At 39.5% G+C, this 288,358-nt stretch overlaps 2 protein-coding genes and 1 pseudogene across 2 annotated transcripts in view; 2 read left to right on the forward strand and 1 right to left on the reverse strand.

Moving 5' to 3' along the window:
* Tgfbr2 (transforming growth factor beta receptor 2) overlaps positions 1-4,154 on the forward strand; it is a 93,100-nt gene extending 88,946 nt beyond the window's left edge. The window contains exon 7 of the mRNA XM_070006479.1: positions 1,541-4,154. Coding sequence (XP_069862580.1) covers positions 1,541-1,720 — 180 coding nt within the window. The 3' untranslated portion in view covers positions 1,721-4,154. The remainder of the gene's footprint in view (positions 1-1,540) is intronic.
* Positions 4,155-27,009: 22,855 nt separating this feature from the next.
* Gadl1 (glutamate decarboxylase like 1) lies at positions 27,010-242,227 on the reverse strand. The gene is made up of 15 exons (XM_070007528.1): positions 242,190-242,227; positions 195,973-196,145; positions 190,886-191,012; positions 185,957-186,047; positions 183,861-183,967; positions 183,005-183,120; positions 178,726-178,805; positions 178,547-178,601; positions 171,850-171,966; positions 167,006-167,070; positions 166,545-166,626; positions 127,893-128,092; positions 115,627-115,678; positions 100,085-100,174; positions 27,010-29,187 (listed from the first exon to the last, which is right to left on the reverse strand). The coding sequence occupies exons 1-15, from the start codon at positions 242,224-242,226 to the stop codon at positions 29,014-29,016; spliced, it is 1,566 nt and encodes a 521-aa protein (XP_069863629.1). The 5' UTR covers position 242,227; the 3' UTR covers positions 27,010-29,013.
* A 25,813-nt stretch (positions 242,228-268,040) lies between these two features.
* On the forward strand, positions 268,041-268,090 carry LOC138817418 (U5 spliceosomal RNA; annotated as a pseudogene).
* Positions 268,091-288,358: the final 20,268 nt, after the last annotated feature.

Consider the following 288,358-nt stretch of genomic DNA (forward strand, 5'->3'; position numbering starts at 1 on the left):
CAGGAAACAGTCCTCATTGGAGAAGGACGAGAACAGCACTTCCCTTTCCCACTGGCAGATAAACTCTTTATTGCCAGTTTTGGATGAATTCCCTCATCCATGAAGGCTGAGGCTGTTGGAGGTTTTCCTAAGGGCAGGGCACATTCAGATAAGCAATGGAAACAGCAAACCAGGAGCAATCAAGAAGACAAATGGAAGGAAGTCTGGTATGAGCCAGCACTGGCCCAGAGCAAGTTAACCCTGAGAGGGCCTGGTGAACCAGGGACTGCTGAGGGTCAGGGACTTTTCTAGGCTTCCAAGAAAACTGTCTTTGACTCAAAAGGTGCACGGCTGTTTGCATAAACACTGAAATAAGAGGCAAGAATGGTTGGTTCCTTTCACACTCTATGGCCTCGTCTTGCTGTACAGTTATTTTAATGAAGCCATTATTCATGATGATAAAATTCTAGAAAGATGTTGCATAATACATTTTTTCTCTTAATGAGATTTGTTGCCCTATTGATTTCGAGTTAATGCTTAATATGTAATTTAATTTACCCCCTGTAATTAGGGTGCCTGAATAAAATAAAATAAATACTAGAATCCCAACAAGAGCACTACTCTTAACAGGGCCATCAATCAATACTGTCAATTAGGTGAATTACTCAATTAATTCAACATCAAGAACTCATGGACTGGCAAGGGAGCGAATGAAGCTCCAAGATATGTTGGGGCAGTTATTGGTACAAAAAGACAAGTGCCTGCTCCCCAAAGCAGGGTTAGGCAGACCTGTCCTGCCCTGTCTACATAGGAAGATCACAAATGGCAGCATTTACTGTCTAAATGGGAAGAGCCAATTCTATTTCCACCTGTCAGACCTGCTGCTTAGCATTGACTTGCTTTATATTCAGAAGGCCTGACAAGGTAACAAAAAAATATTTGCAATGCAAAAGAAAAATCAAGTCAGTGAAGAATACTCTTGTAACATTTCCTGGACTTTATATGTTGGGGGTGAACCCTATGAATCAGTCAAGCACATCTGGCATACAGAGACAGCCATGTTACAAAATCCAGCCCAGTGCTGGAGGAGAGGAATAGGGTATCGCAGCCTCACTGTTGACAGCTCTAGAAGCTGATACTGGGTAATCAGCTGACCACTGTGGGCTAGGATCTTCCTGCAGTGTTACAATAGTCATATGTATATGATCCATCTACTTGACCTTCTGGAGAAGATAAAACTCCAAAGACAATAAAAGGTGAGACAGCGTGGGTGGAAGTAAAAAGAAAGAAAGAAAGGAGGGAGAGAAGGAGAGAGGAAAGAAGGCAGGGGGGACAGAAGGAAGAAGGAAGGAACAAAGGAAGGAAGGAAGGAAGGAAAGAAGGAAGGAAGGAAGTTTCCAAGCAGAGAAACTATCCTGTGTGATATGATCATGGCAGATGCATGTCCTTACATTTGTCACACCCATAAGATGTACATGATAGTGGGAACAGTAATGTATTCATGTTGGTTGTGTGGAGCCCACCTGTTAATGGTGCCTTTTGGTCCCTTCTCCCGTGGCAGGGCATCCAGATGGTGTGCGAAACGCTGACGGAGTGCTGGGACCATGACCCAGAGGCCCGTCTCACGGCTCAATGTGTGGCGGAGCGCTTCAGTGAGCTGGAGCACCTGGACAGACTATCGGGGAGGAGCTGCTCAGAGGAGAAGATTCCAGAAGATGGCTCACTGAACACTACCAAATAGCTCTTCTGGAGCTGGCCAGACCAAGTTCAAAGAGGCTGTATCATTACCAAAGAACAGAGGCAACAGCTGACTATCCTGAACTGATGCTTCCTGGAAAAGGAAGGCATCCCTCCCTCCTATGTGAGCCATAGGCTGAGCAGAACCTGCAGCATCAGAGAATGAGTGTCAGAAAGCATTCTATGCCTTTGACCTTGTCATGGGATAAGCTGTGTTAGCACTTCCTCAGGAAAATAAGATTGATTTTTTTTACAATAGCCAATAACATTTGCACTTTATTAATGCCTGTATATAAATAAGGAATAGCTATGTTTTATATCTATATCTATATCTATATATATGTCTTTATCTATATATACATATATCTATATAGCTACAGCCATACTCTGAAAAGAGAAAAGGAAGAAGATCAAATAGTTCCAGGAAATGGTTTCTATTGGAGCTGTTGAGTGAGAAGGACAGGATTCAAGATAGCATTGGCACTTGACAATCACATGCACCAGGGCTCTCTGACTATAGGATGGGAAGTCTTTGCATAAGAAGATCATTCCTCAACTCCTGCTTTGCTATGTTGCATTTTCTTTAGCAATAATTACACATTTTCTTCTGCAATAATGACTCGCAGCACAAGAGGTTTTCCCTGGCCGTTGAGCTAAGTACAGTTGCACTGAGTTTGAGGACCATTATTCCTGGAGTTGCTTCTTCTGGGCTTTGCTCTTGATCCTCACACCCCATATCTAATGATTAGTGAATCTTCCTCACCCTAATTCAGAAACTCAGTCCTATCTAGGACTTTGAATGTCTTAAGCTCATCTTTTACTTTCCCAGGCTGTAGGAAATTAGGATATTTTCTGTGAAATTGCCACGTTATCTACTAGTAAAATTGATCTTATGGACTCTCCTATACTATGCCACTATGGCCCACTCCCAAACTTTATTCTTTCCTAAGAGGGAACTGCTCTTCCTATCCCTCTCTCCCCATCTCTGGGGCTCTTTGTGTGTAATTTTTGGCACACTTCTGCTTTGTCTCCAGTTTGCTATGCAAACACCCAGGGGTTCCATTTTCTGCTCCGTACATTCTGTCCTAGTGGAGGATTTGAACACAGTACTGCCACTCCTCAGGCACTTTAAATAGATGTTTGGCTTGTCTATTTACAGTATTTTTTAAAGAGTGAGCCATTTAAAAAAGTAGTTGAAGATTTTGCAGTAAAATCTGGAACCCAGGTAAGACTAGTAAATGGTTTCGAGGTTGGTGAGTCTGTACCACTTCCTAAAGCTGTAGACACTTCAAAAGCTGCTTTACTCTTTACTGTAAACATTGGTGATTCCTGCCACGCATGCCCAGCCCAGTCTAGGGATGAAAACTGCCCCTAACCAAGATCCCTGTGAGAACTGTGCATTCAGACAGCCCTTCTCTGGCTGCAGAATTGTGGTTGACTGCCTTTTCTGGTGATAATATTCTAAGTTGACCCTTCATTGGACTAAAAGGGGCCCCTTCTTTGCCCATGTGGTCCTGACCAACCCAGGTCTCTTTTATTCCCTTTGTATGTGAGTGGCAGCTCTTTCTCCAGGTAGCCTTTGTCCTGACTGCCAGTGGCTACACTAGGCTTGTCATCCTCCTCTATGCAGAAATCACTAGTGAGGACTTCAGCATCCCATGTGCCGTTAGGAAATCAGTGTCTACTGAGACAAGAACAAACTATGAGTTTTAATACTCTATAGGAAACTTGTTAATCCATGAACAAATGTTAATGCTGCAAGCAACTATGTCTTCTTAAAAAAAAATGTTTTGAAGCTACTTACTTTCAGCCAAATAGGAATATGAAAGAGGGACTGACAGTGAGCTGAACAGCTGCTTGGATTGTGGGAGGGTTCATCTCAATGAGGTGTTAGGGTACACGCTAGAATTGGGGTATACTTCACACACCCTGCTTAGTGAAGGTGTGTCTGGAGAGCTCAGGATATGGGCTGAGCCAGTGCCTGAGTACCCTAGAGGCCCAGGAATGCCACTTGTGCCTACAGCTTGCCAGGCCAATAGCTGTGGCTCATTGACCTCTAGTTGTGAATTCTAGAATATTGGTCTGGGGGATATCCCAGATTCAAGAGAGTTTTTACTTCCAGGTCATGAGCATAAACTGGAACATAGTGTCAGACAATACTGTGGCTTGTTTTCTTGATTTTTTTTTTTCTTATCCAAAAAAGTGACCAAGGAATAACATTCTGTAGTTCCTACAAATACTGAGTTTTCTTCACTACTCTATGCAAAGGAACAGTTTTATTCTCTTATGGGATATTTCAGCCATACTCATGTATTAAAATAGGAATGTGAATGCTCAGAACTCAACAATACCAAGAACTTATTTTAATTCTATGCATCATTTGTCTTTTATATAAGGAAAATGTTTATTAGATTGAATAAAGCAAAATGCTCAGGTGAGCTGCCTGTCTCCTGTGGTTATTGCTAGTGTATAATCCCATTAATGTCACTTGATTATTTTGCAGTGTGTGATGATGTCACTGGCACATCTGCTCCAGCTGAGTCATGTATATTGTCTTCTTCAACTGACCATCTTGTTCCTTGAGAAACAGATCCATCCTAGTACTTCACAAATAGAAGATGGAATGGTTGTTTTTTTTTTTTTGTAGACTGCACCTTATCCCTCTGTCCTTTCAAAAAGCAACTTAAAGATGCTTTTGCTGGCTTTTGCAAAGTCTCCCAACTTTGTATCTTTGCCCTTTGATCTGAATTATCCTCTACTGTGTTCAATTTGGCAAAAAAAAAAAAGGGCCTTAGATAACCATCTAATGGAAGGAAAAGTGCCCCTCAGACAGGCAATGTCTTATTATCTTAATGCAGACAGTCTCAAACAGGAGATCACCCTGTTCCTGTTCCAGTTCTAAAGCGGTAACAATTTCCCTAAAATTCTTTTTGGGACAGAGACTAAGCTAATGATCAGTTTGGCCATACCTTTGACTTGAGACTGTTTTAAGCATGCATATCATTCTTACCCTCTTCTCTCAATCTTCTTTTCTAACTGGAAGCCATTGTCTGTGCCCCAGAAAACGGTTGGCGATGTATTGCGTATTGTCTTCCCATGGCTGCCATGTCATTGCTCTCCTTTCTCTGCCCTCCATTCAGCCTTTCCTTTTTCTTTTTGGCATATAGGGGAGAGTGGGTATACCTTACTTGGGACTCCTGGAATTTGGGCCTGGGTTACAAATGCCCAGCTTCATTCTGGCTTGGTGTCCTTCCAGGGGCCACGTGGCCTCCCCTCATCACAGGAGCTGCTTTGACCCACAGTTCCAGTGACTGTCACAGTGCAGGCTGTGGACGCAGAAGCTCCCACTTGTTCAGTTTTCTCCATTCCTCATACTAGCAGGCTATTGGCTGTCTTGGATGGCTGTCCTGTGACACACTTCCCACATCCTTTCGTCCTGCCACTGGATCCCCTTTGTGCTCTTCAGTGACTTATTTGAATGGCAAGATGAAAACACTTTAGGAAATGGATTCCACACTATTGCTTGAAGATATGCATGTGTATTTGCATGTGCATTTGTGTGTGTATGTATATATGTGTATGTGTGCATGTGTTGGTGGCATTTTAGCCACACTTCTACTTCTGGTAGCTTTTTTTGGTTAATTAAAAGTAAGAGTCTCTAGGACTTTCCTTTCTGGAGCTGGCTTTGAACTAAAATCTTCAGATCTCAGCCTCCTGAGTAACTAGGTTTATATGCATAAGCCATTGGTGCCTGGCAAGAGTTTCTTGTGATAAAGCAGATTGTATCTTTTCTGCCTATACTTCAAACTACCTGATATGGGATCTGTGGGATGTTGTGACTTCTAAGTTATCTACTTGGTTCAGAACCACTATGTTGCTAGTTACTATGGTAGTGTCTATATCAGTGTCACCATCCTCCACATTGCTGACAATTTATGTCAATGATTCTGGGTTGCAGGAGAGAGAAAGTTGTCTTACGTGTTATAGTATCTTTGGTAACAGCAGTGTTCTTTACCTACTAGATACCAGACATACCAAACCCACACTGAAAAGTTTGTCCAGACATTGTCATATGTGTGCTAAGGGGTAAAATCCCTCTTTGGTAAGAAGTACTGAGATAGGAGATGGAGTCCTATTGTGGGCATGGCTATAGTCAAATTTCCTGCTCCACTTTCAGCTGTGAGATTGGGTCAAATGACTTAACCTCTCTCCATGTATAAGGTGGGTTTTCACCGCCTCATTACATACAGATGTGCCCTCTGCTAAACTATATACCCAATATTTTGGAATTGTCTTGAACTTGGGAAAATCTTCAGTCATGTGGGCCAATACAAGCGCTTGATTTAGAAATTACCAAGTGCTGCTTTTACATATTGGGGGATTTTGAGGAGCATATGTTATTACACAGAGAAACTAGATAAGTTCCACAGGCCATAGGACAGAAACGGATCCAACTGTGTGAGGCTTGCTCATCTGAGGAAAGCTTTCATTCACTGAGTGCCTGCTGTGTCATGGGATTTAACCCTCCAGTGGTCTGGGAGATGAATAGCATAGTCATTTAAGAGGAAGAACTCAGTTCCCAGAGCTTAAGGAAGAAGCCCAAAATCTCAGGACGCAGCATCTGGCTGTAAATACAAGTTACCCGGGACCTGGCATGTGAAAGAACTATCATTCATGGTTCTTTTGTTTGTTTTGTTTTGCGCCAGCATGGGGCCTTGAATTCAGGACCTAGGTGCTGCCCCTTAGCTTTTTGGCTCAAAACTGGTACTTTACCACTGAGCCACAGCTCTACTTCCAGCTTTTGCTGGTCAGTTGGTGATAAGAATCTTATCGATTTTCCTATGCAGATGGCTTTAAGCCTTGATCCTCAGATCTCAGCCACTTGAATAGTGAGGATTACAGGTATGAGCCACCAGAAGCTGACTGATGCTTAGTTCTTTTCTCTGTTTCATGCTGTTTCCTGAAGGAACTGGCCTGCCTAGTAAGACAAAAATGTCACCCCATGATAAAATTCTACAAGGCCCCATCTATTCATCAGGAGTTGTCCTTATCTTTCTCCTTCCAGCTCCATTTGTTGCATGAAAGCCAAGAAGATAACCATTCATGGCATTATTCAATGTGCTTGCCACTCACCTGGTAAGTATTGTCTAAATACTTGCTGAGAGAATAATTGGAAGATGAGTGAATGTGTTTAGACAGTGTTCCCTGGGTGTAAAATGTGAACTTATTACCTGAGGTGATTTCAGAATGTGCTAACCTTTAAGAACGTTATTTTTCCTGGGCACTGGAGGCTCACCCTATAATCCTAGCTATACCGGAGGAGGCTGATCTGAGGATCCTGATTCAAAGCCAGCCCAGGCAGAAATGTCTGTAGACACTTAGCTCCAATTAACTAGCAAAAAGCCAGAAGTGGAGCTATGGCTCAGGGGTAGAATACTAGCCTTGAGCAAAAAAGCTAAAGGACAGTGCCTAGACCTTGAGTTACAGGCACACACACACACACACACACACACACACACACACACACACACACACACAAGAACATGATTTTTAGTGTATCTGCCTTTATTTGAACATATTTTAGAAAAATTATTAAGCCTAGACTTTTACAACTATGACCTCTTGAAATATAGATGAATAAAAATTTGAAAATTAAAAAATTAAAAAATTGAATTAAGTACAGAATAGCACTGATTTGTGGTAATTTCAGGAGATGTAAATATGAATGATGAGGAACTCCATCCAAGGAAGAAAAGCTGTATCAATTGCTAACACTTACGGGGCACCTACATTGTTACAGAAACGTGTACACTGTTCTCTTCTTTGCCTTTATCTGCTTTTATCCTTAAGACAAACCTATGCAGTCATCTTATCTATTATAGATAAGAAAACTTTAGCAAGATCTTCCTAAGGGACCCCAAGCTAGCAGTCATTAGCACCAAGATTTGAACTAAAGCAACTGGGTTCCAAGAGGTGAAACTCATATGCTGAACACCAGTAGGAGCCTCTGAAGATCTCACATGTCTGAGAAGGAAGATAAGTAAGCACTTGAGGGGAGGAGCTGGCTACTCTATGCCCAAGGAGAGAAAATTCTTCCTTTAGTGCGCAAAGGACTCTGGGCTCAGGCCCAAGAGCTTCAGCCAAAACAGGAGTCAAGGTCTTCTAACCACTCTATACTCTGTTTTGGAGTTTCAGTACTGGCTACTGCAGGGCTAGGAGAATTCACAGTTGGCAGTGTGCCTCCAAGTGCCCTCAGCAAGGATTCTATCCCTTTGACTAAACAGCATCTTTGAATGGAAGACATAGCCCAGTGCTAATGGCTCAAGCCTGTAATCCTGGCTATTCAGAAGGCTAATATCTGAGGATTGCAGTTCAAACCAAGCCTGAGCAGAAAGTCTGAGAGATTCTTACCTACAGTTAACCACCAAAATGCCAGAAGTGGAGCTGTAGCTCAAGTGATAGAGCGCTAACCTTGAGCATAAAAGCTAAGGGATAGCATCCTAGGCCCTGAGTTCAAATCCCAGTTCTGGCACAAAAAACAAAAAACACAAACATTAAAAAAAAATCTACTTTGTGCCCTACAGTTCCTAATTTGTGGTGGCTTGGTGTTTAACTTTCTATGCAAATGACATGCTAATAGACTAGTCCTGAGGGAAATTCCTTCCCTAAAGGACTGACTGGGAACTTTTCATTTAGACAGGCTTGTCTATCCATTTTCACTAAAGCCACCACATTTAGCATTGGCTCATTTTGATCATTTTCTTCCTGAAATAGCAGCCTAATCATTGCTTATCACAATTCTAATTAGTTTCTATAAAAAAAGAAACTTGAATAATTATAGCTCCATAGTCTGTGGGTTTGGGGCCATGTCTATCAGGCCTACTTTGCAAACTATGCTGATAAAGATAAGACTGTGAACTTGCCCACAGTACATGGCCTGCCAATCAATCTCACAATGTGATTTAATTTAATGCTGATATACCTCCTGATTTTCAGTGCATTTAAAAGTAGCTTAACAGTCTTCCAATGCTGATTAAGCTAAAATTTCACACACCTTAAAGCTTGTTCTGTTGACTCTCTCTCTCTCTCTCTTTTACACATACACATACACATAATTATTTTTTTTTCCTTTGGTGCAGTCCTGGGGGTTTGAACTCAAGGCTTTGGTGCTATCCTTGAGGTTTTTGTTTGCTCAAGGCTAGAGCTCTACCACTTAACCCACTGCTCTACTTCTGGCTTTCTGAAGGTTAATTGGAGATAAGACTCTGATAGATTTTCCTTCAGGGGTTGGCTTTGAGTTGAGATCCTCAGGCTAAATCTCCGGAGTAGCTAGGATTACAGGTAGGAGCCACTGGCAGTTGACCTTATTGATTCTTTTTTGTTGTAGTTGTTGGTCATGGGGCTTGAACTCTAGGCTTGAGTGCTGTCCCTGTTGTCCCTCAGCTCTTCAGCTCAAGGCTAGTGCTCTACCACTTGAGCCACAGCGCCACTTCTAGTTTTCTGTTGGTTTATTGGAGATAAGCATCTCATGGACTTTCCTTCTCAGGCTGGCTTTGAATTGTGATCCTCAGATCTAAACCTCTTGAGCAGCCACCAGCTGTGGCTCAAGTGGTTGCATGATAGCCTTGAGCAAAAAAAGCTTAGGGACAGCACTTAGGCTGTGAATTCTCTCTCTCTCTCTCTCTCTCTCTCTCTCTCTCACACACACACACACACACACACACACACACACACACCTTTCCACTTCCTTGGTATGTGACGAATGGGCTAGGAGGCAAGGAAATAGAGGAAGGAGCATTTTCTGAGGTCTGTGAGGATACAACTGCACTAGAAAAGGGTTACAAGGAGGTTGGTGCAGAGTGAGTTATGGGAGAAGTAGAGGAGTACTAAACAAATCCATTCCTTCAGGCCCTGGTTGGTGCAGAGTCAGTTAAGGGAGAAGTAGAGGAGTACTAAACAAATCCATTCCTTCAGGCCCTGGTTGGTGCAGAGTCAGTTAAGGGAGAAGTAGAGGAGTAATAAACAAATCCATTCCTTCAGGCCCTGCAATATGTCTTACTCCCAGAACTGTAAAAGTTTTTTTAAAAAAAAGATTAAATGACTTAAACAATCTATTAATTTGAAAGCTAACTTTTTAACTTTAGCTTATATAATTCTATAATTCCATGTTTTAAAACCTAATTTTAGATTCATGATTATGAAGAATAATTAGTTTATGCTTTGGACTTACAATATACAAAGATAAATCAACAACTGAAGGAATGCGATTGAGCTCTAGCTCGGTACTTTATATTATCACAGTAGCTGGTATAAATTCGAATTAGAGTGTAAAAAAGCTTAAGGGTGTTTGGGATAAATTCCACGATAACCACACAGAACATATCTATAGGATGTACACAACTGGAAATGGGAAAGGAATTTAGACATTTCATTATAAAAATCCACAAAAAACAGAAGGCAATAATGAATGAAGTAAAACACAGAATGGATATAAAATACAATCCAACTCTATGCTATTTCAGATGTTCACTTTAGATTCAAGGAATCTAAAAATGTGTTGGCATTTGCCAGGTGCCAATGTGATCATGTGATCAATGTCATTATACCTGTGACCCTAGCTACTCAGGAATTGAAACCTGAGGATTACAATCTGAAGCCAGTCTGAACAGACAAATCCAAGAGATTCTTATCTCCAAATAACCAGCCAAAAGCTGGCTCAAATAGCTAAAGCACCAACCTTGAGAGGAAAAAACTAAACAAGAATACAAAGCCTTGTTCAAGTGCCCATATTCACACACACACACACACACACACACACACACACACACACACACACACACACACACACATACACGATCGTAATACAATAATAATAAAATTGGCAACTTTTATGTCATGTGTACTTTAGCACAATAAGAAACTGAAGAATAAACCCACTAAAAGACACAGAAATTTGGATGGCCAATAAAATGATATTACTAAGAGCTTATGAGAATACAGAACAACAGAAAATAGAATCTGTTGCTTGTTAGAATGCAAAATGTGAAATGGAAAGCAATTTATTGGTTTCTTACAAGGATATAATTACCATATGATCCAGCAATCCTCTCCTAAAGCACTTACTGAAGTGAAATGAAAACTTATATGTTCACATAAAAACCTGTACACAAATATGTATATATGCTTTCTTTATAGAATGGAAGGCAATAAGGAAGCCAGACCTTTCACAGTGGGCATGCTATGGTACATACACACATTGGAATAGTACTCAATAGTAAAGTGGATGAGACATTGCTTAATATAACAGCATGGGTAAATTTAAACGCATTTTGCCAAGTAAAAGAAATTGGGCCACCCAATACTACTTACTTCACATTCCAAAAAAGGTAAGGATAGAAAAACACTTCACTATTTTCCAGGTACTAGAAGTAGGAAGAAGAGTTGATTACACAGAGACCTTTCAAGAGAAATTTAAGATGAGTGGTATTTTCTCTACTGTAGTAATGCCTACTTGACCATATGTTTTCCAAAACTCATAAAAACAGATAGTTATCACAGTGCATGCCTTTTACTATAGAAATTTTAAAAAAGAATTTAACTAAGAAGTCAGCATAGAGTGAAAGGAAAAAATAATTCTGACATTTGTTCAAATAGTAAACAAGACTTTATGTTGAGAGAGCCCCAGTCTCAACTCCAAATACAGCCAAGATAGTTGACTAGCCAGCAAGCTGATGAGCAGGTAAATGGCTGAAGAAACATCAAGGACAGGAGAAATCTTGCCAAACTGAGTTAATAGAATTATTGTTAAAGCCATCTCCAAACTCTAAGGTATCTCCAAATATCAAAGCTAGTGGATGAAGTTGGATGCTAGTAGCTTATGCCTATAAACCCTGCTATTCAAGAGATTGAGATCTAAGGATCACAGTTCAAAACCAGCCCAGGCAGGAAAGTCTATGAGAGTCTTATCTTCAATTAACTAGCAAAAAGTTAGACATTGAACTGTGGTTCAAGTGGTAGAGGACCAATCTTGAGTGAAAAAGCTAAAACCAGTGCTTAGACCCTGAAATCAAAGCCCAGTACAGGTAGAAAAAAAACATCAGAGGATAAAGAATGTGATCAGATATTAAGGGTGATGAGATGTCAATAATGAGTGATTCTCTCTAAACTGACTTAGCAGGGTCCTTCATACAATGGGACCAGACAAAAGTCTGCACAGAATCTGAGACTGAGGCTTAGTGGGGAAGGAATCTAACTCAGGGGAGCTATTAAAGTTTGGTCAGGGAGAGTCTTTCTGAATAACCATGACAGAATGTAGAATGTGACAAACCTAACCATGCTGTGAATGTGTGACATAACTTCACTGATAGGGATATGTGTAGGGGGAAAGGAGTGAACGTAAGTAACAACTGGAGAGCCATGTTTTGACTGCATACTATAAAGCTAAAGAGGAAAGACCTATCACCAATACTATTTGATAGTTATGCACTGCAACCCAAACCAGTACAAGTAAACAACTGAAAAAATGGATACTCTAGTATCCACCTAAAAGAATCCAAACTAATAAATGTAGAAGATGTTGATATTAGAAACACCACAGTAGTAACAATAGTGGACTATACAACTTGACTATATAGCCCTAAGTGACTATTGGTGGCTTTACCATCAATCCATTACATCTTTGATGATGCTCCCTCCTAAGAGTGGCTTCATTCTCTTTCTTGGAGACAACTCACTTCTAAGGAATAATATATAGAAAGGAAAAACAGCTTGGACACTGGTGGCTTACACTGTTATAAAGATGCCTGCCAAGAACCATTGAAGTCACAGTAGACACAAGAATAATTGTCTCAGCAAGGCAAAATTTACTTCTGCAGAAGTCTGCCTCATGAGCCTAAAATCTGGCAAGCAAACATAAACAGGCAGGTTGCTTCCCTATTTATTGCTTAAAGCAGTCCCTGCCCCTCTGCTCAGATTGGTTGAACTCAGGTTCACAATCTGCTCATGATTGACTGATGAGAATAGAGTAAGATATATTTACATAATGTGACTTTGAAATAAGATTGACAGTACATAAATAATCTGAAGATATACTCACACTCTCTGCTATTTCTTGTATAGTCTGTGGTATGTCATAATTCCATCTTGAAAAGGAACCAGTACTTTGAGACAAAACCTAATGTTTCAAAATCCTTCCTTATCTAAAAGCTGTTCCTCTTTTTCTAAGCAAAAGCCCTGTCATTAGGCCAAAGCAGGAACTTTTAATCAACATAATTTGATAGAAAAAGCAGTTTTTCCCTCAAGGCTTCTGATCCTAGATAATCAGGAGGCTGAGATATGAGGATTCTGGTTCAAAGCCAGCTTGGGTGGGAAAGTCTAAGTGGCTCTTACTTCCAATTAGCCAACAAAAAGCCAGTAGCAGAGCTCAAGTAATAGAGTGCCAGCCTTGAGGAACAAAGCTAGATACAATGCCCAGTCCCTGTGTTCAAAAGCTAGTAATGGCACAAGCAAACAAAAACAGACACAAATAAAATGAGAGAACTGTCAGCTCACCATAGAGAAACTCAGCCATCACCTAATCAAGGGATACAGGTTAACAGCTCTGGGAATAAAACTATACACAAAAGAGATGTCTTAATTTGTACCCATACATGTCACACTATGAAAGCAAGGTCTTCCTGAGTCTTCTCCCTTGTGCCCTATGAATCAGGGAATGTTCAGTCAGCTGGTAGAGGGAGGCTGGTGGTTATCCTAAGTCAGTGGAGAAGGATTCCACTCTATGGTCATTTTCTTATTTGCACGTGTTAATATTGTGTTGATGACTCAAACAACAGCATAGAGGATCTCCATTGCACCTCTATGCTCTCAGGAATCTGTCCTGGGTCCTTACTCTAATGGGTCACTGTAGATTCCCAAATCGGTCTCCCTAATTCAAGGACTCTGCTATACTCCACTGAGGTTCTCCTTCTGTGTCATACTCTCAAACTGGACCCTTCAGTCAGCCTGACCCTCTGGGGTCACTATCCTTTCCTGTCTCATAGGAATTGCTTTTCCAGTTTACTGTGTCAAGCAGGAAAGTCAACGTGGATCTTTTTTTAAAAAAAATCAAACATTTATTACATAAATCAAATTAGTATCTTTTTATTATATATATTTATTGTAAAAATGTTGTACAGAGGGGTTACAGTTACATGAGTAGGGTAGTGAGTACATTTCTTTTTTTTTCTTTCTTTTTTTTAAAGCCCTTTATTATTTCCAATTAAAGCAACAAGGAGATCAAGTAGAATAAGTAGAGCTTACCTGGTTCTTATCAAGAATTGACCGACAAATATTCTGAAATGACAAAACTCATTAGATGTGATGAGAATTTTAGCACAGATATGCCCAGTATTTTACAACCGTGTAGTCAGTAGAATCTTAGGGATTTTGGTTTTTAAAAAGAGGTAGCCGAGTAAGAACAGCAGCACGCACGTGGTATTCAGGTAAGGGGGTAGGTTTATTCAGTAGACCTGCTGGGACCAGGCAAGGTTGGCACTCCATGTGGCTGGGAAAGGCCTGGGAAAGAGAGCTGGGAAAGAGAGAGGAAAGAGAGAGAAAAGAGCTAGAAAAGAGCAGAGAAAGCTAGAAAAGAGCAGCGAGCTAGTGAGTACATTTCATAGCAATCACTGTTACTTACTCCTTTGTTTTCCCCCTACCATCCCTTCCTTTCCCACCTCCCCAATTGCTCCCTCCAGTGCTGATCCTTCTACTAAGGATTTTTTTTGCTATTTGGGGTCTTTCATTGTTCCATATGAATTTTTGGATTGCTTCTTCTTTTTCATTGAAGAATGAGGTTGGGATATTGATAGGTATCACATTAAATTTATAGATAGCCTTTGACAGTATTGCTATTTTCTCGATGTTAATCCTCCCAATCCAGGAGCATGGGAGGTTTTTCTACTTGCTTAGTTCTGCTTTAATATCCTTTTTCAAGTTTTTTAAAGTTTTCATCATACAGGTCTTTCACCTCTTTTGTTAACTCCTAAGTATTTTATTTTTTGTGGGGCTATTACAAAAGGTGTTGCTTTCCTAATTTCAGCCATGCTTTTCTCGTTATTGGCATACAGGAAAGCCATTGATTTCTGAGGGTTAATTTTATATCCTGCTACTTTGCCAAAGTTTCAGATCAGCTCAAGTAACTTGGTAGTAAAGTCCATGGGGTTATTTAAATACAAGATCATGTCATCTGCAAAGAGGGAGAGTTTTATTTCATCTTTCCCTATTTGGATCCACGTTATGTCTACATCTTGTCTTATTTCTGTAGGTAGGCATTTTTAATACTAGGTTGAAGAAGAGTGGAGAGAGTGAATATCCTTTCCTTGTTCCTGAACATAGAGGAAATGACTTTAACTTTTTGCCATTAAGTATAATGCTGGCTGTAGGTTTGTTATACACAGACTCTATTATATTGAGGAATGTTTCATGGATTCCTAGTTTTTCCAGAGCTTTCATCATAAAGGGGTATTGGACCTTGTCAAATGCTTTTTCTGCAGCTATTGAGATAATCATGTGGTTCTTATCCTTGCTCTTGTTGATGTGATGAATTATATTGTTTTGAGTATATTGAACTAGCTTTGCATACCTGAAATGAATCCTGTTTGATCGTGATGTATTTTTTTTAATGAGTTGTTGAAGTCCATTGGCCAAGATTTTGTTGAGAACTTTTGTGTTGATGTTCATCAAAGAAATGGGTCTATAGTTCTCTTTCTTTGATGAGTTCTGTCTGGTTTTGGGATGAGTGTTATGCTGGCTTCATAAAAAGAATGTGGTAGTAAATTTTTGCTTTCAATTTCATTGAAGAGATGGCAGAGTATTGGTGTGAGTTCTGCTTTGAAGGCCTTGTAGAATTTAGTTATGAATCCATCCAGTCCTGGGCTTTTCTTGGGTGGGAGGTCTTTTATTGCTGCTTCTATTTTGATGCTTGCTATGTGTCAGTTAAGTTGGTTTAAATCATCTTGGTTTAGTTTGGGCATGTCAATATTTGCTAGAAATTTGTCCGTATCTTTCAGATTCCCAAAGTTATTAGCATAAAGGTTTGAGAAGTATCCCCTTATTATATTCTGAATCTTGGATGTTTCTGTAGTGATGTTTCCATTCTCATCTTAAGTTTGTTTATTTGGGTTTGTTCTCTTTTTCTCATAATATTTGCTAAGGGTTTGCCAATTTTATTAATTTTTTCAAAGAACCAACTCTTTGTTTTGTTAATTCTTGTTTTTTGTTTGTTTGTTTTTTTGTCGGTTGTGGGGCTTGAATGCTGGGCTTGGGCACTGTCCCTGCACTCTTCAGCTCAAGTTGAGCACTCTACCGCTTGAGCCACAGCACTACTTCTGGTTTATTGGAGATAAGAGTCTCATTTTCCTGCCCAGGCTAGCTTTGAACCATGGTCATCAGATCTCAGCCTCCTGAGTAGCTGGGCTTATAGGCGTGAGTCACCAGTGCCTGGCTTGTTAATTCTTTCTATAGTTTTTTTGAACTAGAGTCATTTAATTTGGATTTAATTTTAATTGTTTGTTTCTGTCTACTGGATTGGGGTTTAGTTTGTTGGTCTTTTTCAAGGAGCTTTAGGTGTCAAATTAAATTGTTAGTTTCAGATCTTTCCAATTTGTTAATATGGGAACTCAGAGCTATAAACTTGCTTCTGATTACTGCCTTTGCTGTGTCCCAGAGGAGCTGATAGTTTGTGTGTTCATCTTTGTTAAATAGTATGAACATTTGAATTTCCTTTCTAATCTCTTCCATGACCCACTGGTGGTTCAACAGTGTGCTGTTCAGCCTCCATGTGTTACAGTATTTCCTTTGGTGGCTTTTGGTGTTGAATTCTAATTTTATGCCCTTGTGGTCTGAGAGAATGCAGGGCATAATTTCAATGTTTCTGAATTTGAAAACATTTGCTTTGTAGCCTAGAGTATGATCTAATTTGGAGAATGTTCCATGTTCTGCTGCAAGAAGGTGTAATCTGATACTGCTGGGTGAAATATTTGGTAAATATCTGTTAAGACTAGTTGATCTATGCAGATTTTAAGATCTGAGGTTTCTCTGTTGAGTTTTTGCCAAGTTGATCTATCTAACAGTGATAATGGTGTGGTAAAGTCCCCAACAATTAATGTCTTGGGATCTATGTAAGATTTGAGGGAAAGTAGTATTTCTTGGATAAATTTGGGTGCTCCATTATTTGGTGAGTAGATATTTAGAATTGTAATATCCTCCTGAAGGAGAGATCCCTTAATTAGTATGTTGTGACCTTCTTTATCTCTTCTCACTAATTTAAATTTGAAATCTATTTTATCTGATAGTAGGATTGCAACTCCCACCTGTTTATGGGGGCCATTTGCTTGGTAGATTTTATTACAGCCTTTCACTTTCAGAATATGTTTATTTTTGTGGGCAAGGTGTGTCTCTTGAAGACAGCAGATAGAAGGATCTTGCTTTTTGATCCAACTGGACACTCTATGTCACTTAATTGGAGAGGTAACTCCATTAATATTGAGGGTTAGGACAAAGAGATTTTTGTCAGTCCCTACCTTTTTATCCATTTTTGGAGGAGGAAGCTGTGCCTTGGCTGTTCTTGTTGTGATTACGTATTTCTCTGTTGACTGCTTCATTGCCCATATTCTGTTCTTGTAGAATGTCTTTGAGGATTTTTTGAAGAGCTGGTTTGGTAGCAATATATTGCCTCATATTTTCCTTGCTATGGAAGGTTTTTATTTGTCCTGCTATGAATGAGAGCTTAGCTGGGTAGATTATTCTTGGTTGGTAGTTATTTGACTTAGGGCATGGCATATCTCTTTCCAGGCCATCCTGGCTTTTATGGTGTCTACTGAGAAGTCCGAGGTAATTTGATTGGGTTACCTTTATATGTGATTGTTCTCTTCTCCCTGACAGCTTTAAGAATTCTTTCTTTAGTGGCTATTGAGCCAGTATGGGTTATAATGTGACGGTGGGATGACCTGTTCTGGTCTGGTCTATTTGGGGTTCTAAAAGCTTCTTGTATCTGCATGGGCCTGTCCTTTGGTATATTTGGGAAGTTCTCTGCCAGGATTCTGCTGAATAAATTTCCTAATCCATTGGCTTCCCTCTCCAGGCCCTCTTGTATACCTATTATTCTCAAAATAGGCTTTCTGAATGTATCCTGTTTCCTGCAGTGATCTGTCATGCTTCTTAGTTTTGTTATGAATAATTGTGTGCTCTTTCTCTATGGAGTTTAAATTGTCTTCAGCCTCCTCCATTCTACTTTGAAGGTTTTTTACTTTGGTGTCTATCACCTTTGCTCCTGCTGGTCTTTCTTAATAGTGGCCAGCTCCTTATTAAGGTTTTCTTTTAAGTCTTGAATAGATTGCCTTACCTCCTGGAGTTGGTTATTAGACTTTTCTTTCCACTCCTTAATCTGGGTTCCTATCTTTTCATTAGCTTCTTTCTCCCTCTGTTGAAGTTCCTTTATCTTTTTATTTGCGGAGGCCATGAAGTCATCTATTAGCTTCTGGTTGGCCTCATCGTGTTCTCTGATAACCCTATGCAAGGTGTCCTATTTTTCATTCAGCAGGTTTACCAGCCATGCTTTTAATCTATCTTAAACATTATCCTCTAGGTCGTTCTGGGACTGCTCTGTAGGTTGTTTATGTGGAGATGGTGTTGGGGTTTGTTGATTGGCCATTTTTTGTGTGTTTCTGCAGTTAGTTCTACCTATTTGGAAACAAGAACCACACTGGTACTACAGTAAGATAGTCTTTTAGGACCAGAGCCAACCCAGTGTTGTGTAGATGTATAGATCTTAGGGTTTCAGAGTTATAGGTAGGTGTTTTCCTATTTATCTCTCTTTTTCTTTGCTTAGGGGAGGGATATTGTGACTTTGGGGTAGAGATTATGTATAGTTGTAACTTTTGAGACAATCTGGGTTTGGCTGATAAGTACTCTGCTCCTTAGAGTTAAGAAGATGGGCCCCTTGTACTCAAAATAGTCAAATGGAATCAATTTTGTAGTCAAATATAGAACCAATTGTAAGCTGGGTCAGATATAAACCATTAGGGATCAATGGGCTGGAGCAGATGGAGAAGTGTAGGGTTAGGATTGGAGAGATATGAATTTAAGTTCAGAAGAGAACTTGGGTATAATGATAGTAGAGGGGTAAGAACAACTTAGGGGAGGGGTATATGTAGTAGGAGGAGAATAAAGATCTTGTTACCAAGTGTAAGAGGTGGAAAAGAATTTGAAGAAAAGTTTTGTAGGGAATAGCTTAGAGATCTAGATGAAGATAAGAAAAACAAGTTATACATAGGTGTATTTGGGAGACTTGCTGAGATTAGAAAAAGATTATTCAGATATTATTGGAAAGTCTAAGTTAACTCCTATAATTATTGTTTACACACATAGAAAGAGTCCTTACTTTGTGTATAGAACTAGACAGGGTAGCTCTGATGGAGTAGTTGTATATTGTGGAGAGAAAGGAGAAGGGGAGAGTGAGAGGAAAAGAAAGAAAAAAACCTGACAAATTAGGAAATTGGAAGGTGAAAGAAAAAAATCAAATAATAAGGAAAAATAGAAGCTTTAAGTGGAATAGCAAATCCTAAATCACAATACACATAAGCAACACATAGAAATATAAACAAACAACAAATGATCAGACATGAAAACAAAATAAAATGAAAACAACAATAAAAAACTAAAAGTTTTTCAGATTCTTTGGGGGATCTTTAGTCTCCCTGTAGTCTTTAGAGCCGATTCCTGATAGACCCTTGTATGCCTGCTGTAGTCCACTTTTCTTGTGGCTTGGTTGGGAGCAGATGGCCTTGTGATGGGGGAGGGTGCCTGATATCTAGAGTCCCACTCTCAGGCCTGGTAGAAGGGAGTTTTGGGGGTTTCAGGTTAGTAGACTGCTATCATAGGCCTGGAGCTGTGTTCCCAGGCTTTCCCAGGTAGCCACAGGAGCCTTAGAAACAGAGCTTATGTCCGTGTTCTGGTAGGATCCCTCCCTTTTGGAAGGGGGCTTGGGTCAGAGGGCTTTGGGATCCCACAGGGAATTGCCACCCAGGGAGAGGACCCAGTTGGGTTATTCATGAGGTCTGTAGCTGGTGGTGCACTGGACCACAGAGCATGTGCTGTGGCGGGTAAGATGGAGTTGTCAGGTTCTCAGTCAGAGGGTCTGGGTGTTGGCAGGTCCAGGTGTGGGGGGGGCGAGGCCGAAGGGGTCTCCTCTGTGGAGGCATAGGGAGTCCTGGCGCTGGGAGGACCTGGTGAAGGTTGGTGGGGCAGGCTGGTGTGGACTGCGGGGGCCCATGCCGGTCTGCAGCAGAGGCAGACAGGTCGGAGGTGGCAGGCAGCAGCGGCGGGCAGCCTTGGGGGTGGCTGCCTGTGGCTGCTAGGTGTGTCAACGGGGAGACGCTGGCAGCAGCTTGACAGTGCAGTGTCTGCGAGAGCCTGGGATCCATGCCAGGTGGCAGCAGGGAGGGAGCAGGTCCCAGCAGCGTGCCCCATGGCAGGGCGGTCTGCCTGTAGAGCATAGAGTGACAGATTGGCTGCGGCTGTGGTTTCCTGGGGGCCTTGTGCAGGGTTGGCTGGGGCCCACCGGGATCCCGCCAGCACTGCAGGCACAGGCTGACTTTGGGGGCTTACCCGGTGGTGCCAATTTCTGGTGATGGTAATGGCAGTGTTGCTGAGTTTGCTCCTTCTTAGCCGCCCTGGGGAGGGGTGGGGGGAGAGCAGGTTGGGGTGGGTGCCATTGGCCGACTTGGAGGTCTTCACCAGATTCCCTCCTAACTTTCCAAGGGTCTAGTGTTGAGTGTTTTTTCAGTTTTTAGGTGCTCCTCTGCTTAAAGGCTGTAGAAAGTGGGGCAGCTGTTGCGCAGGGGTCCCGTTGACTGTTGTTGACTGTTGCTCTTTTCCCTTTCCTTATTTGCCTGCTAGGAGAGTCCTCTTCTCATAGAAAAAGACTTTAGGTATTTAAAGTTTGATTGGAGTAGATCTCTTGAGGTAAAGTGTGGCTGTGCCCCTAGATCTTCTTTTGGTCAGAGACACATAGTGAGACTTCCCTGTTCTCTCAACCTGAATCTTGTCACTCACTCTCAGGGAAAGCAAAAGGCTGCCTTCTGTTCTTTAAGTCTTTTACATTTACCATTATTACTTAAGTTTCTTTTTATGACAGATATTTCTTACTATCTTTACATAGTTAGACAAAGGAGTTGCCATTGAACAAAGTGATTTATGAGGCTAATGCATCAGGACCAGTGTTAACCAACATTAAGCTTAGTGTCTCCATATTCATTTCTTTCACTTGTGACTAAGTCAATTTTAGGCTTAATTCATCCAAATATCAAAGTGTTTTATGATTTTACTCTGTGTGTGTGTGTGTGTGTGTGTGTGTGTGTGTGTGTGTGTGTTGTACCTTGAACTCAGGGCTTTGCACTCTCCCTCAGCATCTTTACTCAAGTCTGGCACCCTACCACTTGAGCCATTTCTACTTCTCATTTTGGAGGTCAGTGTCTTACGGACTTTCCTGACCTGGCTGGCTTTGAACTTCAGATTTCAGCTTCCAAACAGCTAGAATTACAGGTATGAGCTGCTGGCACCTGATATATTTGTTGATTTTATGTTACTATCAAAATACCATTACTAATAACTGAGGTTTCCAGAGCATAACTGAGATCTAGAAGAATAATGAACACATGATTAATGGACCAGTAAGGAAACATACTGACAAAATGATGTTCCTTTTCAGAGTTGTTGTAAAAATTACTGGGTAACAATCCAGCATTAAAATGTTTTTCAAAAATGCATTTCTGTTTTAAAATCTTACCCAACTTGATCTCATTCCTCCTTATTTTGTTTTTAAATTGCTTTGTAAGCTTGAGTTATTCATCTGTATCTTCTTTCTCCTAGTACATTATGGGTGCTTTAATATTTCATTTCATTTGGATCTGTCCTTAAAGTTCCCAAGAAGACCTGGCACTGGTGGCTCATTCCTGTAATCCTAGCTATTCAAGAGGCTGAGATCTGAAGATCCAGATTTGAAGCTGGCCTGGGCAGAAAAATCCTGGTGAGACTCTTATCTCCAATTACTCAAAAACTGGAAGTGAGTGCTGTGGCTCAAGTGGTAGAGCACTAGCCTTGAGCACAAAGAGGCTCAGGGACAGCATCCAGGCCCTGAGTTCAAGCCCCAATACTCATATACACACAAAATAGGAGAGAGAATTTTCCTCACTTTTAGAATGTAATGGCTATTTTGGAAAAGAGGTAGAAGGGATTTTAGAGGCAATTACTTAATCTTCAAATTAAGAAAAAATACAATCAAGTAATCAAGTTCTTAGTGGGGTCTGAAGTTAGGCAAACATAAAACTATTGTACAGCACACTGCATCAAGAGACACTGAGCAAGCACGCAGGGAATTTGAGACGAGCAGCAACAGCACAAATGCTGATTTCTAATTATCAGGTACCTCTAGAAGCCAGCAGTTAGCACAGAGGCTGATGACCCAGTTTTTGTACTTTTGTTTTTTTCCCTCAGTTTCATATGCAACAGCAATTTATGATTGTTGGCTTATTTCAGTTGTGAGTTGCATTACATCCCTCTTATTGCAAGTTATCTGCTCATGAAAATTCATTAGCCCTCTTGCCTACTACATTATCTCCCCCCGAGATTTTCCAGTAACAGCAAGTCTTTTTCTATTTACTGAGAATCAACAATTTGCATCAGTCTTCCACAGATGCCTTTACTAACAAGTGTGCAACCTGACCTTGCCCCTTTATACTAGAGCAATCCACACACATCACATACATCAAACTTCCAAACTTATAGGTGAAACTACAATATCAGCTAATGTTCAGATCAATGACCTCTTACCAATTTGATGTCATTTAGAAGTCAAGTATAATTTTGCATTGACCTTCAACCCATAACCCATTCTCCAACATAAACCTCTTTTTCTCCATCTCTCTCTTTGTCTCTCTGTTTCATTCTGTTGCTCTCTTTCAGTCTTCTCTGTGTCTGTCTCTTGGTCTGTCTCTCTGTAGTTTAGCTAACCTCACCCAGGCAAAGCCCAGGAGCCATATACTTCAATTCAGGAATTATTTTTTCCTCAGTTACCATTGTTCATAATAGAAGACATATGTAGAATTTTCTATTGAGTTTTTACTATGTGGCTACAGCTCATGTAAACATTCCAGGTTTCTAGCAAGTACAGTTCTCACCAGAAACAAACAAAAATTTAATGGGTGCTCTCTTTTGCTTGTGCTGTGGAGGCAAAGAATGTGAATGACTTGTCATTGTCCTTTTTAATTTTTTTTTATTTTTGTGCCAATATGGGGTTTGAACTCAGGGTTTGGGTATAGTACCACAGCTTTTTTTTTACTCAAAGATGGTGTTCTACCACTTGAGCCACACATCTACTTCTCGTTAAATTTATTGTTTGTTTGTTTATTCAGTTTGGTGGTTAATTGGAGATAAGAGTACCATGGATTTTCCTTCCTAGGCTCACTTTAAACCACAATGCTCATATCTCTGTGTGTGCATGTGCAGCACACACTCTATCAGTGAGCTACATCTCCAGTCCTAGTGTAATTCTTTACTATGTTTAAATCACATTCTTATGAATACATTATTTTTTTTGTCTGTTGTGGGGCCTGAACTCTGGCCTGCATGCTGTCCCTCAGCTCTTCAGCTCAGAGTTAGCACCCTACCACTTGAGCCACAGTGCCACTTCCAGCTTTCTCTGCTTATGTGGCACTGAGAAATTGAACCCAGGGCACTGAGCCACTGTCCCAGCCCTACATTTTTTCTAATAAAGAACTACTGTTAAAAATCAAAGGCTCACAAAGGAATCCAATTGGTATTTGACTAAAGTCTAGTGACTACTAGAAAACATATTAAAGATTTTATTTTATTAATTAGTTAATTTTATGTATGTATTTATTTTTTGTGTGTGCCAGTACTGGGGCTAGTCACTCTGCTTTACCTTTTTTGCTGAAGACTGGCACACTTCTTCTGACTTTTTGCTAGATAATTGGTGATAAGAGTCTCACTTTCCTACCTGGCTGCCTTAGACCATGATCCTCCAAACTCAACCTTCTGAGTAGCTAGGATTATAGCAGTGAGCCACCATAGCCCAGCTTCAAGATTTATAAGTGCTTACATTTAGTAGACAAAATTTCAACACCATTGCAAATTCTAAAGTAATTCTTACTTGTCTCCAGCATTTAACATGACTGTACACTTCCTCTTTCAAAACAAAATTTCTATACTTGGACATTGGACAGCAACTCTCTCCTAGTGCTTCTCCTGCCTCATTAGTGGCTCCCTTCAGGGGACATGAAAGTCCCTCCTCCTTGTGAGTTGGTGTTCCAGTATGTTACTCTTTGGCCTGCTACTCCTTTTCATTTACAAATACAGTCTATATGATATGATCTCACCCAATTCCATAGCTTGAAATAATATCCCAATGCTGATAGACTGTAAATTTATATCTTCAGTGACAACTTCCTCTATGAAGTTGAGACTACAGATAATTACTTGTAGATCATCTAGAGTTGGGCCATTTATAGATAACGCAAATTTTGCATGGGCCACACCAGGTTAAACTGTACTTTAATGATCATTTCAGTAAGTGTCAGGGTCTTTCTAATAGATGCTTATGCCAAAAGTATGAGGAATTATCCTTTTTTGTTGTTGTTGTTGGTTGTGGGGCTTGAACTCTGGGCTTGGGCACTGTCCTTGCCAGGGCTGGCTTTGAATCACAATCCTCAAATCTCAGGCTCCTGAGTAGCTAGGATTACAGGCATGCGCCATGGGTGCCCAGCAAGGAATTTTATCCTTAATTCCCCATTTCTGTTTCAATATTCCATTCCATTAGTGAGTCCTATTTACTAAGTGGCTTTAGCATTCAACCCCTTTTCAACCTTCCCTCCAATGCAATTTAGGTCCAAATGACCATCATTTCTTGATTTAGCTCTTTCAGTTGCCATTTGTTTTGTCTTCATGTACATACTCTTGCCCCTAGAAACTCTACTCTCTAAACAGCCATCAGTGTACTTGTTTTAAAATACACTAGCGGCTCATGTCTGTAATCCTTGCTACTCAGGAAGCTGAGATCTGAGAGTCTTGGTTTGAAGTCAGCAGGGGCAGGAAAGTCCATGAAACTTTTATCTCTAATTAACCAGAAAATAGCTGGATGTGGAGGTGTGGTTCACATGAGTGCCAATCTTGAGTGAAAAGCTAAGTAAGAGCATAAGGCCCTGAAATTAAGCCCCTATAAAAGCTCAAAAAAAATTGAAAGTTAAATTACACAAGTTGCACTAGCTCTAGTTCCAGTTCAAATGTTCCAGTATGTTTCCAGGTGACGAGTTCTCCTATACAATCCCTATGCTTCTTTAAATTAAATTCATCATCCTTCTCACTCTGTCTCAATCACTGTATGTTCTATTGTTCCTTGGGCATACCATGAATGCAATGCCTCAGACTTCTGGCCTTACTAGGGCCTCTCTCTAGAAAAGTCTTTCCCAAGCTACTCACATGACTCTTTCCTTAACTTCTTTAAAGTCCCTACTCAAATGTTACCTAAACAAAGTTCTTGCCTAATCAACTTTACTATGATAGCTCATCTTATTCTTCTCATTTCCATACTCTATCCCTTTACTTTCTTTACTATTTTGAAGCACATACCACTGTTAGCAAACAGCTGGCTAAGTTTCTTCTACTTTACTAAGATAGAAATCAAAAGTAGGCAAGGAAGAGCTCATCTGGTGTTGGCAGTTCTGGGCCCTAGAATTCCAAAGGTCCATGAGTAAGCTGACAGACTCAAAGACTTATAACTCCAAACTTTGAGACCTAGAGACTATGGTTCTAAGCTTTGGAAAACAGAGACTTAGAATTCTGGGAGCTCAGGTTGAGGCTTGTTTCTCTGGGCCTTGGTTAACTGCAGCTTAGACCACAGCAGTTGGTATAATCCCTGGCTCTTTTTAGCAGCTAGGGTAGCAGCTGTTGGTACAAGTTGGTTTTACAGCTCCAAGCCTTTATTGTCAGGATCCTCAGTCTTACTTCTGTTACAACTCCTGGGCCTCAAGCATCAAGACCCTTGACCCTTAACAACAGGTATAGCTATCAGGCCTTCATTATTAGGAACTTTGCCCTGGAGTCTAACATACCAGTGACATTGACCCACATTTTTGACTCTTCACAGCTTTCTGATTTTTGATGTCTTGGCTGTTCATGTTGCCTACAAATCCATCATCATTTTGAACACACACAAAAGTGAGAAAAACAGCATGACTATATAGGAAGGTGGTGGTGTGGAATGCAAATATAGATTGAGTTTCAACCAGAAACAACAGAGGTTCTAATTCCACCAATCACAAACTTTCTGTTGAATCATTAAGGGATGTGTTACCTATTTGGCCTGTGAGAATAGCTGCAGTCTTTAGAGTGCACTGAGGCTTGTAATGACTAAAGCTCTTACAAGTTGTCTGAAGCAGTCCTGGCTTGAACATGGCTTTTTGGAGCAAGATTCATAGCTTCAGTTGTAGTGTTCCCCGAAGATGGATTGTCGGTTTTGTTTTTGTTTTTGTTTTTTTAATTTTTAAGGTATTTATGGAGTACTTGAAGCAGCTATCTTGCCATAAAACAGTCTGGCATGTCACCTCCAAAAGAGAAACTGCCTGGTTGACAGTTTTCTGTCTTAAGGTAACTAAACACAAGAAAAGAGGCTGAAAACTGTCAACTAAAGAGTCATGTGGAATCCCTCAACAAGTTAGCTTACTGAAGGAAAAGCAAACATGGAAAGGGTGATTTGTAATAAAGACCAATTAACATTCTTAACAGTTTATTTAACAGCACTTAATTCTTAGCAAAATAGCCTCCATTTTACCACCTCTTGTTACATATTATGTGATAATTGTCTGTCTCCTCTAGAATGAAAGCTTTAGGAGAGCCAGAATATTGTCTATTTTGTCCACTGCATATCTCTAGCACCTATATAATTGCCTAGAATACAGAAGATCAACTGTAAATATGTTCATTATAATTTCCTTTCAATCAAATGATCATTTTTGTGACCCATAAGTGCCTGAATGTAGTACATCTGAACTTTTCAGTAAAAAGTGTAATTTTCAGTATATCTGATACCAATTTTATTTCCCATTGATTGAGGAAAATTGTTGTTTCTCATAAAAAGTCACAGCAGGAGCTGAGCTGTGGCTATCTATCAAGTTTCCCATGAATTGCTTACTAGAAACAAAGACCACATCAAAGATCAACCCATAGTTTGTTTTTGCTAGTTTATTCAAGGTTTTAGCTAAAAAGCAGATCACTTCCAACTTCCTCCATTGTCAAAGTAAAATGTACATGGAATACAGTCCACTTCTAAAATGTTTTTGATGAAGAGGAAGGGAAAAGGAAGGTCAGCAATGGGAACTGCACTGATAATGCTTTTTATTTCAAGAAATCCAAACTAGTGCAAGGATTAATTTCAGAAAGCATTTTATGTAGACATTCTTTAAAGGCAGCAAGACATGTAAAACACAGAAATCTATACCTACAAATGGCTACCACCAGAGAATTTGAAATAATTCAGATTTTGAAACCATGCAAACTAAAACAAAAACTTTCCATAAAAGCAAAACAGTACACATCTATCTCTCAAATTTTACATGGCATGAATCAATGATGCAGTACGAAAAGGTGGTTTATGTTAAGTCTAACAGTGGAACACTCTTCAACCTTTTTTTTTTTTTTTTTGTCGGCTATGGGGCCTGGACTCTGGGCCTGGGCACTGTCCCTCAGCTCTTCAGCTCAAGGCTAGTGCTTTACCACTTGAGCCACAGTGCCACTTCTGACTTTTTCTGCTTATGTGGTGCTGAGGAATTGAACTCGGGGCCTCATGAATGCAAGGCAAGCACTCTACCACTGAGCCACCTTCCCAGACCACTCTTCAATCTTTTACTTTCTAATTCAGAACATTAATGGTACACCCAAATCTCTGTATTTTGTCAAATAAAAATCTAGACCAGGATGAGGGATGAAGTTACAATCAACTACTTCCAATAGAAATGGAGGAAGTGTTGCCCCAGAGAGGTCTCTAATTCCCAGATTCTACATCCAGTAACAATTACTTATAAGTCTACATTGACTTTTCAGATTGGGAAAGGGAATGTTGTGCAACCCTGGACTTCCTTCTAGTTATTCCTAGGAGAGTAGACAACAAAATGAGAAAAGAGCTCCTAAAGCTGAAAGAAGGCCAATTCCTCACCCCATCCCCCATATAAAATGTCTGCTTCAAGCTATTGGTGCAAGTCATTTTAGGAAATGAATCAGAACTACTGCTCATTAATCAAGAAGGTCACATTGCAATGTTTGATTTTTTATCCTCTTCTCTAACTAGATAAATTGCAATAGATAATGATTATTTTTAACTTTAGAAAATACATATTTAACCTTTATAAAGTAAACATCTCTTTTAAAAAATAATTTTGATATGCTACTGATGACCTTAAAAAATGTGTACTATAAAGGCCACAGTTGTATTTTTCAGTGTCTTGGGGTCTACTAAAATACTAGATTTCCTTTTGGTGGGGAAATGTCAGTTATTTAATCAAGGCAAGGTTTTTCTTAAACCAGAAATTCTCAGATTTTGCTGTGTATCAGAATCACCTGGAGGGTTTGTGAAAATACAGAATACTGGGCCTTCCCCCAGAGTTTTTAATTCAGTTGGTCTGGATTTTTAACAAGTAATCTGGTGCTGCTTTAAACTTTTCATTTATTGGTTCTTTAAAGAGTGGTGCAGATTTATAATCCAGGATCTGCATGGTTCTTTCTTTCTTTTTTTTTTTTTTTTTTTGTCGGTCATGGGGCTTGAACTCTGGGCCTGAGTGCTGTCCCTCAGCTCTTCAGCTCAAGGCGAGCGCTCTACCACTTGAGCTACAGCGCCACTTCCTCTGCATGGTTCTTACTATACTTTCCTGAAGGCTGTCCCCAGACCAACTGACGAAAAAAACCCTACATATATATGTGTATACACACACACACACACACACACACACACACACACACACACACACACACATACACACACTTTTTTTCTCTTTTCTAGCAACAATAGTGCCCATGCATCAAAAGAGCTCTGAACAGGATATTTTCTTAACGTTTGTGTTTTCTGTGTGGGAACCTGGAATTTCCTATTAGTCATCAGAAGAACTGTATCTACTATGTATCTACTATCTCCAGATGCCTTGGACTGTCACCCTCCCCAGAACAGGGTCCATACTTCTGGGGAAACAGAAGCCATGGCTACATATCTCTTCCTAGAAGGTCTATCTCATCCAGGAGGAAGTCCATGTCTTCCCGGCTCACTTGAGGGTTGATCAGCACCTGGCGGAAGAAGTTGACCTTTCCTTTGTGGGGCTGGTAGCCCAGCATGAGGCTTCCCTTCTTCATCATCCTCTCTTTAATGGCGGGGGCCACCTGCAAGGGAGGAGAAGGGAGAGGTGAAAGGAGCATTTCAACTGGACAAGCCATTCACAGATATAGATTAGGCAATGCTGTAACGCTTTATTGAAAACATGGCTTGTGATTACTGATTCAAGAATTTTAGACTTATCAGTTCATTAAATCTCTGAAGAAGATACCAGCAGCAAAGCCATTTATAAATGAGGACTCAAACATGTGGACACTAAATAACTATACCTAGGTCCTAGGAAGTCTTACTAACAGCATATCCTCTGAAATGTAATTGGTTTTTGTCATCATGGGGCTTGAACTCTGGGTCTAGGCGCTGTCTCTCAGCTCTTCAGCTCAAGGCTAGTGCCCTACCACTTGAGCCACAGTGCCACTTCCAGTTTTCTGGTGGATAATTGGAGATAAGAGTCTCAAGGACTTTCCTTGCCCAGGCTGGCTTTGAACAGTAATCCTCAGATCTCAGCCTCCTGAGTAGCTAGGATTACAGGCGTCAGCCACCGGTGCCCAGCATGAAATGTAAATTATGATACAATACTGCCTTACACAAATCAAATTATGACTGGGCATTGGTAGCTACTCAAGAGGCTGAGATATGAGGATTGTGGTTCGAAAAGAAAGTTTGTAAGACTCTTATCTCCAATTAACCTGCAAAGAGCTGAAAATGGAGCTGTGGCTCAAGTGGTAGACTGCTAGCCTTGAGCAAAATGCTAAGGAACAGTGCCCAAGCCCAATACCAGCATACAAACACACACACACACACACACACACAAATCAAATTATGTGGGACTGGGAATGTGGCTTAGTGACAGAGTGCTTGTCTAGCATGCATGAGGCCCTGGTTTCAATTCCTCAGTACCACATAAACAGAAAAAGCCAGAAGTATGCTATGGCTCAAGTGGTAGAGTGCTAGACTTGAGCAAAAGAAGCTCAAGTACAGTGCATAGGCCCTGAGTTCAAGTCCCAGGACTGGTTAAAAAAATCAAATTTTGTGTCCTTAGGCATTCTTGTCTCCAAAATACCCACTGTTACAATCCTAGATTTGTTTTAACTATATGAAAAAAACAAAACTAAAAATTCATTCTTACCAGCTTGAAAACATAAAAAGGTCTTGCCACTCCAATATTAAGTAAAATTAAATAAAACTGAAAAATTGTTAGATATGGCCTCCATGTGGGAAGTGTATTTCTTTTTTTAATAATAAGTTTTTTTTATTGTGAAAATACCATACAGAGGGGTTACAATTACATGAGCAAGGTAATGAGTTCATTTCTTATCAAGCATTGTTGCCTCCTCCTTTGTTTCCCCTTACCATCCCTGCCTTCCCATCTCACCCCCCCCCACCTGCCACCCCCCCCCCCACCAAAGTTGTAAAGTTCATTTTTCAACATTACATCTTGTACATCTCATTGCTGCAATGGGTCCACCTGTTGGGATGTGTATTTCTATCATTGTTTTCTGCTAAAGGTAAGATTGCACTCATACAGAAGGAAAGAAGAAATACATAAATACCACAAAACAGGGGCTGGGAAGGTGGCTCAGTGGAAGAGCACATGCCTTGCATGCCAGAGGCCCTGGGTTCCATTCCTCAGCACCACATAAGCAAAAAGAAAAAAGCCAGAAGTAGTGCTGTGGCTCAAGTGGTAGAGCGCTAGCCTTGAGCTGAAGAGCTGAGGGACAGTGCCCAGGCCCAGAGTTCAGGCCCCATGACCCGACCCCCCCCCAAAAAACATAAATACCACAAAACAAAATGCAATTTTAAATGCCTGAGGTGAGGAGCAGAAATCAATTCCATCGAGCCTCTCTCATATAGCATAATCATCAGATACTGTAGTTTTCATATGCCCATGTTTTGTCAGATGCCCTACCTGAAGGCAGACCCATCTATTTGTCTAACACTCAATACAATATTTATCTGTTTCAAACAAGGTGTGAAAATTGGGTGTATGAAACCTCTAGAGATATACTTAGCCACAGATCCTTCTCAAGGAATGTTCAATGATAGTTTAAATTAAACACATTTTCTCCCAGCCATATAAGGTCTAGAACCTAAGTCTTGCAAAACATAGACTACAGCAAAGACAAACACCTATTAAGTGAAATCATCTTGCAACATTAGCAAAAGATTGGAGGTTTCTTACAATATACAAGACACAAAAGAGAAAATATACAGTGTCAAAGAAAGTAATAAAATGTAAGACAATGTGAGAGGTCAAATGAATGAGTTAATGTCCACCATCAGCTTCTACAAATTTCTGCAAATATGTCACACATTTTATTTTCAGCTTTCTAGAAATTGAGAAAATAGAGTTATATAACAATAGTTTCACTCTTTTTGCAAAACTTCATGACAAAAACCAGGTGCCAGTATCTGTTGCTTGGAAACCTAACTACCTGAGGCTGGAATCTGAGGATTAAAGCCAACCTTAGCAGGGAAATCTGTGAATCTCTTATCTTCAATTATTACCAAAAAAAACCAAAAAAACAAAAAAACAAACAAACAAACAGAAGTGGAGGTATGGCTCAAGCAGTACAGCACTAGCTTTGAGCAACAAAGCTAAGAAACAGCACCTAGGCTATGATTTTAAGCCCCAGAACTAATACAGAAAAACAAAAACAAATAAACACCAACAAAAATATGTTCCACCTAATATAAATAATCTTGTTTCCTTTCCACTATTTTTATGTTTCTCCCTTTATCTTTAGAAAGCATCATACTCTTGATTCCAGCTTCTAGTGTATCCAAGGCTCAAATGAAACAATAATCCAATTGAATCTATCAGGTTTCTGTTTCTTATAAGTCAATCAGAAGTATTTTCTAATGTATTTTCTAAAGATGCTTCAGATGCTTGAATATAAAGATATTTTGAATGTTTAGACTTTTACCCTTGGGTAAGGCAAAAAAAAAAAATGGGCTTCCACTGGCAAAACATGACACACAAGAAAGTGGACGTGTGGCTCAAGTGGTAGAATGTTAGATTGGAGCAGAAAAAAGCCAAGCAAAGATGCTAGGGACCTGAGTTCAAGCCCCAGAAATGGAACACACACACACACACACACACACACACACACACACACACACACACACACACACACACACACACACACACACACACACACACACACACACCACATTTCATCTCCAACTTTCTGAGCTTATACAGAAATGCACAAAGTATTTCTATGACTCAAAGAACTAGTTAAGCAAGGGTTTGACAGTGCAAGTGTTTTATCAATGTTTCCATAAGATTAATTTGCAGATAACGTTACTTCAGGCATAATGGCTGTTATTTGCTTAAAATACTTTATGGGAAAGAAAGTAACCCAAGACTGATAACTCATCATATCTCCATCACAAAAAAAAATTATCCTTGTAACTGTAGTAACTAATTACTGAAAACAAATATTCTCCTAGTCTGTTATAGTTTGTAATATTTTTTCACATGTCTTTTTCCCATCAACTCAAATCTTATTTGAAAGAGAAACATGGTTTAACCATTTAGGGACCAAGAATACTCTTGTCAGTCACCAGTTTAACACCTCTGCACTTACAAAAAAATCAACAAAACAAAACATTTTCTGTTAGTAAGGCTGTAGGTGTAATCCAATGCTGGGCAATTTGGATGTTCTATTTGTGCTGATTACAGCAGAGAAATAGTCTTAATCTGCTCGGATGGGATATTCACAGGGGATGGGACTATGCACAAACTCATTGTAAGTATCCGAATTCCATCCTACAATAGAGCATGCGTGCTGGAAAGCAATTTGGCAACAGTGAGATTGCTTTTCCAGCTTTCAATTATTTTACTGCTGCTTTGCCTTCAAATTGTAAATCAAATTCTTTCCTTGTGCCTCAGTGCACTGGTTCTTGCATCTTAAGTGGAAGAAGATCCTGACATTTCTATTTGGTTGCACAGCAACTCCATCTACACATTTCTGTAGGACTTCTGTTTTCCTCCACTTAAATTATGGTCCTGAAATGATTTAGTCATTTCAATGAAATGTTGTTGTGATGCTATTGCTGTACATGATAGCATTTTCTATTTAAAAGTTGCTTAAACTCAAGGGAAAATAAAATAAAATGACTTTCTCTGGCTAAGTATAGTCATTTGATAAGCCACGGATCTGGCAAAAATCACAGCTTTTGATTAAAATAAAATGGTAATGTATACACAATGATATTCCTTGGAGAAAGTGTATTATACACTCATTATGAAAAAGGATATATAGATGTAGATATAGATGATATAGATATATATATATATAACTATCAGGAATATATGTATTATTATATGTATAACAAGAATTTACATCTTGTCATACATGTCATATATATTTTCAATATGCAAAGTATGTCTCAAATTATTAATAGGGAAGTACCAGTTTTATTGTTTTCAGTATATCACAGATTAATATTCTTGTGAAATATAAAAATTAGCTAGAAAAATGAAATAAAGACAAAAATAAAACCTAATTTTGATTTATGAATTTAACCAAAAATTACTGTAGAGATAGAGTCTCACAGACTTTTCTGTATGGCTTGACTTGAACTGTGAATCTCTGGGTCTCAGCATTCTACATAGACAGGAATATAGGCATGAGCCGCTACCTGAATATGCATGTTGTTTCTGAGATAGTGTCTTGCTTCCTGCCCAGGCATATGCCTGGAACTTGATGTTCCTATTTTAAGTTCCACAGTACTGCAATGACAGGCATATACCACCATGCCCTGTTTTTTTCCATTGATTTTTCTACCCATGCTTGGCTGGAATTATGATCCAACCAAGTGCACCCTCCCAACTGGATAGGATTATAGGTATGAGCCTCTGGAAGACTGATGCTCTTGAGTGAAATTGAGTGGGAAGAAATTGCCTGTATTAAAGGAAGTGATCCTTTTGCAGCAAATATAAGGAACAAAGGCTGAAAAAAGCTTCTAGGTGGGTAATTGGTGCCTCATGTCACTAATCCTAGATACTCAGAGGCTGAGAGCTGAGAATCCTGGAGCAACCCAGGCAGGAAAGTTCATGAGACATTTATTTCCAACTAACCACCAAAAAGCCAGAAGTACAGGTATGGCTCAAGTAAGGTTAAAGCTCTAGCCTTGAGCACAAAAGCTCAGATCAACTCCCAGGTTTTTCCCATAAGTCAAGATAGCAAAACTTACAAACTTCTAATACATCCAAAGACACTTGTGCTTATCTGATTTCTGCTCTAAGCTCCGAATAAATATATGTTCCTCAAAGTCTAGATTTTAGTGCTGTCTTTTGGGTTTTATTATATTCCTTTCTCTTTAAGATAGTAAAGATTATCTAAGGGATGGAAGATAAAATTTATAATGATTTGCAAACTTTTGGGGCACACATGAGTTGAACAGGCACACAAGTAAACTGAAGAGTAAACTATACAAATTATATCATAATTAATTTTTTCAAGGATTACCCTGATCATATCAAATACAGGAAATTATGGTGCACAGTATTTCTCTATTTAAAAGGGTACTTGAAATCTTGGAGCATTTTTTCTGAATTTCATGCATCTTTGATAGCTTCTAAACAGCTCAGTTAAAGCCATTCAGTGCAATTTAGAGTTAAACAATTATCTCAAAAAGGCAAAATGGTATGGAATAATTCAGGCTAACATTTCTGAATTGTGCTTAGATCAAGAATGGAAGATCTGTGTGTGTGCGTGCACACACACACACACACACACACACACACACATGCTGGTACTAGGTCTTAAACACAGGGTTTCATACTTGTGTTTCTTTCACTCATGGCTGGTTCTCTAAGGCTTGAGACAGAACTCCACTTCCATCTCTTTTCTGGCTAATTGGAAATTCAAGAGTCTCATGGATATTTGTACCTGGGCTGGCTTTGAAGCTAGATCCTTAGATCTTAGTCTCCTGAGTAGCTAAAATTACAGGTAGGAGTCATTATCACCTGGCATGCTTCTTTTCTATGAAGGGCAAGACTGTCTGTATTTTAGGCTTTGGGAGCCAGACAATCTCAGTAGCAAATTCTCAGCTCTGTTATTCAAGCATAAAGGCATCCATGGAAAGCACATACGCATGGCTGTGTTCCAATAAAACTTAGAGTCAATGAAATTTGCTTTTGATGATTTTTCAAACACAGGAAACCCTTTCCCACCTCTTAGGTTGTGTGTAATATAATAAACAAACAATAAGCTAGATTTGGCCTAGAGCTGTCATTTGTTAGCTCTCTAGTCTGATTGGGGAAAATAAATTATGATATGTCATATCTTATCTTCAAAGGACAAAGTATGGAGAAAAGTATACTTCTTTGGGCTTCTCTCTGAAGTTTTGCGATGAAACTGTACACTACTGGCTCATGCCAGTAATTCTTACTACTCAGAAGTCTGAGATTTTTTTTAACTTTTTATTTATTTTTTATTATGAAAATACTGTGCAGAGGGGTTACAATTACATGGGCAAGATAATGAGTACATTTCTTATCAAGCATTTTTGCCTCCTCCTTTGTTTCCCCTTCCCATCCCTTCCCATCCTCCCCCCCCCCCCCCCCACCAAAGTAGTCTGAGATTTTTAAGGCCAAGTTTCAAAACCATCTGTGGGCAGGTAAATCCACCAGACTCTTATCTCCAAGTAATCAGCAGAAAGCTGGAAGTGGAGGTATGGCTCAAATGGAAGAATGTTAGCCTTGGATGAATAAACCAAGTGAGAGTGTAAGACCCTGAGTTCAAGCTCCAGCACCCACATGAAAACAAAAATAATGTTTGGTATTGAAACAGAAAATCAGCAGTCTTAATAACTCTAGCAGAGTAGGCAACGAGAGCTACAGAAAGGTGAAGATGTTGGTTGCTCCTTTCTTTCAGCACAATGTTTTAGGAGCAACTCAAAAAGCAACTTTCTTCAAAATTCATCTGGCTTCCAAATATAATCCTCCCTCATTTTAACTTGAGGAAGATTCTCTCATGTATGATATTAAAATCTAATTGACTGCAAAAGATGATCTGGAAATGTTCATACTTCATAGTTGGCACATAACCCCAACCCCAAACTTTGAGATTTATGTAACTACTTCCCCCATTAAATCACCTTACTTTAAATAAGATATGTGTGATATTTGATTCTGAATCTAGATATGGATGCACTGGGAATAAAGGTGGGAACCAGAATTCAAAGGCATGCATGAACAGAGCCAGGATTTAAGTAGAAATCATGTAAAGCATGATTTCTGTGCTCTTATTTAACTCCTCAGTTCCTCTTTGTATGCTTACTTTGCCTGATGTATAAACAAACTAGCTCTGTTCACTCTAGAGTGACTCAAACTCCACTTCCCAACGTAGGCCAGACACAGCTCATATCTGGTTTCTTGTAATGATCCATAGTATTCTTTTATTTTTAGTCTCCTAAATGGCCTAGTTCTGAGGACAGATTGCATGATTTAGATTGTGCATATGTAGACCAACAGGCTATTTAGGCTGATTTATGACCCAGTTCCTGAAATTCTATGCGACTTTGTGCAAATATGTAATACCTCTTAGAAACCTCTTCCTCTTCTATTAAAAATGCATAGGTAGCTGGGTGCTGATGGCTCACGCCTGTAATCCTAGCTGCTCAGGAGGCTGAGATTTGAGGATCACAGTTCAAAGCCAGCCTGGGTAGGAAAGTCTGTGAGACTCTTATCTCCAATAAAACTACCAGAAAACTGGAAGTGGCACTGTAGCTCAAGTGTTAGAGTGCTTGCCTTGAGCTGAAGAGCTCAGGGACAGTGTCCAGGCCCAGAGTTCAAGCCCCACGATGGACAAAATAAACAAACAAAAAACTCAAAGGGTAGGAATGTAGCTTCGTTGCAGAACACTTGCCTCACATTCATGAGATCCTGTGTTCAATTCCCAGCAATACCCTACAAAAATTACTACCCATAATTGCTTGCAAGATTGCTATATAGAAAGAAGAAATGATGTATATAAATACACGGAAAGAGGAGCCTAGCATCTGTTAAGTCCTCGCAAATAGAAATGATATTGTTTATTTCTTAAATTGAATTTGTTTTTAATCAATTTATATTCATACCAGGTGTCTTATTACATGATTTCATAGCAATCTCTTGAGATACAAACATTTGGAAGTATATGGAAAAACATGACTTGTAATTATCCTTTCTCCCTTAAGCATACAAACTATATCTAAATATTTGTAAAAGGAGTTGTGAGTAGTTTTAGAAATTAAATCTTGTACCTCATGTATACCACTACTACATTAAACTTCTAGACATGCTCCAAGTTATTTTGCAATACTGACACTTAAATCTATTTTTCTGTAAAAATGTAGGACATGTATAAGGATACAGGTTGACCTATTGTAACAATGAGATGTACAAGACACTATGTTGAAAACAAACTTTACAACTTGGGGGGGGGAAGGGGAGGGAGAATTTGAGGAGGTGGGAGGGAAGGGATGGTAGGAGAAAAACAAAGGAGGAGGTAACAATGTTTGATAAGATGTACTCAATACCTTACCAATGTAACCCCCCTATACAGTATTTTTTACAAAACAAATAGATATTTAAAAGTAAGACATTCTAGACACTAGTTCATACCTGTAATCCTAGCTACTCAGGAACCTGAGATCTGAGAATTGAGATTTAGCTGGGTTGGCAAAATAGTTGGCAAGACTCTGCTTCCAATTAACTTGCAAAAAGCTGAACGTGGATCTGTGGCTCAAGGGACAGAGTAGCAGCCTTGAATAACCAAGAGTGAGACCCACTAAGCTCATGCCCGTTACCATCACAAAGAAAAAATTTTAAAACAATCTGATTGTCTTGGTAGTATTTGGGGAGGGAATCTCTACCATTGAAATTTATTGTGGCCAGGAATGAGTTCCTACTATCTTCTAGAGATTTCTACCTGATATGTTAGTTGTCAGAATACATAAATCTTCCATAAGTTAAAAAAAAAAAAGCTTTATCTACTTGGGCAGTAGTGGCTAATGCCTATAATCCTAGCTGCTAAGGAGACTGAGATCTGGAGATCATGGTTCAAAGCCAGAGCAGTCTATAAAGTCCATGAGACTCTTAGCTCTAATTAGCCAGCAAAAAGCCAGAAGTAGAGCTTTGGTTCAAGTGGTAAAGTGTGAGACTTGAGTAAAAATCCTCAGGGATAGTGCCTAGGCCCTGAGTTCAAGCCTTAAAACCAGCACACAAATAAACAAATGAACTAATTAATTAGTTAAATCTATGTAAAGGCTACGTACTCAAAATTCAAGAGTTGGCTCCAGAATTTTGCAGCCACCTTGTTCTTTTGCTATTTATATTTTTATCAAAGGAAGGTATAAGAGCAATTGGTGTTTCTCAAATGTTCTTGAAGGTGAACATTACTGGGATTAAGGCCCCAATCAGATCAGCTGGTTTGATTAGACCACTCTTGAGGGGTGTGTGATTTTCTAGGTTACCCATTTGTGTCTCCCCTTTGTAAGTTTGGAATATACTGGACAGTAATATTCTTTAACTAGGACTTGTGAAGAGGCAATCAAAGGTGGACGTGGAGAAGAATTCTAGACAAGAAAAGCAATTTTGACATAGCAGGAGAAACAACTGGCAATATTGTCTCAGATTGTTTATGTCCACTTTGCAAGAAAAAAAAGCTAGTAACCTTCAAATTGTTAGCCAATTTTTTTGTTAACCATAATTCTTGATGAGGTAGTTTTTGTTTGTTTGTTTGTTTTTGTTTTGGCAATCGTGGGGCTTGACCCTGGCACTGTCCCTCAGCTCTTCAGCTCAAGGCTAGTGCTCTACCACTTGAGCCACAGTGCCACTTCCCCTGATGAGGTATTCAAAACCCTTAACTAGGACCCAGGAAAGAACGAGTTTCTTTGTTTTGATTACTTGAAGAATGTATTTACCTCTGTGTGTGTGTGTGTGTGTGTGTGTGTGTGTGTGTGTGTGTGTGTGTGTGTGTGCTTTTATTTGCCTAATTCTTGTCTTAATCTTTAGTATATCCCTCATTCACTACTTTTGGTAACTCTCCACCATTATTTAGAGGTGAGATGAATTAGCATAAATCTCTCAAGCTTAAGTTATATGGAATCAGTGGTGTATGACCCGTGAAGTCATATGTATCTAAGCGATCAATTCAACTTGGAAGAACAGGAAGGAATAAGCTATATTTTTGACTGGATATACCTTTTTCTACTTGCATTTCTATCATTTTCTTTCAGCGTATAGCTGAAAATTCACATATACACAAAATAAAGAATACTTCTACTTAAAAGGGCTGCTCTATTCATGCCCTTTCCAATCCAAACAAGAAGGACCACACAAAAAAGATAAAGTTAGGATTCCAGAAAATCTGAAGAACACCTAGAGCTTCACAGCAGGTGTTTACAGCATAGAAATTGCGACAACAGCAGTTCCAATAAGCCTAATGTCAGTCATATATTCAAGGTGGCTGAAATAAACAGTCATAAAAGCAAACCAAACTGAACTGAAAGCTTTAGCTGAAGAATGGACACAATAAACATTTTACACACTTTATAAAGAAAAAGCTTAATACTTGGTTGTGTCCCAGCAGCTATCTGAGCTAATAGCTCCTGAGTAATTGTTGTGGACCAATGCACAAAGTTTAGGCTTTGAGAGAAATTCCTTTTGGCCCATTAAATAAAGAGTTCCTCAGTAAATAGCATTTCACCAGAGGTGGTACCTGCACCACAGGTGCATATTGGAACATGTCAAAGCACTAGGATGATTGCAATAACTCAGGGGTGCTATTTATTTTCAGTGGCCCGCAATTACGGACATTAGATAAACCTTCCAAAGAAAAGATTCCAAAGGATGCCAAGAGTGTTTTTATTAATAACTAGTTTCCAGGAGCCTCAAGATCTCCATTGGCACCTTTGGGTCTTCCATGAACCATTAACCTTGTTTTACCCCAAACTGATAATCAAATAGATAGGTCAGGTTGAGTACTGGTGGCTCTTGTCTGTAAGCCTAGCTTCTCAAGAGTCTGAGATCACAGTTCAAAGCTGGCCTGGGCAAAGAATTCTGTGAGACTATGGGAAAGAAGTAAATGACAGTAACAGTGTAAGCCCCTGAGGTCAAGCCCTGATACTGACATAGATAGATAGACAGATGGACAGTCAGACAGACAGACAGACAGACAGACAGACAGATAGATAGAAAGATAGATGATAGGTTGATGATAGATGGAATTGACGGATCAGCAGAGTAAATGGTATCATCGGAGCCTCCAAATCAGCATATTGTTTTCTTAAGATTCTTATCATGTCTAGAGAATATTAGTCTACCAAGGAGAAAAATTTACATAGGCTCCACTTTTCTCTCTAGGTCCTATAGGCAGTGGTCCAGTATTTCTGAAAGCCTTACCTGGCCATGTTAACACGCAGTTGGTGCTTTCATCCTACTGCTGTGCCTACTGCAATATGTGGGTCGGATTCCCAAGGTTTAAGCCACATAGGTACTGCATTCACATCTCACCTGTACTCAGTAAGATGAGAAGCATCTTATTTACCCCCATTCTTTGGAATTGAGCAATTGGCCACAGAAATTTTTGTCTTGAGTGTATTCCATGCTAACAAGCTTTTAGCGACTAATGAAGCACTTCTAGACATTACTGTAATCCTGCTACCTAGCAGGCAGGCACAGCTGTCGGAGAAAGTCTTCAGAGGGGCATGACAAAAATGTTAAGGCATAGAACCCACATAGACATGTTTCTGAGTTGCAGAATCACTGGTTTTTAAAGCATATTTGGGAACCTTACACAGCAGGGGTGAAAGAGGAAGTAAGCTCAGGTTGTTATGCTATTCTGGCTAATGATCACATTGCTACATTCAGGCTGCCAGAAGGTTTGGATTGCATTTGAATTATGCCTGCAAGAGATGCCTTGTGCCCACCTTCCTGCCCCCCCAACTGTACCTACATCCAGATTATGTTGACAGGTGTTGTTGTTGTTCTAAAATCAATTATTTGCTTCAAAAATAAGCTGAAGTCCAAATCTTTCCCATCTTCTCTTTGATCAAATACTTGTATTCACTTTCTGCTCAAAGTTAGATAGGACTTACAAAGCACACTCAGAGCTCTCCCTATCTGTTTCCTTTGCCCCCTATTTCTAAATCATTTGCATACAGCTCACTGCATTTCTTCATTCAGTTTCAGTGCATTCCAAAACACTTGCTGGTGTCAGCCTCAGAGGAGAAAGGAATTTTCAAAATCACATTTTATATACCACATTTTTGTTACTGAATCATAGAAAGTTTACATGAACATATTTTAAAATAACCATTTTCTGTATTACTCACAAAAACATGGAGAATATGTTCAGGATTAAGGATCTCACCTTGAAATCATTATAACTACCCATCCAAGGTCTGGGGGTATAGCTCAGCAATGCACCGGCCTAGCATGCAAGAGGTATGGTGGATTACACCCCAATGCTCATATATATTCAGATATATGTACCCAAAAAATATATGCACATGTGCATATTCATTTTAATATGTGCATATAAATATGTGTATAGATATGTTCATATGAATGCATGCATGTCTGCACATATGTGCACATATAGATATATGTACACATGAATGAATGTGTATATATACATATTAATAGATGTACATATGTGACTATGTATGCTCATAGATACACACACGCATACACAGCCATATACACTCATGAAAGGTCCTTACAATTAATAATGTGAATATTGGGCATCAAATTTTTTTAAAAATTCTAAATATATTATTTCTAATTACAGTATTAGAACTGTTAGAAAATATAGACCAGAAGAATACTTATTATTCTAACTCATAAAAAAAAACAATGTTAACATTTTGTTGTAAGTTGTTCAAGATAAATTCCTTCATATATATTTTTAAAAAGGAGGTTTTTGACTAAAATTTCTAACAGGAAAAAAATGCATTCACATAAAAGAATAATTAGATTGTACTATATGTGTATTTTATTTGGCTTTATAATGTGAGTATAGAAACACAGATGTGCTTCTGTCAATAACTAAATGGAGAGTATGACTTTCAAGATTGCATGTATGGTGTGAAGGGAACATTCATTTGTTGGATATTTAGTTTATTTTCACTTTGATTTTTTTTTTTGTCGGTTGTGGGGCTTGAACTCAGGGCCTGAATGCTGTTCCTGAGCTTTTTCACTCAACGCTAGTGCTTTACCACTTTGAGTCACAGTGCCACTTCCTGTTTTCTAGTTGGAGATAAGAGTCTCGTGGACTTTCCCACCTGGGCTGGATTTGAATCAGGATCCTTAGATCTCAGCTTCCTGAGTAGCTAGGACTACAGTCATGAGTCACCAGATCTGCCTCACTTTGATTTTTAATGAGAATATGTAAATACTTAGCTTTGTGGGCTTCTCTCAATACTTCCTAGGGTTAATTTCTATAGGTCAAATTGTTGGATAAATAGGTATGCAGTTTTCTCTTTTTAGAATTTTACAACTAATTTTAGCTTACAGAAATTTGACAAAGGCAATATAAATTACCCCAGTATTTTCCATCTAGCTTTCTCATGTTATCATTCAGCATAACTACAGTTCAATTATTCACAGTGGAAAATTGCATTGGCATGCTACTATTACCTAAACTTATACAACAGCTTTTTAGCAGCAATACATTTTACTTAAGTAATGGTATGCTTCAAGTTTGCACATTTTGAGAAAAATCAATGAAACTGAGTTAATTAATCTTCCTTACACAGCTTGCTCAACATGTTTTTCAAATTGCACACTTACTTTTTATTTGTCATTATTATAGTTGTTAATGCATAATGACTACAAAGATCAATGGGCTTTGCTATGAGTTTCCATAGATATAGATATAGATATAGATATATCATGTTTTGATCTTGTCCATCTTCCTTCCTACCCTGCTTACACTGTCCTTTTTCCCTCTCTAATGCTCCCATTTAAGGATATTTTTAATTTCTGTATGTGAGAGAAAATAGGATACATTTGTCTTTTTGTGTGTGCTTTATTTCACTTAACATGAAGTCCTTCAGTTCCAATATTTTCCCGAAAATGACATGATTTTATTCTTTATTGTGACTGAATAATACTTTAGTATATGTACATTTATCTTATTTTCTTTATGTGTTCATCTATTCATAGGTACTTAGGCTGATTTTATTCAAATAGTGCCATAACATTCACAGATATGCAGGTATCTCTATTATCTGCTCACTTTGATTCCTTTGGGTATGTACCCAAAGGGGATGGGTAAGACATATGGTAGTTCTATTTTTAGTTTCTAAGAGAAATCTCCATACTGATTTCTTTAGTGGATGTACTAATTCACAGTTCCTGTCAACAATAAAGAAGAGCTCCTTTTTCTCCTCATCTTTCCCTGGATTTGTTGTTGTTGCTGTTGTTGTTGTTGTTGTTGTTGTTGTCATCATCGTTGTTATTTGATCACAGCATCCTAACTACAGTGAGATAGAATCTAAATGTAAATATTTTTTGTCTTGTGTTATTTTTGTTTTGTGTGCTGTACTGGGCTTGAACTCAAGGCCTGGATGCTGTTCTTCAGCTTTTATTTCATTTTGCTCTATCACTTTGAGTCACAGCTCTACTTCCAACTTTTTGGTAATTAATTGGAGATAAGAGTCTCACAAACTTTACTGCTTCAGTTGGCTTCAAATCTTGATCTTCAGATATCAGCCTCCTGAGTAGATAGGATTACAAGCCTGAGCCACTGGCTCTGGGCTTGAAAAATAGTTTACACTCACAATTCTCTGATAACTATAGCGCTCACTCTTAAATTGAGTATATAACTTGCTCTTTCCTCTAAATTATGGTGTCCCCATTGTATACTGGGGGGAGTTAACAGGTTACAGTGGGCAAGAAGGAGACACGCAGGCAGAAACATTCTCTTTCTAAACCATGCTTGTAGGGAGCCGAGGCGAGACTCCGCCCACTCCCTTGCAGTTTTGAGGATTACCACTCCAGACTGTGCTTGGCGGGACGCCTGGGCTGTGCGCGTGCGCGAGCAAGGTAGTGTCCCCAGCCAATCCCATGACACCTGGTGACGGTAAAAGGCAGGCGACCAACAATAGAAAAGACCCGTGTTCGAATTCCCTATATAAGCGGCTGTATTTCGGGTGCACGCTCTCTCGCGCCCAAGCTCTCCTACAACTAAAAGGCTCTCCAATAAAGCGTGATCTGAGAAGACTCCTGGAGTGGTGGTCGTTTTTCCTCGCTGGTCGAGTAGGCGGTCACTACACATGCTCTGCAGTGCCACTTTCATGTAGTGAATTTCTGTGTAAAATCCTGTTTGACAAATGGACTCTAGTATTTAAAAAGGCAGGGTTTAGCTGGGTGCTGGTGGCTCATGTGTATAATCCTAGCTATGCAGGAGGCTGAGATTTGAGGACTGAAGTTCAAAGCCAGTTTGGGCAGAAAAGTCCGTAAGATTTTTATCTCCAAAGAACCACCAAAAATTCAGAAGTGGAGTTAAAACCCGGCTTCCCTCTACCCCTCTGTCCCTAGCCCCTCTTTCCCGACACAAAGACAAGATTTGAATTAAATAGGCACTATTTATTATTATTATTCAAACTCTTTACTCTGGAATAACTAAAAAAAAAACTAAGAGAATTGTTTCCTATTTGCCAAATCTAGTAAGAGATTGCGTCTTGGAGTTTAGAGTTCTTTACCAGGTTGGGGAAGGCATAAGAAAGATCACTAAAAGACATGTTGCTTTGTTGGAAACAAGTTTCTTTGACTAAGACTAAAGTTCAGCTAGAGTGGTGATAATAATATGTAATGACTGCACATAATGGAACTTCAGTGTTCCTAGAGCCGCTACACCACAGGGCATCTTCTCCTCCTAAGGGCTCCTGCACTTCTGGAAGGCCACCACCATTTATTCCTGCTCTGTGTGCCTCCAGGATTTCACAGTCTCCACTGGCCATTTGAATGTCTTTTTGTGAAATGCCTATCCATGTGCTTTGCCCATTTCTGCTTAGGATGATTGAGTTTATTAAGCATATGTTGTCTCTGACTGTTTTATATGGGCAGTTTTATATGGGCAGTTTTATATGGGCAGTTTCAATATGCATATGCACATACATACATACACATGTTATATTGCTATAAAAATCCTTTCATAGCCTGGCATTGTTGGCTCACACCTATAATCCTAGAGGATTGAGGTTTGATGCCAGCCCTGGCAACAATGTTCCTAAGACTCTTACTTCCAGTTAACCACCAAAAAGCCAAGCTATGGCTCAAGTGATGTGTGACAGGAAAAAGCCAAGCAAAAGCACAGGAAGTCTTGAGTTCTGATACTGGCAATAAGATAAATAGATGATAGATGATAGATAGATAGATAGATAGATAGATAGATAGATAGATAGATAGATAGATAATAGCTAACTAGATATCTTTTCATTAACAGGACTAGAATTCTATCAAGCAGGGGAAATTCATCTTCTCACCTAAAGTTACATGCTTTCCCATTTCTTAATGTGGTATTTTTTTAAGTATGGATGAAAATTATTTTGCATTCCTGTCACAGAAAGGGATAATAAGTTTGCAGTCAATAGTGCACTTTGGAAACAACCTGGTTTGACATCAGAGGCAAGTTCAGAAACCATGACCAGTGTCCAGATTGTTCTCAGGGAAGCTGGTGTTTCCACCTCCAAGTCTTCTTTTTGCATTATGCTATGGGAATGTTCTGGCGGATCCTCCATAGGCAGGATCCCCAATCCAGGACATTAATCAATCACCAAGCCTAAATGAAGAGGCTTCTGGAACATTCGAGCCCCAGGCATTGAATCCTTCTAGCTTCTTTTCATCTTCCCACAAGACGCACCAGACACACTGTTCTCTTTCTGGGTGCTTTCCCAATTCCTGACCCACAGATTCTGTCTGAATGATGGCGTGTCCATTTAAAGCTGCTATGTTTGGTAATCTATGAAATAAAACCTGTTTCTAGAACAAGTTCGGATGTCTTTCACCTTAACGTTTTATGGTCTCTATCTATAAATTCCTCTTTAAATTATTTCTCATAGTTATTTAATACAACTTTTTGTTATTATGGTAATGAAATCCTTCTGAGCTGCCTTCTCATGAAGATTTATTTCCTAGCTCCTAGTTTCTTACTCCTTACATAAGAAATATATTCTTTTTGGATATAAACTGTTGCACATCTATTATGGAAAATTTCTAAGTTTTTGTTTTTTTAATTTGATGCCCTTAGGTTTCATAGAGATACATACAATATAAAACAAACACGTTAGTCAGGTCTGGGTGCTGTTGGCTCATGCCTGTAATCCTACTCGGAAGGCTGAAATCTGAGGAACAAGGTTTGAATCTGGCCTGCATAGCGAAGTCTATGCAGCTCTTATCCCTAATTAGCCAGCAGAAAGACAGAAGTGGAGGTATGATTCAAGTAGTAGAGCACCAGCAAAAAATCCAAGTGAGAAAGCAAGGCCATGACTTTAAGCTCCAGTACTGAAATAGAAATAAATATAAATGAAATGAAATGAAGTGAATATGTTTAGATCTTTAAAATATTCTATAGCTCATTTCTTTTATGATCATTTTACAGACAAGCACAATATTAACTTGAAGTGCGAAGGGTGAATAGTCATAATTTCTTGTGAAGTTTAATGAGGAATCTTTTCACATTTTATATATTAATCTAGCGCATCACACAAAATGTAAATCATATAACCTTGAATGACCTCTAAGCCTTCCTATCGATTCTGGGATATTTTAGTAAATTTCTAAGGTTTTGATTTTTCTTTCTTGATCTATTTAAATAAGAGAAACAATTTTGGATTATGTTTTTGACTCACTTGTTCAGAAATAAGTAGAAAATGATGAAATTGCTTTTCAAGGCCTGTTCTTGCTTTAGTTTTTGAAATAATGGCATTCTGCCGAACGGTGTACTAAAAACAGAACTTAAGTGCAGTACCAGCTAAATAATCCATCTCCTCAGACAGTTTTTCAGAGCCCCAAAACACTCCATAAATTTTCCAGCCTGGGTGAGTGGATTATTCCCAGCTTCCTGAAATAAGCCTCTCATCATTTAATGTGGTTCTGACCCAGTTGGGGAGAATATCTTCAATATCTTCTTCTACGTCACTGATCTCCAAAGAGAACAGCCAGAAATACCTGAACTTAACAGACAACTTTCATCTTGGCCCTCACAAAAGGGGTCAGCTTTCTTTAAAAAGGAAATTGAAACTTATATCACAGAACAGCTTTCAGGTGATTTTACTTTTCATGCTATAGCCGCCGCAAATAGAAAGCAAGGAGGGGAAATGCTTAGAATTCTCTACACCCACTGGTGGAAGTAAATCAAAAGCTGGTGTTTGGACCTGTGTTTATTTCATCATGGAGATTATTTGTCAAGTCACAGGCTCTCACCTCAGAAAGGAAAATAGGAACTCGTGTGGAAGAAGAGGCAAAGCTGGGCTGTGACAACAAAACACAGAACAATGAGAAACTCAGAAGAGAAGTGGAAAGAAACTTGAGTTCAAGTGGATGGAAGTTGTGTAGCTGGCAGATGGGGAACGGACTGTGAGGTCCCACTGTTCCCCATTATTCTAGAGCTAGAGACGTTGTCTCTATTCCTGACCATGGTGCCCCCAGGTCAGTGTCTACCTCCATTCATCTCATGAACACTTCTGAGCTGGGCCAAAAGCTACCTGTGTTTCTGTAGGCTGCCTCTTCCTCCTCTCACTTTGTCACAAGGGTAGGGGTGGCATGTCCCAGACAGGGGCTCCTGGCAGTTCTGGATACTGAACAGAACTGTCATTGGCCCTTGGGATGTGTGATGTCATCAAGAAATAAACCATGGATATTTGGCTGAGGGAGGGGACTCATTTGTCGCTTCCACATAATAATATCAAAGTGAAACCTAATTCATGTGACTCAAACCAAGGCGTATTTGGTTAGATACTGAAGCAGTTCCACTTGAGAGGAAACCTGGGTCACTACTCTTGATTATTTGGGTGTTTGTGGCTCAAATTGATATTCTCCATTAGGCAGGCATAAGAGACTAAAGCCCCTAATCTTTGGGGATGATGCCAAACACTTCCGTTTCCATAGGTAAAGTGAAAGGAGCAACTTGATGAGTCTAAGCTATTGTTCAACAGTAGTAGTTAAAAATGTTGTTTAGCCATATGTGTACAGATAGTTCAATATACAACAGAAGGTCTGGTAAAACATTTCTGTAAGTAATCAGACAGTAGATATAATAGGTTTTACAGGCCATAGTCTCTGTCCCAATGCTCAGGCTGAGAGCACAAGCAGTAATGGAGATGATTAAACAAACAAACACATGTGTGTGTTTATTTCTAGGTAAGGTATATTTATAAATACAGGCAAATGGGCCAGATTTGACCTACAGGCTGATTCCTACTATCCATAAGAAAATGTAACCAAATCAATCCAAACACCCCTCCCACACCCCAAGTCTAAGCCTATTAGATAATGTTTTATACCTACATTTTATTGTGTTAACATTAGAGCTGCCCATTGGCCACCAAAGGACATAGATAAGTGCCTGATTTTTCATATGTAAAACAGAGATAGTAAAAGCTACTTCCTAATCTTTTGGAGGAATTTAGGAGAAACTATAAAGCAAGGCTCATCCCTATAATCCTAGCTACTCAGAAGGTTGAAATCTGAGTATCTTGATTCAGAAGCAGCCTGGGCAGACAAATCTGAGAGTCTGTCACTTCCAATTAACTAGCCAAAAGTCAGAAGTAGACTATGGCTCAAGTAATAAGAGAACCAGCCTTAAAATGAAAAAGCTATGCAAGAGCACGAGGCCCTGAGTTTGAGCCCCAATATGGGCACAGAAAAAATAGTTCCAGTGAGTAAGTACTCAGTGACTTTGTTCTAGATTCGTACCATAAGCTAGATCACTGGACCACTGAGGGATAGCTCTAGAGAGCTTCCTGCCTGTCTCTTGTGACTATTCAGTGATAACAGTCCTGAAGTACCTCAAAAATATCTACCCGTCTTACCAGTCCCGGCTACAAAATGTTCAACCACATGCAAACCTAATTACTTATCCCTTGATGGTAACAGGTCCAGTCATTTATCAGGCCAGAGAAGGGAATTTAGGTCAGTCCCAGAGGGATGGTTTCACCACCTTCCTGGACCGAAGAGATGGCTAGGAGACCATGAATTGATTTGGGACACCATCTAGTGAAGGATTTGTGGAAGTGCAGGGACATAGGAAAATCCCAAGCCAAATTCTGATTCAATTGGTTCATTAATACTTTCCTTCCGACTATTTTATATAGTTCTGAATGAGAATGATGTTATAAATTTTTTTGTTTTTTTTTTAAGTTAAGAGAAATTTACAATGCAGAATGCTCAGTGGATAGGATACTCCACCACAGACCAAATTCAGCTAATTACCCTGCTGGCCTCTTGGGTAAGAATGGGAGACTTCCTGTCCTCGCACTTTCTCTTTGGCTACAGAAAATGAGAATGGAGTTAGAACAATCAAAAGTGTCTTGCTGCCAGAAAATCAGCCTGGGAGAATGACTTCCCAGGGTTGGGGAAGAACAATGCCGCTCTCTGTATACTACCTTTCTATGCATGCATTTCTTAGCCACGGGGTTTCTTCAGTTAAACAGAACAAGTGTAACAGGCTTTCACTATGAAAAAAATAATAATTTTTTTTCTAGAATTCAATAGCATTTATCACCAGAAAATCAGTAGCAACAGCACCTATTTCACAGTGTTCTGCACACAAAAAGCACTCAATAAATATAACATTGTTCAATAACTAGACATGGCAGCCCCAAATTTTAGCCCCAGAAAGAAAGCTGCATGTAATTCAACTGTTACAGTTTGATTTCTTCTCTCTCAAACTATATCCCAAATTTATGTATCTTTGAATTTCTCAACCCCATATTTCAATGTCCTCTCCATTTGGATAGTGATCTATGTGCTCTTGTATTAGGCAAATGTTCAGTGATTAGCTCTAAAATTTGAGCAGGAGAGGAAAGCACAAAGTAAAACAAGCTCAACATTGTAATTTGACTGGAATTAGTTATCAGTACGCTGATTGGCTTTTCCTTCATCCATCGTACTATGATTTTAAAGGACTTCATTTGATCATGCCTAGATGTCACCCTAAAGTCATAGTCAGCCAGCCTGCTCTGTAACTGTTAAGGACTTCAGTTTGAAGTCAGCTGGAGCAAGAAAGTCCATGAGACTCTCATCTCCAATTAACCACCAGAAAACGGAAAGTGGTGGCACTAGACTTGAGCAAAAGAACTCAGGGTTCTATCAAAATAGGTTGCTTTGGCAAGGTAGGTTGGCTTCTTGTTTTGTTTTGTTTTGTTTTGTTGTTTTGCTAGGACAGTATCAGCAAGAAAGTAGCAGAGGGTACACGTAATTAAGACACACCTCACGTTATTCAAGAAAGTAGTGGAGAGTGTAATTAAGACTGTTAATCTTATCTCAAAGTCTTTAATGGTCACTTCATGTAAATACAGCATACCCACTTCAAACTAGCAATAACAAGTAAATTTTGAACCTACTCTCCTCTAATTTTAGCAGAAGGCTGGATCTTCTTCACTAGGGTTAAATAGGGAGCAGCCTGCCAGCTTTGTGTGCTTACTTTCCAATGGTGCACCCTTCTGCACAGAAATACATTTAGCTTTGCTGAGACAAGTCTTGCTTTCATGTCTTCAGTTGGTCCTTGAAGAGTGGTCTTTGAAGAGTATATTTATAACAACAAGTGAAGCTAGCCAGACTCAAAGAAACATAGGTACCATGGTTTCCCTTATCTGCAATAACAAGTATATGTCTAGGACAAGCAGAAGAGGTCAAAAGCCAGGTACCTATGACCCTGTAACCTGATGCTAAATGAAATGAACCCCAAGATAGGGACACAAGAGGTTTTATATTTGTTGCTGTTCTTTTTAATGTACTCATAATATACATAATGTACTATGTGATTTTTTTTCCTTTGTATGGTCTTCTCCCATGGTACAACCCCTGATGTCACTGCATTTGATTCCAGTGTCCTGCATCTTGTATATACATTTTTCTAATTTGGGGAGGGGAAGGGAAATAACAAAATGCTGAAATAAGGATACAGGATGACCCATTGCAACATAGTGTACAAGAGACTATGTTGAATATGAACTTCACAAATTTGCGGGGCTGGGGTTGGGGTGAGGGGGAGGGAAGGGAGAGAGAATTTGGGGAGGTGGGGAGGGAAGGGATGGTAGGGGAAAATCAAAGGAGGGTATAACAATGTTTCATAGGAAATAGACTCATTTGCCTTGCTTATGTAACTGTAACCCATCTGTAAAGTATCTTTACAATAAAAAAATATATTAAAAAATCCTAGGTAGATTTTGTGCGTGTGTGTGCACATGCACATGTGTGTGCATGCACACCTATATACTCGGACTTGAATTTAGGGCCTGTGTTCTTGCTTATTTTCTTTTCACTCAAGGCTAGTGCTATACCACTTGAGCCACACCTCCATTTCTGGCTTTTGGCTGGTTAATTGGAGACAAGAATCATGAACTTTTCTTTTGGGCTGGCTTTGAACTGCAATTTCTCAGTTCTCAGTGTCCTGAGTAGCTAGATCACAAGTGTAAGCCACTGAGACACAGTTTTATGCTGCATTTGAGTGGCTCATGCTCCTTGGTTTTCCTCCACTGCCTCAACTTTACTGAAAGACTAGAATGTCGGATGTCTCTCTTACTTTCTCCTTTCTGCTTGTCTATAGTCAGACCATTGTCCACTAGCCATCACTGTCCTTGACTGAGCCATGCCCTGACTAGCCTATGACATTTTTTTTGGATTGTTCTGGGGCTTGAACTCAGGACCTGGGTGCTTTCCCTGCGTTCTTTTGCTCAAGTCTAGTGCCACCACTTTCCGTTTTCTGGTGGTTAATTGGACATGAGAGTCTCATGGACTGTCTTCCATAGGCTGGCTTCAAACTGTAATCTTCACATCTCAGCCTCCTGAGTAGCTAGGATTACAGGCATGAGCCACTGGCACCTGGCTCAATGAGTATTTTCAGTAGCAAATGAGTCTTGACACATTTCATCAAGAAGCCAACATACTAGGCCCAGTGGAGCCACTTTGCGTTGAGGAAATAGAGTTTTAAGACACTTGGACTGTGTTTTCCCTAATATTTCTTTGTAGTCCTTTAAGTAATAGGGTAGGAAGATTTTTATCTGGTAATAAAACATCAGTCTACTAGAAGCCACCTAAGGACAGACAGATGGGCTCTAATGTTTGGTTTAGAGCTGTCTGCTATGGCTGTCTGGGGCCTCAGCATCTACATGCCCAGTCACTGACATCCTCTAATGAAGAGTGATTAGTGGTGACACATCACTGCTCAGAGGATCTGGCAACACATGTTAACAACTACCATCTGAAGGACACGGGTTAGAAGTCATCCCCAAAGAATACAATGTTGTGGAGATAGAAGACATTCCACAGGACAATGAGCAGAGATGACAGCGAAGCATGATTTGGGTGGGAGATGTGTTATTTTCTTTCATTGTGTGGTGGTATTTTGTTACATTGTGCCCATACTGGGACTTGAAAGCCTTTTGCTCTTAGTTTTTCCACTCAAGGCTGGCCCTCTGCCACTTGAGCCACACCTCCGCTTCCAGAATTTTGCTAATTGGAGATGAGTGTCTAGAATGTGTCTACCTGGGCTGATCCTCAGATCCTCAGATCTCAGCCTCCTAAATAGCTGGGATTACATGAGTGATCCACTAGCACATAGCCAGGTAGATAAGTCAGATTTTGCTGGTACCCAATTCAGTTTGCTTAAGTAATTTATTATTGGGGTGTGTGTGTTAGAGTATGAATATGTAAACAACTGCTGGTCTGCTTCTTCCTTCTTCAAAGTAAGTTAGACAATATTTCAGATTATCCCTGTGTAATGTCCTGTGAATTCTGTTCCAACGTGTTTTCATGAATGGGAGAGAGGGGTTACATGTAACTAAAGGTGCTGTTTTGTCCAGGGGAGCTCTGGTTTATTTATGGATGTCATTCTACTCTCATGATTGTAGCCTCTACTTCCATTTTAAAAGAATCCTGAGATGGGCAATACACTCCAGCCGCCAGCCCCATATGGTAACAGTCTATCATGCGTGATTCAACAATGCATGGGGTGTCACAGTGGACATGATGTGGCATTGGCTACTGGCACCATCACCTCTGGCTACCATCTGTGTACATTCCCAAAAGGCCAGCCCTACAGAGCTGCTCAAACAGCACTCCAAAGGAAAGCCTGTGAGTCACCAGTCTCCCTCCAGAGAGAACCAAATGAGGTTTTCAAATGATAGAAACACATCACACACACACACACACACACACACACCCCACATAATACATATGTGTAACTCATCCTGTGCTCGCATTACTTGCTTTACATTCACAGCTTCATCAAACTAGTTTATTTTTGCTGAATTCAAAAATTACTTATTTGCCTGACCTGGCTCATTTTTTAAATTTATAATGAACATTAGGCCCTGATAGAACCTATAATCAATAGAGCATCCTATGTTTAAAATATGTTTGGAAGACACAGGAAATGATCTGGAACAAATGTCACAGGAAGTGTGCTGTGAGGGATGAGAGTGGGGAGCTATAGCACAGGCAGATGGGAGGAGAGAAGAGCAGCAGAAGCGAAGCTGATGGACAATGAGGTGTCCACAGACCCCTAATAGGACAGTGTGTAGGAGAACATTTGTGTTGAAAATCACATGTGCCCCGTTGGACTAAGGGTGCATCTCATAGACATTGAGAGACATGGACCAAGAAATTCAGTTGGATTTATGTTGCACTGGTGCCCCCAACTGGCCTAACCATTTCCCTGCACACAGTTTTTGTGTGTTTTGGTCTTTCCTTTTTTGATACTGGGGTGGAACCCGGGACATTGCACTTGCTAAGCAAGCACTTTGCCATTGAGCTACATCCCAGCCCTCTGCCCACAGTTCTTAAAGGATGGGGAAACCTTTGCACAGATTTTGTCCTTGGCTGGATCCAGAGATAGGAGTCGATAGCAAAGCTAAATCTGAGCAATCCTCTTTACTCTGTCCCCAATGAGAGAATGACAATGGATAATAATCAAGACAAAAACATTCATAGACAAAAATTAAAAAGTTGCTGATAGTCACAAGAGGTCCAAGGACACTGGAATGACAGCAACGTACTTTGTTCTGTCTTCACCTGACCAAGACTTTATGAGAACAGATCAAGAGTCACAACATCCAGCCTGCCACACTCACACAGCTTTCTCAGATAACATCAGGGTGATTACCAACAGCCTTTCTCCTCCTTCATCCCACCCTAGATTGTTTTGTTTTTTTTTTTTAGCATACATCAGTTGTGCAAGGGAGGTTTACGGTGTCATTTCCATACATGTATTTGATGTACTCCATCAATCTTACCTCCTCCACCACTCTCCCTATTCTCCTCCTTAGAACAATTTCACCCAGTTTCATTGCTCTACTTTCATGTAAGTGAATGTATTTTCATATATGCAAATAAACTACTTTGACTATATCCATCCTTTACCCTCTCTACTGGCTTTCCCCTCTCCTGCTAGTACCCAACCCCCAATAGAATATTCTACACTCATGTGTGTGTGTGTGTGTGTGTGTGTGTGTGTGTGTGTGTGTGTGTGTGTGTGTGTACTAATTGTACCAAGGGGTTTTCCCATGGTATTCTTTACACACATATATTATATTTTAATCAACAATTCTCTCTATTGCTCTTTCTCCACCCACCTTTGTTGTTTAACAGCTTTCAGTGAGATTTCTATACTAGCTTCATGCATAAACACAATTGATTCTATACTGTTCACCTTCTATTATTCTCTTTCCCTCTTTCTGCTCCTTGTTCCCCTAGTTAGTCAGTCCCATAGCTGCAAGTTTTATATACATATAGCTATGTATATACATATAAAATAATAAAGTTCTAGGTATGTATATAGATTGATGTTCTATGTATATATAGAGGTCTTTAATGTTTAGATTACACAAATGAGTGAATAGCTTTTTATCTTGACTTACCTCACTCAACATGATGATGGACAACTCCATCAAGTTTCCTATGACATGATTTCAATTTTCTTTATTCAATGGTAGATATGATCATGTTTTCTTCATTCATCAGTTTTGAGGTATCTTGGTTATTGCTACCATTTCACTATTGTGAACAAAGATGCAATAAACATGGGTATGCAGCTGTCTTTCTTGTATACTGATTTAAATGCGCAATAATGGTATGGTGGAGTCATAAGGTTGATCTATTTTGAGTTTTTTTTTTTTTTTTTGAGAAACCTCCATTCTGATTTCCATAGTGGTTTCATAGTGTATGAGAGCTCCGTTTACTCCATGTCCAGACAGGGTTGAGATGGAATCTTACTGATTTGAATATGCCTTATAGCTAAGAATATTGGACCTTTCTTCATGTGTTTATTAGCCATTAGTATTTCTTCCAATTTGTGTACTTATTTGTTAACTGTATTGTTTGCTCTTGTACTGTCTAATTTCTTGAGCTTTTTGTATATTCTGGATATTAATTATTCACCCAATAGATTTTGTTACATCCCATGGGCTGGTGATTGGTTCTGATAATTGTTCCTTTTGCTATGCAGAAGTTTTTTAATTTGTTATAGTCAATTCTTTTTCTTGCTTTCTGGGCAATTGGAGTCTTATTCAGAAAATAATTACCTACGTCTATAACTTGTGGGGTTTTCCCTCTTATCCTTCTTATTCCCTCTTATCCTCTTAAATTTAGTTTCAGGTCTTACTTTGAGTTTCTTGAACCTTTTTGAGATGATTTTTTTACAGGGTGAGAAATAGGAGTTGTTTTAATTTCCTGCATGTAGATAGCCAGTTTTCCCAACACCATTTGTCGGACATTAATTTTTCCTCAGTGTATACATTTTTTTCTCTTCTGTGTCAAAAATTTGATGACTTTATCTGTCTTGTTTTATTTCTGTGTCTTCTTTTTTTTACTGGTCTTTTTGTGCCAGTATTATGCTGTTTTGATTACTATAGTACAGTAGTATGTAATTTCGCTTCTGGTATTGTGATATCTCCTACATTGCTCCTTTTGTTCAAGATTATTTTTGCTATGTGAGGTATTTTATACTTTCCTATGATTTATTTGATTGCCTTTTTATCTCTTGAGAGGCATGACGTTGGAGTTTTCCTGTGTGTGGGGGGGGGAGTTGCATGTGGGTGTGTGTGGGTGCATGTATGTGCCAGTACTGAGGCTTAAACTCAGGGACTCCTGCTCTTTTTTCAGCTATCTAACTTAAAAATTATGATGATGATTATTATTATAAAGGTGTTGTACAGAGGGGTTACAGAGTCAGGTAAGGAGTACAATTCTTTTTGGTCATTGTTATACCCTCCCTCACTCTCTTGGACTCTCCTCTTACTTAGCTTTTTTGCTTAAGGCCAGAGCACTATCACTTGAGTTATACCTCCACCTTTTCTTCTGTCTGTCATGGGGCTTGGACTCAGGGCCTGGGCACTGTCTCTGGGCACTGTCTCTAGCTTAAGGCTAGAGCTCCACTACTTTGAGCCACAATGCCACTTCCAGTTTTGTTTGTTTGCTTGTTTGTTTTTGAGTTGTTTTTTTTTTTTTTGCTGGAGATAAGAGTCTCAGATCAACTTTTCTATCCAGGCTGGCTTCAAATGGTGATTCTCAGATCTCAGCCTCCTTAGTAGCTAGGATTACAGGTGTGCACCACCAGCATATACTTCCAGTTCTGACACTGAAATTTTGATAAGGATTACATTGAATATGTAGGTTGCTTGTGGTATTGGTGAGTCACTGAATTCTCAATCCATGGGCATGGGAGATCTCTTCATCTTCCAGTATTTTCTTTAATTTCTTTCTTTAATGTTTTCAGGTTTTCATTGTAGAAGTCTTTCACTTCCTTGGTTAAGTTGATTACTAATTATTTTATTTGGGGAGAAGCTATCCTAAGGAGAGTTGTTTTCTTGATTTATTTCTCTTGGTGGAATCTGTAGGGTCTATTAAGTATAGAATCATGTTTATGAATGGGGATAATTTAACTTCTTCCTCCAAGTTTGAGGGAGAGAGGTTCAGGAATTGAGTACTGACAGGGGCAAATATGAGACAGACAGCCTTTCATTCTGAAATTTCAGGCTGCCTCTGCCACACAGTACACAGGAGTCAGCCCTCTGTGTGTGGAGGTGTAGGAGTACAGCGTGTGGTTAAAAGTCTGTGTACAGCCAGTCTCCGCTTTTATACAGTGTCATGAAGTGCCATAATCCAACAGTTACAATATTAACTTATGATTACACAGCAGACCAGATTGATATGGGATACTACACCTTTCTATCTTAACCTTTCCCCTTCAACCTCTTAGAGTTACAATCAAATAATAGCCCAAGGACAGCAGCAGGAAGGCAGAAGACCCTGTTCTAGACAAACGTTTTCATTTTTTACTTCATTCCTGAGTACTTACATTCTCACTTGGCTTTTTCACTCAAGGCTGGTGCTCTACATTTAAGCCACCCCTCCACTTCCATGTTTTTGCTGGCTAATTGACTATATGAGTCTCACAAACTTTTCTGTGTGATCTGGATTCAAATCATCCTCCTCCTATCTCAGCCACCTGAGTAGTTATAATTACAGGCATGAGGCGCTGGCACCTGGCTCATTTATTGACATTTGTGCAAAAGTAATGACATGTTAAAATAACCTATTCCAATGGAGAAGATTAAAATGTTTGTTCTTCTTAAGTCAAAAGGATGTTGAACTTCACAAACAAACACACATATAATATAATAAGGATGGAGTTGGGCGCCTGGTTGCTCACACCTGTAATTATAGCTTCCTGGGAGGCTGAGATCAGAGGCTTGTAGTTCAAAGCCAGCCTGAATTAGAAAGTCCATGAGACTCTTATCTCTGATTAACCAGCAAAAAGCCAGAAATAGAGCTATGGCTCAAATGGTGGAGCACTAGTCTTGAGCAGAAAAAGCTCAGGGATAATACCCAGGCCCTAAGTTCAAGTCCCAAGACTGGCACACCCACAGGAAAGGAAAAGTGCAAGTCAAATCAGTAAAAGAGAATGACAATAAACCATAGGGACAATAAAGCAGAGAACTGAGAATTTCCACTTGCTCAGCTCTAGATTGGAACACTCTGTCTACCATGTACACCCTCAACTATGAAACTGTAAGTATACCCAGGTGCCAACTAGTTACCTGCTTAAATCAACTTCTCTTTAAAAACCCAATACTGTTGTTGCCAGTAAAGAAATGTCATATGTTCTCCTATTGCTGAGAAAGTGATTTGCTTCTATTGTGACCACAAGCTTCCAAGTCACCTTGTGAAATATTAACCACCCTCCAAAGCGTCCATGCTTGACTGTGTGCCAGATTAGAGGCACTGTTCAGGGGTGCAGTGAATGAGACAGCTCCAATTTACATTACAGTCTCTGCACATAACAACATCTCTCCTCTGACATACATTTGATTCAGAAATCTTTCCGCAAAAAGGTGTGTTTTTAATTCTAGTTCCAAATACATTATATATTTATAACATATAATATACATATAATATATAATATATAATTATAATATATAACATGTAATACAAAATAAAAACTATAAGTATATATAATCAATGTCAGGTTTGTGTTTCAATAGCATTTGGTTATTTATCAAGGCTGATTGGACTTTGGGCTTATTTTTTATTTTAAACATTTCTTCAATTCAATTTTCAGGGAAAAACAAGATCTAATAATCTCTCAGAATCCTTTTATGCAGTGTTAAAATAGAAAGGAAATTACTTCTGACAGGGAATGATGGTCCCTTCCTCCCACCAAGGGTGGATGCACTCTCCTTATGCTCTTTCAACAGAATCACCAAAGAATGACAAACCTGAACAGATAACTTGTCAGTCTTCCTCCTGATCACGGTAAATTCATTCTCTTTATTTATGTGTATGCATTTACTGGGGCTTGAAATCAAGGTCTTGGGCTCAAAGCTGTCACTCTACCATTTGAGCCACACCTCTACTTCTGGCTTTTGCTGATTAATTAGAGATAAAAGTCTTTTAGATTTGTCTTTCCCAGCTGACTTTGAACTGTGAATCTCATATCTCAGCCTCTTGATTTAGCTAGAATTACAGGCATGAACTACCACTACCAGAACCTGGTCTGTAAATTCACTCTCTCAGCTCCATATTTACTTGTGGGATGAGACTTACAGCCAATCTCAAAGGGCATTTGGTGATGACAGGAAAAAAAAACTGCAGGAGTCTAGTGTAAACCACTATGAAAAACTATAGAGCTCTCACTGGCTTCTAATCAGTTAAATCTGTAAACCTGTGTTTCCGTGTAAGCTTTATCTAATTCAAACCCTGCCTAGCTAATTTACAAACTGGCTGACTTCCTTGTACATATAAATCCATTCATGAGGGTCCTTACTCAGCATCTTTTTATTTTATATAACAGCCCCACAAGCAAGCCTCTTGGAGGACAAACTGTAATTATGCCCAATTTATTGCATCAAACTTATCAAGCACTCAGATTGTATAGATTCCTTCCAGAAAGAACAAAGGAAGGTGCTGTGACCACATTCTGAATATAGGCAACCATGAGTTTGAGCAAGCTGGGATTCTAAGGGGACAGAGAGAGACAAGACAATGAGGGAGAGCCAAAAGGGGAAGACTAGGTAGACAAGGAAATGGTGACTATAGCCTAGTAGAGAGAAGGCCCTCTTTTCTCCCTGACACCCCAGGAAACAGAGACAGATGCCAGTGAAGACAATGCGCCTTCCTCTTCAACAAAAAGGCTATAACAAAAGCAAAGCACCTGACAACTCTGTCACAGAACTAGGTGTTCCTAGTTCTGTGTTCCTTCCTTCAGGGTGAGGTGAACAGTAACCCAACCGATGCTGGGGCAGCTGAGACCTGAACAAAGGGTTAGAAAAGAGGACCCACACAAGCCTGGATAAGGCTACCAACTTGTGGACCTCCTTCTTGCTCTTTGTCCAAGAAACAGGTAGATAAGACATCATAAAGCATAAGACAGCCCTCCCAGCCAGGAGTGCTGCTGGGGACTTGCACTAACCTGCCAGTTGCTCTGTGGCTTGTCTCAGTTTCTCTGGCACATTGTTTGTCAAATAAAATTTGCCTTTGCTCCTACGTTTCCTGCCTTGTAATTCCTTATTTGATATAAAGAAAGAACCCAAGATGCATAGATGGATCAACAGCATCACAGGACATCATGAATCTCAAAATCTGGGGTATCAAGAATATGGAGTCCACATATGTTGAAAATGAACTTTACAACTTGCGGGAGGGCTGGGGGGGGGAAGGAAAGTGGGAGAAAAATGAGGGAGAGGGAAATAATATTGGACAAGAAATGTACTCATTACCTTACATATGTAACTGTAACCTCTATGTATATCACCTTGACAATAATTTTCTTTTAAAAAGAATATGGGGGTCCAGATTTTATAGGTCAGCTGTCAGAAGATGAAGAGTACATTTCGTCAATGGTTAAATATTTAAGCTTTCATGGAGTGGAAGCTATTGGACTGTAAATGAGCCAAGAATACAAAAATTAAAAAAAATGCCTGTGAAATTATATTGCAAACATAAATATCTTGCCTGCCTGAAAGCTCTAGTTTTTTTTAAAGCCATGGCTGACAGAGCAAATTAAGCAGTGAGATGTTTACTATGTTTAACAAAGATAAACTGGCAAGTGGAGAAGATGTAATTACCCAGCATGTTTTTTTTTTTCTAAAAATGGATCTTCACCCCCTGGTGTAAAAGGACAACTGTAGGGCACTGGTTTATTTTCCTCTTCCCTCTTCCTTTTTTTAAAATTCCTTTCTGAAAAACTATCTCTAGTGTGCTTGGAAAGAAATTAAATTTTTTCTCAGTAACTGATAAAATGCTCAACTATAAAAAAAATCCATAGAGTTTCATTGAAAAAGCAGACCACAGAGAAATCAGTTCAGGATTACAGCACCACTGAACAAGCTTTGGGGAAAAAAATTGCCATTTGACCTAGCAAGGGACCTAGAGGAGCCAAGCCCTGGTGACTCATGCCTGTCAGCCTAGCTATTCAGGAGTTGAAGTCTGAGGATTGTGTTCAAAGCCAGTCTGGCAGAAAAATTGGAGAGATTTTGACCTCTAACTAACTAACCATAAAAAAAATCTGGAAATATAGGTATGATTCAAGTGGTAGAGGAATTCATGCTATAGAACCAGAATAACAAAAAGCTGTATCTTGTATCTTTGCAGTATGTAGTACTGACAGTCTAATCTTCTGCCATTTTTACAACATGACTTTCAAGTTCTCCCCACGAAGAATCTCAGTCTAGTTCTTCATCTCACCTCCTCTCCTATCTGTGTTGGTCTTACAAATTTGCTTTGGTTCATAGAAAACAACGGAAGTGATAGAGCTCTAGTTCTCAGCAAGTCTTGCGAAGATGTCCTCGCTCTCTCGGAATCTTTCTCTTTCCAGGACTACAAGCCTGGATGACTTAGCAGAGGATGAGAAAGCATATGGAGAACTTTGTTGTTTCAGCCCAGCCATCTTAGTGCAATCGACAGCAGCAAACACAGCCCCGATCACCAGAACTGCTTATAGGACCCGCAGCTCACTACAGACTAAGAATGAGACCAGCCAAGCTTACAGGACACAGAAGGTCTACAACTTCAATATGGGGGTGATAAAAATTCATTATTTACACCATGGAATTTGCTGGTGAGGGTTTTGTTTTGTTTTTGTAACCATGGCTGATACAATGTTCTAGCTTCCAATAACTGTCCTTGGGAGCATGTGTAGAAGGAGGGGTAACACGGGCAGAGAGGTTTGGTCTTGGGAATCTGTGACACTGCACACTTTAGCTTTCCCTTCCCACTATCTTCAACAGTTCTTGTTTCAGTCAGTTCCTAACTGCACCAGAAAGATGTTCTTCACTTATACTATAGACATGTTCTTCTGCTTCCAAGACATGGCAAAAAGGAAAGAAATGGCATCCTGGCATCTCTACTTCCATATTCATGCTTTCCTTTCTTTTTTCTTTTTCTTTCTTTCTTTCTTTTTTGTCTAGGGCTTGAACTCAGGGTTTGGACACTGTCCCTGAGCCTCTTTTTGCTCAAGGCTAACATTCTAACACTTCAGCCACAGTACCACTTCCAGCTTTTTCTAAGTGGTCTTGTGGAGATAAGAGTCTCAGAGACTTTTCTTCCTAGGCTGGATTTGAACCACATCCTCACCTGGCTTACTTCACTTAATATAATTTTTTTTCCAAGTCTTTCCATTTCCTAAAAAATGGGGCAATGTCATTCTTTCTGATGGAGGCATAGAATTCCATTGTGTATATATACCACATTTTCTTGATCCATTCATCTACTAAGGGGCATCTGGGTTGGTTACATATCTTAGCTATGGTAAATAAGGCTGCAGTAAACATAGTTGTGATGGTAGCTTTAATGTAGTCTTGTTTGTGAACATTTGGGTAAATGCCCAAAAGTGGGATTGCTGGGTCATAGAGGAGCTCTATGTAGAGTCTTTTGAGCAACCTCCATACTGCTTTCCAAAGTGGTTGAACAAGTTTACACTCCCACCAACAATGAAGTAAGGTTCCCTTCTGTCCACATCCCTTCCAGCATCTGTTGTTACTGGAGTTCTTGATTATAGCCATTCTAACTGGGGTGAGGTGGTATCTCAATGTTGTTTTGATTTGCATTTCTTTTATGGCTAGAGACGTAGAGCATTTCTTCATGAGTCTATTGGCCATTCTTCTTTCCTCTTTAGAGAAGTTTCTCTTTAAGTCTTTAGCCCACTTATTTATTGGGCAGTTGTTTGAAGATTTGTTGTTGGGGGATTTAATTTTTTGAGTTCCAGGTATATAGATATGAGACCCTTGTCTGCTGTATGGCAAGTGAAGATCTTCTCTCAATCTGTGGGCTTCTATTGATCTTACTAGCTATGTCCTTTGCCATGCAGAAGCTCTGCAATTTCATGCAATCACATTTGTCCAACCTTTCTTTGATTTGTTGTGTTTCTGGGTCTCTATTAAGAAAATTTCGGCCTGAGCCAAGGAGACCTAGGGTTTCTCCTATTCCATCCTGTAATGTTTTCAGAGTGTCTGCTTTGACTCCGAGGTCTTTGATCCATTTGGAGTTGATTTTGGTGCAGGGTGATATATAAGGATCTAGCTTTAGTTTTCCACAAGTAGTTAACCAATTTTGCCAGCACCAGTTACTGAAGAGGCTTGTCTTTCTTCCATTCTATTTTTCAGCTCCCTTATCGAAGATTAGATGGCTATAGGTCTGTGGGTTCATGTCTGGGTTTTCAATTCTATTCCATTGGTCCAGAGGTCTGTTCTTGTGCCAGTACCAAGCTGTTTTGATTACTATGGCTTTATAGTAGAGTTTGAAATTTGGTATTGATATTCCTCCAGCACTGTTCTTTCTGTTGAGGATCGTTTTTGCTATTTGGGGTCTTCTATTATTCCATATGAATTTTTGGATTGCCTCTTCTATTTCCTTGAAGAATGAGGTTGGAATATTGATAGGTATCGCATTGAATTTGTAGATAGCCTTGTGAAGTATTGCCATTTTCACGATGTTGATCTTTCCAATCCAGGAGCATGGGAGTTTTTGCCACTTACTAAGTTCTGTTTTGATTTCCTTTTTCAAGTTTTTAAAGTTTTCATCATAGAGGTCCTTCACTTCTTTGGTTAAGTTAATTCTTAGGTATTCTATTTTTTTGTGGGGCTATTATGAATGGAGTTGCTTTCCTAATTTCACACACACTTTTCTTATTGTTGGCATACAGAAAAGCCATTGATTTTTGAGGGTTAATTTTATACCCTGCTACTTTGCGGAAGTTTTGAATCAGCTTGAGTAATTTGGGAGTGGAGTCTATGGGATTCTTTAAATACAAGATCATGTCATCTGCAGAGGGAGAGTTTTACTTCTTCTTTCCCTATTTGGATCCCCTTTATGTTTGCATCTTGTCTTATTGCTGTAGCTAGGCATTCTAATACTAGATTGAAGAGAAGTGGAGCGAGTGGACATCCTTGTCTCATTCCTGAGTTAAGAGGAAATGGCTTTAGTTTTTCACTATTAATATTCATTCTTTTTTAAAGCAACCTATTCTATTTGATATTGGAAGTGCTGATATAAGAAAGAGGGAAATTATTAGTTAGCAAGAGTGGGCAAGAGATTAGATCAGAATCTAGATCACCAGAAATCTATGAAAACACAAATGCACAAGAAACTTTGCATGAAGAAAGGAAAGGGAATTATAAGGAAGAAAGATTCTTCAGATAAGGACTCAAGTGGTTTTTTCTTTCTTGCTATTGTTTCTAACATATTTATAAGGTACCACGAGATTTTTTTTTGTTTGTATGTCCCTCCCCCATGGTATAACCCCTGTTTTCACTGTATTTAATGTTGGTATAATTTGAGGAGGGGAAGGGAAAAAACAAATTGTTTAAATGGGGATACAGGTGGACCCATTGCAACAATGAAATGTACAAGACACTATGTTGAAAATGAACTTTACAACTTTGGCAGGTGGGGGGAGGGAGGATAGTTGTGGAGGTGGGAGGGCAGGGATGGTAAGGAAAAAACAAAGGAGGCGGCAACAATGCTTGATAGGAAATGTACTCATCGGGGCTGGGATGTAGCTCAGTGGCAAAGCACTTGCCTAGCAAGTGCAACGTCCTGGGTTTGATTCCCAGTACCAAAAAAAAAGAAAAAGACAAAAAAAAAAGATATGTACTCATTACCTTGCTCATGTAATTGTAACCCCTCTGTACCATATTTTCACAATAAAAAACTTATTAATAATAAAAAAATTGTTCCATCAAAAGTCTTTTATCTATAGCAAGAATTCTTGCTCATAAAACTCTAGCCAATTGTAGCCTAGGCTAATGTAATGTCATTAATGAATTGGGTGTTTGTGGTTGGGGTATTGGTTGTGGGGCTTGAACTCAGGGCCTGGGTGTTGTACCTGAGTGTCTTTGTGCTCAAGGCTAGAGCTCTACCACTTGAACCACAAACCCATTTCTGGCTTTTGAGTGGTTTATTGGAGTAAGAGTCTCAAGGACACTTTTCTGCCTGGGCTAGCTTCAAATCATGATCCTTAGATCTCAGCCTCCTGAGTACTATGGTGGTGTGAACCACCAGCACCTGGCATTAATAAATATTTTTGAGCCTAACCAAGACCAATGGATTAGTGATTTTAGCTTTATGTTTGCCTTTTGCTTATTTCCAGGACATAAGACTTCTCCTACTGAGTATGATAAGCACAGGAGGATATAGAACTCTAGACATCATTTCTCATGATTAAATAGATTAAGTTCACAAACTTACAACTCCTGAAAACTATGTTCATCTGGGAGGTTAAGGAGTTCTCATCCTAGACACCACTCTGCTTTCTCACTGGAAGTTGCCAGTAGCTGAGTTAGAAAACTCAGCAAAACTCTATGAAACTATGTGAGCTGAAGCTGATAAGGTTGATATTCTGTAACAATAAATGCAGAGACTATTTCTGGGGTATTTGACTCTGTACAAAGTGCCATGTGCTCATTCATTATCTCAAACGTGTCTTCTCAATTTAATTCTAGGAATTAGGAATTGTTATCAATGTTACAGACGAGGCTTAGCAAGATTTATTAATTTACTCCAAAAGTCTTAGAAACTAGAATATTTTTGCAGAGCCAAATCAAGCCTAGGTAATAGCTAAGACCTTTTCTCTCCATCACCATTTGAACTGCAAGATCTGGCCCCAGCCTGCATCATCAGCTTCAGAAACCAATACAACCTGTGACTGCCTGTGTTACGTTCTTACACTCCTGGGTGTACAAGTTCAGAGCTCCTCTCTCTAGAGAGTCCCTTCCTTGGCAGGCCAGTGGGCACTCAGCCTTGACAGAGACTTTCTTTAGCTGACATTTATTTTTGTTCTCCCCCGCCCCCCCAGTTCTCTCTGCACAGCCTCTCCTGGATCTTCCTTTTGCTAGATCTCACTGTCCTACATTTTGCCCTGTCTTGCCTTCCATTGTTTTCTCCCTCTCTGCCTCTTCTTCCATCAGGAGATGGAAAGGGTGACATTGATCGAGATGCATTGTACTCATAAATTGATATGTTGAATCGAAACCACTTTTTACAAATACCTAAAGACAATAAAAAAAGTTAATTACCACAAGACTGATTGAGCTGTGTACAGTGTAGGTCAGGTGCAGTGACATGCTCAGAGAGTATCATGCAACAAAATCCAAATGTAGGCCTTTGGCGAATATATGATCGAGCCAAGGAGAATGTTATGAGTTTTCTTGGGTTATTGCTATTGAAAAAATGGCAGGACACTGTAGTGACCCAGTTCAAGAGGTCCCCGTTGCATTTCCCTAAATCAAGTTGTCTGTAATTACCTACTTCTCTGCAAGTCATAAAGGTCTATCAGAGCAGAGTCCTGTGCCATTCTTCTGATAAAATCTTCCCTGGCCTCTCACTGGAAGACTTTAGGGACCTTCCGGTTCCTTCCAAAGCTCCTTTCTGCACACGTTTAGGATTCACAAAACTCCCTTGCAGCTGAGCTGTCTGATATGCTAGAATTAGGGGCAGGAGAAGAAGAATGACAGAAATACATATTTTTTTCCAGAGCAGATCATGACATAGGAAGCCAGAACAGGCACAACATGTCCTGTGGTAGAGACACAGTACGAAAGGTAGGAGCAACAGCTCCCTGACTAGCCCAGTTTGAAGCATGACTTTGGCACACTGGCATTTTTACTTCTCATAGTGACTAAGGGAATCTTTAATTCATTATGCATCTCTGCATATGCTGATATATATATATATATATATATATATATATATATATATATATTCCATTATCTGCACTTTAAGAGGAAACTTAAGCCAGCTACTGGTGGCTCACAATCTTAGCTCCTCAGGAGGCTGAAATCAGCAGATCCTGGTTTAGAGCCAAAATAGGCAGAAAACCCTACAGACTCTTAATCTTCAAATAGCCAGCAAAAAGCCAGAATGAGAGGTGTGGTTCAAGAAGCAGAGCTCCAGCCTTGAGCTAGAAAGCTAAGAGGCAGAACTGTAACCCCTCTGCACAGCATCTTTACAATAAAATTATTTTTTAAAAAAAGCTAAGGGACTAAACCTTGGCCCTGAGTTCAAGCCCAAGTATCAACTCTCTCTCTCTCTCCTCCCTCCCTCCCTCCCTCCCTCTCTCTCTCTCTCTCTCTCTCTCTCTCTCTCTCTCACACACACACACACACACACACACACACACACACACACACACACACACACATGAAAGAAGGATGAATGGAAGGAGGAAGGAAGGAAGGTAATGTAACAGAGAATTCTTTTTTTTTCTTTTTTCTTTTATTGTGAAAATACTGTACAGAGGGGTTACAATTACATGGGCAAGGTAATGAGTACATTTCTTATCAAGCATTGTTGCCGCCTCCTTTGTTTCACCTTCCCATCCCCTCCCATCTCCCCCCCCACCTGTCCATCACCAACCCCCCCACCCTCCACCAAAGTTCTAAGGTTCATTTTTTGACATAACTTACTGTACATCTCATTGTTGCAATGGGTCCACCTGTATCTCTATTTAAACAATTTGTTTTTTCCCTTCCCCTCCACAAATTATACCAACATCAATTACAGTGAAAACAGGGCTTAACAGAGAATTCTTCCTGCTCTTCTTTCTGTATTTATAGTACTTTAGTAGATAATTGCCATAATTCTTGTTATACTTGACTTGTTATTGTAAGGAGTTTTAGACATATTTATCTTTTCCTCAGATTGAAAGCTTGATAGAAGGTATGTCATTTCATCTTTGAATTTTCCCCATGGTTTTTGGCATAAAATACTTTCTGAAGCAAATTCTTAGTTCTTATAACCTGATTTAAAATTATCTCTAGGTTTTTATTGTTCTACAATGTATACTTTATTGAATCATGTCTGAAGTATAGCTTTTTGGATAAATAATAAATAACTTATTTATTACTTTTAAACTTTTTTTTACACAACACTATTCAACATTTATTAAGTAATGCTGTGTTGAAGTCCGTGTTTTGAAACAATGATCACATAGCTCAAATAAAATAAGTACCTGATTTACACTTGCACACAGCCATTGGGATTTTATGCAGCTAAGGAAAAAGAATTAAATGATAGTTTCTCATTTCCCAACTAGAAAAATCATTTTTACTGCCAACCCTAACCTGAACCACAATTACATTCTTACAAAGTGAAAAAAAAATACAAACACTAGAAATAAATAGTAAAATCATTAACAAAGCTATTTAAACTTGACTCTGCCAAACAGCTATTGAAGAGCTGTTTCCTTAGTGCCATAGTTATAAATCTGAAATTTTAAATAAGTAGTCTATCATTACTAGCATCTCAAGGAATTCATCATTATTTTACTGAATGCTGGTATTGGGGCTTGAACTTGGTACCTTGTGTTCTCACTTGGCTTTTTAGCTCAAGACTGGCATTCTACTACTTGAGCCATACCTTCACTTCCTTCTTTTTATAGCCCAAACTGCCTTTGAACCAGGATCCTCAGATCTCAACTTTCTGAGTAGCTAGGATTACAAGCATGAGCCACTAGTGGCAGGAAGAATTTGTGTTTTTAAAACCCCCAAGTTTCAGAAAGAAACTTCAATGTACTCATTACCTTGCTCAAGTAACTGTAACCCCTCTCTACAGTATTTTCACAATTAAAAACTTATTTAAAAAAGAAGAAAAAGAAACTTCAACTGCTTCTTCATTCATGGCATATTCAGTTATTCCCTAGATAGTAATTCTTCTCCTCTATGAAGTTCAGTATTCACCTGTTTTACCAATGATGGACTTGACCACATGGGCTCAAGTGAGGCAGCATAGTCTTCAGTGCCTTTCAGTGTTGGGGTCAACTATTTTGGGTTCAACTGTGTCATTTACTTTAGCCAGTCATCTATTAGCAGACATAAAATGACAGCGACTGTTTACGTGCTTTTGCCCTTCTGTTATTTGCATAAGAACATACATCTAATATCTACAAGTTCAAGGAAGAAGATAAGATCTATACAGGGCAGAGACATCTCCAGCTGAGTCTACCCCAAATTAGCCACCCATCATCTCTGGCTTGCCCACTATTGTGGGCAACACATGCTTGCTATTTTATATGCCTAGTATCTTGTGATTGCTTATTTCACAGTATTGTAGCAAGGAGTCATGTTTCTAAGAAGACAAAAAAAGAAATTCTGTTTTTCAAAGATGTATTAGAAAGAGAAGGCACAGTCTGGTAGGAAATTAAAGACTTCCCAGTTGAAGATCTCTTTCCCTTCACAACCAGGCTGAGACATGTCTTGAGATATATCTCTTTCATTTCCATAGCAATAGACACTGCTAGAGTTCCAGCTGTTTTCTCTTTATCTTAACATTTTTTCATTTTATTAAATGGATGTTACTTCTCTTCATGAAGCCTCTTCTCCCCTTTAAGTATTATTTTCAGGGACTTGGTTCACTCAGTGGAAAATTCTATCCCCAGTCCTGAACCCTGCTTGAAGTTCAGCCACTGAGTGTTAACAACCATGGACCTTCTCCAGATGAATTCCTTCTCTTGCCTCCTACACACAAGGCCAGAACCATGACCTGTACTGTCTTCTGAAACTTTGCTCTTCCACTATCTCTCTCTTCATTGGCCATCTGTACACAAAAACTCAGCAATAACTTGCTACCTTCCTCTCACCAATACACATTAAATAACCAAACATCAAGGTGCCAGTCCTTCATGTACTCCTCAGAACTTGGGAGGCTGAGATCAGGAGGCTTATAGTTTGAAACCAGCCTGAGCAGTCAAGTGGTTGGGTGCAGTGGTATGCACCTATCATTCAATGAGATCAAGAGAAACACAATTTCAGACTAGCATTGCAGAAGAGCCTGCAAGACTGTGTCCGTAGAGTAAAGCTAGCTGTGGTAGTCTGAGCCTGTGATCCTAATAATGATGAGAAGTAGACAGATCGTGGCTCAGGCATGTGCCTAGACAAGAAGTAAGACCCTGCCTCAAAAATAATCAGCAAAAAACAGGACTGGGGGCTTGGTTTATGTGATAGAACTCCAGTTTAACAAATATAAGGCCCTGAGTTTAATTTATACTATTAAATCATCATCATCATCATTATAATGAATAATAATAATAATAACAACCTAATAATAACCAATCACTTTTAGTTCAAACAGTTGTGGTTTTTAGACACACTCAGAAGAACTTATTTAGGTTACTTACTGGAGGTTTTGAGTTGGAATGATTTCTGTAACGCAAAGAGTGACTTTGCCTTGAATGTATCCTCTGGTTTCCAAGTTTACATATGTGCACTTAAAAATTTAGCCAGGCATTAGTGGCTCACACTGGTAATCCTAGCTACTCAGGAGGCTGAGACCTGACAATCATTGTTCAAAGACAGCCTGGGCAGGGATCCATGAGACCCTTACCTCCAATTAGCCAGTAAACAAAACAACAAATGAAGTGGAGGTATGGCTCAAGTGGTAGAGCACCAGACTTGAATATAAAAGCTCCTAGACCCTGAGTTCAAACCTCTGTACCAGCACACACACACACACACACACACACACACACACACACACACACACACACACACACACACACACACAGAGCTAGAAGCCAGGTGATGATGAACAGGTAATGGAGTGTCACCTATAGTACTAGAAGATCGTGGTCATCATTTCATGGGGCAGAGAGGATATAGCCATTCCCACTTTAACGAAGTTATAGGCAGATATCCTTTGCTACTTCTCCTTTGCTCTCTTTCTCAAAAATAATGGCTAATAAACATGTGAGCAATATTTATTCAAACTGGCAAAATAGGGATTAAAATTCACTGTGCAGAACAGAGCCCATAAAAATATTTTGCCAGTAGATTTCTTCTTCCATTTAAAAAGTATATAACACTATCAGTTTTCATACAAGTCTTTGACAGAGGACCTTGGAAGAGACCCTGGAAGTAAGTCTTGCATTGTAAGCTTTATTGACTCATCCCCTAAAGTCCCTGCCTTTTCTTAGACCTGAAGGAATTTCTGTCAACTTGTACATTACTGAGGGATCTCCTACCATGGACAGCAATAAGAATTCTCAGCAAAGCTTCCAAGGAGAAGGTAGCAAAAGCCTATTGGGGCTCTTTACCCAGCTACCGAGTTAAAATTCACTCTGAGAATATTGATTTATGGATTCTGGCAAGTTTACCGAATGCATGGGGAAGTTGATACAATGAATGGCCCAGATTTTGGGGTTTCTAGGGACGAAAAACTCTCCTCCCTTCTCACATTCCATTAACCACAAGACATTGTTTTTATACATTTGTTTTTAACTGTGGTGGAGTTTAATTCCTGCACTAGCTAAGTTTGTGTGAACATAGACAAATCCTTGTTCTGTATTCAAAAATTTTGAACCTAGACCAAATTCTATCTACTTGAAAACATAAAGATTTTACTGAGGAAACTGTAACTTTACAAAGGAAACTGGAACAGAATTTTGAGAGGTGTCTGTGTGTAGGGAAGAAAGAGAGGAGAGAAAATGATTTTTACCATATGAACAGTAAGTCAGTAAATCACATGGAAAACTTTCCCATACTAACTCACAATGCACATGCCCCCGATATTTTTAAAGACAATGATACCATACAATATGATGTGTAATATGATGTTTACTTATGTGTATTTGGGACTATGTATTCCACATGGGGAAAATGGAGCTCTGAGAGGTGTGAGAGTCTTGGAGAAGTGAGGTACCTGGCCAGGCATGGTCATGCCACTAATCCCAGCTGCTTGTCACACAGATAAGAGAATCAGTATTTTAGTCCATCTAGGCAAAAAATTTGGGATATCTTTGTCTCAAAAACAAGCCAGATGTGGTGGTGTATAGCTGTAATCTCAGATAGGACAATTTTCCCAGGCCAGCCCAGCCAAAACTATGAGGCACTATCTGACAAAAAAAGAAAGAAAACCAGCCAAAGGACTGGGAGTGTGGCTCAAGTGGTAGAGCACTTGTTTACTGAACTATTGGGTACTGAATTCAATCCCTGGAACAGCCACAAAAGACAAAAAAAAAAAAAAAAAGGGAGTGCCTTGAACTAAGACACAAAAGAGAGTGCCTAGGCACTGAGCACTGATCTTGGGAATCTGAAAGAATGTCAGATGACCTAGGAAGGCAAAAGCTGTGTCTCCAGGAGGAGGCAAAGTTGCCATCATCCAAGGCCTCAACTGCTTTGCTTAGCAGCTTACCCTAGGAAGAGAAGGGAGTGAGGAGGAAGAAACAGAAGTAGCTAGACAGCAGGACAAAGGACTCCATGGCCAATCATACTCAGCTCTGTGGCTGTGGAGAGAGAGAGAGGCTCCCTTAGATGCCTCTCCAGGCAGAAATGATGAGGGAGGTGACGGTGCCAGAAATCTGTGCTATGGAAGGAAAGGAGAGTGAGGAACACATTTAAAAAACAGCTTCTTCTTGTTTTCTCTTCAAGAACATTTTTATTTTGTTGATTCTTTGCATAGTTCTTTCAGTCTCTAGTAAGATCTAAAATATAAACATATAAAAAACATACAGAGGGTTGTATGCATATATAGATAAACGTATGGTTGGAAGTATGGTATGTACAGGAGAGATTTGCAATACTGTAACTCCTTCTAACAACAAATCCATAGCTTAACAAAACAAATACCAGGCAGCTGAAATGTGTTTTCAGGAGCGGGGGTTGAGGTCAAGAGGAGGGAAGAAGGGTGGGCAAATTCAGTCCTAATATTCAGTGTACATATGTAAAAATAGAATTAGGAAACTTGAAGGGATGAGTGGGGTTGGGAGATACGGGGGTGAACCAAGGGAGGGGTGACATTGTTAGAACCAGATTGAATTAAACAACGAGTATTAATTAGACCAAGGAAAAATGAAATTTAACTGGGACAGATAAGCCCCAAGTAACATGAGAAACATAAGTACAGACCCTGGGAATGGAATACACGGAGATCTGGCATTTAATAGGGCTAAACTTGAAAGGCAGAATCTCCTTGTAGAAACTCCAGGTTAGTCATTAAAGGGAACATTCCAGAGATAAAGGTTTGAAATAATTAGTGAGTTAAACACCAGGTTACTGGAATTCGATAGAAACTCAGAAAGAGGCAGCAAACCAGGAAGGTGGTTTGATTTTGGGGTATGATAAGTAAGAAATTTGGAATGTGGTTTTTGCTTTGAGGACTTCCTATTTTGCATCTAGAGACTGTAATTGCTATTTCAGTAACTTGCTTCTTTGATGGGAAGATTTGGGATAGGCACTTTGCCTTGTGACTTTACAGCCTAGGTTATTGGAATGGCTGGAATGGTAAGCACCAGTTTGTAATCCCTAACTGCTAGCTCTGCTTCTGTAACTTGCTTCTTTATGGATCATGAAACTACCACTAGCCACCTGGAGTGTCACCCTCCTCTTCCCCCATGGACCTTGCCTTTAAATACCCTGAGCTATTTGATGTCGTGGCTGGTCTTCACTGTCTTGGTGTGGTGGAGGTCAGATGCCATGACTATTAGATTCCTAGCTCTATTGACGGAGTGTTGGTGACTCCTTTGCCGATTGTGGGTTCAAGTCCTACCGGTCTTGGGAAGCTGGGATATGTCAACATTGATCAAGGTGAATTGTACTCATAATTTGTTATGTCGAATGGAAACTTCCTTGTACAACTATTTGACAATAATATAAAAATTAAATTCAATAAAGCAGCTTTCTTTCCTACCTGGAACTTCAAAGTAAGGCTTCTTTATAGGATTGCATTCCAAGTTTTCATGTGAATTTTTCTGAATCGCCACTACATGATAAAGTACACCAAATATATCTGAGTTCTAGAGTTCAGCAGACTGGCCTTACATTGGAAATTTAACAAAAATACTTATATGCTTATGAACTGTTTTCTCAACACATTTTCAATATACTTTCTACATAGGTGTATATAAACACATGCAGATGTGCACACATTCTAATTGTATGTGTGCTATTATATGTGTGTGAATATGTGTTTAAAAATGTATTTGGACCAGGTGCTAATAGTTCATACTACTTAAAAAGTTGCTCTCTGAGGACTTTCAAAGCTAATCAAGGCAGGAAAGTGTGTGAAACTTGGGTCAGCTGACTAGCCCACATTACTCCCTCTCCACTCCTCAAACGCTAATTGAATGTAGTGTTGGCTCCTGCCTATAATCTTAGCTATTTAGGAGGCTGAAATCTGAGAATGAAGGTTGGGAGCCAGCCTAGAGCTTAAAAGTCAATGAGATTTTTATCTCCAATTAACCACTAAAAGCTGGAAGTGGAGCTATCTATGGCTCAAGAGGTAGAGTGCTAACCTTGAGCAAAAAAAGCTCAGAGACAACACCCAGGACCTGAGTTTAAGCCCTGGGACTAGAAAAAAAAGCTAGGTTGGAGTAATGGATCAAGTGGTAGAACACCAGTCACCAAATGAGAACATGAGGTTTTGAGTTCAAACCCAGGACTGGCTAAATAAATAAATGCATAGCTTTATACATATATGTCAAAATCTTTTGTGTAATTAAATATTGAGATAGTGTTTGACCAGAAAAGTTTAAATTATGAAATGAAAAATCTGAAAGTCTTAGAAAATAGCCTTTGTTAAAACAATTCAGGTATTGATTATCTACACTTGGAAAACACAACATCATAAGCATATGTTTGATAATACAAAAGAAACTGCCTTCTCATTCTTTTCCTTGTGACAAAAAGAATGCACAGTTCATATTTCTATTAAGCTAAGCTTTAAATCTTGAATGAGGATAACAGGATTTACAATCATAATCTCATTCCTTATTGATTTTATGATAGTAACATAAACATTTCATAATAAATATTCTCTAAAAAAGTAAATTTAGCTGGGCACTGGTGGCCCATGCCTATAATCCTAGCTATTCAGGAAGCTGAGATCTAAGGATCGTTGTTCAGAGCTAGGCCAGGCAGAAAAGTTCCCATGAGACTCTCATCTCTAATTAATTACCTGAAAACTGGAAGTGGTGCTATGGCTCAAGTGGTAGAGCACTAGTCTTGTGCACAAAGAGGCTCAGGGACAGGGCCCATGCCCTGAGTTCAAGTCCCACAATCAACAACAACAAAAAAGGTCAATTTAGCCAGGCACCATTGGTTCATGCCTATAATGCTAGTTACGCTGGAGATTGAGATCTGAGGATCATGGTCCTAAGCCAACCCAGGCAGGAAAAATCTGTGAGACTACTATCTTCAATTAATCACCAAAAAGCAGACATGGATGTGTGGCTCAAGTGGTAGAATATCCACCTTAAGTGAAAAAAATGAATGAGAGTGCACAGGTCTGAGTTCATGCTCTAATACCAGCACAAAAAAGAAGTAAAACTATATTTACCATATAAATTGGTGCATTATGTTTATATGTGATGTACTCCTATTGACCTTTAATCAAGTAATTTGTAAAACATTTTTCCCTGAACTTGATGGCAAAAAAATTAAAAATGAACTGGTGTAAAGGTTTGGAAAATTTGTTTCTTACAAATAATAACTGAAGGTATGAAGGGAAAATATTCTCTTAACAGAATTATAGCATGAGATTTTAATTCCAATGTATTGTTTCTGTTGAGGTTGTAAGAAGTCATAACAGTATACAACACTAAATTCTAAGACACAATCTGATAGATTCTAGTGTACAGAGTAAAATAAATCATAGCTAATTCTTCAATATTTCTGGTAGATCACACTTATAAAATCAATGCTATATAGAAAAAAGAAAAGGGCAGGATTACATTAAAAACTGAAAACTAGGGGCTGGGAAGGTGGCTTGGTGGTAGAGTACTTGCCTTGCATGCATGAGGCCCTGAGTTCGATTCCTCAGCACCACATAAGCAGAAAAAGCCAGAAGTGGCGCTGTGGCTCAAGTGGTGGAGCAGTTGCCTTGAGCTGAAGAGCTCAGGGACAGTGCCCAGGCCCAGAGTTCAGGCCCCACAACTGACAAAACAAACAAACAAACAACCCCCCCCCCGAAAACCAGCTTTCTTTTATAATAGCTGAATGAAAGCAATTTTGTTATTAACTTCTTATCTTTCCTATAATGTTTTATAAAACTGAACTCCCAAATTGGAATTTTCCTATGCCTCTCAGTGATCATTTTCTTCTAGAAATTACTAGACTGGGGGAGGGGGAGCTGTGACCCAGGCAGGTAGGAATGGGTAGGTACACAGAAGAATTCCGTCTCTCTGACCATCACTTTACACATAGGCATTCATGTCTACATCATGTGAAGGACCTGATCAGTCCTTCACTAGCCATGGTCCAAGAATACTCCTGGATACCACCTCCCCCAGGGTACACTGAAAGATGGTCCCCATTCTGACTGAGGCAGATGACTAAAGTACGTTCTCCGGGGATGCTGCAGCAGGAGGAGGATGCTTTCCTCCCATAGCAGTGAGGGGTGCCATTGCTAGGAGATGCCAGCAAGATGGCCAGGAAAGGTCTAAACTCACATCAAAGGAGATTAAGCCTTCCGAAGTCACGCCTCTAAATTCTGGCTCATCTGGTTTTGTTTGTTTGTTTTTGTTTTTATTTTGTTGTTTTGTTTTTTATTCTGAACTAATGGTGATGATTTGGTCAACAGAATAGAACTAGGCAGCAACTTGGAACACTAATTCTTTCTTTCTCTCTTCTGGATTTTCCCAAGATAGTAGACATAGTATCCTCTGTGGTAAAAGTAGAAAGGCCATCAAAATGTGCATCACCCCTAAAAATGCCTCTTTAAGAGGCTACAGTTGTACCAAGACTCCTCCCACAGATCCCCATTCATAGAAAGCTATGACTCTCAGCCCCACCTCCTGCACAGCAGAAGCCTGTAACTGGACCATCTCAGGCTTCCGTGTCCATCATCCAATCACACTCAGGATGAGTACTTGTATTTTTACAGTGAGATGATGGACAAGGAAGGGAAGGGGCCTTACATGTCCATTCCAAAGGGAATAATGTTTTAGCCCTGCCTCAATCCATTGAGTCATTCCTCCAGTAAACTTTTTGTGTGCATTTACTAGATAATAGTAACAATGTAAGGAAATGAAAGTGTATTAGCAACTAGCTGCATTATTAAACACATAATACCACAGCTTGCTTTATGAGTGGACAAACCTGTTCAGCTGTGTGGGACCTTGCTCAGATACTATTCTTGGCTTAATGTTCTGTGATCACCTTGAAATTTGAGATGACTTTGGAGATTCCCGCATCTTTATTTTGTCCTGGGGTAGTCATGCTTGGGAGACAGAAGCTCACTTTGGCGAATGCGAGAATGACACATCACCCCTCTGTCTCCATCTCCCCTTCCAGCAGCAGTAGAAATACAAATAAGTGGCTCTGCGCTGACTACAGGGATTATATTACACAATTCTCAGCCCAAATTCAGCAACTATTTACTCTTATGGTCACCTCTCAAGGCCTGCTTCTCTTATCCATAACTACATTATCTTCCAGCCCCACCCTTCTGCCAACATAATGCTAGAGTCTGGATCAATTCAGGGAAAGCAAATGTGTCACAGTAGTATATAAAATAGGTTCTAACACTTAAATGTTAGGAAATGTTTCTTGTGCTAAAGCCAAGGGGATTGGCAGTTAAAAATTTCCTATACACTAGATTGAAAGCTATAATTGACTTAGAGAAGACTGGATCATTGTTGTATTCCTTTAGAGGAAGATGTATATATATTATATATAAAATATATATTATATATAACAAATATGTGTATATATACATATATGAATATATATACTCACATATACATATATTATATATATGACTATATATATCCAGCTGGTTATCTATTTCTGTCTCTGTCTCTGTCTTGCTCTCTGTCTGTGTGTCTATCTGTCTGTCTGTATGTCTCTCTTGCACACACACACACACACACACACACACACACACTTCTAGGGAACAAATTTGAGGAAATGAGAATACTAACTTTTAACTTCCACTACCTCAGATTTCAGATGTTAAGATTAGGGATATTGAATACCCAGAAGTTTCTGGGTAAATATTCCAAATCAGAAGCACATCTGGTCCCATGTGTTTTGGATAACGGATTCTGTCTTCATGTGGATAAAGAAACTGAAGCATAGTGTGGAAAGATACTTGGCCAAAGGGTACAGTATACACAGGATTTGAACTTGGATTTTCCTGAGTACTAAGTGCATTTGTGGACAATGGTATACCGTTTCCACAAGTAGAGACAGGAGTAGGAGGTTAGTTGGTTGGAGTGTGGCAATAGATGAGGATTAACCAGGAGACAAGAAGATAAAGTTTAATCAGATCAGATTGGCCGCTGAACAACAGACTTTCCTATGGGCAAAGCGATAGTTATATGATCAGGGCTGGATTTAGCAGGTTTATTATTGCCATAGTGAAAAGGTTTTGCAGAAAGACAAAGAGAAAGATGAGGAGAAGACATGCATGCCTCAGAGTCCTTCAAGCATGAGGCAATGCATTAATAATAAATAATGAGACTGAAATTTGCTAGCATTTCCTCCATATCAGACACTATGATAAGCACTTTTTCTGCCATCCACTCCCCATCAAAGTCTTATAACTTCCCCATACTATCCACGGAGGTGCTGGGCCCGAAGGAAATCTAAGTAACTGCCCTTTCTATCCAAGGTCACTTAGCAAAGGAAAAAAGGCACCTGCGTTTATGTAACCCCAGAATCAGTGAGGTCAGCTCTTCTAAAAATCTTAACATGATGTCTTAACTAAAAACAAAAGTTCTAAAAACACATATAAAAAATCAAAACCAAATCCTATTAAAGAATGCTACTTTACAGAAGAACCAGAAGGGCGGTGTTAGGCAGATTAGAGAGACCATTATAAAGCAATATTATTTAAAGTCTTTGGTTACTGGCAGAACACCAGAAGCACAGATCAATAGACTAAATGGAAAAGTCCAGAAATAGAATACAGTGCTTTTCAAGATATAATACATGAGTTAAGTACAACTAGTTCATACTCATAAGCCTAGCTTCTCAAAAGGCTGAGATTTGATCCAGTCTAGGCAGAAAAGTCTATGATATTCCATCTCCAGTTAACCATAAAAATGTTAGACTAGAAGCATGGTTCAAGTGGTAGAGTACCATCTGTAAGTCAGAAAGCTGAGAGCTTGAAGCCCTGAGAATTCCAACCCTGTACCAGCACACACAAAAATAAATAGATGACATAAAATTTAATACAGGATAGCACAAATTCATTAGAGTATATGAAAAATTAATAAGTCAAATTGGAATAATTGGATAACCACTTGGGGAAAAATCAAGTTAGATTAATATTTTTATAGGCTACACAAAAATATCCTCCATATGAAATAAAGAATTAAATTAAAAATTGAATGATAGAAAAACCAGCAGGAGATGGAATAGAATATTTATCAGATTTGTGAAAGAACAGTAACTTCAGCTTTGAAGCAGTGGAATAAAGCATGAAGGCAAAGACTGACAGATTTGAATACATGAAAAATTTAAAACTTCTGTACAATGGGAAAAACAGCCAGACTAAAAGAAAAAGAAGATGATGGTTTTGAGGGGCAACATTTGCATTTCGTTGGACAGAAAAAGCTTTAATACCCTCGATCAGGTTTATAAGGAAAACATCAGATCTCAAAATATGTACAATAGCAAAAAGCTAAATACATAGGAAAACATAAGCAGTAATGAGAGTAAAGAAAGCATTTGACTCACCAACAATTACTATGATATTTACAAAGCAAAGCCAATCTGAGGTGGATTTTCACCTTCCTAAATAGTTCACTTACCCCCCCCCCCCCAAGTAGCACCCATGTCCCAAAGTTAGACAGAATATCATGTTTGTATTCCTTCCTGGATGTGCAAATGTTATTCAAAATTAATCATGCTCAAATAATACTGATTTGCATAAATCAATAATTTGCATTTTGAGCACTGTAAATTCTGGAAATAAGAATAGAAGTGAGCTGAGCACTGATGGTTCACACTGTAATTTTAGTTACTCAGGAGACTGAGATACAAGATACAGTTTGAAGCTGGCCAGGAGAGACAAAACTAAGAGAACTTTATCTCCAATTAACCAGCAACCTCCCCCCTCTCCAAAAAAAAAAAAAACAGAAATAAAGGGGTAGCTCAAGTGGTTGAGCATCACCCTTGAGCAAAAAAGCTAGGTGAGAGCACAAGGCTCTGAGTTCAAGCCCCACTACTGGCACACATGCACACAAAAAAACAGAAGTGGATGTGAGCATGAAGATGTTCATCCACCATTGTGTATGATGGCAAAATGCAGGAAACCGCCCACACGTCTCAATTACGGGCACAATTTCATAACTCGAGATACCCAAGATTGTTATATAGTGAAGATGTTTTAACTTTTCTATACTTGAGCATAGTCCAATATAATGGAGAAACAGTGAACTGGTTGGAGGAGGTAAATAGTATTTAAGAGAAAAGTATGAAATCATCTTCTTTATCAAACCATAGACACACTCATTGATTAAAGGAAGCAGTATATTTGATGACAAAGAATAAATTTTTGGCATGGAGAAAGGAGAGAAGAAGCAGAAGTGGGTGAGACTCAGGTGGAATGAGGTCCTGAACAGTCAGAAACCCCAAAGGCAAGGGTGGCAATGCTCCTTGTGGAGACCAGGCCAATTTCCTCTGCTTTAAAGACAATGAGAAAGCCACGTGTTTGACGTGTGAGATGGAACCATCTAACGCTGTGAGAATCCCTTGCACTTTTCTGGTCTGCAGAATCCAAGGATCCTGACATTTACTGGGTTTTGACGGAGACATTGTCGCAGCCCCTACCCAGTCTGTATTACAGGGTCATTTCCCAGCCATCAAAGAAACAAGGAACCGAATGGCCAGCAGGGGGCAGGCTGGGAACTGGCAAAGCAACTTCAAAGACAGGAGGGGGAAAAACAAAGCTGTTTCTCAATGCAGGGTCCATTCTTCATTTTGCAACAATAAATACTGCACTGAGCCCAGAGCAATTTCCTTAATGGCTCTGTTGTGGGGATGAATTTTTACTCCATAAACTCAGGTGTGCAAGAAACGTCCCAGTATTTGATTTCCATTAAGTAAAATCAAATCCAACCTCAAGTCACAATCCTAACAGGCAAGATTCAAAGTCAGGGAAATGCTAGCTCAGTCATGAATGAATTACAGTACCCACAGCGCTACTGAGGCAAGCAGAGGTAATGGGGGCTCAGCCAGTTTAGGGCTGCAGGTAATTCCTACCATGGAATTCTAGCAGAGTACACTGCTTTGGCAGGAGGGACGTTTCTCTATGATATCTTCACTGAGTTCAGCTTATGTTTTCAAAAAATCAAGAAAGACCACTTTCTTCAGGCCATGCAAACCTTAGGACAAGCTGGTAGCCTTAATGGCATGATCTCATTTTAGGGGTAGAGATAAGTAAAAAGAAGACAGAAACAAAATACCTCTACTGGCACCTGTGACTCACACCTGTAATCCTAACTACCTGAGGTAGCAATCTGAGGAATGAGCTTCAAAGCCAGAGTAGGCAGGAAAATACATGAAACTCTGATCTACAATTAACAAGCAAAAAAAAAGCCTAAAGTGGAGATGTGGCTTAAGTTGTAGAGCTCCAGATTTAAGTGAAAACAGCTAAAGGAGAAAGCCATGGCCTTGAATTCAAGCCCTCATACTCTCTTACACACACACACACCACCTCCCCCCCACATACAAACACATGAATACACACACACTCTTGTACATCCTAATTATGCTGATATAAGTCTGAAGTCCTTAAGACTACTCCTGTCCCTTCCCTGGTCTGACAGCAGGAGAGAGGCAGTTTTCTATTAGTAGAAGACATGGAGCTCAATATCCCTCAGAGTTGGTGATGGTGGATTGGGTCTGACCACCAGATTCACCATCTCAGAAAAGACTAGGGAACACACCCTTATCCCCAAGAACATCCACAACACATACATACAAACAAGAAACTGGAAACTAATGAAATTAGTTAAGATTACAGGCCCCAAAGCCCCAAGCCACTGATTGTGTATGCTAATCACAATTATAGATATACTGTCTACTATGTTGAAATCATATACCAATATTTAAAAAATTTAAAACCTGGACCATATCTGTAATCCTAGCTTACTCAGGACGCTGAGTTCTGGGGACTGTGTTTGATGCCAGCCCAGGCAGAAGTGTGTGAGACTCTTATCTCCAATTAATTAGCAAAAGGCAGACATGGCCAGGTGTCAGTAGCTCACACCTAGAATCCTTGCCAATCTAGAAGCTGAGATCTGAGGATCATGTTTCAAAGCCAGCCAGCTGGGGAGGAAAGTTTGTGAGACTCTCATCTCTAATAAACTACCAAAAAGTTGGAAGTGGCACTGTGGCTCAAGGGGTAGAGCACTAGTGTTGTGCAACAGAATCTCAGGAGCAGTGCCCAGGTGCTGAGTTCAAGCCCCAGTTCTAGCGTGTGTGTGTGCGCACACACACACACACACACACACACACACACACAGAGCCAGAGGTAGAGATGTGGATTAAATAAAGGGTAAGCTGTGAGTGAAAAAGCTAAATAAGAGCACAAGTATCTGAGTTCAAACCCCAGTACTAACACAACAAACAAAAACAAATAAATAATTAAAACATGAAGATAGTGCATATTAGATTCTAGCTTCTTCTAAACAACAACACCTGGCAACCGGACCTGTACTCCTGCAGGGAATGGGGGCATCATGGTGAATGAAGATTTCCCCCTATCCCAGGCCAGTGTTCCGCAGTTTCCACAGCGACCCAACACCACCTTGTGTTATCCCATGCAGGTGACTTGTCCAGCTCCTGTAGGAGCCTTGACTGAGTAAAAGACATATTACATTTAGGTTTGCAGTGTAAGTGTTCCAGGAGCATTTAATTAAACATCTCCATTTCCTCACTCCCCACCATGATGTACTGGGAAATTCAATTTAGGATTCTTTCAGATGGATCTTATGATGAGAGCAGAGAGAAAAGAGGTGGGGAGATTTCAGTGACAAACTGGGTTCAAATGCAAATGTTATAGACCAAGATGGTGGCTTGCAACAGAGTTTGCTCATGTCTGAAGAGTAGACCCAACATGCAAAATGAAGTTTGGAAAGTGGAGCTTTAGCTGTGTCGTTTGGGCTTTGTCACTCACCACAAGGTGCATAGCAGATCATCCAGTTCTAGGCCCTGAGTTCTTGATGTGTGAGCATGACTGATGAGACGTAACCCACGTTGGAACTCCTCTTGAAGAGACAGCGGGATCCTAATGGCAGACCCGAGAACTCAGCTTCTGCCTACATAGAAAGTTGCCGGCTCGGGGCTGGGAAGGTGGCTCAGTGGTAGAGCGCTTGCCTTGCATGCATGAGGCCCTGGGTTCGATTCCTCAGCACCACATAAGCAAAAAGAAAAAAGCCGGAAGTGGCGCTGTTGCTCAAGTGGTAGAGTGCTAGCCTTGAGCTGAAGAGCTGAGGGACAACGCCCAGGCCCAGAGTTCAGGCCCCATGACTGGACCCCCCCCCCCAAAAAAGAAAAGAAAAGAAAGAAAGTTACCGGTTCTGCCCTGCTCAACTTTAGTTTTTCTCTTTTTGTCAGAGACCCAGACTCAAACTAGATACCTGGTACTTTTGCTCATTGGCTGGTGCTCTATCAACAGAGCCACACCTCCAATGCCTCAACTTGAATTTTCAACAGCTCCGTCTGAAGCCAGGTAGGCTAATTCATGGAAATAAAGAGAGAAACCTATTAAAACCAGAAGAGTAAAATAAATGAAAGAAAAATATTTTAATGAGGACATCTGTATTTGCCTAACATTTCAGGGGAGTTAAGGTTACTACAAATGGAAAAAATACATCTCTAACAATGCTTTAAGGCCCAAAAGAAATACTCAAGTAAAAGAGATGATTAATAACAATTTGATGTGGTTTCAAGTTGTTGAATACAACATATGTATTTAACATATGTTGAATACAACATATATATCTGTATATGAATATCACACAAGAGTGTGTGTGTGTGTGTGTGTGTGTGTGTGTGTGTGTGTGTGTGTGTGTGTGTGTGTGTGTGTGTGTGTTTGTGCCAAGTCTGGGGTCTGGGCACTGTCCTTTAGTTTTTTTCATTCAAGGCTAGTGTTGTGCTGCTTCATCTAGTTCTGACTTTTTGATGGTTAATTGAGTCTCTCAGATTTCTCTGTCCTGGCTGGCTTCAAACCTGGATCCTCATCTCTCAGCCTCCTGAATAGCTAGAATTACAAGCATGAGCTACTGGTGTCTGGTCCTGTAAGAATTTTGTTGGAACTTCTTGTGGTCTGACATTTTATAACTTAGGTAGGTATACGTCCCTGAGCCAAAAAGATGTGCCCCCCACCCCCAGCTTCTTACACTGAATCATAAGGAATCACACCATCACAGGAAGTGTCTAGGTGGCTCCTGGAATGTTACTTGCAGAATGATACATGACACATGACACATGACACACTTCTAGTTGTCACTAGAAGTCAACAAATCCTTCACTGGAAACAACACAGCTTTCTATCTAGTTTATCATAGTGTGAAATAAGAGCCTTGAACATCTCTAAAGTACAAGAAGTTCATTGCTTAGGAACAATTCACATCCTAGACATGAACAGGACAAGGAAACTCCAAAATGGCTTTCAGAAACATTTGATGTAAAAGGACCTTCTATAGGTTAGTTGTTACAGTTAAACAAAATGAATATCAGGAAGTTGAAACGTGTTGGTCAGAGGAGGGTGAGGTCAAGGGGAAAGACAATGGGTAAATGGAGAGAAGAATGATGGGTGAATATAGTCATGATGTTCAATGTCCATATGTGAAAATAGAACCAGGTAACTTGAGGGAATGACTGGAGTTGGGATAGGTAGGGGAGAATGACAGAAGTGGTAACATTGATCCAGATGCATTGTACTCATAAGTTAACATGCTGAAATGCCTTTGTACCACTACTTAAGGATAAAACAATTAAAAATGCAAATCTTAAACCAGTACAGCTTGAAAGTGCCATCTACTAAAAACAAGATTTTTAAAGACTACGCTATGAATTGTGTATCTCAAGATTTAAAAAGTACTTCATTAAATCTTATAAAACCACTACACCTTTAAAGAAAATATATGTCCTTAGTTCAGAATCCAAAACTGAGTGATTGAGCTATAATATTATCATAGATGATTGAAAGAAAATCAGAATTCTCAAAAGATATACAGAAGTTCATAAAGTTTTTTTAAATGAATGCACACATACATGCATACACCCAAAGAACACAGAAGACCTTATGTACCAATCCACCATTAGAGAGGATAGCTGAAGTGATAAGGAACAATCAGGAAATGAGTGGTGTGTGACAATAAACTCTGATCCCTTCCCAAGGTCTCTAGAAATGGCTTGGACAAGCAGAAGCTTCCCACATCATCAGGCTTGTCTTCAAGAGTCATTAATCAGAGACCTGTCAGCAGAGTCCTAAATTCTCTCTAGAGATGTCTGGAATATCATATTAAGTTTTATCACCCAATAAGCAATAAAACAACACATGCATCAAGTGGATCCTGAAAGATTTATTCTTCCTTAGCTATTGAAGAGAAAGGAGCTAGTCATAAATGACTAGTATTAGTTACAAATCTTCAGGTCAGTAAATAAAGCTAAATTGAAATGACCATGCATGAGCACAAAAAGATATCTTGTTAATTATTTTTAAGAATGTAAAATTTGCTGTCCAAGTGGTTCATGCCTGTAATCTCACCTATTTAAGAGGCTGAGATCTAGGAATCACAGTTTGGAGCCAGGCCTAGCAAGGAAGTCTGTTAGATTCCTATGTCACCAAAAAGGCAGAAGTGGAGCTGTGACTCAAGTTATAGAGAGTCAACCTTGACTCACAAAGCTAAAGGACAGTGCCCTGGCCTTGAGTTCAAAGAGCAGTACAGGTGTGTAAGAGAGGAAAAAAAGATAGAAGTTGGATAGAGAGAAAGATAAAACTGAGACACAGAAAGAGAGAAGGGATAACAAGTTGCATATGATATGTGGTAGTTCATTATGATAAAAAAAAAACATTCTGTAACTTGACTGACATAGTGTAATCATGGTCTCCAAAATAGACACCCCCACAGAACTACTAGAAAAGATTTTGTTTTAATAATTTAAAATTTTCCCTTAAAATACTTACTTGTATAATTTTTAAATGTGTATGTTTTTGTATATATTTTAATGCATTTTTATTGTAAAAATACTGTACAGAGGGGTTACAGTTACATGAGCAAGGTAATGAGTACATTTCCTACCAAGCATTGTGGCCTCCTCCTTTGTTTTTCCCCTACCATCCCTTCCCTTCCACCTCCACAATTTCATTCCTCTCCCCCCCCCTTACTCCCACCCCTGCCTAAGTTTTAAAGTTTGTTTTTCAACATAGCATCTTGTTCATCTCATTGTTACAATGGGTCAACCTGTATCCCTATTTAAGAATTCTGTTTTTTCTCTTCCCCTCCACAAATTAGAGAAGTGTATATACAAGATGCAGAGCACTGACATCAAATACAGTGAAAACAGGGGTTATACCATGGGGGAGCAACATATCAAAGGAACAAAAAAATCACATGGTACCCTATAAATACATTAGAAACATTAGCAAGAAAGAAAAAAACCACGTCTGTCCCTATCTTGGGGTTCGTTTCGCTTAACATCATTGTATCTAGTCATATGTACCTAGCTTTTGACCTTTTCTGCTTGTCCCAGACATATATTAGTTATTGCAAATAAGGGAAACCATGGGACCTATGTTTCTTTGGGCGTGACTTACTTCACTTAATATAATTCTTCCCAAGTCTTTCCATTTCCTAACAAATGGGGCAATATCATTCTGATGTAGGCATAGAATTCCATTGTGCATATATACCACATTTTCTTGATCCATTCATCTACTGAGGGACATCTGGGTATTAACCCTGTTTTCACTGTATTTGACGTTGGTATAATTTGTGGAGGGGAAGGGAAAAAACATATTGTTTAAATAGGGATACAGGTAGACTCATTGTAACAATGAGATGTACAAGATGTTACGTCGAAAAATGAACTTTACAACTTTGGCGCGGGGTTGGGGGGAGCGTGGTGGGGAGGAGGAGGGTGTGCATCGTGGGAGGGGAGGTGGAGATGGGATGGTAAGGAATGGTAAGGGGAAACAAAGGAAGAGGCAACAATGCTTGATAAGAAATGTACTCATTACCTTGCTAATGTAATTGTAACCCCTCTGTACGGTATTTTCACAATAATAAAAAAATTGAAAAAAAGAAAATTTTGGCCTGTGCCAAGGAGACCTAGGGTTTCATCTATTCCTTCTTGTAATGTTTTCAGGGTTTCTGCTTTTATTTCAAGGCCTTTGATCCATGTGGAGTTGATTCTGGTGCAGGGTAATATATAAGGATCTAACTTTAGTTTTCTACAAGTAGTTAACCAATTTTGCCAGCACATTTACTGAAGAGGCTATCTTTCTTCCATTCTACTTTTTGTAGCTCCCTTATCAAAGATTAGATGGCTATAAGTCTGTGGGTTCATTTCTGGGTTTTCAATTCTATTCCATTGGTCCTGAGTCTCTTCTTGTGCCAGTATCAAGCTGTTTTGATTACTATGGCTTTATAGTAGAGTTTGAAATTTGGTTTTGATATTCCTCCAGCACTGTTCTTTCTGTTGAGGATCGTTTTTGCTATTTGGGGTCTTTTATTGTTCCATATGAATTTTTGGATTGCTTCTTTTATTTCCTTGAAGAATGAGGTTGAAAGTTTAATAGGTATCACATTGAATTTGTAGATAGCCTTTGGAAGTATTGCCATTTTCACAATGTTGATCCTTCCAATCCAGAAGAATGGGAGGTTTTTCCACTTTCTAAGTTCTGTTTTGATTTCCTTTTTCAGGTTTTTAAAGTTTTCATCATTTTGGTCCTTCACTTCTTTGGTTAAGTTAATTCCTAGGTATTTTTATTTTTTGTAGGGCTATTACAAAAGTTGTTTTCCTGATTTCAGCCACGCTCTTCTTATTGTTGGCATACAGAAAAAACATTGATTTTTTTTGGGGGGGGTCCAGTCGTGGGGCCTGAACTCTGGGCCTGGGCACTGTCCCTCAGTTCTTCAGCTCAAGGCTAGCGCTCCACCACTTGCGCCACAGCACCACTTCCGGCTTTTTTCTTTTTGCTTATGTGGTGCTGAGGAATCGAACCCAGGGCCTCAGGCATGCAAGGCAAGCGCTCTACCACTGAGCCACCTTCCCAGCCCCAAACCATTGATTTTTGAGGGTTAATTTTAAATCAGCTTGTGTAGTTTGGGAGTGGAGTCAATGGGATTCTTTAAATACAAGATCATGTCATCTGCAAAGAGGGAGAGTTTTAATTCATCTTTCCCTATTTGGATCCCTTTTATGTTTGCATCTTGACTTAATGTTGTAGCTAGGCATTATAATACTAATTTGAAGAGAAGTGGCAAGAATGGACATCCTTGTCTCATTCCTAAGTTAAGAGAAAATGGCTTTAGTTTTTCACCACTAAGTATAATGCTGACTGTAGGTTTGTCATATACAGCCTTTATTGTATTGAGGAATGTTCCATGGATTCCTAGTTTTTCCAGAGCCTTCATCATAAAGGGGTGTTGAATCTTGTCAAATGCTTTCTCTGCATCTATTGAGATAACCATGTGGTTCTTATCCTTGCTCTTGCTGATGTGATGAATTATATTAATTTTCGTATATTGAACCAGATTTGCATCCCTGAAATGAATCCTGTTTGATCATAGTGTATGAATTTTTTGATGAATTGTTGAAGTCAATTGGCCAAAATTTTTTTGAGAAGTTTTGCATTGATGTTCATCAAAGAAATGGGTCTAAATTTCTCTTTCTTCCATGAGCCCCTTTCTGTTTTGGGGATGAAAGAGTTCAGTAGTAAACTTTCTCTTTCAATTTCATTGAAGAGTTGGAAGAGTATTGGTGTGAGTTCTTCTTTGAAGGCCTTGTAGAATTCCATTGTAAATCCATGTGGTCCTGGGCTTTTCCTAGCTAGGAGGTTTCTTATTGCTGTTTCTATTCCAATGCTAAATTTGGGTCTGATAAATTGGTTTAACTCACTTTGGTTTAGTTTCAGCATGTTGATATTTGCTAGAAAATTATCCATTTCTTCCAGATTTTTAAACTTATTAGCATAAAAGTTTGAGAAGTATTCCCTTATAATGTTCTGAATCTTGCTTGTTTCTGTGGTGGTGTTTCCATTCTCATCTCTGAGTTTATTTGGGTTGTGTTCTCTACTTTTTCTGATAATATTTGCTATGGGTCTGTCAATTTTGTTAATTTTTTTTGAAGAACCAACTCTTTGTTTTGTTGATTCTATGTTTTAAAAATTCTAATTCATTTAATTCTGATTTAATTTTAATTATTTCTTTCCATCTACTGGTTTGGGGTTTAGCTTGCTGCTCTTTTTCAAGGTGGTTCAGATATCTCATTAAATTGTAGGTTTGAGATCTCTCCAATTCATTGATGTAGGAACTCAGAGGTATAAACTTGCCTCTGAGTACTGCCTTTGCTGTGTCCCAGAGGAGATGGTAATTTGTGTGTTCACTTTTGTTGAATACTATGAACATTTGAATTTCCTTTATATCTCTTCCATGACCCTCTGGTGGTTCAACAGTGTGTTGTTCAGCCTCCATGTGTTACAGGACTTTCTTTGGTATCTTTTGGTGTTGAGTTCTAATTTTATTGTCTTGTGGTCTGAGAGAATGCAGGGCATAACTTCATTGTTTCTGAATTTGGACAAGTTTGCTTTGTGACCTAAAATGTGGTCTATTTTGGAAAATGTTCCATGTGCTGCTGAGAAAAACACGTATTCTGATGCTGCTGGGTAAAATATTCAGTAGATGTCTGTTAAATCTAGTTGATCTATGCAGTTGTTTAGATCTGCGGTATCTCTGTTGAGTTTTTGCTGGTTTGATCTATCTAGTGGGGATAGTGGTATGTTAAAATCCCCAACAATTAATGTCTTTGGATCTATGTCAGATTTGAGGGAAAGTAGTGTTTCTTGGATAAATTTGGGTGCTCTGTTGTTTGGTGAATAGATATTTAGAATTGTAATATCCTCCTGAAGGGGAGATCCCTTAATTGGTATGCAGTGTCCTTCTTTATCTCTTCTCACTAATTTTAATTTGAAGTCGATTTTATCTGATATTAGGATTGCAGCTCCCACCTGTTTATGGGGGCCGTTTGCTTGGTAGATTTTATTCCAGCCTTTCACTTTCAGAATATGTTTGTTTTTATCTGCAAGGTCTGACTCTTGAAGGCAGCAGATAGAAGGATCTTGCTTTTTAATCCAACTAGACAGTCTATGTCACTTAATTGGAGAGTTAAGTGCATTAATATTGAGAATTAGAACTGAGAGGTGTTCGGTAGTTCCTGCCATGTTATCCACCTTCTTGGGGCTGTGACAACTGGGTTATTCCTATGGTTCTTGGACTCTCAGTTTGGGTGCAGTTTCTTGGTCTTTATTGTGCTCTTGTTGGTTTTCTATGTGTAAGACATCATTAAGTATCTTTTGTAGGGCAGCTTTGGTGGAGATATATTGTTTCAGTTTTTCTTTGCTATGGAAGTTTTTATTTGGCCTTCTGTTATGAAGGAGAGTTTAGTTGGGTATAGTATTCTTGGTTGATAGTTGTTTGTCTTTAGGGCATGGCATACCTCATTCTAGGATTTTCTTGCTTTGTTTCTGTTGAGAAATCTGAGGTTATTCTAATTGTTTTCCCTTTATAGGGAATTGATCTTGTCTCATTGACAGCTTTAAGGATCCTTTCCTTGGTCTGACTTGATCCTGTGTAGATTATAATGTGATGGAAGGATGCTCTGTTCTGCTGTGGTCAATTTGAGTTCTAAAAGCTTCTAATATCTGAATAGGCTTATCTTTTTGCATGTTTGGGAAGTTCTCTGCTAGGATCTTGTTAAATAAATTTCCTAACCATTAACTTCTGTCTTTAGGTGCTCCTCTACACACATTATCCTCAGATTAGGCCTTCTGATGGTGTCTTCCAAATGTTGAATAGATCTATCATATTTCTTGGATTTGTTTTGGATAGTTGTATGTTCTTTCTCTATAATATCTAGGCTGTTTTCAATCCCTGAGATTTGATCTTCTGTGTGATCTAACCTATTATCAAGACTTTTTACTTTGTTTTTTTATGTCCTTTCCTTCTAATTGGTTGGCTTTGATGGCTTCAAATTCTTTGCTGGAGCTTTGTTTTAGATCTTGTATGAACTTCTTTACTTCTTAATTTGGTGTTCAGTGTTTATTCTCAAATCCCTTAGCTGATTGGTTATGGTTTCATTGGACTCCCTTTCCTTCTGCTGGGGTCCATTCAGCATTCCTTTGTGGTCTCCCTGGATTCCTTCGGCTGTCTGTTTATGGATTTCATGAATGCCTCTATTGATTTTGTCTATTCTCATCCCATTCACACAATTCCTGTATTACTCTTTGATTAGCTTCCTCACTCTCACGAAATTCGTGTATTACTCTTTGTCTGTTTTCAGCCTGCTCATGCAATTCCTGTATTACTCTTTGGCTGTTCTCAAAGCTAATCTTTGATTAGCTTCCTCATGCACATGAGATTCTTGTAATAATTTTTGGCTAGCCACATCAGACTTGCAAAGTTCCTGTATTAATCTTTGGTTAGCCTCCTCTCATTCACTATCATGCTCACACCGAGTCCTTTGCAGGCTTTTAATCTTTTCATTCACCATGTTTACCAGTAGCATTTGTAGAGCTTTTTGGGAACTCTCCTCTGGATTATTCATTAACTGTTCTTTCACATGATTATTGTGAGTGAGAGTTAAGATACCTGGACTTGCCATTTTTCTTGTGTTTCTCCAACTTGTTCTGCCCATTTGGTATGAAAGTAACACCAATTTCACACTAGAATAGTATTTTAAGGCAAGCATCAACCAGAGTCCTGTAGATGCACAGTCAAAATGGCTGCAGATACAATCTATTCATCATCAAACAAATATGCATTAATTGGCTAAGAATATCAAAGAGTGATTCAGCAGACTAGAAATTAATAGGTTTAGTGAGAATTGTGGGGAAAAATAGATTAGAGGGATGTGGAGAGGTAAAAGGAAAGAGTGAATTTAACCAAGTCATAATCTCAGAGAGGAAATGGATGAAACAGAATGAAAGGAGAGAAATAAACAAGAAAAAAATGAAAAAACAAAAATTTAAATTTTAAAAATGAAACACTTACAAATTATGTAAGCATAAAGAAATAAAGTGATAGAAGAAAAGAATAGGATGAGAGGGAGAGATTAAAAAGGAAAAATGAAAAAATAAAAGATTTAAAAATGGAATACTTAAAAATTATATAAGTATATGGGGCTGGGAAGGTGGCCCAGTGGTAGAGTGCTTGCCTTGCATGCATGAGGCCCTGGGTTCGATTCCTCAGCACCACATAAGCAAAAAGCCGGAAGTGGCGCTGTGGCTCAAGTGGTAGAGCGCTAGCCTTGAGCTGAAGAGTTGAGGGACAGTGCTCAGGCCCAGAGTTCAGGCCCCACAACCGGACCCCCAAAAAAATTATATAAGTATAAAGAAATACTACTACTATTAAAGACGTTAAGCCTAAGAGGTTGTGAATTGAGTATATAATTTCTGAATTAAGTATGTACACAAAGAAGGATAAGGTCTAATAATCATTGATGGGTATATATCTGGGAATGAGCAGAACAGCAATTAAGTAGTGCAAAATTAAAAAGGACCAAAAAGTTAAAAGAGATTTAAAAGAAAACAAAACACACACACACACACACACACACACACACACACACACACACACACACACACCCCTAAAATAAAACTTATGAAAGAAAAATTAGAAAACATTTTTAATAAAAAAAATGAGTGATTTTTTTTTTGGCAGGGGGAGATCTTGTATCTCCCCTGTGTCTGTAACTAGTCTCTTGGTGGAGTCTCTGGTTTGCTTGTGGTGCTTGGTTTTCCTGTGGCTTGATTGGTTTCTTAAGTCAGTTTGTTTGAGCAGGCAAAGAAAAGCTCTGCCTTACCCCTGACTTTGTGGTCCTCCTTCCAGCCTAGTTCAGTGGGAGGGAGATCTGCTTTTTTTTGTGGGAGTATCACAAAAGAGGGAGATGGCTGTTTCCTCTAGCTTGGAGTTGCTGTGATGAGGCTAAGCTCTGGGTAGGGTTGAGGCCTATCAGCAAACAGTAGCTGAGCTTCTCAAGTTCTGTTCAGGAAGTTACTAGCTATGTCAGTAAGTTCTGATATTTTGTATTTTTTTCCTGTAGTATTTTCAGAATTTGAGGTCTTTGAACTGATATAGGTGGCCTGTTTCAGTCTTCAGAATGTAGACATTCAGTTTTCTCAGCATCATTTGCTGAAAAGATTTGTTTTTTTTCCCCAAAATATATTTTGGACCCCTTTGTCAAAGTCAGATGGCTGTTATAATATCAATTTCTGGGTCTTCTAGCCTGTTTTAGTGTTCTTCAGGTCTTCTGTGTTTGTTCAAGTTTTTGAAGTGTTGGGTGCATATAACCAAAGCCAGTAACCTTTGCCAAGAGAATTACACAGGCAGCTATGAGTTTATTGGTTCAATAACTCTATATTTTTCTTATTATTTTTACAGTGTTTTCATAAAAGCAATTTAAACTAATTGCAGTTTTAATTGCAAAGAAATGTAAAAGAAAAAGAAATCTCTGTAATTTTGTCTCCAGGAACATTTTGGTGTGGCATGTGTCCTTAATTTAAGCATATACAGTGTGTTTTATATGTATGTATATATGTTTAAGTGTATCTGCATGTATAAACACAATTTTCCAAAATTCATATACTAAAGTGGGTATTACCTGTTTTTAATTAATGATATATCTTCATATATTAATGTGAAATGGAATTTTAAGTGAACCCTATCAATTGATATATAAATTATGTACTAAATCTAACCAATTGCTTATAGTTAGAGAGTTATTTCAGAATTTTTTGCTATTTTAAATAGTAATTATGGCTTTTATTCTATGGACAGTGTTTGTCAATGGAGAGTCTACATTCCCAGGTATATCTTGGAAATCTGGGCAGAGGTTTTGGTTTTCACAATGTTTGGGGTTGCTAATGTTATTGAATAGGTGGAGACTATGGATACAAACAATCCTGAATCATGTAGAGCTATGCTAAGCCAGGAAGCATGGTGCCATGTCCTGTTCGATTTCAGATATTCCATTGGAATGCTCTGTGTGTGTGTGTGCGTGTGTGTGTTTGTGTGTGTGTATGTGTGAGTCTGTGTGTGTGTGCTGGTACTAATGTTTGAACTCAGAGCCTCATGCTCTTGTTTATCTTTTTCATTCAAGGATGACACTCTAACATATAATCCATACCTCCACTTCTGGCTTTTTGCTGTTTAATTGGAAATAACAGTTTCATGGATTTGTCTGCATAGGCTGGCTGCAGCTAGGATCTTCACATCTCATTCTTCTGGATAGCTAAGATGTGAGACATCACTTCTGGGTGCTCATTTTTAATCAAATTTCTGAAAAGTGTTTTCATCAGAGTTTTAACAAGATTTACATACTATTTTTAGAAATGTTACCTGTAACATTCCAACATTCTTGTTATTTCCATCACCTACTTAGAACATCTGCATTTGTACATGATTTACATTCACCATGCTTCTAAGAACTGGCACAGGGATCTTCCCACTTGTACATCTTCCAGCATTATCATGCGTGAGCACTGATGTAATGAAATATATAGTTTTATTATAAACTAATTGCTTATTCATATTACATATAAGATCTTCTATAGGCTTCATAAAATCATGTGGACAAGTAGGTCATATTTTCTGTCACTTTCATTGTAGAATGGGGACACTCACTGTATTTATTATACATACTGGTCATTGGATCTGATGAGGCTGAAAATGTCCACAGCAAAGAATGGTAAACCATTCAGAGAGTTTTGGCAGGACAGCGAGGAGGCAGCAGAGATGCAGTTGGAAATGTTCAGAGAGGAAAGCAAATGAAAGTGTGTGTGTGTGTGTGTGTGTGTGTGTGTGTGTGTGTGTGTGTGTGCGTGTGCCTGGAATGAGTCTTGAACTCAGGACTTTTTTATGTTTTAAAACATTTTTTATTGTAAAGATACTGTATAGAGGAGTTACAGTTCCATGAGTAAGGTAATGAGTATATTTCCTACTGAGCATTGTTACCACCTCCTTTTGTTCCCCTGATAACAAAATGCTGAAACAAGGATACAGTTTGACCCATTGTAACAATGAGATGTACAAGACACTATGTTGAAAATGAATTTTACAACTTTGGGGGTGGGGTGGGGAAGGGAAGAGCTGGGGAAGTGGGGAGGGAAGGAATAATAGGGTTTCTTATTCTTACTATTTTACTCAAGGTTGACAAACTACCATTTGAGCCACACTTCCACTTCTGGCATTTTGCTAGATAATTGGAGATGATAGTCTCTCAGATTTGTCTGTCTGGGCTGGCTTTGACCCTCAAACCATATATCTCAGCCTCCTGATTAGCTAGGATTTATTGGCATGAGCCACCAGTCACTGGCTAATGAATGGGTTTCTTTCCTCTGGCAGATGAGCAAAGAAACAAATACAATTGGAGTAGGAAACAGTGAAGACTTGAGTCCCATAATACCACAAGGTCAGGAAGAAGGGCATTTCTGGAGGACATTTAAAGAGAAGTTGTTGGAACCTGGGAGAGAATACAGTGTTTTAGAGCAGCTAGCAGCTTTCTTATATCATCAATGCAGAGCAACTGTGATCTCAGAAAGTTATACATTCACAAACATACACTTGCAAGCACACACATTCACACCCTCATATAGTCCAGATTCATCACCAGATTTTTCCTCTCCTCTTCTGCTTGTAGAAGAAGACTTATCACAGCCCTGAGTCTGAATCTGACAACTCACCCTGACAATGGTCTCCATCAGAGGGACAAGACTTCTTCAGCTTATTTATTAGTTTGTGATTCTCCATCCAAGATAAATTTCAAGTGTGTTTTAAGTATACTCAACAGTTATAAATCATATACCTGAATTCTCACACTAGAGATCAACAAAAGATATGTATATATTGCCCTTGCTTTTGACAAATTCATAAGCACACACAATAAACATAGAAAGAGGGAAGAGAAACTTAAACCTGAGGCCTAACAACAGTTTGTGAGCAGCATACATTTTGTGTGTGTGTGTGTGTGTGTGTGTGTGTGTGTGTGTGTGTGTGTGTGTGTGTATGTATGTGTGTGTGAACTGGTACTGGAGCTTGAACCCGTGGCCTGGACTCAATACCTTAGCTTTTTTATTTAAAGCTAGTGTTCTATCACTCAAGTCACACTTCCACTTCTAGCTTTTTGCTGGTTAATTGGAGATAAGAATTTCACAGACTTCTATCAGGCTGGCTTTGAATCATGAACCTGAGATCTCAGATTCCCAAATAGCATACAATTTTACTAATTAGAAGCATCCAGAAAAAGTAAAATTGTATAATATAAACTAGGCAAATAAGAACCATAGTTCTAACTAGCAGAAAAGCATTTCCAAGGTGAAGGGGTGGGTAACCATGTATTAACTTTAAAAGAAGAAGTGTTGGCACATATTATGGACAAAACAGAATGTCTCCATCCATGTTTGATTTCCAGTTAAAATGAAAAACATATTTGAGTTTTCTGATTTTAGCTTATATATCCCATCTTCAATTTCAGAGTTTTCTAAGACTAGAAAGAAAAGGAAGAATGAGCCAAAAATAGCTCCCAACATCATAAAACAAGCTAGGTCAGGTGCTGGTGACTCATGCCTATAAATCTAATTACTCAGAAGGTTGAAATCGGAGGACCAAGGTTCAAAGCCAGCTCAGGTAGGAAAGTCTGTGAGACCAGCAAAAAGTTGGAAGTGGAGGTATGGAACTAAGCAAGGGGGCAAGGTATTGAGTTCAAACCCTAGTCTTAGCACAAATCAAAAACACAAACAGAAAGAAAAACCCACCATAACATCCCAATCTAGTTATAGCACTGCAGCAGTTCTAAGTTAGAAGAACACAAATATCACATATTTCTTCACCTTTCTTAACAATCAAAAAAGTGATTTCTATCTTGGTGAGGAAAAAAGCATCCATATCTCTATGAAGCAGCCTCTCCCCCACCTCCACCAAAAAAATGTCTGCTGCATTCCATCAAAGTGAAAAGTGTGCCTCTATACTTCACCACTAAATTCTCACGTCGTCCACTTGCTGTTTCCTTTTATGGGTTGCTTACCATCTGAAATGTATTCTCAAGCACTCTCTGATTTGCATTGTGTGACAAAAATACAAGACACATCCAAGGACTGGATTAACTGCCTGAAATGGGTTACAAAGAACTTAGCTAGTCCAGGGCAAGGGTACTATCACCCATCTTCTCAAGTTCTGCCACCTGAACTAAGGTTTGACAGAAGGTAGAATATGTATATATTAATCCTCTGGTGTGTTACTATGTAGGTCAGTGAATGAGTGAGTTGGAAGAAAAAGAAAATGACCTGAGGCTAAATGGTCAAAGTCTTAGGTGAGACTGCACAGGTGTCCATAGCTTAAAGACAATGCCTCCTAAATTCCAAGCTCTTTGCCTTGAAAGATAAAGGCCATGTGCTTGTCATGTCACCTTCCCTGAAGTCCTGTGACTCTGTAGTCTGACTCACACACTTCCCTCTTAAACCACTGGGGTTTTCATATCGTCCTTGGGATTGACTTCTTCCCAATTGTCCCTCATTGGCATTAATGGATCTATGCAGACTCAGCTCTAGTGTCACACTCTGAGTCAAGTATTCCTATTCTCCACTTTGCCTGCATGTTGGGTTTCCTTCCACTTTCTAATATCGTGAGATCCCATAACTCACTGTCTCCCTGGGTACAAACTTCTCAACAGAAACCAAGTTCTTTTGATGTGTTGTACTGCCAGTGTATACATTAGTAAGCACTCAGTAAAGTAAGTAAGTCTTTCCTTCAAAAACTAAACAAAAGGACTATCAACTTCAATTTTAAAATTATCAAGCTGGCTTCTGGTGGCTCAGACCTGTAATCCTAGCTCAAGAGGCTTAAATCTGAGGAACATGGTTCAAAGCCAGCCCAGGAAAGAAAAATCCTCAAATCTCCAGTGACTCACCACAAAGCCAGAAAGTGGAGCTGTGCCTCAAGTGATAGAGAGATTGCTTTTACTAAAAAAGCTAAGGGATGGTGCCCAAGCCCTGTATTCAAGCACCAGAGCTGGGCATGTACATGCACATGAATGCATCACCCCCTCCACACAATTATCATTTTTTTTCCATTGAAAGAGAGAAGGGAATTGTAAGTCATAACTTTTACTAACCAAGCTAATGTATGTTTCAGTGTTTATCTTGGGAGAGAAGATGAAGCAGATCAGGGAATGCCTCACTAATGGCAGCAGCCTATCACAAGCTTTCATATCCCCATGGGAACACCCAAGTTCATTTTCAATATGTATTGTGTTCATACTGTAGGGGAGGTGGGTCTAGTAGTGAGACTCACCAGACTTCACAGGTCTTGGAGGCAGGATTTTAACTGGCTGAGCCATGTGTGGGGAGGTGTGAATGAATCACAGCTGTCTCTAGAGGCTGGGTACTGCAAACTTTGGCCTGTCAGTACACCACTGCTGTGCTGTGTGTGCCAACACTTTTAAGCACACTTGTTCAGAGATCAGATGAGATTAATTCTTGGTATATCTCCCCCACTCTTTTTGTTTGTTTGTTTTAAATTTTATTGTAAAGGCGATGTACAGAGGGGTTACAGTTACATTAGTAATGAGTACATTTATTTTTGAACAGTGTTACCCCCTTCCTCATTTTCTCTCCCTTCCCCCCGCCACACACACCAACTCCCCTCCTCTAAGTTGTAAAGTTCATTTCCAACATAGTGCCCAGTGAGTATCACTGCTGTATTGGTTCACCCTTTGTCCCACTGTTTCTGTGATTTCCCTTCCCTTTTCCAAATTAGATAAACTTATATACAGGAGAAAGGGGACAGAAATCAAAAACAGTCATAACAGAGAATAAATCAAAGGAAAAAAAAAAGAAAAAGAAATAACTGCAAATATTACACTAAGAAACCTCTTATTTCCATTTCCTGGAATTCATTTCGATAAGCATCCTGGTCATATGCACATAGCTACAGAGCTATTACGATCCTCTGCTAAGAATATCCTAGACTTATTCTAGTTACTACAAATGAGGGGGGACTTACATTTCTTTGGGTCTGGCTTACTTTGCTTCATAAAATTTTCCCTAAGACGACTTTCCATTTCCTTATGAATGGGGCAATATCATTCTTTCTGACGTGTGTATATACTACATTTTCTTGACCCATTCATCTACTGAGGGGCATTTTGGGTGTCAGATGCAGGTATTTTTTTTTGGTGAAGAGGTCAGAATTTTACCTTCAGAAAAGAAGTCCAAATTCGACTTTTTGCATTATTCACAATTAAGGTGACATAATACTTACAGAGACACACCAGCCAGCAGATAGTCATCACTCACCTGATAACCTGGATCCCATTACCAGATCTCATATTCTGACATGCACTGTGAATCAGACTTAATACATTCTGAACTTATCATGTAACCAGCACACTTTTTTAACTGTGATCTAATTGGTTAGAGGGAATCCTTCTTAACAGCTATTAGATTTGTGATCATTTCCTACTCTAGTCTTCAAGAGATTAGCCCCAGTAAAGAATCTCCCACAGGAACAACGGCCAACGAGTCCATCTCATCAAAAAGGAGAATACAAGTCATGAGTTACTCACCAAATGAAGTTTTTCCCAGAATCGGGGTCCTTCTTCCATTTCTCTAAGGCTTGGTGGAATGTACCAAAAGCAAACATTGGTGAATTCAGGCTGAGAATGAAGAAATAATGGAAAAGTTGTTTTGTTATCCCAAGATTCATTTTAAAAAGCAATTCACCAAATTCTTTTTAAACACTTAGTCTCTCTAAAACTTATCAGGTGCTATAACTTTGACACCAAATCAGAATCCTATAGAGCATGCACCCATTCTGCCTAACTTCTGATAAAAGTTTATTAATTTTTTCTCTATCATTTGCACTTCAAAGGTTCTCTTTCTTGTAGGTAAAACTAGATATTGATCAGGAAAGAAAAGCTTGGAGCTTATTCAGCTAATGAATTATATATATATATATATATATGTATATATATAGCGAGAGAGAGACAGAGAGAGACAGAGACAGAGAGACAGAGAGACAGAGAGAGAGAGAGATCTATATAGTTCCTCTTCAGTTCTGGCCCTTAAAGTAAATTTTTTTTCCAGTTTCAATTTGTTTTATTGAATTCATTTTTTAAATTACTTTATTTTAGTTTTTATATTGTGAAAATACCATACAGAGAGGTTACAATTACATGAGCAAGGTAATAAGTACATTTCTTTTTTTTTTAATTTAATTTAATTTAATTTGTGAACATACTGTACAGAGGGGTTACAATTACATGGGCAAGATAATGTGTACATTTCTTACCAAGCATTGCAGCCTCCTCCTTTGGTTTACCCTTCACATCCCTTCCCAGCCTCCCCCCTCCCCCCCAATCCCAATCCTTCTCCTTCCCTCCCCTTACCCCCCCCCCCCCCCCGCACCGACATTGTAAAGCTCGTTTTGGACATGACAACTTGTACTTCTCATTGTTGCAACAGGTCCACCTGTATCCTTAAACAACTGGTTTCTTATCAAGCATTGTTGCCTCCTCTTTTGTTTCCCCTTCCCATCCCTTCCCATCTCCTCCCACTTCTCCATCCCCTCCCCCACTACTTCTTTCTAATAATTCTTTCTCTGCTTTAGGCAGCCACAAATGTTCTCTTTTTCTAGCTACAACTGACAGATGCAAAAGCCCCTCTGATTTGTTAGTGGCATGACATGTTGGGGTTTCGGTAGCTGACACATCATAACCCCAGTCAGTTCTGCTTTGGGGTACAAAGGAAGGTCTGCCATCTTGATTCTTGGCCTTGAATATAATTCAGTTAGGAGCCTGATCAAAATGCAAGATCTAATTTCCTGTGCTTTAAATGCCCACATTTTGATTAAACCCATCCTAGAAAAGGTCAACAAACTATTATTTCCTGAGAGCTGCTGGGTGATTCTGAAGGTGGTGTTGTAAAGTGGAAAATTCTGATGCAAGCTAAGTGGCCAGAGCCTGGCGGGGCTGTATTTTTTATGACATCACTTTTCTATCAGACATGATTTGGTTAGACAGGAGACAATGTTCTAGAACAGACTTTAACTCAGCCATTGTTAACAGAGGCAAAGCTTTGTGCTCACTGAAGCACAACACAGGATGTGCTATGTCAAAGGCAATCACAAACTTGTATTCAATGACCAGGTAATTGGGGCTATTACATTGAGAATTCACAAATGAGACACATTACACTTCGGAAAGATTGTGATCTGTTCCTACCTTCCTCGTCTGATACTTAGCACTGGCAGCATTTGAAATGACATTGAATTTCCACTACAAATACAGTTTGTAGATATTAAGCAATGCTATAATAGTTGCCACTGACCAGAGAATTATGCCTTGGTGTCAGTATAAAGTTCCAAGTAGTTTAGAAGAAGGAAATAGCTATCATCTCTTATCTTAAGATCAAGCCTAGTATTATATAGAGTTTCAATTTTAGTGGATTTTATATCATAACAGAATGCTCAGGAACAGTTCTAGCCCAACAAGGTAAGTTTTTCATCTGCTCATCTTTTCATCTTTGAAAATTTTAGGATTCCCATTGCATTTGATAAAGAAAAAGAGTTACAAATCTTCAAACTATAGATAGTTCAACATAAAATACTATGTAACTCAAATAAATTTTCACAACTATTTATCATGAAACTACAGTAGTGATTTTTTATTTTGTGTTTTTGGAAATTCCATAACAATTTATATTCTGGTTTATGAATGGTAATTGATTTGGTTTCTTTGAATTATTTAAAGTGAATAAGTCATTTCAAATAAAGCAACTATGACTGATTAGGAAGTGGAAGAAAAATATATTTAACTATTTGCTAATAGATTCTAGGAAACTGTGCCTTTACATCAACAGTTTTTCTTACTCAGTACTAGATCAGTTTTAATTGCATGACCTCTAAACTCCAAACCCACCCTTTCTTGGTGTCTGCAACAATGGAGATTGTTGATGTAAATACGTCTCCTTTCTTATCCAGATCTTTCTTAAACATTGTCATTAGAGGATGCCAGAGAAGAGAGGTATTTCTCTTCCTGGTCTGTTGTGGATATCTTATAGATCTGTAGATTTTGTGGTGTTTGTTCACAGATAATAGCCTTGGGCAGCTCCTCCCTCTCAAGAGCAATGTAGCAAACCAGCAGCAGATCAGGGCCCATCACTAATGTTCCTGGCATTTTCTTCACAGGTGTCTCACGGGTGAGAAGATAAGCTATGTATATTCACATCACCCACAGGGCATCTTCAGTGCCTCCTGGGAAGAGCCTGCAGGGGCTTCCAAATTATGGAAACAAAGTCACACTGTCTCTAAAGAGGTTTGCTCTTAGCCTTACAAGGATGTGGTCTCTTTCTCAGACTATGTGTGTTGGCTGCCCTCTAGTTATAGTTATATACATACACATATATATGTATATAGAGTTATTCCTATATAATTTTAAAGTGCTGTTTTTTTCCTATGAGATAATCCGTCAGGACTCCAATTCTCTGTTAATAGATCTTTATATACTTGTATGTAAAGATACACACATATATACATGCACACATAAATATATGAACATGTACATGCACACATGCACAACATAATTACCTATATGTATACATATACAGTTATACATACATATGTGCACATATGTACATACATGAGTGGATGCGCACGTGCACGCACACACACACACACACACACACACACACACACACACACACATACAGTGAGAAATGTTTTTTTTTCTTCTGAATAGACTCTGACTGGATCCTGATCAAGTTTTTTGTCCATCAAATATTTTACTCATCTTCATTTGCATGAAAGTATTTTATTTATTTATTTTTTGGGGTCCGGTCGTGGGGCCTGGACTCTAGGCCTGGGTGCTGTCCCTCAGCTTTTCAGCTCCAGGCTAGCGCTCTATCACCTGAGCCACAGCGCCATTTCTGGCTTTTTTTTTTCTTTTTGCTTATGTGGTGCTGAGGAATCGAACCCAGGGCCTCATGCATACAAGGCAAGCACTCTACCACTGAGCCACCTTCCCAGCCCCTGCATGAAAGTGTTTTAAAACAGCTTTATTAGACTCATGTTAGGACTTAGACTTTTTAAATATGTTTCCTTTAAAATTTCCGTCAGTCTAGATATTTTAGTAGTGACATATCTGTGATGGTTTTTTCCTGGACAATCTCTTATGGAATAGTGTGGCACCAGTGTTAGGATGTCTGCAAATTGGGGAAGCTCTTCTGACGCTTCCTTTACTTGAAAGCAATTTGATGTTCCATGTTGTGAAATACCTTCATTTTCCTCATTTCCAAAATTATTGAGTTGAAAATAACATCTTAGAATGTTCTCAAAGAAGGTTTTTGAAGTTTTCCTGACTCCTTGGCTTTGTAACTTTATATTTCATACAGTTTCTTTGAGAAAAGAAAGTATTAATGGGTTATTTTCAGAGCAGAACTGCTTCACATGGCACTTAATCTAAACTCCTTTGTATAGAAAAGTCTGACCTCTTAAGAATCTTAGTCTATATTCTCTAAAAGTCATAAAGTAGGTAAGGCATGGAAAGGATCTAAGTCTACAGTGAAGGATACAAAACCCTATGAAATAAGTATTTTGTTATAACCTCCAAAGTGTCATTAAAGGTGAGTTGAAGACACTTTATCCTGATTTTCAAATAAAAAGAAAATTTAAAAAAGACTCCATGATGTTTTGATGTCAATTTCAAGAAGGATTACTGCATAAACAAAAGGAGCCAACTTGGCCAATAAGTGAATGGTCACCTGCAGGCAGCAGGTCAGTCTGGAAGACTGTGTCACCCCTTTGTTTGCAAGGTCATTCAACTAGAATAAACAGCAATCAAAAAGCCAACACAATTCATTTGAGCCAGAATAAATGAACTTCTAGCACACAGATTCAAATCATCAGTCAGGCAAATCTAGTGTGAATAATATTCATGGTAGGCAGGTTTTAACTAACCCCAGCATCCTATGGTTTAAACACAGAATGCACTTGTTGAGCAAATTTAAGGGAGCACCTGGTAGCACAAAAAGGCTGGACTGGGAGTCACGAGCTATGGACATGGATTCTAGATTCAAAGGTCTGTGCTTGGACACGTGCTGAATGTCCTCAATTTCTCCTTCCTGAACTGTATGTGGAGAGGATACTGTTTGTACTATATGGTTGGCTTAAATAACATAATTAATTTCCAGTATCTGGTACCAGATCTAGTCCACAGAAGGCACTCCATTACCCAATGACTATTGTCTGGGGATATACTAATGGATAGATTCTCTTTTACAGTATATGAGTATCTTCATTAACATCTGTACTAGTTGAGACACAACACTATGTTAATTTCTGGGAACCATATTTGAAAAACACTAAAACTATAAATTTTACACAGTATCTGCAGAAGGTAACCAAACGGTTCAACATAGTACACCAAATTTTCTAGGCTTTAGACACTGACCTAGATGCTTCAGTGAGAATGACTTACACAGTATTTGCCCCAGAAACTTAAAGAATTAATAAAGGTGTTGGGAAAAATGGACTACAATGCAAGGGACACTTATAAAGGGGAGATTTTAGCCAGGCATCAGTGGCTCATGCCTGTAATCTTAGCTACTCAGGAGGCTGAGATCTAAGATTGATTGGAGGATTGCAGTTTGAAGCCATCTAGGGCAGGAAAGTCAACAAGATTATGATCTCCAATTAAGTACCAGAGCTCCTCAATTGGAGCTCTAGCTCAAGCTGTAGAACACTATCCTTACGTGAAAATTTAAGAAAAGTGATAACAAGGGCAGCTTGGGAGGAATGAGAAAGAATGTTCTAAGGAGTAACATTGACTAAGACATGTTGTATCCATAAACTGCTTTGCTGAATGCACTCCTTTGTCTAACTACTTAAAGATAATTTTTAAAAAGAAGAAACTAGGAAAATTGAGGGGAGGGGTTGGGGTGGGAGGAATGGGTGAGAACGTTGAAAAGTGTATTGACTTATAAACTGATTTGTTGAATGGTAACTCCTTTGCATAACAACTTAAAAAAATGAAAACAACCCCCTCCCTCCCGCAAAACCCACAAAACTCCTGTTCCAAAGTTGAAGTTCTAGTACCAGCACACAAAAAAGGGTAAGGGGAGATTTTTCAGAATCTATGATGTTTGGCAAAGAATAGTATCCATGTGGAAGCCAGTGTTGGAACAGAGGGCAAAGAGGGGCCAGGCTAGAAATAAAGATCAGAGTCAATTCACCATGGACTTCCTCCTGTGCCATACTTGGAAATTGAGGGATTGGTCCTGATGTAATGTGGAGTCACAGCAGAGCTGCACCCAAGGGCAAGTTTCCTTTTGAGAAAGCAACTCAGGTTACAATGTGGAGGATGGCTAGAGAGGTCTAAGACTAGAAGTGATGGGTTCCTGAGTCTAGACACTGGCTTTGGCTTTGGGAATGGAGATAGCTGAGAGGAAGAGAAGGAGACAGTGAAAAATGACATCAAGATCTTTGCTTGGATGGATTATAATCCTAAGGATTGTTGTCCAAATGACAAAAAGAAGAAGGTAGAAACTTGGTAGGAAGGAAAACTGATACACCTCAGTTTTAGAAATGACAGGTTTGGACTAGTGGGTGTGGCTCAAGTGGCAGAGCACTTGCCTAGCAAGTATAAGGCCCTGAGTTTAATCCCTGGTACCACAAGAGAAAAAAAATACGTATAAATCTTTAAACAGAGTGTCGGTAGCTCATTTTGTAAGCTAATTACTCAGGACTCTGAGATCTGAAAATTGAGGTTGAGAGCTAGCTGAGGCAGAAAAGTCCTTGAGAGTCTTGTCTCCAATTAACCAGCAAAAAGTTTGAGGTAGAAGTGTAGCTCAAGCAGTAGCATACCAACTGTGAATGAAAAACTCAACTGAGAGTTATAAGCACAGGGTTCAAGCCCTAGTAACCCTGAAATATGTCAGAATTGAGGTGTCTATGGTTTAGGTGAAAACTACAAGACATAACCATGTACAAAAAACTAGAGGTTTTAAGAAAAATCAAGTGTGGATTATACATATGTGTGTATGTGTGTATACACACATATTTAATACATATAGTATAAATGCATTTATAAGTATATATACATATGTATATGTAGTATATATATGGAACACACATATATGGAGAAAGAGAGAGACATTGCATGAGATTGATTATATATGGCAAAATGCTACAAAACTCTAGATGTGGATAAATGTTTTAAGAAGACTATGTGGATTGACTGAAGGACAAAAGTAAAAGAGTAAAGAAGAATACTATTCAGATGAAGAGAAGTTCACATAGAGACTGAGAAGGAAAAGTCAGATGAAAATGATAGAGACTGTAAAATGCTTTAGAAAATTAAGAAGATCAAAAACTATTTGCTAGATTTAGCAATTAAGTTGTTGTGATCTCATGAAACTATATGGCCCAGTGATAGAGTGCTTGCCTAGCATGCATTAAGCCCTGGGTCAGTACCACATAAACAGAAAAAGCTGGAAGTAGTGCTGTGGCTTAAGTGGGAGAGTGCTAGCCTTGAACAAAAAAAAAGCTCAGGGACAGTGTCCAAACCATGAGTTCAAGCCCCAGGACTGGCAAAAAACAAACAACCAAATAACTACATAACAAGATAACTATGCAAGATGAATCACGAAGTGTTGACATACACAGGGTAATGTTTAATAGCTAGGGCATGAATAATCAGAACTTCCTGGAAGGGGAATGAGCCAGTGAATTCTCTGGGAATGGAACTTGGCTCCCTGTTACAACACTATCAAGAGTGGTAACCTGCCATGCATAGGATGTCACTCAGGTGTTTCTGAAGATCCTTCACACTCAATTAGAACTCTCCCAAGAGATCAAAATGAAGTATTTGACTCATAACATATGAATGAATACACCTCTAGGAAACAGTTGTTAGATCTTAGACCGAATGCAGATGAAAACAGATAGGAGTTTTGGGAGACTATGAATAATGCAGAATTCATTTGAAATGTTAACTTTCTATCATTTTTAAAGAAGATATGAGTGACTTTTATTCTTTTAAAGAAAGAATATATTCAAGTATTAGGTACTGTTCCATTGTGTTCATTCACTGTTTTCTGGGTAATACTTAATATTCTTATAATTATCTTCTAAACAACTTTGTGTCTCTCTCCACCTATTCCTCATCGCCTCACATCAACTTGATCTTTAGATGTGAAATTCAAAGTTGAATTTTCTGTATTTAGGAAAACAAAATGAGAAAAGATGAAAACATAGAAGCAATACAAAAATTCTTACAGCAGGGGCTCGGAGTACTGGTCAGTGGTAAGGCATATGCATGTACAAGGTCCTAGGCTTCGTCACCAGCAGCAAAATCAAGCCAAAACTAAAAGTTATAGTAGTAATTCTGGAAGATCATTGAAGAAGGCATCTTTATGGACAGGAGCCAGAAGGTTACCTCAGAAAGGCACATTTAGGGGTAGAAGCTTTTCTAATAATTAACACCTGTTTCTGGCTGGGCCCTGATGGCTCATACTTATAACACTAGCTATGTAGGAAGCTGAAATCTGAGGATCAGGGATTGAAGCCTGGCCAATTAACTAACCTGAGAGGAGCCTCTTATCTCCAATTAACCACCAAAAAGCCAGAAGTAGAAGTGTGACTCAAGCGATAGAACACCAACATTGAGCCATAAAGTTGAGCAAGAGTGCGAAAACATGAGTTCAAGCTCCAGTACTAGCACAAAAACAAAACAAAACAAAAAACTATCTAAACTTTCTTCATAAGGATATGAAAGTAACTTTGTAAAAATAATGGTAGCAGCCGGGTGCCAGTGACTCACGCCTGTAATCCTAGCTACACAGGGGGCTGAGATCTGAGGATCATGAGTCAAAGCCAGCCCAGGCAGGAAAGTCAGTGAAACTCTTATCTCCAATAAACCATCAGAAAACCAGAAGTGGGGCTGTAGCTCAAGTGGTAGAGTGCTAGCCTTGAGCTGAAGAGCTGAGGGACAGCGCCCAGGCCCAGAGTTCAAGTCTGGCAGGTTTCGTTTTAACTTTTCTCAGTCTATAGGAAGAATATGTAAACAATGTCTTATAACTCATTTATTTTCATCATTGTTTTCCTCTCATCTCTTTTTTTGGGGGGGGAGGGGTTCAGTCGTGGGGCCTGAACTCTGGGCCTGGGCGCTATCACTCAGCTCTTCAGCTCAAGGCTAGCACTCTACCACTTGAGCCACAGTGCCACTTCGAGCTTTTTTTTTCTTTTTTGCTTATGTGGTGCTGATGAATTGAACCCAGGGCCTCAGGCATGCAAGGCAAGCACTCTACCACTGAGCCACCTTCCCAGCCCTTTACCTCTCATCTCTATCAAAAGGCTGTGTAGTCCTAGAACGTGCAACACTTTCCATAAACATTATATATGGTCCATCAAATATATATGTGTATATATACATACATATATATATACATATATATACATATATATATATATATATATCAGAGAAATAAAGCAACTCAAATTTTGGGAAATAGGCCAGGCATGCTGGCCTACATGTGTAATTCCAGACATTCAGGAAACAGAGCATCGTGATATAAGGATGGCTAATGAAAAATGTGACTCTATCTGAAAAGCGAACTAAAAGTTAAAGGACTAGGCATGTCTTAAGTGGTAGGGTGCTTGCCTAGCAAGCTCAAAAACTGATTCTATATATAAATATATATATATATTATATATAATTCAGTATATATATACACATATACATATACACAGGTATATATAATAGATAGATAGATAGATAGATAGATAGATAGATAGATAGATAGATAGATAGACGGATAGACCGATCAATAGACTCAAATTTTATTTAAGGTAATCATATGACAGTGCTTCTCAACATGACTAGTTATGTACCTCTATAAACTGTAGAAACAAAGGGCATAGTGATAATGCCATTATTAATGACTAACAAACTTATCAATATTCTCTAGATATCCTCTAATAGTCAGATCATATTCAAAATTCCTTAACAATCCTAAAAATCATTTTTCATGGTGATTTGTTCAAATTAAGATTCCAAGAAGATCTCCATCCTGTCATACCTCTTAGCCTCTTTGAGCCTTAAGCAATTACCAGCACCCAATCCCTTATGGTTTTTCCTATCATTGGCTTGTTGGAGACACCAGCACCACCGCCTTGTGGAATAACCCATAGTTTACATTGGTCACTGCTTCTTAGTTATGTTACTTTGTGAATTCCTTTACCTTTCTGGTTGTCAGAGCTTTGGGCTTTTAGAACCTAATCAGATGCCTCCTAGGTAGGTGGTGGGGTAAGCCACTTGCTACATTCTGAGCAGCCGTTTCTCATATCTGCCTGAGGGCCATTGCCATACTTCACCTGGGTTACTGCAGCCCTCTCCCAGTTTGTCTCCTGTGCTCTTTTCTTGTCCTCCTTTTGCCCTTATCCCCACCACATTCCTCTCTCATCATCGCAAGTATAGTCTTTTAAAATCAGAGTCACCTAGTTCTAATACCAATTCAAAATGGATCAAAGTCCTTAATGTAAAACCTGAAACCATGAAGCTACTACAAGAAGTAGGAGAAACATGAGCACTTCTTGGCACAGGAAAGAAGTTTTTGAGTAAAGTTCTAGGGGCTCAACAAATCAAAGAAAGAAAAAAAATCAAAGAAAGAGTCAATAAATGGAACTGCATCAAACTAAGACATTTCGTCACAGAAAAGCATCTAGTTAACAAGATAAAAAGCCTACAGAATGGGAGAAGATCTTTGCCAGCTATACATCAGAAAATGACCTGATATTCAAATATACAAAAAGCTTTAGAGACACACTTCTCAAAGAGTCAACAAATCGATTAATAAATGGGCAAACAGGGTAGGGATTTCTCAGAAGAAGTAAAAATGACCAATAGAAACATGAAGAACATTTCTGGCCATTAAAAACACAACTCAAAACCACATAAATCATCTTATAAATATGTTAGAAACAACAGCAAGAAAGAAAAACCATTTGAGTCCTTATCTTGGGGTTCACTTAGCCTAACATCAACTTATCTGACCCTTTTTGCTTGTCTCAGACATATACTAGTTATTGCAAATAGGGGAAACCATGGGACCTATGTTTCTTTGGGCCTGGCTTACTTCACTTAATATAATTTTTTCCAAGTCTTTCCATTTCCTAACAAATGGGGCAATGCCATTCTTTCTGATGGAGGCATAGAATTTTCTTGATGCATTCATCTACTGAGGGGCATCTGGGTATTACCCCTGTTTTTATTGTATTTGATGTTGGTATAATTTGGGGAAGGGAAGAGAAAAAACAAATTGTTTAAATAGGGATACAGGTGTTCCCATCGCAACAATGAGATGTACAAGATGTTATGTTGAAAAATGAACTTTACAACTTTGGAAGAGGGGTTGGGGGGAAATGGGAAGGGATGGTAGGGGAAACAAAGGAGGAAGCAACAATGCTTGATAAGAAATGTATTAATTACCTTGCTCATATAATTGTAACCCCTCTGTATGGTATTTTCACAATAAAAAAACTATTAATAAAAAAATCCCACATAAATCTCATCCCGGTTAGAATGGCCATCATCAAGGATATAAACAATATTTAGCTTTCTTCATAATGGTCATTCTAACTGGGGTGAGATTGATTTGCATTTCTTTTATGGCTAGAGATGATGAATATTTCTTCATGTATTTATTGGCCATTCTTACTTCTTCAGAGAAGTCTCTTTAAGTCTTTCACCTATTTATTGAGTTGTTGTTTCTTTTTGGAGGGGCTCGCTTAACTTTTTGAGCTCTAAGTATATTTTAGATATGAGGACCTTGTGTGATGCATAGCTAGTAAAAATCTTCTCCCATTCTGTGAACTTTCTATTTATCTCACTAGCTATGTTTTTTGCCAGGCAGTAATTCTTCAGTTTGACACAATCCCATTTATACAGTCTTTGTTTAATTCATTGTGATTCTGGAGCTGTACTTAAGAAGTTTCAACCTGTGCCAAGAAGCCCTAGTGTTTCCCCTATCCCTGCCTGTAATAGGTATCTGGACTTACATTGAGCGCTTTGATCCAGCTGGAATTGATTCTGGTGTAGGGTGATAGATATATGAGGATCTAGATTCAGTTTTCTGCATATGTATAGCCAGTTCTGCCAGCACAATTTGTTGAAGAGGCTGTCTTTCTTCTATCTTGTATTTTTTGATACCTTATCAACTACTAGGTGGCTACAGGTCTGTGGGTTCATTTCTGGGCCTTCTACTCTATTCCATTGGTCCTCAGGCCTATTCTTGTGCCAATACCATCCCATTTTTATTACTACAGCTTTGTAATATAGTTTGGTATTAGTATTCCTCCAACACTATTCTTCCTCCTAAAGATTGTTTTTTGCTATTTAGGAGGTTTGGATTGCTTTCTCTATGTCATTAAAGAATATTGTTGGGATTTTGATGGGTATTACATTGAATTTGTAAATGCTTTTGGGCAGTATTGCCATTTTCATGATGTAAATCCTTCCATTCCAGGAAAATGGAAGGTTTTTTTCATTTCCTTAAAGCTGCTTTAATTTCTTTTTTCGCCAGTCCTAGGTCTTGAACTCTGGGCCTGGGCAATGTCCTTGCACTTCTTTTTTTTCTTTGCTCAATCAAGACTAGCACACTACCACTTGAGCCACAATGCCACTTCTGGCTTTATATAGTACTGAGGAATCAAACTCAGGGCTTTATGCATGCTAGGAAGGCACTCTTCTACTGAGCCACATTTCCAGCCCTACCTTATTTTCTTTTATCAGGTTTTAAAGTTTCATAATAGAGGTCCTTCACATCTTTGACTAACAATAACAGATGCTAGTGGGGATGTGGCCAAAGGGAACACAATCATACTGTTAGTGGGAATGTAAACTTGTTCATCCAATCTGGATAGCAGTAGGAAGACACCTTAAAAAGCTCAACATAGAGCTACCATAATGATCCAGCAGTTCCACTCTTGGGCATTTATCCAACAAATTACAGAATAGGACACAATAAGGACACCAGCACAATCTTATTACTTCCAGCACTATTCACCATAGCCAAGATATGAATCAGTCCAGATGCTCCTTAGTAGATGAATGGATCAAGGAAATATGATATCCCAGTTAGAATGGCTATAATCAAGAACTCTAATAACAACAGATACTGGAGGGGATGTGGACAGAAGGGAGCCCTACTGCATTGTTGGTGGGAGTGTAAACTTGTTCAACCACTTTGGAAAGTGGAGGTTCCTCAGGACTCCACATAGAGCTCCCCTATGACCAAGAAATCCCACTTTTGGGCATTTACCCAAATGATCACAAACAAGACCACACTAAAGCTACCAGCACAACTATGTTTACTGCAGCATTATTTACCATAGCTAAGATATGGAACCAACCCAGATGCCCCTTAGTAGATGAATGGATCAAGAAAATATGGTATATATACACAATGGAATTCTATGCCTCCATCAGAAAGAATGACATTGCCCCATTTGTTAGGAAATGGAAAGACTTGGAAAAAACTATATTAAGTGAAATAAGCCAGGCCCAAAGAAACATAGGTCCCATGGTTTCCCTTATTTGCAATATCTAGTATATGTCTGAGACAAATGGAAAAAGTCAGATAAGTTGATGTTAGGTGAAATGAACCCCAAGATAAGTATTGAAATGTTTTTTTTTCTTTCTTGCAATTGTTTCTAACATATTTATAAGATGATTTATTTGTTGCTTTGTATGTACCTCCTCCATGGTATAACCCCTGCTTTCATTGTATTTGATGTTGGTTTAATTTGTGGAGGGGAAGGGCAAAAACAAACCATTTAAATAGGGATACAGGTGGACCCATCACAACAATGAGATGTACAAGTTGTTATGTTGAAAAATGAACTTTACAAGTTTGGCCAGGCTGGGGCAGGGGTGGGGGGTGGGGAGGAGAGATGGGAAAGGATGGGGATGGGAAGGGGAAACAAAGGAGGAGGTAATAATGTTACAATTACCTTGCCCAGGTAATTGTAACCCCTCTGTATGGTATTTTCACAATAAAAAATTTTTAAAAGTATGATATATATACTCAATGGAATTTTACTCATCCACAAGGAATAATTATATTATTTGCAGAGGAATGGATGAACCTGGAAAAAGAATCATGTAAAGGGAAGTAAGTCAGGCCAGGAGAGACAAGGGACAAACAATTCTCGTTTATCATGGAAGCTAGAGCTAATTTATAAATGTACAAGTGAACATTTTAAGATTGTTTGCAAGGTACACAAAATTAACCAAACTATGGTATTTTCAGAGGAGAATTCAAATGGTGTGAGTCCTTAGAAAGGCTAACTCACAGTCCAACAAAATGATTACCAGGAAAGAGGTACTTGAAAGGTATGTGTATGGTTGAGGGAGTGGGTTAGTCTAATGAAGAGAGAAAGGAAGGGAATAGTACAGTCATAAAATTTAACACACATCCTACAAGATTAAGAAAAGTAAAGCCAGGGAAGGCTTAAGAGGGAAGGGGCAGAATAATAAAATGAGTGACATCAATCAAAATGCACTCTACTCATAAACTGGTTTGTTGCATGGTGACTCCTTGGTACAACTACTTACACATAATAAAAACACAAAAACAAATAAAACTGGAATCAGACTCCTTCTCAAAACATCACCAATGCCGACATTTGAAATGCAAACTAAAGAACTTTCCTTGATGGCCTTGATCTGCCCCATCTAGTTTCTGCCCACCTTTCCAAATCCATCTCCTACCGTCACCCTCCTTGTTTGAAGCACCTTCTTTGGTTCGTTCCAACACCTAGAGCTCTCTAATTCTTAGTCTTCGTGATTATTCATTGGGTCTTTGTGGAGTGCCTTTCCCTCAAACATCCACATGGCCTGCTGTCTATCATAATCAGATCTCTGCTCAAAGATAAGCAAATGTGATCCCAACTTAACCATCCAAACCAAGTGCCTAACAACACACACTTCAACTGTAGACCTGTGCTGTATATTTACTGCAGTGATAGTACTTTCCATATTGATAGCTGTACTTGTGTATATCCTGGGTTATCTCTCACAGACCTGCTTGTTTTCTGCAGCCTTCTCTCTCCATGTGTCAAGTTGTTTGCTTAGGGCAAACAGCTGTCTGAATGAAGCACCGTGGAACAGTGGCCTCTCTTGTATTGTATTTCCAGTGCCTATCACTGTACCTAGTATGGAGTAATGCTTCCATATAATAAAATAATAATAATTAAATAAAATGAATAAAATACTAGACAAAGAAAACTAGGTTTTTCTTATAGATAGTAGAGGATGTTAAAGTAATCTCTAGGTGATTTTAGATTAGGTTAAAAATTGCTACCAGATATATACTATAGCAAGATCAAAAGTAAGCTCACATTATGTCTTAAAAAATCAGAGTTAATGTAGTTGTAGAGGTGGGAGGGAAGGGATGGTAGGGGAAGAACAAAGGAGGAGGCAACAATGCTTGATAGGAAATGGACTCATTACCTTGCTCATGTAACTGTAACCCCTCCTCTGTATGGTATTTTTACAATAAAAACTTATAAAAATCAATTAAAAATATTCCCCACATTTCCTTACCAGGTATTTTAGAAAAAAATTCACTGTCTTTGCAATATTGCAAATAATCCAACAACACAAATAACAAAATGACTTATTTTTCCATTGCTCCAAAGCTAATATGCTCTCATTATTTCATATAAAAGAGAAAGTATATGCATTATTGTACATTGCCTTAATTGATTTTTTACATGCAGGCACCACCACAGCACAATTGAATATTTGCGGTAAAATCATTATGCAATTTATACATCAAGATAGAGGTCATAATTTATTCAGTATTATCCTAGGTAATTATTATTGAGCTTTTTAATTTTCAAACTTAAAGGCAAGTGTATTCCCTGTGAATCTAGCAAAGAAAAAATACTCACTAATAGAGTAAATTAGCATAATGGACTCTACAAATTAAGCTAATGAGTTGTTTCTAAGTTTCTAACACAAAAAATCAATGAAATATAACAGATTAAAATATTACCACCTTCATCACAGTTGACTGGCAAAACCACAAGCACAATTCCATAGTCACTTACCTCCATCAGTAACTTGAAACCTTCCCTCTTCTTGATTTCATCTACGAGGTACCTAAGAGTTAAAAACCATGGAATAGTTATAATATGCATTCTAAAAACCCTAGAAACATGTTGTATATAAGACAACACTGCTATTCCTATTACTTAAGAGGCTAAGAATGGCAGGATCTCAGTTCAAGGCCAGCCCAGGGGTTGCAAGACCCTTCTCAACATATAATACATAGTGCAGTAGCATGGTCTTGTCTTCCCAAGCTATCTGAGAGGCTGAGATCAAAAGGACTCTGGTTCCAGGACAGTTCAAGCAGATAAGTCTAAGAGACTGGATTCCCACAGTGGTAAGTCAGAATCCAGGTGATATTTCCTTGTGACCCCAGCATGATGGGAAATCTAACACAGGCGGATCATAGCTCAGGTATATGCCTAAGTGGGAAGTGAGAAAAAAATCTTCAATTAACCTGTGTAAAACAGGACTGGAAGAATGGTTCAACACTATCTCACCAGCCTAGCACATATGATATCCTAAGTACAAGCCCACTACTGCCCCAAACCCCACAAAAACAAAAACAAAACCCTAATGCTGTTATGTGTAATGAAGAGACAAGTCTTAGACTGCAAGAACTTTGACTCAGGCAGAATTTAGACACTAAGGCAGAACTTGCAATTTTAATAGATATTCCCAGGTCTATTGCAATCCTCTGGTCTCAGCAAAAATGATACATCTTCTTAATGATCTGATGTCTATCTCACATGTTAACATCAGCTTTTAACCTCAGTGTGAAAAGCCAGACACATTACTGTGTGTGTTTCACATCGATATTCTTGATAGAGTTCTGGCATAGATATTTTAACCACCCTGCTGGCTTGTGGAGAAGAGTTTTTAGTGTGCAATGCCTCCTTACATATTAACTGAAGATCAAAAAAGATCAAAATAATCTCCATGGCCAAAACAGAGAGAAAGCAGATTGACAATCACTATTCTAACTAGGCTACAGACATGGGTAGGCTCTCTGTGACACCATCTTGAATGTAAAGAGGATTATTGGGCTGGGGGTGGGCAGTCAGGTGGTATAGCAATTGCCTAGCACATGTTAGACTCTTTGTCTACTTCAGTTCTGCCACAACAAACAAACAACAACAACAACAAAAAAGCAAAGCAAAGTTGGATTTTTTCAGAACATTGTTTGCTAAAGGTGATTCTAGAATGTGGGCTTTCATAGTTTTCATATTTACTTTTATAGCTTTTCTTATGGATGCTTCCTTATAGATATCATCTTTGAAATACAAGTAATCTTAGGAAAATGCTATCAATATTAACTAGTAATATGGATTCTTTATTAGAGCACTATGTGAACACACACGTGAACACACAAACCCTGACTCATGAAGTATTTGTTTTTTCACAAACATATTCCTTTCCCTAAATATTTTCCAAACTATTTTTTAGCTATGGTCTTAGAACCTTTAGCACACTGCAAGTTATTTTTTTAAGGAAAAATAATCCAATGGTCAATAAAAATCAGAAAAAGATGCTTGAAAATCACTGATGATACTGACCAAAGAAATGTCAATGAAAACAACAAGCCTGGGCCAGGTGGTATTGGAAACAAACCTTAGAAAGTGACAACCTTCAATGATAGTGAGGATATGGTAGAAACATGCTATGTATTCCTTCAAATGAGTAATACTCATATGTTCCGATGAAGCAAAGCAATTTTGTGCTGGTCTATCAGGAAAACATGCTATGTATTCCTTCAAATGAGTAATATTCATATGTTCTGATGAAGCAAAGCAATTTTGTGCTGGTCTATCAGGAAAATATTAACAGGAATGATACTGACATATTTATATGCTTGTATGTTGTAGCTAAAGTTACATGTGTCTGGATACCAGTGGCTTATGCCTGTAATCCTACTCAGAAGGATGAGATCTGAGTATCATAGTTCAAAGTTAGCCTGGGCAGACAAATCCAAGAGACTCCTATCTCCAACTTAGCAGGAAAAAAAGTCAGAAGTAGAAATACAGCTCAACTGGTACAGCATCAGCTTTGAGTAAAAAAGCTAAAGAACAGCTCCCAGGCCTGAAATTCCAGTCCCAATACCAGCACAAAAATAATTAAAAAATACAAAACTCTGTATGTGAATCTATTCTATAGAGAATAACAAGAAATAAGGTTAATATCGAGGAACTAAAAGATGGTAAATTGAAATGTACTGCAGTGACCTGATGTAATATGTTGTAACTAGTAAAATGAATGGATGAATGGACTTGGTCCAGTGCCATTCAACCCAAGGGATGTTCTTGATATACTAGTAAAAGATAAAAACCAAGGTAGTGAGAAATGTAGATAATTAGATTCCATTTTAAAGGAAATTCTTAAAGAAAGCCAAAGTAGCCTCTATCACATGCAGTAGGGAACCCAGAGTAAAACAGAAAAGGATGCATCATAGATTGTTCTAGTCTATTCACTTGAGGGAGGCAGAAAGAGGGCATAGTGAGGCTTAGGGATAACCAGCTTTCTCTTTATGCCTCTCTACAAAGTTCATAGATGTAGCTCCTTTTTTAGTAGTTTTGGGCCCTGTACTGGAGTTTGAACTTGGGATTTAGGCTCAGCCCCTTAGCTTTTTCACACAAGGCTGGTGCTCTGCCACTATGTCCCTGCTCTACAAATAGCTTTTGGGTAGTCAATTGGAAAAGATAGTTTCATAGACTTTACTGTCTGGGCTGGCTTTGAACCAACCACAATCCTCAGATCTCCGTCTCCTGAGTAGCTAGGATTACAGGTGTGAACCCTCAGTAGCCTTGTTCTGTAATTTTTGGAAACAAACTTTGACTACCTCTACCTAGAGGAGGGAAGCTTTGAGAATGAGCCCTTTTCTCACCATTTCAGGCACAATGTGACAAGTATTAGTCCAGTGCTGAGAAGCTGGAGCTCACTTGACTGAGGTGTCCAAAGTGCTCAGCCTCTCCAGCAACCTGGCCCTGGGGTGGGGGGAGGGGAGGCTCTAGATTAGAAATTGTTAAGGAGACAGTAAATCAACAATGTGACTCTGCCTCTATTTCTTCATGCATGTAATGAAGATGTGGAACTAGACTTGCAAAAAACTTTACTGATGGGTAATGTTTTTGGGTGATGAGTGAAACTCACTACCTATAGAATCCATTTAAAATACTTCTGACAAACTGCCTACAGTTGCTACTAGGGAAAGGCCTCCTAAATCTGAGCTTCATTATTTAAATGAAAATTCTCCTTTTGCTACCCACAGAGACCAGGGCTTATGCTCAGCCCACAGTCACCATCAGAAACGCTAAGGCCCAGTGTCATTCTGCGGCTGAACTGAGGGTAAAGGCACGAGGAAGGGGTGTGAGAATTACAACTTTGACAAAGAAAGCCAAAGTCCAACACCAATTCCCAAATGATGCCTGTTGGCATACTGTGCTAAGAAGGTTTTCCATAAATCATGGTTCTACTGTTAATTTTAAGTTTGAGCATGGCAAAGAATAACAAGCTAATTTCTGTGGTCCGTAATCAGAAGCATACCTGACTTACTTCACCTGGCCATTTTTCTGATTTGCTTGGATTGCTGGACAATGACACTCAGTCTAGATGGGTGCTCAGGATATCAGTGAAGTCTCTCCTCATGTTTACAGCATGACTACCCTAGCTGTACATGCTGCATTCTCACACCACATAATGGTGTCACCAGAAGGAACAAAGTGATAAGAGCAAAGTATTTCTCTTCTTCGGTACAGTTCTCTTGATTTAGCTAAGACTATTTCCTCCAGCGGTCTTCATAGAATTCATTCTATATCTTTTGTACTGTGTCTTATACCCAACCTTAAACTAATTGTGGGCAAAGCAATGTTCCTAGTTCAAATATTACTACGTCAATGAAACCAGGCTCCAGTTGGCAAGGAAGAAGAGAGAGTAGTTGAATTAACAGTCAATATTGTGTGCTTCTGGGTGAAAACTAAATTAAATGTTTGTGTTCTGGTGAGGTGCCAGTGACCCAAGCCTATAATCCTAGCTACTAAGGAGACAAATCTAGAAATGATGGTTCCAAGTTAGCCCAAGCAGGAAAGTCTACGAGACATGTATATCTGATTAAGCAGCAAAAAGCCAGAAGTAGAGGTTTGGTTTGAATGGTAGAGCACTAGCCTTGAGTGAAAATGCTAAGGGGCAGTGTTTAGGTACAAAGTTAAACAACAACAAAGTTTCTATTCTACAATGTTCTCAGCCTTTTGTGTCCATATGAGCACTCAGCATCTCCAAGAGAAAATAATAGTTGTTAACATTTCCCAAACTTGTTTGACCAGGAAGTCATTTTTGGACAGATCACCTCATGTGATCATCTAGAAGTCTTTATCTCACAGGGCAAAGTTCAAGAATACTAGTTATAGTAGGACTTCTATAGAGAAATGTATCTTCTTAAACACGTGCATAAATATGGAATGGTTCAAGTGGCAGAACACTATCCTGAGCAAAAAATGCTAAGAGACAGTGCCCAGCGTTTAGGTTCAAGCCCAGTACTGGTGCAAAAATAAAGTAGTATTTTCCATCACCTCCGTCTATACTCAGAGTGATGATTTATTCTTCACAACATTTTTACAATGTATGCACAGAGCCTAAAATGCATATTAAAATTATTATTATGGGAGAATCCAATAAAAAATTAAAAAGAAATGCATTCAATTGTGTGGCATAATGTAGAAACTAAAACTACTTCCATCAAAAGCATGCATGTAAGTGGGCCTAAAAAAGGATAAGTTCATTAAATTCATCACTGTCTCTTCCAGTAAGCTTGGCATGAAAGAGAGGAGAAAACACATGAGCAAGCATTTTCATCAATCCTCCTGGAGTATTAATATTCTGACTTGGCTCAATAATTATCATTAACATTAATGATAGTCTTGCTCCAAAACAGTTCCCTTTCTTGCACTGACAAATGTGTTCCCAGCGTTAGACTATCAGTTCTTTCAGTTGTTACATGAATCCCTTTAAATTTACTTGGGCTTAATTTGTTTTTTTGTTTGTATGTTTGTCTTTACAAGATACCATTTTCTTTCTGGAAATGGCCTTTTCAGATCTTTTCTCAACTCACCAGGCACTTAAGGGTTGCTGAAACACCCTGGAACAAGTTTCTCCCCCAGTCTCATCTTCTCAGCTACAATATGCTCTAATGGTTGCACAGAGCCTTTGAGAACTCCAGAGGGTTTTGATCTGCTTTCTAAATGCCCTACATCTAACAGAGTAGCTCATGGCTTCTTTGATTCATGGCCTACACTCACAGGCTCTAGTCTACTTGCAGTGGTGATACTTACAAACTACAGACTGAAAGAAACGAATGAAAACATTCGCCTTTCCAGACTCTATCCCTCTCCTCCCTGTGGGGGAATACTGGGTAGCACCAGTGTGCAATGGTTCACCTTTTCCAAAATACAGCAACCAATTGTTCAGCATGCAAGCAGGTTATGAAATAAATTCCACCTGAGAGATTGGAGAGATTGTATGCCTTGGGAATAGATTAGTGATCCACTGGAGACCCAGTGAAGCAGCCAAATGGGAATTTAGCTGCTTGTTGTTGAAAGACTTGTATGTATGACTATTCCATATCTGCATTAAAAACAAAACAAAACAAAACACCCTTTAGCTGGGCACCAGTGGTTCAGGTCTAGCTACTCAGGGGCTGAGGTCTAAGGATGACAATTTGAAGCCAGCTTGGGCAGAACAACCACTGAGAATCTTATCTCCAATCAACCAGTAAAAAGCAGGAAGTAGAAATAAGCTCAAGTGGTAAAACATCAGCCTTGAGCAAAAAACCTAAGGGACAGAGGTCATTGTATGTATGTATACACACACACACACACAGACACACACACACACACACACACACACACACACACACACACATACACACACACACCCCTTGGAACCTGACTTCCACAACAAAAGCCTAAAAAGTGTCCTTAGTAATAGGTAAGCGTGGGTGTTGGAAAACACATTTGCAGGCACATGTCAGAGGGCACAATCAATCACCTGATTTTTGCCAGAAGATGTGGTTTACAACCTTGGCTTTCCAGGTTTCAATAATGCTTCATAAGCACAAGTTGCTTTAGGCTGCCAAAGTCACTAGCTTTCAACAACCAGAGGAAATTTTAATCATTAATATTTCTTGAGGGAAATGTTTTTTTCTCACTTGGAATGATGGGGTCAAATGGAAATGAGGAAACTCCTTAGAGGTCTTCTAGAGACTAAGGTTTCCCTTCCTGCTGGATTTCTGACAACCCATAAAAATCAGCACCATTGCTCTCCTAAAAATATCTGCTCTTGCTGGGTGCCTGTCATCCTAGATACTCAGAAGGCTGAGATCTGAGGATCACAGTTCAAAGCCACCCTGGAGATCGTTGGAGATAATTAATTGGAGATAATCCATTTAATCACCAGAAAACTTGAAGTGAAGCTGTGGTTCAAAGTGGTAGAGCACTAGCCTTGAGCAGAAGAGCTCAGGGACATAACTCAAGCCCTGAGTTGAAGCTCCAGCATTGGTACCAAAAAAAAAAAAAATCTCTTTCCAGTCACAAATGGCTCACATCTGTAAGCCTAGCTACTCAGGAAGCCAACCTGGGCAGAAAAATTGTTGACATTCTTGCCTTCAATTAACCATCCAAAATTGGGAATAGAGGTGTGACTCAAGTGGTAGAATGGCAGTCTTGAATGAAAAAAAACTAAGTCAGCATGCAATACTCTAAGTTCAAGCCCTAATACCAACACCCCCCCCACACACACACACAGAGGCTTTTTTTCTCCTGAAAAAAAATCAGCATGCCATTATAGGGGGGAGGAGGAGAACATTCTGATGAAAGTTGCCATCACTGGTCTATAAACATCTGGTTTATAAATGTTAAGATCAACATACCAATTTCAAAATGATGCTCCATTTACATTCAGAAACATGGGATCACTGTTTCTATGGAATTAGCATAACTCTTTTTGAGACTCAGAGAGAAGTTGCCGTTTTTCTATTATTTAAAGAGTCCTGACCTAGGACCCACGGCAATAAATGCTTTAACTAAAACAGCCTCCAGGAACAGCTGTGTACCACCAATGCAGCACGAGGCATTGCGTGTTGCTTTACTGAAACACATCTGTCATCTGCTTAAGAAGATTATTCTTGGTGAATGTAAAATAATGATGCCTTGACTGACAAATTATTTCAAATAGAGATTTCCAGTTATGGATGAGAGTTATTTTGATTTGGCAAACTCTGAAGCAAATTCCCACAGGTCAGGGAGCTTGAAGACAAATAACATTTTGACTCTAATTGTCAGAGCCTGGAGCTGATTATGTCACACACGCACTTGTGTGCTCTGGCTAGCTTGAATTGGCAGATGACAGCCCATTGCTAAATATTCAACAATTTCACAAACGCCAACTGTTGTAGCTTTCAAACCGCCAAGATGGAAGTATTTATATCACCATTAATTGACGGACCCTATGAATGAAGACTTTTTAGTTTTCTTTGTTTCTTTGGAAAGCCAATTTATCAATATTCCACTAGATAGATCCCAGTGAAGACAGCAGTGACAGGAATTGAGATAATATTCTATCTTTCTTAAAAATGAGAAATACAAACTAATCAGTTTTGATGTTGGTATAATTTGTGGAGGGGAAGGGAAAAAAAACAAATCATTTAAATAAGGATACAGGTGAACCCATTGCAACAATGAGATGTACAAGTCATTATGTCAGAAAACGAACTATACAATTTTGGTGGCGGGTGGGGGGGTTGGGGGGGGATGGGAAGGGGAAACAAAAGAGGAGGGCAACAATGACTGATAAGAAGTGTACTCATTATCTTGCCCATGTAATTGTAACCCCTCTGTATGGTATTTTCACAATAAAAACAAACAAAAAAAACAAAAAACAAAAAAAGTAAATAAGCCCAATGACCTGGCACCAATCGTTCATACTTGAGACTGAGATCTGAGGATCACAGTTGAAAATGAGCCAGGGCAGGGAAATCCTTGGGACTCATCTCCAATGAACCAGCAAAAAGCGGGAAGTGGAGCTTTGGTTTAAGCAGTAGAGCAATAGTTTTGAGCAAACAAGCTCACAGATAGTGTCCAGACTCTGAGTTCAAGCCCCAGAACCGGCACATAAATAAAAATAAATAAATGAATAAATAATATGCTCATGAAAATATAGCCCTCTAAAATTTTCTCCAAGATTTTTTTTTCATATTAATTCCAGTGACATGCATACAAAGACTCTCCTACTTCTTGGCATTGGGGTTGGGGGACAGGATGACTTTTGCCAAGCCCAGAAATATACTGTTAGTTATCAAAAAAATGGGGAAGGGAAAAAACAAATAATTTAAATAGGGATACAGGTGGACCCATTGCAACAATGAGGTGTACAAGTCGTTATATCAAAAAATGAACTTTACAACTTTGGTGGGGGGGGAGGATTGGGTGGGGGGTAGGGGGAGGATGGGAAGGGATGGGAAGGGGAAACAAAGGAGGAGGCTACAATGCTTGATAATAAATGTACTCATTATCTTGCCCATGTAATTTTAACCCCTCTGTACAGTATTTTCACAATAAAAATAAAAATTTTAAAAAAATGGGGAAGACTAGGGGAAATAAACTATTAGGAGTAACCACATAAAAGAGGAGGTTTTTTTCAAATATTTAAATATAGGTCACAGATTCTGCAGTGATGCTCACTGAAATGTTAATTCAATTCAATTCAACTTGATAAACATTTACAAACAATAAGTGTTTGTTGGATTGGATTAAAATGTTAACATTTATCCTCCAGTGATATTTCTTTGCAAAAGTCAGAAATTATCCTTAGACTATAAACTAAAGTCTACTCTGAGATGAATGTTAACTTCATAATAAATATAATCATTAAATATTTATACTTAACCTTATTGCAAGACACCTGTCATTGAATTCCTTAGCAGCTTAGGCAAAATAATGCACTATTCTGACACATTTAAATAGCACAAGAATATATAAAGCAGGGAAGAGAGAATGCTGCATTTTTATTTTAATTTAATGGACAACTATGAATATTTATGGTAGACAGTCTCATTCTTTCAGTGCTGGGTAGTTATGTCCCTGCTTCTAATAGAAGCATGTCAACTTCCTTCTAGAAAGTCCCATTCTCTGCCAGCTTCTACATATTCTCTACAGGATGAGGGAGGCACTCTCCCAGACTCAAGCCAGACCACATGGCTCAGTATGACCTCATGTTCTGTGGAAACTGTGATGGATTCAGAGACAGACCTTTCCCTTCCTCACAAATAATTAAACATTCCTTGGGATTGTTGGAAAAAGAGGAAGACGCTCTCATTTTGACCTTGAATCTTGAAGAATACAGATCTGTCTCCTTGATGACCACCCTCCCATATGAAAATAGGAACCTAACAAGAAAAAGTATGCCTGGTGATATCTATTAAGCCTTTGACCTTTGAAAAAAAGCATATTAAATGAAGTAAGCCAGACCCAAAAAATCATAGCTCCTATGGCTTCCCTCATTTGTAATAATTAGTATATGTCTAGAATAGTCCTAGCAGATGAAGAGGATAGCTCAATAGCTACGTACATATGGCCCTACAAGATGAGGCTAAGCCAAATGAACTTCAAGACATGCACACAAGAGGTTTTTCTTTGTTGCTGTTTAGTCATGTACTATTTCTTTCTTCTTCTGTGTTTTTTTTCCTATGGCTTATTCCCTGTTGATTTTGATGCTCTGGGTATATATGTGTTTATCTGAATTAGGGAAGGGAAGGGGAACAACAAAATGGTGAGACAAATGTAACAAGACAATATATTAGAACTGAACTTTACAACTTGGAGTGGGGGGAGATTGGGGAAAGGGAAAGTGGAAGAAAAATGAGGGAGGGGTAACAACTTTGACAAGAAATGCACTCACTGTTTTATGTATGTAACTGTAACCACTCTGTATATCATGTTGACAATAAAATTAAATTTAAAAAGCCTTTAATCAAGCCATTACAAAAACCAACCCTAAACTACCTTGTAAGTAACACAAGTTTCATTTTCTTTGTTTATAATAACTGGAAAAAGGTGTCTGTCACACCAATAGATCCCTGATATAACACCAAGATTTCTAACTTTTAAAAGCCTCTGAAAGTGCTGAAGCCATCCTTTTAAGTGTCCTCACATCTAAGCCCTTGGCAATATAGTCACAGTTCACCTGACAAAAGGCAGAGAAAAGGTGCTTCCTGATTCTGGCAATTGGGATTAGCCGTAAGATTTGCTAGGGCCAATGAAATGTCGGAGATAATACAATTAGGTATCACAAGTGGGCCTTCCTGGGCTTCTACCATGGCTGTCACAAGAGCACTCTCCAGTCAGTCTTCTGGTACAATGAGAAGAAAGAAGTACAGAGTGAAGACTGCATCTCTTGCCACCAGAGTGGAAGGTCACACAGGCCTTGGGAATAAATGGTGGGTGTTCTGAGATATGGATCCAGACAGTTTGTTCCAAACAATACCCCTTCCACTCCTAGAATAGGAAGAGGAAATGAAAAGTGTATTCTTAGGATTTTGTGAATGACAAGTAAACAGCCATTGAAGGGGTTGAGACCACACAATCTAGAGATCTAATCCTCTGAGGTTCCTGGTGGCCAGTAGGTAACCAACAGCAACTCATATGAAATGCAGCACATGCCAGGCAGGGCTCCAAGTTTAGTTTCCACTATAACTAGTTGAAAAAGCTATAATTATTGAATTATTGCTGTTTTATTGGGACAAAACTAAGGAGCAGAGAGGTGAAGAAATTTGCTCAAGTTACACAGTTTGTAAATAATGTAGCTAGGTTTGCAATAGACTTTTTATTCTATTACTTTACTATACCAAATATGCCAGATTAAAACACATATACACACATACACACACACACACACACACACACACACACACACACAGAAATAACATCATGTTCAGCTGGTAGCTCCTTCAGCTTCTAGGAGAGAAGCCAAAAATCTAGATTCCTTCAAGTCATGAGACAGACAGACAGACAGACAGACAGAGACAAAAAGAGATAGAGACAAAGAGAGACAGATAGAGAGAGACAGAGAAAGAGAGAGAGGGAGTGAGAGAGAGAGGGAGGGAGGGAGAGAGAGAGAGAGAGAGAGAGAGAGAGAGAGAGAGAGAGAGAGAGAGAGAGAGAGAACCTATCTTGGGTTTTGAACTCAAGGCCTTGATGCTTTCCTGTAGCTTTTTTGCTCTAGGCAGGCACTCTTTCTTTTGAGCCAAAGCTCTACATCTAGCTTCTTGCTGGTTAACCAGGGACCAGAATTTCATTGACTTTTCTGCATGAGCTGGCTTTGAACCTCAATCCTCAGATCTCAGCCTCCTGAGTAGCTAAGATTACTGGTATAAGACACCGGTGCCCATTCTCCTACAATTCTTTTGAGAGAAATAAAAAAATCTTTGATTTGGAGAAAATCTGTTTTTAAGGATTTTCAACATTGAAAGCCTTTTTAACACTGAGGTTCAGCCCTATGAGCAGTGCATGCTCAATAAAGCACATGACCAGATTTGATTGTCCAGTCCATTAGCACCCACCAACCTAAGTGTAATAACTCAGTCATGTTCAGGTAGCAGGTGGCTGCCACCAGCATCTTGAGAGCCTTCCTAATGTCCTTGAAAGGTAGAAAAAAGCTTTGTTTCTAATGATGCGAAGAGCACCCAAACATGACACTTCCACCTTGCCTTTTCCTGTGTGCCTATGTTCTCACAAGCCACACTTGCAAGTCCTTACAATGACACCAGTCCTAAGTCCCTCAGACACAGACACCAGGGCCTGCTGCTACTTCTGCTCATACCACTCTTCCTTCCTTTTCACTATGGCTCAGTTGAGTGTTATCCTCCAAGAAGCCTCTAAAGTGGCCCTTAATGACAAACTGGGAAGCCTTCCAGAATGTTCCTGGAGCAGCACAAATTCCTTTTATCCAAAAGGAGTTACCTATACTTCACCTGCTCTTGTATATGCCTCAGTGGACCTGTAGAGCTGGTGGTAGGGCTGCTCTGTTTACAGTTTGTAACATATAGTAGATGCTAAGAAGACATTTATTACATGAAAATACTTATTACAATAAGCATGAACAAAACTTACCAATGATATTTTTCTTTGGTGTTTAGTGCACACGTGCACACAGACACAGACACAGACACAGACACACACACACACACACACACACACATACACACACACACACATCATGAAAGTACCTAGATAAAGCAAGGGCTCGATTCACCCTCTCTTCAAGGCCTAAAGTGCCCACTGCTTTCCAGGTCATCCAGAACTTGAATGCGTCAGGTTTCCTGCTGCATTGGATGGATTTATCCCCTGTGTCATAGCTTACATCATAGAACTTATCCTGTTGGAATAGGTAGGATGCTTCAGCAGAGTAGCACTTCTTAAGGAGACCCTTTGAAAGAGAAAGAAAGATTTTACAATCATTCATATCTAAGATATACTTGATGCTTAAAACACAGGAACGAAGCTTGTATGACAATCATTATTTATGGAAAAGCACATTTCACTTGACTGCTTTATGATGGTTTTCTGTCAGGCACAGATTGCTCAGTATGTTTAAAACAAAACCTAAGACTTGATGGTGGTAGAGCCCAACTTCACAATTTCACAGCCAATAAAGAGAAGCAGAGATGACAATGTCTTAGTGAGATCCAGGCAGGCCAGTTTCTTAGGAGAACTAAATCTGTCTGTAACTCACCCAAGGTTCCGCTAGGAGAGAGAGAGAGAGAGAGAGAGAGACAGAGACAGAGACAGAGAGACAGAGACAGTGACAGAGACAGAGAGACAGACAGAGACAGAGACACAGAGAGACAGACAGAGACAGACAGAGACAGAGTCAGACAGAGACAGACAGACAGACAGAGACAGAGACACAGAGAGACAGACAGAGACAGAGTCAGACATATTGTGCATATTTGATACAATTTCATAGGCACAGACAATCCAGGCTTCTAAATGCCCTTTTCTTAAGCCATTCCACAATGTAAGACCAGATGTGACAATACCCAGAGAAAAACCCAGAGGAAAGAGCTCAACTGTGGAAAAATTAGATGTAACCCAAGGAGTCTTTGTAATCACAAAGCAGCAACCACTGGCCTAAAGGATCTTTTGTGTTTGTTTCACACTGATTTTATTTGCCTTTGCAAATAAAATAACTCACTGGTTACTTCTCACTAACAGTAAAGGATATTTTACTCTGTTAATTACCAAACTATAATCTTCATCTTAACTCCAAATTAGTCAGGTTTAAGACGTGCTGCCTTCAACATCAGCGTGTGGCTATACACACAAGCCCAGGATTTCTAAGCTGTCATTCACAGCTACTTTCTGGACAACTTCACTGGCACAGAGAATTTATGTGAGTCCTCTGTTTCCAAGTATGACACATCTGCTCATTGCCCTTTTACCACTGGATCATGGCCCATCTATATCATTCTCAAATCCTTTTCTTGAGCTTGTTTCTATTATCTTACACTATTTGCTACATCATATATGTACATATACATATACATATCTATCTATCAATCTCTCTCTCTCTCTCTATATATATATATATATGTGTGTGTGTGTGTAAAGTGTGTGTGCGTGTGTGTGTGTGTGTGCGTGCATGCCAAGGCTTGAACTCTGAGCCTTCAGATCTTGCTTGGCTTCTTTGTCCAAGCTGACATTCTATCACTTGAGCTGCAGCTACACTTCTGGCTTTTTCATGGTTAAGTGGGGATAAGAGTCTCAATGGATTTTTCTATCCTGATTTCAAATCCAAATTCTCAGACTTCAGTTTCATAGGTGTGAACCATAGATATTTGACTTTTGAAGTTCAATAAGATTAAATCTAGGTCTATTTTCCAGTGGGTCCCATCACACCATTTTCTCCCCTCTCCCCTTCCTCATTTTCCCATTCCAAATGGGCCATACATGGCTGCATTTGCTCACCTAGTTGCTGGTTCTTGAAGTCAGTTAATATAGGTTCTTTCTATTCCTGCATGCATGCTGCTTGCCCATGTGCTGGGCACAGTCTTCCCTCACTAATCAATCTGAACAATGATGTCACCCTACAAAGCCACATTTCTCCTACATTCCCTTTACATGTGCTACCTGTCAGATTTGAGCCAGCGGCTCAGTCCTACCTACTCAGGAGGCTGCGATCTGAAGTTCAAGGTTCAAAGCCAGTCTGGGCAGAAAAATCTATAAGATTCTTATCTCCAATTAAACAGAAAAATGCTGAGAGTAGAGCTGTGGCTCAGTGGTAGAGCACCAGCCTTGAGTGAAACAGCTAAGGACAGTGCTAAGACTCAAAGTTCAGGCTCCAGTTCCAGCACAAAAACAAACAACAACAAAACTAAAACTAAAACCTATCATCTAAACCAAAAAGAATCCCTGTCAGATTTGTACAGAAGCTACAAAGAAACACCCCAGTAGACACAGGGACTCTAGAAACTGCTCCCTTCTCCATAGACAATGGATTAAATATTCTATATGAGAAGAAGATAGAGGAGGAGGAGCAGGAAGAGGAGGATATCACGCTCCAAGTGAAAGGCAGTTTCTATTTGAATCACAATATCATCTGTGTAGACTCTAATGTGTGTCTAAATATGTTCTATTACCAAAACCAAAAAAACCCATGATTTTATACAATGTAAAACATTATACATAACATACAATTGGGTAATTCTAGCTACTCAGGAGGCTGAGGATCACAATTTTCAGCCAGCCCAGGCAGAAAAGTCCATGAAACTCATCTCTAAAAAGCCCAAAATACCAACACACACACACACACACACACACACACACACACACACACACACACACACACACACACAGAGTACAAGATTCTTGTAAAACACTAATCAAAGGAAGCCTTGAGTTTGGTACTGATGGGGGTCCTTCTGCTCATAGTTCACAGGTCCATCACTTGGACCTGAATACTAATCTGGAAAATGCTCCTCACTCCTATTTTACCTCAGCTTTAGCAGCAATCTCTTAGCTCCCACCACCGTAACTCCCTATCTCAATGGTCAGAAAATGTGATTATTGTTTCCATAGAAACTACAGTCTCACCATATAACATTACAAAGCCACTGTACGTAGTTTAAAGACAACACACACACACAAGCACACACATACATTCACAACACAGGTACACATAAAGTTATAAAATGACTTTTATCAACCCTGAAAGTTTTAAAATAGCTTTCAAAGCAAGTAATTTTTGGGTTTGGACATCAGCTGCTGAATGTTAGTGACCAAGCTGGATAGGGTCCCATCTGTCCATTAACAGAAGGCAAATTGTATCACCATAGGTTGTTGGAGAAGCAGAAAGCCAAGAAAACACAGAGGAGCAGGAGTTGAGGACTATCCTGTAGTCGTGACACAGTTAATTTTACTGCACTGAAAAATCTGCCTGCTTTGGGAAGGTTTCATAAAGAACAACTGGAGGCTTGGGATTTACTTTATCGAAAATAAATGAAAACTTTCCCCTCTAAGTCCCTGCTTTGCATTTTAGTTTCTATCCTTGTATTAAAATGGATGAAATGGCCTTTAGTTTTGAAGAGACACATCAGCCAAGAGAAGAGGCACAGGTCTCTGGAGAAAGCTGCAATTTGAAATAAGCATAGTCAAAGTTAACATGTTCAAAAAAATTTAATTACTTATTGTGCTACGAAAGAGAAAGACCATTTGCTCATCTTCACACCCATAATCCTAAGCAGGACAATCAACACCAGTTAAATAAATTCCAATGGCAAGCGTCCAGTGAGAATAAGAAGTGCTTTGTGGTGTGATAGGAACTCACACTGTTCTGGGGAATTAGCACATGAGGACTTTTACCATGACGAGTGAAAAGATTCTGAAGCGAAGAGGAAGAGTTTTGGTTTGTATACTTAAAAGTCGAAACATACATTTTCTTCAGGCACAGTTGAATCAGGAGTAAATGATATTCCTCATCAGGAATGTATCATTACCTCCTGTTCTTTTGTCTTCTGTGTGGGCCTCAGTTCCTAAGCAAATTGCTGCCAGGAAGCCTAGGAATGGGGCTTCCCCACAGGGACCCCATGAGATTGGACAGAGTCTGCTAGACACAGACAGAAATGGAGGAGAGTCCATTTCTGCTAGTGATGCTGCTAACCTAAGCCCTCTAGCCCCCTCCTTTGCCTCCATCCTCATCAGCCTGCATTCCTGGTGGAATTAGAATTATGTCAAATCAATCTGAAGAGAACTTCCACCCTGATATGTTATCACCCTTGACATTGGACCAGATTCTTCATCCTTCTCTCTTAGTATCTGATTTACACTAGCCTGCATTCTGCAAGAATCTTGTTGAGTCTGCTTATCCTGTACTGCTCTTTGATTGCTAATGTTTTCTTCACTGATCTCTATTCGGTTCTTTGGCTACAAATCTTCATTGGTCCAAGTCCACAACTGAGCCCAGTCTCTGCAGAAATCTCTTTGTGTTGTAATGGTTCCTGGACGAACTTTGTTCTATCCATTTAACCATCTAGCTCTGATTCTCTTCAATATTATGTAAGCAGACACTCAGCTTCTTGATCTACCTTCCTCCCCTTCTCTTCTTCCCTTCCCCCCACCCCATCCCAGTACTGGGACTTAAAATTCAAAGCCTCCTGTTTTGTTTTTGTTTTTGTTTTTCCCCTCAAGACTGGCACTGTAGCACTTGAGCCACACCTACACTTCTCTTTCTTCTTAAGGCAACTTTTTAAAAATCCTTAATTCCTAGGAACTTAAGTACAATAATACTGTTCCCATGACTTCAATAAAATGAACATTTCAATAACATTACAACATAATTCAAGAACCTAATTCATGGGGCTGGGAAGGTAGCTCAGTGGTAAAGTGCTTGCCTTGCATGCCTGAGGCCCTGGGTTCGATTCTTCAGCACCACATAAGCAAAAGAAAAAAGCCGGAAGTGGCGCTGTGGCTCAAGTGGTAGAGCACTAGCCTTGAGCTGAAGAGCTGAGGGACAGCGCCCAGGCCCAGAGTTCAGGCCACATGACCAGACCCCCCCCCCAAAAAAAAGAACCTAATTCAGTCTCCTATCTGAACCTTTTATGGCCAAACCTTAGCAGGAAGTTAAGTACCAAGCATGTGTGAGGAATGTAGCATGTAGGAGCCAGGCTCCTTTGTCTGATGCTGGTAGAAAACAGGTTTTTACAATAAAGAGAAGGTATCTAATAACAGTATACGACCTGAGCACAGTATCACCATTTTTACTTTCTCTCTCTATTCATAACATAACCTAGCACATCAGCATCATCGTAACAATGGTGGGTAATTTTTATTGAACTCATACTATTGGGCAGGCATTGCATATGTTATGAGCTCACAATAATCCAGTGAGCAAAGTTCTATTGCTTTTGCCAAGTCTGTTGTACATGTTTTTTGACAGAGCAAGATTCAGTTAATTATCCAAAGTCATTTTACTAGGTGTTAGGGCTGACTTTCAAACCAAGCCTGCTTGAACTTTTTACACACCACAGTGTACTATACTGCAATGTTTCCATATGCATGTAATATTTAAAGATACCACTACAAAACACATAACTGAGTCAGTAGGTAGTCTATTCTTGTCCACATTAACCAAGTCACTCTGTGTGTGTGTGTGTGTGTGTGTGTGTGTGTGTGTGTGTGTATGTGTGTGTGTGTGTGTGTGTGTGTATTGGTATTAAGGCTTGACCTCAGGGCCTGGACACTGTCCCTCAGCTTTTTTGTCTCCAAGCTAGTGCTCTACCAGTTGAGCCACAGATCTACTTCTGGCTTTTTGGTGGTTAATTGGAGATTAAGGTCTCACAGACTTCTTTCCTATTGGAGCTGGCTTCAAGTCTTGATTCTCAGATCTCAGTCTCCTGAATGCAGAGGATTATAAGTGTGACAGCCAACTCACTTTTGACTCCCATGTGCCACATCCATTTCAGAAGCCAATGACCATGTGCACTTTTCTAAATCAAAATTCTGTATGTTTATAAACCTTTTTTTACCTTCCTCTTTGCAATTGTATTTCCAGCTTATCAAACCATAGCCACCAAAAAACTTTTTCCATTATTCTCTCCAAGACTCCATTAATTGCATGTAAAATAATGCTAAAGCACTTGGCAAATGGGCATATTAAACATCTTTGTAGTAATAAATTTATGCTAAATTATGTATCCTAGTTTGTAACAAGCACTATGATGTCAGGAGCCTTGGTGTAAAATCTCCAGAATGTGCTGAGTACTTCAACTGATATTTGTTGCTTGAATTATAAAACCACATGTAAGGTTACCACAGAAGAAAGACCTAGTGACTATAACCTAGAATGTAAAATGAACTTTGAAAGTAATTCTGCTACTTGATATTGGTTTTATTTATTTACTTAGCAAACATCTTTTTGAGCAGTAATATTTGCCAGGGATTGGTGGTATAATGGGAAATCTGCAAGTCACTATCATTAAGAATGAGATGTTTGAATCTAGCCCAGGCAGGACAGTCTGTGAGATTCTTATCTCCAGTTAACCAAACAAAGTCAGAAACAGATAGGTTTCTCAAGCAGTAGAGTACCAGCCTTGACTGAAAAAGCTAAAGAAGAGTGCCCAGTACCAGCACACACATGTGCACATGCACACACACACGCACACACACACACACACACACACACGTTTCAGATGAAAATAAGGATAGAAAAACAAAACCAGGCAGTACAAGTACATTACTGGAACAGGAGAACAAGCAAGGTGCCCAGAGCACAAAAGAGTGCCACCTGTCCCTTAGAGCTATCACAGGCCTTTACAGAAGAAATATGTCAGCTGCTAGCTAAGAGGCAGGAACAGCTGGGTAGAAAAGAGGGTGGAATTCATTCAGAATGACCTGAGTTAATTAATGAGTTAGGTTACTCTAGAGAGAAGGGACTGGAAAGGGAAAGAGAAGCTATGGCACTAGGAATCTTAAATGCTGTGATAGGAATAATTTGTTCCAAAATCTTCACAGGCTCATGCAGATATTCCATATTAAACTTCGTTATTCTGTTGGAATAATGTGAGAATTCACAGCCATGAATTCCGCTTTTGATTTACCTACCTGGTGTCAGAGCCTAAAGCAAGTCACTTAACATCCTAGGCTATATTTTTCTCATCAACTGAATGGAGACAAGGATGCTTTGTATATATAGCATACCTGAATTTCATGAAAATCTAATGATCTAGTGTCAATTGGAAACACTCTTCAGTCTCTGGCCCAGTGCCTACCTCCAACATCTATCTGGTTCAGGCATGAGCCACTGGCACCTGCTAAGCTCTCATTCTTGGTACTCTTCTTAAAGGCTGTGGTTATTTCCAAGTCTCGATGGGTATGTATTGGAGTCACAAAAAGGCATTATGTGAAGTTGAGCTCCAGTGGCTCATGCCTGAAATTCTAGCAACTCATGTTGTAAGGTAAATTATCAGAGAATTCAGAGAAGCCACACTTTAAGAGGTCAAATCTTGGAGTCTTTATTACATAGGTAGCAGTCTGCAGGCAGCCAATTGTAACAAAGGCCTGTAGCCCACAAATTTATTTAACACTGCTAAGAAACAGGCCAGCGATAAAAGAAAGAACAAAAAAAACACCAACAAACCAATTCAGCTCTCAATTGGGACACCATGATGACCAGAGATGAGCCAGGAGACCAGACACAGGACGTGAACATGGAGATTTATGGCATGGCGTAATGGTGCCTATCCTGTTCTGTGCCTAAAAAGGGCCTGGCCAGGGGACAGGGAAATTCCTAGTCTCAGGTACTGGTCTGACAAGTTCAGTAACCTATTAGCTCAGTGCCTGTCCCTGCAACCAGGGGTTCAGGCATGCTCATCACCTGGGAGGGGGAGATCACCTTCCCCCAACATGAAGACAAGATGTCAGACCTTACCATGCAGCATGTGGCCAATACGCACTGGCCAGACCTGACTTCCCTGCTTCACTCAGGAGGCTGAGATCTGAGGATGGGGTTCAAAGCCAGCCCAGATAGGAAATTCTGTGAGACTCTGATTCTCCAATTAACCACTAAAGAGCTGGAAGTGAAGCTTTGGCTCAAGTGGTTGAGCACTAACCTTGAGTGAAATAGCTAAGGGACAGCAACACGGGGCCCTGAGTTTAAGCTACAGCACCACACACACACACACACACACACACACACACACACACACACACACACACACACACACACACACACACACACACACACACACACACACACACACACACACAAAGGCATCATGTGAATGTGAAATCACAACAATCCAGGAAAGAAAGGAATGATGATAGGGAAGGAGAAGGGGGAATATGTGTGGGAGCTAAAAATAACAAATGAATAAACAAAAGGGGTGTATTTTGAACATGAAAGGATATGTCACTGTGAGACACCTATTTTCCTGGATATATTGAAAGCCTACAGTATTTCACTTGTATCAGCCCCTCCCTTTAGGAATCTTTGGCCATTCCAGTCTAAATAGACCCTAAAGAATGCAGTAGGAAAGCAGGGACAATCACCCCTCTGTCTTTGCATCTCTAAAGGCATTTATACCACTACATTTACTTGTCTGGTTTTCCTTCTGTGTCAGGAATGTTTCTGATTCTGGCATTAAACATGTGTAGAACAAGCAGTATCTTAAAAGATCCATAGTAGGAATGAAAGGTGATGATAAGGATCATTTGCAATGTTATCATCATTGAAATTACCTAGTGCTCAGTTTTCTGTCTCTCCTGTAAAACTTCTTTTCCTAGTGTCACACAGCTATTCAGTGATGCTGGAGGGTGTTCTCAAGCTCAATGATGTTGCAAGATTTGTTTGCCAGCTGGGTAACAATGGTTCACACCTGTAATCCTAGCTAAGAGGCTAAGATCTGAGGATTACAGGTCAGAGTCAGGAGAAGCAGGAAAGTCCCTGAGACTTATCTCAATCTGTTTGCCAGTTATTATGAATCTGCCTTCAACTTTATCTAACCCAGGCCTCATCTTCTGAGCCTCTAAGCATGCTACTGCTGCATTTTGCTCCATGAATGTTCACCTGCTATATTCCAAAGCAAGTATCTTCTTATTTGTGACTTCTTTGGGTAGATACCTTTCATTCGTGCTCTGGCATTTCTTTGGTGTATCTGTTTTGCATTTAATTCACTTTCTGTCCTTTTCTATTCTCTGTTACAGTAAAAATTAAAATCATCTAACACTGCAACCAGCTTGGGGTAAAATCATTAGTTATTTATTATTGAAATAGCCACCATTTTTCTTTGAACTTGCCACTAAACCCAAGTTCTTACTTGCTCCTCCTCTGCCATAGGAGAGGCAGTTTCCAGACATACCCAACTTCCCTGACTGCTTCACAGTGAGGTGAGTGTCTGCAGAGATTCACATCCTGACATTAAGCTCTGGGTGAACTGTTTCTGATCAATTCACTCATCCCTCCTGTCCACCCCTTTGAATCACACACAGATATCCTTTGCTTATGCAATCAATTAATCATCCAATTCCTGCTAAGCTTCAGCTGCTTGCTGCTTATATTTTCTAGAAGTTGTTGACCATAAAAGTTTGCTGGTATTGGGGGTGTTTATGCTTAAATTTCTTAAGAACAGTTTGCCTTGCTCATTTCTGGAGGCACGTATTGTCCTACTCATTGAATATACCTTTCATTCTTCATGTCAGCCTCCATTCTTGCAAAATATTTCCTCCATACTGTCCATCTTCTGAAAATGTTTCCCAGTCTATCTAATTTGAGTTGTTTCCAGAAAGGGTCTGGGTATTGTGGGCTAGATCCCAACAACATGTGATTTTCTCTTCTCTTTCACTTAATGGTGTTTTCTTTTTGTTTTGTTTAAGTCAGGGCACCATGTTCTTGCTTGGCTTTTTTGCTCAAGACTGCCACTCTACCACTTGAGTCACACCTGCACTTCTGGCTTTTTGTTGCTTAATTGGAGATAAAAGTCTTGTGGACTTTCCTGCCCTATTAGCTTAGAATACTACTACTGTAATGAAACAAGGAAAGTACATTCATTGAAGAAACATTTTCATTCAGGATATTATAGAAGAAAGGTTTTACAGAGTACATAATTGCATATGTCATTAAGACTGGTATTCTTTTACGCTGCTGTGCAGAGTTCAATTCAGTCTCTCTTGAATGCAGTGGATGTGGTTTTAAAATCATCACCTTCATCCTGCACACATGGCTTTCAGTGATGAAACAGTTCTTCAGCTCTGCACCACAGCTCCGGGCAGAAAGGCACCTAGGACCACTCCATCCACTGCTGGCACAGTGGGTTGGACTCCTAAGTTCCTTCCGGCCATCCCCTGCCAAAGGGTTCTAGTTCCCTCCTGACCCAGATTCCTCTGACTCATTTGCCTTCTCCATTTTTCTCCCAAGTTACTTCCAGTCAGGTGCTCCACTCCCCAAGGAGAGAGCAGCCTTCAAGCACCTGTGTCTCTATCCAGAAATGAAAGTACAGGAGAGAAGGAGGAGGAGATGGGGCATAGCACCCAGGGGCAGGTCTGGGGAAGCATTTTACAATAGGAATTTGTGTACCAAAGGCTAAAGAGATCACAGGAACTGAATTAGTTAGCTACTGTCTGTGAAAACAAGAGTATCTTGGAATATTTGCACATTTAATGTGAACAACAAAGCCTCACTTCTCCTTCCAGAATGCCTCCTGGAAGATTCTAGAAAGTTTGTTAAGTTCTAAGCCTGCAGCACAGAGAGAGATTTACAGAGAACTAACTGGTAGAGTTATGCATGAGCTGAGTTCTTATATATTTTCCCCTGAAGCATAAATCTCCCTAAAACCCCCAAACTAAGGTAAGGCTGAGCTGATTTGAAAATGAAGAGCCTTAGCTAAAAAAAAAACTATTTTTAAGAAATGCAACTTAATAATTTTAAACCATGCTCCTGCCTTCAGGAGATAGGAAAGTTGGACCCAGTTTCTTAGAGAATGTGCAAGTGCTTCTATAAATAGACAAGACACATTTGATAGTGCAGAGATCACTGAGCAATTCTTCTGCTTTACAATCAGGCTTCTCTCTAAGGACAGATGGAGATTTTTCTGATTTTCCTTGGACAACTATCAACACACCTTGTCTGTTAAAGATAATCTAAACTCGTGTTTTTCAAACTTTGAATACAACCCACAGTAAAAGATTGTTTTTAAAAACTGACACTGTATATAATATATGTGAACTGAAGCAAATCTCATGGTATTCTACTCTCACATGGAAGGCACACACTTCTTTTTAAAAAATCCATTTTTCCATTCATTATGATGAAACTACCAAAACAAATTTAAAACAAAAGAAAATACAAGAGGCTGGTGTGACTTCTAATTGGCTCTATAACTCGTGACCAATTAGCACAGTGGATCTTAACCTTAGGTAGCACGAGAGCCATCTAATATTTTTTAACCAAGAACAATGTAAGCAAGGGTTTTATTCTAGGCAAAAGTTCAGATTTTTTATGGTGTGGAGTAAGTGCAATGTTATTTCTTCAAATTCTTCACATGTTGCTAATATGCAACTGCTCCCCTCCTAAGGCTTGACCTTACATTGAAAACTCCGGATGCAGCGGTTTAAGGCAACAATGCATTACTGGCCCGTTGAATCTAGAGACAGCTGAAGTGCTTTTAGGAGAATGTAAAAGTATGGTAATTATCTGGTTTCTTTTTGTGCAATTAGTATCCATTATCTGAAACTTCTTTGTGAATGCATACCGATGAAAAATAGCTCTTTCTACATACCCAAATATAAAGAAAATATAAATCATGCTAGAGTCCTATTAATTTAGTTTATTTTATGCTGGTACTGAAGTAAGGAGACCAGTTCTGGCCAGCACCATATTGGCTATATGGTGTAGTGTAGGGTCTGGCAGCTTGTCTTCATGGTGGGGGACGGAGAAGTCCCACCTCCCAGGTGATGGCTGGCTGTGCTTGAATTCCTAGAGGAAGGGAAGTCTTACTTCCAGGTGATGTATATGACTAAATTCCTGGAGGCAGGGGTGGACATCTGACTGACAGGTCATTAAATCTGTCAGTCTGGTGCCTAGGACTAGGAATTTCCTGTATCCCTGCCCCTGCCCTGGCCCAGACCAGCTCGAGTATCATTAAGCCAGGCCACATGTCTCTGGCTCTCCGTTCTTCTCTGGTCAACATGGCATCCCAATTCAGCTCTCCATTGGAGCTAACCTGGTTTCATGGCATCCCAATTCAGCTCTGCATCAGCACTGAATTGGTTTGTTGGTATTGTTTTTGTTCTTTCTTTCCTTTCTGCCCTGTTTCCTGTGTTAAGCATTTTTGCAGGCTGTGGGCCTTTGTAACAATTGATTGCTTACAAACTGCTAGTGCTCCAATAAAGACTCCAAGATTTGCTCTTTCAAAATGGGGCTTCTCTGTGTTTTCACCTTACATCAGGACTTGGGGCTTAACTCAGAGCTTCACATTCTAGCTTGGCTTTTGTTGTTGTTGTTGTTTTGTTGTTGTTGTTGTTCAAGGCTGGCACTCTACCACTTGACTTTAATTTTTTTTTTTTTTGCTAGTTAACTAGAGACTATGTCTCATAGACTTATCTGCCCAGACTGGCTTCAAACTGCATTCCTTAGTTCTCAACCTTCTGAGTAGTTAGCACGCTGGAGTCTTAATGAAGTATACAATGGGTTATGGCATTCAGGCAATGGGCAAATAAAATGAAGACCCTTAATCTGTTCAACTATTTGATTGGCTCTGCTTTTGTGATCAAAAAAATTTATGTACTTAGAAGCTAAACATGTCCACCCAGATCTGAGAGAACTTTCTCATTTAATTCTAATGAGAAAAATTGTGATCTTTGCTCTTCTTGCATTTCTTCTAACTCTCTTCCTATAATTACTCTAAATCTGTATTAGCTTACACCCTATTTTTTTTAAGAATCTTAAGGCAGCTTCCAATATGGTAGGATTAGGATTAGGAGAGAAAAGAAAAAGAGGAGGAAAGAAGGTAGGGGAAATGGGGGAAGAAGAAGGTGATCAGGAGAAGAGATGAAAGCAAAGTCAAGAGGAAAAATGATGGATGAGTGAGCTCTTCAGGGATGTTTGCACACAAAATTCACATTGGATGGCAGGGGAATGAGGGTTATGCCAATTTCTGGGCACACTGGGTACCCACACATAGCAAAAGCATCCAGTAGATGCTTGCTGCTTTCAACCCTGGATATTTGCTATAATGATCAATTACAGTCCATTACTTCATCATTCATCTATATATTTGTGTGTGTGTGTGTGTGTGTGTGTGTGTGTGTGTGTGTGAGCATGCACGCGTGCACACACACACACACATGTGTCAGTATTGGGGCTTGAACTCAGGGTCTGGGTAATCTCCCTTAGCTTTTCACTCAAGACTGATGCTCTACCACTTGAGCTACAGCTCCATGTCTGGCTTTTTGCTTGTTAATTGGAGATAATATTCTCACAGACTTTCCTGCCCTGAATGTCTTGGAACTGCAGTTTTATCAGATCTCAGCCTCTTGAGTAGCCAGTACTGTAGGCATGAGCCACCAGAGTTTAGACTTCATTCATCTGTACTGAGGATGATACCTTCCTGTAGCCTACCTCCTTGGAATATATTATTTCTGGTATGAGTTTTAGGTGAATGCCTAGAAAAGAAATATTAACCCAAGTCACATCTCTTCAGCCAAATGTATTAACTAAATCTCTAAGAGGTGGGAAGACACGTATGGAAATGCTCTCTTTTAAATTGGACAAAATTGACAAGGAACAGTGCTTTAGACTGAGGCTAGAAAGCAGTCCCACACCAGGAGCACAGAATTTGATAAAAAGCCATCTGTCTCTGGCTTATTCTGATGTTGTTAATGAGTGCACAGTTCCTCCTCAAAAGAAATTGTACATGTTCAGAAGAATGACCTCTGGCTTATACTTCCTGGAATTTGAGCATCCTCAGGAGGTCTGGCCTGAGGCCTGGGGTAGAGGTTGGCGATTGATTTTATGGAAGAGAAAAGTGCAAGGTAAGATGCCAGTTTCTGAAATACAACTTCCCTGCTCTTCTTTGTATAAATCCCATTAAATACTCATTGGGAATTGTTCATATTAACACAACCAAGAAAAATCTCATGTAAAACTAGCTACGACACTGCTGGCGGGAATGCAAACTGATTCAACCACTCTGGAAAGCAGTATGGTGGTTCCTCAAAAGACTAAATAAAACTCCCCTATGATTTGGCAATCCTCCTGAGCATTTACCCAAATGACCAGAGACAAGGCCACACATACGCTACCAGCACAACTATGTTCATTGCAGCATCATTTACCATAGCTAAGATATAAAATCAGCCCAGATGCCCCTCAGTAAATGAATAACTAAAAAAATGGAATTCTATGCTTCCATCAGAAAAAAATGACACTGCCCCATTTGTAAGGAAATGGAAAGACTTGTACATGTTTAGGATAGTCCTAGCAGATGAGCAGAATAGCTCAACAGCTATGTACATATGACCATATAAAATGATGCCAATCAAAGTGCACTCCAAGATATGAAAACAAGAGGGTTTTTTGTTGTTGTTGATGTTGTTTTTAATGTACTATATGAAGTTCTTCCTTTTTCTTTTTTTCCCTTTGATTTCTCCCCTGTGGTCACTGTTTTTTATTTGGGTACCCTGCGTCTTGTATATACATTTGTCTGATTTGGGGACTGGAAGGGGAATGACAAAATGATGAAACAAGGACAAAGGGTGAACTAATGCAACAATGATACTCACAAGACACTAGTTGAAATGAACTTTACAACTTTTGGGAGGGGAGATGGGGCAGAGGGAAAATGGGAGAAAAATGAGGGAGGGGGTAACAATGTTCAACAAGAAATGTACTCATTACCTTACTTATGTAACTGCAACCCCTCTGTAAAACATCTTTACAGCAAAATTAAATTAAATTTTAAAAAGAACAATAAAAACTAGCCTTAAATATGAATTTAAACTGTATCAAGAAGCAATTGGTAAAACCAAAGATGTAGCCCACAAAAAAATCAATTTCTCTTTCAAAGACCCATGATGCATTGTACTTATAAACCGACATATTGAAATAAAAACCCTTCATACAACTATTTAAAGATAATAACATAAACAATAAAAACAGCAAAATAAACTAGCAAAAGCAAAATGCATCTTTTTGAAAAATGCAGAAATGTGCTAAAATGATCAAGAATTAGCTAACCTAACAATGGATATTTGCTCAAAGAAAAAAAACTGTGCATTCACATATGGTTGGATAAACCAAAATAAAGATATTCCATTCATTGAGTGCCTCCTATATGCCTGGCAATGCACTACAGTGTGTGTGTGTGTGTGAGAGAGAGAGAGAGAGAGAGAGAGAGAGAGGGGGGGGGGGGAAGGGAGGGAGGGAGGGAGGGAGGGAGGGAGAGGGGGAGAGAGGGGGAGAGCTGGAACTGGGGCTTGAACTCAGGGTCCCATATGCTCACATGGCTTAAAGCTGGCAAGCTACTACTTGAGCCACAGTTCCATTTGTGGCTTTTTTCTGGTTAATAAGAGATTAAAAAGTCTCTTGTATTTGTCTGTTGACACTGACTTTGAATCACAATTTTCAAATCTCAGCCTCTTGAGCAGTTAGGATTATAGGCAGGAACCACCAGTGCCAGCTTGTACTACACATTTTTAAAAACTATCTTGTTTAATGCTATAGTTGTTTCTCAAAGAAGGAAGGGAATCTGCATTTTACAGGCAAAAGAGCTGAGATTCATACAGATCAAGTAAATGCTGAAAGACATGTAGGACAGTCACAGACCGAAGCAGAATCTGAGCACAGGTTTTACCTGGGTTCAAGGTCCACAATGTGTTTACCCACTGAGAAGCATATCTAATCCCAGAATCTCCCACTTCACAGTACAGCACAAGAGACTGGGGAAGGTAGAGCTTTCTCCTCCAGGTGTTTTAAAGGAGGAAGGTGACAAACAAGTTTTATAAAGAGTCACATAATAAATACTGTAAGTTTTTCAGTATTTACTCCAATTTCTGTCACAATGATTAATTCTGCAACTGTACAGGAAGGCAACTGTGCAGGATACTGAAGTGATTGTGCATGGCTGTGCTCCAATAAAACTTTATTTACAAAACAGGTGACAGACCATTTTAACCAAGGTCCATAATTTTTAGGTCTACAAGAGATCCATTCAGTAAGACAATCAATTTCAGGGATCAGAAAGTGTAGCAATTTGCATGAAAGTAGAAACATTTTCTTTGATTAAAAGTGGGCAGATGCTGAAGATGTGGCTTAGGGACCGATGTTTGCTTAGGATGTTTGAAGCCCTGGTTTTATTCCTCAGTACTGCAAAGAAAGAGGAAAGGGAAGACAGAGGAGGAAGAAGAGAAGGTAAACAAGGAGGAGGAGAAGGAGGGGGGAGGAGAAAGAGGAGGAAGAAGAGGAGGAGGAGGGGGAGGGGAAAAGGAGAAAAGGGGAAGGAAGAAGAGGAGAAGGAGGAGGAAGAAAAGAGAGAAAGGGGAGGAGGATAAGGAAGAGTAGAAAAGGAGACCAGGGAGGATGAGGAAGAGCAGAAGGAGGAGCAGGAGGAGAAAAAGAAGATTAGGAGAAGGAGAAATTCAAACGCATTATTCTCCTGCCTCTCTGCCTCTCAAGTAGCCAGGATTAGAGGTGTCTGTCACACCTAGTTAAGGCCAGTTTTCAATCCCACTTATATAGCCTTCCAGAAGAGATATTCGAATTGGGGAAGGAAAATTGCCATGATTTAGTTTCCTTTTTTGGTTCAAGAAATATTCCATACATTTCCATAGAGAATAATATTTGGTGATTTGGACCCATGATGGCATCTCAATTCTGATTTTCACTGAACGGTCATCACCCCAAGAAGAAGCAAAAATATTATTGTGTGATGAAACTGGTTATATCTGGGTTTATTTTCTTCCTTATTCTAAAATTGTATTATGTCACTTGTAATGGATCTTTGCTGAAATAATGTGGCAGGAAGGACTATGAATCTCAGACTGAAAGCTCATTATATGCAAACATAAGTTACTCTTGGTTAAAAGCAAAAACAGCAGAAGAAAAGGAGGGAGAGAAGGCAGACAGAAGGAAAAAGTCTCTCTGGCAGGTTTGTACAGGAGATGAGGTTTCATAGCTTGCTCTGACCCAGTCCAGTTCTGAATATGCAAATTACAGTGTCCAAACAAAAGAAGAAGCTTTTGCCTGATAAACTATAAGTGTTCTGAAGGGGACCGGAGAACAGGGTGTACTCAGAACAACAGTGACTGTCAGTCCCTGGAGAGATAGACAATTGAGGGTCTCAAAGCCAAATTGTGTTAGGAGAAGATTTCTTGACTTGGCTATAGATGTGAACTGAATCAAAATTAGCAAAGATCGTTAACAAAACATTTCATATATTATTAGTTCTGAGGAGATCCAACAGGCATCATGTTTTCTAAAGCAACCTTCGTTGCTTCTTTGGCTTTAAAGTCTATAGTTTTAGGCAGAAAATAAGGTTGCATTATGACCTACCACCTATACTTAGGGGGTTTCCATTTATTATTACTCACTTAAAAAACTGTGCTGAGCCTGGAGCTTGAACTCAGGGCTGGGTGCTGTTGTGGAGCTTGTTTTTGCTCAAGACTAGGGCTCTTGAGCAAAAAGAGGGTGCTTGAGCCACAGCTCCACTTCTGGCTTTTTGGGGGTAGTTTTAGTAGAGAGAAAGAGTCTCACAGACTGGCCAGGCTGGCTACAAACTGTAATCAACATATCTCAGCTTTTCTTGCTAATGTTTCTAATGTATTTATAATGTACTATGTGATATTTTGTTGTTGTTGCTTTGTATGTTCCTCCCCCATGGTATAACCCCTGTTTTCACTGTATTTGATGTTGGTGTCCTGCATCTTGTATATACACTTCTCTAATTCGGGGAGGGGAAGGGAAAAAACAAAATGCTTAAATAAGGATACAGGTTGACCCATTGTAACAATGAGATATACAAAACACTATGTTGAAAATGAACTTTACAACTTTGGGATGAGGGGAGAGTAGTTGTAGAGGTAGGAGGGAAGGGATGGTAGGGGGAAAACAAAGGAGGAGGCAACCATGCTCAATAGGAATTGTACTCATTACCTTGCTCATGTAACTGTAATCCCTCTGTACAGCATTTTTACAATAAAATACATCCCAAAAAAGAAGGACCTGAGTAGACAAAGAAGAGTATATGGCTTTCTACTTGCCTATCAGAAAATGGTAGATTCTCCTAACACAAAGCTTTCTTTTACGTGGCCTGAGCTTGCTACCCAGCCCCAATCTCCCAGCACAGCAGCATGTGGCTCCCAGCCCCAGACACTTGGCAAATGCCATTGTCTGCTCATCATCTGCTTCTCCCAAAGCCCATAATCTCAGAAACCAAGGAATAACTGTGTTTCATAGTATCATGAGCTATCTCCTACTACACCCCTACTTCTGCCATGTATCCAACCACCAATTCAGCTGCCAATTCCATTTCCCTGTCACTTCTCAGCACTTCTGCTACAAAGGCACCATAGGCTGACACTAAATCTATAATCAACAAAGGTAAAACATTCATGAGATTGATAAAAGTGGTGAGGATAAGTCTTCCTAGGATTTCAAGTAACTTGTCACCAGTGTCTGAAAATCTTAGTTGTAAATAATTATGAATATTGCCTTGGATATAAGTATGAACTTTCATTAAGAATACTTAAAGTGTCCAGGCACTGGTGATTCACATCTGTAATCCTAGCTACTCAGGAGGCTGAGATCTTGAAGATCAAGGTTCAAACTAGCCCAAACAGAAAAGTCTATAAGTGTCTATCAATAATAATAATAATAATAATAATAATAATAATAATAATAATAATAGGCTGTATCTCCAATTAACTAGAAAGAAAAGACAGACTGGAGATGTAGCTAAAGTGGTAGAGCACCAACCAGGAGTCAAAAAATCTGATCAAAAGTGCAAGACCCAGCCGGGCACCGGTAGCTCATGCCTGTAATCCTAGCTACTCAGGAGGTTGAGATCTGAGGATCATGGTTCAAAGCCAGCCCAGGCAGGAAAGTCTGTGAGACCCTTATCTCCAATAAACCACTAGAAAACCGGAAGTGACTCTGTGGCTCAAGTGGTAGAGCACTCGCCTTGAGCTGAAGAGGGCAGGGACAGTACCCAAGCCCAGAGTTCAAGTCCCATGACCAACAACAACAAAAAAAGTGCAAGATCTTGAGTTCAAGCTTCACACACACACATACATACACACACACACACACACACATACACACACACACCATGATTAAAGCTACAATGACATTGAGGGTGAAATGCTCATATAGGTAAAGGTGAACCAAGAGTTCATATTTATCCACTGTATAGTCAATATAAGACCCAGATATACCTTCAGACTTTGGCTTGATGAATTGTCCTACCATGAATCATCAGGGAGCCATTTCTCTAATCATAATCTTCCCACAGGCAGGAGAGAACGGCCTTAAGAAATCTGCTCCACTAGTGGATGTTTTTGGGATTTCAATGAAGCTCAGAGAAGCCCTAGGACTTTCATAATTGGGAAATAAAGTCCATTACAGCAGATAAACCTTTGACTCTAGACATAGCTGTATCAGTACAGCAAACAGTATTTCCCTTATTGTGGATAAATTCCTGGGTCTCCCTGGCTCTGGAAACAGCTACACACTGCATTGTACTTTTTTGTGTACCTCTGGTAAGCTGGATATGGAAACAGTGCAGATTCTGACAGGCCTCTCCAAATGAATGCATCCCAGCTTCTGTAACTGAATGTCGGAGTTTAATCTACACTACAGTTCTGTCTCTAACTGCTAATAAAAACAGAGGAATAAGGCGTCAAGATAACACCCAAAGGTCACAGAATAGTGACATGTGCTATACCATGACAAGGGCATAATGGAATGTACTAGGAAGAAAGTAGCCTTTTAGAAAAAATAATGCCGTGAACTTTCTGACAGCTGCTACCAAGGAAGAAATGGAGAAGATACATTTCATCTTCCCCAGTTTCTGGACCAGGTTTAAAACTCAGCAAGCCATTAGGAAGTCATCACAGCAAGAGATGAAAAATGTTTACAGTGGCCACAAGTTAGGCTGTTTGCCCAGCCCACAATAAGCCCTAACTTCCCTTCTCAGTCACAGAGAATAGAACAAGCCCTGCCCTGTTTTAGGCCCTGGATCCAGCCAAGTGGACTAAAGGTGAATCTGTGGGATCCGAATCTAATCTGGGGAAACTCTAATCCAGTTGTGGGGGTCTCATGGACAGTGAAGTCAAAATCATGTATTTAACCTGACAGCCGAACTTAAGAGCAAATGTTATTGTCCTGAATTTCAAAATAGTATTAGTTTAACTCTGTAAAAAGAATACTGATTTTTCCTATTTGCATACGTGGGGGTGGGGTGCTTGTACTGGGGATAGAACTCGAGGTCCAGGCACTGTCCTTTAGCTTTCCACTCAAGGCTCTTCTGAGCCACTTCTGGCTTTTTGCTGGTAAATTGTAGATAAGAGTTGCCCTGACTTTCCTGTCCAGGCTAACTTCAATCTACAGTCCTCAGATCTCATCCTCCTGGGGAAGCTAGGATTACAGTCATGAGCTAATGGCACCTGGCTTTATTTTTTTTAAAATGATTTCCAGCTCAGAACCACCATTATTTCTAATAACATTTACTTTGGTTATGTCCAGAAAAAAAGCTGAAATGGAGTATTCCCAGACTATTTAGATCAACCTTTGTTTGATAAACCTTTGTCCACTGAATGGCGTTTTTCTTTTTGCTCTCTAACATTATTGTGAATTTCACAAAGGCCATTGACAAAGGTTATCAGTTAAAATGTAAAATACTCCACCAAATGCAAATTTCACATAAATTCACAAATTAGTGGAAACATATCCTGTGAAATATATGAAATATACTTATAACAAAATATTGTATGTCATTTCTATTAAATTCAAATTTAAGTGAGCACCTTGTGGTTTTGTGGCTGAGTCTGGCGACCTGGCAGTGGGGAGTGAAATCAGAATAGAGGGCTCTGAATTCCAGCTTGAGGACCCCTCCTTTTCCCACCAAATCCCCAACAGAATATAGTGGTCATTGTGCTGTGTGCCTGCTCCATCTCTAGCTTTTCTCAAAATACCATTCCATCTTCCTGTCATGACTCTGACTGCCAAAGTTTCTGAGTCCTGACTCTTAGGAACTGCGGTTTTCAGGATGGTTTGTGTTGAATTGCTCATTGTTCCTTTAGATAACCCCCTACAATGCCAAACCTCTCCTCCCTCCTCCCCCTTCCTCCTTTTCCTTCCTTCCTTCCTTCCTTCCTTCCTTCCTTCCTTCCTTCCTTCCTTCCCCTCTCCCTCCATTCCTCCCTCCCTGTCTTTCTTTCTTCCTTCCTTGACACATGGGAAATGAAGTTCATCCATCTAAACCTCACCTAGAACCTGAGCCAGAGAGAAAATAGCTTACATGACTTTATACACCCAGGAGAAGGATCTGTTCTATCTCTGCACCCCTGGACCTGCATAATTCTATGTACCCATACGGTCCTATGTTCTTATCCAATACTTGCTTCCTCTGCAGATACCTCTCTCCCCCTTAATTCCAAGGGCTGATATTCTCTGAAGGAAAAAGAATTAACTAAAAGTAGAATCTAGGCTAAGGTAGCCTTCCAAGAGTAACTCTCCAGACTTAAAAAAAAAAAAAAAAAAAAAAAAAAAAGGTAAGAACTTGTCACTTTTGATTTGTTTTTATTCTGCTCTGTAACTGAAAACAAGAAAGCAAGCCAGAATTTCATGGCATATTTTAAGCATTTTGGAGATTTAAATCACTTTTCTAAGCCACTCTTTGCAAAGACTAAGTCAATGCTGTGCTTATAGATTAATTGAAAAATAGTTTCAGTGAGAACATTCCCCAAATAAAACTTCAGGAGTCAAGCCAAAAACTTCCAAATGTGAATTACCATTCTTGCAGAAGAAAAGCATTAAGAAAGTAAGGGAAAATGAATATTAATTAAGGAAGTTTAATAAGGATGTGAATTGGAAAATAGAAGCAAGAAGTGATTTCTCTCACAGAGAAGATAAGCAAAACAAATGAGGGAGAAAACAAAAACATTAAAAAATTAAAATTTCAGGTGGGAGAAAATGAGATGAAAGTGATTTAAAAATAAAAAAATAATAAATTATGCTAACATATTTAGGTTTATTGAACCATACTAAATATTTGAGAAAATATGTTGTTGAATTTGATTCAAATACAACAGCAATTCCTACTAATTCATCAAAAATGTAAAAAATGAAAAAACAATTGAAAAAACAAACAAACAATGCTGAGCAAGACTGTGTTATTATTAGTTTTCCAGGGCAATTCTCAAAACCTAGTGATCCATTTTTTATAGTAATTAAACAAACAAAACATTTAGAACCCAACAGTGAGAGGAAAATATCCAAGAGAAAGTATCCACACACAAAGAAGATCAATAATATTTAGATGCAGGCAAAATTCTAAACATTTAAATCCATCCATGTTAAAATAATAACTTACTATAACAAAGTGAGGTTAGTTAGTAGCAAAGAAAATCTATTAACATATGTTTAACTTTGTTTAATGAGTAAAATAGAACCACCCTATAGGTAATAAAAAGGAATACTCATTCCTAGATAACTCTCAAGAGGATTTATAAAGAATGCATATTTTAAGGCAACTCAATAAAATTACATAAAAGACAAGAGAGCTATTTTTGAAATTCTACAGTGCCTTGTAATTGTACCTTAGATATTAGAAAGTAAATAAAAGTACAATTTATACTAACACAATCATTTTCTGACAGAGTGCAAGAAAATAAATCTTTAAGAAATAATAAGAAATCTGAGAGGATGTAGCTCAAGTGAAAGTGAGCTTACCTATCAAGTACAAAGCTCTGATTTCAAAGCTCAGTACCAGCAAACAAAATATTTCTTTGTCAGGTGGTGGTAGTATATGTTTGTAATCCCAGCTATGCATGAGATGTAAGTAGGAGTATCCCAGTTAGACTTACCCTGACAAAAAGCATGCTATTTTACAAGAAAAATGCATTCTCAGCACTCTATAAAGCTCAGATAACCTCTGCTTCTTAGATTCTAAAACAAAGATGGAGGAGTTTGGAGAGCAAAAATATGGATTATAGAAGCAAAATAGAATAACCTATATTTAATACCATAGATATACATGCACGAATACATTAATATGCATCAAGAAAATGTTTAGTGTTCTAACATTGACTCATGAATTTTATAGCTTTATGATCTTCGCTATGCTTGATTCTATTTGCTGTTGTGATCATATAATGCATTTGAAGTATTCGAAAGAAAATACTAGTAACTATTACTTCAAAAGTTTTGTTGTCCATACTTTTAGCACCTTTCTCTTACTTGATTTACATTTCCTAAACACGTATGTTTTACTACGTTGTATAATAACACTACAACTTAGGGGAATGGCATTTTAATTGTTTTATATTTCTGTTCTGTTTAGCTTTTGAGTTTACCTAGGGTAGGAATCAGGCCAGATTTGGATACATGCAGTCTCTTGAATGGCAAGAATACATTAGTGATTGTTTATCTCTGATGCAGAAGTAAGCAGCAGCTTACAAGAGGCAGGCCAGTGCTTGGCACATTGCAACTTCATTCAGAAACGACCATGTGCATGGGAAGTCCTCCCATTGGACAAAACCAAAAGAAACCAATCCATCAGTCTCAAAGCCAATAACAAAATTAGGAAACAAAAGCAACTTCAATAGGATATTAGAGAGCCTAGAAGAATTAGTGGACTTCAAGACAAATCAGAAGAAATAGGCCACAACAAATCACAGAAAGACAAACATGGAACATACCAACTAGAGTAAGAGAAAACTGATGAGAAGGTTGAATAGACATTGAGTTGGAGTGCCAGAAAATGACAGAAAGGAGGCACAAGCAATAATTTCCAAACTTAGAAAACTCATCAATCTATAGTTTCAGGACGCCTAATGAGGCCAATTAGAGATACATTAAACAAAAGTCATACTTAGAACATGGTAGTTAAATTAAAGAAAGCTTGAAACTGTTAAAAGGAGTCAAAGGGAAAAAACTCATTTCCCTATCAAAGAGATGACAGCTCACATTTTGACATAAAGCCAAAAGACTAAAATAAAGTATGTGTAGGGGGTATGCATCATGAAATCACTCATTGAAGTCTGTCTGCAATAAAAATGAAATAAAGATAGAGGGTTTAAAGGAAAACCAAGTGTGTCATCCAAGTAACGCATTCTTAAATATGGCCTTCAAGAGCAAAAATTTTCCCAGATTGAACTTCAAGATAAAGAAGCAATAAAAATATGCCCCCAAATACATTCATAGTGAGTGTCCATTAAAGCCTTGAGTTGATAGGCTTTTGTGATATAACTCAAATTCTTACAGATAATAAAATTGATGAACAAATTGGTGATTTATTTATATGGTATAGTCTAAAGGAGAGAAAATATTCATTGGGTTGTTGTGTGTTGTGTGCAGTATGAATGGATCTTTTTTTTGGGGGGGGGGTCCGGTCGTGGGGCCTGAACTCTTGGCCTGGGTGCTGTCCCTCTGCTCTTCAGCTCAAGGCAGCGCTCTACCACTTGAGCCACAGCACCACTTCTGGCTTTTTTCTTTTTGTTTATGTGGTGCTGAAGAATAAAACCCAGGGCCTCATGCATGCAAGGCAAGCGCTCTACCACTGGACACCTTCCCAGCCCTGAATGGATCTTAAAGACACAACATGCATGGCGGTGCATGCCATAGCCCCAGCTACCCTGGAGTCTGAGGCCAGAACACTGCATTAACCCAGGAGGTTTACACTATGTTGGGTGAAATGGCAAAGAAGCCCCAAAACAAAAACACAGAATTAAAATGAGCAGCAACAACAAAAACTCAAACACACATACTACACACACACACACACACACACACACACACACACACACACACACACACACACACACACACACACAAATCCATACTGTGGACCCTATTTATCTTCAACCTAAAAAAACCTCAAATGGCAAAAGTAAATTTTGTCATTTCAGGAGCTGTAACTAAAGAGCAAAACTATAAAGAAACTAAAAAAATCAAGGTTGGGAAAGAACTCAGGGAGAATTTCTAGTATTTGGTTATGCTCTTTGTTAAATCTGTTCAGGAAGGACTTGTGTACTCTTCTTTTATGCTGAATTTAGTCAGTTATTTACTCTTATTATTTTCTTTCTTCCAATATGGTTTTAAACTCATGGCCTCACACCTTCTTGGCTTGGCTTGTTTGGATGGTGTTCTACAACTTGAGACACTCCTACAGCCTAGCTTTTTGTTAGTTATTTTGAAGATGGAGTCTCACAAACTTTTCTGCTCAGGCTGGCTTTGAAATGTGAGTCTCTTAGCTTCCCGAGTAGGTAGATTACATGCTTCAGTCAACATCACCTGGTTTTATTCACATTTAATATACAAGCAGTTCCTTGATATCCACATGGATTTAGTTCCAAGACCTCTGTTAATTCCAGTCTGTACAGACTCAAATCCCTCATATAATATGGCAAATATAGGCTAAGTACTCCTTATATAAAATGCTTCAATTTCAGGTGTTTAGCTTCTTGGACTTCTTCAGATTCTGTAATATTTGCAAAGGCTTTTGCAGTCGAGTATATGTACAACCTAAAATCTTAGAGACACTCAACCTGCATTTGCATATAGCCTACATAGATCCCTTCATATACTTTTATTATGTCTATTAGTGCAACCATTATACAAGGCAATGTGGAGATTTCACAAAAAACAACTAAAAAGAGAACTGCCCTTTGATCCAACAATAACCTCTTTGACATTTATCTGAAAAGTTGCAAGACAGGATAAAATAAAGACACTTATATGCCCATGTTCATTGCAGCTCTACTCACAATATCCAATTTATAGATGCAAATAGCCCAGATGCTCTACAACTGATAAATAAACCAAGACAATGTGTGTGTGTGTGTGTGAGAGAGAGAGACAGAGCGACAGAGAGACAGAGAGAGAGAGGGGAGGAGAGAGAGAGAGAGAGAGAGAGAGAGAGAGAGAGAGAGAGAGAGAGAGAGAGAAAGAGAGAGAAGGAAATTTTATTCATCCTTCAGGATTAATGAAATTCTGTCATTTTTTCAAAAAAATAGATCTGGGGGGAAAATCACATTAAGTAAGTCAAGCCTAGAAAGACAAAGAGTGAATTTTTACTTTCATATGTGAATATTAGACCTAAAAAATAAAGTTGCATGGGAACACATATAGGACCATTTAGATACATACACAACCAAGTTGATAAAGTATGGTATATTCATGAATGAAATTTCATGCTACAACGTACCTTTTGAACAATGTTTAAAAATGTTTAAAATGTTTAAAAATGTCTGAAGAATGATTATCAGGAAGCTAAAATATGTTGTGAGTAAGGGGGAATATTGGCAAAGGGGGGATGAATGGAAAAAGAAATGGTAGATAAATACAAGCATAATAATAAACATACATGAAAAAAGAAATGGGAAATTTGATGTGGCTGATGGATGACAGGAGATGTGAGGAAGGAGAATAATGGGAGGGGTGAGTCTGATCAAGATGACTGAACACATAAAGGGACATGTTAGGTGGTTCATGTCAATTTTGCATGTACAAGTATTTGTCGATAAAAACTAAAAAAATGTTGTAGTAAAAACATCTTTATAACTTATGTCAGTTATAAGCAACAATGTATAATACATCATAATGCTATGTAACGAGTGTGGGGAACAATGACAAGAAAACAAGTCTACAGGTGCTCAGTTCAGAAGCAATTATTTTTTTCAGTGTTGGGGCTTGAACTCAGGGTCTGGGCACTGTCCCTGAGCTCTGTTGCTCAGTGCTCTACCACTTTCAGCTACAGCGCCACTTTTGGTTGTTAAGTGGTTAATTGGAGATAATAAGAGTCTCAGAGGGACTTTTCTGCCTGAGCTGGTTTCAAACCACCATCCTAAGCAGCTAGGATTATAGGCCTTGAGCCATCAATGCCGGACTCATTACCAATTTTTCCAAGTGTTTTTGATTAGCGGTTAATTGATTCTGTGGCTAGAGATCCCATAGATATAGAAGGCTGACTATATTTTTTATCGTCTTCAAAAGTTCCATTTCTACATAAGTTATGGTTGAAATACAATTATTAATATATTCATTTTCTTGTGTTGGTGGGGGTTGAACCCAGGACTTTGCTTATAGGTAAGCCCACATCCCACCCCTTACTGAAAATATCTATGTATTACTGCTATATTTACCACTTCTGAGTGATATACAAAAACTGAACCCTTTTTAGCTTCTCTTTTTCTTTTTTGCATATGGACTTATATTGATAATTTGAATAGCTGTGAAAAAAGAAAACTCCAGGAAATAATTGACTTCCCTGAAATAGTCTGTCTTTGGAGCAATACTACAAAGCCCAATTAAAGGTATAGGTCTGTTTCCAGGTGTCTGCCTTGGAAACAAGCAGAAATGTGCAAGGGAAAAACAAATGGAATGAGTTACTGAGAAGTCACAGGGGTCCCTGGTGTCACACTGCAGAGTGCAAATGGGAAAAGTCTTTGTTGCCTCAAGTTAGTAGTAGAAGAAAAAGCAAAGGGCTGATGCTTAGATTTTTTAAAAATCCTTAAGCCTAACTTTAATTTACCCACTGAATCAAGGGGCCATGCTGATTATGACATATGTTTCCTTTTATACTTTGACCCTACTTTGTTTTCTCTTTAGATAATTTTTTGGGGAGTGGGGGGTGACACTGGGGCTTAAACTCAGGTCCTAGACACTGTCCTAAGGGACATTCCAGGTTGGTTCTTTAACACTTGAGTTCTACTTTTGGCTTTTTGGTGGTTGATTAAAGATAAATCTCTCATGGATTTTCCTTCCCAAGCTGGCTCCAACCCTCAATCTTCAGCTCTCTGTCTTCTGAGTAGTTCAGATTGCAAATGGAGCCACTAACACCTGGTTAAACTTCCATTTTATATGATCTTCTTGTATCTTCTTGTACCTAAATAGGGCAGAAAGTTTGGTCTATAAACAGAATCTTCTTCCTGTGGTACTTTTTGACTGCTGGTTCAGGTAGAATCAGCAATGACAAAAGACACGAAGGGAGAATTTTATATTTTCCCCTCTTTGCTCTTTTCTTAGTAAATGTGAAGTCATCCGTGATGCCTGGCAGAGAAACAGAGACAGGGGTTCTACATGGGCACGGGCAGGCTGCCCGGATGTTCAAGTTCTTTACCTGGAAGAGTATCAGAGAGATTCCCACTCCATCATGGTACTCCAGAAATAGACGGGCAGAAAACAGGCTATGCAATAGTGGGCAAAAGCCCAGCTCATTTCAGCCAAACTGATGAAATAAACGTAGCTTAACCGGTAGCACCAGGTGGCAGACACCCAAGAGCTCCGAAGGAACTCAAGGATGAAATTGGGAAGCTGTGGGGCCAAAACGCTGGGTCCAAAATGACAATCGGCCACTGCCAACAAAGGGGCAGATTTGTGAGTGCCATTCTGTGTTACTAGGAGGTCAAGAGAGGACCCAGGGAGCCTTAGTAAAGTGACCATCTCTTTCACTTGTCTAGCCTCCAAAAAAGAACAGCATCATTAGACACCAGAACAAAAATAACTTCCTAGGGGAAAAACAATATGGTTTCTAAAAGTAGAAAGCTTGAGTTACCAATTTATTATAGGTCCCCAAAGCATGTAGATATGGGGCCAAATACTGGCAATAGTGTGGACTTGTTTCTGCAGGCCCACAAGGAGTGGGAATGGAGGAGCTACTGATGTATCAAGTCACATGGATGTGACAGGCATTAGTTCTACCCCCTCAAAGCAGAGTTCCAATGCACTAGTAAGAAGAGACACTGAAATTTGGAAGTTCAAGTGTCTTGGTACAGGGCATTATTACTTCACATTGAAGGTAACAGATGTAAAATATATTAGCATTTGGGGGTACCAGAGAAAGATAGAAAGTCCATCACTTCAGGAATATTGTTATTGAACATAATGAGTGTCAGACTTGGAACCCAGGGGTGAGAATGTACTGTGACTAAGATGCCCATCTTATCCTAAGTAGCTTGAAGCTCACTTGAGATGATTCTAAAGTCCACGAACACAGGCTCTGATGGTGGTGGCTTCAAGCCTCATGTTAGGACCTGAGCATACGTGTGACTAGATGGTAACCAATGCTTAAGGAACATTGTGACTACAATCACAATTGTGTAATAATAACTTCCTAGGAGATACAGTTAACAATAATTTTATTATACTAGGCAATATGGAGTATAGATTCGAAACGAAGGACAGATTTCCTTGTTAAAATAAATGACAAGGGCAGGGCACCTATGGCTCATGGTTGCAATCTTAGCTACTCAGGAGGCTGAAATCCAGAGGACTTCAGTTTAGGTCCATTGTAGGGAAAAAGTTCATGAGACCCTTTTCTCAACCTATAACTGGATAGAATAGTACATGCCTATCATTTCATCTTTTATCAGGAAGCCCAAAATATGCAGATGATAGTGTAGGTATGCATGCTAAGGCAGGGACTGAGACTCTATCTCAAACATAACCAATGCAGAAAAGGCTGGAGGTGCGGCTCAGCAGTAGAGCACCTGCCTAGCAAGCTGAAGGACCTCAGTTCAAACCATAGTAACACATATACACAAATACACAAAAGCAATGACAATAGTAAGATCAACAACATTATTATTGGTGGATTCTGAAAACAATAATCTAATACAGTAGATATTTTTCCTCCTAGAGAAGTAAGGTAAAACTGATAGAAGTATTTATTATTGAGAACATTTTTGTGCTGGTTCTGGAGCATGGATGCTGTCCTTGAATTTTTTTTGTCCCTCAAATCTAGTGTTTTACCATTTGAACCACAGGTCCACTTCTGTTGATTTTGGTGATTAATTGGTAATTGGAGATAAGAGTGTCACAGACTTTCCTGCGCAGGCTGGCTTTGAACAGCAATCCTCAGATCTCAGCCTCCTGAATAGATAGGATTATAGGTGTGAGCCACTAGTGCTTGGCTAATCTCCTGTTTCCTGAACATGATTTTCCCATCTATGCATGAGTGTACACAAAGTCTTTAAAGGAAATGCATGAATAGACAAGTACCTAATTCTTACAATTTTATATTCCAGGAATTTTAAAAAGAAAAGGGCGATTTACCATGTGTGGATTTGGTGAGTTCTGTCAGGGTGACACTAATCTCAACCTTGCTGAAAGGTCTGAGGAGAAATTTCTCATCTGGAGTGAGAATATCCAGGAGACAGAGAGTGATTGTGTCAGCCTCCAGCTCCAGAAATTGATATCACCCCTACACTTGATAGGCTCCTCTCTTCTATTCAGCCTTAAACAACTACCCTCCCCCTTTCTTCTACATTAGGTAGGAGGTTTTCATTCTGAAGAGATTTATGATCTATGTGTAGAGAGAATGCATGGGGATTCTCTGGTATGAGGAAAAAAGAATTTTTTGATGATCAGATGATTTCAAACCATAAAAACCACAGGAACTCATGATGAAATATCAGAGCTGAGAAAAAAAAAACCTCACAGGAGCAGATATTTTGTTTTAGTTTCTGTTTTGAGAAATGTGTTTTCTTTTCTTTCTTTTCTTTTTTCTTTTGGCAACACTGGGGTTTGAACTCAGCAACCCTTGATTCCTAGGTATCTAATGAATTTTTCTGCCTAGGCTGACCTTAAATCACAGTCCTCCAGATCTCAGTCTTCTTAGTAACTAATGAGCCAGCAGAGCCCAGCTCTAGTACATTGTTGTGTGTGTGCGCGTGTGTGTGTGCGTGCGCGTGCGCATGTGTGCGCGTGCATGTGCACACACAGCTCTCGGGGCTTGAATTAAGTGCTTAAGCTCGCAAATTGTTCTTCCTTCTAGAGGTAACCAGGTCTTCACTCCCTTCCCTTTCCCTCCCTTTTCCTCCTCTGCCCTTTCTTTTCTGCTTTCCTCTCTTCTCCTGTCCCCTCCTTTCCCTCCTTGTCCCTACTCTCCCCTCTTCTCATCTTCAGTGAATGTGAACTGAATGAATTTCCTACTCTTCTTCTAAAGAATAACTAGATCTACATTCTATACCTCCTCTGGGACGAATATGAATGGAAAAGAACTATAAACTTATCTACAAGGTCTCATGCTTGAAAGTTAAGTAGCAGGAAACTTCATGTCAATACCCTGAGCTAAAGAAGATGCCTGAGAAGGAAATATAAAATGTCAGTAGATAAAATTAGAAGCAAAATATTTGCACCTGTGTTTCTCCATGAACAAATCTCTTGCATATCAAATTGATGTAACTACAACCCCCAAAAGTTAACACACACACTTATGCCTTGGTAGTGAGAATGTGAGCAAAATTTTTGCAAGGCTAATTATAGAGCAAGTATGAAAAATAAGTATGAAAAAGCATCATGGACTAATCATGGTCCTTTCACTCTAGGGAAGGAATGAAGGAGCAAAGATTTAACCTCAAAGATACAACCCAATTGGTAATAATTCTAAATTTAAAGCATCCAACAAGTCACTAATAAAAGGTTGGTAAAATTAACTACAGTATACCAATATACTAGAATATGATTCTGCGACTAAATGGATGTATATTAATATAGAACAATGACAACAGTTTGATTAAATTACAAATGCATGTTAGAGCCAGCTGTGGTAGTATATGCCTATAATCTCAGCTATTTAGGGAATGGAGACAGAAGGAGCTCCATCTGAAGCCAGCCTAGGCAAAAGTGGGAAAAGAAGAACAGAAAGGAAGGAACAAAGGAAAGAAGGAAGGAAAGAGAAAGGAAAGGGAAAGGAAGGCAAGGGAAGTAAAAAAAGGAAAGAAAGAAAGAAAGAAAGAAAGAAAGAAAGAAAGAAAGAAAGAAAGAAAGAAAGAAAGAAAGAAAGAGGGAGAAAGAGAGAGAAAGAAAAGAAAGAAAGAAAGAAAGAAAGAAAGAAAGAAAGAAAGAAAGAAAGAAAGAAAGAAAGAAAGAAAGGAAAGAAAGAAAGAAAGAGAAAGAAAGAAAGAAAGAAAGAAAGAAAGAAAGAAAGAAAGAAAGAAAGAAAGAAAGAAAGAAAGAAAGGGAAAGGAAAAGAAGGGGGAAGGAAAAGAAGGGGAAAGGAAAGGGAAGGGGGAGGGAAGGGAAGGGAAGAGAAGGGAAGGGAAGGGAAGGGATGGGACGGGCATGTGTCACTCAAGTGGTAGAAAAACCCAGAGTTCATCCTCAGGACTGCCAAGCAAATGAAAGACTACATGCTAGAAACACAGATAATGGATATGAGTGCCCTTAACATGTGTGTACCAGGGGAATACATAAAAGGCATCCTCTGGTACTGTGCCTTTTCGTCTTCTCTATCAGAAGTTTCTGATCTATCTCTGATAAATACATATTACCTCTGAAATAAAAATATAAAAGTGGGCAGATTTTTTTTTTTAATTTGCAGTGTCAGCATAACCTTTCTAGAATAGTGAAAAGCAAAGAAGTCAAATTCTCTGCTGGCTGCCAGGTTCAAGAGAAAGGTCTGTAGGTTAACGTCAAAAGACAGTAGGAGACAGAAATGAGTGGGCTGATATACACTCCAAAGCCTTCTGATGAGCACGTTTCATGTTCTTATCTGTCTGGGAGGCTTTTTAAGACCAAAAAAACATTCTTCTAATAAACATTAAAAATCAAAAGGTGGATATTGAGATTTTCTGTATCTAAGCAACCAAACCTTAGAATATTTGGCCTTTTATTTTAGATCAAAGCATCAAAACTGTCTTTGATCCAAAACAGCTATGTAGACACACGGCATTTACATCGCAGTCAATCTATTTATCATCTCAGATTTTTTAAAAAAATAACTATGGTTTTCTTTTCATCCCTGTAATGAAGAGCGGGTTAGTAACAATACAACTTCAATAAAAGCAGCAAGGCCTTGTTCCTGAAGCAATCTCTGCACCAGCACAGGACATTTAAAAAGACACAGCTCCAGCTAGCCAATCAGAATACTCTGTGGATGTCAGAGCTATGGGGGGAGCCAATTAGGGAACTGTGTTTTCCCTTCCCAGCAGTGCACAACACTAAGCAATTTGCTTTCTTTTAACTACAGTTATCCCTTACATGGAGTGAAGAAGTGAGCCCCGATTAAAATCACTGCTCACCAAGGGCCACTGGAGTTGCACTCAAGCCTGTGTAAGGCTGAGCAATAATCTCATTAGCTGTAATGTTAGTCACTCTATCTCAGACTTCTCCAAAAGAACAACACAGATTGGGAGGAAACTAAAAATACATGCTTTTGTTTTGTTTTGATTTTTGCTGACATAAAATCAGATATTTCTGAAGATTTTTAATGTATTTAATCAAGCATGAAAATTTGCAATTTATTTTACTTATTGTTTTCTTTTCTGTTTGTTTTTATTGAGACAAGATCTCAGTACATGGACTAGGCTGGCCTCATACTTGTGATCCTCTTCCTTCAGTTTCCTGAGCTCTGGGATTACAGGCTTTAATATCACATTTGGTTCTCAATGATTTTTAGTTTAGTATTTTTTTTTGCTTTCCCATTTAATCCTTTTTAGGCACCGGGGACATGGTGGTGAACAGAATGAGGTGATCTTGATGCAGATCAGAACAAGAGGTAAAATAAATTCCCAATCCTTAATCCATAACCTCTTATCCACTAAATGTCTTTCCATACTCTTTCATCAATAGCCTATGGGATGTGTCCTACCCTTATCCGCCAACCCTTATGAGGAGAAAATTAGTCAGGTTCAGAGTAGTGTCAGGATATCTTCAAGGATGAACTGGCTGTTAATTACTATCTTATACTAGGAGAAAAAAAAGAAAATATCTTATAACAGGTAAAGAAAAAAATTTAAATACCATACTCATGATTAGTGGGATATACCAGGCCTGCCAAACAACCTGATAAAAGGGTGCTTTCTTCTCTAATCTTTCTCTCTCTCACCCCTCTTGTCCACTCCAAGTAAAGATTCTAGAAAAGTTTATTAGAAAAGGTGTATGGCACGTGGCATAGATATGCTGCAGGAAGAGCACGTCAGCCCAGGTCAGCCATCTTGGCCATCTGACCTCTCCCTCCATCAGTGCTGCCTCTCACCTCCCTTCCTGAGGTACAGCCTTCATCCAGCCTTTGCCTGTCAGTTCCTGCTTTTTGCCTCAGTTTTGTTTCTTCTATCACAGAGACAGTTTCCCTGTTATCAGCATCAGTCCCTCTCCTAAGGTACCTGTATCCTAGTGGAAGGGAAAGATTTATGGGAAATCATAATCACTTATAGTAACACGAGCTTCACAGGAAGGGAGCCATCTAAGAAGAGAGTGGAGAGATGTCCATGAACTTTGGCTTAAGGAAGTGCCATTTAGGCTATGACAGGATGGCATCCATTCATATTCCTATTAACACTGTTAAGAGCTCAAAGCGAGACCCCAGTATAGGCCCCTCTCTGGCCTGCTACCATCTTTCTTCTTCAAGCAGTTCATAAGAGTTCTCTGAGGAACTCTCCCTGAAATAAAGTCTAAGACCCCCTTTCTACAGAGTACTACCTTGCACCCAGATACCAATAATAATTGGAATAGGTGTTGAAAACCATTCCCCACTCCCTAATCCCAATCTATTATTATCAGATCAAGACCTCTGCCCTCCAATCTTTCTTCTCTATGCTCAATTTTCCCTGGGCTTTTGAGTTTTTATTTCTAAAGGCTCCCATGTCACATACAACTTTGGATAAATGTGTCTGTTATGTTTTTTTTTCTCTCTCTCTCTTTTCTGGTCGGTTGTTGGGCCTGAACTCTGGGCCTGGGTTCTGTCCCTCTGCTCTGCAGCTAAAGGCTAGTGCTCTATCACTTGAGCCACTTCCAGCTTTTTCCTGCTTATGTGGTGCTGAGGAATTGAACCCTGGGCCTCATGCATGCAAGGCAAGCACTCTACCATGGAGCCACCTTCCCAGCCCCTTGCTTTTCTCTTTTATCATAGGGATGTCAGGTGTGAGGCTTGCCATTACTGAGAGAAAGATACTACTTTTCCTTCCATTTGATCTTCTGTCAGTTTGATTAGCACTTCTGTTTCCTAATCATGCTAATGCCCTGGGCATTCTGGTTTAGCCTTCTTCCTCTTCTATCCAATCTGTAGATGATAAAGTTCTTCAAGACTCTCTTCTTTGGTCATTCCATTTTGTTCCTCCAGGGTTTCTTCTATTACCTACATGTCAACTATTCAAAATAGGCTTTTCTAGCCCAGACTTCCTGTCATATAACCAATCCTTGTGTCAACGACCTACGTGACATCCTCACTTGAATATCTCATTGGGACCTCAAATTTCATATGTCCACCTCTAAAGGCAACATATTTCACTCTGAATTCTTTTCCTCCTCCATCTACCTAAACAGGACCATTCACTCAAGTGCTGTATCCATCATAGGGAATCAAGTATAATACCTGCTTCTCCTTCATCCCCTCCCCCATATGTAAGTGGGAATTTATTCCTGCCTACTTGATAGTTAGACATAGCCAGGATTTTATAACATTATTTTTCTACTCCTTGTCATCAGCTCTTGTTTAGATACTGAAGACCTATCTTTGCTATTATGTACACTCATGTTCCCTTCCAATTTACTGTCCTAAATGAAAATCTTGTTTTTATTGTGAAAATACTGTACAGAGGGGTTACAATTACATGGGCAAGATAATGAGTACATTTCTTATCAAGCATTGTAGCCTCCTCCTTTGTTTTCCCTTCCCATACCATCCTCCCCCCCATCCAAACCTCCCCCACACCAAAGTTGTAAAGTTCGTTTTCGACATAACGACTTGTACATCTCGTTGTTGCAATGGGTCCACCTGTATCCCTATTTAAACGATTTGTTTTTTCCCTTCCCCTCCACAAATTATAACAACATCAAATACAGTGAAAGCAGGGGTTATACCATGGGGGAGGGACATCCAAAGAAACAACTAAATGAAAATCTTTTCAGATCACTCTCTGACTTTAAAGTTCTTCTACTTTCAAAGATGAAGTCTAAAGTCATTAAAATATTCTCTGTGATTTGACATGAGCTACTCACAGCTTTATCCTTTGGTCTCATTTCATACCACCCTCTGTCCTTCAGCCACAATAAGCTCTCTTAGTTTCTCAAACTTAACAAGGACTTTCTCTCCTTAGAAAATTCGTACAAACTGTTCCTTCCACCTTGACCATATCAAGTCTTCCCACTTTGTGCTAAGCTACTATCTGCATCAGATAGAGAAGCATTTAAGTTCAAGCCACAGACTACCCACTGGAGACTCTTAATGCAATAAGTATATTTAATTAATTAATTAATTCATATTTCTCTCTCTCTCTCTCTCTCTCTCTCTCTCTCTCTCTCTCTCTCTCTCTCTCTCTCTCTCTCTCTCTCTCTCTCTCCCTCTCTCTCTCTCTCTCTCCTGCCAGTCATGGAGCTGGAAGCCTCTTAGTGCTCAAGGATAGCATTCAACTGCTTTGAGCCACAGTGCCACTTCTGGTTTTCTGGTGGTTAATTGGAGATAAGAGTTTCACAGACTTTCCTGTCTGGGCTGGCTTTGAACCTCACATCCTCAGATCTCAGTCTCCTGAATAGCTAGGATTGCAGGAATGAGCCACCAGCACCTAGCTTAGTCTGAGAATTATCTTAACTTTATCAGCAAAAAGCCAAAAGTTTAACAGTGGCTCAAGTGGCAGAAAACCAGTTTTAAGTGAAAAAAGCCAAGATAGAATGTGAGGCACCAGAATGCACACAAAAAGGAGAGAGAGAGAGAGACTTAGCCTGGCTCATATATCATGATTGATCTTATTATTCCATTTAGATTAAAAATGATCTTTTCATGAAAAAAGATATGTGTGTGTGTGTGTGTGTGTGTGTGTGTGTGTGTGTGTGTGTGTGTGTGTGTGTGTATAACTTTAACATACTAAATTTCCTGCATGGTGAATGCGATTCTCTTAACCTTTCAATTTCAACTGTATGAGTAGACCTGGGTTTTATTGTTATCAGTGGGATCCAGGAATGATTTCTTTAAAAAAAATAAAGTAATATTTTAACCACTGTCAAGGAGTTATATTATCCAGAACAATTTAAATGTCTTAAGTACATAAATGTAAATCAATTCTTGGCTAAATCACTCAAATATCATTCAAGAAGGAAAACTCTTCAGAAGTACTTGAGTTATTCAAAAGAGAGTCATAAAACTTTAGCTCTAAATTTTCCATTCCTGAGAGTGTCACACAAACAGTTAAGTTTGTCATTTGGGTCGGCTGAGTAGGAAGAAAGCGAATGTCAAATGCCTGTCATTTTAAATATGCCTGTGCACTTATATTCTTTTATCTAGTCTAAAAGGAGACTATGGCTTACATTTAACTCTTATCTCCTAAAAGCACAGCTATGGGCAAATTGAACATAGCTCATACATGATACATTAATCTTTTGTGTGTGTGTGTGTGTGTGTGTGTGTGTGTGTGTGTGTGTGTGTGTGTGTGTACAAGCACACACATGTGCATGCCAGTACTGGGGCTTGAACTCAGGGTCTCAAACTCTCACTTGGCTTTTTTGTTCAAGATCTGTGCTCTATTACTTGAGCCACATTTCCAATTTTTTGGTGGTGAATTGGAGATAAGAGTCTCATGGGCTTTTCTGCCCTGGCTGACTTAGGACTCTGATCCTCAGATCTCAGCCTTCTGAGTAGCTAAGATTACAAACTAGCCTGGGATTATAAATGTGAACTACCAGTGCTGGACTTGGATACACTAATCTTAAACTACCTTTCAGTTATCATCACAGAGCAATTTAAGGACTTAAATTAGAAAGGTAAAGTGGTATTGGATACAATCTACCATAGCCAACTTCACAGAAAGGCAGACTCATTTTCCTTAGTGTTCACGTGTATACAAACGGTTCGTAGATTCTGGTGGACATTGTCTGATCATATCAGAATGTCCAGGATATTAACATATGAATATCACAACAGTTTTTGAAAAAAAAAGAATTTTAAATAGCCTTAAAAATAAAAATAAAATGGCTTTAATCTTGGCAAGGGAGTTCCCCAGAGGGAAAAATATAAACAGATGGCTGAGAAAGATCGCCCACATTCTGAACACAGAGCTTGAAGAGGCATTTCGAAGAAAGCAGCAGCACTTGCCAGTCTGGGCCACTTCCCACCAGGATCCTTATTTAATTATGGAAAACACAGAGTTGATGCCTCTAGCCAACAGGACCCGACAACTCCTGTCCCACTTGCTTCCCATCATCTATACAAATTTCCAGCCCTCTACCTCATTCTAAAAGCACTAGCCACTTGAGAAAAGCGATCCCCTAATAAATTAGCATGCCACCATCAGCACTGAACTTGTGGTTCTCATGCAAATAGCTGTTGAGTTTCAGCCAAGCACATCAAGCATTCAATTTCCTGTGTGACCCACATCTGTCACACTTTCTCAGTGACAAATCTTGTGATCACTCAAATCCCAGACTTAATCAACAAGGAAAAAAAAAAGCCACTTAATAACATTCAAAACTGAGTTTGAAAATATAATCCAAATGAGGGTGAGAGAGAGCATTTCTCTATAACAACAACAACAAAAATGATAGTTTACCTAAGTCACATTCATAAGATTACTGGACCAAAAATCCCTAGATCTTTTATCTGAGTCTATCTTTCAAGGCCAACATCATTTCCCAAAGAACTGTACCTACTACTGGTTGGAAACATCAGAGGATTAGCAACTGAAGCCTTTACCTATACTGATTTAACCCCGTAATCTCCCAGAAACCATAGAGGAAAACTTACGGATTTGTCTTTCACCAGTAGAGCACAGCACTGGACTCCAGCCATCAACATCTTGTGTGGGTTCCAGGCCACTGAATCGGCCCTATTGTGTTAAACAAAGAAAGGGACAATGCAGGCAAGAAACTTGATTAATTTCTCCAAGGTAGAAGGAAATCTGGCATTAGCAGTATCTACATTCAGTCTTCATTCACAAGTCATTGTTCTAGAGGAGTTTGTGGAGTTTGGAGCAATTTGGTTGCTTTTGCATTATGCTAGGATTTTTGTTGTTATGTTGTTCTTTGCTTTATTTTATAGGGTAATTCTTGAACAAAAGAATCTCAAGGACAGTGCCCAGGACCTGAGTTCAAGCCTCAGGACTGACAGGCAAAAAGAAACAAAAAAAGCACCACTTGCCAGGGAAAATCTCAAAGAAACTTGTTTGCCTAAAGAAAGTCAGCTACAAAATAGAAAACAGCATTTACCTGTTGATGCCATGCAGAAGCTTGCAGTACTTCCTAGAAACCAAAGCTGAGCCACCCCAGGAAGCCTGTTGAGATATTTATATAACAAGAACAACATTATTTCAGGGGCACTCCCACAGATAACTCTCAGTGACATCTCCACTGGTGCTGTCTGGAACTCCACTGGTAGTATTGAAACCCCCAGAACTTCTTCAGAGTAGTAAGCTTTTCATTGACCAGCAGAATGTAAGAGAACATACTGTAAACAAATTGGCATGTTGGCCAGTTGGGCTTTGGATGGATGAAAATGGATTGAAATGACACACTTGGTAGCAGAAGCCAGTGATTTACACCTGTAACCCTAGTTACTCAAGAGGCTGAGCTCTGAAGATTACAGTTTGAAGTCAGAGTGAGCAGATAAATCTGAAAGATTTTGTCTCCAATTAACCAGTAAAAAAGCTGGAGGTGAGGCTGTGGCTCAAGTGGTAGAGTACTAGCTTTCAGGAAAACACACACACACACACACACACACACACACACACACACACACAAGCTCTGAGTTCAAGCCCTAGTATGAGCACACACACACACACACACACACACACACACACACACACACACACAAAATTGGTGCCATCTTCAACCCTAGAAATTAAAAGCAGGCAATGATTTCATGAGGCTGGCAGGTGCCATACTTACTGTACTGTGAGTCATGGCTGAAGTTCTGGCATTCTATACAATGAATGGGCTACATTGCTGACAACATGGATGGAAGGCAAACTCAAATGGGATAAAGGGATTCATCTTTCAATAATAATTAGATCCCTTCAGCCTTGGGGTTCTCTGAAATATTGGCAAATCATAGGTGGAAGAGGGGAAGCTTGTGACTTAAGGAAATAATGTATTGGAGAGGTCAATTCTCTAAGCATTGGGGAGAAGAGATGAGGTTAAAGGAGACGAAAGAAGTCCCATAAACAATACATCTGGAAGGGAAGGCAAAGGAATAAATCCAGAAAATATGAAAAGTCACTTTGGTATGAGTTTTAATCTGTAGACAGCTTGAAGGAAATGGCTTGAACCATGTTGAAGGTTCTCCACATCAACTGAGAATGGAGTTATTCCATTTTCCTAACTCAAGGATTTGCAAAAAACATCATTCTCTAAATGATGAAGGAACTTGGTTTTCTATAAAGGTTTTCAATAAGGACTTTCATTTATTGAATTATTTCTACACGCTAGGTAACACGATAATTATTTTGCACTTTTTAATTTTATTGTGGTGCTAGTTCTGGGGTTTGAACTCAGGGTCTGGGCACTCTCCCTGAGTATTTTTGCTCAAGGCTAGTGTTCTGACACTTGAGGCACAGCTCTACTCTGGCTTTTTGTTGGGTAGTTAGAGATAAGACCCTCATGGACTGTTCTGCTGGCTTTGAATAGCAATCTTCACTAAGATCTGTCTTCTGAGTAGCTAGGATTACAGGTGTAAGTGATCAACACTCAGTTTTTTTATATATATTTTTTTTCTCTTTCATGAACTGCTTGATAGGAAAAAAAGTCTTGAGGCAGAGTCCATGGCTCTACATACAACGTTTGAAACTTGCTCCAGGATGGAGAGGATTGGCAAAGCCACCAGTCTCTGTCACTCATTAGACCTGGGCCAGCCCTGACCAAGGCTGGGGCAGAGGTAGAATGGCATTTTGCTTTCACAGAAAACAAAATGGTCATCGAGACAAAACACCCTAAAATATACATATTTAAAATATATGTTACAATGGTTAAGTAGAGAACCAAATTCAAGATAACATCCAATATATGAGTTATCATTTTTGTATGCCACTAAAGAAGAAAAAAGATTCAGAGATGAAAAAAGTAATTTTAGTGTGTACGCTGTTATAGGACTTGAACCCAGGGCCTGGCTGCTGTCCTTTAGCTATTTTGCTCAAGCTGGTACTCTACCTGCAAAAGTATTTTCCAACCAGGTGCTGGTGGCTCACGTCTGTAATCCTAGCTACTCAGGAGGCTGAGATCTGAGGATGTGGTTTAAAGCCAGCTCAGGCAGGAAAGTCCCCAGTTAACCACCAGAAAACCAGAAGTGGCTCTGTGGCTCAAGTGGTAGAGTGCTCACCTTAAGTTGAAATTCTCAGGGACAGTGCCCAGGCCCAGAGTTGAAAAAAAAGATATTTTTGAAAGTTCATATTAAAGTTAATAAAATATGATACAAAAATATGGCAACCTGGGATTCATGGAAAACCAAGGAAAATAAGTAATCATAATTGCATTTGAAGAAGGGTAAATACTTTTTTATATTTTAAAGGACCTGTAAATTTCCAAAATAGTCTATCATATGATATGAACAAAGGTTTTTTTTTTGTTTGATTTTTAGCAATTCAAGTTTTTTTTAAGTATACCTAATATTTAGTGAAAGTGGTGGTAATGTAAAGCTGAATAAAATGATATACTCTGTTAGCTGGCCAATAGCAACACTTCAGGTAGGTAATTTATAACTTCTTCAAATGGGGTTTCAGTATTGGTATCTGCTCACATTTCAACATTTATTGTATTGATTTTATAGATTTAAAAGCATAACAATACATTATGCCCTAATATAATATGAAGTTGAGTTCTTTGATAACTGTGGAAATAAAGAGAAATAATCAAATACATAAACAGTGATGCTTAAATATTCTACTCTCATTAAAAAAACATCAAATATGTATTACACAGTTTATGTAAAATGAGGCTTCTGTGGCAGTTTTTAAATTGGGAATGATTCTTAAAGATTTATGGGGCTTAGAGAGAATTGTGATTTATAAATATGAAAGAAAATCTCTCTAATTTTTTAAATTAAAAATTAACTTGTTAAGAAATACTTTCTTTAAGAATGTATTTGAGCAACATCAGTTTGGGACATTAGTTTGCTTATTTTTTTAACCCCAGTACCATGGCTTGAACTCAGGGCCAAGGAGCTCTCGTGTAGCTTTTTTTTTCCTCTCAGAGCTGGTGCTTTATCTCTTGAGCTATAGCTCCTCTTCCAGCTTTTTGTTGGTCAAGGAGATAAGGGTCTCACAGACTTTCTTGCCTGGCTGGCTTGAAACCATGACCCTCAGATCTCTGCATCCTGTGTAGTTAGGATTATAGATGTGAACCATAAGGCACCTGCCTGGACATATTTTGAAAGTACAAAATTATATATGGGAATATCCTCCACTGTTTCTACTTGGTAAGTTAAAACATATTTGTTTGGTCAGGAAGTTCTGGGACCCTCGGGATAATGCTCAAGATAGTGCCAAATTCTCATAAACGTGTTCAACCGTCCCTTTCCTTAGGTAGAATCAAACAAATTGACTCCTGGATTCATAAAACAAAAAACTGAAAGAGAAAAAAGATGGAAGGAAACCACAGAGCTCAACAAGTATTCACAGCTGTCTGAGTTCAACATTTCAACCCTGGATAAGCAGATTTATAATAACAGTTACCTTTAATTTATGGAAATTTGTATTATGAATAGCCCCCAGGACTTATGAAATTAATTAGAAAATAAAGCCAACCCTTTAAGTTAGAAAATTAAAAAGAATATAAATGATCTCAATCCCCCTCAAACAATTATCTCTGATAGATTCTGAGAAAACCTGATTTAATTATACTATGCAATTAAGTAATGCAAGTTGGGTTTTTTTTTTTTTTTTGCATTTTCTGGCTGATTGGAATCATACCATTTGAGAGCTAGAAAATTCTTTATCAAATACATTAGCCATCTCCCTTCCCAAAGGAAGAAACTAAAGTCCAAAGGCTTAGATTACAATGGACAGCAGGCAGATTACATATGGAGTAGTATGAAGAAACCCTTCAGTGCAATTCAATACACACCTTAAAAATGAATGACAAAGTCAAAGCCCAACAAAATAAGCACCAGGAAATAGGTACCTGCAAAGAGGGGTGGGGCTGTGGGGAAAAGAGGTAGATGACTGAAGCGGGAAGGCAGGGGTGAATGCATTCAAGTATCCAGAGTATATACTATAAAATTAAGAAAAGTAAGGGTAGGGGTGAGTCAAAGGGGGGTTGAAAGGGGTGACACTGATCAAGATGCATTTCAACTCCTTTGTACAACTATTTAAAGATAATAATAACAAAAATAAAACCCATTCAGGTCATAGATTTACTTATTTTTCTTTAATTGTATTTTATTTTATTGTAAAGATGCTGTACAGAGGGGTTACAGTTACATGAGTAAGGTAATGAGTATACTTCTTGATGAACATTGTTACCACCTCCTTTGTTTTTCTCCTACTATCCCTTCCCAAAAAAGCATGGCAGGAATTTACATTCAGGTCTGTTTCACAGTGGGTCCTAGCAGGAGATTGTCTAAAGTTATAAGGAGCAGGAAGGAGGATGAATAGGATTGAAGTAGTTTACTGCATGTATGAAAACAGAGCAATGAAACTTGTTGAAATTGTTTTAAGAAGGGAGAAGGGGATAGGGAAAAGTAATAGAGGAGAGTGGTTGGTTGAGCTATATTGTCAACATATATAGAAAAGTCACCAAAAATCCCACATAAAACAGATGGATGCTGATAAAATAATATACAATGAAAAGAGACTATATAAATTTTATATAAATTATATAGTTTAGAACTACTATATAATCATAAATAAATGATATGAAGACGGGTCATAACTTGGAACCCACAAAACTAAATCAAAATACACTTGAAATCTTGGATGCTCCTTGAACCTTACAGGAAACGCCATACATACTCCCCAAGTTAAAGCCACGATTGAAAGGAGGAAGGCTTCAGATCTAGTTCCTGAGAGTAAGAAAGCTAGAAGAGGAGGGAGTTAGTGTTCCGTTCTCATAGGTAAACTTACATCCACGTGGAGCCACAGCCCATGTCTCTCGCAGATGTCTGCTATTTCGTCCAGAGGATCGAAGGCACCCAGGACAGTGGTACCTGCCGTGGCACAGACAAGGAAGGGTTCGGCCCCCTGTGAGAAGGAGCCACACACAAAGACAATCGTCACTGTCAGCACAAAACTTACTCTGCAGTAGTAGTTTGATAAACACAAAAGGCAAAGCATCCAGAGACATACAAGAGTCTTAGGAGACAATTGTTAATTTAATGGGTGTTTTAAAAACTTCTACATTGTGCAGGCCCCTGTCATGGCAAACATGTTTAAGCAACTTTCGTCCTGACTCAATATGGAGCTTCATCATAATTGCTTTCATTTGCTTCCTCTAGAATTTTCTGTTCTGAAGATGACCCAGATAGAAAGTGAATAACTTTACAGTAATGGTAACCCAACATTCTGTAGGGTTCCTAACTCCTTCTTGGGGAAATGTCTGGGACTTCCATAATGTCAGCCTTCTCCTCCTTCTAGAAAACAAACAAACAAAAAGGAACAGACAGGAGGACAAACCCCTCAGCCCTGGGGTTTAAGGCAGGCAGGCAGGCTTGTCTACTTTTCTCCTGGTAAAGTAAGTTCAGTTACCAAGCCATAATATGCTCAGGTAGAGACTCAGTAAAATCTGAATCGGATTTTGACCTTGGCTACCTCACATGCAGCACCATGCCCAGGGTACTGCAGGGGAAATTCACTGCACCTGCTGGGAAGAAGAGCTTGCATTGCCCCTGCACATGGTTTTCACAGAGTCCGTGGTTGCAACTTGCAGAGTGAGCAGATGCCAGTGGAAAAATGGGAGCCAAGGGACTTGGCACAGGGAAGCTACCTTAGCCACGTATCTTAGTCCCATTAAGGGGCTTTGAACTAACCAAGTAGAGGAAAAATTGAGGAGATTGTTCCAAACATGTCAACACCAGCATGGCGGCAGTGATGTGGAATAATCTTGGAGGAAAACTTACAACCTTGAAGTTGTAAGGAGCACCTGGAATCCTAGGAGTCCAGTCCACCTGAGGAATCAGTGACTCCTGTCAGGTTATTATTTTACTCAGAAAGGCATTTTACCTCTATACAGCGTGTGATGCCATTTCCCCTTCAGTTTTACCGCAAAGTGTATTGGTATGACAATATATTTTAATATCCTTTGATGTCAGAGGTTGTTGTGTTTGAACCAAACTCATTCCAATTTAACTGACCTTTGACAGAAAGATGTTATTTCTCAACGGAAAGTGGGGCAGAACAAGACCACTTGGTCCCACATCTCCAAATTGAGATGCCCAGGAATCAAAGTGATGGAACATAATGAATCCAGTTGCCATCTGGGGAGACAGCTGTGACACAGAGGCTGGGGTCTACCCCCAAACCTCTCAGAGCCAGGTCAGGAGGTAGGTGACAAAGCCCCTGGAAAACCAGGGGCTTTGCAAATTCTTCCCTGTACTCAACCACAACAGATTAAGTCTTTATCATGTCAGTGACCTAAATGAAATGAGAACAAATTTACATCAATTATTGAAAGCATCAGTAAAAGTAATTTACTAAAACTGTTGAAAGTGTCTTTATGGCTGGGCTTTCCCTATGAACTGCCTGACATCTTGACAGTCTGAAGAAAACACCTATGCAAGCTAGGATAACTTACTAATGAATTTTCTTCACCTCTAAAAAAAAAATCTTGTTCTAAGCCCCGCACTCATGGCTCATGTCTGTAATCCAAGCTGCTTAGGAGGCTCAGATCTGAGGATCCTTGCTTGAAACCAGCCTAGGCAGACAAGTTTGTGAGACTCTTGTCTCTAATTGACCAGCAAAAAAGTGAAGTGGAGGTGTGATTGAAGTTGGAACAGCAGCCATGAGTGAAAAAGCCAAGTAAAAACAGGAGGCCCTGAGTTCAAACCCCAGTATTTGCACATACACAAAACAGTCTTGCCCAGGTATTAAACTTTTACAATTTAGATTTAACCTTCCCTATTTTTCTCAAATCTCTTGCTGTTAATAACAAAATTAAGCAAATCTAATATTGATTACAGGCTGTCAACAAGCTATACTCCCTAAAAAACTTTGTCATGGCAAACACACAAAAATACTTCCAAAGTATTCAATCATTACGCTAGTGTAGGCTTTCTTTCTTTCTTTCTTTCTTTCTTTCTTTCTTTCTTTCTTTCCTTCCTTCCTTCCTTCCTTCCTTCCTTCCTTCCTTCCTTCCTTCCTTCCTTCCTTCCTTCCTTTCTTTCTTTCTTTCTTTCTTTCTTTCTTTCTTTCTTTCTTTCTTTCTTTCTTTCTTTCTGTTGTTGGTCATGGGGCTTGAACTCTGGGCCTGGGTACTGTCCCTCAGCTCTTCAGCTCAAGGCAAGTGCTCTACCACTTGAGTCACAGCCCCACTTGTGGTTTTCTGGTGGTTTAGTGGAGATAAGAGTCTCACGGACTTTCCTGCCTGGGTTGGCTTTGAACCGCAATCCTCAGATCTCAGCCTCCTGAGTAGCTAGCATTACAGGCATGAGCCACCAGCACCTGGCTAATAATCACTTTCGAACTTCTGGTGGCTTGTGATCATCACTTCTTTATCAAGACATCAAAGAAAGGTCATGGGTTAAAAGTTTTTTTAAGTGAATTATCATCAGTCAAGGAGTTGAATCACAGCACTAAAAAATATATCACTGTGTTGGTCTCTATATCTGAAGCAATAAGAGTTAAAAGCTTGAACCAAAACAGCTAAGTCTAATCTACTGACAAAAATAAACTAGCCACTCTTAATATAGCAGAATGGATGCAGGCTTTGTTCATAGTAAATCCAGGCTTAAATATTAGCTGGCTTGAAAGAAAACTGGGAAGACAGGACAACTTTAAGCCTATTGCCCTACTTTTAAATGTGCCTCAAGCAATTTTTATTTTTCCAAGTTCTCAACTATAGAATTATGTCAGTTTTGTATGCTTTCATTGTCAAAACAAACAAAAAATGAGCACAGAATATAATAATGACTGCAGTAGAATAGAATCCATCATGCTAGAAATATGAATTGTTAATGATACTTTGAAATGGGAAGCTATGCTTAGGGAAGGCTAGGAATCTCACTATTTTGAAAATTGGTAAATGGGGGAAATATAAAACATTTATCCTGCCTTATAGGTGAAAACTACTTCCTTAGGGAAATCAAATAGGAATGAAGAAAGGATTTTCTTTGTAGTAGAATGCCTGTCAATCAAGAAAAGAAGAAATGAGAGAACAAATTATAGTATCACTTAATGGATTGACTGGTATGGACAATGATCATTGATGTCCGTAAAAGCCATGAAGTAAGTCAGGCACTGGTAGTTCACATTTTTAACTCTAGTTATTCAGGAGGCTGAGATCTGAAGGTCAAGATCCAAAGTCAACCTGAGCAGAAAAAATTTATGACAGTCTTTATCTCCAATTAACCAGCAAAAAGCTGGAAGTGGAGCTGGAAGTGGCTCAAGTGGTAGTGCACCGCTTCCAGGCTTTGAGTTCAAGCTCAGTATTGGCCCTAAAAAACAACCACAAAGTTAATTTTAAAAAGTCTATGATGTGAGAGGCTGCAATGAGGTGACAGTTAATAAATGGACCAACAATATCAGTGACAAATATCCTCACAAAGACCTAAAGTGGATGGAGGAAAAATGTATCCTTCCTAGTAGAACATACAACTTGAAGTTCTGGAGTCTAGGGATTTGATTTCCACATCCCAGACAATAGAACAGAGACTGGGAAGGACAGAGGCAGAGTCTAGATCCTTCCTACTACCTATAAAATGCAAATGTGGAAACCTCAATGGACCAATGAAACTGGTTTGACAAATGCTTTGGGGGAGAAAGTAGGAGGAAAGTTATGGGTTAGAAAAGGTTCAATGTACCTAGCAACCAAATGTCATGAAGGAACTTTGTTTGAAGACTTACTTAAATAAGCCAACTATTTATTTAAAGGACATGGAAGAAATTTTAATATAGACTGAATATTTAATGGTAATTAAAAGGGCTTAGTTTTCAAATATAATGATAGTATTATGTCTTATTAAAAACAAATATGGAGTCAGGCACTGGTGGCTCACACCTGTAATCCAAGCTATTCAGGAGCCTGAGATCTGAGGACTGCGGTTCAAAGCCAGCCCGGGCAGGAAAGTCCATGAGACTCTTATCTCCAATAAACCACCAGAAAACTGAAAGTGGCACTGTGGCTCAAGTGGTGGAGTGCTCGCCTTGAGCTGAAGAGCTGAGGGACAGAGCTCAGGCCCAGAGTTCAAGCCCCATGTCCGACCAAAAATCAAAACAAAAAAATATATGGACCAATTGATGCAAGGTTTGGGATTTGCTTCATGGCCATCCGGTGACGGCAGGAGGGGCTGGGGTGTAGGTGAAACAGGAAGTCACTTGATTACTGAAAATGATGGATGGGTGTGTGAAGGCTCATCATATTAGCTTTGTATGTGTTTGAAATTTTCTGTAATGAAAAGTTTAAAATTCAAAAATAAATGAAAAACATATAGGTGGGGTGGGAAAAAGAATAAGAGAGGACTGGAAGCAGAAATAAAGAAGTAGAAGGGGATAAGGGAGGAAGAAGGAAGGCACTAAGAGTAGGAAAGAGAGAAGGAAGCAGGCAGGAGTAATACAGATCATTCAACAAAGAGCACTCAGCACTGTTCACCAGCAAGCATTAATGATGTGAGCATTCTTTCTTTTATAGCCACTTCTGTGGAAAAAGATGAAACTCAATCAATGCCTATGGTTCATAGCAAAACAAACTCCTCCCAAGCATTTGGCTTTCACCCTGAAGTCAAATAAATATGATAATCTAAACAATCAGACAAGTATCAAGTCTACATAGCATTACACTATTAAAATTTTTTTAAGAAAAATATAGATTTAATAATATACATTCTAAGGTAATAACTTCACAATAGAGCCAACCATGATGACTCATGCTTTTAATCCCAGGTAGTTTGGGAGATAAAGATGGATCATGATCTGAAGCCGACTGTGCAAAAATTGAGTGGGATTCTATCTCAAGAAAGCAATGCAGGCATTGTCTTGCATGCCTGTAATACCAACTACTTAGGAAGCAGAAGTAGGAGAATCCAGCTCCAAGGCAAGCCCAGGAAAAAGCATGACAACTTGTCTGAAAAACAAAGTAAAATCAAAGGCACTAGGGATGTAGCTCAAGTAACAAAGAACTGGACTAATACAATTAAGGTTCATGCTTCCATTTCCAGAAATACAAAAGAGAGAAACAGAGAAAAAGACAGAGGTAGAAACAGAGACAGAGACAAAAAGAAAGAAAATACATCACAATGATAGTAGATTTTTAATGTATAGACTCCAGAAGAAATACAACAATCTATCATGACTCAGAATGAGGTGCCTTTCATGATTTTTTTTCAAAAAGATACAAAAACTATAATATTATTACTTACCACAAAACCAAACAGAAACAAAGCAAAAAGAATCCTTGCTTCTTAGCAAGTGAACTTCTATGAGAATGGGCACTGGCTGACTTTTCAGTATAAGAACCGAACTTTTTCCTTTCTGTGGGTGCATTTGAGTATTGTTACCTATCAGGAAGTTCTGGGGAAGTATCTGCAGCTCTGAGAGCAGAGGATGAAGCTGAAGATAGGAGAAGCAGAGCAGTAGTGTACCCCATCTAGAGTCTGTGGGTCTCAGAAGCAAAAGTGGCTAGCGCAAAATAATGAACCACTTTTTCAAAGCAGGTGAGGGGTCAGGCTTACTGGATTATAGCAGGTAAACGGGGATCATGCTTTGGCTTCTCAGCTTTCATTGGTTCTAGAAACTAATGAAGACAAGACATTCTGCCATCACTGACTAGGCCCAGGACCAATCAATATAGGTGGCTGTAACAGAGAGGACTAAGGGTTAGAAGCAGATGGGAGGATGGTTTGATCAAGAAATCGAAACTTTTAGGTGTCAATGACTCATGCCTGTAATCCCGGCTACTTAGAAGGCTGAGATCTGAGACTCATGTTCAAAGCCAGCCCTGGCAGAAAATTTTTGAGACTTGTATCTCCAGTTAACAAGAAAAAAAAAAGCTAGAAGTGGAGCTTTACTTAAGTGGAAGAGTACCAGCTATGAGAAAAAAAAAAAAAAGCCAAGGAATAGTGTGCCCAGGCCCTACAATCAAGCCCCTCCACCCCCACACACATACAAAGAAAAAAACGAAAAATAAATCATTCAAATCTAGAACTGTCCTGAAGGCAGCCAGACACACATATTTAGATTCCATAAGGAAGAGTTTTTTCAGAAGAACATGAGAACTGTCTAGGTTCATCTTTAGGACTTGCTCTAGCCAAGAGTGCTGAATATGATTATGCTAGTATTTTACTTTATTTTTTTAACCATCTCTGATCATCTGAGAATGAGAACATCCAAGAACAGAACCTAGAGAGTCAATACGTGGAAATAAAAGATCTGTAAACATATTTTCCTGTTTTCAACCCCAACACACTTTCTCCTCTCTCCCCACAGAACATTGGCTTTTGATGGATTGCATTCTCTTCCTTTAATTCATTCATATTCTCTCCCACTCTCTCTCTCTCTCTCTCTCTCTCTCTCTCTCTCTCTCTCTCTCTCTCTCTCTCTCTCTCTCTCTCTCTCTCTCTCTCTCTCTCTCTCTCTCTCTCTCCTTGCTCTTTCTTGTTCTCACCCCTCTCACCTCTTTCCTGGCTTTCCAGATTTGCTTCTCCAGCTCTTCAGGTATCATTTTACCTCTAAGGAATACAGATTTAAGACTTTCAGTTACATTCAGGATTTCCACAGGCAAAAGAGTACTGTTTTTTAAACAGTCTGAATTCTCCCTCCCCCCACCAGGCTTCCAGATCCTGTCCCAGTTACCTTCCATCTGTTTCCACAAAGCACACGTTCTGCGTACCAATCCCAAGGAAGGAAGCTGCCTTCTTCATGGAGTAATGACACTGAATTGAAGGGGGAGGGGGAGGGAGACAGTTGAATGCAGGGCACAGAAAATGCATCACTGATCATCTAAATGGTATGTGCCCTTGTAGTTCAATACATCTTTGGAATATGACTAAATAATACAGTGACTGAGAACTTTGATCCTGGGTCAGAGAATCAGGGTTGATGGGATATTGGATGAATGACACACTCTCAGGGCCTGGGTTGCTCATCAGTAATTGTCAGCACCTGTTGCCACCAGCTCACCATGGAATGAACAGGTTAACCTATACGAAAGACTTAACGTATGGAACAAACTTGGTCACTGGAAGCTGTTGTTTTGCAAAACATTTGAGAAAAGCTTCTTTCACTACTTTTAATAAGTAAGGCTGAACATTAATGGGAACTTAGAATCTAGTCCACTGCTGACTCAGAATCCCCTAGGGAGACAGCAAGACTTGGACTGGAAGATTGCAATCACAGACTGAAGAAGAGTTTAATTATTTCCAAGAGCAAACAATGGGTTCTAAATGCTGATAAGATACAGGACTAATCTTATTTAACGCTGCATGCAAAGCTGAAATTAAATATATAGGAAAGTGGCTAAAACCACAAGAATGAAAGTAATATTAATTTATAAACAGTTGCATTCGTCAGCCATGGCATTATGAATGGGGCTAATAGAAGTTTCTAGAATTATTGGTTTGGCCTCTTTCACTGGCAAAAAGCAGTCCAGACTTCAGATTGTTGCCCTCCCCCACACCATCATGTGGAACTCATAAAATAATTAGCATTCAAACATTGGAGATGCCATTCTTTATATATTAGTGAGGACAGGTGGTCAATTAATTCTTTGTCATGCCAGAAAAATGAAGGTGCTAAAGGATATTATTGTACCCAAAAAAACCTTTGTAATTTAATTTTGTAGGTATGAATACATTAGAAGAGTACTCATGCCTTCATACTTGACTTGATATATTCCCTCCAATGTGGTAATTTTCTTCATTCTTTTGTCAAGGGAGTTTTATTGGAAACTTTTTTTAACTCTGTAAAAATAGGATGCAGAAGTAATACCATCACAGAAAAAAGAATGAAGCCATCTTAAATAATTAATTTCCAGATATCAAATAGCATCCATCCAAACTGCCTGCAAGATGCATCTATTTCATTTATGTCACAAGAACATATGCACGTTGAGGAGTGATAATGTACACAAAAAAGTGTAATTAATTCTCTACTTGCTACATCAGCCTACTCTGTCTAGCTGGAGGTAACAGACCTGACACAGCTAAGATGATAGAGTTAAGGTAAATTACTTCTCACTAGAGATTTGTACTGTGCCAATCAAACAGTTATTGATTTCTTCATGATAAATACTACCTGCTTCTCACTGCCCTCTGACTAGAAGGGAAATCACAGCTCTCTTTCCCTAAGCAGCAGCAAAATGCTTCCAACCAATAGATATGCTGAATAAAAACCTTATAACCAGAGAAGGAATGACTTCAGTGAAACTGTTTAAGTACCTCATGGCAAAGTACAGCCCAATGTCATTCTCAAATGGATAGAGACTGATAAAAAGTCTACAGTACTGAAGCTTAAACATCTGAGAGCATCTGAGAAGGAAAAGGACCCTGGAAGGGGATGAAAGAAAAATGGGCGATGCTTCAGACATGCTGAGTAGTTTCAAGGAAAGAAAACCTAGAAGGCTGGAATTCAGAAGGAGCAACTGCATTTAGAAACAAATGGTGTTTGTTCCCAACATTGGCAAAAGATAAGTAAGTCTGTGTAAGGCCCAACCTCAGATCTACAGAAAGCTCCATAATCTCGGCAGGTGTTCATCTCTATAAGGATAAAACATCAAGCGCTCTCACAAAGGGCAACACTGAGTTGAAGTTTTACTTCCTGGTACCTGAGAGGATGTTTTGTCTATGACTTTGACTTTCTCCTCAAGAGGATCCTGTGCCCTGGACATTGGATTCCATCTTTTGCTGACTGTTTTCATGTTGAACTTCACGAACAGATACAGCAGAGCTACCAAATGTCACAATAGAAATATCCAGAGGATTTCTCCAAGAATGCATAACTGTTTCCATTCCTGAAGAGTCCAGAACTAGAATCTGGATAAAACAACCTGCAGCCTCATGATCTGCAAGAGGTCCTATGGCACACATTAGCCTGTTAGGAAGGCCTGAGCTACCTTTCTAAGGCGCAAGGAATGATGAAATACAACCCAAAGATAGGCACCCTAGAACTCCAGGCCCTGGGGAAATAAAAATGATTCCCACAGGTCAGTAAGAGTTTCTTTTAGATCCTCACCTTGTGGTTGCAAAGGCCACTGTTTTATTCTGATGCTAAAGATAATTTGAATCTTAGGTTTGATGGACACCCCTAAGATGTCTACATTCCCAAGAAATGCATGCCATAGTGCTGACCAAGTCATCAATTATTACTTTTCTCCAAAAGTTTCCTTCTTTTTCCTAGTCACACCTTTAGTGTGAGGGCATGTATTATACATTTGATGGTACGAACTAGAGTTTGGGTGGTCTGGAGAAGCAAAAAGCCAAAAGATCCACCTGTTCAAGTTGTCAAGGACATAAGCTGTGCATAGACCAAACACTTCAAAGAAACTAATGGAAAGAGTAGCAAAAAGACTATCATAAAAGATAAGGTAAGACTATTTCTTTGATTATATATATGTATATTTCTTTGATTTTATATATAAATATACATTTATATATATATATATATATATATATATATATATATATATATATATATATATATATATATAAAATCAAAGAAATATACCCAGGTCCTGGGTACCATCACTTAGCTTTTTCTGCTCAAGGCTGACATTCAACTGCTTGAGCCATAGCTCCACTGGCTCTTTGGTGGTTAAATGGGGATAAGAGTCTCATGGATTTTCCTGCCCTGACTGGCTTTGAACCTCTATCAGCCTCATGAGTAGCTAGAGTTACAGGTTTGTGCCACCAGTGCCCAGTTGATACTTTCTTTAGCTAAGTAATGGATAAATTATTGGTAAACACACAGTAATAAAGTATCTTCAAAGAGCTGGAAATGATTGAGCTACAAAGTGGGGTCTAGATGAATGGGGTAGACATGAGATTACAGCATGTTCCCAAGGTAGATTTTTCCCCCCCATGGAATTTCCATTCCATTTCTGGATTTTTTGGCTTCAACTTGAAATGGCTTATTAGCACAGGATATATGAAGCCTTTTTTTGAAACTGGAAAAAGAGTCACTTAGTTTTGTTCTCACAATCACATGAAAATTCAGTCTCCTCACTGCCCTATTCACCATCACTCCTGTGCCACAATTCAAGAATCTCATGTGCTTCCAGTCTCCATGAAAGCATACCTCAGCGCCATGTGGAAGACAAAGTCACCATAAGCAACTCCTGCACCAGCCATTGCTCAGCCATACTCTGTATTGGCAAGGCTGACCTATCCAGTTGTCTTGAGACTTGTAAGCATGAATTCAAAGTTAAATTTCTAAGCTACTGAGTTTGAGGATAAGGTATTAAATACAAAGGTTTACAGATATAGGTTTTTATCTATCTATCTATCTATCTATCTATCTATCTATCTATCTATCTATCTATCTATCTAAGAGATGTAGAGACTATCAGCTTATCAAAGGTTACTGAGGTCGTTAGAAAATGAACTTGATCTGGGAAGCCTAGCTCCATGTCAGTGCTTTTAGCTATACTTGACCTTGAATTTATTGCAGGTAAAATAAGAGATAGGAGCTCCTCTGTGTGTGTGTGTGTGTGTGTGTGTGTGTGTGTGTGTGTGTGTGTGTGTGTGTGTGTGTGGTTGATTATTACTCAATATCTCCTCATGCTAGCCAATCAAAGTGAATTTACAAGGAACTGAGAGGAGAAAACATCTCAGATCAGCAGTGATGATTTGAGTTCTAATAAACACTCAAAGAAAAAAAAAATACTTTCAAGTGAAATGTTCTTTCCTTAAAATGTTACAAACTACGCATTTTAAGTAAAGTAGAAATTGGAGTTCAGGGGTGTTGCTTCCAACCTCATCAGGATCTCTCCCGGAATGCAAATCTAGATTATACTCAGGCATATTAATCACATGTGGATAGGTGAAAGTCACAGCAAGACTGATCAAATAAACAAGCTTTTTAAAATAATGCATTCTCAGCTAAAGCAATGTATCTGTCAACAAGAAGACTATTTTACCTCTGCAGATGTGAAAAGCATGAATCTTGGCAACCCAGACAGCCCCTTCTCTTTAACATCAGGACAATATTTGTATCTAGCTAAATTCATTGCATACATATTGGACACTGAACCTCCTGCAAAAACAAAATTAAAATGTCATATTTATTACATGAAGATTTAGCACTCAAAGCACCAAATGTAATGCAAAACATGAATGGTCAGAATTCTTCTAGTCACTTTGAAATTCATCTAAATACAACCCCTCATTACTCTTAATGCTCCTCTTACCCACTGCTTAATCTCTAATTCTAGAACTTTTCCATCTTAGCAAAGATGGAAATTTCTGCTCTATTCACTCATTCCAGTTTTTTTCTGAACTAAAAATTTTAATCTAAGAGCTCCAGATTTAGTAGCCAATGATCCAGAGTTAAGTCTTTTTTTCATCTGTTGTCTACACAATAAAATTGAAACAATAGTACCTGTTTATCGTTGGCTCTACAAAAAGGATTATAAGATAAATGTGATTTGGGAACCTTCTCAAATAAAACTGATTGCAAATATTGAAGGATTTATCCTTGTCTTTCCAAATTCTCAATAGTAGAAAACTTCATTTATATTAGATTTAAATCTGAGATTATAGATATGTAAGTACTAAAATGTAGACATCTCATTCATTAAGTATGCATGCCACTGAATTAGCATTATGCAAATTATGATCATTTTAGAGAAAGTGCCAGCTACAGGCTTACCAGGTAGCATTTTTTTAATGTTTAACTTTGTATACTGTGTAAGTCTGCAAGGAGTTTTCCCTCATAGGAATACATTTTTAGATGCTCAGAGTGGATGCAGGATAGAAGTAACTGTTTGTACTCACCTGGGTTAAATATTCCATCGCCTTCTTTCCAGCCAATAAATTCAATCATTTTCTTCAAAACTGCTTCTTCCACTAACAGAAACACTGGGGACACCTCATACGTATAACTAGACAGATATAAAAAACACTTCACTTCTATGACTGCAGTCCAAACATCCCTTCGGTGTCCCAAGAAATATAGAGCAAGTTTTATTTCAACCAGTGGACACAGAAGTGTAGGTAGTCCTTGGAAATTTATCCATTGGAATAAATGGATATGGAATAAATGGATTACTTCCCTCAGTGACTGTCCTAGTCATAATTAGATGACTACTCTAAAGGCTCGAGGCCTTAGGGATATGCAAGTCACTTCCAGTTTAGAAGACATCTTTAATTCCATGGGAGAGAAAAATGCAGGACATTGGGATTCTGTGTATCAGACATGGGCAGTTGGCATTCCACTCTGCACATGCTCTGACTACTGTACTGGGTGCTGATGCCAAAGAGTAGTTGTTGTCTTGGTAACCAGGTTAGTATTAGGTTACTACTCTGAACACACTAACAATGCTAAAGCCTAGCCTACACGGAGGCCACCTGTTCTGAATTCCACCTTCCTCTGCTGTACTCTTGTTCCATACAGATGGACATATTCTATGAGGCATCTCTTATCCTGTGATGCTTTTATTACCAATCTCTGTCCCAGTCCGCTGTCACTGAAGGACTTACTGGCACCAGAGAACTATGTTGGCTCTGTTAAGATGGACTCAGCTTCAGGGAAATGCCTGTCCCAAGGCTAAAGTCTTTCCTGTACCTTTGACCCTGGATGATGGGTCACTGCAAAGATGTCCGAGGGCCAGCAGTGATAGGCAATAGGCTTAGACATACAAACCATCTTCTTCCATGTCCCTCATATGGACCGCAAGAGTAACCCTTAATAATCAGCCTGTCTACTGAAGTCTACCTCAAATACCTTCCCAGGGATACCAAACGGTTGCATCCAGTTCTCTTGGATATCTTAAATTCACTGCCAACTCAAACACCTGTCGTTGCAAATAAACTTCTTGACACTGTCTCATCCCCTGGCCCCCTCATCTAGTGCTTCCTATGTCAGTGAAAGTCCACAGACACAGCAATGAACTTCTGGAACCTAAACAGTATCTCAGAAACCACCCACTTGTCCTATTTCCAAGGCCCAACATATATCTAGATTTTTTTAATGTTTTATCTTCTAAACTCACATTTTTCCTATTCTTTCTCACTTCCATCTAAGTGAAAACTACCTGACTAAGGAAGCAACATCCTAGTGGGCCCCCTCCAATATACTTGCCATAATTTTTAGAACAAATTAATAACAAATGTATTAACAAATTTCATCAAATGACTAGAAATCTCCAGTGGCTTCTCAATGTATCTGGAATAGTTGAGGTCCATGAGGCCCTGAACGCCTGGCTTTTCTCCATCTCTCCCCTTGTGTCCTCTACTCCACTCCACTACTCCGTTAGCTGACCTTTCAGTTCATTGTGTACAGCCTGCTGCCTCCCACTATGGGACATTGGGGTATGCAGTTACCATTACGTAGAACTCATTTGTCTTCTTTTTCAGCTCATACTTGTCAGTTTTTTAAGAGACGATGTTCCTGAACTCCCAACTAGGAAATCTGTTCTTATTTATAGTATAGGGCAACTCTCCATTGCATAAGAGTGAGAATTTCACATTAATTTTTATATTAATACCATGTGCCTCGATTGTCTCTTTCTTTCACTAGATTCTGTGCTTCACAAGGGAGAGTCAAGGTCTATTTAAGTCTCTAATGTTTAGTAATGGCACAGCTTTGCCTCCAGGAATGAATGGAAAACAGCTTAAATCATTTTCTTATTTCCTAAATGGAGATGGTGATGCTGCTGAACCAGTTCATGAAAACAGCCTCCACCAAACAGCTCCTCAACTACTGCTTGGTGGCCTAAGACTACCCATTATTAATGGTAAAAGAGCACAAAGAGCACAAAAAAAAGCACAAAAAACATAGATGAACATTTGAGAAATAAAATGTCATCTGCTTAGAAAGAAAGCATCTCTAACCCATATTCCCAGTGAAATTCCAGTTACACGTCACTTACATACTGGGGTTCAGTGCTTCCGTCATGAATCGAGCCACCAAGGAATAATAATCAAGGCCAGCATACAACTGGTTAAAAAATCTTGGGTGATCTATAAATTTAAAATAAGATATTCAGCTTCCAAATATTAAACACCAAAATGACTAATAATCCAACTAAAATGGACAAATGAACAGCTTTCAAAAGAAAAAGTACAAATAGCTAATGAATACATTAAAAAAAAAATAACAGTTAAGCTCCAGTGGCTCACTATCTACTCAGGAGGCTGAGATGAGGATCACAGTTCAAAGCCAGCCAGGGCAGGAAAGTCCATGAGACTATTATCTCCATTAAACCACTAGAAAACCAGAAGTGGCACTGTGGCTCAAGCGGTGGAGTGCTCCCCTTGAGCTGAAGAGCGCAGGGACAGTACTCAAGCCCAGAGTTCAAGCCCCATGACCGAGAACAAAAAAAAAAAAAAAAAGACACAGATTCCATCTCACCCCAGTCAGAACGGCCATCAACAAGAAAACAAACAACAACAAATGCTAGTGAGAATATGGAGGGAAAAAAAAATCCTCATACATAGATGATTGTAGTAAATTACTATAGCCACTATGGAAATCAGTATAGTGTTCTCTGAGAAAGCTAATAGTAGAATTTCTATATGATACTGCTATGCCAATCCTGGGCATATCTGAAAGAAAATAAGTCAGCTTATAATCAAGATAGCTACACACCCATGTTATAGCAGCACTATTTACAATTGTCAGATATGGGGTCTATCCAACAACAGATAGTGGATAAAGACCTGTGATATATAAACACAATTCAGCCATGAAGAAGAATGAAATTCTGTCATTTGCAGGAAAGTAGTAAATGGAACTAAAAATCTTTATGTCAAGTAAAACAAGGCAGATTGAGAAAGACAAATATCATATGTTGTCTCTCCTATGGAAAAGTTAGTTTTTAGAAATTTAATTTTTAGAAATGAATGCCAATTTGAGGCGATGTGTGGGGTTGGGATAGATGGGGAGCAGAATGCTGGAAGGGGTGACACTGACTAACAGGCATTATACGTATAAATCACCATGTTGAATTGCAATCCCTTCATACAACTATTAAAAGATAATTTTAAAGTAAAGTACAAAAATAAATAAATGACCGGAATGATAAGCAGGCTCTGTTTGGAGCTGGATACCAGCAGGAGGAGAAAGAGTGAAAGGAAAGAGTGAAGGAGGGTGAATGTGGTTGAAGTCCTTTATACACAGGCATGAAAACAAAGTAATAAAAACTAACAATGTTCTTTTCAGAGGAGTGAGTGAGTACCCAGTAGAATAATAGAAAGGGTATATTTGATTAGGGTGTACTGTATGTATGTAGGGAAATAGCACAATGGAACCTCTTTCTACAACTAATATGTACGATTAAAATGTAAAAAGAAAACACACACAAGGCACTAAGTTTTCACCTGTATAGTAATCACAAACAAAACAACCTGTCATCTGGGTACCAGTGGCTCATACTTGTAATCCTAGCTCCTCAGGAGCTAAGTTTGAAGCTAGCCTGGGCAGGAAAGTACCTGAGATTCTTTATCTCCAATTAACCAGCAAAAAGGCTGAAGTGGAGTTGTCGTTCATATGGTCGAGCATCATCCTTGAGTATAAAAGCTAAGCCAGGAAGCAAGGCCCTGAGTTCAAGCCCTAGTACTGTCACAAGACAAACTTGTTGATAAGGCAATAACATAAATGAAGCTGTTATCCAGGAGAGAGTATCCGTAGTGTGATTCTACTCATGACATTCAAACTCAGAAAAGCCACAAGTGGAGCTCCAGGGGAAGATTGCGGATGCCCTAGAGAAGGCGCTGTGGTGGACAGAGGCTGAGGGACTTTTGAGTGCTAGAAATGAGTGAAGATGGTCTGTGTGATGATTTGTGGAATGACACACATGCGGTTCACTGAGCTAAGTGCTTCAGATTTATACATGTTATTGACTATAAGTAACACCTCAATTTTAAAAATATTCAAAACATGGTTACATAAAAGAGAAACAAAACTCCTTCATGAAGCACAATGCTTCTAAGTAAAACATGCATGCCTTCTTTTGAGCTTTGCTGTATCCTGTTTGTCTTTCTTGCTGCACCCACTCTTTTTTTTGTGTGTGCTGGTACTGGGGTTTGAACACAGGGCCTGGGTGCTTTCTCTTAGCTTTTTCACTCAAGTCTGGCACTCTACCACTTGAGCCACAGCTCCATGTGTAGCTTTTTGGTGGTTAATTCCAGGTAAGAGTCTCAGGGGACTATTCCTGCCTGAGCTGAGTTTGAAGAACGATCTTCCAATCTTAGCCTCCTGAGTAGCTGGATTACAGGTGTGGTCAACCAGCACCCCAAAACTCTTCCATGAACCACACATTCAACCAGAACCCTTGAGAAATGGATCTGACTATGTCTGTCCAGTGCTGCTGTCTGCTGCCTTTGTTTTCTAAAAATATTAATTAATTTCCCTCCTGTTAGATGCACTTTACTCTCCTACAGGAGTCGCTCTGAGATGGCATCCACAAATGACCTTCGTATGTTTTTGATCCTGGGCCACATGACAGTGTAGAAGTGACATGTGACTTGCTATACAACTTACATATAATTTTTTGGGTGGGTGCTAGTACTAGGGCTTTAACTCAGGGGCCCAGAGTTCTCACTTTTGTCCCCCAGCTTATAGCTGGTGCCCTACCACTTGAGCCCCATCTCCATTTCTGGCTTTTTTTTTTTACCAGTCCTGAGATTTGAACTCAGGGCCTGGGTACTGTGCCTGAGCTTCTTTTGCTCAAGCATAGCACTCTACCACTTGAGCCACAGCGCCACTTCTGGCTTTTTCTGTGTATGTGGTAGTGAGGAATAGAGAACCCAGGGTTTCATGCATGCTAGGCGAGCACTCTACCACTAAGCCACCTTCCCAGCCCCAATTTCTGGCTTTTTGTTAGTTAATTGGAGATAAGAATTTCATGGATTTGTTTGCTCAGGCTGATTTTGAACCAATATCCTCAATTCTCAGCTTCCTGACTATCTAGGATTTCAGGAGTAAGTCACCAGTACCCTGTTTACATATACTTTCTGATTTGGCTTATTTCAAACACAGCCTCCTTTCAAGAACCCATGTCAAATTCCAATTGTCTTATTTTTTTCTCATGGAAAAAGTCTCATAAAGGTTCTTGGCTTTGTACAGTATAAACATTGCTACACAATAACAGACTAACTGGCTTGGCTTGACATTCAAGCTAGTGATTATTTTAGCATTTTGGAAGCACTTAACTAGTGACCCTTTGATACAAATTATAGAATTCAGTGTAGTGTTCTCCCTTTCCCCCTCTCTCTGCCTCTCTGTCTCTCTGTCTCTCTGTCTCTATCTCTCTGTCTCTCTATCTCTCTCTGTCTCTCTCTCTCTGTCTGTCTTTCTCACCCACTCTTGTTTTTACTTTCTGCTCACCCTCGCCCCTCTCTCCATTCTCACCCTCTTTCTCAACACCAATAGATCAGGAAAAAGAGCTCCAGAAAAAAACAAAGCTCAAAAGAAAATATCTTTTCCATTAAAACATAGAAAACTCTCTCTCTCATCTGGCAAAGGAAGCCAGACTTTGCCACAAGTAATTTTAATAAGATTTTTTTAAGTTCTGTGTTAATTTATGATTGATTTCCATGGTAACGTTATGGAAAATAACCAGTAAACCAAAAAATCTACTGCATTAAATGTCATTCTCCACTTCTGACATGCACTATAATAATAAGATATGTATCTCTGCTTTTGAAACGCTGAATTTTTTTGAAACGCTGAATTTTTTTTGAAACACATATAAGTCTTTCCCAGGGGAACCTAATCCAATTATTTGTAGCCTGATTCTATGATACTTTTTCACTAAATTTAGTCCAGTGTCAGAATTCCCAAAGTGTAATGCCTGCATAGTTTTAAGTAATGGATCACCTTCACAACACACTAAGACATGACTTCTTTTTTTCAGGTACTGGGCCTTGAACTCTAGACCTCATGTTTACTAGGCTGACATTCTACTACTTAAAGTCACACCACCAGCCCTTTTGGCTGGCTATTTTTGAAATGGAGTCTCACAAACTTTTCTTCCTGGGTTAGGCTCAAACTGTGATCCCCCAAATCTTAGCCTTTGAAGCAGTTAGGATTATAGCTGTGAGCCATCTGTGCCCAGCTGAGACATGAATGTTTTGGTAAGTTACTCTCTCACGGTTAAGACTTGTTCTCTAGGTGAATAGGGCACTTTAGTCAAACATTGCATTTCAGTGTGTGGCTGACATCACATCAGCATATTCACAAGAAATGATAGTGGTTGTGGGTTACTGTGAGGCATTCCTGCAAAATTTGCCACATACTCATTTTTCTTACATCTGCCTTGAGTACTTTTTGTCCTACCAGATTTGATAGACTAATTTAGTAATTAGCAACTGCCAAGAGTTAATCCATGTCTCCTGAATAAAAATATTCCTACTTATATGAAAAACACTCTCTAAGCCAAGCATGATGTTACACATCTATAATATCAGCTATGTAGGAGGTATCAATAGGAGGATCACAATCCAAGATGGCTCCCAGTCAAAAGTATAAAACCCTTTCTGAAAAATAAAGTAAAAAGAGATAGGGTAGTAGCTCAAGTAGTTAAAATGCTTGCCTAGCAAGTATAAGGCACCGAATTCAAACTCCAGTACTATAAAAATAAAAATCAAAAATTATAACACACCAACAGTTTTCCTATCTATACATCATAGCCCTTGGTGGGAAAATGGAATTAGGGATTAAATGGACTATTGCAAAAACATCAGAATCTCTACTTTTTTTTTTATCCAGGCTTGGTATCCCATAAAGATTTTCTTAGCTTTATGAAAAGTGCCAGGGCTTGTCAAGAACACCTCAGGGAGTAAGCTGGAGTTCTTACTGGTTTTGACACTGAAGTGGATGATATCTTGGCAGAGTTTCAGGAGCCGGTCATGTGGCTCTCCGGTGTCCCTCATCTCCAAGTCCAGGAGTTGTCTCAGTTGTTCAGGAGGCTGCCATTCACACACCTGGAGGTTGAGCACAACACACTGTTAACCACACACCCAGTCCAGCCCAGGACAGAGAAGAAGTAAGCAGCTGGGACTCAACCTTATGAAGCTCCAGATAGTGGGAGACACAAAAAGAGCTATAACATAGCACAGATATCGATGTGACCAGTGAGGGGGCATCTGAGCTGGGCATGGCCAGAGAAGGACTACTGGAGGGCCCATGTCAGAGTTGTGACACAAATTCAAAGAATGAATTAAGCCGAGGTCAGAGGATACAGTGACAAGAAGCTGTAAAGCAAAGAGCTTTCTGCATCTCTGGAAAACTGAGTATGCTTGGTATGGCTGAAGTGTGACCTTTGAGGAAGAAAGATGTTTATTAGCAGAGCTGGCCTCTTATATGGCTCCCTAAGTTTGTTCTGTGCAGGTACCCTTACACCACACAATCTACCAACTAGCAGTCAGAGTGATCCTCTTATCTGAAGCCAAATGCATCCACTGGCTTCTTCAAAGTAAGAGCTAAAGTCTTCACAAGGATGCACATGGATCCTGCATGGCTGCCTTCCCCAGCTGCAGCACCCCACCAGTCTCTTTGAGCTCTACTTACTTCCTGGAAGGGTCGTTTCCATTTCCTTGAGCACACTGTGCATAGTTTCACCTTCGAGTCTCCATATGGCTGTGCCCCTGGCATGGAATGCTTCTCCTTCAAACACCTTTAGAGCTAACTCCTTCCCTTTGCTCAAAACTTGCTCAAACATGTTGCTTTCTCAATGACAGTAACCCTGAACCTCTGACTTAAAAGCGACTACCCCTGAAATGGCAATTCTTTTGTATATTGCCTTTATAACAACAACAAAAAATGTAAAAACAACAAACAAAATCTATCACCTGTCATTACCTACCTAATCTCCATCTATCTCCCTGGCTTTCTTCACTCTCTTTTATGCCTTAGTCCTTGTCATATTCAGATACACAGTGTGGTACTCACTTGTCTATTAGTTCAATATAATGTCCTGGAGAGCAGAGGCCTGTCTGCTCATACACAGATCCCAATAACTAACACAACCTACTATATTCAACACACTCAATAGAGATGTATAGACTAAATGAATGAGTATGTGGAGAAATAAAGCAAGTTGCATTGTGGGGGCCTTCTGGGATTATTACTGAATTTTGCTTAGTTCTAAAGAAGGTAATGTTTAGGATAGAAGAATAAAATGACCATGTCTATGTTTTGAATGTTCACTTGCTTTCCTATGTGGAGATTCCAAGTAAAAGAATAATAGCTATAATAAATCAGGCAATGGTGATCTGGTTGAGAGGGCAAACAGACATAAAGTACAGAGTCCCCAGAAGGATTAAAAATGCGGAATAAGTAACCTTTGGAAATGAAATCAATTCAATATTGAAGGTGAGAAGAGGAATTGACCAATTCTATCCCTGTATCTTCTATCTTAGATACAGAGTTTGCAGGTGGCAGTGGGGCTACAGAAAGATCTATTTGGGAATAGATAGAGTGAGGAGTTTCAAGCATCCAAAATAGATGTAGCTGTCAGTGTGAGTCTTGCATGAAGGACAAGAGAGAGTCCCAGGGTGTACTTTGGTGACACACTGGCAGACAAATGACATGGCTCAGAGAACCTATAGGGAGGAGAGGAGAGCCCAGGAGTCCCCAAAACATCAGCCCTTGAAGAAATGACATGTGGAAGACAGGCCAGAGAGGAAGGAGGAGCTAAAGAACAACAGGTGATGCCCAAAGGAAGAAGAATGGCTGCTTGTAACAGCTCTACTGCCAAACACAGTTGAGAAGTCAAATTGGAAAAAGACAAAGTAAGCATAGGAATCATTCCAAGAAGGAATATTGAAAAGAGCAGTTTGGCATACAGGTAGGAACAGAGGTGAGAGTAAGAGGGTAGGAGGTAAAGTAGTAGAGGAAATGAGGGACTGTAGAGAGCCTTTCAAAGTTCCTTTGTGGCCAGAAGCCAGTGGCTCTCACCTATAATCCTAGCTACCCGAGAAGCTGAGATTAGGAGGATCATGGTCTGAAGTCAGTTTGGGCTTGATCCCCTTTCAACCAACATCTGGGTGGGTGGGGTGTGCCTGTTATTCCAGCTACATGAGAGACTGAGATCAGGAGGATTGAAGTTCCAGGCCAACCCAGGCAAAAAAAAAGTGCATGATAGCAGTCAATGCCAGTTACAATGGAAAGCATGAAATAGGTGGATTATAGCCCAACCTCTGGCCTAGACAAAAAGGAGACATTAGATTATAGCAAAAATCACTGATGTATCAAGGGCTGGAAGCACAGCTCAGTGGTTGAGCATGTGCCTAGCAAGAACAAGGCCCTAAGAGAAGATGGAAATTTTCAGATCTTGATCAGAATGATTGTCATATGACTACCTAAACCTCATGAATCATAGCACTTTTTTTTTCCAGTGGCTGAGAATGAAGGTCTACTGGAGAGACACCTTCCAAAGTGTGGGATTTGTTTTTTTTTTTAAGTGAGCAAATTTAGAGGTATATAAACTTTACCCACCTACACCAATTCCAAATAGCTTTTACCCCTACTTCATGTGACTAGAAAGCCTGCACATCCACTACATTGTGACCGACTTTGGATTCCTTATTGGTCTTGCTGGTAATTTAGGGTCACAAGCCTCTCCTCTTTTTTTGGGGGGGGGAGTGCTGGTACTGGAACTTGAACTCAGTGTTTTTGCTCAAGGATGGCACTCTACCACTTCAGCCAAAGCTTCACGTCCAGCTTGCTGTTATTTAAATGGAGAAAAGAATCTCACCTCACAGACTTTCCTGGCTGGTTTTGCACCTCACCTGGAGTAGCTAGCTAAGATTCCAGATGTGAGTCACCAGCACCCAGCTTCCCTTCTCATTTTGCTTCTCATTGGTCACTTATGTGAGCCCTTTTTCCAGATGAAAAAAAAAAGTTCCCTTGCTAGGTCAAATACCTAGGGCCCTTCTGCAATGCTGTATGACTTTCCTTCCTGCTTTTTTCAACATCTCAGAAATTAGCATCCCACCTTACTTTTTCTCTGCCCATCAGTCTTGAGAGGTGGCAAATGCCCATCTTTTGGCCCTATAAAGTCCATTCGGTACACGATGGGACAGCTATTTATATGTCATGTTGGCTGCCTGTGGCTTGTCTGCTGTTATTGATAATTTTGTATGGTCCACAATAATGTTATGATTATTCAAATGGCCCTTGACAGAAAAAAAGGTCCCTACCTGTGTACCAGAGCCCTCGTGACCACTCTCCTGTGAACGCTAAAAGCCTCGCCTCAAACCTACAGTATCTGTCCCTTTTGTACTGTGTCTTATTCTCCAGGGAAGATGTATCCTTCCAGTTAAATTACCAATTCTGTGCAAAGCTGGGCATTTATTTTGTTTCTTTATGTACTTCACAGCTGAATTGAATGCCTTTTAAACTCAGTTATATTAACAGTAAATATATAGTGACTGAATGAAAGTTAATTTAAAAATATTGTCAAAGGAACAGAGTGCTCCAAAACAATGTCCAGAATATTTCACAAACACAGAGAAGACCAGACAATGTGCAATTATAAATATAGAATTTAGATGGATAAGAAATGCCAGCTCTGTAGGAAATGTAGCCCCTCTGTACAGTATTGTTACAAGGAAAAAATATATAAAAAAGAAAAGAAATGTCATCAGCTGAATGCTATTGCCTCACACCTATAATCTTAACTACTCAGGATGCTGAGATTCAGAGGATCACAGTTCAAAGCCAGGCCAGGTAAAAAGTCAGGAAGACTCCATTTTGAGTATCAGCAAATACTCATGCTGGAGGTGTGGCTCAAGTGATAGACTACCAACAGAGAAAGCAATCAAAACAACTGAAAGGCAATGAATTCACTTCCTGTACTGAAAAATAAAAACAAAAATAAGGAAAGGAAAGGAAAGGAAAGGAAAGGTATGGAAGGGCCAGGAAGGAGAGCACAGGACAGGAAAGGAGGAAAAAAAGAAATGCTGTCAATGGGCATAGCTCAAGTTGTAGAGCTCTTGAAAGCCTGAAGCCCTGGTTCAATCCCCAGGACTACGGAAGAAAACATAAAACAAACTAAAATAATCAAATAAATAAATAAATAAAATACCATCAGTGGGTTTGCCTTAAACATAACTATCCTATGTTCAGAGGCCTTGTGAGCATGGAATTGTGTTAATTCCCTCAATATCATATTACCAAAATTTCAGAACAAATACCACCACACTCATAATCATTTTTAAGTGATATTTAATTTCTACTAATATAACAGAGGGGCATCTACCATGCGTTCATTTGTTGGTAATCCACCTCCAACATGGAAAGTATTGAATGTACGAAAAGAAAATTGAGTGGTTTTTAGGAATAGATGGAGAAGACTCTGAAGCCAAAACTGCCTAGATTTTAGTCCCAGCTCTGATACTTGCTAGTCTGTGATCTTTGGACAAGACCTATATGCTTTCAGTTCCCACTCCTTCTCCATCTGTAAAATGAGAAAAGTAAATAGCCCATCTCTTTAAGCTTTGTGTAAAGATAAAAAAACAATACATGTGGAGAGTGCTTTTTTATTGGTGGGGGAGGAAGGAGTTGGGGGCCTGGGGAGGGAAGGGATACTAGGGGGAAAACAAAGGTGTAACAATGCTTGTTAGGAAATGTACTTACTACCTTACTCATGTAACTGTAACCCCTCTGAAAAGTATCTTTATAATAAGAAAGGAAGTGTGCCTAGCACACATTGATGTGTCATTGAACTCAGAGCTTGAAATTCTTGGTTGTTCCCTCCCCCCAGTGATGGAGCTCTTCCACTTGAGCCACATCTCCACTTCTGGCTTTTTGCTGGTCAACCGGAGATAAGAGTTTCGTGGACTTTTCTGCTGGGGCTCGCTTCAAACCTGCAATCCTCATAAGTAGTTAGGATTATAGGCATGTACCTTTAACACCCAGCTAATAGGTTTTCATATTTACCTTCTCATTGACATCCGTAGCTTTTAAAACCACTTCTTCCATTATTAGCCTACAGGCCTCTTCCACGAACTTTTCTCCTGCTTTCGCGTTGGTTGTAGGGCCATTCAGTATAACTCCATCCACCAGAACAGCACTCTTCTTCCTCGGCAACATCTCTTGCTGTTCATTGTCTCCTGAAATCATACAAACAAACTGTGATCCACAGGTAAACTAATCAGCTCACATAGCAAAACACAGGCCAAAAAAGAGGATCACTATCTCAAAGAGGATCACTATCTCAACTCCAAACAGCTTGATATCATTTAATATGAAGGTACCATTTGGAGTGAATTTCATATGGAACACAATGTCATGGCCTAGTTAAGACAGTTTCACAAAACTACCAGTTTGTGGGGCAGTAAATCCATCAGGTGATACTTGCCCCTCAGAACTGAACTGAATCAGCACACCGTGTGGATGATGACCACTGGCTATGTGTAAGAGTGGGTATGATCAGGAGGGTTACCATTGTGTAACCTGTGACAATGGCATTGAAAGAAAGAAAAGACAAATACCTTTCATAATCAGAGATGGCTTACAAAACATCCCCAGGGAAAAGACTGACTGACATTACAAATGTGTAATAGCTGCTATCAGAGGCAAGTCCCTCTTCCTACCACAGGAGGGAATACAGCTGGCCAAGGGAGGTCTTGGTCATGGACAAAAGGAATGGGATTTTTACCTGGAATTAACCTCACCTCTGAGTCCTTGGATATAAAGTATATGATAATTGTTCTCTTGGGACAATGTGTAGAGGCTGTATGATTGAGATAGCAAGCCTAGGCCTTCCTCTCCTTGTGGAAATCTGTTTAACATTTCTGAGCCTAGAAAGAAGCTACCTCTGTGCTTTGGTAAGAACATAACACCTGGTCATACACAAATTGTTCTTACCAAAGCACTAATGAGTTTGTGGAATGGATTCTGGACTGAATTTCGTAAGCTCCATGCTGCATTTTGATGGTTATGCATCACAGAAAGAGCTGAGAGGGGTCACATGAAGACCTTCGAGAAAGTCAGTATGGAAAGCTTCAAAGCAGAGCTAGCTGCTACTTCCAGAACCACAGGTCTTCGCTAAATGGAACCACTTCTTCCTCTAGTGCATGAAGCTCTGACCAGAGCTCTGTATACAAAGTTCTATTTTTCTTTCCTGTGTCATCTTGTTTAGTATCAGGGAGAATTTTTGGCTCGCAAATGTTCACTTTTCAAATTTCCACACACATGTAAAGAAAGATCGGTTGTATGTATGTATGTGGGTGCACATGCATGCGTGTCTGTGTGTGTGTGTGTGTGTGTGTGTGTGTGTGTACGTGTGCTGGAGTTTGAACTCCGGACCTAAAAGCTGTCCCTTAGTTTTTCACTCAGAGCTGGTGCTCTACTGCATGAGCCATACCTCTACTTCTGGCTATTTGGTGGTTAATCAGAGATGAGTCACACAGACTTTCCTGCATAGGCTAGCTTTGATCTCAGATCTCAGTCTCTTAAATAGCTAGGATTCTATACATTATAAAAATTTCTATTGTTACTGATTTCTCTAACAGTATGCTGTTAACGTTTGAGACATCCTTTAGTTCAGTCATTAACAAATACAAATGGTGTCCAAGAAGATATGGGGTAAGAAGGAAGAGCCGTGGCTAGTGCATGGAAAAAGTGGGGTCTTTGCACGTGGGTTCCACCTCACCCCAGGCAGCGGCACGTTGCCTCTTCCATCTTCCATCAGCTTCTACTGGAAAGGTGTCTCTGCCATGGCTTATGACACAGTCAGATGTCACACCCAGAACTGAGCTTTAAGATGCACTGCACTTTATCTGAAGGGACATTCCCCAAAAAAATGTTTTCTGTGTTTTAGAAATAAAATGGGAAGGAGGGCAATTATTCTGGGAACCCTGGTTGTGTCAATAAGCAGAGCTATCATTAGGCAAATAGAAAAAGTGAGATTTTTCAGGCTTTTATTGCCCAAGGAATTATAACAGCTCTTAGACCTCCCAGAGTATGTCTTCCTTCCCATCTCCTTCCCTCCCCCCAACACTCACAATAAGATTTTTAAATGTCAAACAGCCACTTGAAACTAGAATAGCAGTGAAATTTAAATCATCACTCTCTTCACACAACTGATGAAAGAGATCCCTATAATTCATACAATTATCTAGGGGAAAAATACCATAGGAAATCCATAAAGACTTGAGTCTAGTTCAGCTGCCTTTTTCTCAGTAATCACATTTTATTCTTTTGATCATTGGAATCACATGCCTCTCCTCACCTGCCTTTGTCCAGGTTGGAACAACTTAGTCCCCATACCCTTGGGACTCTGTAGTCTGCTCAGGATGTAATTTGGAACTATCTTTCTAACTGAAAGAGCTTAGAGTAAAGTTAAGGAATTCTCAAATGGTATAGGAAACTCCCATAGCCAGTACATCCAGAACTTGAGTGCTTTTCCCACTCCCACCTATCCTCAGTCCAAATCACCATCCAATGTTTATCTCTTCAGTAGCCTCCTAGCCAAGCCCCCCCATGCCATGTAGACTCCTCTCCACAGGGTAGTTCCTGCATCCCTGTGAGATGATTAGCTAGAAGTGCTCTGCTCTGACTATGATTCCTCATCTCATCCAAGTCACCGTCATAGACTTCAAAAGAAAAACTGTCCTCTTCCTGTCAACCATACTGCCCAGCCTGCCATCTCTGATCCCTACCATGGGCCTTAATTCTCCTCTCAAACATCCCTTTCTTGGGGAAGTCTTTTTCAATGAACCTGGACAGCATGCGATCAAATTACTCCACTAGCTTGCTTCTCTCCCTGTACTGCATAGCAAATAATGCCATGTGACATAGGATACCCATATATCAATATGCTCTCCTAGCTGTCACCTAAGAGGCCACATTCAGGATGAACAGAAGTTTGTGTCTGCTGGCTTCAGCATTGTCTGCCCAGCCCTAATGCATTCAAGGCAGTTTGTAGAGTTCTGTAGATATCTCTTCTCCATTGACTTATCAGCCAGTGGGAAGGCTCTGCCTCTGGGCTGTTATGGCCAGCTGTCTACATGCAAGCTTCTGATCTGAGCTCACAGGAAAGAGACTGGACCCACTCAAGCAGAAGGCACCTTTCTTTGTCTGGAGGTGGGGCAGATACTGAGGCAGGGTAGAACAGAGAAAATGAAGTATGAGAAATAGTAGCCAGGAATTCAGAAACAAGCACTTGTACGAAGAATTGCTCCATTTCCTTAATGGTTGGAGATGTTGAACATTTCTTCATGGTCTATTGACCATTCTAACTTCTTCTAAGAAGTCCCTCTTTAAGTCTTTAGCCCACTTTTTGTTGTTTCTCAAGGGAAAAAAAGCAATGAATAAATGGGGATGGGAGGGAAAAACTGGGAGTAAGCAAGGGAAGGGAGGGTGTCATTATTCAAAAGAAACACACTCTTTCTCTGACTTACATAACTGTAACCTCTCTCTACATCACCTTTCCAATAACAATAAAGTTTTTTAAATGAGTAGCTCTATTAGAGCTCTATTAGAGCACTGTTTTCTTTGCTTTAAGCCTTCTACCCCCTCATAAGCTGCAATATTAATAAAGGGGAAAAAAAAGAAAAGGAAAAAGAGCAGCTCTTTTTCCCTTTGGCCTTGACTAATGGCCCCAAATAATTAGTGTGCTCCGGAAACTCACTCAGTATCTTAAGGATACTTATCGTGGAAAAATAAACAAAATGTACTTGATACGTGATTTAGAGGTACTTATCCTGGAAGAAAATAATACTTGGGAAAATAGTTCCAACTTGGCATAGAATATGTTTAAAAGTTTTACTTATTTCAAGCATGGACATCTGTCTTGAAAGGAGTAAGTGAAAAAAATCCATCCTTTCTTTGAAAGAATGCCCAGACATCTTTAATAGGCAGGTCAATCTTTGAGTCTCTGAGCTCAATTGATAAAAATGTAACAACAAGAGAGAATAAATGTACCAGGTGTCACATCAAAGGAAAACACCTATTCTAAAGTGATTTTAATTTGAACTGAACCCCAACCTTTCATATCACAAAAGACCTGGGTGCTAAAGCACTCACTGTATTTGCTATCAGATGTGTCCATCCTCATGTCTGGGTGTGGACTATCTATCTTCTCTTTACTTTGCTTTTACTAATAAACTTCCTTGATCTTTACTTTGATGTGTTCTCGAATTCTGTTCTGCAGTAATATCAAGATCTCTGTATCCAAGTGCTGGGTAGAGACCTCCTCCCTGTTAGAGGCCTTCTGCCTGGAGCATCACCAGTCCTCAATTCTGCCAGGACCAGCATCATCAGCTCCAATAACTATGCCATGGTCCAACACAGCTGATGGGCCAGAGAAGAGACAGGGGGACTAAAAGAAGAGCTCAGAATGAGGCAGCTATTCACAGCATCTGATTATTAAAGGAACCACACATAAAAGGATCCTCTCTCTCTCTCTCTCTCTCTCTCTCTCTCTCTCTCTCTCTCTCTCTCTCTCTCTCTCTCTCTCTCTCTCTCTCTCTCTCTCTCTCTCTCTCTCTCTCTCTCTCTCTCTCTCTCTCTCTCTCTCCCATGCTCTCTCTTCCTCATTCTCCTAGCCTCTCTCTTTTTCCCAGTGCTGGTCCTTTGCTCTTCTGAAGCAGCCCCAAACCACAGCCTCCCCTGGGAACACACTTCCCCATGAAGGCTATTCAACCCTATATAGAATGAAATTCTCACTCCTGCATTCCCATCAGTCCCTCAAACCCATGCCCTCCCTAAAATTCTATACAAGCCCAAGGTTTGCCTTGATTAGAGATACAACTACTCTTAGCAAACAGTAAGTCCATCTCAAATACTGTTGCACAGGGAGGTGCTTTTCTCTTGACAAAGGATGGAAAGAAGAAACAGAGGTAAAGCCTGAAACAGTACCTGGAACAGAGTGCACAATAAATGGCAGCAGGTCTTAGCTGTCTCTAGAAACGTACAGTGATGTGTAAAGGAGCTTGTGAGTGACCGTCAGCAAGCTACGACAGTAATGAGATGGGCTTGGAGTGATCACGTGACTACTTTGCTGGTGTGGAAGAGTTGGACAAGGAACTACACTGACAGGGCTGCCCAAATGGGGTGCAGGACACAAGAAGGCCACCAAGTCTGTCAGCCACATGCCTCACATTTTTCCTTTCCACTGCAGTTATCCATGTAGAGGTTGTATTTCTTGTTGATGATTGCAAACTCCCATAGGGAAAAAAGATACAAAGCTCAATTTGATAGACATCCCAGGAAACAGAGTTCAAACACTGACTTCCCACAGCTCTCAAGGACTGATTGGCTGTGGAATTACCTAGGAAGTCATTTTACATAAGTCTACTCAGGCATTCCCAATATCTCATACACATACACACACACACACACACACACACACACACACACACACACACACACACACACCACAAGTAAATGAGCTGAGTTCCAATCTCAGTTCCAAGTTCTAAGATCTCACTGTAACATCACCCCTCCATACCCCAGCTCAATCAGCTTTAAAGCAAGAGACAAGCTGGGTAATATAGTACACTAGCTGCTAGAAAGGCTCTGCATAAACCAGTGAAGACTCAGATTGCTGGATTCGTCCTCAAATGATTCTGTTCATAGATGGAGCAGAATTTGAACTTTGTTTTTCCCTGTGGTATGGGGTTTGAATCCAGGGCATCTCATTTGCTGTTTAAGCACTCCACTGCTTGAGCCATGCCTCAATCCAGCCCTGTCTTGCATTTGTTTTCCTGTTAGAATCTCTTAATTTCTCATACATTCAGCCTGGTCTACTCAACCTATATCTCCTACATGGTTGGAAGTATGCCACCACACCCATCTTGTTGGTTGAAATGAGATCTCGCTAATTACTTTGCCCAGAGTGACCTCCAACTGCAATCCTCCTGACCTCTTCCTCCTGAATGACTGGGATGGTAAGCATGAGCCACCATGCCTGGCCAGAATTTGAACTTTTAGCAAGGACTCTAACTTGTACTAACAGTACTGTCATACATGAATATGTAGGTGCCTTTGCAAATCGCTATTCTGGGTGAACTTTAAAGCATTTTCAAATTCTCAATTCTTCAGTTGCCTATGTTCTCTCATTCTTTAATAGCTATTTGATCATTTCAATAACCACCTGTCACTTACTACTCTGTGTCACATACAAGGTCAGGAGAAAAAAATGGAAACTGAGTCCTTTCTTGAGTCCCTCCTCCCAAAGACTCACTGCAAAGTCTCACTGGGAATTCCTTAACTGTGAGTTCACTTATAGGTGTGAGCCACTGTTGCCCAGTCAACACAATGTTTTGTTTATTTGTTTGTTTTGCTAGTCGTGGGGCTTGAACTCTGAGCCTAAATGCTGTTCTTTGAGCTTCTGTGTTTTTATAGGCATAAGCCACCAGCATGGGGCTAATATGATCTTTTGAATGTAATTAATGTGGACATTTGGAATTCAGATTTAGAATTTCATGAAAAGTCACAGTGTTGGAGAATTCACCTGAATCCCAAGATTTGCTTCTTTTTTAATAGCTGCAGTAACACGCTGGGACCCAGTGGCTCACGCCTGTAATCCTAGCTACTCAGGAGGCTGAGATCTGAGGGTCTTGGTTTGAAGCCTGTTCAAGCAGGAAAGTCTCTGAGATTATCTCCAATCAACCACCAAAAAGCCAGAAGTGGAGCTGTGGTTCAAGTGGTAGAGTGCTAGCCTTGAGCAAAAGTTCAGGGACAGCATCTAGCCCTTGAACTTAGAGCCTGAACACTGTCCCTGAGCATTTTTGCTCAAGGTTAGTGCTCTACCACTCTGAGCCACAGCTCTACTTCTAGTTTTTAGGTGGTTAATTGGAGATAAGTGTCTCACAGACTTTCCTGCATGGGCTGGCCTTAAACCACAATCCTCAGATCTCAGCTTCCTGAGTAGCTAGGATTATAGGCATGTGCCGCTGGCACCTGGCTAATTTCACATTTTACCAGTTAAAACTACCACAATATTTCCAATCATTTCTGATAGCCCATTATCTCCAGTAGGAACCAGTTCATTTTCATCGATGAAATGAGGCCCTATACAATACCCTAAGTGTAGACCTACCACCTCTAAACATGAATGCATAATTCTCATCCCTGGACACTGTGATTCTGGTCATCTGGCTTTCACTCCAAGTTCAATGGATTCCTAAGCTCAAGCCTTAAAGTTTGGTGGATCAAAGTTCAAATCCTAACTCTGCTATCTATGACCTTAACCACAATTTTAAAATCCCATGTGATCTATGTTTCTCAACAGCAAAACAGAAAAGTGACAAGGATCTTGTCTTGAATCACATTTGAATGCACCTAAGCCTCAAGGCAAGTGCCCATAACAGTGTAAAGAACAGTAGACAATGCTAATGTGACTGAATCTATGTGAACTCTCACAGTACTCAGCTAGATGTTATAGTAACAGCATTAGGGTTTTGTCAGAAAGTCTGCCAACTAGAACAAAGTATCCCATCTGAGTCTCTCCTTGTTAAGTGAAAATTAGCAATAGAAAAATAATGCTTGCTTCCAATGTACAGAAAAGGAAGTACAATGGAACAAATAGGAAATCCAAACACCTAGCTGGCAGGTGAAGAAACCCTTCAGTGCCTTCACACTGGGACCAAAAGAGGCCAAAGATCAGAGCCTGGAAAGCTCATCAGCTAGCCCATATTAACTATTACTACTACCATATTTGAATGGCAATAGTCTGAGCCCTCAGGCTTGTACCTGGGTTTGGAAGTACACCACAGATCCTCTGTTCTCAAATGATTAACTTTAGAAAGAGAGCATGGAGGGAACAAGGCCAGGGAAAACTGGGTGTTTAAAAACTGAACATGTATTGTTTTGCTCTGGAAATTTTCAGGTAAGAAGCTTCTAATAGGCTTAAAGAACAGATACTTAGTTTCACTGATATCTCTGGTACTGCCAACCTCAGACTACTGGCATCCCCTTCAAATCACACCTGTTTCAAGCCACATTTACTGCCTGAGAAACAACATATCAAAGAAAGAGTGACAATAAACAATCTACAAAGAAGATGACTTAAGTGTTGGGAATATGGCTCAAGTGGTAGAGAACCTGCCTAGTAAACATGAGGTCCTGAGTTCAAGTATCAATTCTGATAAAAAGAAAAATAAAATTTTTAGAAGAAAAGATGACTATAGAAAATAAACAAATGCTAAGAAATAGCAATAACAGCTGGGAATCAGTGGTTCCTGTAATTTTAGCTACTCAGGAGGCTGAGACCTACAGGATTGTAGTTCAAAGCCAACCCAGGCAAAAAAGTCCAAGAAATTGAAACTCAAATTAGTCAGCAAAATGTGGAATCATGAGTCAAGTGGCAGAGCACCAGTCTAGCAAATAAAGGCCCCAAGATCAAGTCCTACTGAAGGCAATAATAATAATAATAACAAATACAAGGCAGTTGGTGCAGAAACACCAACAGTCTGTATTATGACAACAAATGTCAACTGTGAACATAGCCCTATAATATGGTGCAATCACCCTTGGCTTGGAGAGTGACACTGCAAATAGGAAACCAAAGAATTAAATGAGAAAACAATACATACATTTTTTTCATTATATTGTTAAGGTGATGTACGGAGGGGTCACAGTTACATGCATAAGGTAATGAGTACATTTCTTGTCAAACTTGTTACCCATTCCTCATTTTTCTCCCACTTTCCCTCCCCAAGTTGTACAGTTCATTTTGAGCATTTTGTCTTGTGAGTATCACTGCTGCCTTGGTTCACCCTTTGTCCTTTGTCTCATAATTTTGTTGCTCCCTTTCCATTCTCTAATTCAGATAAGTGTATATACAATACCAGGGTACCAAAATCAAATACAGTGGCAACAGGGGATATGCCATAGGGGGAAAAAAAAAAAAAAGTAAAAAGAAATCACATAGTACATTTAAAAACAACAACAACAAAGAAAAACCTCTTGTTTCCATGTCTTTAAGTTCATTTTGCTTAACATCATCTTATATGATCATATGTAGATAGATATTGAGCTATTCTGCTCATCTGCTAATACTATCCTACACATATACTAATTATTACAACTGAAGGAAACCATGGGATCTATATTTCTTTCGGCCTGGCTTACTTCATACAATATGATTTTTTTCCATGCATACAATTTCCTTAGTCTCTTTTTAGGGTTACATTTTCCTGAGCTGAAGTGCACAGTGAATGGATCATTTTTAAATTCATACTTTCATGAAGACATACTCACTGAACACCTATTATGTGCAAGACTTTGGAGCTGGCAGTGTTGGGAAACTTCCTATATGAATCAAACACACAGATGATGACTTCAAAATCCAGTAAGCAAAAGAAGATATGATTAGGAAAAACTGGGAATCCCATCCAGAAAGGATAAAGTGTTATACCTAAAGTCAGACAAAATACACATTAAAATTCCACTTTGAAATTCAGCGCTGCTGATTGCAAAAGTCAGAAAGTCTTCACAATACATGGCATTGGAGGTTGCTCTTCATTTAACCACTCTGCAAGAGTACTAGTTGTCAGTCCAGCAGAGTGTGACATGCTCCTAGATGTGTTATGAACAGAGAGACAGACAAATTCACAGCTACTTAAGGAAAGTTGTTGGATAGGGTAATAAGGAAACAAACAGATGAATAATGAAGGCAATTGCAGCTTTTCATAAATGCTTTAGAGGAAATGACCTGACTCGGTAAAAGAAAAACAAAGATATATTTGAGATTTGGTTAGATAAAAAGGGCTCTGGAAGAGGAGATGTTTGAATTAAGACATGTGAAAAGACATGGAAAGGTCAGGAAGAAAGAACCTGAAAATGAAAACAACACATTGGCTTCTTCAAGAACCAGAAAAATAAGCTGGATGCTTATCGCTAACACCTGTAATACTCAGGAGACTGAGATCTGAGGATCACAGTTGAAAGCCAGCCTGGGGAGAAAAATCTAACAACAGCCAGAGTAGAGGTGTAGTTTAGTTGACAGAGCACCAGCCTTGAGTGAAAAAGCTAAGCAAGAGAGTGATGCCCTGTGTTCAAGCCTCAGTATCAGTACAAAACCAAGCAAACAAAAAGAAATAGAAAAATATTAGCAAAGCCCAAGTGCAATGAAAAGAGGAAAGAAGGAATAAAATGAGGCTGGGAAGGGCAGACTGCGGGCAAGTCTTTCCTCTAAAAGCAACCGGAAGTCACTAAGGGTTTTAGACAGCATGAGCTCGTTTCCATTTGTAAGAGCATATTCTTCAGGCCATATAAAGATCAATGTAGAAACAAGATACTGCTTAGAAAGCTACTAGAAAAGACCAGGCAATTCGAGATGGTGACTAGAGCTCAGAAGAGCATGAGAAGATAGAGTGAGGGATACAACTTGGAAGCCATTTGGCTGTGAAGCTGAGGAACTTGCTGACTAATTGGATGCAGGAATCAAGGAAAGAAAAAACTGATAACTTCGAGTTGGAGATTTGAATGATTAAAGGAAGTTAGTGATTCCGAAGCCTGTTTCTGATGCAGGGAAAGCTGAAAAAAAGTCTAAAAGGCTAGAGCTGGTATACTCAGGTCACAGAGGGGTTTGACTGAATTGGTTATAATAGGGCAGAAACAAAGACTATGGCAAGGAGATTTGAGATCTAGAAAGCATCAGGAGCTAAGCAGAGAAGTATGCCATGCATACCTATGGGTTCTGATTGCTCGTGAACTTTTGTTTGTTGCAGGGGCAGCATCTGTCTGTAAATGAGAGAAGGCGCTGTGGAAAAGGCCTGGGGATTCATCCCACAGATGCTTGCAGGGCTTGAGGGGATTACCTGCCACCAAGGAGGCAGCCTGAGACCACTAAGGCCTTCTGAGAATCAGGAGGTACTGCAGAAAGTTGAGTTAGGTGTCGGTATTGCCATTATATGGAAAATTAAGAACTGAAGGTAAGCAGAGTGCCAGAGGCTCACACCTGTATTCCTAGCTACTCAGAAAGTCTGAAATCTAAGAATCAGTTTGAAGCCAGCTAGGCAGCAAAGTCTATGAGACTCTTATCTCCAATTCATATAATCCTAGCTACTCCGGAAGCTGAGATCTGAGGATCATGATTTGAAGGCAGCTCAGGCATGGAAGTCCAGAATTAATCAAGCCAGGAGGAGAGGTGTGGCTCAAGTAGTAGGGTGCCAGGCTTGAGCAAAAGGGCTTAGGGATACCACCTAAGCCCCAAATTCAAGCCCCAGATCTGCCTCTGCCTCCTCCACCCTCCCAAAAAAAAACAAGAAAAAAAATAATTGGAGGCAAGGAGGCCCAATGTCAGTAACCCAATGAGGCAGCAAGAGCAGTACAGAATTCAAAATTGTAGATTTGTATTTATTTTATCCTTTTTCTTTCGGTAAGATTACTAGACCAAGCCCTGCAACTATTTATGGTATGAGAATAGGATTGTTGTGCTATCTTTCACCAAGTCTACTTTCTAAAATGATCACTGGATGACATGGTGATAGAATAAGACAGAGAAAAGATTATTATTGTGTGCATCGGCTCCTCTCTGAGCACAGATGACCATAACACATTTCTGGAAGTGACATGTTGCCATTGCCCTGGGTTTATTTTTATGAGATCCTGTTGTTAACATGCAGGAGATCAATGGGATGATGCATATTGAACTGAAACACCACACCAAGTCGCCTCTTTCAACACATGAGCCCCCCAAACCCAACCCAGCTTTGGAGAGGACAAACTTCCTATAAGGGAACTCCTGAGACAGCCATGAGAGCTAGTTGTTATCCCCCAGTGACCAACAAACACAGGGGACTGTACTCACTTACTTTTAATTTCCAAATGTTTTCCTCCTACAGGGCACCAGGCAAGCAATTAGGTAACCTGTTCAGGAGGGTAGATTTCCAGCAACATTTATTGCTGCCACTTGAGATAACATTACTTGGCAATTGGTTGGCATTGTATATTTAGCTTGTCATATCAATAGGGAGCTCATTCATTCGTCTGCAACGCATTTCTGATGAATATTACTTCAGCTTAAAAGGCCTGCAAGGCAATGGACTTGGTGAAGGGACTAGGCCCGGCATCTTCCCCATTCTTCAGCTCCAGTCTGGAAAACTTGGCCTTGATTGAAACATGTTATTCTGGTTCAGCAGTAGGCACTGCACTCTGGTATGGTACATCTCCTGGTAACTGTATCCACTCTATCTTTCTGTTTCACTGAAACAGTCACACTGCCTGTTGGTATTTTCCTCCACTGTCATCTAGGCTGTTTATGCTTTTACTTATCTTCTTTCACCTTGACATTTATTTCTGAAATTCAGATGGGTCTCACTGTTTTACCAGTGACTTGTGTTTTGTGAGTAGTGTGAAAGTTCATTGTTAACTTGGTAGTGTGTGTGTGTGCTTATGTATATTTGTGCATGTGTGTGTGTACATGTGTATGTGTGTCTGTGTGTGCTTGTACACATGCAAATGCCAGTACTGGGGCTTGAACTCAGGGTCTTACACTCTTTCTTAGCTTTTTCACTCAAGACTGGTATTCTACCACTTGAGCCATGGCTTGCTTCCAGCTCTTAGGTGACTAACTGGAGATAATAGTCTTAAGCACTGTCCTCCCTGGGCTATCTCTGAATCTTCAATTATCAGCTTCCTGAATACCTAGAATTAGAAGCATCAGTCACTAGCATTTGGTAGCATTTTTGACAAGCTTGCATTCTAAAAGAAGTATCCTTCACCTAGGACACTCCACCAAACCAGACTCCTTTTGTTGGCATTTTCAAGTAGCTAGCATTCTAATTTGCAGATTTTGTGTGTGTGTGTGTGTGTGTGTGTGTGTGTGTGAGAGAGAGAGAGAGAGAGAGAGAGAGAGAGAGAGAGAGAGAGAGAGAGTCCATACGCGCACATACATGCTGCTCCTGGAGCTTGCAGGGTTTGAGTACTCTTCCTGAGCCTTATTGCTCAAGTCTAGCACTCTGCCACTTGAGCCACAGTTCTACTTCTGGCTTATTTTTGGTGCCTAATTGGAGATAAGAGTTTTGCAGACATTTTTGCCTCGGCTGGCTATGAACCATAATTCTCAGATCTCAGCCTCTTGAGTAGCTAGAATTACAGACATGAGTTGCTGGCACCAGCTAATTTCCCAATTTTTTAAGCCCTCATTCGTTAACTTTCTCCAATTTCATGAGTTATAGGAGATCCTCCCAATAAACTTGTCCTTTTAATGAGGAGGAGTCCTTCTGTGTTCTGTGAAATAGAGAGATATGATTCATATTCTGTGTAACTGGATTCTAAGTTTATTTCCATGTACAAAAGTTTAAGCCAACCTGGAATAATTTACTAAGAATACTTTCCATATTCTTGGGACAGTCAGAGCTAATCACCTATTTTTATTGTTCTCCAAAATTTGGAGGTCACTCAGTTACCATCAGAAATTGTGCTCTGTGTATGTATAGGGGTGGGGAGAGTATTCATTTTCTTCCTGGTCTTAAATTTCTATACTCTCTAGTACAAAGTGCTTAGGCTCAATACCTGACTTATGAAATGGTAAGCCCTCTGTATATCACCTTAATTAATAACAATATTTTTAAGTCCAAAAGCAACAGGGACATGCAAAGGGAAACCTAAAATGGAGGGTCCTTTAAGTCCTCACAGTGGGAAAAATGTTAGCTAGCAGGTAGACAGAAGTAGTGGGCACAGAAAGAAGAGATCACAAGTTCTCTTGAGGAAAATGTACTGTAATTAAGCTTTCCCTTTCACAGATGACTAGCCTCTGTTAAGATCAAACAGACCATGGATGTCATACGATGTCACAAGAGTTTTTAGGCTTCTACTCACAGGAAGATTAACTAAAGGCTTTCAAATCTTTCATGTATCAACAACAAACAAGGCCTGGAATAGTTCACCTTAACACAACAAAGACCAGGGCCTGTAAACCATATCCTAGGAGTCTGGTGGAGCTGACACAGTACTCATTTATACTTCGTAAGTCTGTAAACATCCCCTTAGCTTCCCAGCAATTTGGCTGATTCTGGGAAGGGACTTAACATTCCAGTTCTCTAAACTATCATAAAAATGGTAGTTTTTTGCTTGGGCAAAAATAATGATTTTCATCCTACTGAAAGTAAACTTTTAGTAATGTAATTTTGTTATCATCTTCAAAAAAGTGTTTTAGAAAAATATGTCCATCCAAAAATGTAATGTAAGTTATAGATTCTTTAGTAATTTGTGTGTGGGGGGGGGTTGATACACTTTTTAGGTGTAGTCCAGCATAAAGAAAACAAAAAATATAGCTATACTTATAAAATAATAACAGCCTATAGAGTTAGAGAGAGTTAAATTATGATGTCTTATAAAATCTAGAGGTTGGAATATTTAAAATTTGGAGATACTAAAGAACAGGAGTCTTAATGGACAATCTTTTTAAGACTGTGTCCTGCTTCTAATTAATATTTATGGTTATTTACAATGGACCAGCTACTGAGGAAGTACATATCTGGTTTATCTCATCTGATCTTCATTGTAACCTTATTATAAAAGTATTTTTTATTAACTCCTTCTTACAAACAACAAACTGAAGTCAGGAAGATGATGGGAATTAGCCAAATCATACAACTAATAAGTAAGTGGCAAAGCCAGGCAGCCAACTATCCAAAGTCCAGATACCTTGCCAATAATTACTTTTCCTCTCAAAAAAGGTAAGCAAGAAGATTGCTTCCTGTGTCTCATCAACCACACTAAACTATTTGGACACGTATTTTGTACTCCTTGAGCAATAAGCAATTATGTTAGAAGTACGCATTAAATTGCAATGTGCTGCAATTTAATGTCTAGTTTTAAAATCAATTTGCTTGAGTGTTGACTTCAAGATTTTAAATGTATTCCAGTTAACCAGCAATTTAAATGAAAATTTAAATAAATGCTATAAATGGATGCCTCATTTACATGATCTGTTGATTAACTGTGATATGGGATTCATCTGTGCCCAGGGCTCTGATACTACCTTCCAGACAAGAAGAGGACAGACACTCTTAGCCCTCCTGTACCTCACCCTACATGCTGAGACAGTCACATGTGGTCGCTTAAGCATCAGAAAACTAAACCGGCCTAAGCTCTGACGTGGTATTACTAAATAGGGTTGGAAAAAGCACACTGCGGAGCTGCTTGGAAAGGCAGCAATAACTCTCCAAGGTATTTTTATCTTTAAGTAAAAATGGATAGTCTACACTGCCTTCTGGAGAAAGAGCGGTGGCTGTTACTTGCAGGGCTGATGCCTTACTGAGTGTGGTGTGCAAATGCAAGGCCAGAGCTGAACTGCTTAGTGAAGCAGAGAAAGGGATCAGGCGCCCATCAACATAGCCCTTCTTATCCTATATGCTCACAGAATCTTCCTGACCCCTACATACAAGTGGAGCAACTATTCTAAATTTTTCACTTGCCCAAGAGAAACAACAGTGGTTAAAGCTACATGCTAATATGTACTGCTTGAAAAGAAAATCTGGAGCTCTGAGTGCTGCACACACATCCCTGAGTTACCCTGATGGTGAGAGCCAGAGCGCTGTTCAGGGCACCTACAGAGGACATAACAACACTGACTATTGTTCCTTAACTGAGACTCACTTTGATGCAAGTTTGGATCCATCTAGAACAGGGCTCAAGGATTGAACTCAGGGTCTGGACACTGGGCCTCAACTTTTTGGCTCAAGGTTGATGATCTGCCATTTGAGCCACCACTACCCTTCTGGCATTTTGCTAGTTCACTGGCAATGGATTTCTCTGACCAAGGTGGCTTCAAACTGCAATTCTCAGATCTCAGCCTCCCAAGAAGCTAGGATTATAGGTATGAACCAATAGTGCCCAAATTACCATTTTTCTATTCTCTTACTGTCAAACCTATGACCACGAACTATGCATATTCTTCCCAGCAACAACATACAATCATTCCTATCAGATAAACTCCCAGGTCCTAACCTATGACTGAATTAGGCTTGATGTCTAAGATGTCATGATCTGAACCAGGTCTTCAGGCAGACAAGGCTGCCTAATTGTAGTTGATCTTAATCCATAGACCATAAATTAACAACACAAACAATGAGATCCAACACATACACACAACAGTGCTATGGGATCACACCACAGACAATGCCCAGGAAAACAGGAAATTCAGGGCAATTTCTGGCCCATAGCAGTTTTGAAATTCAGCCTATACTTACTATGCATGGTAGATAAGGTCTCTAGGGTGTCTTCCTAACCCACAGAAGCAGCTAAGTGAACAGAGCTCTTTGTCATTCTTGGAGGTCAAACACAGTCACAGGGATAGGTAGGCTCAAGCAAGCTGACAGCAGCAGCTTCTCTCTCTCCTCCCCCATTTTCTGATTCTAGACCCTGAGAGATACGAGCTGCCCAAGGAAACAGCTTCCTTACTCCAGTCCTTTCTACAGTCACAGGCTGACATCTGCCATTCCTAGATTCTAAGATTCCTCTACCCCATTCCACCCTGACAATTTTGACATTTCCATCAGGAGGTGTGTTAGTAACTTATTTCTGATTTCCAATTGCACTGTACAGAATTTTGTTGGATTCACCCACCTTTGGGTGAGTTCCAATTCATATAATAAATTCCTTATTCCATAATGCTCCTTGTGCAAATATGATATGGTATTGAATCTTCACAATAACTAAGCAAACTATATACTAAACTTTCCCTTATATAGATATCACCCTGAAACTGAGAAGATAGGGAACTTGTCCAAGTCTGGACAGCTAAGAGGTAAGCTTAAATTTGAATTTAGGTTTATCTGAATCCCAAGTCTGTTCTTGTAATATTTATTCTCCTTCTATGAAAAGTGAGGCATAGGGACATGATGTATTGGAAAACTTGTCTCTTAAGGAAAATGCTTTGCCTTTTTCTACGATGTAGACTCATCTGGTGGCTAATTTCATAGTCATTCTGCTTACAGAGTGGGGAGTGTGTCTCAGTGGTAAAGAAATTGCCTTGTATACATGAGCCTTTGAGTTTGATTCTGAGTATCGCACACACTGGCTTACTCCACTTTTGGATATTTATACCTCTTATGAGGTGTTCAAATGTGGGTTCAGCACACCTGGAAGACAGAAGCCAGGAAAATAAATGTCAAATGTCAAGACTGAGAAAATGCAAGAGTTAGTGGTTGATTCTTCAGGTGTCTCACTTGGTCCAGATGCAAGCTGGGAATTTCCACTGCTAGTATCTCCATATCATTTGCCTGAAGCCTTTCTATTTTGGCCAGAGCTTACTCTCTCTGCTCATACAGTAAGCCTGAAGCTCTGAAAAGTTAATTCCTATCCCTCAGCATTCCTGACACAAGAAGTGACAAAAATGAATATCTAAATGTCCAGCTTTCTTGTCCTTCAGATGGGAAAACTCTGATGTGTGTTTTCTTCAGCCACATCAGTGTCACCCAGCAAGATTAAGCTGTGGACTCTCAGTGACAACTTACTTTACAATCTATTCTTCATCAGCTGTCTCCCTATAGTCACTTTACAAAATCACTGCTTACACACTTATCCTTGATCCAGAGTCTGCTTTTAGAAAGCTCAAATCCAGCAAACAGTTACCAATTTTGAATGCCAGTGAACCAGTTAGACTGTGTTACATGTTTTTGTACAAATCTTTGTAACACTTAGAGATGAGTGCTGTACTCAGACTATAAAAAAAGATCATCTGATAGGTTAATTAGTCTCTCTGGAGATCACACAGTGGGCTAGTAAATCCAGGGCTAATATTCAAACTATAAATGATTGGAACATACCTTCCTGTTCCACTAAATTGTGCAGCCTTTCTCACTAGGGAGAGTGGATGAACATACACAAACCAGTAAAAGAACAATTAACTGCTGAGCTGACATGTTGTATTGCACACTTCTGGGCAAAACTGTCATCAGACTTGCACTCTACTATTACTTATAAAAATTCCTTTTAGTGGTTTTAGCAACACAAAAAGTAAAGACCCTGAGTAGGAAGTGGTGCTGTAATTCAAGTGGTAGAGAGCTAGCCTTGAGCTGAAGAGCTGAGGGACAGCACTCAGGCCCAGAGGTCAAGCCCCATGACCAACCAAAAAAAAAAAAGAGGAACTATAATTTAAGACCCTGAGTAATATTACAAAATTCAATTTTTCATAGATTTTTCTTTCTTCTTGATTTCTTCTTCATACAAATTTTTTACTAAAATAAAATGAGAGTAACAGCATAACAGTACAGATGCCCCCATGAATGAGATATGTGGCTTGCATGTACATTTTTGGCACACATATACTCCTGAAAGTAGATATGTCATGCATACATATACTCCTGAAAGTAGATATATCATAAAGTAGATATGTCATTGAATTTTTGTTAGTCAATACAAACTATCAGGAGATCAAACCACACAGCAATCAAAGTGCTGAATTCTAAAGCTCTTATCATCTATACACCACAAAGAAACTATATTTAATAGATAAAAAATTGAAATCTGAAAATTCAGAATTTGTCTATGCCATGCCAAATCATCCACATATATTTTAATATTTAACAATGGTTTGTTAAATCTCAAGTAATTCACAGTTGTTCTGTCATACTTAGCATTAAGAAGTTTCTGGATGCTGAAACTTACCAAACACTTAGAATTGCCAGTAGCAACAAACATTAATCCCACTCTGACTTCACTGGTATAGTTCAAGTTTGTTTCATGTTTTTTTCATTATCTACCTTAACAATATGTGCATAAAGAACATTCTAGAAGCTAGGATGTAGCTCAAGTGATAGGGTACTTGTCTAGCAAGATGGAAGTCTTCAGTCAAAATCCCAGTACCACTAAATGAAGGAGTAAATGAATAAATGAATGAATAGAAGGAGCACATAGGGAGTTTAGATCAGTCTCTTCTAGAGTCATTCTGTGGTTGTATTACTTTAATTTTCCTGTGGAATGAAGCTTTCAGGTAAATACTGCTCTCAAGATACCTTGCCACTCTTAATAATGATCCTATAGCTAATGCATGTTTGTTGACTGAGTTAATAATTGGTGTAATTAATGTCAATCATATTTTAGAATGTATAAAAGTAGATTTGCTAGGCACTAGTGGTTCATGCCTATAATTCAGGCTGAGACATGAGGATTATGGTTTGAAGCTAGCCCAAGCAGACAAATCCAAAAGACTCTTATCTCCAATTAACAAAAATGTAGAAGTGGATGTGTGGTTCAGTTAAAACAACACCAGCCTTGAGCAAACATTTTAAGGGACAGCACCCAGACCCTGAGTTTAAGTCCCAATACCAGTATACAGAGAGAGAGGGACAGAGACAGAGACAGACAGAGACAGAGACACAGAGAGACAGAGAGAGACACACAGAGAGAGTTTACAATATGACTGGTAACATTTTTCATACATTTTTTTCTCTCACTATAAAATGTAAAACAAACCAGGTGCCAGTGGATCATACCCATAATCCTAGCTATTTGATTTGGTTGGCATCATGATTTCAGGCAACCCAAGGCAGAAAATATTTTTCGAGAACACTCCTCCTCATCCATGAAGAGCTAAGTTTGGTGGCCCACCTCTGTTATCCTAGCTACTAGAGACGCCCAACATAGATGGATCATGCCTAGGAGCAAGCCCAGGTGGGAAGATAGGAAGTGAGATTCAACCTCAAACTCATGAGTAAAAACCAGGGCTGGTAGTGTGGTTCAGCAATAAGAGCACTTGTCTAGTAAGTAGGAGGACCAGAATTCAAACCTCAATGTTACAAAAAAAAATGAAAATGGAGAACATATTTGGTAAGGAATACTTATGGTGAGATGCTCCATCAGCAGACCTGAGGACTAGTCTAGCATATTTTTATATCTGGCAAATGTACACCTTACCGACAGGACCAGTGGCAATGGGTGCCACGCCGACCCCAGTAGAGTCTGCTTAGCATGGGAAACCATCTATCAGACCATGATAGGGGCCTCGAGACCTATCTCTGAGTTTTGGGACTTCACCGAAGTCTACCTCAGAGATAGGTCTCGAGGAGACCTATCTCTGAGTTTTGGGACTTCACCGAAGTCTACCTCAGAGAATGGGGCTTTACAGAAACCTATCTCCAAGTTTTGGGACTTCACCGAAGTCTACCTCGGAGAATAGGGCTTCTAAGAGGCCTACTCCTGGGAAAAGGCTGGCAAAAACCCCTGGAAAAGATGTGTTTCTGCCTATCTTTTCCTCATAAGAGTGCCTATTAATCTTTTACTGCTTCTACTGCTCATTGTACTTACTCATTGTCAACGTTCCCTTATTCAAAGCTCTTTAAGAGTGTTGACGATCCCAATATCTGATGAGTGTCTTAAAAATACGACTAACTCACCAGAGTTAAGTGCTACCCTGAAACCCCTCTTATGGAGGCTAGTAGACAAGTTATAAGTAAATATAAAAGTATTGGGGGTTTCACAAAGTCACTCCAGCAGAAGGAATTGTAAGAAATTTACAAAAAGTTGTAGGCGCGGCTAGAACAGAAAGAATGTATGGCAATTGCTGAGATAACTACTTAGGAGAAAGAACTTCCTCATTTACTAAGAGACTTGCTAAATCTAAGTCTCCTTGGTGCTTACTATTAAAGAAGGAACAGGAAAGATCTTAATGGGACAGTTAAGGCCTCTATAGAAAAAAGTAGTGGTTAATTGGTGACAATCATCGAAACCAATTGTATTTCTTAAAAATAGAGGTAAAGCCGGAAACAAGTGCCTATCAGGCGACCAGCTGGTGACCGCCCAAGAATGAAGCCCTGCAGCAAGATTATGTAACCTTTTGCCCTTTCTTATGGAGACTTTTTGCTATAAAAGTTTGTTATCCTCTGCATTAAATCGCACTCAGCACTCAGCACTCAGCATCCACTCCTAATGTGTGTGAGTTGTCTGTTTGCCATCTCCCCGTCCTATTCCAGGTTCCTCCCCTAGGTATCCTCCGTCGTCCCGACAGAACCCGGTCTGCGGCAAATGGGAAAAGCCATGACCTGACTGATACATCTAACTTCATTTGCTTTATAGCTATTTGTAGTAGTACTATGTTTATGGCACATAGATACAAAGAAAAATGTGATATCTTTGTTTTGATCTCTAGTTATTCTTATCTTTCTTCTGAACCTCCATCCTGGGAGGTAGCAAGTTTGCTTTATTTAGCACAATCTGTTTTCCTGTCACACACTAGTCCCACTTCACTCTCCTAACGTATTCCTGGTGGCTTTATGTGCATGAGGAGAGAAGCATGTCTTCCTCAGCATCAAGGTACAAGGAGAGTGGTGGAGATCTTAGATCTGAATGTCCTGACTCTTACTCTGGGCAATGTCACTTGTCTGTATTCTTCATGCCTTTCCTACTGAATAGTAAGTGACCAAGCCCACTCATGTGTGTTTCTTTCCACTGTGGTCAGAGACTGTTGGTCCTGAGGTGGCTCCACCTTGGCTCTCAGTGGTGGTTCTGGCTTGGCTCTTATAACATCCCTCCTTTATATCTATCAGTAGGCCTTTGTCTTCACCCTCATCAGAGAAGAACCCTGAAAGAACAGGGCCCTTAACTGCCATCCTTTGAGGAAAAGCAGGCTTCTGAACCTGCCCTGGGGAACTCAGTCAAAGATCTCCTTTGCCCAACACCAGAGATCCATTACCTTGGCATTGATAGGTTTACAAGGTGTTTCTGAGTTCCGGATAGCAGGGCTGCCATCCTCACAGACATGCCTGGATCTCAGGCACTGAAAAATGGAGGGTGTGACTTACAGCTCTTGCTTCTCAGACCTTTCCTCTGACCATTATATGTGAGGGTAACCATAAAATATGCTCCAGAGTATTCTCTCTATTCTGTGGACCAACTCCCATTGTCAACAAATGGAAAGACCTGGGGAAAATTACGTTAGGTGAAGTAAGTGAGGCCCAGAGAAACAAAGCATGAATGTTTTTTCCTTATGTGTGGAAGCTGGATTTACCTTATAAACGTGTAAATTAATACATTGCACGTAATGCAAGAGTATGCAAATGTAATAACTGAAATATGGTAGATTCAAAGGAGAACCCAAATAGTAAGACAAAATCAAAGTTCAACAACAAAAACCAAAACACCAGGAAGTGGGTACTTAAAAGAGGTAGGTCAGGTCAAAGGGAAAGAGGTGAAAGAATGAAGAAGAGAACAGGGGGAAAGTGCAAGGTCAAGAATTCAATGTATATCCTACAAATTAAGATGGAAAAAGAAAGGGGTGGGTGGAGGAGGGCTGTGTAACAATGTTGAAAGAGGTGACACTGACCAAGATGCATTTTATTCATAAACTTCTTTGTAAAATGGCAATTCCTATATACAATTACTTAAAGATAACTTTTTAAAGGCTCGCATGTAGGAATCTTTATCAAACTAGATTGTAGTGAAAATCTGAGAGCTCCCCCAAACCACTAAGAACTGATTGTACATGTAAATAACATTTGTTATTAACTCTTCTTAGATGAGCTTCTTTACATTCCAAACAAAGGCAATCTGTCTCACTAGAAGTAGAAGAGATGATGGTCACAATTTTTCAAAACAGCAAATTAGCCTGGTGCTGATGGCTTACAACTACATTCCTGGCTACTGAGGAGGTTAAATTCTGAAAAATCACAGTTCAACATAAGCCAGGGCAGGAAAGTCCACAAGACTCTAATTTCCCTTTAACCACCAAGAAAAAGCCAGAAGTAGAGCTGTGACTCAAATGGTAGAGCATCATCTTTGCACAAAAAAGCTAAGGGACAGAGCCTAGGGCCTGAGTTCAAGACCCAGTAACAGCACATTTTCTAAAATGTAGCTAATAAGTAGTGTAGCAAGTAGTGATTCTAGATGATACTATGAGGAGCTAAAAATGGAACAATGAACTGATATTTCTAATAGACTATGAGGAAGTCAGCAACAGTATAAAATGGCACAGGAGCTGTCTGTAGGTGCTGGTAACTCACATTTATAATCCTGCTACTCAGAAGACTGCAATCTGAGGATCACAGTTCAAAGCCAACCCAGGCTGGTTTTAGGACTGCTCAGAAGAAGAGCCCTCCCCCCCTCTTACTCTTCAAGAAAGACAGCAAATATCTTTACCAGCTATTTGCTGGTAAATCTGCAATCACAGTAAATCACCCACCTGTGAGGCAGCAAAGGATCCTAGACTCTGAGGTCACTTTGTCATCCACTGAGATCACTTCCTGAACCACCCAAGTCATACCTCCTTTGGACAGTCAGAGGCCCCCAGGCTCTGAGGTCACTTCTGCATTAGCTGTGGTCACACTGCACCACCTTTCCCTATACAATCCCACTCAGCTACAAGTTCCTCCCTTTTTCTCTTCTCTTTTTGCACACCTCCATCTTGTACAGGCTGGCAGTTTTCTCCCTTGCAATAAACTCTTTTCTGTCTGAACCATGTGGTGGTCTCCTTTTAGTGAACCTTACAGCTGGAAAGCCCATGAAACTTTTATCTCCATTTAACTATGATAAAAGCCAAAGATGGAGCTGTGGCTCAAGCACTACAGTGCTAGTCTTGAGCACAAAAACTCAAGACCGCATACAGGCCCTGAGTTTCAAGCCCCAGGACCTACACATACACAAAAAAGCAGGCATAAGAGAACTAGATGTGTTAGTCCTCATCTGTAATCCCAGCTACTACTAAAATGGTGATATGATCTCAGGCTGGCCCTGGTCAAAGCATGAACCCAAAACAAACTAGAACTTTTTCACAGACTCAAGTGAGAGAACTCTTGCCTAACAACCATGAGGTCCTCAGTTCAATTCAGCAAACCCACAAATACAACCAGAATACAAAGGCAGCAATCTGAGATCCTTCAATGAAGGGATAAGTAGGATTCATGAGTATTGTATTAAACCAGTGTTCATAATGCCAAGATACACACACTCAGAATCTAAACTTGTCCAGGGAATGTTATCATTTGAATGTCTATCCCCTCTAAAACCCATGAGGGTTAACTGCTGCTGTATCATTACTAGTACTAGAACCCTTGAGAGACAATTAGACCATTTTTATGCATGGGGAGGCTGCTATTACTAAAGGTCACATTCAATGCCTTCCTCCTCCCCCACACCTTCTTCACTTGGGAGGGCACAACAAGAAGTACTCAATCAGATTCCAGCACAAAGACCTAGTACTTCTTAGAGTTCAGAACTGTGAAATAATAAATTTCTGCTCAGAATAATTTCTCCATTCTTTGAATTATGTCATAGCAGCACAAAATGAACTGAGATAGGAGGCAAGTAAGTCTCTAAGTAATTTATAAATTTTTCTGGCCTTAACAGTTTTTTTATCTATAAGTTTGTATTTTAAATTTAGTGCTTCTTACTCCTCCAGAAAGCATGGATAAAACTTACCATCTTAACCATTTTTATTTTTTGTGCCAGTACTGAGGTTTGAACTAAGAGCCTGTGCTCTGTCCCTTAGCTTTATCACCCAAGACTGGTGCTCTACCACTTGAAACATCACTCTACTTGTGGTGTTTTAAGTGGTAAATTGGAGAAAGGTATCTCATAGACTTTCCAGTCCAGGTTACCTTTGAACCACAGTTCTGAGATTTCAGCCTCCTGAGTAGCTTGGATTATAGCTTTGAACCACCAGCCCCTTGCCCCACCTTAACCATCTTTTCTAATTTCTTGGTCATGGTGTTTGAACTCAGGGCCTGAGTACTATTCTTAAGCTCTTTTTCTCAAAGCTAACTCTCTACCACTTTGAGCCACAGCACCACTTCCAGGTTTCTGGTGGTTAATAGAACAGAGAGTCTCATGGACTTTCCTGCCAAGGCTGACTTTGAATCTTGATCTTCAGATCTCAGCCTTCTGAGTTGCTATGATTACAAGTGTGAGCCACCAGCACTCAGCTTTACCATCTTTAAGTATAGAGCTCAGTAGTATTAAGAAAATTCATGGAGGAAGATGGTGGAGGTGCAGCTAGGGACTAACTGAGCTCTCTCCAAGAAATCAGAGCATTCGGGTCCCAGAAAATAGTCTGCAACTACAGAATCACACCAAGGGAGCCATAAATATACAGAGATTTTTGCCAGAAAGGAAAAATACAGGCAGCCTGATTAAGAGGACAGATTTGAGCATATGCCACCAGCAGCAGCCACAGCTGAGGTAACACTCAGAAAGAACCAGGACAAAGGCACCAGTTAGAGTGAGCATGGCTTTTCTCTCACCTCCAGTGCAAGCTGGATGACTAGGAGCAGAAATCTACATCCTGCTGGCCACAGAGGGACACAGATCATGGATGGTCTGAAACACCAAAGGAAAGTGTAAGTACCTCACAAAAGTCAACCATACTGCTTCTGAGAGAACAACTTCTGAAAGGAAGCCTTATACTCACCTGAGAAGATCACCATCTTTGATACTGGCTAGAGCAGACAAGAGCAGCTAGCACATAACACCAGCCAGAGAAGCAGCAACTGTGGCACCATTTTCCAACAGGGCAAAGAAATGTGAACAGTGAGAGACAGCTCCACCCAGAAAAAGGCAGGGAGAGAAAGCTCCACCCAAGGAGGGACAGCTTTACCTGGGGCAAGCACAAGGAAAAGCAGCCCCACCCCTCTGCATCAAACAAAGACAAGAGTTACAAAGACTCCAAATTTGTAAAGCAGAACTTTGTTCTGCCTGCTCAAACAAACTGATTTAAGAATTCAACTAAGCTGCAAGGAAAACTGACAATCATAAGGAAATCAAAGGCTTCATCAAGAGACTGGATAGTTGACATCAGTGAGACACAAGGTCCCCCAAACAAATGAAAGAATTTTTTTCTTTGCTTTTCCCCTCTTCATTGCTGTTCTCTTTAGTTCTACCTATATAGCCTACTGTGATCACTAGGCTTCCTTCTTAATTGTGTACATACTTAATTCAGGCTATACTTTTGACTACTCAACTTTCTACTTCACAATCAACTTAGCATTTTTAATCTTAGTATGATTATTTTATATTTAGTTTAATTTTTTTCAGAATTTAGGTCCTAGTTTTCTTCTTTATATCCCTTTCATTTTCTAGATTCCTCTATTCTTATTTGCTCCTCTCTCTATTTTACACTATATCTCTTAATTTTTCTTTTAATTTCACCTTATTTTCCTTTATTTCTGATCATTCACTCCTTCATTTTCTTTAGTCCCTTCATCCCTATTTGTGTGTCTGTCAGCTAGAATGATATGTATCCATTTTGACTGTGTCTAAGTGGCTTACTGTGTTATCCCTTTGGTTCAAATTACTTTATTGCTCAAAAACAGACTTATTTTCTGGTCACAATTATATATATTCTCCACCCCCTGAACCACAATAAACCTCCTCAAACAAAGAAGAGAGGTAGTTTTCTATGATTTTGAACCTCCAAAGACTGCAACTACAGTCTGGGTGGGTTATTGTCTTAAAATTGTGTTCTGTTGTGGTATTGGAATGGCTTTCATTTAGGCAGAACAAACCATATAAAATGAGAAAAATGGCAAGTCAAGGGAAACTCAACTCCCAGTCAAAATAAACAGGGAACAGAGCAGTCAATAAAAAACCTAGAAGATAGCTCTCAAAATGTTATACAAACACTACTAGAAAATATGCTGAATGAAAAGATTGAAAGCCTGCACATAGTTATGCATGAGCATGATGGGGTTAACAAAAGATTAAATAGAAGAATTCATGGAATTCATGAACAAAAAGCTGAATGAATTCCAACAGAAGGAAAAGGCATCCAATGAAATATAATCAACTTAAGGAAGCAAAGAAGTCCATACAAGATCTAAAACAAGATTTCAAAAAAGCAATTGAAGCCATCAAAACTGACCAATTAGGAGGAAGGGAAATTTTAAAAAAAAGTAGAAAGTTTTGCTAGTAGAGAAGATGTGGAAGTTAGAATCTGTGGAATCAAAGATAGTCTAGACTTTACAGAGAAATAAGAAACAAATAGTAAATACAAATAAAAGAAACAAGATAAATCCCTAATAGATCTGAAAGTCACTATCAGAAGACCTAATTTAGGGCTAATAAGTATGGAGGAAGGCATAGGGATGGAAGAAAAAGGGATAGGAAATATGTTTAACAAAATCCCATTAGAGAACTTCCCAAATATCCAAAAGGATAGGTCCATTTAGATATGATAAGACTTTAGAATCAAGAACAGACCAGATCAAAACAGGACATTCCACCACCCCACTGTAACCTGCACAGAATAAATAGAGAACAAAGAGAGGATCCGTAAAAGTGTCAGGGAGAAAAGCTCAATCACATATAAAGGAAAAACAATTCGAATAACTGCAGATTTCTCAGCAGAGACCATGAAAGCAAGAAGAGCTTGGAATGGTGTATGCCATGCCTTGAATGGATCAAGAAAATGTGGTATATATACACAATGGAATTCTATGCCTCCATCAGAAAGAATGACATTTCCCCATTTGTTAGGAAATGGAAAGGTTTGGAAAAAATTATATTAAGTGAAGTAAGCCAGGCCCAAAGAAGCATAGGTCCCATGGTTTCCCTTATTTGCAATATCTAGTATAGGTATGAGTCAAGCGGAAAAGGTCAGATAATGTGATGTTAGGAAAATGAACCCTTAAATATGTATCTTAATGTTTTTGTTTCTTTCATGCATGTGTTTCTAACGCATTTATAAGATTATTTCTTTGTTGCTTTGTATGTTCCTCCCCCACAGTGTAACCCCCTGCTTTCACTATATTTGATGTCAGTATAACATGTGGAGGAGATGGGGACAAACAAGTCGTTTAAGGATTCAGGTGGACCTGTTGCAACAATGAGAAGTACAAAATGTCATGTCAAAACCAACTTTACAATGTCGGTGTGGGGGGGGGGAGGGGGGTATAATTGAGTGGGAGGAGGGGGGAGGCTGGGAAGGGAGGTGAAGGGTAAACAAAGGAGGAGGCTGCAATGCTTGGTAAGAAATGTATGCATTATCCTGCCCATGTAATTGTAGCCCCTCTGTACAGTATGTTCTCAAATAAAATAAAATAAAATTAAAAAAAAAAAAGACAAACAACTACCATCCAAGAATAATGTATCCAACTAAGCTCTCCTTCATAACTGAGGGAAAAATAAAAACCTTCCACAGCAAGGAAAAATTGAAACAATATATCTCCACCAAGTCAGCATTACAAAAGATACTTAAGGATGTCCTACACATAGAAAACCAAGAAGAACACAATGTAGGTAGAGAAACAGCTCCTAAACAGAGAACCTGACAATAAGAATTTGATAGTAAAATTGACAAGACACAGCCCCTAAGAAGATGAATAATATTGCAGGAAATAACAAACAATTCTCAATTCTAACTTTCAATGTTAATGGACTTAAGTCTCCAACTAAATGACATAGATTGATTATTTGCATCAAAAAGTAAGATCCAGGGCTGGGAAGGTGGCACAGTGGTAGAGCGCTTGCCTTGCAAGCCTGAGGCCCTGGGTTCGATTCCTAGCACCATATAAGCAAAAAGAAAAAAGCCGGAAGTGGCGCTGTGGCTCAAGTGGTAGAGCGCTAGCCTTGAGCTGAAGAGCTGAGGGACAGCGCCCAGGCCCAGAGTTCAGGCCCCACAACCGGACCCCCCCCCCCAAAAAAAAGTAAGATCCATCTATCTTCTGTCTTCAAGAGACATACCTTACTCACAAACATGTTCTGAAATTGAAAGGCTGGAATAAAATCTATCAATCAAATGGCCCCCATATGCAGGCTGGAGTTGCAATCCTAATATAGGACAAAATAGACTTCAAACTAAAATTAGTGAGAAGAGAAAGAAAGGACATTACATACTAATAAAGGGATCTTTCCTGCAGGAGGATATAACAATTCTAAATATCTCTATACTAAAACCCAGAGCACCCAACTTCATTAAACAGACACTACTTACCCTAAAGTCAAACATAGATCCACACACATAGATTGTTGGTGACTGTAACATACTAGTGTCACATCTGGATAAATCAGCCCAGCAAAAATTCAACAGAGAAAACTCAGAACTAAACAATTGCATAGGCCAGCTAGACTTAACATAATCTACAGAATATTTCACCCAGCTTCATCAGAATATATGTTCTGATTGGCAGCATATGGAACATTCTCCAAAACACATCACATTTTAGGTCACAAAGCAAGTCTGTGCAAATTCAGAAATATTAAAATTATTCTCTGCGTTCTCTCAGACCACAATAAATAAGAGCATAACACCAAGAACCACTGTAGAAAATTCTGTAACTCATGAAGATTGAATCACCAGAGGGTCATTGAAGAGATCAGAAAGGAAATTCAAATGTTTATTTTAGTTAACAAAAATTAACACACAAAAATACTAGCTCCTCTGAGACATAGTGAGGGCAATACTTAGAGGAAAATTTATAGCTCTGAGTGCCTACATAAAAAAATTGGAGAAATATCAAACCAACAATTTGATGATGCACTTTAAGCTCCTTGAAAAAAGAGCAACAAGCCAAACCCTAATCCAGTAGATAGAAACAAATAATTAAAATCAAATCAGAATTAAATAAATTGAGTCCAAAAAAACATAACAAGGATCAACAAGACAAATAGTTGGTTATTTGAAAAAAATTAACAAAATTGACAGATGCTTAGAAAATCTGACCAAAAAACTAAGCAAACACCCAAAATCAGATACAAGAATGGGAACATCCCAACAGACATAAACAAAATTCAGAAATTTTAGGAGACTACTTTGAAGACCTTTATGCTAACAAATTGAAGAATGGAAGAAAAAGAAGAATTTCTAGCAAATATTTATGTATCCAAACTAAACCAAGAAGATGTAAACCAACTAAATAGACCTATATCAAATATAAATAGAAAGGGCAATAAAAGACCTCCCATCTAAGAAAACCTCAGGCCTTCAAAAAAGAACTTACTCCAATATTACTTAAACTCTTCAATGAAATTGAAAGGGAAAGATTACTACCAAACATTTTATGAGGCTAATACCAGATAGGGACTAATCAAAGAAATAGAACTTTAGACCCATTTCTTTGATGAACATTGATGCAAAATTTTTCAATAAAATTCTGGCTTACTGAATTCAACAACTAATCAAAAAAATTGCATATTATGATCAAACCAGATTCATTCCAGGGATGGAAAGCTGGATCAATATTCACAAGTCAACTAATGTAATTCAATGCATCAATAGGAGGAAGGACAAGAACCACATTATCATCTCAATAGATGCAGAAAAAGTATTTGACAAGATCCAACACCCCTTTATCATGAAAGCTCTGAGAAACTAGAAATCCATGGAATATTACTCAATATGATAAAGTCTATATATGACAAACCTACAGCTAGCACTATACTTAAGGGTGAAAAGTTAAAACCATTTCCTCTAAAATCAGGAATGAGACAAGGATGTATGCCCTCTCCACTCCTCATCAATATAGCATTAGGATTCCTAGCCAGAGCAATCAAGCAAAAGACAAACATAAAGCAGATCCGGATCCAAATAGGGAAAGAAGAAATAAAACTCTCCCTCTTGGTAGATGACATGATCCTGTATTTAAAGAGCCCTGTAGACTCTCTTGTAAGTTACTTGAAAATCTGAAACTTTGACAAAGTAATCAGTTAATGATAAGATGAACCCACAAAAATCAGTAGCTTTTCTGTATGCCAACAATGAGAAGAGCAAGGCTGACATCAGAAAAGCAACTCCTTTTGTATAGCCTCAAAAAAAAAAAAAAACCCTAGGAATTAACATAACCAAAGAGCTGAAGAACCTCTGTGATGAAAACTTTTAAAACCTGAAAAAGGAAATTAAAGCAGATTTAAGGAAGTGGAAAAACCTCCCATGCTCCTGGATTGGGAGAATTAACATGGAAATGGCAATACTGCCAAAAGCTATCTACAAATTCAATTCAATACCCATTAATATCCCAACAACATTCTTTAATGAAATAGATGAAGCAATCCAAAACTTCATATGGAATAACAGAAGATCCCAAATAACAAAAACAATCCTTAGCGGGGAAAACTGTGCTGGAAGAATATTAATACCAAACTTCAAACTCTATTATAAAGGTATAGTTATGTAAACAGCTTGGTACTGACACATGAACAGGCCTAAGGACTAATGGAATAGAATTGAAGACCCAGAAATGATCCCACACACCTATGGCCAATTAATCTTTGATAAGCAACCCAAAAACACTAGATGGAAGATCTACAAATGATGCTGGCAGAAATGTAGAAAACTGAAGTTAGATCCTTATAAATCACCAGAAATCAACTCCAAATGGATCAAAGAGCTACAGGTAAGAGCAGATACCCAGAAAATATTACAGGAATGGATAGGGGATATGTTAGGGCTCTTTGACACAGGTAGAAACTTCCTAAATAAAGATCCAAAAACACAATAAATGAAAGGAAGACTGACTAAATGGGGTTGCATTAAACTTTAGAGTTTCTGCATGGCAAAGGACATAAATAGCAAGATAAATATAAAGCCCACATATGGGGAGAAGATCTTCACTAGCCATACAACAGACAAGGGCCTTATATCTAAAATATACTTCGAGCTCAAAAAGCTAAACCCCCAATAACAAATCCTCCAAGAAACAGCTGCCCTCTTAATAAGTGGGCAAAAGACTTTAAGAGACACTCTCTGAAGAGGAACTATGAATGCCAATAGACACAAGAACAAATGTTCAAATGTTCATTTCTGGCCTTAAACAAAATGCAAACCAAAGCACTGAGATTCCACCTCAGCCCAGTTAGAATGACCATTATCAAGAAAGCTAGTAACAGATGCTGGTAGGGATGAAAAGGAATGCTACTGTTGTGGGAATGTAAACTGGTCCAACCACTCTGGGAAGCAGTAAGGAGGGTCCTCAAAATACTAAACATAGAGCTCCCCTATGACTCAGAAATCCCATCCCTGAGCATTTACCCAAATGACTACAAACAATGCCACACTAAAGCTACCAGTACAACTATGTTCATTGCAGCATTATTTACCATAGTTAAGATATGGAATCAGCCCAGATGTCAGTCAGTAGATGATTGGATCAAGAATGTGGTATATATACTCAATGGAATTCTACATTTCCTTCAGAAAGAATGACATTGCCCCATTCATAAGGAAATGCAAAGACTTCAAAAAATCATATTAAGTGAAATAAGCCAGAACTAAAAAAGCCTAGGCTCTATGGTTTCCCTTATTTGTAATAATTAGTATATGTCTAGGATATTTCCAACAAAAGATCGCAATAGCCCAATAGATATGTACATATGACCAGATAAAATGATGTGAATCGAGGGCTGGGAAGGTGCTCAGTGGTAGAGTGCCTTCCTCACATGCATGAAGCCCTGAGTTTGATTCCTCAGCACCACATAAGCAGAAAAAGCCAGAAGTGGAGCTACGGTTCACGTGGTAGAGCGCTAGCCTTGAGTTGAAGAGCACAGGGACAGTGTCCAGGCCCAGAGTTCAAGCCCCACGACCAGGGAAAAAAAAATTAATTGAATTTAACTCCAACCTATGGAAACAAGGGTTTTTTTTTTTTTTTGGTTGTTTGTTTGTGTACTGCTTGCAGTTATTTCTTTTTTCTTTCATTTTTTTCCCTCCTCTGGTTTATTCCCTGTGGTCACTGTTTTTTATTTTGTTACCCTTTGTCTTGTATATAAGTTTATCTGATTTAGGAAATGGAAGGGGAAGTACAGAAATGGTGAGACAAAGGAATAAGAGTAAACCAATACAACAGCAATACAAGACACTATGTTGGAAATGAACTTTACAATCTGCAAAGAGGGGAGTTTGGAGGAAGGGAAGGTGGGAGAAAGCAAGGGAGGGGGTAACAACGTTTGAAAAGAATTGTACTAATTTCCTTACTTATGTAGCTGTAACCCATCCATGCATCAACTTTACAATAGAATCAAAAAGAAAAAAAAAAGAAAATTCACATTGTGAATTGGATCTCCAGAACTTTTTCATAGAAATTTCTATGTCAATTGCATTTCTTTTTTGTTTTTTTGTTTTTTTTGTTTTTTGTTTTTTTTTTGAGTCCTGTCGTGGGGCCTGAACTCTGGGCCTGGGCACTGTCCCTCAGCTCTTCAGCTCAAGGCTAGCGCTCTACCACTTGAGCCACAGCGCCACTTCCAGATTTTTTCTTTTTGCTTATGTGGTGCTGAGGAATCGAACCCAGGACTTCGAGCATGCAAGGCAAGTGCTCTACCACTGAGCCACCTTCCCAGCCCTATGTCAATTGCATTTCTATATCATTTTCCCTCCCCCACCTCCCACTACTAACCACTAGAACTCATCATCTTGCTTTCAGTTACTATGAATTTAACCATTTAGATTCTTTACATGAATGGAGTCACTGGATTTTTATTCCTGGGATAGACTTGTTTCACCTAGCACAATGGCATCAAGGCTAATCCTTGTGCCTCCATGTGGCAGTATTTTCTTCCTTTGTAAACAGTGACTGATGCTTCCTTGGGTGTAGTTCCCACATTTTGTTTATCCATTCATACACAGATGAACATTCGTATTGCTTCACCATTGTGAATAACATTGCTATGAGAATAACTGTGAAAAATGATTTGCATTCTTTCAGGTAAATACTCAGAAGATTTCAGGAGCAGATGGCAGTTCTATTAAGTATTTTTTTTTTTTTTTGTCAGTCGTGGGGCTTGAACTCTGGGCCCTATTAAGTATTTTTATGTTTAATTTTTATATTGTTTTCTACCACAGGTATATAATTTTACTATTCTACCAACAATATACAAGTGTTCTAATTTGTCCACATTCTCACCAGCACTGTTAATTTTCTGTTCTGTTGTTGTTGTTGTTTGTCAGCGCTGAGATTTAAACTCAGGCCTTCATATTTGCTAAGCAAGTACTCTACCGTTTGAGTTATGTCCCAGGCCCCTTTAGCTTTAATTTGTTTTCCAGATAGCATCTCATATGCTTTTGCCTGGACTGTCAAATTCACCTATTTTCATCTTGCATGTAGTTGCGGTTGCAGATATGTGAAACTATATGCTACTTAATTCTTAGATAAGATTGCACTAAATTTTTGCCTGGGCTGACCTCAAACTGTAGTCCTCCTATCTTTGCCTCTTGTGTAGCTGAGATTATAGGGATGCATCACCAACATTTTGATATGTATTTTTCTTGTGGTTAGTGATGTTGAGCTTTTCTGCACATACTTGTTGGCCATTTGTATGTCATTTGGGGAGAAATACCTATTTGAGTCCTTTGCCCCTTTTAAATGAGGTTATATGAGTTGTAGGGAATCTTTTATGTATTCTGAATATTAACTCATCAGACATATGATTATCAAACATTATATCTTCTCCATTAATTGCCAGTTCACCCTGTTGACTATTACCTTTGCTACACAAAAGGTTTAAATTTGATGTAGCTCCATTTGTCTATTTTCAACTATGTTGCCTATGCTTGGCCTCATATCCAAGAATTCATTACCAAATCCAGTGTTATGGAACTTTCCTCTCTCTCTCTCTCTCTCTCTCTCTCTCTCTCTCTCTCTCTCTCTCTCTCTCTCTCTCTCTCTCTCTCTCTCTCTCTCTCTCTCTCTCTCTCCCCCCCTTTCTTTCTGTTGTATTTTATTTTTGCTGATACTGAGATTCTAACTCAGGGATTTCCTGGTTTGTCTGATCAGCTGATGCTTTACCACTTGAGCCATCCTTTTATTTAAATTCAGCTTTGCTTTTTCTTTAGTTATTTTGGAAACAAAAATGTCATGGACTTGTCTGCTAGGGCTAGATTTGAACCAAGACCCTTTGGCTCTTAATATATTTTCTAGCTAAGAAATGTGAGTGCTCCAACTTTATTGTTTTATTTATATTTTTCCCACAAAATTATTTGGCTATTTAAGGTCCCTGAAATTCCACATAAATTTTAGGGGATTTTTTATATTTGCAAAAATATGGCATTGGGATTTATTTTTTTGTCAAATTACTTTGAACAATGTAAACATTTTCATAATATTCTCCTCTAAAGCATGGTCACATGACCACTTTCCAATTACTTGTGTCTTTAATTTCTATTTGTACTACTTTGTAGTTTTCTGTAAAGAAATCTTTCATGTCTTTGCTTAAGTTTATTCCTAAGTATTTTATTTATTATTATAAACCTTTGATTTCTGCCTTCCTTCCTTCCTTTCTTTCTTTCTTTCTTTCTTTCTTTCTTTCTTTCTTTCTTTCTTTCTTTCTTTCTTTCTTTATCTTTCTTTCTTTTTTTTTTTTAGTTGGTTATGGGGCCTGAGCTCAAGGATTTCCTGAGCAATTTTGCTCAAGGTTAGCACTCTACCTTGAGCCACATCGCCACTAGTGCCCTGGCTTTGGGCCGGGATCCTCAGAACTCAGCCTTCTGAGTAGCTAGAATTACAGGTATGAGCCACTAGTGCCCAGCAACCTTTGATTTTTTTTTTAAATAAAAATGTGCTTGATCATCTCTCTGTATTTCAGGCCAACCTTGAAGCACTCTGCTGCAGTAGTCACAGGCTGGACAACTTCAAGAACACCATGTTAGACACACATGAAGATTTGTCATGACACCCATCTTGGGCAGAAGAGTACCTGCCACTGTATTGAAATGTCTTGATATTATTATGCTCATAGAAAGATCATTAGCCAGTCCTTCTCTTAGCAATCACTTTGCTTTATTTCCTCAACAAGTCTGCGGCCTCTAAGCAAAGTATGTTTACAACAGAAGCAAGAACAGTTTCAACTCCCTAAATGCTCCCAAAGTAATATATACACCTGTCCAGCCCAGGAAGATGTTGTTTCACCATCAAAACTTCATCAACAGGAAGAACATTGTCTCCCACACTGTATCAGTTCCTCTTATCTTCTCCATCTGTGTTGCTTGCTTCAGTTCTGAGCAGGAAGAATTTTTAAAATCAAGGCATTGTTCTGGTTTCTCTATTAGGAATGATGGAAGTGAAAGGTCTGCTTATTTCATTATGTGATAGATCTGTTATTTGGTTTGGAAGATTTACTTAAACTAAGCTGTATTTTAACACATACTCCCCACAGAGTTCCAGGCTTATTTATTCATACAACTCAGTGCAATAAATATTGATTGGTGGAGAAAGTCAAGAAATACTGTTTCAATGTGCCAGCTGCTTAGCATAGCTCTCTCTATCCATCCTCACAAAGATCATGAGATGTTGAGCACTGTGAACACAGTTCCATTGAGCTGTACAAGCAACAATGTTCACACAGGGCACCTTGTTACATTTGTCAGAACCTGAACTTCCATCAAGAGGAGGTCAATGCTCAAAGCTTGTCCCCTTACCCCATTGCCTCAACAACAGAGTGTTATTGGTCCAATAGTAAAGTGACCAAGTACACAGTGGCCAAGGTGCTCATTTGTCAAAAAGTTAAATACTTCTCACCAATGGATTTTCAAAAATTGGTCATTTTGATGTGTTCCTTAGTAGATTTTCAATTATCTTTTCTGTTTTAAAATGTTGTTAATTCTTTTTCTGAATGGCAGACTTCTCTTTCTCTCTCTCTCTGCTACAATTTTAATTAATTTTGAGCCAACTGCTTTTTAACTCTTGTTTATGATAAATATTGAAACAGCCTAAGTATTCAGTAATGAGAGATTAATGAAAATACATTTCAGAATCCAAAGTAAGGTCTTCAAAATAATAGAAATGGCCTTGGTACCTGTGTAAGGACAGGAAAATGAACCAGATTAACACTACTGGAAAGCCTGGTCTACAATGAATGAGCAAAAAACTAAGCAAAGCAAAGCTCTATCCACAAGCTTCTTCCTTGGCATCTGTTTTTCTTTTCCATAGAAGCAATGCTGCCTCACTACAGAACATCCAGATAGCCAGAAGAAACTTAGAAAAACTCCATTATCTACCTAATCAGGCACAGCTGCTTTAAATCCCTAGGTATGTATTTTTCAGTTCCAGTTCCACATGTATAAGTGCATTATTACTTTTCAACAAAATGGACTCTTACTGTACACACTATTTTACAATCTAATGGAATTTAAATAACTTAGCATTTGAATTTTGTCAAGTAAATTCCAAGTTCTAAATATTTAATGCACTCCAACATTTCACTATTACTACTGAGAGGGAGACAAATAAAAGTTGCCTGAAAATTAAAGAAAAGACCAAAAATAAAATGGAAGAAAACGTAAATAGCTGTGTAGAGAATCAACAAATGACTGAAAACATAAAAGTTTGAGGACATGGGCAGGGTTGGGAAAGATGGGAGAGAATGCTGAAAAGGGAGACATTGATCAATATGCACTGTACTTACAACCTGACACATTGAATTGAAGCCCTTTTGTGCAACTACTTAAAGAAAATAAACAGTAAAACTGCACTCCATTGTATTTAATTACTTAGATCTAAGATGATCAGAAAATGAGAATATCAGTATTCATCAACTCATGCTATAGTTAACGAAGTTAATGCAAGAACTGAGGAGCTGACTATATATATAAGAAATTCAATAATGCTGATTGCCAAGCAGTCAGAGGCCTAGTAGACCATGACTTCCCAATTGCTTCTTGAATTTAAGGGTTAGATTGAAGGATGCAACTGAGCCAAGAAGACTGGCCATGTCCAAAGGAAGTGGCACTCCATTGTCACAATGAGATACGCAAAACACTACGTTGAAAATGAACTTTACAACTTTGGCAGGGAGGGGTGTATGGGGTAGTTGTGGAGGGAGGAGGGCAAGGATGGTAGGGGGAAAACAAAGGAGGAAGCAACTATGCTCAATAGGAAATGTACCTTGCTCATGTAACTGTAACCCCTCTATACAGCATTTTTACAATAAAAAATGAACAACCCCCCACCTTTTCCTCTTAGAGGAAAATAAAAGAAAAACAAAAAAAGAAAGCTCTGCTCACTGGAGTCTGAGGTGACAACTTCTCACCATTGATCTCTAGCTCCAAAGGGCTTGCAGAAGAAGGAGAGAGCATCTCCCTGCACCAACTACTTGGGGCAGCCCTGGTAAAAGAGGACAAAGCCAGAATGAAGCATGTGTGTGGATAATGGCCCCAAGGGCTTCTCCAAAAGATAATGCCCTGGCCATCTAGTCCAAGAGAAAGCCAAAAATATTGAGAAGGTTGGCTGGAAACTCCCCACCCTGGGACCTACCTTCATGCTATCATTCATGGATAAGCCCTTGTGTTCCTACAAGCTATTCTTTACAGAGAAGAGAGAGGGTTTAGGAGCACTGCTGCTGCTTGCAAGATCAAAGCCTAGGACACTCAGAGCCTAATCAAGTAACATAAAGTAGATTGGGGAGGCTGGGTGCTGGTGGCTCATGCCTGTAAACCATCTGAGAATCACAGTTAAAAGCCAGCCCAGGTAGGAAAGTTCCTAAGACTCTTGTCTCCAATTTACTGGTAAAAAGCTGGAAGAAGAGCTGTGGCTCCAGTAGTAGAGAGTCAGCCATGAGTGAAAAAGCTAAAGGACAGAACCAAAGCCCTGAGTTCAAGCCCCAGTACCAGCATAAAAAAAATGAATGAATGAATGATCGACAGAATGAATGAAAAATAAATAAATAAGGTAGAGGGTGGACAAAAACAGAGACAATGGAATGTGCATGGTAAAGTAGAAATTTAGTCACAAATGCAGCCTGCTAGCTGGGTGTTGGTAGCTCATGCCTGTAACTTTAGCCATTCAGAAGGCTGAGATCTAAGAGTAATGGAACAAAGCCAGCTGGGAAGGTAAATCTGAGAGACACTTATTTCCAATTAACCAGCTAAAAGCTAGAAATAGAGGTGTGGCTCAAGTGGTAAAGTGCAAGCTTTGAATGAAAAGGCCAAGGAAGAGTACGAGGCCCTAAATTCAAATCTTTTTACTGGCACCAAAAATCAAACCAAACCACAAAAATGAAAACAAATGCATTGTCCTCTTCCTGTCCATGTGAGAATGGATAATTTTAATTCTATCAGCTGATACAGACAGCATTTACAGCGAATGAGCCTGAGCTCAGCATCTTTGTGGAGATTCTCACTGAATCCTCACTTGTACTCTGCAAGGCAGGTTACGTCATTCACTAGTCACAGATAAGAAGAAGGCCTAGAACCTGTGGCTATGCTTCACAAAAAGAAGTGATGTTCAACAGTTGACCACCTTGATAACACTTCAAGTTCATGTTCCAAACAAGTAGGAGACTCTTACAAATAAGGCATTCAAGAACTGTCTTAACATGTTTCCATTGGAAACTAACTCAAGGGCTCAGGAAAGAGCTCTAAGTAGTTGGGTCTGCCGCACAACAATGCATTTGTCAAGACAACAGCTTGGAAACTATATCTAACCATAACCACTGGTTTTGAGTTCCTCCTTTTTTCTTCACCTACTTTGAGTTTCTTTTAAATCAGTTATGCTAGTTTGTAACAAAGAGAAACTGGAAACTATTTAAATGTTCAAAAAGAGTTAGAAGGGTAAGGTCAGAAAGTGAGCTATGAAAATGACATAAGGACCCAATGATAAGTGGGACCATGGAAGTGACCTAGACTATTCGAAGTGTTTATTGCCATGTGTTTCTCCCTTAAAAGAGCAAGGCAAGTTCATTCCATATGACTCAGGAAAGATAAACAAGCAAAAGAACTTGAGCAGTCATTCATCATCCCATCTACTCAGAGACAGAAATTAATAGTGATCGATCTGCTATCTGTCCACCAAATCTTTGCAGAATATATAGCCATTTTCCAAAGACAACTCTTTCATGTGACATTTTATATCTTACCATATTTATTTAAGTTACCCAGTTCTTAGATATTTAGGTGTCTTGAATAATGATAGATTGCTTAATGTGTAAATAGTTACAATTTTTCACTATTCTAAACAGCTCTTATAAGGAAAAATGAGGATGTAAGTGCAAAATTTTAAATATATAAAATGCAAATGTGTAAAAGATTAAGTATTTCAGAAAGCACACACTATTAATTAAATCTCCTATTACTCTTTCACTCAGTCATAGATCAATTCATATAACAAACATGTTATAAACATATATATATATATATATACACACACACAAACATGACCTCTCTATATACATACACATATTATATGTGTATGCATGTGTATATTATATGAATGTCATTTTCTAACTGCTGAGGATATAGTAAATAAACAGAAGTCCTCACAGAATTTAGGCAAGAAATAAGAATACAAACAGTGGCAAATATTTAGGTAAAAAGCTGTGATGTTGGTAATAGTTAACCAAATTGTTTCCACTGGAAAATTAGTGAGCAAAATTAGGAAAGTGTGTGTGTGTGTGTGTGTGTGTGTGTGTGTTTATATGTGTGCATGCTAGTACTGGGGCTTGAACTCATGGCCTATGTGTTGTCCCTTCCCTTTCTTACTCAAGGCTGATGCTCTACCACTTAAGCTATAGCTACTTGTGGTGTTTTGGAGGTTAATCGCAGGTAAGACTCTCACAGACTTTCCGGTCCAAGCTGGCTCTGGATCATGATCCTCAGATGTCAGCCTCCTGAGTAGCTAGGGTTACAGGCATGAGCCCCCAGCACTCAGTTAAGAATAAAAACCTTGAAGTCATTTGTGGCAGCAACTTCATTGTGTCGTTGCCCCAATCACTTTTTGAAAATCAGCTTTCCATGAATCATCTGGAGTCTTAAATCATGCTTTGGTTTTAACATATAAATTAATTTCCCCTTAGTCTTTCCTCAGACTGAAATCCCAAGTAACAAAGAGCAGCAGCTTAAACTTTCTGCATCAATAGACACAAGGTTCACTTTATCACCCTGGGCTATTTTTCTGCAAAGTCTCATGTGTTAACACTTGGCACTTGCTTCCTTAGCCTCTATGTGCAATTTTCTAAGCAGAAGCAGTTTATTTGCCATCTTATCTGCCTGATTTCCCTGATCCTTACCATAATCCTAACTGGTGGATATTTTTGTCCCTACTTTATAGAGCAAGAAACTGAGACCCATGGGGTTAAATTGCATATCCAGAAATACTCTCTAACCAAGCTGTGGGCCAGAATATTTTCTATTCCTTGCTCTCCTTTCTCCTTTACTATGGCTTCTCACAACAGAACAGCTATGAGCCCCTTAGGCGTACCTTCTTCCACCTATTCTGATCCAGGGGAAGAAGATAAGAGAATCTACCCTAATAGAGGATAGCAAGCATGCCCCTGGGGCACTGTCCTGTCCCTCAAAGCCAGCTTTTTATTGTTAGCAACCAGAAAGCCCTATTATAAGGGAAGAATCTGTGCTTACTTATATGTCTTTATTTCACAGCTCACCACTACCATCCTCACCTTCCCACCCAAAAGAAAGGAATGAAAGCAATGTGTTTATGTAGCATGATTATATAGTCAAATCTCAGGTCCTCTCTGAGGTTCAACTGTATTCAAATTTGAATATTGAGATTTCAATTGTGTTATAACATACCCTAAATATAAAGTACATCTTGTATATAGTGTGTGAAAGCCGGATGCCAGTAGCTCACACCTGTAATCCTAGCTACCTCAGAAGGATGAGATCTGAGGATCACCCTTTACTTATCTTCTTAATTTTATTTTATTGTCAAGGTGATGTACAGAGGGGTTACAGTTACATATGTAAGGCAGTGAGTACATTTCTTGTCAAACATTGTTACTCCTTCCCTCATTTTTCTCCCACTTTCCCTGCACCCCAGTCCCCTCCCCAAGTTGTGAAGTTCATTTCCAACATATTGTCTTGTGAGTATTGCTGTTGCATTGGTTTGCTCTTTGTCCTTTGTCTCACCATTTTGTTGCTCCCCTTCCCTTCCCTAATTCAGATAAATGTATATACAATATCCAGGTCACCAAAATCAAATACAGTGACAACAGGGGATAAATCATAGGAAGAAAAATATGAATGAAAGAAAAAAGAAATAACTTCATATAGTATATTTAAAACAACAACAAAGAAAAACCTCTTGTGCCCATGTCTTGGAGTTCATTTTGCTTAGCATCATCTTATATGGTCATGTGTACATAGCTATTGAGCTATTAAGTGAGGATCTCCCTTTAAGGCCAGCCTGGTCAGGAAAGTTTGTGGGATTCTTATCTCCAATTAATCATCAAAAAGCAGAAAGTGTATGGGAGGGGGGCTGGGAAGGTGGCTCAGTGCTAGAGTGCTTGCCTTGCATGCATGAGGCTCTGGGTTTCATTCCTCAGCACCACACAAGCAGAAGTGGCACTATGGCTCAAGTGGTAGAGTGCTAGCCTTGATCTGAAGAGCTGAGGGACAGTGCTCAGGCCCAGAGTTCAGGACCCATGACTGACAAAAAAAAAGCAGAAAGTGGAGCTGTGGTTCAAGTTGTAGAGCATTAGTCTTGATCCAAGAAAGCTAAGGAACAGTACATAAGGCCCCAAGTAGATAAGGGATGAAGGGACATGTGAAAAATCTGTGTTCTGGCCGAAAACATTTCTATTCTACCCTATGAAAACTAAAATTTTACTTGTTTCAAAATTATTTCAACCAGAACTACATCAATGCAGGCAGAACTGTACAAATGATGGCACTATGATTTCAAACTATAGAGGAAAAGTGATTTATACCCAAAGGACCCTTGATTCTTCATACAAGTAAAGCACAATTGGATATAATTAATTTGCTTGAACATTTCTTGGATGTGCCATGACAAGATCATGAGCTACATGGAAACCTAGAGTAGACTAAGAATTCCTTCCCATCAGTACAATTCTTTGCCAACTTCTTCCATACAGTACAGGTCCACAATGGATGGCCAATAAGAGTTTAAGACAAGTATCTCAGTCAATAGAAGTCCCTTTGCACCATCTCCTCTGAGGAGATCTTGGAACTCTACTGAATGAAAGAACTGCCCTGTGCTTTACAAAGATACATAGCAAGCATATGACACAGTTAAGAGTAATTCAAACATGCTATCACCTTATCACCTACTCAAGGATTTTCTGACAGACCACGTGGACTCCAGCATGCTGGTGTCCTCAGGAATTCCCATTCAAGGTTGAACCTGAAACTTCCTTCTTTGCTTACAGCAGCTATTGAAGTTACCACAGGCTACTACTACAGTGGGTGCTTACAATTTGGGGGAAGGGGAGTAAAGAAGATTGACTCAGGACTTCACACTCTCACTTGGCTTTTTTACTCAAGTCTGGCAGTATACCACTTGGGTCACATCTCCATTTTCAGTTTCTTTGCTGGTTAATTGCAAATAAGACTCTCATGGCCTGGGAATGTGGCTTAGTGATAGAGTGCTTGCCTAGCATGCATAAAGCCCTGGGTTCAATTCCTCAGTACCACATTCACAGAAAAAGCTAGAAGTGGCGCTGTGGCTCAGTGTTAGAGTGCTAGCCTTGAGCAAAAGAGCCCAGGAAGAAGCTGGGACTTGTGGCTCAGTGGTAGAGTGCTTGCCTAACATACATGAAGCCCAGGTTCAATTCCTCAGTACCACATAAACAGAAAAGGCTGGAAGTATCTCTGTTGAATCAAATGGTAAAGTACTAGCCTTGAACAAAAAGAAGCTCAGAGACTGTGCTCCAGGACTGGCAAAAAACAAAACAAAATAAAACACTAAATTGTTAGTTGGGCACAAGTTGCTCACAACTTGTAATCATATTTACTCAGGAGGCTGAGATGTGAAGCTCATGATTTGAAGCTAGCCCGGGCAAAAATGTCCTTGTGAGACTCTTATCTTCAATTAACCACTCAAAAACCTGAAATGTCACTGTGGTTCAAAATGGTTGAGTACTAGCCTTGAGCAAAAGAGCTCAAGGAGAGTGCCCAGGCCCTGAATTCAAGCCCCATGACTGACCAAAAAAAAAAAAAAAAAAGAAAATAAATAAAAGAAACAAAGGATCTCATGGACCTGGTTGGCTTTGAACTAAGATCCTCAGATCTCAGCCTCCTGAGCCAAAGGAACCCAACAAATGCTGATAATATACATGGCCTCAACATTCATTCTGAAACAGAAGTTTAACTTTTGAAGATAAAAATCAGAAGAGTATTACCTGTGACACATTTTCTAATACCACACCCCACTCAAATAGTCCAGGCAGTATCCACTGTTTAGAATTTAGAGGGATCTCTCCCGCTTAGGAGGTGAAGGGTTTCAGTTTCTCCTTGCCTCCTTTAAAAAGGCCACTTAGCCATTAGATATCAACTTAAGAGGGTCACAGCAGGACTCCTGGAACGTGTACTGCTTTGCTATAAGGTCACCAACAATGTCCCCATCCTGGAGATATTTGGATCCAGTGAAGGTGTAGGCATGACTCCCTGGTCTCTTCCTGCCTGGGTATCCTGATCCATCCCTACTTGTCCCCCAGGAACCACAGTACTAAAGAAATTCCTGAACTTTCATGTTGCATTGTATCACCAAGGCTTCCTATAATCTCTCACATCTGAGAGACATCTACAGGAGATACATGAAGGTGAGTCATCTGTGCTTGACCTTCTGTCTGGGCCTCTGCTGGGGACAATAGCTACCAGGATTGGTATTAACTCAACTGAGTTCATTACCAACCGATTTGCTGACTTTCATTCAGCACACTTGGAATAATACCTCATTCTTCACACATGATTTAAGAAAATTGATGCCTATTTTCAAATGTCTCTCTCAGAGTTTTAAAGGCCATGTAGCTTTAAAATATAAAGTCCACTGCTGGTGGCTCAGGCCTGTATTCTTAGCTGCTCAGGAGACTATCTGAGAATCAAGGTTTTAAGCCATCAGAGCAAACAGTTATGTGAGACCTTTATCTCCAATTTACCAGCAAACACACACACACACATATATGTGCATGCATGTGCATACACACACATTTACACAAACACACAAGAAAAACTAAAGTTAAAAACAAACCAAACAATAGGGCCAAGGTGGTCAGATAACTTGTCTTTCCCACCTTTGCTTTAAATGAAGAAGATTGTCGTGCTCATCAAAGAATTTTTAAAAATCAACAATCTAATTTATTTATATTTCTCAATCAGTTGTCAAAATCTTACCTTGCAGTGTGGGGATCCTAGACACACAGGTAGTGGTTTGACAACAGGCAACATTGGTTTAAAATGATGATGTTCTTAGGTTATCTAGTAAAAACTACAATCATGTAACTTTTTTTTAACTTTGTACTTATTGTTGTTGTTGTTTATTGAACCAGAGTTTTGCTATGTAGCCCAAGCAGACCTTGAATTCTTTTATCTGCCTGCTTTAACCTTGTGAGGGCTGGGATTCAAGGTGTGCTTACACTATGCCTGGCTGGCTACAATGTAACTTTTCAAAGTTACATTGTTAAAAATGTTAATAATGGGCAATTATGTTAGAAACTCACATCAGTGTAATAAGAGGAAAGAATGAAATGTTTCTCTCTACACAATGATTCTACTCTTGCCAGATCTGAGGAAAATACCCAATTGCAGGACTGTCAGACCCACAGGGACCCCTTGTGTGGTTACCTGACTACCTGTGGAGCAGGTAGAGAATTTCACCTCCCAAGAGTTTCATTAAGGTGTGTGCAGTACAATCCAAAGGGTTTTGATTCAAAGAGGAGTTGGTTATTCCTAGGGGAGGGTTCCTCTTAAAAGGTCAACAAATAACTAGTTAGGAAGAAAGCCCGAATGGCAACCAAACTTTTCAGAGAAGGGACACACGCCGAGAGAGGGGGAGGGAGAGACAAGAGACGAAGTCTATCTTGAAATCCTCAGCTAAGACCAAATGTGCATACATGTCTAGATCTATTTTGACCTGAATGGGGTTCTCTGTGCTTTGTCACATGTTCTAAGCAATCCAGACCCTCCCTTCCCCGGAAGAAGTTAGTAAGCCTTAAAGAAATAGAACTGAATGCCATCGTGATATAAAATCATTTTGGGTCGTCTGCCACAGTACGATGCCTTGGGAAGGTCGCAGGTATCCAGTCAGAAGAACAGGAGGGCAGCAGCCGCGGACCAAGGACCAAGGCAGCCTGTTTTAAAGCATTACAGCGCCTGGGAGCCGGGGAGGCCTGGGCGATGCTGTTCTTGCCCCCAAAGCAGAAGCAAAACTGTCGTTTTCAGCCAGGACGCCTCCAACCGCGCTCAGGCTCCCTGCCAGCGCGCCCATCAGACCAATTTCCAACAAAGTGAACTCCAATCTCCAAGTAACCCAAACAAAAGTCTAGAAGAGGGGACAAAACTTCACGAGAACAGGGTGGGAGGGGGGGCTTTCCACAAGCACCCGGGAAATTGGAACCTTGGAGAGGCCCCCGGGGCGCCAAGGAGGGCCTTTTACCTTCTAGCGAGCTGCGGCAGTCCGCGACACTGCTCATCCTGGCCATCCTGGCTCCGCTCTGGCTCCAGCTCCGGATCCTGCTGCCTGGCGATCTGGCGATCCCGGCGATTCCGGGCGATCCTGGCGATCTCGCCTAGGCGGCGCTTCCTCTGGGACGCGCAGGTGCACGGTCTGCTGCGGGGCGCTCGCCAAGCCCAGAGAGGAATGAGGACACAAGAGGATCCTTTCTCGCCGCCACGCCGGCTCCAGGGCGCGCTAGCCGCCGCCCATGGCTCTCTATTAATACTTGGAGCATAGCTAGCTCTGGGCTTAACCCTGAACATGGTCCCTTGGCCCTCCCGGGGAAGGGTGGGGTCACATGCATTTCATCTCTGGGAGCTGAGAAGAGGGACCTCTACCAGCCCAGGCCAGGGAATAGAAGAGGCCTGGGGACTCTCCTAGGGCCAGTTGTACGTGTGACACCCTCCCTTCGCTTTTCCCCTCCAGGCTGGCTCTCTAACCCTTGAGCTACAGCTCCACTTTTGGATGGTTCATTGGAGATAAGGGTCCCCTGAACTTTTCTGCTCTGGATTGGTCCCAACAGCATTCCTCAGACCTCAGCCTCCTGAGTACCCAGGATTTCTTGGTTTGTTTGCTTGCTTTTCATTTTGGACAAAAACACCTTGCAAGAGCTGTCCTGGTGGGCAGAATCCTTACGCTAAAAGTACGAGGCTCCAGCCACCAGCTCAGACAGCCTATTTAGGGTATGTCCTGCAAAGGGAATCGCTCCCCTTCCCCCATTCATGCAGTTGCCTTGACGTGACATTTAAGAGTCATATAAGTGAATCTCTTTGCTGATCAGGTTTCAGCGGCCTCTACCTCTGCAAAATTTCAACTGTGGAGCAGGGGAGAGGGAGAAGGGTGGACATTTTGTTTCCAATTGATTCTGTGGCAAAAGTAGAGGGCAGATATAAAAGGTCCAGCAGTTTGGGGGCCTTTGATTAAATTTTCCTTAACACTGTTTCTGCTTGCTCAAGCCCCTGAAATTTCAATTTTGCCATATTCCTCTGTAAATTTAGCCAGTGAGCATGACTAAATGATATCCATCCAGCAGATCTGATTCCCCAAAGCAAATTCTCTTAACAACTAGCTAGCAGGGGCTGTTGGTATGACAGGAACCATAAATTAATGCCATTTCAATAATGTTACATTTATGGCAACTAGATTGTAGAAATGCTGAAAAGAAAAAAAATTGTTTGAAATTTGCTCTCCTTTGGCACAGAGTCTGGTATCATTTCTTCTAGTAGTAAAGAACTTGGAGCTGGATACAGGTGTTCACACCTATAATCCTAGCTACTCAGGAGACTGAGGTCTGACAATCACAGTTCAAAGCCAACCTGAACAGACAAATCTGAAAGACTCTTATCTCCAGCAAAAAGCTATCACTGGAGGCATGGCCCAGTGGCAGACAGTTAGCTGGAGACAAAACAAACAATCAAATGAACAAAAAGACTGAGCAAAAAAGGAAGGCCTTGAGCTTAATTCAAAGTACAGGAACAATCTATCAGTCCAATTTAAAAAACATACTTCAAAGCCAGGTGCTGGTGGCTCACACCTATAGTCCTAGCTATGCAGGAGGCTGAGAGCTGAGGATCATGGTTCAAAAGCTAGCCTGGGAAGAAAAGTCCCTGAGACTCTTATATCCAATTAATCACCAGAAAACTGGAAGTATAGTTGTGGCTCAGAGTAGTAGAGTACTAGCTTTGAGCAAAGGAGCTCAGGGATAGTGTCCAGGACCCACAATGGACAAAAATGAAAAAAAGGGGGGGGGGAGAAAGGAAAAGAAAAAAAACCCAAACTACAATTTATCTTAGCTAGGGGATGGTTGTTCATACCTATAATCCTAGTTCATGCATATAAATCCTACTCAAGAGGCTGAGATCTGAGGACTGTGGTTCAAAACCAAGCCACAGCAGGAATGTCTGTGAGACCCTTATCATCATTTAGCTACCCCAAACCCAACAACAACAGTAGAACTGTGGCTCAAGTGATAGTGCACCAGCCCTCTGAGAACAAGCTAAGCAAGAGAGCAAGGTTCTGAGTTCAAGCCCCAATATTGACACATATTTTTGAAATTATTAAGTGTAAAGGGGTTACAGTTCTATCCACATTTTTTCAAATAAATAATCCTTTCTAGTATGCTTATAATCACAGTTATTATTAGAAATTTTAAAGTTAGTAAAGAGAAAGTTCTCTGAAGAGGAAATAAGAACGGCCAATAGACACATGAAGAAATGCTCAACTTCTCTATCAATAGAAGAAATGCAAATCAAAACAACATTGAGATTACACCTCACCCCAGTTAGAATGGCTATAATCAAGAACTCTAATAACAACAGATGCTGGAGGGGATGTAGACAGAAGGGATCCCTACTGCCTTGTTGGTGGGAATGTAAACTTGTTCAACCACTTTGGAAAAAATTCCACATAGAGCTCCCCTATGACCCAATAATCCCACTTTGGGCATTTATGCAAATGATCACAAACAAGGGTATACTAAAGCTACCAGCACAACTATATTTATCACAGCATTATTTATGATAGCTAAGATATGGAACCAACCCAGATGCCCTCAGTAGATGAATGGATCAAGAATGTGTGTGTGTGTGTGTGTGTGTGTGTGTGTGTGTGTGTGTGTGTGTATACAATAGAATTCCATATATATATATATAAGCTCCATTTATATATATGGAATTCTATATATAAATTCTATATATATAAATTCCATATATATATGTAATTATATATATATATATATATATATATATATATATATGGAATTCTATGCCTCCATCAGAAAGAATGACATCACCCCATTTGTTAAGAAATGGAAAGACTTGGAAAAAATTATATTAAGTGAAGTAAGCCAGATTCAAAGAAACATAGGTTCCATGGTTTCCCTTATCTGCAATAACTAGTATATGTCCAGGATAAGCAGAAGAGGTCAAAAACTATGTACATATGACCATATAACCTGATGTTAAGTGAAATGAACCCCAAGATAGGGCCACAAAAGGTTTTATCTTTGTTGCTGTTCTTCTTAATGTACTTATAATGTACTATGTGATTTTTTTTTGTTTCTTTTATATGTTCTTTCCCCATGGTATAACCCGTTTTCACTGTATTTGATTCTGGTGCCCTACATCTTGTAGACACACTTTTCTAATTTGGGGAGGGGAAGGGAAACAACAAAATGCTTAAATAGGGATACATTGTAACAATGAGATGTACAAGACACTCTGTGGAAAATGAAGTTTACAACTTGGGGGGAGGGAGAAAGTAGTTGAGGAGGTGGGGAGCCTGCTCATGGTAACTAGTGTCAACTCCTGTTGAATCTCAAATCTCCCAGTGTGAGACCATCCAGGACCTATTAGATCCTGAATGGACTGCAGAAATGTCCATTTACAAATCAGAACAAAGATTTCCCCTCTTATTTTCCCACCAAGCAGAGACTATGACCTTCAAAATTCTTTACATTGGCAGCCAGAGATGGCCCTGTGTGCTTATCTCTTGGTGGCTCATCCCAACTATTATATTTATTCCTGTAACAAAGCCATTATCGTAGATTTTATTTTGGGGGGCTTCAATGCCTACAGAGTTCCCATGTGCTGGTCATGAAGGTTTTGAAGAAAGGTCTTGCACTCAGAGACCTCTAATGTAGCTTGAAGAGATGGACTTAGGGCCAGCTGCTGACCAAATGGGAAGTGGAGGAGCCACAGCTAAGAGCAGATCATTCTGTCTGGGGATTTAAATAGTGCTTCCAACTAGAAGTAGTCAACTAGAAAGACTTGCAAATTGCCACTAATGATAGTTGCTATAGTATCCTGAGGTACACGCTCTGCCAATGACTTTCCATACATCTCTTCTTATAATCTTTAGAAGGACAGGAGTTAGTTTTCCCCCAATTTGAATAAGGACAAATCAAGGTTTATACTAAGTAATGTGCCCAAGAACAGGTAGTTGAAGATTTTCAGAACCACGATCAGTGGTTATGAACCCTGTTCCTTATCTCAACTCTGAACTACAGTGGTTGACAGCACACTCTTCAAATTACCAAACATTTTAGAGAAAATGGCTCCCTGAAATATACAAAAAAATAGGCCAGCTGGTATGGAAGGAAGGTGAATCACACCAACCTAGCCACTGTCTTCACCGAGGAGCTTCTACTTGTCACAATAAGAGGAGACATACATCACCCTTAAGAAAGACAGAATCAGGGCAACTGCCTGAGAACACCATTCATTAACTCATAAACCCATTGGACATTTCACACTAAACTATATCATTTACCTAATCATTCCAACTATATCAAGCACACACACACACACACACACACACACACACACACACACACACACACACACACACACACACATTTTTTGGAAGCCAATTTCATCCAACAGATTCCCCTTATAACTCTCCAAAGAATTAAAAAGAATAAGAAAGGGCTGCTCCATGCAGAGCTGACCACTGGACAAATTTACTTGAAGCTGAAGAGCATGTTAAACAGAAAGCCAAAGTAGAGAAGGAGCACCACACACTTCTATTCTGTGGGATTATCTCTACCATTCACACACCTCCAAGAATGCCCATGGATTGTGTGGGTCTGAGAATTTAGTTGCATGTTCAACTCAAAGACAGCAAAAGCAGTGAGGAAGATTCCAATCCTTGGTGCCAGACAAACATGGTGTTCAAATGGTGACCTAATTAGTCTAATACTACCAGCAATGGGTGAGTAATTTAGGAGTAATACAACTAGCATAAGACTCCCCCTCTGTCAGATGGGATTACTAAACAAACTTTAGGGAGGTTTGGTGTGATATCTATACATTGATGAAGAAGTGCTTTCAGTCGCTAGTAGCAGAGATAAAAATTAACAGTAATTTAAATATTTTTTCCTAATTTAACATGGACATTGAAGATAGATTGATGAAGTCAGTATTACAGAGCCACACTTCTTGAGGAACCTAAGCACCTTTGAATTTTGTTTTCCAACATCTTCAATATAGAATTCTAGATTCAGGGTTTCTTCATTGTCACAAAATGTCTGTCAAAGCTCCAGGCTGACTCTTGTTCATTTTTCAAACAGGAAAGAGAAAGGGAAGGAAAACTAAAGCAGCGTTAGACACTGAATCAGGCCTGTTTAAGTGACTTTCCCAGAAACCTTATCCAGTAGCAACCATTTAAAGTCCAAACAGAGCTCTCCATAGACAGGCAAGGGAATGTGTATTAACTTGAAGACTTTGTGAGTTCTCCTAGGAAAAAAGGGAGAAAGAATGGATATTGATGCCTGTCATCTATGGCTCATACCTGTAATCCTAACTACTCAGGAGCCTGAAATCTGAGGACTGCATTTGAAACCATCTTGAGAGAAAGGTCAGTGAGAATCTTATCTCCAATTAGCTACCAAATGCTAGAAGTGGTGCTGTGGTTCAAATGGTGGAACACTAGCCTTGAGTAAAAAAAACTAAGGGAGAGGGTCTTGAGTTCAATACCCTGTACTCGAATTAAAAAACAGATGGGGGAGGATATTGAGTAGACAAGGAGTGGTTTCTTCGATAGTTAGAAAATACTGAGTGCTATTACCCCAGTAAGTGCCCCTCCCAAAATTAAGTAGCTCTGTTAGAGAATAAAAATGATTCTTAGCCAAGCTGTTAATAGGGCTGGTTTAAATGTCCACAAGTATTAGGGGAAGCAGTGGAGAGTGAGAGAAAGAGCCGAGGAAGGCAGCTATTTTTCATAAGAGAATCAGAACATTCTTTCATTTTTATAAGTTTTGAGATGAGTCAAAAGTACCAAGAAGCATGATTTAGATTACAATAGATATACCCAGAGGCTGAAAACCTGAGAAGAATTATGATTCAGATATTTTATAGAAGAACTCCAGGTCAGGAGAGAAAAAGAAAAAAAAGACTTCAGGAATTTATAGGAAACAAAGTGAAGTGAGGGAAACAATGAGAAAGAAATCACACATTTATTTCATATAAATAACTCTGGCTATCTGAACAATTTCTATAAGAAATATACTAGAAGGATCTCTAGTTCACAGGTCACACAGGTTGGAAGGCTGAGAGATCAGACCTATAAGTCAAGCAAAGACCAAGACAACTCTAGGAGATGGAGAAGCAGAAAACACAGCATCCTTTCGCTGGCCTAGTCTAAGAAGCTCTCCTTTCTTCTTACTTTTGGAAGACTACTCCAGGGTACAGGGTTATTATAGTCAGACAATAGAGGTAATTGCTATTTAGTTGTCCAGTGATCAGGTTTGATAAGTTAACAGGCACCAAGTTCAATGTGGCATCAAAATAAGACATCTTGTCTCCACCATTGATCTCTAAGACAATATTGTCCAGCAGGGAAGTTGGTGTGTGATTAGTTAAGTCACAGTGTGATGTGTTAGATGCTACCATAGAAATATAGAATTATGGCAGGTTTTAGTTGTCAGAATAAGGTTATTCTCAGTAACTAATAAGCCCCCAAACTAACAACACTTAAATAGAAAAACGTCACTATCCTTACAATATTTCATCATAGACCAGATAGGACCAAAAGATGCTGGAGAACAGGCTAGTTTAAGAGAGACAAAATAACTCAAAAAAACAATAAAATACTATTAGCCAAGATAATGAAAAGCCTCTAAAATGAAGCTATAAAACCTTGAAGAAAGAAATTGATGGAAAGAAAAGATGGAAAGACAGCTCATGCTCATGGATTGGCAGAATTAATATAATGAAAATAGATTCAATGCAAAACACATCAAAATCTCCATTGCATTTCTCAGAGAATTAAATAAATAAATCCAAAAGTTCATATGGAGGAAAAAAAAGACCCAGAAGGCAAAAGCAATTCTAACTAATGAGAGCACTGTTGGAACTATCACAAATACCACATTCCAAATTACACTTCAGTGCCACAGTAACACAAACAGCATGGTATTGTCACAAAAACAGAGCTGATGACCAATGGAACAGTGTAGAAGACCTGGGAATAAAATCACACATTTAGAGCAAGGTATTGACAAAGAAGCCAGAAGCTCCTTTGGAGAAAAGAAATGGTATCCACTTTCAAGAGAAAGTCTGAGCCACTTTTTACAAAGTAATTTTATGTCTGTGTATCCAATAATGTAAACAATAAAATGAAGCCTTATCTTTTAACTTCATTTTTCTAGCAATTTGTTATTATCATATTCAATGCAAATGTACGCCATTAAAATAAACACTTCCTTCCACACATGGAGTTGGAATGCCTTCCTTCTGGTGTCCATCATACCCCTTGATTGACAAGGCCCATCCCATCCTCAGCTCTCTTCTGTTGCTCCTAACCACTTCTGGCCCATGCAGCAGGAATTGGCTACCCTTGGGCTAAACCCACAAAGCAAATCATCTAGACAGTTGGAGAAAGAAGAGGGACAGAGGATTTGAGGTGATTTGAGGCAAAGGACATTCCAGGCTTGATGGAGGACAGGACAGAGGCCCCAGTACTTGTAGGATTGACGCGGCTTAAATTCTGGGCGTTGGAGAGAAATGGGCTAAAACTGGGGCTAGCACAGTGGATGCCTCCACAAAAGGGTGCAGAATGCTCAGGCCTGAGTTTTCTGCCTGTTCTCTTGGAAGTTGGACTATGGGAATATTCTGTGTAGGCAGCAGTTTCTCTCATGGGGTGGTGTAGAGTCTTCACGCATTTTGTAAACTTCAAGGCCCCTCCACTAAATTCTGCTCCTAGAGAATAAGCCAACCTGGCCATGACTGCTCAAACAAATTTAAAGGACCTCAGGAAAATAACCAATTGCATCTCAAGGCCAGGACCAATGCTGTGGGTAAGAGAGATGCTCAGTGAGTATCTACCGTTGACTGGCTCTAAGGGCAGACATTTCACAAACATTAGTGCTTCCTGCCACGTGATGCTGTCATCCAGGAGATGGAGACAGCGCCACTTCCGGGTTTTTTCTTTTTGCTTATATGGTGTTGAGGAATCGAAACCAGGGCCTCATGAATGCAAGGCAAGCACTCTACCACTGAGCCACTTTCCCAGCCACAATTTTAACCTCAAATTCTGAATGAATTTTTACAGACCCTGAGTTCACGCTATCCTCTTCACTCTGGCCTCTGGCTATCACCTCCACCTGGGGTAGCCTTAGCTGAAGCCCTAAGACTTCTAAAGGCCTCCTGTTGTAAAGTTTGGCACATAATTTTATGTTTCCTCTGAGGAACATCAGGTTTGTTGCTTCTTCTTCTTCTTCTTCTTCTTTTTTTTTTTTTTTTTAAGAATTTGAGGTTGAAATTAAGGCAAGAACTAAGCTGGAGGCTTAAGTCATCTGCAATTTAATACTTCAACTTGATCTTGGTTTTGAGAATGAGAATGCCTTACACATGTTTGTAGTGATAGGAAAGAGCCCAGTAATAAAAGAGAAGATAGCCAGGAACAGGTGGCTCATGCCTGTTATCCTAGCTACTCAGGAGGCTGAGATCTGAGGATCACAGTTCAAAGCTAGTCTGGCCAGGAAGACCTATGGGACTCTTATCTCCAACTGACCATCAAAAAGCTGAAGGTGAAGCTGTGGCTGAAATGGTAGAGTGTTAACCTTGAGCACAAAAGGCCAGGGACATTGCCCAGGTCCTGTGTTCAAGCCCCAGGACTGGCACAAATGAATGCATAAATGAATGAATGAGAAAAGATCAACTCTTCAGAAGAGGATTCTGGGTCTTATACTAAATGAGGACACTGGTGGTCTTAGAGTGAGGGAAAGGTGGCAGCCTTGTCTCAGAGGAGTGACCAAAGAGAAACTGTCTTGAAAGGATGTCAAGAGTACGTCAAAGTGTGGTCCCAGGAGCAGGATATCTTTCTGTCAATACCTGATTCCCCTTAACCTTCAGCCAGATGTTGAGGGTTTTCCTGGATCAGCATCTCTCAGGACCAGCATCTTTGGGACCAGTATCTCCAGGGGTAGCATCTCTTGGACCAGTATTTCTAGAGTTAATATCTCCATGACTAGTATCTCTAGGATCAGTATCTCTGGGACCACCATCTCTGGAAGGTGTGCTCAGGACTTGTCTTTGAAACTAGCACCCCAGGTGCCACTATAGGAGAATGATATGACATCTGCAAAGATGACTTCCAAGGCCAAGTGTCTTGCATTCAACCCTTATCTCAGCCAATGACCAGATATACCATCTTAGAAAATTCATTAAAAAATGTTATGCCTCAGTTTCCTCCTCTGAAAAATGGAGATGAACATGCCTATATAGAAGGGTACTGTGGGGAGTAAGTGAATGAACACATGAAATGTGACTTACACAGAACAAATGCTAAATACATGTCTTTTATTGTAACAGTTCTTAGTCTATATTATGCTCACAAAGCAGGTGCTGAAAATTACTGAACTCCACTGTTGAAACTCTAAGATGCAGATAAGTTGGTATGAGAGAGGGCCCTGTCTTAGCTCAGGTGATTTGGTATGAGTGACTACAAAACCACGCTTCCAGATACTTCTGAAGGACTGGGCCCATCAGGCTGGCTGTGCCCACATTCCCACCGCTGCCAACACATGGGAGGGTCAGAAGACCATAGGTGCCCAGGAGAGCTAATATAGGTTGGTTTCAAACTTGACATGAGAAAAAAATAAGAGCAGTAAAATTTCAAACAGGTTTAGGAAACCAAATGTTTCTCTTTTTTCCCCCCAAAGGGGCACTGCTTCTACAATTTCAACCCGAGTCCTTAGCACAAAGTATGCTTATTTCCATAAATGAAAATAATGGAAAAAATGATTGAAGGTGAAATTAGGAAATTAGATTCCTCCTGGCATTTCTGTGTAAAGGCAGATAATTGGAACAGAGAAACTGAATGTCTGGACTGCAGTGTACCATGGAAATGAGTCTTTCATATTTCAATTGTCTCTCTGGGCAGCTTTTAGTTAACCTTCTGTGATTGTTGGCTTTCAATTGTGTGAGGTGCCCTTCCTGAGCATCCTGGGGATATCCAGGGCCTTCTACCAAGGAAAACCTGTGACCCACAGGCACATCTTCCATTCTCCTTTACCACAGAGCAGGTTCTTATGAAATTATCAAAGCTCTCTGTAGTTTTTACTTAAAGCATTTGTTTTTTCTGCTTAAATGGCTCCTAGGCCATCTATTTGAGGTTGCAAATGGGTTCTCTGAAGCCATATGGCCACAGAGGTACATTTAAAAGAAATTTGTCCTGTATAGTTTTTTTCCACTATTCTAAGTAGTTGCTAGGCCTTCCCCTGAACCATTAATTGGGAGAGTTCATTATAAATTGGTGCTTCAGGCTTTTTAAGACAGACAAGGTTATGCCCATAATCCTGCATGATTACCATGACCGGGAGCCAAGAAGAGGCTGCTCCCTTTGTCTAAGCAAAGGCATTCTTTGCATTTTCTACTGGATGCCTGGGTATTCTAATCTGAAAATGAGTTTTTTAAAGTTTGAGAAAAATGTGTAACTTATGCGGCTCTCGCGTTTGTAATCCTTGCTGTAAACTTTGCAGAAAATCATAGACACAGAAGTTTCTGGAGGCAGAGGAGATTGTAGGGTCCTCAGCATCTCTCTACCCAAAAGAGGCCATTTAAGATCTATAGAGGACAGGATTGCTCTGCTGGGGAAAATAAATGGAAGGCCAAACCATAACATTGGAAGCCTAGGAGGTTACTTCCTGATTATTTTCTCTTGTCCTGTGGATGCAGCAGTAACTTCCTTAGGAACCTTCAAACTATTCTGGATGTGTTTAAGAGGAAGTAAATGAGAAACTCAAAATAAGATGGCGCTGCTGAAAACCTTGTAATCAAGACAGTCCTGTGGGGGCTAGTCAGATGAAACACCATAGTTGACTCCATGTGTACGGTCCCAACTGCACCTGCATAGGAGCCATGGCGTTCACTACTATACTGAGGATGCTAGATCCATTCCCCATGATGCCACCCAACATCCCCCCAATGACACATCTTTCAACAGATCTTCAGTTCGTCACTTAAATTGAGCGTATAAACTCTTACCTTGCTTTTGGCCACCGTTGGCTTTTGGGAAAGCAGAGTTTTACAAAGTGAAGGTCAGGGAAAGACACACAAATTTAAGCACAGCCGACGATAAGGTGAGATTGAGGGCTTCTTTGTATCAGCTGTGTTGCATAACACACTCAAGAGACTTTTGTTTCTGAAACTTCTTTTGATTTATTTAATGTATAATTCTAGTCATCACAGTAATTTTTATCATGCATTGACAAATCAACCAATAAAGCAGACTTACAGCAGTCACTGAGCAATGCCCCACTTCACTGAGCTGGCTATTGTCCACTGGTCTCCCCACAGCCACCAGTCAGTACTCAGGCAGATTCACCCAATGAGAGGCCTTGGCAGGAACTGAGACGGAGACAGAGGAGAGGGAGATTGAATGCTGTGTAGCACGCTGCCCACTGTCTTTCTCCAGGTGCCCCTGCGGCTTGCACCAGGAAGCCCTGTCCAGGCAGCTATGTCCTCTACATCACACTAACAAGTAGTGAAATAACAAAAGAGCTACTTTGACTATTGCCACCACATGAGTGCTACTCCCCCTCGGGTGATTTCCCTAGCACTAACTGGCACAGTTGGGAATAATCCATTGCTCAAATGAAATCATTCTGATTTAAGCTGGCACAGACTTTCTGCCAAGATCCTGACAGTAAAATTACCTACTCCATAGCAAACACTATTAGCAGTATGTTTAAAAATAGGCCTAGCCAGACACCAGTGACATATGCCTGTAACTCTACTGTCATTCTAAGTAGGAGACCTGAAGAATCACTGTTTGATGTCAGCCTGGACAGAAAAGTCTGTAAGAGTTTTATCTCTTGTTAGTAATCAAAATGTCAGACTGGAGGTATTGCTCATGTGGTAGAGCATCAATCATGAGCAAAAAAGCCAAACGTAAGTGAGAGGTCCTGAGTTCAAAAGAACAAAGATCCCTATTGGTTATGTATGCTATGCTAAGCAGTGCACAGTCGGCTATAACTGGTAGAATAGTATGTTCAACAAAACATTACTTGTTGCTGAATGGTTTGTTTTTTATAAGTAATAATAATAACCAATATAAACTTATGTGTGATATTACCCAGAAATGATGGGAAAGCCATGCTCCTGCCCACAGGACAGCTCTGGGAACACTGAGTGCTTCCCTGTCCCAACCATGGAGCTCATACATCATTTCTAACAAGAAACCATAGCTACAAAACTGAAGGAATGGGATGGCTATGTGTGAGGAGAGGGAGAGCTTGTCAGTGAAAGAAGAGCAGAGTGGCCTTTCCACTGTAGAACCACAGGCCACATGTGGCTCTTGAGCAGTTGAAATGTGATTGGCCCAACTGACACATGTTGGCAGAAAAAAATGCATGCTAGGTTTAGAAAAGCTGTTGTGAGGGGGGAAAGTAAAATATCTTACTTTCAATACGGATCACATATTGCTATCATACATTTTAATAGATTAGATTGCACATAGTATGATTAATGTCTTTGGGAAAGGAAGAGCAAATAAGAATGAGCTGTTTGGTCTCCCCTATAAGCTTGGGGGCTTTGTTGAATAGTGGTAGGGCAGCACATGGCTGGCATGCAGTCTTCTTGGAGCCACACCAGTGATGTGACCCACATGAAATTCTTTAGTACGATGTACTCAGAGATCATCTGAGGTCAAAGTCAGGCAGGGCTACCTGTCCTCTGAGATGTACCTGTTTCCAACATTGTAAGATACATCCCCATAGATAAGGACGTTGTATATTTCTTTTGCAGTTCACTTGTATTTCCTGCTTGCTTTATATAATTCCTTGTGTTTCCCGAAATTCAGGACTGGTCAATGTCTCCTTTTCCTGGATAGTTTCCTGTGGCCTGTCCTACAGAATACCCAAATGTAGCAGATTTTACTAAAAGTAGAAGAATACAAGGAAATTTTTTACTCCAAGGCACTGGGAATTTCTTACTGGCCACTTGTCCTAATAATCATAGAGGCCTCTTTTCACTCCCCAGTTCATGGCCAGGCTGACTTGCACAGCCGTTTTCCTATTAAGCTTTCTCATACAGCTGGGATGTCAGGCTGACACAGACTGAAATAGGATCTTGTGAACTTCTTGCCTTGGCTGGCCTCAGGCCATGATCCTCTGGACTTTTTACCTCCCAAGTATCTGGGATTATAAGTATGACCCAGGATGCCCAGCTTCCTTGAACTTCTTAATAATCAGGGTACTTTGATCACCTAATTTATCAGCAATATCTTTTCCACCATTTCTTGGAGTCTCATCTTCTATACCTGAAGGAATCTGTGAAGTTGTTCCTGAGAAAAGGCCATTTTCCCCAGAACATTACTAGAATTTATAACTACTGATTGGCCTTTCTCTGTCTGTGTCTCAAACTCCTTATGTGCAGAAGGTATGCATGAGTCTATCATGAATATTAAATATAAGAACATGTATAAAAAGAACTGTAGTAAGCTTTAATAAGTTATAACCAATATTTTTCTTAAGAGGAACACTGAGGTTTGATACTAAGATAATAGAAATTGTCCTCCTTTCACAGTAATGCTTCTATTCAGGAAGTCTAGAATATATTCCAGGTTCCCTCTTTTCTCCATTCTGGTACATGGCCAACACCAGAGAGTGTAACCTACCAAAGGTTTTGAGAAATCCAATCTGCCCACAGTATCCATTTATGTTCCTGCGACTGCAGAACACACTGCCATACATTGGTCACTTAAAACAACACAGATTCTTCTCTCCTAGTTCAAAAATCTAGAATCAGTTTCACTGGGCCAAAATCAAACTGTCAGCAGGTCTGTGCCCTTTGGAGGGACTAAGGAAGAATCTGACACCCTGACTTTTCCAACTTCAAGAGCTCTCCACCTTTGGATTTCAGAGCCAGCAATGTTTTCCTGCCTCTGCTATCCAGTCTTCTACATCCCTCTCATGAGGGAGCATATAGGTAAAGAGCATTTAGGCAGACAGATGATCCAGGGTACTTTCCCTATCTCCAGATTTCTATTGTAACCATATCTACAAAGTCTCTTTGTCATATTGGAAACATACACAAATTTTCAGGTAGGACATGGATATTATTGGTGGTAATTATCCAGCCTATTCTATGTTACACCTTGCTAAGATGAAGTATCTCAATCCATGACTCTGTCCTTGAGGGCAGGAAAGAGTAGACTGTGATATTCTCCATCCATATAAGCTCATTGGATTGATGTGTACCTAATCCCTGGCTTGTAGTATATCACTCTGAGTGGAAGATTTTAAAGTTCATTCATTCAGCTATCCATCTATCCATTCAGTCATTCATCATCGATTAGCACACACTTTGTTGAAATCATATTCTATGCCAACCATCATTTTAGAAGTGAAGCAAAGTATGTTCCCTGCTCTTAGGGGAATTATGATTCATGATGGTGTCAGGTGGTAGGTACAGTGACCAGAGAAGTAAGCCAAGAAATAGTGTGCTTTGGATGCTGCTACAGTGGAGAAGTGACATACTCTTGAAGAAGGGTGGTGGCAAGCTGATAAGGTGATTTAGCATAGGGGGAGACACTCTGGATGTTCCAGGAAGAGATGAACTTTCCCATGCAAAAATGACCAAGGTAAGTATGGGACAACTTGGTGGCTCTGGTTAAACTTTTCTTGCTGGCTGACTTAAAAAAACAGAGTTATAAAATGCAGATATCTTGGTTCCACCCAAGAGATTCTGTTTCAATTGATCTGACGTGTGATCTGGCACCAGGATTTTCAGAGCTTCTGGGATAGTGTAAGCAGTTTCGGGAACCACTGGCAAAAATTCCAGTAAAGACCCAAACTAGTGTCCAGGGGAAATGCAGCAGAGAGTATAGGCAGGAATCAGGGGATGGAGTTGTATGTGTATCCTTCTAAGCAATAGTCACTGTAAGCAAGGTTTCTGTGGTGGAGACCTCCAGCATCCTCCCTTTCAGCTTTTTTTGGAGATGACTCCAGCATTTTTTCATTTAGATTCAATAACTGTTTCATTTGTCACATTTACCTCCTGGGTATGCTGGCTTCTCCTGCAATTTATTTTAAAAAAAGCAAAAAACCCAAAATACTAAGGACTTCACATGTTCATGTGGATGCTAGCTGTTGGAGCAGTTGATCCATGTGTATAGCAGCCCTATGCCCATCAAGTCCCTAACCACATGGTGCCAGCTATGTTGTTATTCTCTGGGGACTACCTTCTCTGGTAGAAACACTAGAGTGCTGGTAAAATACTAACTACATGAAAGATAAAAATCCTTCAGTGCCTGGCACACTGCGAGTCTTAAGAAATAGTTAACCTGTTTATGTCATCTGAACTTGTTACTTAAAGAACATCAGGGGATATGATATAAAACAAACAAACAAGCAAAACCTAACAACAACACTGGTATAAAAGGTTTATGGCACTCTATTTCGCTATTGTATTTGTTTCCAAGCTAGCCCTAGGAAACCAATCTTCTTGTCTTCATGCCTCACTCTTACCTTTAGTCAGGAAACCAGGACTGGCCCTGGGGTTCATGTGACTACAGAATGTGGCAGACATTGCACTGCACTCCAGCTGGATAAAGAAGAGTCTTGGAGCTTTCACCCGAGATTCTTGTGAGGTCAGTCTCTGGGTTTCGTGCCCTTGAGATGGCCATACTGTGAGGAAGCCCAACTTACCCACATGGAGAGGCAGCAGGAAGAGATAGATCCTGGCCAGGCCCTGCCCTCCAGCCATACAGGCTGACAGGCCTGGCATGTAAGAGAGGAGGCCCCCTTACACAGTTTTTACATGTGAGCTTTCAGAAAGCTCCGGCCTAAGCATTCATTTTAGTGACCACAAATCTATAAGCAAGATGGGCCTAACTATGACTAGTTAACATACTGACTCCCTTAAGAAAAACAAATGAGTTTCAAACCACTAAGTTTAGAAATAATTTTATTATATAGCAATAGAAATCCAGCGAAAAACAAAAGCCATACTTCAAAGACCTCATCTTTATTTTTTTGTGTGTGTGCTGGGGCTTGAACTCAGGACCTTGTGTTTGCTAGGCAGGTACTCTACCATCTGAACCACATAAGCATTCTTTTTTGCTTTAGTTTTTAGACAAGGTCTAGCTAACTTTTTGCTTCAAGCCAGTCTCAAATCATGACTTATCTCCATTTCCTGAGCAGCTAGAATTACAGACGTGAATTACCTTGGCCAAGCCCTCAACATATTTTTGCAGTATCTCTGCAAGGAGGACTGGAGACAGTTCTTATTAGTTGAACTTCTTCAGTCATAGGTAGGTTTCCTCAGGGTGAGTACTGAAGAGTCTCTGGTGGAAGCTACAGGAGTGTTTTACCTTCCATTTCTTCTATACTCAAAAGTAAATCATAGCGCCAACCCAGATTCCCTGGGGCGGAACAAGACCAAGGAGTTCATGAATTTGGGAGGACCAGGTCATCAGGGCCACATTTGGAGACCAGCTGCTTCAAGGGAAGATAAATTAGAGTGCCACTGTCATGCTGTGTAAAACTATCTTCTCAACTCACTATTGAATTGTTTGTCTAGCAGTCAAAGTATTCCGTCTATTCTACTCAGCAAAATCTGTTCACACGGAGACACAGAGATCTGCCAACCCAGTAGACTAAAGAACCAAGTCTGCAACTTCCTAGGCCTGCAGAATCCAGACTCACAGAACCCATTTTGTTTGCTTGCACTCTGGTTAACTGCAATCCTGCAACATTCTGACAATATTCAGGAAAACTAAGTCTTCAAGAGTAGGGCCATCCAGGACTGTTTCTTCTACTACCAATGTTCATAAAGTAAACAAAAGTTCTGGAATCAAACCAAGTATCCATACTTCTGTTTTGCCTTCTGCAAATAGGAGGTGATATGGTTGTAATTTTATTAGTGAAGCTACACAACTGTAGAAATCTGTGCTTACCAGAAATGTTTCATGGAAGACACAATCTCTACACCTATTTGTCTGGGTTAGGATTACAATTACCACTCCCAACACACCCTCCTTGGGTGGAGAGAATATTAAGATGGGTACATTAAATATATGTCCTTTAGGTTCAGATAAAAGACTTCTGCTGTTTGGCTTTTTTTTTTAGTGTAGTTGTATATTTATAGGAAAGCAGATGTGCTTTGAGTGGGAAGTTCCCATATTCCTTCTCTCCATACCCCACCACCACCACCCCTATGATGAATAACTTGCATGGTGTGGTAGCTGGATAATAATTGTAATAATTGTAATATAATTATTGTAATTATGAACCCTACTGATGTCTTTTGTATTAACTGAAACCTTAGTTTTTATTAGGACTGATCTGTTCTACTGTACCAACTATAGGGTTTAACCAATGTCTAATGTTATGGATTCACAAAGTACCATGTCATGTAGAATATTTCACCCCTAAAATGCCTCTGGGCTCCAACTGGCACATTTATTTTATATATTTTATTGTGTCAGAAATGAGAGTTTCCATGTTTCATGGACAGCTACAACTAATATAATGTCATCTTTCTTCTCCTCCCTCCTTTAAAAAATATATAACCTCCCTCCTTCTTCCCTCCCTTCTTCCCTTCCTCCCATCTTCTCTCCTTCTTTCCTCCCTCCCTTCCTTCCTTTCCTCTTTCCCTCCTTCTGTTTTTCTCCCACACTTCCTTATTCTCTCTCTCAGTCTTTCCCCTCTTCCTCTCCTTTGCTCCCTTCCTTCCTTCCTCCCTCCCTCCCTCCCTCCCTCCCTTCCTTCCTTCCTTCTTTCCTTCCTTCCTTCCTAGTATGGAATGTAAATATATGTGAATGGATAGTAAAACTATAGTTCTAACCCCCAGGCCCAAATTCCAGAAGTTCCATGTACCAGCACTTGCCCCTATACACCAAATAGAGCAACATAATGAAGGGCAAAGGAGATTTAGTACATGGCAAGCATGGAAAGACATCTCGAGTCTTCTTCAGCTCTCTTCAGAGATATAGACATTGGCCTTGGGTTAAAGAGAGAGGATTAAGGGCAGGGGTAAGGAAGTATGCATAGTTAAAACAGTCTCAAGTCACAAGTGTGTTCAGAGGTGGTCAGAGAGGGTGATAATCTGATAGTCCTTTGTCTCAGGACTGCTCAAGTAGTGCCTTATAATGCTTGCCAGGTGATATGGGCCCTTTCTGGATCCCCAGGTGGCTTCAAACTGACTTTAGGAGAGAAAGAATCAAGACAAATGATGTGGGTATAAAATAGAGGAGTCTGGAATGCCTAGCTTTTATCCATCTCCTAATTAATTTATCAGCCCATTTCAGTGGGCAGTATTTCTCAGTAGCAGTTTTAAGGCACCCCTGCAATACAGTAGCATGAGGTACAATGGATGGCATCTTGGCATCAAGGAAAAACTGTAGATCAGGATGGTTATGAGGTCTGATTTTTCTAACCCTCTGTTGCAGCTAAAAAGGCCCACTCCATTCTCTAGCTAGGGAGATAGGACTACTTTATTTGGCATGGGCACCCACCATTTTCTTTAGAAATGGAATTCACTGATGGTTGAGTGGCATGCAACGTCTCCTCTCTTTTCTCCATGACAGCCCTTCTCCTCCATCTTTCTCTGCTTTGCTTTCCATCCCAGAGGCTGCCTGTCTGGATGATATCAGCAATGCCTTGGCCTTGGCTGATCTTTGATGATATCATCTGATTTACTTACTGTAACATTTTTAAAAATTACATTTCTACTCGATTTTCAAGCTATGTCTCTTGTGGTGGAAACCAATGGGTCTCTTTTGTATTCTTAGTTACTTATAGCTGCCAAGACCTAGAAGAAAAGTCCATGAGATTCCATCTCCAGTTAATCAGCACAAAGCCCAGCTCACACGGTAGAGCACTAGCTGTGAGCATGCAGAACCAGAGGAAAAGCCCTGAAGTTCAAGCCTGCCACCAGCAAAGCAAAAAAAAAAAAGTATGTCTCTCATGTTTTATTGAATGTGGTGAAGATACGTCTTTAGCAAGACCAATGCCTTTGTAGACTTACAGTACTGGCACGTGGTAGAATATTACAAGTATTATAGTATTCACCCAGCTAACACACACACACACACACACACACACACACACACACACACACACACACACACACACACACACACACACACACACACACACACAACCAAATGGGTAAATTGGGTACTGGTGACAGGCCTATAATCCTACTCAGGAGTCTGAGATTTGAGGATCAAAGTTCAAAGCCATCCCAGGAAGAGAAGTCCATGAGACTCTTATCTCTAACTAACCACCAAAAGCTGAAAGTAGAGGTGTGCTCAAGTGGTAGAGCAGCCAACCATAAGTGAAAAATTCATTTGAAAGAGTGTGGCCCTAAGTGAAAACCCCAGTACTAGTACAAAGTAACAACCACAACAATGATAACAGATGTGTTATCATTTATTATGTACCTCTGTGTCCTATTCCATATCAGCATGTGCTGATTCCTTTACCTCAGACAACTCCACAGAGTAAGACTATGGTTTTTCATTATTTCTCTGATCACTGAGACTTAGCAAGGGTTAGAAACTTGCTCAAGGTCTGCTTTAGATAGAGCACAGATTCCAAACATGGTTTGTCTGAGTCCCCATAGTTAAACAGGGCAATATTCCATGCTTCTTTTACTGGCAACAAATAACCCATTTGTAAGTAGAGACATGCTAGTTTATCTAGGTAGATAATTTTGCCAGAGTTCAGGGTATGGACTCAAACCAAAAGGCAAATAGACCAGGACCTTTGTGCATTAGGGATTTCAAGGGATTGGGAAGCTCGTTTTATAATAAATTCTTTTCTCTATTACATTACAGATAATTAATGTCTGTGTCAAATTCTTCATAAATTGTGATTTTCAGAAAAGTTGTGGCATAACTCATAACTGTAGCTAAAAGCAGATATTTTAATCATTATTTAGTTTGTTCCATCTAAATGCTGTGTTTTCACAAATTTTATCTGAAGCCCACAACATGTTTCTTCTTTGCTCCACTTGGGAAATGTCTTCTTGGGAGTAAGGTGTTAGGAAAAGGTATGTGAATACATACCTTTTAAACTTTAGTTTAAAATAGGAAAGCTTAGCCACATAGCCCAAAGTTCAATTGCATCTGAGATTTGAAGATGGAGATTGTTTCAAAGTCTTAGAGAAATAAAAGCATATGTAAGTTATCTTCTGTTCTGAAAAAAAGAAAAGGAAGGAAGAAGAAAGAAAGAAAGAAAGAAAGAAAGAAAGAAAGAAAGAAAGAAAGAAAGAAAGAAAGAAAGAAAGAAAGAAAGAAGAGCATCTACTTTTTTTTGTCAGTCCTGGGGCTTAAACTCAGGGCCTCTTTGTGGTCAAAGATAGCACTTTACCACTTGAGTAACTAGGATTATAGGCATGAGCCACTGACACCCAGCTAGAAAGCGTCTACATTTTGTGGATTAAAACAACAGACAATTACTTAGTTCATGGTTCTATGAATTGGAAGTTTGGATTGGGCTCAGCTGAACATCCCTGCTGGTCTCTGCTAGTGTGTTTGTATGCCTATCTATGAGCTGATGAGATGGCTGGGACTGGCTGGGGGCTAGCTGGGTTTTTGATGGCCTTTGCTTAGATGGCTGGAATAGACAGTAGCTGCTCTTCATACAGTCTCTTCTCCCTGGCTGTGTTGGGCTTGTTCTCATGGTGGATACAGACATAAACAAAGAGCAAGCTCTAGTTGGATGAGCACATTTCAGGTGTAGATTGACAATTGCTGCTGCCCTGTTGACCAAAGTCAGTCCCAGGGCCAAGTGGGACTTGATTATCCTGTGATGTGGTAGAAGGCCAAGGCTATAATCTATCACTGGATGTAAATTCAAAGATACATAATTTTGAAAAGAAATGCTGTTAGAGATAAGAAATCTTAAAGAAGCTTTGATCATACAAACCTACATAATTAGAAAATTCATTAATTAATGTTTAAAATTATGTGATATTCTAAATATTTTGAAAGCAACTTAGGTAAGAAAACCAAGGTTTCTCTCTAAGGAACCATCTGAATTTTGAAGAGTAAGTGCAAATTTTAGATCATCATTATCAAGAATAAATGAAGCCTGGCACTAGTGGCTTGTGCTTATAATCCTATTTCCTCAGAAGACTGAGATATAAAGGATTTAACGTTCTGAACAAGCTCAGATAGAAAAAATCTTCAATTCTTCTAATCTTCAATTAACCAGTAAAATGCTGGACTAGAAGCCTGGATCAAGTAAGAGCATCAACAAGCAAGCCAAATGAGAGTGCAAGTCCATAAGTTCAAGACCTAATATGGGCACAAACACACACAAACATAGATAAAAATAAATATAAGAGAAATTGGTGAGAATAATGTTTAAAAGCTTAAGGAATATATTGAGGTTTTGCACCATGACAGACAAGAACACTGAAAGACTTTGTGTTGCTCTATTTCCACATGCAACAACTGGCCAAAATGTAGTTAAATACAGGTATGTTAGTAGATAGATAGGAAAGGCAGATTTGCTCCATTCCTGACATGTTTCCATCTTCTTTTTTACAAACATTATGATTATAAAGGTGATGTACAGAGGGGTTACAGTTAGATAAGTCAGATAAGGAGTGCATTTTTTTTATTGTGAAAATACTGTATAGAGGGGTTACAATTACATGGGCAAGGTAATGAGTACATTTCTTATCAAGCATTGTTGCCTCCTCCTTTGTTTCACTTTCCCATCCCTTCCCATCTCCCACCCTCCCCCCCCTCCCCCCCCCTCCTCCTGCTCCCCTCACCACTGGACAAAGTTGTAAAGTTCATTTTCGACATAATGACTTGTACATCTCATTGTTGCAATGGGTCCACCTGTATCCCTATTTAAACAATATGTTTTTGCCCTTGCCTTCCACAAATTATACCAACATCAAATACAGTGAGAGCAGGGGTTATACCATGGGGGAGGGACATAGAAAGCAACAAAGAAATCATCTTATAAATATGTTAGAAATCATTGCATGAAAGAAAAAAACATTTGAATACTTTTCTTGGGGTTCATTTCACCTAACATCAACTTATCTGGCCTTTTCTGCATGTCCCAGACATATACTACTTATTGCAAACAAGGGAAATCATGGGACCTATGTTTCTTTGGGCCTGGCTTACTTCACTTAATATAATTTTTTCCAAGTCTTTCCATTTCCTAACAAATGGGTCAATGCCATTCTTTCTGATGGAGGCATAGAATTCCACTGTGTATATATACCACATTTTCTTGATCCATTCATCTCCTGAGGGGCATCTGGGTTGCTTCCATATCTTAACTATGGTAAATAATGCTGCAATAAACATAGTTGTGCTGGTAAAGGTTTCCTTTGGATCCTGACTTAAATAATTTGCGGGGGGGGGGGGGGCGAGGACGGGGAGTAGGGAGGATGGAGAGAGAACTACTGGGTTTGAACTCAAAAATTTGTGCACAATAGGCAGGAGCTCTGTTAATGAGCTCTATCTCCAACCAGTGAATAAACTAATTTTGAAAAAAAATGATTCAACTTGAGAAAATTGAATATTAGACAATGTTAACAAAGTATATCATCAATCCTCTTTAGGTATAATAATGCTTTTTTAGTTATTTTTTAAAATAGATTTTATCTTCCAGGAATACAAGAAAATTTACAGGTAAAATTAAATGACTAAAAAAATTGCTTTAAAATAGTACAGAAAAGAAAAGAGGGGTAAACAACAAAAATCTCTAATTAAATCTGAGTTATGGTATATGGAGAAACTATGTTTCTGCTCTGGAGTTCCTCCTATGGGTCCTCCTGAGGTTCATATCTTGATACCTAATACCTATGGTGATTATCTTAAAAGGTGAGGCTTTTGGCAGGTGATTGGGTCACAGTATTAAGTGGAAAGACAGAAATATGGGGAAGGCAGGTGTAAATAGTGATAAAGGAATCAAATATCAGAGTAGAGAAACCTAAAAGAGGGTAAAGAAGTTTCCTAGAAATTGACTGAGAAGCAAACTTAGTAATTGTGTCCACACTTGGCCTACCGACCTAATTACTGTGAAATGCTCAAGATACTTGCTCAGCAGGGTGCTGGTGGCTTATGCCTTCCATCCTAGCTACTCAGGAGGCTGCTGTCTGAAGATCATGGTTCAAAACCAGGCTAGGCAAGAAAGTCTGTGAGATTTTTATTTCCAGTTAACTACCAAAAAGCATGATGTGGAGGTGTGGCTTAAGTGATAGAATGTCAGCCTAAGTAAGTAAAATAAGCTAGGCCCTCAATTCAACCCCTGTTCTTATATACATACAAAAAAGACAATATTCAGAATTTTAAAAAGGAAAGTGAAAAGTATATGCTTTTTAAATTATTCTACCTAGTTAATGGGTAAGATCCTATAGAAGAAAGCTCATTTAATCCAAAGAAGGGAAAAATGAATAACAGGAGAGTAAATACACAATGTTAGTCAGGATACAATTCAGGAACCAGATCTTTAAACTGTTGATAACATTTTTTTTCAATGGAATTAAGGCACACAAATAGGAACTATTCACCTACAGAATCTCAAAGTTCTCGAAAGCCAGTAAGGTTTATCTTTTTAGCAACAGGGCTTGCCATCTATTATAATTTCTTATTTTATCCTTCTTTTTAGCTAATATTTGAGTGCAAGACTTTACACTCTCTAGAACTGCTCACTTAGCTCGCTTGCTTGGCTAGTGCTAAACACTTGAGCCACATTGCCAGCCTGGGTTTAGCTGATTATTTTTGGAAATAGAGTGTCACAAACATTTCTGCCCTGGCTGGCTTCCAACCAAGATTCTCTGGATCTCAACCTGTGCAGTAGAGAGTGGCTGGAATTCTAGGCATGTGATACTAGCACCCAACTTTTGGTATTATTTTCAAGTATTTTACAAATGCAATTTTTCCCTCTGATTCTTCTTGTTTGCCACATGTACTGGTAGAAGAGAAAAGTTACAGAGCAATATATTTGTTTTCAATCTCATTGCAATTGTATCTTTACAGCTGAGGAGGTGAACATTTGATGAGGTCTATCTCCCCTGTAGTGTCTAGTGCTTTTCCTGGGCCAGCATATGTTGGTCCTGCTCAGGATTACTCTTAGGGTCTAACAGCATGAGAGCCCAAAGCAAGATCTCCACACATAGTGAGAAAAGCAGCCACCTCACCTCTTCATGGGGACGAACTGCAATAACTGAGCTTCTTTTTGTTCCTGCTGCTTGCCTCCAAATTTTCCTCACTCTTCTTCCCATCTTTTCTCCCTTCCTTCCTGTTACAGCACTTGAGAAAACTGGGTCCATTTGAACAGAAAGGCAGTTAGCCACAGACAAATACATGAAAGAGCGGCTGTGTTCCAATAAAACTTCAGTTATTGAAAAAAATTTGGTTCCAGCTATGCCTAATTCTTCCTTTCTACTGTCCCATAAGTCTTGATACTTACTATTCCCATCCTTATTTGTGTTTTCAGACATTCCTAGCCTACTGGTTCCTTCTTACTTGGATTGTAAAGGTACTCACAGCTCCATCACTTTTGGAAGTGCCTTTTCCACTGTGACTATTACCTTCATCCGCCGCTTAGTGGCAAACTTGCTGGGACATGTTACACTCACCATGTTTGCATCCCCATACTTGTCATTCACTCCTTATCTTCTTAAAATTCAATTGATGGCTTTCTCCAAACCCAAAAGCTACCTTGAAGTACATCTTTTTTTTTCTTCTATTTCTACAGCTTGTACTCAAGGCCTGGTTACTTACTGTCCCTTAGATTTTTTTGCTAAAGGCTGATACTTTACCACTGGAGCCACAGCTCCATGTCTCCTTTTTGGTGATTAATTCGAGATAAGAGTCTCATGGACTTTTCTGACTATGTTGGCTTTAAATCACAGTCCTCAGATCTCAGCCTCCTGAGTAACTAGGATTATTGACATGAGCCATTAGCACCTAGCTAAAGTATTTTTACATCATCTCTCAACAGTATTTGACAGTATTGATTGTTACCTTTTCTCTGAAACATGTTTCTTTGGCTTCACAAAAACCACATCCTCTAGAGTCTCTCCCTGATTCTTTAACTCTCTGTTCATTTAATTAGTATTTATTGGTCACCTAGCATGGGCCCTGCAGTGTCTCAGGTACTGAGCATAGAGCAGTGAAGAAGACATTGCAGATCATAGATTTTTTTTTTAGTACAAAATAGAGAAACTTCTCTGAAGAAGAAAGAAGGATGGCCAATAGACACATGAAGAAATGTTCAACCTCTCTCGCCATAAAAGAAATGCAATCAAAACAACACTGAGATACCACCTCACCCCAGTGAGAATGGCTATAATCAAGAACTCTAACAACAACAGATGCTGGAGGGGATGCGGACAGAAGGGAACCCTACTGCATTGTTGGTGGGAGTGTAAACTTGTTCAACCACTTTGGAAAGCAGTATGGAGGTTCCTCAAAAGACTCCACATAGAGCTCTCCTATGACCCAGCAATCCCACTTTTGGGCATTTACCTAAATGATCACAAACAAGACCATACTAACCTACCAGAACAACTATGTTTATTGCAGCATTATTTATCATAGCTAAGATATGGAACCAATCCAGATGCCACTTCAATAGATGAATGGATCAAGAAAATGTGGTATATATCCACATAGATCTCATATTCCAGTGAGGAAGCTGACAAGTAAGTAGGTAAATAAACTAATACCAAATCACTCATAGGCAAGTAGATCAATAACTTCTTCAATTTAGCTTCTGCATAATGGTAAGATACCTTACTGAAATTCTACTCAAGATAACCAAGTCTCCAGAAAAGAGCAACCCAGAAATATTCTTGCTTCTCTTCAGATCAAATAAATCTTTCACCTTTTACTAAAGATTTCCATGAAGAACAACCCAGGAGCAAGATGATATAGATACATTGCTGGAGGATGAGATTAAGGGTAAAGGTTTACAGGGAGCGAACACAGATCAGCTGGGTTAGATCTTCTGCATCAGAAAGACTTCGCTGAGGGACTTATCTTCACCCAGAAGAGGCTACAAAGAACTTACTCTCTGGCTAGGAACTGGAGTCAGATAAGAATGACTCAAGACAAAGTTCCCAATTCCAAGGTTTTAATGGGTCAGAGCTAATCCAGGACTGGTCTTAGCCTACATCCCTCAGTCACCTGTAGTGTGACACACTTGACTGTCAAAAGGACAACTGCAACCACTCAGGTGGAGTCCCCTCGTGCCTAGAAGTCATGTACCACATTTAAAAGGGTTTGATAATGGTAGTGACATATGCCATATTTGCCCTTTGCCTGTTTACTGTCAGATTCATTGTTCATCATTTACTTCTCTCCTTTGAATCACAGAGGACTGCTTTCATCATCATCATCATCATCATCACTATTATTAATCTTAAAGTAATTGTACAAAGGGGCTTCACTTACACGTTAGTCTGTAAGTACAATACATCATCATTTTCCCCATCTCTCACAATCTCACCCATCCTCTCACATTACTTGGTTCCATTTTCATAGATGTACATTGAATATTATGACTGTATTTGCCCACCCTTCCTCTCTCCAATTGTCTAAACTCCTCCTTTGACCTCACCTTCATCATACCACACATGTCAGCTTCCTGGTTTTCATTTTGTTAAAATATATACATTAGTTATTCAAAAGTAGCAACTATCTTGGAATCTGTTCCTGCATATGCCATAAGTTGGTCATATAGTTTCATGTACACATATATAGTTTTATATATATATATATATATATATAGTTTTATATGAACAGTTATATATGTGTTTGCATATATGCATATGACCCTATATAGGTTTACATATACATATATTTGTAATTTATGTCCAATTTCCACATATGAGAAAAAATATACACACTTAGTCTCTCTGAGCCTAACTCTTACTTTATTAACATCATTTTTCACTTAACATGATGTTTCCCAAGTCCCATCTATTTCCTTGCAAGTGACATTATTTTTCCTTCTGGATGAGTATATATCTGTCTGTCTATCTATCTATCTATCTATCTATCTTCTATATACATTTTTACATATATCTATCTGTCTATATGTATGTATATATATACATTCATATACATACAAATACATACATACAACATTTTCTTGTTCTAGTTTTCCTCTGAAAGGAAGACTTGTCTAGGCTAAATAATGCAGCAATGAACATAGTAGTGCAAGTATCTTTACTGTACCTTAACTTGTAATGTTTTGTATGGATGCCCACATGTGAAATCACTGGATCATACAGTAGTACTATGTCTAGATTTTGAGGAATTTCCAAACTGCCTTCCACCGTGATTGCACCAGTTAAAATTCCCACGGAAAGTTCATTAAAGTTTCTTTTCTCCACCAACATCTGTTGTTCTTTTGTTGATGGCAGTCATTTGAACTGGGATGAGATAGATGTTTTAATTCACATTCCCTTTATAGCCAGAAATGTTGGGTATTTCTTCATGTGAGAGGACTGATTCTTAACAAATTGCATTTGCCAGGGTCCTTTACCTCTTGGTTTCTAGTGTTTGCCAGTGGACAGGCCTGACAGTAGATTGTATGGAGGTTAGAAGAATAGGAGATATGTTCCACCCTCTCTTTCTCTGCTTTGGGTATGCAGCCAAGTTGTTTCAACCCCTAATTACAGCTCCTCCTAGATCTTGGAGCTCCTGATCTGTAATGACTAACATCTAGAAACTCTTCTTTTGTTCTCTCCTTTTGTCTTATCTCTTAAAAGAACGGGTAGCTTCCTGAAGCTGCTATTCTGAATTTCCTTCTCTGTTTCTTCGATTCTTTGAGTACTTTAGTCATCAGGTGTTCCTAGTAAATCATTCAATCAAATTACTCCAAATAGATTATATTTTCTGGCTGAACCCTGACTGATCCTCAAGCCCTGGACAAATTCCCAAAACATAAAAAAAAGTTGATTTACCTTATTATCTGTTACATACAAACAGAAACCCAATTTCAAAGCCTAAAATTATCCTTATGAGTATATCTAGACTAAGTCTCAAAGTGGATGATGAGAATACATTACCTAGCATGCAACACTAGGATATTAAGTCATAAAAGCAACTCCCCTAATAGTAGTTTTTCCTTTCTCCTTTAAAACCAATCAATTAACAAAGAAACTTTCCTAATACAAAAACAAAACAATCCAACATCTATTATTTTCATTGACATTCATTGTCAATGAGTATGAGATGAGTATCATGGGCTTTTCTGCCCAAACCTGCTTTGAACTGCGAGTCTCCCTCAGATGGATCTCAGCCTCCTGAGTAGCTAAGATTATAGCTAACTTTATACTTTAAGTGTGAAAATATTTTTGCAGTTAATGCCTGAAATCCCCCAAATGAATCAACGTATTCAATCTCAGAATAACAGGAAATTATAGGTTTACTTATTCTTAGTAATCTAAAAACAAAGGAACAAAGAAAATTCTGGGCTAACACAAAAAATAAAGATGGTAGATTTATAACCCAAAATATCAATGATTATGTTAAATAATATAATGATTTGAATTGTTGGATTTTATTACTAAAGAAAGAAAAGCTTACCATACACTATTTATGAAAAAGCACAACTGTCAGGATGGAATAAATTTTTAAAAAGCATGGGTAAGTTCCATACACTAAGATCTGGAGACTTTCATTATTAATTACTAAAGACCTACAGTAACAGGTAGACATCACATGTTCAAGGATTGAAAATGTCAGCATAGTGATGTTGCTACTCTTTGGTCTGGAGAATTGTGTAAGTTTTCATGCTGGTAAACACATGTGAGTCGCTCACAGGTTGCTTTCCCCTGCTGCAGTAGAAGGCCAGCTATGGAGAAATCTAAAGATGAAGTTTTGAAATTCATGGTAGTAGAGATGGAAATTGTGAGAATATTCTTTAGGAGTAAAGGTAGGTGACATGAAACAGAAAAGTGTCTTCAAAAAAAGAAAGCACCAAGTCAAAGAAATAAAAAAGCTTAAGAACAGATGCATATGACAGCATCAAAATGCACGTTGCCCTCCTCATTTCAAAGATGCCACACACTAACAAGAAAACACTTCACCATATTGACAACTGAGAAATCAAACCATTCTCTGCTATGCTTTTTTTGTTGGTGACCCAGTAAAATCCAAGACATTTCAAAACAGAACACAGGCTACATGCATATAAAGCTATTACAGTGAAAAGAAAAAGTGTCATTGATAGTTTTTAATCTAGTGAAATACTAAACAATAAAAACAGAATAAAACTGATACATTCACTATGCATTATAATCAATTAGCAATATTTTCAAATATGAGAGAATGCCTCAGATAAGAAGTATAGAGTAAAAATGGTAGAAAATAAAATTATGTGAAAGAGATTGTCAGACTTGGAAAAATTTTAAAATACATGAAACTATAGTAAAAAAAAAATCTGCAAAGGAGAAATCAACTTGATAAAAAAAATAAAGAACCACATACTGTGGCTTACACCTAGAATCCTAGCTACCTAAAAGGCTGAATTACAGAGGATCATAGTTCAAAGATAGCTTAGGCAGAAGTCTGTGAGATTCTGTTTCCATTTATCCTGCAAAAATGCCAAGACTGGAGGTATGGCTAAAGTAGCAGAGTACTAGCCACAAGCAAGTAAACTGATTGAGACTATGAAGCTTTGAGTTCAAATCTAGCACTGTCCCCAAAAAATAATAATTCAGGAACATTAAGGAAATGAATGAAATCAGTTAAGAGAAAGAAGGTGAACCAGATCCTGGTGGCTCACACCTGAAATCCTAGTTACTCAGGAGGCTGAGATCTGAGGATCGTGGTTCAAAGCCAGCCTGGGCAGGAAAGTCCATGAGACTCTTATCTCCAATAAACCACCAGAAAACTGGAAGTGGCACTGTAACTGAAGTGGTAGAGCTCTAATCTTGAGCTGAAGAGCTGAGGGACAGCGCCCAGGCCCAGAGTTCAAGCCCCATGACAAAAAAAAAAAAAAAAAAAGGCAAAATCAAGGATTTAAGAACAAGCACTAGCATTATAGTACAAGTACTAGCATTGTGAGAATAGTTATACTCAAGATCTATGAAGAGTAGAAACAAAATAGTGGAATATAGCTAATACTTTAAAAATAGTTCAAGGAAAGAAGTTCAAAGAAAACATTCTCTAATTTACATATTGAAAAGGCCACCATGAACTCAGAATTGTTATTCCAAGCTATAAACTATTATAATAGGATTTTTGTGGAAAGTTTTAGCAAAGATTTATTTTAGTATACCAGGTTAAAATAGGGAGAAATGGTAAAAGAGAAACATGTAGAAATGAGAGTTAAATACTCCCTTATTATACTTAAAAATGTATCAGACTCTAAAGGTGAAGAAGAAATACTATAATCCCTCTGAACATCGCCTTTATAATATCAATACACTCACGGGGTTTGCAGTGAAATGGTCAGGTTACATACAAAGTGAAAAAAAAATGGAACAGCTTTTTTGTTTGAAATGTAAAGAGTAAACCATGAACTTAACACTAGACAATTCTAGAACCAAAGCTATTGAAAAATAAATGGAAACATCCAGGAACAGGAGAAGTACTGTATTTGTAAAGTTTTGGGAAAGCTACTAAAAGACAAACAAAATGGTTGAAAAATTCAGAGAGAGAGATTTTTTTTCTCAGCCTCTCTCCTTCACTTGATCTTGGACATCTTTTGGGATCTTCCTACATTCTTCCTTACTCTGTTAATTACTCTAAAGCATCCTAGGGTGAGGGAAGGGTGACATTGTCCAAAAAGAAATGTATTCATTACCAGACTTATGAAACTGTTATCCCTCTATACATCACCTTTATAATATCAATGAAAACATGTTTTATATACTGATGTAACTGTAACCTCTCTGTATAGCTTCTTTACAAGAAAATAAAATTTAAAAAATTTTTAAAAACATGTTTTCAAAAAGCACGCCAATCTTTTTATATTTTAAAGTCCATCCTCAATAACCATATTCATTTTATCACCTCATGAAAGACCCAATCTCTTAACACAATCACATCTAAAGTACTGAGAGTTAGACCTCAGAGCAGGCCAGGGGACCAAGTTCAGGCCATCACAGGTCATTAACATTTGTAATGTGGTCTTCTCTTCCTTTATTCTCTTTTCTGACTACTCGACTCTGCTTTCCACCACTGTAACTCAGCAAAGCTCCCCCATTCCTGGCGTAATCAATGGTGTGCATATTTCCATGTTATTTCCTATATCACAGATTATAAACACACAGAGACTATACATGCATATGAATATATGGAAAGGCTTTAAAATGCCCATTCCCCTTCTTACGTTTCTTCTTCACGAAAGCAGCTTCATGCAGATTCTAGCCTTTCATTCTAAGAATTCATGCACTTGGGCTGCTACTCTTAGTTCTATGGAGCAGATTCCACAGCGGTTTCAAGTTTAAAGAATATGTATACTTTGGAATTTAATAGATGCTTGCCAGACATCTGTTAAATGAAGTATTAAGAGCATTAACGCTTCACAACTGCAGGAGGTAAGAACCCCACTCACACTTGACCTTCTTAAAGGTCAAGAAGCTGAAGTGCAGAGAAATAAAAAATGTGCTTCTGCTTATCAGTGGCAGAACTGAAGCCCAAGCCACACCTGCCCCACCTCCAAACCAGTAACCATCTTCCCAAAGTGAAGGGTTCTGTAGCAACCAGGCTTGTGCATTTCAGGGCAGACAGCTGGTTTTCTTTTGGTCTTCCTGTCCATGGGATTGTTTGTACCATTGCTGTGGTCTGCTGAACCACAGCTGCTGAGCTTTTACTATTTAGAGACCATTATAAAAGTATAGTGATGGCCTCTCATAAAAGTATAATGATGTACAATTTGTAAGACTAATGATCCTCCGAAGCAGAAGTGGATTCTGGAGCTTGATGTTACTAAATTTTATCTTAGGGGTCACAAGAGATTGAGAAGCATGGAGTCTCTTCTATCTGATTAAACCCATTAACCATGAGATGGAGAAAAGGAAGAGAGGCAAACAGGGTGTTTCATTTTCTTACCACGTCTCTATTCTTCAGCTTTATTTTTTTGGTAAGTAACAATTGTGCTAGTCAATTAAGCAAGAAAAAGAATGAAACGGCACCAATTTTCCGAACAAAGAAGCTGAACCATCTTTCTAGAGCTCATTTTGAGAATCCAATTATGCCTCTGGACACGTACACTGGAGAAGGTTAGCTATAATAATTCAAATAACATCACTGTATCAACATCCTTTCCAAATAAATTGGAGAGAAAACAAACAAGTCTTCTGTTTTCGACCACAGGGGGGATCGTCAGCATGGTGCTTGACTCTTTTCAAAGCTTACAGGAGAAAAGTTCCACTTATTTGTGAGTTCTGACAGGAAAAACATGAATAATAACTACTCATTTTCTCCTTGGAAAAATAGAATAGAGAGCAGTTGTGTCAACATGGGAATGACCAAACCATAAATTTCAATTCCTACTTGACCAGCAGCACATCAGTAATGGGCTAGAGCATTCTGGATCTCTGGTAGAGAAGATTCTATGGAAAATAAAAAGCAAGCAAAATCAGTGGTGCCATTCTGCATGATCAGCAATATTCTATATTCTTCTAAACCATTCTTTTAGCAGCTCGAATCCCCCTTTTCCTGTTAGTTTTCTCTGGACTAAAGGCTGTAGCCTGCAATATACACAGCATTTTTACATAACAACTTTAGCAAAATGAACAGATCTAACATTGTATTTCAAGTCTATACAGCCTGTCCCTGTGGACCTGTATTTTCTCCATTTTATGTGCTACTTGTTGTTCTCTACATGCCTAGTATTTATTTGTAGAGCAACTTCTCAGTGAGACTGAAAAGTCTCAGGAGTTTGTGAATGTGCAGATGGCTTAGCACACCTGCTCAAGGTCATCTAGACAGGAAACGGCCTAGGAAGGTTCAGTCTGTCAGGTGTCAGGACCTGTTCCTCTCTGTTTATTATGCCTTAAAAAAGTGGCAGGGTAGGCTAGTGATCTGGATTGCCATCCTAGGAGAGACATGTGAACATATACACTGTACTTCACATCTCTGCCAGCCCCAGAGTAATAGTAGTAGTAGTAGTAGTAGTAGTAGTAGTAGTAGTAGTAGTAGTAGTAGTAGCAGCAGCAGCAGCAGTTAGTGGTGGTCTTCTTCTTCTTCTTCTTCTTCTTCTTCTTCTTCTTCTTCTTCTTCTTCTTCTTCTTCTTCTTCTTCTTCTTCTTCTTCTTCTTCTTCTTCTTCTCCTTCTCCTTCTCCTTCTCCTTTTTCTCCTCCTTCTCCTCCTCCTCTTCCTCCTTATTTTACCATTCTTTTTATTTGTATTTGATTCTGTTATTTCAATATCATGCTTATTTTCTGGATCACATTTCTCAGGATGTAACCATGTCTGGCTTCCTCTTGTTTTTCCACCTTGGTCTACATCCTCTTTTCCCACTTCTCCATTTCTTCCCTCCATACCAATATTATTTAAATATAGGGAAACTCCTAATTCTAAGAGCATATTTTTTCTTATTGGTCCATCTGACTCCATAATCTACTACTACAGTTATTCTTTCTCTGAGTTCTACTTGGAAATTTCCTAGTCAATCAACCCAACCAATTTTTGAGCCAGAATCGTGGCTGGATTAATTGCCACTGCACACACATCAAAATATTTTGAAGGTCAGTTTCAACAATGTGTGTCACAATGCTGTGGTACCCAGTTTACCAGAGACCCTTTTACCCATCATTGATCAGCCATTGGTAGCTCTGTCCATTACCATATAAAAGGTACCCTGTGGTTCCACTAGGCTCAGATTACTTGAATAATATCCAAGTCCTTCACCCACTAAAACCCGAAATGACTCCATCCTTTGTTATCAGTGTGAAATCAGGATACAAGGTAACCTTTGATCTCTTAACCCTCATCCTAGAGAAATGGTGACAGTTACCCTTCCTCTCCTGTTGACAAGGGCCATCTATTCTACAGCAATCCCTATACTCATCCCAGCTCCTGAGACCACCTCCTCTCTGCAACTCTATCACATAAATCAGCTCATTTCTCTCTTACATTTCTCTTATTTATCTTTTGCCCATTGTGGGACTTGAACTTAGTGCCTGGGTACTGTTCTTGAGCTTTTTCGCTCAAGGCTAATGCTCTACCACTTTGAGCCACAGCTCTACTTCCAGTTTTCTGGTGGTTTATTGGAGATAAGAGCCTCATGGACTTTCCTGCCCTGGCTGGTTTCAAACATTGATCCTCAGATCTCAGCCTCCTGAGTGGCTAGGATTAGAGGTGAAAGCCACTGCCCCCTGGCTCTATGCTAAATCTTAAACCATTCATTTCTAGTGATCCTTCCTTACCCCTTCTCTACAACTTACGAGTCCCAGTTTCTCAAGCCCAGAAATAAAACAGAACGCACCCTTGTGTAAAATGCTACCCACATATCCTTAACCTCTTCTATTTCAGGGCACACTGGCGTGATTTCAAGCTGTTGGTATCTGCCTTTGTGTCTAAAAATGTCACTGGTAAGCTCTGCTTGGGAGTGATGTATTTCTGCTACCCAGAGTAGCCTTCCCCTGGAGTTCAGTGGTGACTGATGTACAAATTCCCCAGCTCTCTCACCCCACCCCCAAATGGGATAAACTATGAGGCTTCCATTCTGCCTTGCTGTCAAGAGTTGCCCTGAAATAGTAACTTCCTTTAAAGTTTATCTTTTAAGGCTTTCCTTCTCTATTTTAGTGCTGCTCCAGAAGTAATGCCTCAGATTCTCTCCAAAACAAACGACTTGTAGCTTAATCCATGTTCCAAAGAAGCTTCCTTACTTGACATTCTGTTCTAGTTATCATATATCCCTAGTTATCTAGTTACCATCCCACATCCCTCTCCTCCTGAACTGTAAACTTAGTGTTTTGGCGGGTAATTGAATATAAGAGTCTTATGGGCTTTTCTGCCCAGGCTAGCGTTGAACTGAGATCATACAACCTCAGTCTCCTGAGTAGTTAGGATTGCAGGTAGGAGCCCATGGCACCCAGCTTGTCAATGTGGTATTGAAAGACTAATCTCAACTACCAGACAGAGTACACTTTGCCTGAGCAGACAGCTGAGGTGTCAGAACAGCAAGCGTCTCTTCAGAGGTCAGAAGTTGGACAGCTCCGCTCCATTGCTCAGACAGCGTTCATTCTGTGGAGTGGCTCATAAGCTGAACTGGTCCTGTGGGACTTCACCCTAGGTTATCCTCTGCTTGGCTTCTTTCTGCTCCTTTATTGGTCTTCACAGAGAGCAAGCCCTTCATAAATTGTTTGCACACTTCTGAGAATCAAGCTTGAGAATAATGGGCACTTAATTCTTGTTAGGCTGAAGGAACTGAACTGCACCAAACAAATCTTCCATGATACAGTGCTACATTAAGGCAGCCTTAAGATTATTAAATTATCTTTCTAAAAATGAGAATATTGGCTCGGGAAAGTGAAATGTTGCTACAGCTCATGAAGTCTAAGAAATCCGATCACAATCATTTGCGTAAATGCATAGTTTTCCTAACATTCATCCACAAAACCATGGAAGAAATCACATGAATTGCTTCAATACAAAATTGTCCAAATGGCTTGGAGAAGTGCTCAGTGCTAGCTAGCATTCTTAATTTGATCATTTCACAAGGATTTGACTCATTCAAGTTACAGATAGTAAGTTTCTTAGAGATCGTTTCGGAGACAGAGGAAGACACAGCCTTTCTGTAAACCCAACGTTTCTTTCCTTGCAGAAAAAGAAAAGAAGAAGAAAGAAACAACTCTGGCTTTTCTAGTATCTCTTCCCTCTATAGGACAGTGCTAGTAACAAGGAGGGGACCTAGTAAGTTCTCCTTTGCCTGCCAGCACCAGGTTAAATGCTACCAGCAGGGGGCGCAGGCAGGACACCAGAAATGGAAGGGGAGCATCTTCTTCCTGATCCTGGCCTGCTCTTTTTGTGGTCCTGGTAGGCTGCTGCAGAGGGGTAAAATCCCTGCTGTATTTTGTATGTTCGTCCCCTCCAAAACTCTTGTGGAAATGTAATTGCCACTGTGACCGTACTGGAAGGTGGGGCCTTTTAGATATGCTAACGTCATAGGATCCTGGCTTCGTATGAATGGATAAGTACTGTGGCTTGGGGGGAAAACAGTAAGTCATGTAAAAGGTGAGTTCAGCCTTCGTTTTCTCTCCCATGCCTGGTCCCCTGCCCTTTCATCTCCACCACTGTACATGACACAGCATGGATAGTCTCACCTTGAGGCTACATTTCTCACCTCCAGAACCAAGAAACACATTCCCTTTCTTTAGAAATTACCCACTCTGTGGTATCCTATTATAACCATAGTAAACTGACTAAGGCAGCCCCCATGGCCAGCAGCAAAAATTACCTGCTCATGCTGGAGCTCAGCGGCTTTCCCCAGAGCAACAAATAAGTTCCTGCTGGCCTGGCTGGTGACTTTTTTCTTCCTGGTGAGTCAGGGATATCCCATTGTAAGCTCTGACAGCTTCCAGGGACATTTTTAGAAAATCCAAAAGGCAACAGTTTCCACCTCCTATCCCTCTTCGCAGCAGCTTCCGGATGACTTTCTTTGGCATCTCAGCAGATGGTTCTCTGTCTGCCAGCCCCAGCTTCATCCGGCTGACTTTGGACAGCCACAGCTCCAAGCGTTCCTCTGCCAGCCAGCGAAATACACTTATACCCTTGAATCCTAACCGTGAAGAGAGTGCCACCCCTACCTTCCTTGCTGTACATTTCTTCCTCTTCTCCCAAGTAACCCTAAGTGTTCTTTGAAATTCTGCTTAGCCAATTTCCTAGTGCTCTATTAGCTTGTTGATAATTTTTCAAGATCCTGATAGGATAGTAACTATTTAGCAACTAAATAATACAAAAATGCCCAGATCTTTAAAGTTGCCAATTCTTGATTTATGTACTTATGTATGTTTGTATTTACTTATTTAATTTTGCCAGTCATGGGGTCTCAACTCAGGGCCTGGGCACAGTCGCTGAGCTTTTGTGCTCAAGGCTAGCAATCTGCTACTTGAGCCACAGCTCTATTTTCAATTTTTTGGTGGTTACTTGGACAGCAGAGTCTCATGGACTTTCCTGCCCCAGTGAGCTTCAAACCATGATCCTCAGATCTCAGCCTTCTGAGATTAGGATTACTGGCATGAATCATCAGCACCCGCTGTGAATCCTTTTTAAAAAGTGGGTTTTATTTTTATTGTGATTTAAGAAGTTGCACAAAGAGGTTGCAACTCCCTAAGCCATGAGTATAAAGCTTCTTGATCAATGTCACAAGAAGGTTTTTGGAACTTAAAAAATATGTAAATATATGTACTCTTTAAATCTCTTTTTATCAAGTTGTTCTTGAATTCTTTAAGTGGTTTTCAGTTTGAGGCAAAAGAGGTTGCCAGCTTCAAGAATGATAGCTATGGCTCTTTATACGCTTCATATAAAACCATCAGAGCTTTCGTTATGGGAGGAGCCATACAAGGCAACTTAAAAGATGCTTTTCTGGGTCCTGTGAATTAACTAAAAGTCCCCTGACTTCATGTCTATGTCTTTGATCTGAACTATATTCTGCTGCTGTCACTTTGAAATCACCTGTTTGCAGGATAAAAGACAAGATATAATAACACATATCTTGTGTGGAAGGCAAACTGTCCCTTAAAACAAGCAATGCTTTCCGATTACCTTAAAGCAACACAGCCAAAAATACAGGACATCACATTGTTCCTGTTCTGTTCCAGTAATAAAGTAATAACTTCTTGGAGCTTTTCCAAGGACCCAAAACTCAGCTGTTAACCAGGCTATCCCTGTGACTTCAACTGTACATATCTTTCTTGACATATCATATCTTGACTCCAATTCTCCCTATTAGCCTGAAGCCAGTATCTGTACCTGGGAAGATGGCTGAAGTGCTGTCTTCCTCTGGCTGCCATTTAACAAATCTTTCTCTGTCTTTCACCAATCCTCTTTATTTCACATAGCCCTGCCTAACTTTGGGCCTGGAATCTAAAAACTTTGTTTTAGAGCTACCATCATACGTATAAATGAACATCACTTTTATTCTCATACACATGAAGCCCATGGTGGGCATCATCTTTGCTGTTGTAGATGACAGCGAGGCTCAGAGATATGAAGTCATTCACCTGCTGTCACACAGCTGGTACATCTCACAATAACTAAGAACCCTACATTTGGATGCCAAGTAGCCTTTCTGTCTCCCATAGTATCTCATGCAGGTACAAAATATAATCTTTTAGACCTTACAAATCTTTTTAATTTATCTCTTAAAAATTTCTAACACTGGGTGCCTGCTATGGTTTAGTGGAGGATTAAGAATCAACATCAAAATGAAAAATAAGCCAATGAACAACAAAAATGCCGTGTTTTTCTCCTCAAGGAATTCTAGCTTTAAACCTAATTTTTTTCAACAGTTTGCTCTGTGTTGCACTCTGACCTTTTTTCACAGGCCTTAAGCCCTCAAAGGAGCAAGCCTGGGAGGAAGTGGTCAAACAGCTGACACTAAGCAAAGGAAAGAAATGTACACAGCATCTGATGTGGAAGAAATAATTGTATCAAAGCTCATAGAATTCACAAACTTTATAAACCCCGATAATCACAATTTGCCTTGTGAAAGCTAAAATGTGTTTGTGATTTTTAACTAAGTATCACTATTCTACAATACTGTGAAAGATGTGAAATTTATGTAATCACCTAATCTCAAAATAAAAAAAAAGTGAGAAAAGGGATGGTTAGTGGCAATGGGTGACAATGTTGTCAGACACCTTGAATTCATACACTGTTTTGTAGCATGGGAACTTCGTTGTACAAGTACTTAAAGATAATAATAATTTTTACAAACTGCTGTGGGTTTTCTCTTGCTTGCAAGCATTACAAGTTTTTAGTTTTTGTTTTTGGTTTTTAAATTTCCATGTGGATACTGGGGTTTGAACACAGGACCCAGGCACTGTCCCTTAGCTTTGTTATTCAAGGCTGGTGTCCTACCACTTGACCTACAGCTCCACTTCTGGGCTTTGTTTGTTCTTTTGTTTTGGCTTTTCTTGGTGGTTCATGGTTGGTAAGAATCTCAGACTTTCCTTCCTGGGCTGGCTTCGGATCTTGATCCTTTCAGAGCGCAGACTCCTGAGCAGCATGAGGCATAGGTGTTACACTCACATTTTGCAACTTTGCTTTGACTTGGCAGACGGTTTTCTGCCCCTGTTAGGTCTCTGTTCCTCACAACTCCACCTCAGCCTTTCCCTCCTAAGGGACATTACTCCCTCCTCTGACCTGTTTATCCCCTCTTCCAACTTAGATTCTGGAGCCAACCTCCAGATCAGTTTCTGGTGCTCCATGTTCTATGATCTGTCATGTCATCCTGCATCCTGTCTCCACAGCCTGAAGGGGTCTGGGAATGGGCAGCAAGCAGCTCCCTGTAAGAGGGAAATGAGTGGATGAGGGACTCTATCAAGCACAAGAAGGACTATACCATGGTGAAGGTAGCTGTCTGGGTCCTCCTCTTCCTTCTACAAACAGGCCACATTGCTGTCTTCCTAGATCACCCTTCTCTCCTTCCTTCCCCAGATCTTCTCCACTAAAGCACACTTCCAGGGATGATGGAATGCCAAATGCTTCTCACCTTCCTGGTTCGGCTTAACATTGACTCCTCTTGATAGCCCTTCCTGGTTAGGCTTGGGGATATGACCCTCCCTTTTACCTATACACCATGCTCCTTCAAAGAAGCACTGGACTGTGATAGTTAATTCTTTACATGTTCCCGCAGGAACTAGGAGCAACACGGAGTATAGAAGTGTGTTATATCATTCTCTGTACCTAGGATCTTCTTCCCAGATTCCAGAGAAGCCCCTTAAAAATAGCAGGGAGCAGCCGGGTGCTGGTGGCTCAGGCCTGTAATTCTAGCTGCTTAAGTAGGCTGAGATCTGCAGATTACAGTGCAAAGCCAGCCCCGGCAAGAAAGTCTGAGACACTTATCTGCAATAAACTACTTAGAAAAAGCCAGAAATGGCACTGTGGCTCAAGTGATAGAGAGCTGGCCTTTAGCAAAAGAACCTCAGGGACAGTGCCCAGGCTTAGAGTTCAAGCCCCAGGACTGGCAAGAAAAACAACAACAACAACAACAACAACAACAAAAAAACAAAACAGGGAGATCCAGTACTAGTGGCTAACACCTGTAATCCTAGTTATTCAGGAGGCTGTGATCTGAGGACTGTGGTTTGAAGCCAGCCCAGGCAGGAAAGTCTGGGAGACTTGTATCTCCAATTAAACCCAAAGAAGAAGAAAAAGAAATTGTGTGCCTCAAGCAATAGGGTGCCACCAGCCCTAAGTAAAAATGTTAAAGGACAGAGCCAGGCCTTGAGATCAAGCTAGCATACTAACATACACACACACACACACACACACACACACACACACACACACACACACACACACACATACACACACACACACACACACACACACACTACCAGGGACAAAGAATAGAAAGGGGAGAAAAGACACAAAGAAGGAAGGATTGGACAGAGGGAAAAGTTGTTTTTTTTCTGTGTTTCTTTGGCAATTGTATGGCATTTGGTCAACCAAACCAAACATATCATTGGATAAGCTTGAGACATAGTGTTTTCAAACACAGTTGCAGATTTGACAAGGTCAAAATGAGTACTGGGATATCAAATCAGGCTATTTCATAGTCAATTCAAACTTACCCCCATCTATGCAAGTCTGGAGTCTGTACTCTGGGCCTGGGCTCTGTCCCTCAGCTCTTCAGCTCAAGGCTAGTGTTCTACCACTTGAGCCACAGCACCACTTCCAGTTTTTTTTCTGTTTATGTGGTGCTGAGGAATCGAACCCAGGGCCTCATGCATGCAAGGCAATCACTCTACCACTGAGCCACCTTCCCAGTCCCCTATGCAAGTTTTCTAAAGAAGTGAATGTCGAAGTTCATATCCAGAAGAGTATACAGCATAGCAGAGTAGAGCTCATAGAGATAACCCTAAAACTTTAATCAATGCAAAGTATATTAAAATCTGTAAGACCTGGGTGGGGCAAAATATATCGCTTTATAAAAGCAAAATGAAAGTCACCCACAGAGTGAAATCCATTTGTCTTTTCAAGTGGGGGTAGATAGGTAGGCAATAAGAGAAGTAGCTATTTAAAAGGCTTAGATGTAGCCTAGATGCCAGTGGCTCATACCTATAATCTTAAATATTCTGGAGGCTGAGATTTGAGGATCATGGGCAAGTAAATTCATGAGACTCTTATTGCCACTAAATTACCAAAATAAGAGCCAGAAGTGGAGCTGTGGCTCAAGTGGTAGAATGCCATCCTTGAATGAAAAAGCCAAGGGACTGGGAAGGTAGCTCAGTGGTGGAGTCCTTGCCTTACATGCATGAGGCCTTGGGTTTGATTCCTCAGCACCACATAAGCAGAAAAAGCCGGAAGTGGGGCTGACGCTCAAGTGGTAGAGTGCTAGCCTTCAGCTGAAGAGCTGAGGGACAGCGCCCAGGCCAGCTTTCAGGCTCCACAACCAACCAAAAAAAAAAAAAGAAAGAAAGAAAAAGCCAAGCATGAGTACAAGTCCCTGAGTTCAAGTCCCAGTACTGTCACATATACAAACAAAAAGAAAAATAAAAGCATCTTTTGACATAATTTGCACAATTTCTCACCCAGCCTAAATAACATAATAAAATAGCTATTAAATTCAAATGGTAGGTATCAAATATCCTATCAAAAGGAAAATATAGAGGTGAGGCTCTTGGACAGATTCAACTTTCCACTAACAAGTCCTCCTTCCGCCAAGTGAGGAAAACATTTGGTAGAAAAGGCCCTTGTAAAGAGAGCACAATTTAATTTTGAATAGCAATGATACAATCTTCACACGAGCTGGTTTCAAAACTAAATGGTTTGTATGATGTTCACTTTGACTTTCGGTGCATCAAAGTATGAAATGCTATTTTGCGTGCATTTCCACAGCCTGTTGCTCTGTAATACCTTATTGCTTTGACAAGCATATTATGATAGAAAGAATAACATGCAGAGGGTGGTGGGCAGTCTGGGGACTCTGACGTGGCATTTGCTTACAATTTTTTAAACATCAAAGCAAAAAGACAAGTCTTGTATCTCTCCCCTAATCATTGTCTGGCTGGGAGAGTGAAGGAGGAAGATATGCAGCTTTGTACCCTCAACCTGAGATGCTCTTCACTTTGCTTCTGCAATATTATTTGGTTCTGAATATTAAATTTCAGAATGGTCCAATCCCAAGTGATTCATTTTCAGTGATAGGTCACTAGCTGGTGGACAAGTTACATTCTTGGATATAGGCAGTAGGCAGTAAGTAGGACTTCATGGAAACTCTCCACTTCTAAGCCTTCTTCCTCAGATGTGATTTCACACAAAGAAATCATGGAACACAGTTTGCAAAAATGATTGCAATCCTTTACCCCTCTTTCTGTGTCTTCCCTTTACATTGTAGTTTTACAGGCTGCCTCATTTATCCCATCTCCTTCTGAGTCTTAATGCTTTCGGTGGTCAATACAATGTGGCAGAGGTGATATAATGCAGAATCAAAATATGAATTCTCTTCTTTTGGTCCCTGCTTCTATCAATAAATGAGCCCAAACTAACCTGCTGGAAAAGGAGAGACTATGTGGATCAAATCAACTTAGTTCAATTGTCGCTTTAGCATTATGCACACACCAGCCTCATTCATAAACCTATCTACCTAGCCTTTAGCTAATCACAGGTGTGTGATGGAGCCCAGCCAAGACCAGAATGGTCCAGCCAAGCCCCATAAAAACATTAACTCACAGAAATCATGAGCTAAACAAATGATCATTAAAGCCATTAAACCTGATGAGTTTTCAATGTACAATAGCTACTCAATATACTGTTTCAAAATCAATTCTGCTATTGAAGTCAAGTTCTCAAAACCATCCCTCACAATACTGAGAGCTGCAAGAGGTCAGGCAAAGTGCCAGGTGCATAATCTGGGGCTCAAGTTCTGTGGTCCTGGAACTAAAATTGAATGTTCTGTAAAAGCAAAATAACAGCTCCTGATGCAAATCAGGATGCATAGACACAGCATATAAATACCAGATACTAACAGAATGTGGGATGCGAAGGTGGGAAATAGACAAAAGGTGGAAGACAAGAAAATCCAAACTTCAGTAGTGCTCTCTCAAAAGCTAACATATCCACATGAGAACAGACACTAAGCTGGGCTTGCTTTTTGGGATCAGCATTGAGAAGGAGCTTTGGGACTAGGCACTGATGGCCTATACCTTGTTATCCTAGCCACTTGATCTGAGAATTGTGGTTCAAAACCTGCCTGGCCAGGAAAGTCCATGAGATTCTTATTTCCCATTAACCCACAAAAAGGCAGAAGTAGAGCTGTGGCTTCCAATGGAAAAATACTAGCTTTCATTAAAAACAGTCAAGTGAAAGTGTGAAGCAATGAGTTCCTGAGTTCAATCTCCAGTACCTACACAAAAATTAAAACTAAAAAGAAACTTTGGAAACATTTGTTGAGTAACGATGATCTAACTGCTCCTGAATTACTGTGGTTTGTCTTTTTGCCCTGAAGTTAAGTAGTCTTCAGAAACAGAAGATTGCCAAATGACCTTAGAAACTATTATGTAATATGTAAAAATGAGCGTAAATCTAATTTTACAATACCCTACACATATATTATACATATGTTAATTTTTAAGTACTTATAATAACAAAATACATTGAAATACACTAAATACTGAAGTATATTTAAGTGTACTGAAGTATATTATTTCATATACATTATATTGTTATACATTATATTATTTAATAAACTATATATTAAAATATCATAGGTAAAGTATTTCACATTCTTTAAAAATCAAGAAATATACATAAAATATTTGTGCATTTTAAAGTATAGATTATATTTTCATATTTGCTTTATATATTTATAGTATATATTAAGGATACATATTGAGGATTACATATTTATTTATTTACATATTTATATTTACTTTTTTAGTAGTGGTACTGGGGCTTCAACTCAGGACCTCAAGTTCTTGCTTAGCTTTTTTGCTCATGGTTACGTCTAGCATTTGAGCCACACTTCCACTTCTGTTGTTTTGATGGTTAATAAGGATATGTCTTTTTTGTTTTACTTGGCCTAGCTTCCAACCATAATCTTCAGATCTGAACCTCTTGAGTAGCTAGGATTAGAGGTGTGAGCTACCAGCATCTAGCTGATAATTGCATCTTCTTGTCTTATATAGTGCTATTTATGCCTGAGCCCTCTTCTAATCACTTAATGAAAAATAATGTATCTTAATGCCTCTATGAAGCATTGAAGACTTTATCCATATTTGCCCCCATGAAATGCTGAGAAATGACACTTGTATATCTAGCCAAGCGCATGCAGCACGCAATATAGGAAAAATATAAAAATCATAAAATGTCCTCATAGGTTTTAGCATTACATAAAGACAGACAACCAGGCATCGTGTTCTTCAGGAGATGACTCAGTAGCACAGGATGTACACCGAACCATATGTGGAAAATCTCACCAAAAATTACAGTTGAATCCATCCGACCTACAGCTAGAAGCACCAGTTTAGAGGAAACTTGGTGGGGAGAAAAAAAACTTGTTAAACAATACCCACGAGGTGTGAAAATCCAGAATGGGAAAAACTCTACACACATGACCTGAGTTCTATAACATAATTTATGTGATGGAAAAAATGAAAGGAGACTGAGAAGTCTCTAAAGAGGCTTAAGGAGACACATTGGCCAAATGTGATGGAATGAGACAGTTTGAAACCTGAGTGGAATGAAAACACGTTCATGAGACAATCCAAAACTTCAGCAATGGCTTGCTATTTGATTATATGTTAGTAAAGGATTATTCACAATCATATAATGGTTATGTAGATATGTCTTTAATGATTTAATGCTGGAAATCAAACTGACAAAAGAAGAAGAAAGAGGGGGAAGAGGAGGAAAAGGAGGGAAGAGGAATGGGAAGAGGAGGAGAAAGAGAAAGGAAGTAGAGTGTAGGGGGGAAAGACCCCATACCTTCTCAGGAGAGATACGCTGTCCACATGTGTCTTTTAGACAGACCTGTTGGAGAGATCCCGCAGATAAAAGGCCTCAGGATTCATCACTGCATTTGTCAAAGTGTTTTATGGTCTCTATCCATCAGGTAGAGATTATAGCTCAGGTGATAGCAGAGCAAGTCAGGTTTATGATTGCTTGGGTATTGATCCTAAGAGGGAGACATAAGGAGCCTCTTTATGGAAGGCTGAAAGCCCCCTTTCCAACACAGGGGAAATACATACAATGTGCTGGTTTAACTGCCTGGGGATTTGGAATTCCTTTGATGGCACCACTGTTAGCTGAAAGCTTATCCACATGTTACCTCTGTGAGTTTGTGTTAGTGGGCTGAGATGTACTAGTGTTTATCATCAAACAGCCAATCAGGAAAGTAAACCTGAGAGCAAGGGAAAGGCGGATGTGGTAAAAAGCCAGTCCACAGGCCAGGTGTACGGAGAGCACAGTGGCTGTGGTTTGCCCTGAGTTTGCCATCATCCTCTATGGATTTGGGATGCACAGACTTGGGGATTTCTCTCATGGAAAATTCCAGAATCCAAGACTATAAATGGCTGCCAAAGCTAGTTCAGTCTGCTGACTGGATTTTAAGGTGGGTTAAAGCAATTTCTTTTCCAGAAGAGAAATAGCCACATCGACTCTAACTCTAAGCATTTCCATGGCCAGACATTGGGACAGGGATTTCACACACATTTCATTACTTAGCAGTTATGGCATCCTGACCAGGCGGTGTTCATCTCCATTGTATTTCCAAAATCAGCATCCAGAGTGGTCCAGTGACTCCACTGTCACAGACCTGGGACCATCAGAGCTGGGAACCAAATGGAGCCCCCGGAATGGGTGCAGCTTTGGAGTGTAATAGTTATTTTCACACTGGCTGGGATGATCTACCAATGTCAAGAGTATGGTGTGCTCCTGGCTACCTTGCTTTACCTGAGCTCTGGGAAGACTTGGCCTGTATCTAGAAACAGTGTCACCGAGAGAGAATGAGCACAGCTTATGAGTTCCAATTAATGAATGATAG

Source organism: Dipodomys merriami, unplaced genomic scaffold (genome assembly GCF_024711535.1).
Source record: "Dipodomys merriami isolate MVZ:Mamm:240054 unplaced genomic scaffold, mDipMer1.0.p SCAF_7, whole genome shotgun sequence".
NCBI classification, from domain to species: domain Eukaryota; kingdom Metazoa; phylum Chordata; class Mammalia; order Rodentia; family Heteromyidae; genus Dipodomys; species Dipodomys merriami.

Bases quoted from the DNA above. Each gene is read 5' to 3' on its own strand.
- Gadl1 (XM_070007528.1), bottom strand. From the start codon at position 242,226: ATGAGCAGTGTCGCGGACTGCCGCAGCTCGCTAGAAG. The intron at 186,048-190,885 runs GTAAGAACTCCA...TTAAATTTATAG, and splicing joins CCACTTCAGTGTCAAAACCA to ATCACCCAAGATTTTTTAAC. The intron at 128,093-166,544 runs GTAAGTTTTCCT...TCTCTTTCAAAG, and splicing joins TACTGGTGAAAGACAAATCC to GGTCTCCTTAAGAAGTGCTA.